A 288358-nucleotide genomic window follows, 5' to 3' on the forward strand; every position below is an offset into this window, starting at 1 on the left:
TATTATTTCTGCCTGAACAGATTCATGCTACTTTATATTTATGTATAAGACAGCAAAGTCAGAAATAATTACTGTGAATTAAATAGAAATATAATGCATTTGACCCAACAGAAAAAACGGTCCATTACTTTGTGTGCCTGCTCAATTTGCTGTCCAGGAAATTCTTGTTAATAGACAGAGTCTAGGTCCCTATTTACTCTTCTTATAATTATTTATCTTTAATTTGAAGCTGGACTAAACAACCTTTCAAACAGAGTATGTTTTAAGACCTTGGACTCTCTGTTCTGGGTATATTTCTACTTCTGTGATTCCAACATGAATTTAAATTTTATCGTGTATTTGTGCAATTAATGCAAATGGGAATTGGTGGAGTGCAGATAGTGGCAAATACTTTTAGTCAATCTTGAATGGAAACATTCTCCTCAGTATGGCTTGTGGCTGAACAGTGGCATCACTGTAATACTACGGAGGTCAACAGAGAAGGGTTTGTTTTCTCTCTACAGATTAAGACCTGCCATGCTTTCAATCTTGTAGTAACCTTCATTTCAATCCTGTGCTGGTTTACCTTCGAACACTGTCCTTTTCTCTCAGTTCAGGAAGAATTTTCTCAGCTCGGAGCAATTCCTCACACCCCCACAATTTCTAAAAATGAGACTGATACAGAATGTATTTATGTAACAATTCTCAGCAGTCATTTCACCCCCTCTTCTTAGCTACAACAGACATGGAAAAGCAGAATTTTCCCCGGTAGAATTTAATCCTTTTTATTATTCTTATTGGATTACTAACATCATCCAGTGTTTTTTTTTTCTGCCCTCCTGTAACCTTGCAAACACATCATTCAAGAAAGTTGAGTTAAGTGATGCCTGCCCATACATAGGATAGAAAAGGTAAAAGTTTTCCCTTGACATTAAGTCCAGTCATGTCCGATTCTGGGGGGTGGTGCACATCTCCATTTCAAAGACAAAGAGCTGGCATTGTCCTTAGACACCTTCTAGGTCATGTGTCTAGCATGACTGCATGGAGTGCTGTTACCTTCCTGCCGAAGTGGTACCTATTGATCTACTCACATTTGCATGTTTTTGAACTGATAGGTTAGCAGAAGCTGGGGCTAACAGCGGGAACTCACCCCGCTCCCCGGCTTCGAACGGCCAACCTTTCGGTCAGCAAGTTCAGCAGCTCAGTGGTTTAACATGCTGCACTACCCTATACATAGGATAAGGACAGATAAATTATTCTACGCAGAAAAATAAATTGCTTTCTTCCAACTGCAACACCAGTTGCTCCTGAATGTGAATGGGAGTGGCGTACCATCTTATTCTTCTTCTGAAATGGCCTCCAAGTGGATATGTAAGAAACATTGAAGTCCAAGGTTCTGTATCTTTGCATTTGATTTTGGAGATTCATTTAATGTTAACTTCATCTCAAGATTTATACGATTTTTTAAAAGGTTTGCCCTTGTCATCTTCTGAGGTTGAGAGAACGCCCCTTGCTCATGGTCACCCAGTGGGTTTATGTAGTTGAGCAGAGATTTGCACACTGATCTTTGGAGTCTATAGGCTGGCTTTAGCACAGCTGGTAAATCACCAGCAATGATAAGATCTACCAACCGAAAGGTTGCCATTTCGAAGCCCCGGGTCAGTGTGAGCCGCCGACTGTCATCCCAGCTCACTGTTTACCTAAGCAGCTTGAAAACAGCTTGAACTGTAAGTAGAGAAATTAGGTACCGCCAAAACAACCAGGGGAGGTATTTTACAACTCCATAAAGAAAAAGATCAGAAAATGCCCGATGACCAAAAGGAAGGAAGAAGTTATGATGACTCTTCGTCATATAGGATGGAGCAACAGCACCCTCCTGTGACTGGATTTGATCACAACCTCCAAGACCCCAAAGAGGTGGACGTCGACACAACATACCTCCTTTCTATTCTGTCTGTCTCTGTCCTGTCTGTCCAAAACAGCATTGAATGTTTGCTGTGTATGGGTACTATGATCCGATCTGAGTCACCTTGGGGAGATAGGGCAGAATATAAACAAAGTGCTATTATTATTATTATTATTATTATTATTATTATTATTATTATTATTTCTGCCTGAACAGATTCATGCTACTTTATATTTCTGTATAAGGCAGCAAAGTCAAAAATAATTTCTGTGAATTAAATAGAATATAAACAAAGTGTTGTTGTTGTTATATGGGTGCATCTACATCAGACATTGGCAAACTTTTGCCATCCAGGTGTTTTGAACTTCAACTCCCATGATTCCTGGCCTCAATTCCCTGAGTCCCCTTGGAGAGATAGGGCAGAATATAAATAAAGTGTTATTATTATTATAGGGGTGCATCTACACCAGGCATTGGTAAACTTTGGTTCTGCAGGTGTTTTGGACTTCAACTCCCACAATTCCTAGCCTCAGGCCTCTTCCTTTTCCCCCTCAGCCGTTTAAGCGGCTGAGGGGGAAAAGGAAGGGGCCTGAGGCCAGGAATTGTGGGAGTTGAAGTCCAAAACACCTGCAGAACCAAGGTTTGCCCATGCCTGATCTACACTGTAGAATTAATGCAGCTTGGCACCACTTTAATTGCCATGGCTCAATATTATGGAATCATTAAAGTTATACTTTTGCAAGGCCTTAAGGTTTTGCTGCCAAACAGTGCCAGTGCCTCACCAAACTACAACAGCCATGATTCCATAGCACTGAGACATCGGCATGAAACTCGTGTCAAACTGCATTAAATCTACATACCCAACATTCAAAGCTCTACACCACACTGGCTTAAGATACCTAGTGCAGAATATCCAAAGCAATAGCATATAGAAAAACCAGCGTTCATCCATGGATGCAGTATTGATAAACCTGTTTTTTAAAGGGTTTTTGGCACCCACATCACCTAAGCCACAATACTCAAATTAAAGCCAAGGCTGCTGAACTGACAGTTCGGTGCTCCCTGCGGGAGGTGGGTGGTTTCTGAGGAGTAAAGCTACACAGTAGGCAACCAAAGCTCCTCCGTATATTTATAATGAGCCAGGAGCACTTAAATGAGAGGCAAAAGGACTTTGTAATTCTGCGTGGGCAGATTTCAATGGTAAACTTGGCAGCCCTGGTATCCTGCATTCTAATGTACCGGGACGTAGCTGAGGAGGGGAGAGAATAGGGTTTTTCCCCCCTTCTCAGAGCAGTTGATTATTGAATCCGTACCAGCTGTTCACAGTAATCCACACTTTCTGTGCCATGCATGCAGGCTGTAATTGAGGTCGCTCTTTCCACTTTCTCTCCCCCTCCCTTTAGTTCCCTTTCCAATCCATGGCTCAACCTTCTGTAACCTCATCTCGGCAGCTTTAATTTTCATGGCTTGTTTGCAGCATTAGGGGACAGTGGTCGCTAAGTACCAAGAAGCCAATGAAACAAGTATTGACACCGGCCAGATTACCACCTAACCAATTACAGCAGGCCCTCCGTAAACACAGATTCAGCATCCACGGATTCCACTATCCATGACTTGAAAATGTTTTCCAAAATCATTAAAAACAAAACTTTGTTTTGCCTTTTTATATAAAGGGCTTAGAGTTAACCTTAAAAACTGTGGCATAGACACCGAGAACTAGGAAGCCCTAGCCCTTGAGTACTCTAACGGGACATCAGCTGTGACCAGCAGTGCTGCAGAATTCAAAAAGGTATGAATGGAGGATGAAAGGGAGAAACATGCCAAGAAGAAGGCACATCAAGCCAACCCTGATCGGGACCTTCTTCCACCTGGAAACCAATGTCCTCACTGCAGGAGAACATGTGGGTCAAGAATAGGGCTCCACAGCAAACCCACCGTCATCCTCGGGTTATGAGGGATTGCCTAAGTGAAAGTGAAGTAAATAAGGGACAATGTATTGACTGGGGGTTGGATTGACGGTTTATGAGGCCTCTTCCAACTCTATGGTTCTGTGATTCTATGACTTATTTTTTAACCATAATGTTGCGGAATTTCGTTTCCTTTCCAGACTAGATGTATTTCACAGCTAAGGGGCCAGCCCTGAGAAGGCCCTATTATGAGTTTCAGAGGTCCAGATTTTGTGAGATGGTGTGACCAAATGGCCCTTCCTGGTGGAATTCATTTCACAGTCAGACTGATACAGGGAATGAATAGTATGGCTGTGGGGATGAGAGACTTTGATACTCATCCATAAGCGGGAAGAATCGTGGTGGCACAATGGGTTAAACCCTTGTGCTGCTGAACTGCTGACCTGAAAGTTGGCAGTTTGAATAAACAGGACAGGCTGTTAGCCCTAGCTCCTGCCAACCTAGCAGTTCAAAAACATGCAAATGTGACTAGATAAATAAGTACTGCTTTGGCGGAAAAGGCATAAGATGCTCCATGCAGTCATGTCAGTCACATGACCAGGAGGTGGCAACACAGGCTCCTCAGCTTGGAAATGGAGAACAGCACCTGCTGGAACTCTCTCCCCAGAGAGATTGAGCAGCCCCTCACACTGTCCTCCTTCCAAAGGTATTTGAAAACCTAGATGTTCCAACAGGTTTTCGAGAATGATTAGTCCCTAGGCCCTTTGTCTAGGCCAGTGGTTCTCAACCTGTGGGTCCCCAGAAGTTTTGGCCTTCAACTCTCAGAAATCCTAACAGCTGGAAAACTGGCTTGAATTTCTGGGTGTTGTAGGCTAAAATACCTGGAGACCCACAAATTGAGAACCCCTCCCCTACGCCATTAGATAGTACTCTGTTCTGCACTTTATCCACTTCCCTGGCCCTATGATACTCTGTTGCATTACCCCCTGCCCAACCCTTTTTATAGTTGACCATGTCCATTTTCTAATCCTGGCCATTGATATTTTGAACCCATCTGATGGAGCTATAATGAAATTGTTTGTTTCATTTTTTGTTTATGTCTTTGCAGGTTTATGTTTTATGATGTTTATTTTAATTTGTTTGTATGGCTTTCCTTTCTGATAATTGAATGTTTTGCCTTATATGTTGGAAACTGTCCTGAGTCCCCTTGGGGAGATAGGACAGTATACAAAAAATATTGTTGTTGCTGTTGTTGTTATAGCAATATTTGGAAATGTTTCTCTTTGGGAGCTAGAGTTCCAGTTGAAGTCCCAAATCCTAACATGTCCAAGCTCGACTTTTTCCAAAGCAGGTTAAAGAAAAATAAGTCAAACCCTCCACACAGAACCTTTCCAGTTTCGTCTCTTGGTTCTGTTTGCCATGTTGATCTGACAAAAAGGGGCTGTCAAGAGCCCTCTATTTCTTGTCATCCATTCCTAGCTGGCTCTGAGCAGAAGCGAACTCCCGTAGCTTGCATTTGGCTGTATCTAGGGCATCAGGGTTGAAAGGACTCTGAAGCACTGCTCTTAATTTATCCAGTTCTCTCTAGCAGCGTTGGCCTGGGGGAGGTTCTCCTTAGCCTTTCCCTGCGCACATCAAACGCCAGCACACGCGGCGCTCCTGCTGTGCCCAATTCCCTGGATAGGTTTCAGGGGCAACACTGGAAGCTTCTCTTGTCAGTCTCTCCAAGGCGGAGCTGATCCAGCCTGGCAGGGGACAAGCCGCTTTGATGGAGAAGGTGCAGCAAAGGGGCCATTGGTACCCTGCAGTTCACTTCTGAGCTTTCGTGGCACAACCCTCGACCAGAATGTACCACAGAGTCTAATCTTAGACACATTGGGGTGAAAGGGTTAGAAAGAAACTCTTTGAAAGTCAATGGAGTGGAGCCAGATGTACGACACACGCACAGCCTCCGTATGGGTTTATGTGTGTGAGTGTGTGTGCAGTGCACACGTGGTGCAGAGCAAGAGCAAAAACGGGAGAGAGCGAGAGAACAAAATCGCTCTCACAAAAGCATCCCTGAATATTAACAGCGATGACCTACTTCTGGATATTCGGTCAGTTCATTAGTGTTCATAGCCTGGGGCTTCAGTAGGCTCTGCAGAAGGAAATCATATCTCCCCCACATTAAAGCTAAGCCATGTTAGCACTGCTTGTGTGTGTTTTATTAGCCACTGTGTGCATTAAAGCCCAAAACGCCATCTTTAAATACAATTACCATATCACTGAATGGTTTGTCCCAGAAAAATGTACAAACCAAAGGGACGTGGAAAAAAACTTCTGAGTCTTAGATACCAAGTGATTTCTGATGCTCACTCCCTCTATACAGCTTTGTTACACAAAGTTAAAAAATGTGGATATACACACAGAAGACACAAACTGGTTGCTAAAAAAGAAAAGAAAACAGGGAGCAGGAGAAAAGTTGGTAATAAGGTGCCTTGATATGGTAACCATGCTATGGTTATAATGAGACATTAAAAGGGACATAAAGAGGTATTTATTTTGATGCACATCATGGTTCTTTGAGTCTCTGCCAACTACTCCAACCTCTTTGTCACACACACGCACGCACAAATCTGCCACTGTTCATGAGGTTCACACAATGTGCTCTTCCAACCCTTAAGCTAGAGTAAAGCAAAGCTGTTATGTTCCTCTTGTTTATTTACCCTGGATTGCCAAGCACCGTGAGACCATGCTTTTTGCATAATTCAGTTGCAAAATCATAAGAGTTGAAAGAGACCACAAGGGCCATCCAATCCAACCCCATGCCATGCAGGAATACACCTTGATGTAAGATGTTGAACTTGAATTAGGAAAACCCAAATTCAAATTCTCTTTAATTATAATACCCACTATATAGTAGCTTTGGGTAGCATAGGGAAGGGTTAAAACCTCTGTGGTGTTTGTTTTTCTCTCGGGGGTCCCTGTTGAGAAGATTTCGCCTCTCTTTCTGCCCCTGTGATAATTGGATTTTGAAAAAATTGGCTTGTGGAAACAAGGACTGGGAAGAAAGCTTCAGCAAGGAAACCTTTTCCCTATGATAACTCTTTCAGGAGAGACTTTCTCTTCCTATGGGTAGGTTTCTCTTATTTCCTGTTGTCTCTTAACTATGAGTTGTTTGTAATTTGCGGACTGCCTGTTTATATAGAATCATAGAATCATAGAATCAAAGAGTTGGAAGAGACCTCATGGGCCATCCAGTCCAACCCCCTGCCAAGAAGCAGGAATATTGCATTCAAATCACCCCTGACAAATGGCCATCCAGCCTCTGCTTAAAAGCTTCCAAAGAAGGAGCCTCCACCACACTCCGGGGCAGAGAGGCTATTACATCTCCATTGTGTTCAGTGCTATATAATACTCTCAGCTAAGTGGTGACTGAGAACCTTAAAGAATCCCCTTCTTAAACGTTGGGTCTTAATAGCATTCATTATAATTGATCAGTTTAGCCATAATTGATGGAAACATTATTTTAGGGCCGGGCTTCAGCACAGCAGGTTAAACCACCAGCTGCAGAAAATCTTGCTGATCGAAAGGTCAACAGTTCAAGCTTGGGTTGGGGTGAGCTCCCAATCATCAGCCCATCTAGCAGTTCAAAAACAACAATATGGGTAGATAAATGGGTACCACTTTGTGGGGGAGGTAATAAAAGGCACCCATGCAAAAATGCCAGTATGGAAGATGGAGCAACAGCACCCCTCGTGGCCAAAATTGAGCACAGCTTCCAAATGCCAGGGATGGAAAAAGATGGGAAGCCTTTACCTCTGTTTATGTACTGTCTGGCTTGTTAATTGTCCAATCGGCACTGAATGTTTGCCGTATATGTGTACTGTAATCCGCCCTGAGTCCCCTCAGGGAAATAGGGTGGAATATAAATAAATTATATATTATATTATATTTGCGTTCTCTTGAGATAACATGAGGGTTTTTTTAAAGGGCTATGTATAGTATATATTTATTGACAACCTTCCTTTCAAAGTGGTTCTGTTGCTATGGGCATTTTTTTAAATTTATATCAATATATCACAAGGTTTACTTGGCGAAATTTATTCAGAGGAGGTCTGCCACTGCTTTCCTCAGAGGCTGAGGGAGTGTGGCTTGCCCAAGGTCACTCAGAGGGTTTCCTATCTTAACCTTCAGATCATGACACCACACTGCTCTATCCAAGACAGCTCATATGAAGAGAAAAACAGGTACAGTAGCCCTCCGATCTATCCATGCATTGCAGTTATTAACTGTCAATCACGGTCCAAAAATATTACTGATAAAGGGTTCCATACTATCTGCAGTTTGAGGCAGTCCTGGAAGGTCTTGGAATGTATCCTTCATGGATAAGAAGGTGCAACACAATAAGATACAATACAAAAAAGCAATTAAATTTTGTGTGCCTTCAAGTCATTTCTGACTTATAGCAACTCTTAAGGCGAACTCATCATGGAATTTTCTCAGCAGAATTGATTCAGATGGGATTTGCCCTTGCTTTCCTCTGAAACTGAGAGAGTGTGACTTGTCCAAATTCACCCAGTAGGTTTCCATTAGGAAGAAAGTCCTGGGTGCTGCATGGGACACATGAGCCACACTTTCTCCACATTCCTGTCATGTTAATCTAGATTGATTAGAAAGACCAAAAACTCCTAGATTTTGTTCCTGTTCTTTCCTATTTTATTTCTGAGGCCCCTTCTACATTGCAATATAATCTTGATTATCAAATCAGATAATTCACATTAACTGCTTTGAATTGGATTATATGAGTCTACACTGCAACATAATCTGGTTCAAAGCAGAAAATACAAATTTTATATATATTTTTCTTGTCAGAAGCGACTTGAAAAACTGCAAGTCACTTCTGGTATGAGAGAACTGGCTGTCTGCAAGGACGTTGCCCAGGGGACACCCAAGTGTTTTACCATCCTGTGGAAGGCTTCTCTCATGTCCCCACATGAGAAGCTGGAGCTGACAGAGCTCATCCTGCTCTCTGGATTCGAACCACTGACCTTTCAGTCAGCAGTCCTGCCGGCACAAGGGCTTAACCCATTGCGCCACCAGGGTGGTGGTGTAAAAGAGGCTTAAGATCCATACACATTTTGTTCCAGAACATCTAGTGTTAGCTCTCAGTATGATCAGAGGATTTTTATACCACCTCCCCAGCTCAGTTTATTTTAACTCAATATAAAACTGGAAAGAACAGGAGCAAAATTTGGGACTTTTGAATCAATCTGGATGTGCCCTTGGATTACGTTTTTAAAAAAATTCAAATAAGATTGTAGTAAACATGGTTTTTGCCCATGATCATGAATTTTCTGGAATAAATAATACATTCCGTCCATTAATGCAGCCTTTCCCTATCTGATCCACTCCAGATGGCCGTGTTGTCTGGAAACAATGAGAGCTGTAGTTCAACAAAGCAGCAGGTTGGCAAAAGCTGCTAGATTAAAGTTTGTTATTCCAGCACTTGGAAAATAGACTGCATTCAACAGAAAAAACAATGGGCTGACTGATTTGTCAATCTTTTTTTAAGATGGAAATTAATATTCCCTTAAGGGTATCACTTTGCATTTTGGGATTGAGGAATCAGGCTTGAAATAGGTACCTTGTCTTCCAGTTAACTAGGAATAGTTACTGGAACATCCAGTAGTTTCTTTGAAATTATGTTTAAAAAAAACCCCAACTTTTTCTATGTACCAGAATGAAGTGATGTTAGCAAAGAAAGATTTGGCAAAGTTTTTGCCAAATCCAAATTCCTACTCCTGGATTTTAAAAAAGCATGTCTCTTCTTACCCCACAGTAACTACAGCAATGTTGATAACATTAAATAGGTGTCCTTTCCTAACTCCATCCCTTTAAGACAGTGGTTCCCAACCTTCCTAATACAGTTCCTCATGTTGTGGTGACCCCCAACCATAAAATTCTTTTCATTGCTACTTCACAACTGTAATTTTACTACTGTTATGAATCATAATGTAAATATTTGATATGCAGGATGTATTTTCATTCACTGGATGAAATTGGGTACAAATACCCAATATGCACTAGATGAAATTTGATACAAATACCCAATATGCCCAAATTTGAATACTGGTGAGGTTGGGGTGGGGATTTTGTAGTTGCTGGGATTTACGGTTCATCTACAATCAAAGAGCATTCTTAACTCCACCAACAATGAAATTGAACCAAACTTGGTACACAGAGCTCCCATGACCAAGAGAAAATATTGGAAGGGTTTGGTGGGCATTGACCTTGAGTTCTGGAGTTGCAGTTCACCTACATCCAGAGAGCACTGTGGACTCAAACAATGATGGATCTGGACCAAACTTGGTACAAATACTCAGTATGCCCAGATGTTAACACTGGTGGAGTTTGGGGGAAATAAAACTTGGCAATTGCTGGGATTTATAGTTAACCTACAATCAAAGAGCACTTTGAACCCAGCCCACAATGGATCTGCACCAAAATTGGCACACTACTTACTTGGCCAACATTGAATACTGGTGGGGTTGGAGGGAGGGCTGTTTTTGAATTCTGGGAGTTGTAGTTCACCAACACCAAAAAGGAAGAGAAGGACAGGCAGAAGGATCTTCAGCCTTCTCTGCCAAAGGGGTTCCTAAGACCATCAGAAATATGTGTTTTCTGATGGTCTTTGGTGACTGCTTTGAAATCCCCCTCACAACCCCCACATTGAGAAACATTGCTTTAAGACATGGGCACATAGTATCTTCATTTGCATATGTAATATAAAGAATCATTTTAGTTGCTGGAGCAATGATCTGGGCAGCAATATAAATTTATCCACATATGGGATTAATCATATCCAGAGTGAATATATGAAGGGCTGAGGTTGACATCATCACTCACACCCTTGCTCTCTCTCTCTCTCTCTCTCTCCTGTTTTGAACAATAGAGATGCTACAGAAACTGCAAAATAAATGTGACACCCTACCTCTTACTTTTCCTATTGCCGTTCCATTTCCAACTTTCCATTTCAACCCTACAATTCCACTCCCTTGCTCTTTCTTTTCCCCGTAATTGGCTCGACTGTTCTGAAAAAGATAATGGCAAAATGAACAAGAGGAAACTAGCCTAAAAGTAGTAAGCGGTGCCTCAAATTCAGAATGCCAGCATGGTTCCTCATTAGTGGAGAGAAACGGAATCCAACTTGCTGAGCTGAACAATAGAGTTCCTGCAATGTGCCTTTCCAAATCAAGAGCCAAAGAAGAGAGCCATCTTATCATACTGAAATCCACAAGGCCAAGTCTCTGCCTTAGTACCTGAAACTAGATCTCATGACCTTAATAAATATCAGGTTCCTAATGATTCAGGGAAGCAACAACTACTATATATGGACCAATGAGCCATTTCCAAAACCTTAATGGAAGACATGTCATAAACCTCGAGGTGTTTTTTTTTTTTTTTTTTGGCGTGATATTTAAAATTTCTAGACTTGTACATGAATGTATAGCAGGTAAGGGCAAACCCAGGGCTAGGGGACGGATGCGGCCCTTTGGGCTTTTTTGTCCTGAAAAATTGGTTCAATCTCACCAAAGCTCCTGCACTTTAGTTTGGCCCTCTTTCCTTTAACTCTGGCATTTTAAGTGGCTGACATTTTAAATGGCTAAGGACATTACCCTCCCAACTGGGCCTTATTGAATTTTCCACTTTCCCTTGACTCTATTTAGTAACCACTACACATACCCTGAGCCCTGCAAACTCAGCACCTAATTGTTCAGCCATTATGTTGTTGGTTTTTTTAAAAAATAATATTTGCTTTGTAACTGCAATATTTTTTTCTGATGTGTTGTTGTTGATTTTATTTTATTGTGTTTGTTTTAATCTGTATTTTTCAGGCTTGTCCCCTTGTAAGCCACCTTCTGGGAGATGGAGGCGGGGTGTAAAAATAAAATTATTGTTATTGTTATTGTTATTGTTGTCATTATTATTCCTCTCACCTTCCTATAAGCATGAAGATGTGGCAGCCCACCCACATCCTCATGCTGAGAGGAGACCGGGGAAGTCACATGCACATCAAGCCAACCCCAACCAGGACCACCTTCCACCTGGAAACCAATGCCCTCACTGCGGGAGAACATGCAGGTCAAAAATAGGGCTCCACAGTCAACTATATACCCACCGCCCGTACACCGATCTTGGAAGACAGTCCTACTCGGACAAAGTAAGCTATTTCCAACAAAATCTTTCTACCCAGAATACAATGGACAGACAACAATAGCGCATAAGCAGAAGTCCACTCGCACAAGGAGATTTGCTTCCTTTCTCCTTGCTGTGCAACTTGGTCACTTCATATGTTCTGGATCATCTTCTAACACTTTGGGGCAGATTGTGAGGCATATAGGACAATGTGGGGGAGAGACTCAGCCTCCCTAGCTGGCCAACAAGAGCTTTTCAATAAATCCAAAAACACCATTGGATTTCAACCTAAGATGCTGCTATATCCTTTGTGGTGGACTGTGTAAGGTTTCCTAATGACTGATTTCTACTGTTGAGTGTTGAATAAGCTATCTAGCTTTCATAAAGACTTGCATATTCCACTCTTGGGGACTCCATTTGATTATGTAATTGGTAATTAGTTGGATCTCTGTGCCAGGAGGATGTAGATAATTCAGAGTGCTCTGTGTGCTTTTCCAGATTGAAGATCTGCATCTGCTGCAAAGCAGGTCCTTTGATGCTTTTTTATTCATAAGGGAGGAAAGGGCTGGAAAAGAACTCACAAAGGATGTGCAGGACATAATATTATCATTGTAGGTTATTAGCATTGCCCTAGCTATAACCTGAAAGTGAACATTTAAATATTAAAAGCAAATAGGTTTTTTTTTAAAAAAAAGTTAAATATTACATGGTTCTATATGGAAAATACATGCCTATCTTCTAAATTGGACTTCCAGTGTTTCATCTCTTCCTTTCCCTCCTTTCCTTCCTTTACTTATTTCATGCTTGAATGACCTGTCTCATTGATTGAATGGAAATTTACAGAGGCATTTATGGCAGTGGCCTCAATTAAATAGGCACTTAGTCTTTCTTTAAAACTGAACTTTAACAGAAATCTAATTTACATAACAAGCACTCAGATCCTGTTATGAAGCAAATGGAAACACTCTGCTATATTTTATCCTTTCCAGACTGACAAACAAGCTCTTCTATCCCACTCATTTGGACTGTATTTTCGTAGCAAATATTACATAACAAATAGTGGGTGATGAAGATATTGAAATAGTTAAAGATTCCCTATACTTGGCACAGTCATAAACCAAAATGGGAACTATAATCAAGAAATCAAAAGAAGAGCAGGAAAAGTTCAAAACGTATAAAGATACAATCATTAAATAACACAGAATCACCCATGCCATTGTACCATATTTACTCAAATCTAATGCTCATCACAATTAGGCTTCTTCTTCTTTCATTTCCAGCTTCTGGAGGCGGTCATAATCTCTGGCTCTGGGGGAGGTGCTTTTTTCCATTTTTCAAGCCAAGGAGCCTGCATTGTCATCTCCTGGTTGTGTGGTTGGCAAGACTGCTCAGAGCATCTTTTTTTCCTTTTCTCGCCAAAGCAGTACCTAATTATCTACTCACATTTGCATGCTTTCGAACTGATAGGTTGGCAGGAGCTAGGGCTAACAGCGGGAGCTTACCTTGTCTTGCAGATTTGAACTGCCAACCTTCAGGTCAGCAATTCAACAGCACAGGGTTTAACCCATTGTGCTACTGAGGCTCCTTTGTCAGGAGTTCCATGTAGTCACAAAACTCCTCTTCTTGCACAAGTGACTCTATTAGTTTCAGTTCAGGAATCGGGTATCCAAATACACAGTTGTAGTGGTCTTTTGTACTTTCCCAAATAAGCAGGAAGGCTTTCCTTTCTCCTTTGTTGCAGCAGCATACAAGGTATATACAAATTTCTCTACACTGCCAAACAGAGCCCCACAGAGTCCCACCAGAAGTTGACCTACAGCATGTGATGGACTCTGTGGGACTCAGCATGGAGAAATGGGAAGAAGACCGCACCTGATGAGGTCTTAGAAGAAAGTTCTCCTGATACTGTGGGCTTCTAAAAAGACAAATAATTGGGTCCTAGAGCAAATCAAGTCAGCACTCTTTCTAGAAGCCAGGTTAATAGGGGATTTGCATTTTGGGCATATCATGCGATGACATGACTTAATAGAAAGGATGATATAATGCTCAGGAAAGTTGAAGGCAGTAGGAAAAGAGGAAGCTGAACTACAAGAGAAGCTCTGCATTTGCAACACCAGAGGAGGTATGTTAATAACAGTGCCACCTGGAGTTTTCCATTCATAAGGGGACCATAAGTGGAAACCAACTTAATGTTGATTAATATGAGGAGGGGGAAGGAGGAAGAGCTCAGTGAGAAAGGGGGACAAGGCAGCAGAAGTTTTCCAGGTAGAAGAGAGAAATATGGTTCATCACTCATAGCACATTGCTGCCTGAGGCGGCTGCCTCACAACTGCTAACTTGAGGAAAGGAAGAATTGGGGAAAGCAAGATAGGAGAACTGAAACAAGCATATTGAGGTAAGGCCTCATATGAATTTAGAAATTCTGGGGAGGCAATTGATAAAGAAAAGATACAGTCTTTTGAAGAACTAACACCACGTTTATTTATGTTGAGAGAATGATATGCATGTTTCAACTGTATAATACCAAGTGTTGCAGACTATAATTCAGAGGAAGGAACCGGCAAGCCATCTCTGAGTATTTATTACCAAAGAAAATCCTGTGAAATTAATGGAATCATCACAAATCAACCTGAAGGCACATATACACACAATCACACATATGTCTTACTAAGCAAAATGAATCTTATACTTAATTAAATGTGTATAGCATTTATACACATAAATTCATAGTTATCTGAAATACTATTTCTTTCTACAATGAAAGCTATTGTAGGAGGCAAAAAAGGTGTTATGGGAAACATGTCTGACAAGTTGGGTTGACATGTACTAATCAATATTCATTTTCTTACAGATAGGAATACTTAAAAGTTTTTTGTTTCATTTTTGGAGGGGTATCTGTCAGGGCAGTAGCCAAGGAGGCACAGTCTCATTCTTACTCTAGAGGAGGCACTCGGCTGCATGAATGCTTGCATTCTGGGTCTGCACACCACACGCACTTTCCAAGTCAAGGAGACAAGTTCTCATTCTTACTCTAGAGGAGGTGCTCGGCTGTAGATAGGCACACTCTCTTTCTGGCCCTGCATGCCACACACACTTTCCAAGGCAAGTTTACTCCAGAGGAGGCACTTAGCTGTAGGCAGTCACAAGCTTTCTGCATCGGCACAGCACACACACACACACTCATTCAAAGGCAAGGAGGTTGCTTGCAAGAAGCAGGCGAGGAGCCAGGATTGGCTCCCACTTGCTTTCATGTTGTGCTGATTTTTGTACCAGGAGTGGGCTTCCCGTTTCATGCTCCCGAAGGTGCCAGAGATACTGATGCACAACCCTAGCAGCCACAGTGTTTTCCCTGTAGTTTCTGCTGTTTGTCCTGCAAATCACTCTCAGGGGTTTCCTATGGTATTTTTTATGAATCTATCTTTTTGCCTTCAATATAAACTGACAACAGCATAAGGAGTGTCTGTATAGATCAAAACATTATTGATATTTTACTTTTACTGGAATGCAGTCATGCTGGGTGTTGGATTCTGGAAGGTTTCGTCCAAAAAATAACTTTAATAACTAGAATAATAGGAATAGAGAAGTCAGCCAACCCAAAGGTCATACTACCTACATCAGGGAATTAGTGTAAAATGTACTTACTAACCTCACAGGGCCATAGCAGGACTCAAAATTAGATTCCTGCATATTAAGTGTTGATGTACAAGATAGCTGCAAATAAAACAAAAAAAAGCTGCAGTAATGGATTACAAGGGAATTCATTATCTCAGTCCCTGAAGACAGCATATATATTGGTTTGGTTTTGTTTACCAACTGATTGATAAGATGCTCATATCCTTGCACCTTGCATGTCCCCACAAAAGGCTCCTCTGCTTTGTAGTTAGTTTTCAGCTCCACATGCCTCCTTTAATGTCACTCCTCTCATTTGTAACTTTTCTTTTTGAATTTCATCTCCGGAAAAGGTTCTTTCTGCTGATTGCTGGTTTTTATGTTGTCTCCAGTGTTTAATTAGATTTTAATCATTGAGCTAAATAACAGAGATGAGAAGAGGAGGAATCTCCATCCACTGCTATAATGAAAGAAAGAGTTGAACTCTTAGGGTGATGTATCTTCTCTGGCCCATTTATTCCAGTGGGAGACCACAAATACCACCACTTGAAAAATGCTAAGTAGGGTTGGATCTGGTAATACTTGTATGAGAACTCTCCCGGGACTCTCAGGCTTTGTAGAATAAATCTTGTCTCTTTTAACAGAAAATAGCCTCAGGCTATATTGTGAAAAGCCACTCCTGATTTTGATGTAATTACTATATCAGATTCCCCTGCAAGTATCTAAAGATACTGATGTTTTCCAAAGATTCCTAAGAGAGATGGGGAAATGACATATCAAAAATAATATTTATATATTTTTAGATTCATTAATATTCTTTCTAATTTACCTGTGCTTTAAGTTTATTCCCAATCACATAAACATCAAAGGAAATTGGGCCAAGAATAGCCATTCTCTCTCTCTCTCTTTCTCTCTGGCAAATAAGTTTTGTTTTGTTTTCAAAAAAGAAACAGTTTTTCTCTTTCTTATTAAACAGACCATGTATTTGTTTATGAACTAGTACTGTAAGAAAAGCTATTTTTAGATACAATGCACAAAGAAGAATAAGGCTATTTATTTTCTCTGCTAGATCCTGTTGGTTGATGGGCACAAGATGATTACACTGGCCAACACACATTTTGGTCCCTCAAATATTAGATGCATTTCTGAGTTTTTGACTTGCTGATTCCAAAAACAACACCAGTTTTCTTTTATCTGCACTGTATCTAAAAAACTGATAGTTTTTGAGATACAAAACAAATGCCATATACCACTCTTCATTTGCTCGCCCATAGAAAATCTTGATAACCATATATAAGAAACTACAGCTGATTCCTTCTACCAATCCAACTTTCTGAATCAGTAACCCAAATAATCCCAGAAACAGACTTAAAAATTGAGAAACCAAGATTGTGTTTGTTTGTTTGACTGTGTTATGTTGGAAATAGCAACCATCTCAAACCTCTACTAGTTATTTGTCATGTATATATTTGCTTACTGTATTTTATGTGTGTATACAAGAATACTGATCCTGGAAGACTATCCTACTCGGCCAACGAGGAATCGCCTAAGTAAGTTTATATGTGTATTGGCTTGCAATTTTACCTAACCTATGTGTTGTGGGAGGGGCTGTCGACCATGTGGTCAGAACTTAGCATGTTCAAGACTGACTCAATTTTAGTTCAGTGTTTGCTTCAGCCATCAGTGGAGGTAGAAGCATTTAGACTCTTAGAGAGAGTAGCAGCCATTTGTATGCCTTTAGAAGACTGTGGGTACATTCTTCTAATACAGACTTCAATACAAGAACATTATGCTTAGAGACTTCTTAGACTTTCAAAACAGAGAGATGCTTTGGACTATGGACTATTGTTTCTAAGGAAGATGCCTACACAGAGAAACTATTACAAGTCCTATTTTAAATGGATTCATAAGCAAAGTGCCTGTATGAAGTTTTATGAGTAAACAAACTCTTGCTTTTAAAGAATACTATTTTTTGTCTCTTGAGAGCATGATTTAAAGTCAAATACATTTTAAGGGAGAGTAGATATTTGTAGGAAACTAAAGGAACTCTTCTGAAACTCTGCTGAATATATATGTTTTTGTGTGTTGGCATGTCTTTGTCCCTGACAGTTCAAAGACATACCTCAGTTTAACAGCTGAGAGACCTAGTTGTCTTGCATGAATGCTGGTGAATGCAATTTTTCCTTAATGGTTGTGACTTCTTACAAGGTCATGCAATGCCTGTGTCCAGTGGTTTTCCCAAAAAGTTATGAATCCCATTTCCCAAACGGTTATGGATACGCACATTTTCCAAAATGTTATTGGACATTATTGTCATGGTACTGTGCCAGCACAAATCTATACAAGCCTGCTCAGCAGTAACTCCACTTTTGTTACTGCACCTGTATGTGATGCTACAATGCAGATGGACATCCTTTTGGGAAAGGAACTCCGTCCCTCCCCCCCCCCCCCCCCATAATTCCACATCTTCAATAAGTTATTAAAACAAAAGGAACTTTGTAATTTTATGACTTAAAGTAAAAAGGGTATTTAATTACTGAGAGTGGAAGAGCTCCATATAATCCCACCTCCTGGCATTACTTCTGTGTTGGCATATTGGCAAAGAAGTGGCTAGATGTATAATATAAGGTACGTCTTAGGACCATGACATGATCAGGGGCTATTGATGGGTTTTCTCATCAATAGCTGGGGATTGCTTCATTGAGAGGAAGTGGCAGACTAGCAAAAGATATAGCACAGTGTAATGCTATGGCTTCTATTCTGGTTTCCATCTCCATGTGATGATCCATTGTTCAGCTTCTGCCTTGACAGCTTGATTACTTTTTTAGAGAGATCCAACTCTATCATATTTCCCAACAGAATCCTGCCTCTGTGGCCCCATCTACACTGCCATATATGTATATTGATAGTTTATGTTTATGTATATTTATAGTTTATTTTATGTTCTGACATTGAATGTTTGCCATATATATGTTGTGCTCTGTCCTTTGGGGTGAGAAGGGTGGACTATAAATGCTTTAAATAAATAATAATAAATAATATAATCCAGTTTTTTGATTTGAGATTATCTGATTTGGAGTATATGAGTCTACCCTGCCATATAATCCAGTTTATGTATGTATTTATTTCATACACTTGTACCCTGCCCTTTTCACCCCCGAGAGGGAACTCAGGGCGGCCTCACAGCAAGCACCATTCGATGCCATCACAATCATAAAAACATTCAACAAATTCATTAAAACACCATTAAATAAACAGTTGTTGAAAACATGCCAGTTAAAACCAAAGTCTGAGTCAGCTCATTGTCACTTCAAATTGCTTATGTCTTCATCTCTGAATCCAAATTGTCTGCTTTGAATGGGATTATATTGGCCAGGTATACTCAGGTAATCCATTTCAAAGCAGATAATCTGGATTCAGAAACTGGATTATATGGCAGTTTAGATCCTGCCTGAGGTGCCTTGAAAGGAAGATGTTCCTTTAAAAAGCCATGTACTTCCCTTATTTTCAAAGCAATTGCTATATGATAGCAATTCAGCAGTGAAGTGAGGACAAAGAAATAGGCAGGAATTGTGTATATTACATGTAGCCCATTTATGGTGTAAAGTTGTTTTTGACAAAATTTGTGAGGATCCATGTGGCAGACAGAGAAAGCTACCTAAAGAATAAAATGGTTATGAATCTGACACTTTTCTCCTTAGAAGAACATTATCACACACCTCAAATCTTCCCCAAAGTAGTTGGTTTTGAGGTGTGTGAAAAGGCCAAAGGATGTCCTTCTCAATTCAGTACAGCCCTAATATTTCTCTTTCTACCTTGCCACACCCAATATATTCCTTGCCACACTTCCACTAATGAAAGTTGATTAATATTTTGCAGCACGTTGTCACCTCTGATTATGCTGCAGAGACTTGAGACAAGTCATCATTTCTGTTTGCTCATTTATATCATTACATTCGCATGTCTAAACTAACCACTCAAGATTTTGGCACTACAGGAAGGAAGAGATATAGTTCAAAAATGTTTGGACTATTTAGCTCTTTGTGTGTTTGTCTTTTTGCATGTGATTTGATGAGCACCAGCAATGACATAAATTAAGGGTGCATCTAAACTGTAGAATTAATGCTTTGGAATCAGGGAAGTTGTAGATTTGCTAGGTCTCTTGCCTACTCTGCCAAAGACTGTCAGTGCCTCACCAAATTGCAACCCCTTGGATTCCATTACATTGAGCCATAGCTGTTAAAGTGATGTCAAACTACTTTAATTATATGATGTAGATATGTCCCAGATGTCAGTGTCTCCAATAACCAAAGTTCCCAGGAGGTGTACCAGTAAATTAAATAAAAAAACACAAAAAGGCATAAGAAAATAGCCATGTGCATGTAATATCTATTGTGTATCTGTGTGTGTGTAGTGAAGTTCCTAAATATTGAGCCTGTTTTTGGTCGTGATAGTAACATACCCTCCAATTTGGCAGGAAGAGTCTTGGTTAATCTTCTATCATCTCACTTTTGCAGCTGCTTTGAAAAGTCCCAGGAAATCTGCTGACCGGAGGGTTAGCAGTTTGAAGCTGCGAGTCGAGGTGAGTTCACATCTGTCAGTGCTAGCTTTTGCCTAACTAGCAGTTCAAAAGCATGTAATGTGAGCAGATCAATAGGTACTGCCTTGGCATGGAGGCAAAAGGGTGCAACATGCCAGCAACGATTGGAGAAAGTCTTTGGCCAACAGGCTCCTCAGCATGGAAAAATTGAACAAGAGCATCTCCCCATGGCTGGAGGTGAACATCACCTCCAGACGCCAGAGGTGGAAAGGGGGAGTGTAAAGTCTTGGCTCTGCCTTCTCTTCTCCTCTGCTTTAGTTTCCCCTGTTTATAGGCTTTTCCAATAATGTAGTTACCTTCACTTGTATTAGTTTGTGGATGGAGCTTAAACACCCCTCAGAGGCCAGTCTTAGTTGGTCTATTCCTTTTCCCTGCACAGAGCATTTTGCTGAATTCCTCCTCCTTTCTACAGCAGAGCTACAGTGAATTAGAGGCTTAGATATTGTCTGGAATCTTAGGCCTAGCAATCCAAAACAGGCATTCTTAGCACCTGATGCTGCATTTAGCATTATTATTATACCAGCAGTCCAAAAGACAACAAAAGCTTTTGGTCGGCCTAAGTTTCACAGGAGAGAAGATTAAGACAGTTTGCAAGCAATAACATAAACCATTGCTTTGCACCAAATTCAAAATATTTTCAAAGATTCCAGAAAGATTACTACAACCAGCAAATTCTCCTTTTGTAATGTATTGTTTTAAGTTACTGGGTGGAGTTAACCCTTTATTCATCTTGTTTCAGTAAACTCATTTTGGTTATCTTTTCACCTTGCCTAAAGAGCTTCTGTGTTAAAGAGTCTTAATCTTAGCAGAAGTTATCAGATAGCCAGACACTACAGTATTTCCAGTGGCTTGGATGTGCCATCACAGGAAGACCATTACTTCTGTCTGTGCGTTATATGTCATTGTTCACTGTGTAAAAAAGGCATTGAATGTAAACTGTAATCCACTCCGAGTCCCTCCAGGGAAATAAAGTGTATTATTATTATTATTATTATTATTATTATTATTATTATTAATTATGGGATAGAGGAAAGGAGGGGTAAAATCATGTCCTTCCCTGTAGTCTCAGGTGAAAGCTAACTGCTGCAATCTCTCCTTAATTTTGTATTATTCTTTTTTTGCCAACGTGATCATACTCAACTGCTGCTTGCCACCGATATCCCAATTTTCACCTGTGAAATGTTGAAAGGCATGTAGTAACTCCCGTTAAGAGCACTGATTTCTGTGAGAGAGAGTTAGGATAGGCATATCACAAGTCTGTTATTTTTGCATGGTTCTTGCATTGCTGCTTCTACTGCAAACTGTGCTGCTTGAGAGACAGAGACACAGAGGTCAGTGGAGTTATTGCTGAGCAGGCCTGCATAGGTTTGTGCTGGCACAGTACCACAGATTTGTATTTCCCATAGTAATGTACAACTGAGGAAGTAATCTATTTACTATGACTCATATGGGAAAAATGTTCTCTTCAATTCGCTGGCTGCTTGGAATGAAGAGAATGACTATGTGATATCTTGAGTGACATCTCTCATAACTGCAGGAGCGTGTGCGTGTGTGTGTGTGTGTGTGTGTGTATGCGTTGTAACCTTGAGGGTAAGAGTATATTAATCCCCAGGATGGTGGAAATGCCCCACTTGAAGTAGACCACTGTCTACATGACTATCTTAGATCAAGGTTCAGAAACATCAAGTTTTAAGGATTGGAAGGAACTCACAAAAACCTACAATACACTAAACACATTTACATTGGTAGAGGTCAAACTATCTTTAGCACATAATGTACCTCATTGGCTTCCAAGTTGTGTTCCAAGTAGTGTCAAAAGCTAGTCAAGGTTTACTCATAGAATCATAGAATCATAGAATCAAAGAGTTGGAAGAGACCTCATGGGCCATCCAGTCCAACCCCCTGCCAAGAAGCAGGAATATTGCATTCAAATCACCCCTGACAGATGGCCATCCAGCCCTTGTTTAAAAGCTTCCAAAGAAGGAGCCTCCACCACACTCCGGGGCAGAGAGTTCCACTGCTGAACGGCTCTCACAGTCAGGAAGTTCTTCCTCATGTTCAGATGGAATCTCCTCTCTTGTAGTTTGAAGCCACTCAACTTTATAGAGTCTGTCATACAGAATGAAAAATTCTGGAAGTCCTAAAAGTAACTTTTCCAAGCTCTAATAATATTCATGGGTAACTAGAAACTGCAAATTGTAGACTATATTCCAGAAGGTTATATGTGTAATCTGTAACAGCAGCAACAATAATAAGAGCATCACCGATAAAGAATCCTGTAGTACTTTTCAAAAAACTAGCAAAGTTTTAACTCACTGCACCACCGGCACCTCCAAATATATAGCATGATCCACATATCTGCAGAACTAATATATACAGCTTCACTTATTCATAGTTTCACTTTTTTTTGGTGCCAGGAGCAACTTGAGAAATCCAATTGTTCACATAGGACAAGCTACACTCTTTTCTCAGTAGCCCTGTTTTCTCAGTCATCCCATTTGAGATAATAGATAATATTTTCCACGTTTTCCATGCCCATGTGAAGTCTGAAAAGGCATCCTCTCCATGGATAGGAGATTCATACAGTAAATAGGAAACAGGCTAGAAAAAAGCTATCAGCTCTGTCGCCTTTGTAAACACTGATTATGCTTTATTTTATTTGCTGGGAATATGTTTTCCAACAGGAATGGTGAACCTAATGCAGCATTAGGAAGAGTTTGATGCCAGAGCAAGAGGGAGAGGTTTACTTTCATGCAAAAAACTTTCACACACTTGTCCTGACCCATCTCCCCCTCACTTTTTTATTACTATTTGCAGAGTCATTTCATTTGGCTTGGCTTGCTACACCCACGTCCTGCCCTTGCACTTTCTGCTTGAATGAAGCTGCCTTCTTCATTTCCTGCCTTCTGCAATTGTCTTTTTTATTGCTGCCCTTTGTTATGCAGCTGCCGTCACCTCCACTACATTAGTAGTGTTGGCTGAATTTGCACTGAGGTAGTATATATCCTTGGCTTAACACAATAGCACTTCAGGATGAAGCACATAGTTAAATAGCAAATTTCAGGAACACTAACTATTATGAAGGGCTGGGCTGTTTAAAACAATGCAGAAAACAGATTAAACACAGAGCAGAGGATTTATGGGAATTCATTCACCTCCTCTGTCTTTGGCAGGGAACTCCCACTTAAAGTACCCATGAATGACTGTCAGGAAGCAGAAAATGTCATTTTAGCACTACAGATTTTTTGTATACTCCCTCAGATGGATTTGTAACATGGTCTCGTTTGGATATGCATTAGTAGGATAGCCTTCTCCATTCAACACAATGTTTTCTTTTTCACAGGAATATGGGATGGCATTGTTGTCAAGCCACAATATCCCCCTTCCCTGCCATGCACACACATAAATCTGAAAGATTTATATTTCCTGAAGGGCTCAGAAAAAAATAACAATTTTTCCTTTTAAAAAACCTTTTCCAGACTTTTGCAAGTTCAAGGCATCGGAAGACCATTAGTGAACTAGTGGCAGCTTCAGCTCTCTAAAGACTCATATCTAACCTTTAATAAATTGTATCTGTTTTCATGATCTTTTGTGTAAATTGTATCTTTCAACTGTAGACTGTATCAATCTATATATAGCTGCTTTATAAAATATATCAAAGATGTAGCCCAGAGACAGTCAACGCTCTGTGACCCCACAGAACTAATCTCCTGGAAACAGGAAAGCTAGGCAAACCCCTCTGGCCATTTCCCAAGCCATTGTCCATATATATATAAAGACAAGTGACTTCCCGTGCTAGCCTAGACTAGCCTAAGACTGTTTGGATAAGTGTATGGTTCACCCGAGGCTGAGAGATTGGTACCTGCAGAAAAAAGAGACTTAAACATGTGCATTAATTAACTCTTTTATTCGACAATCAAGTCACTTTTGGCAACAATCTATATAAATAAAAATGTAATGTTTGTTTGTGGGATTAACATAACTCAAAAATCACTTGACAAATTGACACCAAATTTGGACACAACGCACCTATCAGGCGAACGAGTGACCATCACTCATAAAAACATGGAAAAACATAGTGTAAGAGACTTTAAAAGCAAAAAGACACTACAGCACATGTGCAAAAACAACTCCCCCAGCAAACAAAACACACACTAACATATCCACACTCCCCTACAGCTCCCCTAAACCAGGCCTTTACAATAGACACAATCACATTCTTAAAAACTCTGACTAGTGAGACAATGGAGAGAAGTTAAATCAGTAAGCACTACAAAAGAAGGAATATAAAGACTGAGATACTTGGAAGCTAAGCAGAGTCAGTCCGGGTTACTACTTGGTGGGGAGATTGCCAAGAAATGCCAGGTTATATTTCAGAGGAAGGAACTGACAAAACCGTATCTTGAGTATTCCTCGCTTAAGAAAATCCTGTGAAATTCACGGGGCCATCATACATTGACAGGCAACTTGAAGGCACACACACACTCCCTCCTGAAAAGAATGGGATCATTATGGAGTTTGTCTATACACAGCATGGTAGCTCCAGGCACCTCCTGGATACTAACCCTGTGCAAGTACATTCAACGAAGAAGACAAAGGAAAGATTTGTTTGTAGAATTCCCTCACCCCTTCCTTCGATATTCAAAGTAACAGTGAATCAAAGAAGCCTGTAGTCTTAAGCCATGTGCTTTTGTATTTATAGACGCCAGGGGTTAGACATATGAGTGTTTGGGGCTTAGTACACCTCCTAGAACGCTTGGCTGTCTATTCTGGTAAGTATAGCTCAAGCAAATAATTCAACAAAGTAACTTTTGAAAGCTCTGATAAATATAGGTTAATCTGAACTATGGGTATCTATATATATAAATTTGTTAGGGGCATCCAACGAGGAAACAAAACTCAAAACCCCCCCAATGAAACTTAACCAAAATTCCCATGCCCATAACACAACCCACAAGGTACAAACATATCTACTCAAAATGAAAAACAACACAACAACACACTCACAAAACGGCAAAACAACAAAACTCAAAAATCCGCCAACGAAACTTAACCAATATCCCTGTGCCCATAACACAACCCACAAGGTACAAACATATCTACTCAAAATGAAAAACAACACAACAACACACTCACAAAACGGCAAAACAACAAAACTCAAAAATCCCTCAACGAAACTTAACTAAAATCCCCGTGCCCATAACACAACCCACAAGGTACAAACATATCTACTCAAAATGAAAAACAACACAACAACACTCACAAAACGGCAAAAGAACAAAACTAAAAAAAAACCAATGAAACTTAACCAAAATTCCCATGCCCATAACACAACCCACAAGGTACAAACATATCTACTCAAAATGAAAAACAACACAACAACACACTCACAAAACAGCAAAACAACTGAGCATGCGCATTGGTGCCCAGCCGCAAGTTCCCTGGCGCGCGCACATGGCCTTCCGGCCAACGTTCCCTCTGCGGAAACCATGCCCACTCCAAGCCCCGCCGCGCTGCTTCCCACACACACACACCCCCTGCCGCACACACACACACAACCCCACCCTCCATCACTCCCCCCGCCGCCGCACACACACACGCAACCCCACTCCCCCGCCTCCACACACACACACACGCAACCCCACGCTCCATCACTCCCCCCACCGCCGCACACACACGCAACCCCACTCCCCCCGCCACCACACACACACACGCAACCCCATGCTCCATGACTCCCCTCGCTGCCGCACACACACACGCAACCCCACGCTCCATCACTCCCCTGCCCCAATCTTACCTTCTTTTACTTCACGCCACCTCCAAACCCCACCCCGCCCCTTCCCGCCCTGTCAAAATCTAGGAAAGACAGGAAGGAAGGAAGGAAAGAAGGAAGAAAGAGAAAGGGAGGTAAAGAAAAAGGGGGAAGGAAGGAAAGTTAGAGGAAGAAGAAAAGGAAAGAAAAGGAAAGATGGAAGGAAAGAAAAGAGAGACAGCAGAAGAGAACGAAAAAGGGGGAAGGAAGGAAAGAGATAGAGAAAGAAGAGGAGAAGGAAAGATGGGAAGGAAGGAAGGAAGGAGGGAGGGAGGGAGGGAGGGAGGGAGGGAAAGAAGGAGGGAAAGAGGGAAGATTGGCCACAGCAACACGTGGCGGGTAAAGGTTGTTATTTCTATTATTATTATTATTATTATTATTATTATTATTATTATTATTATTATGCTATTGTTCCTATGAGACCCTTTTAGGGGGAATGGGAGAGGTGTCAGGTCCCGGAGGCAATGCATTGCATTATTGTTATTGTTATGATGGTGGTGAAATAAAAGGAAATAAAAAGTGAAAGAAGGAAGCAAACAGGGAGGGAAGAAAGGCCAAGGAAGAAAGGGGGAGGGAATGAAGGAAAGAGAGAAGGATGAAACCAAGTAGTGAAAGAAGGAAGGAAAGAAAGAGGTAGAGAAGGAAGAAAGGAGAGAAAGGGGAGGAAAAGGGGGAAGGAATAGGTAGGTACCTCTCTTTCATAATAGTCCAGATATCTACCTCAACTTTGATAAGTTTTACTATAGGCCACAGCAACGCGTGGCAGGGCACAGCTAGTCCTATATATTCATGTATAAGTCTAGAAAATCAACCCAAAAAACCTGGGCTGACTTGTCTACAGTCCACACTGACATACTGTACCTTAACTCTTAACCAAAAAAAAGAACTATCTCCATGAAAAAGATCCTGGAGTCCTCATGGACAACAAGTTAAACATGAGCCAACGGTGTCTTGCTGTGGCAAAAAAAGCCAATGAGATTTTGGCCTGCATAAATAGGAGTGTAGTGTTTAGATCTAGGGAAGTCGTGCTATCCCTCTATTCTACCTTGGTCAGACCACACTTGGAATCACACTGTGTCCAGTTCTGGGCACCACAATTGAAGGGAGATGTTGACAAGCTGGAATGTGTCCAGAGCAGAGTAACTAAAATGATTAAGGGTTTGGAAAAGAAGCCCTTAAAAAGTTGGGCTGCAGAAGAGAAGGCTGAGAGGAGACATGATGGCCATGTCTAAATATGTGTGGGGAAGTCATAGGGAGGAGGGAGCAAGCTTGTTTTCTGCTGCCCTGGAGACTAAGACGCAGAACACTGGCTTCAAACTACAGGAAAGGAGATTCCACCTGAACATTAGGAAGAACTTCCCAACTGTGAGATCTGTTCCACAGTGGAACTCTCTGCCCTCGACTGTGGTGGAGGCTTTTTCTTTGGAGGCTTTTAACAGAGGCTGGATGGCCATCTGTCAGAGGTGCTTTGAATGTGATTTTCCTGCTTCTTGGCAGGGGGTTGGATTGGATGGCCCACGAGGTCTCTTCCAACTCCATGATTCTATTATTCTTTCTCAGAGTAGAGTGGCAAAAAGCAAAACCCTCCTGGGGAAACCTAAAAGAAACACCAATCCCTTCTACTCTCAACTGTCTTGGCATCACTTCTGACCTCTTTGAATGCCTGGGCAGGGAAATGGCAAATCCCAAGTCAGTGTTTTCCTCCTCTCCTCGGAATTACCCTGGACTTACTTTGGGGTCAAAATCCATAATTTTGTCCCCAAAATGTGCCCTCAGTTATTTATACATGAGTATATACAATAGATATAGATATAGATCAATCCAGTTCCCTAGGATTCTGGCTAGAGAGAGAGGGAGAGAGAGAGAGAGAGAGAGAGAGAATCAGTAGCAACATTTTCACCCTACTCCACCTCCACATGAAAAATATTGGAACAATGATTTGAGCATTAAACAGATGGGCAGCTGAGCTGTAGCTGCCATGGACAAACTCCCATCACATTTAGAGTCAGAGATAATGTTGCAAGACGGTGTCAAGTGACATGGCAGCTTCAACCCTTGCTTGATATAAAGGGCAATGATAATAGAGCCCCATGTAGATGAAACCAATTAACAAAGTGATGAGCCCAGTGGAGATTAACGGGGGTATGATGGGGTCACCTCCTCTCATTTATGAGGCTGAAAACAGGAGGCTGGCTCGCAGTAAGGTCTTTTATTACAGCAATGAAGGAGCATGGCACACTCTTTAAACACATTATGTCTTCGGAAGGGGAAATGGCACTGAATAGCTATGGAAGAGTGGAAGATAATTTTGCATGCCAGATTCAAAGCTGGTGTAACACAACCTTTCCGTTCACAGTAAACGGAGCAATAGTGTGCTTGCCGTCATGTTGGCTTAGGTTCATAGCAAACACGGTTATGAATCTCTTTTGGATTTGAAAAGAGAAAGCCTCTTGGTCCACAGGGGAATCTCTTTATTCTGAAACTGGCCTTGTATACATGTGGCATGGGAAATCTCACTAGAGTCTAAGCAGATTGACTGCTATGTGTCAAACTGCAAATGCTGAGTGGTTGTTCCTATTGCAGTTATTTCCCAGAGGTGGTCTGTCAATCACATTTTAATGTAGCTGCAGATCTATTCTTCGTTTCTCATTGTACTTGGAAGAGCTGAGTGCTGCAGATATTTAATAACCTGTTGTGGCAATACAATATCCTCAGGCAATGAATGCTTCCGTATTATTGAGATAGTAGCATCCCTAAAGAGGTGTGGGGAGTGTGGACTGCACCAGGTGACACCTCCTTCAAAGAGGGTCACACCAAAATGACTGTCTATTAAAATTGTGGAGTGCTTTTTCCCTATTAAAAATTTCTCTGTAGTTAGATATAGGACCTTATCAGATGCCGTCTTCCCCCTGTGTCTCCACATTGCTGAAACAGGATCCCATGGAGCGCATAACATGATGCAGAGCAACTTCCGGCAGGACTCCATGGGACTCCGTTTTGATAGCGTGGAGAAATGGAGCCCAGAGTGGCTTTGGAGGAGTTGGGTAATTGGAGAACAGAGGAGGAAATGGGGAAAGAACAAGAAACCATGTGGGATGGGAGACCATCCCAGATGACAGGGAAAGATGGCAGGGAATGAAGGAGGACAGTTTCCTCTGATTTTCCCTTTTTCTACCTATGCCCGTCTGAAGAGGGCCATAGTGAGTCAGTGCGGTGTATTGGTTTGAGGATTGCACAAAACCAGGGTTTGCAACCCTGCTTGATCATGGAAGACTATTTTTGGGCAAGTCACATTCTGTCACCCTCAGAGGAAAGGAATAGTAAATCCCCCTCTTTGTTGTTGTTTATTCATTCAGTTGCTTCCAACTCTTTGTGACCTCATGGACCAGCCCATGCCAGAGCTCCTTGTTGGCTGTCACCACTCCCAGATCCTTTAAGGTCAAGCCAGTCACTTCAAGGATACCATCCATCTATCTTGTCCTTGGTCAGCTCCTCTTCCCTTTTCCTTCCATTTTCCCCAGCATCATGATCTTCTCCAAGCTTTCCTGTCTTCTCATTATATGGCCAAAGTACTTCGTATTTGCCTCTAATATTCTTCCCTCCAGTGAGCAGTTGGGCATAATTTCCTGGAGTATGGACTAGATTGATCTTTTTGCAGTACAAGGCACTCTCAGAATTTTCCTCCAGCACCACAGTTCAAAAGTGTCTATCTTCCTTCACTCAGCCTTCCTTATGGTCCAGCTCTCGCATCCATAGGTTATTATGGGAAATACCATTGCTTTAACTATTGGATCTTCGTTGCTAGTGTGATGTCTCTACTCTTCACTGTTTTATCAAGATTGGTCATTACTCTCCTCCCAAGAAGGAAACATCTTCTGATTTCCTGGCTGCAGTCTGCGTCTACAGTGATCTTCGTGACTAGAAATGCAAAGTCTGTCACTGTCTCTATGTTTTCTCCCTCTATTTGCCAGTTATCAATCAGTCTGGTTGCCACAATCTTGGTTTTTTAAATGTCTAACTGCAACCCAGATTTTGCACTTTCTTCTTTCACTTTGGTTAGAAGACTTCTCAGCTCCTCCTCACTTTCAGTTATCAAACCCACCTCTGGACACCCCCCCCCCCCATAATAGAGTCACCATAAGTTGAAGATCACCTGAATGCACGCGACAATAAAATTAGATGTATCCACAAAAAACATTTTTGTCAGCCCAGCTTCCATATATTGTATTGATATACACATACCACTAAAATTCCATACTTACTGACTTTTTGAATCTTCTAATGCACACACACTATTCTCCAAGGTATCACTGCATGGATGTTACTGACACTGAGTGACACTGATCCTTGTGATGCCACAGACAAGAGATCAAGATACAATCACAAGTAAGTACCCAAGGTTTAGATTAAAGCTCCCTTGCTTTTTTCCAACAAAAACAACTGCATCAGTTTTCTGTCACAACATGGATCAATAAAACAAACATATGTTTTTTGGACATATATTTTACTTACATATTTTACTACCCAAGTATGCAGTCGCCATATAGACCTTCTTACGTGTACTGTAAGTTGTGCACAGGATACATGCATATTTATGTGCAAAGCATTACATAGCACAGACCCCAAAATCTTCTGGTGCTTGATGCATTTTGTCTTTGCTACCAAGACAAATTTTGCTACTTGATTATTGATAAATACATCACTATCTATTACTCACAAGCAGCATATATATCTTAGATGCAGGTAGGCTTTCTTGTGATTGCTTTTGACTGCAGGCTTGATCTGTTAGTAATACAAGGAAACATATAAAGTAAGACTAGAACAAGGAATACATCCCAGAATGTTCTAATACAGAGTTTCTCAACCTGGGGGTCAGGACCCCTGGGGGATTCATGAGGGGGTTTCAGAGGGGTCGCTAAAGACCACTAGGAAACACATATTTCTGATTGTCTTAGGAACCCCTTTGACAGAGGAGGCTGAAGATCTCTCCGCCTGTCCTTCTCTTCCTTTTTGGAAACAGATGGTGAATCCTAGCACCAAAAAACCTCCTGCTGTGATTGGCTGGCCTCACAGCCAAGGGGAGGCCTGTTTCCGAGACTCCAAGTGGGAAGGGGAGAGCAGGTGTGCTCAGGCATGGCGGTGTGGTGCACGTGTACGGACAAGGGAGAGCGTGCGAGGTGGGAGGGAGGCTCCCACCAGCAAGTCCCTTCAGCACATGGGGGTTCTGTGTGGGAAGTTTGGTCCAATTCTATCATTGGTGGGGTTCAGAATGTTCTTTGATTGTAGGTGAACTATGCATCCCAGCAACTACAACTTCCAAATATCAAGGTCTATTTAAGTCCAACAGTGTTCACATTTGGGCATATTGAGTATTCCTGCCAAGTTTGGTTCAGTAAATGAAAGTGCATCCTACATATCGGATATTTAAATTATGAATCATAAGTAGCAACTAAAATAATTTTATGGTTAGGGGCACCGCAACACGAGGAACTGTATTAAGGGATTACGGCATTAGGAAGGTTGAGAAACACTGTTCTAATAAAAAGTAACTAAATGAGATCCACTATTTTCCTCAAGTTTCAATGTAGGGGTAAATAATACCAGGGATTGTAGTAAACACAGGATCATTGCACAAGGCCTATGGAGCATTCAGTTTCATATAACGGTATCTGTTAGACTTGTAGTTGCAGGTTCTGAAACCGTCCTTTTGGCTATTTCTCAGAAGAACATAGGGAAAGGCCTTCTGCATCAGACCTAAAACATTTCTAGTCCCAATATTCTGTTTGCTTTAGAAATGGTACCAATTATATAGTATTTCTTTTTGTTATGTTCATCAAGTCAGGTTCAACTTACAATGACCCAGAAAGAGATCTCCCTGTTATTAACATCCCTGTTCAGGCCCCACAAACCCAGAACAATGGTTTCCTTGATTAAAGTCAATATAGCTGTACAAATTTAATACACAGTTCTATTTTTCCTAATGCATGAGGCCATCTCTCTGTCTGTGGACAACAGGTGTTAACTGCCTCCAGCTTCTTCATTATTAACACCACTCTGAGGGAGCACAAATAATTTGCTTTCTATAATTGGATCATTAAAACCTGTGCCATACGTATTCTTGTGGCGTACATGGTAAGAAGATTAAAAGTGCAAGGTTAATTACAGCACAACACCCAGTGTTATGAGTAATACCTTGATCTTCTTGAAATAGATATAATCATAATCAAGGCGGAAGGCTGCTCTGATGTGGTGGCTCTATTGAAGTAATTTTACCTAGAAAGAGCACATTTGGTTATTTTATTTTATTTTTATTATTTACAGTATTTATATTCTGCCCTTCTCACCCTGCAGGGGACTCAGGGGGGATTACAATGCACATATTCTTGGCAAACATTCAATGCCATTTAGACATACAGCATACATAGATGGACACAGAGTCAATATAACATTCCAGCTTTTCTGGCTTCATGAGGGTATGCTCGGTTACAGCTACAGCAGGAGCTGCCGCTTGACTGTCCACTTGTCACACCAAGTCCTTTTGATGGAGTACTGCCTCATTCTTCTGCATGCTGCTGGAAGGTTTTTTGGCATCACAAATTAGTTAAATCACTCTCCCTGCATAAAGTGGCACCTAAATTTCCTACTTGACAGATGCAACTGTGTTTCAGGCTGCATAGACTAGACTATGAAGTGTTGGGAGCTTACTCCAACCTGGGCTGGCTTTGAACTCATGACCTCTTGCTTAGTGGTGATTTAATGTAGCTGACTAACTAGCTGCACCACAGCCTGGTTAGCAATCTCTAAACTCAGAAATCAGCACAAAACCAAAACACTGTATGTGTATATGTATTTTCCAGACAGACTATGCTTCCCTTATAACAGGCAGGTAGGGGTGTGTGTGTGTGTTTGTGTGTGTGTGTATATATGTGTGTGAGAGAGAGACAGCTTGTGTACACACATACACACATATGTATGTGTGTACACACACAGGTAGAGGGAATTGGTGTGTATAGGGTCAAAATGTGTACAGGCCAGCTCCTTTGCCACCCGCATTCAGATTTATGGCAATGTGACATCATGAAATAATTGTCTGGCAGTGTTACGCTGTGTTCCCTGATTGCTTAATATGATCCAGGGAAAGAGGACAGGAAGGGGAGAAATGCTGCTGAAACAACTGCTAGAGTAACTTCATTTCATGCCAGGATAAGAAAAGTGTTCAACTCTGACCCTGCACACAGACATGATCTGGTTGGTCCTCTAGAGGCCTCAATGATTCTGCAGTCACTTTGCTTCTGGCTAAGGAGACATAGCCAGATGGTTCTCTGATCTTTCTTGCTCCTGTTGAGAACCATTGGGCGCTGTAAAAAGAGGAAAGCAAGAGCAACTTCTGCTGTGCCCCAAAAGGACATACACATGGATCAGTAGAATCTCAACTTAAGAACATCTCAACTTAAGAACATTTTGAATTAAGAGCTGTCAGTCAGCCCTGGTTTTGCTTTGAAATATAAGCAGCATTTTGAGTTAAGAGCTAGCTCCAGAGGGAGCACTAGCGCCGAGTACAGGGTTTTAGGGCTCCAAGGGAGCAGCCCTGCTTTTAGTGACGTTTGAAAACCTTCCTTCTTTCTAACCTTGCGCCACCTTTGTTTACTGCTTTTTCGGTCTTGCAGGAATGCTATTTAACACTTGTTATTTTCACTCTGGTTTTACATTGTAGCTTACCCTATCTTGTTCTATGGTTTTATCTTGCAAGTTTCCTCTTTTCCAAAATGACCCTGGTTTTTAATTGTGTTTCACCCTTCCTAGAGACATCTCTTTGCATTAGGCTGAGTGGAATTATTAGTGTGAGCACCCCTAGAAGCCAAACATTCTATCAACTCCAATTCCCTTGGGTTTTATGTTATATATCTCTAAATCTATATAATGCTTATGGTAAATATGTAAATGAGTTTAAGTTAATGCTATGCAGCACACTATGTGGGGGGAGGGGGTGCCTTGGTCATTGTAAAAGGTGGATGAGATTTATAACCTTATCATTATCATCATCATCATCATCATCATCATTAACAACAACAACAACAACATATACACAGGTGTAAGGTGGACCTATGCCTGCATATGTCACTAAAGATCTCATCATCATCGTCATCATCATCATCAACAACAACAACATATACACAGGTGTAAGGTGGACCTATGCTTTCATATGTAACTAAAGATCTCATCATCATAATCAACAACAATAACATATACATAGGTGTAAGGTGGACCAATGCCTGCATGTGTCACTGAAGATGTTAGCTTCCCTGAACTACAAGAACATAATATGGTATGATATTTCCCATTTACCGTAATTTGCCAGTTTATACACATTGCTTTCTTTGCTTGTTCTTTGTTTCCTTGCTCCTTCTTTTAGGGAGTTGTGGGTGGTGTTGGTGCCAGCGTGAAAAGAGTAGAGGACAAAAGCACGGACCGTTTTGTTGACACCTGAGACATACTGATCAAATTCACTGGTGGTTTGGCTGCCTGGATGGAAAGGCTGCTGAGGATTATGTAGGTTTTAGTGAGAGTCGAGACAAGAGAGAAGGGAAAGTGAGCTTACCATAATACCTTGCAAGTTGTTGGCTTTGTTTCTATTGAGAAGCAAGAAAACAACTTCAAAGCTGTTTGTTTGGAGCTTTGGTGCAGAAAAATAGCAAGGGTGAACAGATGCACTAAGTTTCTCCTTTAAAAATAAATATATTGGTGCCATGTTATGCCTATTTTTTAAAAGTTTAGAACATTGATTTCTTAGGAAGCCATTCTGAAGACGCTGACCAGCAATTCTAAACAGTGCTAGCGTTTAAAAATTTACTAGAGACAAAGTCATGTTACTCTTGTTACTAGTGACTGTGGTACAAATGCTTCTGGAACATTATTATGGACAAGAGAAAGTAGTGCTGAAACATAACCCTTGAATCCAAGGGTGGGGAACTTTTGTCAACATGTAGAGTTTTCTAGGACTGACGATAGAGAGATCTGTGCCTGGGAAGCTTCACTAAACCAGATTAGCCAGGGCAGAACGCAGGCGCTCCAGGTTGAAGGCAAAGCTACAGATGTTCATTATGATTTGGCCAAATAGGATGCAAGTACAAGCAATATGCTTCAAAAGGTATAAGCACAAATTCATAGAAAAATACATGACATTTTATACAGTTCTGATAGCTATTCCAATTTCCCACTCCCTCCCCTGATTGGCTGAAAAGAGTGGCAGGTTAGGATCCATGCCAGGATTTTGGACTTCAACTCCCACAATTCCTAACAGCTGGCAATTTTGGAGCCGCAGAAAATGTTAAAAAAATCAAAAATCATATAGATAGATAGATAGATAGATAGATAGATAGATAGGTATTTTTATGGCTTATAAATCTTTGGGGAGGGGAGTGCCATGGCTCGACAACAAACTTGAAGTCCAAATATAATTTCAGAAGTTGGGAAAGTTGGGAAAGTGGGAAAAGGTGTATTTTAGTGGTATATGGTGCCAACAACAAAAATAAGGAAGAAAAAGGAATATCAGCAAAGTTGAGTTCAAAGCAAGTTACAGCAAACCTTAGAAGACTCATTGTGATCTTTTAAAATGGGGAGGGAAAATCAATACAAATTTGGAAGCCACAATATGATACCTTGTGGGAAGGAAATATGGCGGCTATCTAGAAAACTCCAGAAAGTCAGACTGGGATCCAAGAAATTGAAGTGGGGGGGGGGGGGGGGGAGAAAAAGAAATACTTCAAGGGCCTGCCCCATGCTAGACACCTAAGATAGTAAAATGAAGGATGCGTCTACACTTAGAATTGATGCAGTTTGACAGCACTTTAACTGCCATGGCTCAATGCTATGGACTCCTGGGAGTTGTGGTTTGGCAGAGAAGGCTAAAGACTTTGTAAAACTACAGCTCTCCTGACTCCATGGCATTGAGCCATAGGTGTTAAAAGTGGTGTCAAACTGTATTAATTATACAATGTAGATGTACTAGCAGATGCTTTTAATCCCTTGTTACTTTAGCATTCCTTTCTATCCTCTTCTAGACTAAAAAGGCAGGTACTTCTGCCCTATGAACATGAGCAGATTTAAGATTATCCTCCTTGGGAAGAGCGAAGGAAGGAGGAGGGTTTTTTAAAGCCTTAAGCATAGCTCATATGACCATCATGTCCATATGTTGATTGCATCTATCAAACCGAAGCCTGGTGCCTGGAAAGTTCCTTCACGCTTTAGCTATCACAAATAAAGCCTTTTCATTATTTGTAAACAAGAGTCACAATGAAGTAAGAAGCTCTTTCAAGATAAGCTTGCTATGTGATAGCTGCCATATTGAAACAGTCATATGAATCCTGCTTAATTAATCACCGTATTAGTAGGTGGGAGAAGGGATTTTCAGCCAGTGCTCTCTTTATCTGGGGAGTAGACCTAACCCCACTCTTCGTCCTTTTTGGGCTCCTCTTTTACACATACAATTTTTTCACTCCTATATCACCCAAGGTTTTATCATTTTATCTCGTGCATTTGGCCCGCCCATTGTGTTTGACTTTCTATTATGTTATTTGCACTTTTATTGCACTATTTATTTTATCTTGTTATTTTATGTATTTTATTGTGATGAAATTTTTTGTTGTTTTTGTATTTTATTTTATTTTGCTGTACTGTATCTTCGGGCTTGGCCTCATGTTAGCTGCCCCGAGTCCCCTTCGGGGAGATGGTGGCAGGATATAAATAAATATTAGGGCTGGGCAGTTTCGTTTCGTTAATTCGTAATTCATTAAAAATTCGTTATTTTTTTTGTTAACGAAGCGATAACGAACCATTCTGGAGCAACTTAAAAACGAAACGAATTTTTCAATTCGTTTTGTAAATGCTTCGTATTTTGTTATGTATTCGTTTCGTTATTGGTTTGAGGTCGTTTCGTTATTATTTCCGCATGTCTGGGGCAAGTTTTATAGTTGTTTTTTGTTTAATTAGTGAAAAAAAATTATAATATCACACCAACAGTCAACAACAGAGGGAGAGGGAAGCTTCAGAAGTTTTTTTAGCGTATTTCGCGATCGCGGCCGCCATTAACGAATCGATTTGTTATTGTTTCGTTATTGTTTTATAATTTTTTTTACCATTTACGAAATTTCGTAAATATCGAACTTTTTTTAAGGAAAATTTCGGAATTCTTTTAAATATCGAAACGCAAAAAAACCCAAAAAACGAATCGATTTTAGAAACAAATTTTTCCGTTGTTACCCAGGCCTAATATTATTGCTGCTGCTGTTGTTGTATTAGTAGAAGGGTGCCACATTTTGCCTTTGGTGGTCTCCATTGTTCATGGAAGGCAACAGGGTCATAACTTAAAATTTCAGCAAGATAGGGAAAAATCACTATCAGTTGAACCTCTTCCCCAAATTCATGCTGCTTTCCTCCAGGCAGACCCAAAATTAATAAGAACATCAGCCCTAGCCTTGTCTTACTCAACTGCTGAGTATGCCTGCCCTGTTTGGCATAAGTCTGCCCATGCAAAGCAGGTGAACATAGCACTGAATGAAACATGCAGAATAATCACAGGATGTCTTAAACCTGCACCTGTTGATAAACTTTACAAGCTAGCTGGCATTGCCCCCCCCCCCCACTCCCGACGTGCGATGGGAAGCTGCTGCTAAATGTGAGAGAAATAAGGTTGAACACTGTGAAAGCCATCCACTACATGGTTACCAGCCTCCTCTCAGTAGACTCAAATCAAGGAAAAGCTTTATGAGAACTAGCACTCCTCTTGGCATTCCCCCAGCAAAAGCAAGGGTACCCCTCTGGACAGCTAAACCAGGAATCCCCAACTGGATGGCCCCCATGAGGGTCTTCCTCCAAGGACAAACCAAGAATGGGCAACTTGGAAATCCCTGAACAGACTCAGAAGTGGAGTGGGCAGATCAAAAGACCACCTGGCAAATGGCACTACCTAAAATAATCCCACAGCTTGTGTGACTGTGGAGCAGAACAGACAACTCCACATCTGTATGCTTGTCCACTATGCCCTGCCTCATGTACAGAGGAAGAATTGTTGGAGGCTACAGACAATGCCATTGCTGTTGCCCGTTTTTGGTCAAAAGATATTTAGCCACTGGCGCTCCTTCTATTTTTTATCAGTTTTATACTAATTTATGCAATGCTTTTGATATGAAATAAATAAAGCTAAAGCCAATTACTGAGGTGGGGGAGAAGGAAGGTCATCAGGCCGGACCCAGCTAAAGTTCTGCAGCTGAAGAAAGAGAAGTGAAGCCACAGAGATACACACAGGCACTTTTTATGATTACAGATTTAGTAAATACAGAGTTTGGAACATCTCTCCCCACCACCTTCATCAATCAACCAATATCTCTCAAAATATGTATGTATAAAAGAAATTAGTGTCCTACACAATGTTTCTCAAACTTTGTTAAGTATTTCTTTAATGTTGATTGTTTTTATATGCTGTCAGTTTCTATTCATTCAATTCATTCCCTATGATGAGAGACCTCCTGAGCCCCACACACCAATAGTCTTGCAAATTCAGGACAGTTGTGACTTCCTTGCATCTATTCACCTATAATGTAGTCCTTCTCTTTTCCTATCAATTTCCACTTTACTAACTATTATTGTCTTTTCAAATGAGTCATGTTGTCTCATAATGTGGCCAAAGTGAAACTGCCTCAGTTTAATTCTGGCTTTTATGGAGAATTCAGGCTTGATTTTTTTCTAGGACCAATTTTTGATGTCTACTGAACTCTCCAGCAACATATTTCAATTGATTTGATATTCTTCCTGGTAGCGTGAAAACTAGAAATAAGTGAAAACTAGAAATATTAGTGCATTGATGGCTCTGACTTTGGTATGCAATTATACCTCTTTACATTTGATGTTGTTCTACCATGTAAAAGTAATGTGTTTTGATACCACTTTAACAGCCATGGCTTAATGTTATGGAATCCCAGGATTTGTAGTTTGGTGAGCTACCAGGACTCTTTGGCAGAGAAGAGTAAAGATCTTGGAAAACCATAGCTTCCAAGATTTCATAGCATTGGGCCTTGGCAATTACAGTGGTGGGTTGTTGTAGGTTTTTTCGGGCTATATGGCCATGTTCTAGAGGCATTCTCTCCTGACATTTCGCCTGCATCTATGACAAGCATCCTCAGAGGTTGTGAGGTTGTGACCTACAACAACCCAGTGATTCCTGCCATGAAAGCCTTTGACAATACAATTACGAAAAACTTCTATAAATTTCAGTATACTAATGAATGAACCAAGATATAGATATTTATTTCCATGTCTACATAACCCGTATTAGGTTCAGGGTTTCAAATAATGGGGATGGAGAACCTATGCAGATAGAATAAGTTCCTCTCTTCAGATAAGCTTCCACTGATACATAGGCAGGAAGAAATAGAGTCATCCCCATTCCACTTTCTTCCTTCATCCTCCATTTACTGCAGTTCTAACACTTTCTGAATGCAGATTAACTACATTGAACTGGATTTATGGCAATGTAGACTCATATAATCCAGTTTAAAGCAGTTAATTTGACCTAGACCCCTTCCACCTGAAAACCAATGCCCGCACTGTGGGAGAAGATGCAGATCAATAATAGGGCTCCACAGTCACCTACGGACCCACCAGTACACTGATTTTGGAAGACTACCCTACTCAGACAACAAGGGATCACCTAAGTAATTAACCTCTCCCAGCTTGTGTGTTCTTTCTCATTAATTTATCACTTTCTGATAGTGCTTGGCTACAGATATCCTTGTTTTCATTTGTGAAACGTTGGGAAATATGGAAGCAGGCTACACAGTAATCTTGACCATTCTCTTATATCACTAGACTGTATGTGTCTCAGTTTCTATCTCTTAAATGTTGGATGGAATATTATATGGCAGCCTTCAAAAGCTGTGTTCTGAAAGAGCTCAGCGTACTAAACGCATCAACCAAAAGATAAAATTTGTGATTTGGACAGAAACTGACAGCCGTCAGCCTGCCGAGGGAGAGCTAAAGAGGGCAATCCCACAACTGGGTCATTGTGTATCAGGCAGAGTGCACAGATGTTGCTGCACACAGAAGAAATAATTAAGATTTCTACCTAGTGAGAAACCTCTCTTGGTTTAGGTCTGAGGAACAATCCATGTTTGTTTATTACATGCTGTGACTAAAAATAATTTGGACTCATGTGTTCCCCATGGCTTATTAAATCCACTGCTGGGCATTAAGAGTGGAAATGGAACTCTAAAGGATATTTTTTACACAAATGCATGTGCATTCACATACTTGTATGGCCATGGTTTTGAACTTTGGGATTTACAGGATGATAGAGTTATGCAAGTGTATGGAAATTTGATCACTGGACCACAGATTGATGAACCAGCACAGTTCTGCTACTAAAGAGAGGTGTGATATCTCAGTATGTATCTATTCCTTATACTAACACAACTATTGTGGAATAATGGTTTGATGTGATAAGGTCCCAAATCTCCCACCAGTAGCTGTCAAATTCTAGGAAAGATCCCTGCTGCTGCTTATCATTCAGGAAACCAAGCCCTAGCTATGCTTAACTTGGAGAAGAAAATGCTGAGAGAAGACATTGTTGTTCGTTCAGTTGTTTCCGACTCTTCGTGACTTCATGGACCAGCCCACGCCAGAGCTCCCTGTCGGTCGTCACCACCTGCAGCTCCTTCAAGGTCAATCCAGTCACTTCAAGGATACCATTAATCTATCTTGCCCTTGGTAGGCTCCTCATCCTTTTTCCTTCCATTTTCCCCAGCATCTTTGTCTTCTCTAAGCTTCCCTTTCTTCTCATGATGTGGCCAAAGTACTTCATCTTTGCCTCTACTATTCTTCCCTCCAGTGAGCAGTCAGGCTTCATTTCCTGAAGTATGGACTGGTTGGATCTTCTCGCTGTCCATCTTCCTTCGCTCAGCCTTCCTTATGATCCAGCTCTCACATCCGTACGTGACTACGAGGAATACCATTGCTTTAACTATGCGGATCTTTGTTGCCAGTGTGATGTCTGTAGTCTTCACTATTTTATCAAGATTGGTCATTGCTCTCCTCCCAAGAAGTAAGCATCTCCTGATTTCCTGGCTGCAGTTTGCATCTGCAGTAATCTTTGTGCCTAGAAATACAAAGTCTGTCACTGCCTCCACGCTTTCTCCCTCAATCCTTCTTGTTGCCATAATCTTGGTTTTTTGATGTTTAACTGCAACCCAGCTTTTGCGCTTTCTTCTTTAACCTTGATTAGAAGGCTCCTCCTTTCTTTCGGCCATCAAAGTGGTGTCATCTGCATATCTAAGGTTGTTAATGTTTCTTCCAGCAATTTTCACCCCAGCCTTGCATTCCTCAAGTCCCGCACATTGCATGATGTGTTCTGCATCAAGGGTCTGGAGAACGAGCGCTACGAGGAGCGGCTTAGGGAACTGGGCATGTTTAGCCTGAAGAAGAGAAGGCTGAGAGGAGATATGATAGCCATGTATAAATATGTGAGAGGAAGCCACAGAGAGGAGGGAGCAAGCTTGTTTTCTGCTTCCCTGGAGACTAGGACGTGGAACAATGGCTTCAAACTACAAGAGAGGAGATTCCATCAGAACATGAGGAAGAACTTCCTGACTGTGAGAGCCGTTCAGCAGTGGAACTCTCTGCCCCGGAGTGTGGTGGAGGCTCCTTCTTTGGAAGCTTTTAAACAGAGGCTGGATGGTCATCTGTCAGGAGTGATTTGAATGCAATATTCCTGCTTCTTGGCAGGGGGTTGGACTGGATGTCCCATGAGGTCTCTTCCAACTCTTTGATTCTATGAGTGTGCAAAACAAATAGTTAGGAGGAAAAAACACAAGGGAATCTGTCGCACCTCCCTTGCTTCAAGACAGTTTTTCTATCCTCTCTTGATTTCGCAGCTAAAAATATTTTTAGTCTTTTTAAGGTTTTTCACGGGAACGCTTGGATTCCTTTCCTGGGCTAATTTGTAATCCTTCACAGTAGCTGCCTCTTCCTTGTGCTTTCAGAATGTGTAAATTGTCCCACTTGCTTGGCTTGCATTTCTGGCAAAGTAGCTGAGCTTTCCCATCCTTAAGTAGTGCATATCAAGGAGTGCATATCAAGGACCAAAACATTTTTGATCTGAAACCCTTGTGCCCTCCCTCTGAAATATTAGCTAATGTTGCTGCTTTTACTCCTACGTGAGCTAAAAAATATAAATGGCATGCACAATAGAGATTTGAGGTAAGCATATAAATATAAATATAAGTATGGCCACCATATCCATGAAGCTGGGATCTGTGGTTTTACTTATCAACACCCAATAAAATATGCCCTCTCTAAATAATGTCTAGATCCCCCAGCATGGTGCTAGGGTACTCTAGAACCAGAGGTTTTTAATTTCAATAGGATTTGTTTTTATTGGAAGGTCTGCATATCCACATGAAGTCTGGGGATGTATTTGCCACAGATATGGAGTCATACAGTATATAAAAACAATTAAACAATGTTTGGAGAACTTTTGAAAATGACAGCTTGAATCCTGAGGGGCATTTCATCTTTGTAAGTGGACTTGGGCCCCTGGTTAGGCAGCAAGTTAAACCGCTGAGATGCTGAACTTCCTGACTGAAAGGTTGGCAGTTTGAATCTGGGGAGTGGGGTGAGCTCCCGCTGTTAGGCCCAGCTTCGGCCATCCTAGCAGTTTGAAAACATGCAAATGTGAGTAGATCAATAGGTACCACTTTGATGAGAAAGTAACAGCACTCCATGCAGTCATGCTAGCCACATGACCTTGGAGGTATCTACGGACAACACTGGCTCTTCGCTTAGAAATAGAGATGAGCACCACCCCCCAGAGTTGGATACGACTAGACTAATGTCAAGGGGAAACCTTTACCTTTTACTGTACCGTTAAGTGTATATAGAACTGCAGCCAAAAGAAGCATGCAGCTTCACAATTTACCATTAGATATTTGTTGAATAGAAAGTGAATTATGATAGGAGTTTCATCCTTTTTACATGGGTCAGCTAATGTATTATATTTTATTTAGTTGGATTAGAGTAAGAAAGATTAGAATCTGAATTGATAACTTTATTGATAGATTGTTCTGGTTGCATTTGGCCTGGCCTGAGATATGTTTGATTCCTACCATATCTTGTAATGTAGTACTGTACAGGAGCTATTGGAGTTGTCATTCATAAATTAATATATGACTATATCAATTACTTTCTTTTACTGTTCTCTTCTGCCTCACCGTATTTGCTTCAGATTTTCTCTTTGTAGAAAGTGATGTTTGTGTGTTTCTTTTTTGGAGATGAATATGCCTTTGAAACCCTATGAATAAGGAACTTTCAGCAGGAAGGTTTTTTTTTTTTCGTGTCAGGAGCAACTTGAGAAACTGCAAGTCGCTTCTGGTGTGAGAGTATTGGCCGTCTGCAAGGACATTGCCCAGGGGATGCCCTGATGTTTTGATGCTTTACCATCCTTGTGGGATGCTTCTCTCATGTCCCCGCATAGGGAGCTGGAGCTGGCAGAGGGAGCTCATCCACACTCTCCCCGGATTCGAACCTCCGACCTGTTGGTCTTCGGTCCTGCCAGAAAAAGGGTTTAATCCATTGTGCCACAAGGGGCTCCAGCAAGAAATTAGAAAGTATAATAAAAACACAATGTCTTTCACTGAACTTGTGAAAACTATTTTTGGACTTTGTTGCTGTTAATTGATGTCCAGTCAGATCTGGCCTATGAATTAAAATGTGCCAGTGCTGTGGACATCAACATCCCTATTCACGTCTTGCAAACTCAAAGTTTGGCTTCCTTGATGGAGTTCATCCACCCATCTGTAATGTAGTCTTCCTCCTCCCATACTGCCCTCAACTTTACTTGTAGTGGTATTATAAGCTTTTCTAATATAATTGTCCTGATATATGCAATGTATGATACCCTATTGTCTTATAATATGAGTTTAGGCTTGATTTCCTCTTGGACCCGTTTATTTATCTCTTTGGCAAAGTGTGATATCAGCCGAACTCTCCTACAAAACACCACCTTTCAAGTGTGTTAATTCTCTTCTTATCAGATGTCTTCACTGTGCAGTTTGTACCACCATATCTTTGATTTATATGCAGGACATATCATACAGAACCAGGATTAGATATAGAGGAAGGAGGTGTGAAAACTGGAGGGAAGAACATCAACAATTTAAGACATGTAGATGACACAACATTGCCAGGAGAAAATAGCAGAGATTTGGAACAATACTGTATTGAGGGAAGTCAAGGAAGAAAAGGCACAAGTTGAATATTAAGAAAATGAAAACAACGATCAGAATGATTTTTGAAACATTAAAATGCACGATGAAGACATCAAAACATAAAGATTTTTTGTATCTTGGCTCAATCATAAACCAACATGGAGAAACCAAAAGAAGACCAGGACTTGGAAAGGCAGCTATGAAACACCAAACATCTTCAGCTGTAAAGACATATACTATTTGGACTATAACTCATCAGAATGTAGTCAAGATGGCAAAAATATTAACGAGGGAGGAAAGAAGGGGACTGAATCTTGCCCTTCAAGAAACTTCTGAAGAAGCCGGACGGGCCTAAATATAACAAAAAAACTCAAGTATTTGGGAATCTGGATAGCAGCAAAAAATAATTCGTTACTTAAAAACAATTATGAACCTCTTTGGAAAGGAATAAAAAACGACTTGGACAGATGGAAATATTTAAATCTTTCCCTCCTAGGACGGGTGGCATTGATAAAGATGAATGTTCTTCCTAAATTGACGTTCTTATTCCAGAATATTCCAATTATAAGAAACGCCGGCATATTTCAGAAATGGAACAAGGAGCTAATGAAATTTGTTTGGGGCAATAAGAGACCAAGGGTGAAATATACTATTTTAATAGACAAGAAAAATAGGGGAGGCCTTGCCTTCCCTGACTTAAGACTATACCATGAAGCAAATGCGTTAGCATGGGCAATGGAGTGGATGAAACTTGCGGATGAGAAATTATTATCCTTGGAAGGTTGTGAATTAAGGAAAGGGTGGCATGCCTATATTTGGTATGACCAAGAAAAGAAGGAAAAAGGGTTTGGCAACCATTTTGTAAGGTCGGTGCTTCTCAGAACTTGGCTGAAATATAGAAAAAACTTTTATTCTAAAACACCCCTTTGGGTGTCACCTATTGAGGCAAACCAAAGACGGTTGTTAGGTTGGCAAAAATGGCCAAAATACAAAGACTTGTTAATTAAAAATACCCAACAGCTAAAGTCATTTGAGGACTTAAAGGAAAGTTTTAGAAATATTTCATGGCTCCATTATATGCAAATATGTAGTTATTATAAACAAGATAAGAAACTAGGCTTTTGCCTAGAGGATGATATATGGGGGAAACTACTAAATGTAGAGAAAAAACTGATTTCTAAGATTTACAGTAAATTACTTGACTGGGCCACGGAAATAGAAACAGTTAAAAACTGCATGATCAGGTGGGCTCAAAATGTGAGAAGACCAATCCTTTTGAAGGAATGGGATACAGTATGGAATAAAAGAAGTAAATATACATATGCTACAAATTTGAAAGAAAACCTTTGGAAGATGGTCCATAGATGGCATATTACACCCAAAAAAATAAGTATAATGTATAAGAACACAGACAATAAATGTTGGAAGTGTCAGGAAGAGGAAGGTAGTTACTACCACATGTGGTGGTCTTGTAGAAAGGCACAAGAATACTGGAATAAAATACATATGGAATCCCAGAGAATCTTAGGGATTTCATACCAAAAAAAGCCCGAATGTTACTTATTGAGTATGATAGACTCGGCTGTCAGCCTAGATCAAAACAAAGATATATTATTGACATATCTATCAACTGCGGCAAGGATTATATATGCAAAACATTGGAAACAGGGAGAAATCCCAGATATAGAAAGTTGGTTGACAAAAATTTTAGAAATAAAGGATATGGACAGACTAACTTTTTTGTTAAGGAAGAATTCAGGAAACCCAATTCGAGAGACAGATTGGTCTCTCCTGGAAAAATATATAGAAGAGAAGATGAAAGAAGATAACGGAAGATGAAAATGGAAAGATGGTTGGAAAGCAACAACACCCAGAATGGAAGTCAATTTTATTCTCTTTTTTTTTTTTTTTTTTTTTTTTTTTTTGGTTGGACGATTTTACTTTGGTGTTAGTGTTATTTTTATTTCCTCTTTAGGGTATCCTTTTCAGCTCTTTACTATCCTGATACTGTTCTCACTCTTTCCCTGTACCCTATAATATTCAAAACTTTAATAAAGCTTGTTTAAAAAAAAAAAAGAAACTTCTGAAGATCTTAGATGGCTTGCTTTGGACCAGTTGATACCAGAAGGGTTTTTTTTGTTTTGTTTTGTTTTGTTTTTTTGCTGTGCTTTTTCTCTTCAGATGGAGAGATTGCAGCACATCTTAGAATCATAGTGTTATGGGCCATCCAGTCCAACTCCCTGCCAAGAAGCAGGAAAATCACATTCAAAGCACCCCTGACAGATAGTCATCCAGCCTCTGTTTAAAAGCCTCCAAAGAAGGAGCCTCCACCATGCTCCGGGGCAGCTCTCACAGGAAGTTCTTCCTAATGTTCAGATGGAATCTCCTTTCCTGTCATTTGAAGCCCTTTTTCCACGTCCTAGTCTCCAGGGCAGAAGAAAACAAGCTTGCTTCCCAACCCCCACCCCCTACCCCCGCCCATGACTTCCCCTCACATATTTATACATGGCCCTCATCATGTCTCCTCTCAGCCTTCTCTTCTTTAGGCTACACATGCCCAGTTTTTTAAGCTGCTCCTCATAGGGCTTGTTCTCCAGACCCTTGATCATTTTAGTCGCCCTCCTCTGGACACATTCCAGCTTGTCAACATATCCCTTCAATTGTGGTGCCCAGAATTGGACACAGTATTCCAGGTGTGGTCTAACCAAGGCAGAATAGAGGGGTAGCATGACTTCCCTGGTTCTAGACACTATACTTTTATTGATGCAGGCCAAAATCCCATTGGCTTTTTTTGCCGCCGCATCATATTGTTGGCTCATGTTTTGCCTAGCCCACCTTTTAGGCGAGTTTTCTTTCCCACTTGTTTACAGTACTTTTCCTTCCACTGCTTGGCATGTTTATATCTGCTATTCATTCTCCTAAACTACCCACAGCATCCTGTTTCCATGTCCCTCCCTTTTCTTTCTCTTTATGTGAGCTTCTGCTCATTTCAAAAAGGATATGGCCAAGCTGGAACATTTCCAAGGAGGCATCAAGACAGTATTGGGTCCGGAAAACAAGTTTTCTCCATCTTCCATCTGACAGGCCTTCAGATATTTGTAGATGGCTGTCATATGCAATATCTGATGAACTGATTCTTTGTTCTATTTATAAAAATAGTTATGTTATGCCATAACTTCCATATGCTGTGTATTGTTAATAGAGTTGAACAAAAGATTGCACCCTTACCCCAATGCTTCCATTCTCTAGTGCATAACCATCAATTCAGGATGATACCAGGCAATGACCAGGATGCAGTACAAAACACATTGGCTTCTAATTCCTGCCCCTACTGCCAACACAATGGACAATTTAATTGTCAAGAAGAAAATCACCTCCGCTCATAAATAATCCACTTTGTGTCCTCTAAGGCGGTGCTTCTCAACTTTCCTAATGCCATGAGCACTTAATACAGTTCCTGATGTTGTGGTGACCCCAACCATAAAATTATTTTAGTTGCTTCTTCATAACTGTAATTTTGCTAGTGTTATAAATCATAATGTAAATATCTGACATGCAGGATGTATTTTCATTCACTGGACCAAATTTGGCACAAATACCCAATATGCCAAAATCTGAATACTGGTGAGGTTGGAGAGGGAGTTGTAGTTGCTGGGATTTATAGTTTACCTAAAATCAAAGAGCATTCTGAACTCCAACAACGATGGAATAGAACCAAACTTGGCAAACAGAATTCCCATGACCAACAGAAAATACTGAAAGGGCATTGACCTGAGTTTTGGAGTTGTAGTTCACCTACATCCAAAGAGCACCGTGGACTCAAACAATGATAGATTTGGACCAAACTTGGCACAAATACTCAATATGCCCAAATATGAACACATTTTGGGAGGGGGGGAGGAATAGACCTTGATATCTTGGAGTTGTGGTTGCTACAGTCAAAGAGCATTCTGAACCCCACCAGTGATAAAATTGTGCCAAACTTCCCACATAGAACCCCTATGTCTTGAAGGGACTTACTGGCATGAGCCTCCCTCCAGCCTCACATACTCCCCCTTGCCCACACATGCACACCATGCTGCCATGCACCGAGCATGCCTGCTCTCACCTCCCAACTTGGAGTCTCAAAAAAGCCCCTCCCCTTGGCTGAGAGGCTGGCCAATCACAGTGGAGGAGGGCTTTTGGTGGGAGTATTCACTGTGTGTTTCCAAAAATGAAGAGAAGGACAGGCAAGAGATCTTCAGCCTTCTCTGCCAAAGGGGTTCCTAAGACCATGTGTTTTCTGATGATCTTTGGTGACCCCTCTGAAATCCCCTTGCAAACCCCCAAGGGGTCCCGACCCCCAAGTTGAGAAATGCTGCTCTAAGGGCTGCAGCAAAATTCCAGGAGCTTCTTTGGTCAACAGGATTCCCTTTGCAAAAGGTAGAGCAGAGAGCTTCATCAGCATTATTGGCATTCCTTTCAATAACAACAAGGTGCCAGTTTTCTTTAGCTTAAAAGGCAATCTCATCTGCCATCACCTCTCTCTTTTTTCTAGTTGCTTTTATCTGGAAATGGCTCTAGTCCAAGAACTCATTAAAATGAAAGTGCAGCTAACTCTTACTTGAAAAGAAAGTGGTGGTTTCTGGGGGGGGGGGGTAAGCTCAGCTGTCAGGTGGAAGACAAACAATGTCACACACTCAGTTGCTAATTTATATTATGCCTGGAGCTCTCTTACTCTTTTTGCACAGAACTCCAAGATGCTGAGTCACTTTCAGATCTCTCTAGCTGAGAGATTTCCCTTTTCTTAGAACCAGAAGCAGCATTTTGGTTATTTCTGCCTAAAAACACTGTTGCCGTATTCAAGGACCGTGCCATCTTCTGCTCTCATTCCCTTCACATAGAGAGTGAAAGTTGGAAGGAGAGAGTCTCCTGTAGCCATGGAGACTTTCCATGCAATGTTGAGCTCTGACTTTCCAACGCAGAAGACATGCTCCACTTCAGACTGTTATTCTCTGTATTAAGAAGAGCAGCATCAGAGGGGGCAGCGCTACAGCACTTTCACCTGCTCTCAAAGCAGGTTAGAACTCTTCAAAAAGGCTTTTGTTGACCAAAGATTTTGAAATACAATGGATCATAGACTCACAGAGCTGGAAGAGACCACAAGGGCCATCTAGTCTAACCCTTTGCCATGCAGGAACACACAATCGCAGCACTCCCAACAGATGACCATCCAGCCTTCGCTTAAGAATGCTCCAAGGCAGCATATTCCACTGTTGAACAGCTTTTAGGAAGTCCTTCTTAATGTTTAGGTGGGATCTCTTTTCCTGCACTTTGAATCCATTGCTTGAGTCCTTTACATCCTAGGCCAGTGGTTCCCAAAGGAATCTTAGGCCAGTGGTTCCCAAAGGAATCCTGTGATAGCTTACCAAAGCTCTGAAAAATTAGAGCTGGTGAACGCTTAACAAGCTATTATCCAAGCTGATTTGCTCACTGCTTACTAATCTTTCCCTGATATAGGCAGCCACAGAAGAGTGCTGAGTTCACTCAAATATTTTGACTTTATTACATGAGCCACCGGAATCGCCATGCATCATGGCAAATCCAGAAGGGGGCATGAGGAACCCTTCATCTTGCATTGCCCGGCTTCCCCTTTACCTGATCCCACAAAGGGAAGCATTGACCACTCAGCTTTTCCTCTTGATCCCTATGCAACACAAAAGTGCCAGCTCCTCTCCATTTGTGTGATGGAGCCCTGCTGGAAGTAGTTCTACATTGTGGGATGGGAGCAAACAGGCTTCTTGGCGCAAATAGAGAGGAACTAACATATGCCATCATATGATGAAGTCATAAGACCCCATCTACACTGCTATGTAATGCTGTTTAACTGCACCGAATGGCATTATATGACAGTATAGACGAGGGGTCCTCAAACTTTTTAAACCAAGGGCCAGGTCAAAACTGTTGGAGGGCCGGATTATAATTTAAAAAAAAAAAACATGAATGAATTCCTATGCACACTGCACATATTTTATTTGTAGTGCAAAAAAACAAAACAAAAACAAAAACAAAACAATAATTAAAATGAAGAACAATCTTAACAAATATAAACTTATTATTATATCAATGGGAAGTGTGGGCCTGCTTTTGGCTGATGAGATAGGATTGTTGTTGTTGTTGTTGTGTGCTTTTGAGTTGTTGTAGACTTAGGTTGACCCTGAGCGAGAGCCAAGTAAATGACCTTGGAGGGCCACATCCAGCCCCCGGGCCTTAGTTTGAGGACCCCTGGTATACACTCATATAATGCAGTTCAATACAGTTACACTGCATTATGAAACTGTATTATATGGCAGTGTCTTTGGGGTCTGAGAAGTCACATGTCAAATTTAAGCAAAGCTGGACAGACGTTGCTGTTTGCTGCCTGCGCCAAATATAATATAGTATAAACATTCTAGAAAACCCTTCTCCCAGCCTAGCACTCTCTGCTGTTACTGTCGTGATTGCTTTTTCTCCTCCTCCTCCTCCTCCTGCACCACCACCACCACCTTATTTATTATTTACAGTATTTCTATATTTCTATACCGCTTTTCTCACCCCTAGGGAGACTCACCTCCTCTTCCTCCTCCTCCACCACCTCTACCACCTCCTCCACCACTGCCTCCTCCTCCTCCCAGAATGGGTCTTTTTTTGTCTTGGACTAGAAACACTATTGGACCAGAAACACCCAAATACCGACATAAAAACCTCCTATATGCCCCTATTCCTCAATGTCCACATACTCCTAAGCAGTAAGCACATGTCCTGGTGACAATGCAACCAACCATGACTGCATTGCAGCTTGATTGCTTCAGCCAGCAGGAGGATGTTTGAGGACAGAACTTGTTCATATGTTCCGCACTGTGTTGCCCAAACTGTGATGGTATATTACCTTCTGGTGTGAGAAGCGAGATGGACAGCAAGCTTGGCAACAAGGAAGTTTTATTGTTGGATGATAAAAAAAAATAGAAAAATGGCAGACCCTGCATGCCAAACAAAGCTTTTATGCAATATAGACTCTTATCTATTTTGGAGTGGATTGACTTAAAAATGTCACGTAGATGGAAAGTGAAGCAGATGCCTCAATATCTCACCAATCAGCTGGTGCTTTCTACTGATAAGTCATAGTGTGCTAAGGGCATGGACAGTCTATAAACTGCTCTCAGCAAGCACAGTAAGCTCATTTTAAATAAAGCTAGCTCAACAACATTCTCATTTTGCCTTTAGGTACCATGGAGGATGCTGCTCTGTCCTAGTGTTGACGTATGATTCAGCTATCAGTCCAGCTTGGAATTGTCCTTTACCTTCAGCAGCAAATGTCTTCAATCAGCCCAGTAACGTGACCATCTCCCACTCATTTGTACATGCTTTTCCTGTGCTGTAATGTGTCTGCAAAGAACATCCATAATACAAAAGATTCTCCATTAACTAGAACTCTCAAGCAATCAGCAAAAATTTGAAGAAATAATGCATACTGAATTCACAAAGTTGTTTTTATAATACAGTAAAACGGTGTTATATTATATTTGTCTTTATCTGTCTTAATTTGGTTTTTTGTAGGTTTTTGGGCTGTATGGCCATGTTCCAGAAGCATTCTCTCCCGATGTTTCACCTGCATCTATGGCAGGCATCCTCAGAGGTTGTGAGGTCAGGAGAGAATGCTTCTAGAACATGGCCATGCAACCTGAAAAACCTACAACTCCTGCCATAAAAGCCTTTGACAATGTCTTAATTTGCTTTTAAATGCTATAGTTCAATATTAATACCAAGTCAAGATAGAGTTGATGATACCCCATTAGCTGTATAGCATTAGTTAGGCCTATTTTACTAACTCTCAAGCAACCAGAAACTACATTTATCTGGTGTCTACCAATCTCCATGGGCACCGGTTAACTGAGAGTCTACCGTATTAGAAATAATTGTGGTCTACTGAGCAGGGATGTTGTAGGCATGAGCATATTCATGAACATTTAGCACCCAAAATGCTACAAATGCAATAAGCCAATGTGAAATGACTCTGTTTATTCAGTTTTGAAAGAAACCAAATAGGACTGCTATATTTTTATTCTGGTCGTCTCTCATTCATAGGCTGGTCAGGGCTTTGGCTTGACAAAAAGCGAGTTTCTACTCAGAGGTTAGAGAAATGGTATTTGTTATCAGGCAGATTTCAGCAAATAACTAGCAGCCAAGGTCAATGAATTCAAAAGTCTATCCTTTTAACTTTCTATCCTTTTTTTTTGGGGGGGGGGGGGGGGCTCCAAAAGTTTATATTCTGTTCAATACGAGTGTCAAACTAGATCTGAAAAGACCCAGATTCAACTGTGCAATCATGTTCTCATCTTGGTAACTATTTCATGACCAACCTTGTGGAATTGTGGTTAGGATAACATTATGTATACCTCCCACAATTTCTTGAAGGAAGGGCTGGATAGAACAGGGACAGCAAAACAAACATCGCATGGATATTAACCCTTCCCTATAGTATCTAAAACTGCCATATTTGGCTGGAGCTACGCTTAAATATGTACCTGTTCTGACCTACAAACAAATTCAATGTAAGAACAAACCGACAGAACGATCTTGTTCGTAACTTGGGGGCTTCCTGTATTCATAACATCACTTTAGTGATCCATAATGTTTTCCTATACGTCACCCACAACAGGCCATTTAAGAGAAATGCAGGGGTGATACATATGGCTGGAATATTGCTGCAACCATAGGCATGCATAAGTTCCTTAATGGAAGAGGCTGGACATTTTTCAAACATAGAAGGTCCAAATTTGGTTTGCGCATAGCAGAGTTGCGCATAGGATGCTACTGTGGATGACTGTGCCTTGCACATGGAGGGACACATTTGGATGACCAATTGGTTCAGTGGTCTGTCAGTGCCATTCAATACAAGGATAGCACAGCACAACTTATGTGTGATTCTACAAATGGAGATTTCTGCTATGCACCCTCTATATAGGATTCTGTATTGTGTGCACTTAATGGCTCACACAAATCAGGTTGTAACTAGGGAAGATGAGGCTAAGGACTTTATCGCACGAACCTGCTATTGCACTGCACTATCAATGATAGTGGATACATATCTGATTTGATAGTCCATCTATATTCAATCACAGTGATTGTCCAATATGCACCCCAGCAGCTGCAGGGGTGCAATGGGTTAAACCCTTGTGCTGGTCAGCAGCTCACATCCACGAGATGGAATGAGCTCCAGTCTGTCAGGTCCAGCTTCCCATGTAGGTACATGAGAAAAGCCTCCCACAGAATGGTATCACATCCGGGCATCTCCTGGGCAACGTCTCTGCAGGCAGCCAATTCTCTCACACCAGAAGCAACTCACAGTTTCTCAAGTCTAACATGATTAAAAATAAATAAATCTGTGATCATACTTCCACACACCCTTGTAACACCAATTTACCATACTATTGTTTATTTATTTATTTATTTAAAACATTTATATTCCACTCTTCTAATCCCGAAGGGGACTCAGGGCAGAGCACAACATATATACGGCAAACATTCAAAGTAAACTATAAATATACATAAACACTACAATCAATTATCTCCACTCTAAAGTCAATGGTTTTAAACAATCTCAGATCACTACCACTGTTCCATATTTTAATTTTTTTGCACAATGGCACAATTCCAACTTTTAAAAATAATTTTAAAAGGTAAATAATATACCTGTAAAAGAAAAGAAAGATGTCCAGCTTGGGAAGAGTGAGGAGGAAGAGGAGAGAGGAAAAGAGAAGGAGAATCCTGCCCTCTGACATCAATTTACTACCTGCTTGCTGGTACAGCACTAAAAGGGACACATTGCGCCAAGGTAAATGATGATAATGTTATGAGATCGGATCTATTGACAAGTTTTAGCCATTTACAGATAGGAATGTGAGAATCATGGGGAAGAGCCAGACTAGCAGCAGGACATACAAGTTTTTGTGTGATAGAGATTATCACCAAAGGCGATTGTGCAGTTGCAATGCTGGTTTGGCATCCTTGTGCAGTAAAGTTCTTTGGTGTCACTCTCTATAACTCATACAAATGAATCCATAGCTGTCCAGGTACTTAGATCTAAAAGTCCCCAGTACTAAAAATCAGGATCAGCATTGCCACGTCACCCCTGAAGCTCGCAAAGTTGATATAGTATTCAATCAAGAGCATTTCCTTCTGTAATCAAGAGCTAATTTCAAATGGCTTGTTGCATATGGCCTGATTTTTTAAATTGCGTAAACAAGTGCTTTCCTGAGCGGGGGACTTGCAAACAAAAAAGGCAATTAGCATTCTCCCAGCTCATCCTCCCTTGGCTTCCTCCAAGAGCAGGGGAAACAAGGCTGTTTGTGCTGAGTCAAGCGGAGCTGACAGTAGAGGCCAGGGCCCAGCGAGGGAGCATTGTGCTCTTGCAGCAAAAAGACAGAGGGCACGTCTTGGAGGGTTTACCAAAGCGGGCGTGAAATGCTGATCCAGCAGCACTGAAAAATTCTGTTGAATGACATTTGAGAAGCATGGACAATTGTTCAAGCAGTGCTCAGAAAAGTTATTTGGAGGGATGAAAACTCCCAGAATCCTCTGCCACAGCAGCCACGTAGGGTAGTCATGTACACACAACCTGGGAACCTCTTCACAAGCAAGCGTTGCACAAATTTGGTAGAATATCCATTGAGATGTGTACATAAGTTTCCATACTAATACACAAATTGCTATAATTTTAATGACAAAGCAATGGAGTTCACAGCTGTGGGACCTTGACTAGGTGACCTGTGTACTTGCTACTCAGTCTGAACTCTTGGTGCCAAGTGCTTATATTCTCTGTCATTCTCTTCACCTTTAAACCAGACTTTGGATAAAGATCCCATCAACCAGAGGAAGCCTTCAATGAGGATTGTCCTCTACAGAATACTCCATTCTGCCTTCATCTTTTGCTTGCCCCCCAAGTCAATATTCTGTGGCCACTGAACATGTACAAACCTAACTGGTCTCTGTGTGTGTGCAGACATGCAGGTGTGTATCTTTACACCTTACAACCCCCACTCCCCTTAATATTCTGTAGTTACAAAATCAGAAGAAGTCGGGGGCCCTTCCCCACAGCTGAATAAAATCCCACATTATCTGCTTTGAACTGGAATATATGGCAGTGTGGACTCAGATAACCCAGTTCAAAGCAGATATTGTGGGATTTTCTGCCATGATATGGGTTTATAGGGCTATGTGGAAGGGCCCCTAGGACTTCTGACTCCCCAAGGGGAGATGGGGCAGGATACAAATAAATGGTATTATTATTTATTCTTTAGGACTTGGAAGGGCAGCTCTGAAGGAACTGGTTAAGATGTTGAAGTAAAGAGGTATATAATTGAATAGTGATTTCTGTTATGGTTGTAAAAGCCAGGCAGAAAAGGAAGTCACAGGAAGAGAACCAATTATTTTGAAATATGGTGCTGGAGAGGAGTTCTGGGAATACCTTGGACTGTCAAAAATCACAAATAAGTTGCACTATAGAAATCAACTTTTCCAAGTTCTGTTGTCAGTCAAGCAATTTATTTATAACCTGTATTCTATCTAAAAGCTCTTGACACGACAAAAAATATATATCTAAAAGTGGGAATTAAGACAATTTACAGAGTAAAAAGAAACACAAGAAAAACCATATATGGCTAAAAACACAAAACTTACATTTGGCAAAATTGCAACATCCAGAACTCAAAGGATGAACCTCATACTCATAAAGCTTCCTTTGTGGATCTCCCCCACCAGGTAAGGAGCAATACATCCGTAATGCCTTGGAGGTTGGTCACCATAGATCAACGTACACATATTCAATGTTTTTTCAAAAGAGGCAAGTTAAAAGAAAACATTCATGAGATGCAGTGAGAGCTACATCAAATTGAGGCTGAGTGTTTGCCCTTGCAAGAGCATTCAAAAAGACACTAATTAAGTATAACTGCAAAGAAAGGAGATGGAAAGACAATCGCATCAGGAAGACCACATCATATGCAGGCTACCAATGTTGCTCTTGTCTCCATTCCAGGATGTTCAGTGAGGTGTCCACAATTAGAGACAGCCTCTACATCTAGAAAAGTCTGAAACTTGGGTGCTGGGAACAACCAGTAACAGATAGCCATCACCTTCAGGATGCCGTTTTGAACACTCCAAAAAGAATTGGGCTGTTGAGCATGAAATATGTAAAATGTTTTGAGATCCAGCATGGTAAATCCTCCTTCCTTGATTTAAAGGCAAATGCTTCCACTCTTCTTCTACCTCTTTCCCAACCCCAGAGGATTTCAAGCAGAGTTACATCACTTGACTTTTCAGCAGTGAGCAAACTCTTCCAAGACTTACTTACATGCTGTATAAATACTAAACCAAGAGTGCTGTGTTGGAATAAAACATGCACATTTTTTAATTTCCATGATTTATGCATAGCCCACTCATTCCTGGGTAATGTGACTGGGGATGCAGGCAGCCACTGGCTCCTTAGAACAATCACATTCTCGCTAAAAAGGAGAAAAGAGAGCATTTGATTCGAAGCCCTGTTGCTGTTTCTCTGCAGTTACCAATGACAGCCAGGTTTGCAGAGCCTCGGGGAGAAGAATGCTTTCCAATGTCTGCTGTCAGTGGTCTCTCTGGGGCAATTAGGTCGGCTGAAACCACAAGCCAGGGAGGCACAGTGTTGGTTTGGGGGAAGAGAACCAGGCATAAATTAGATGGGGATCATGTGTGAAAGATGTAAACAAGTGCTACCTCCACATTTCTGAAGAGGGAACACAGTGATGTTTTATCGAGCCATAATGTTTATAGACCCAGTGTAATGGGTTTGAACTCCTTCTCAGTTACAGAAACCCTACGGGTGACCTCAAGCAAATCACACACTCTCACCCTCAAAGGAAGGCAAAACCAACTTTTCTTCTGAAGAAATTTTGACAAGAAAATCCTGAGGTAGCTAAACCTGAAGGTCATCGTAAGTCTAGTGGTGGTGCTTTGAGATTGAACCAGAGGTGGAAAATGGGTTGCTCCCAGACATTGGACTCCATTCCAAGAAATTGTAGCAAGGATAGTATCCAAGAATTACACATATCCCTTGGGATGTGTGTGTGCATGCATGTGTGTGGAAACTGTGACAGTCCAGATGCTGGACTATAACTTGCATCACTGATGGCTGTAGGTCATGCTGACTGGGGCCGATGTGATCTGATGCTATATAATGTTTGATTTTCTATTTCTAAAACCCTTTGATACAGAAGGATTTCCAAAATAGTTTAACTGAAGAGCTGGGAATATTGGCTTTCCAGATGTTGTGGAATAGCCAAGCGTGTGAAATGCTTGGAGTTGCAGTCCAGAAACATTTGGAGGGCTCCATGTTTCCCATTCACATAAAAGATAACACAAATGTGATTCCACTGCAGCTGCTTCAACACATGGCCCTGCTTTGGAGTAACATACACAGCCGACAGGGAGCTCTGGCGTGGGCTGGTCCATGAGGTCATGAAGAGTCGGAAGCAACTGAACAAATCAGCAACAACAAGCACACATAGGCTTAAATACTATGTCAACTATAATAAGTGAAGAATCCAGAAGAGAATGCACATTAGTTTGGGAGTTGCAGATCAGACCAGCTTATACTGGTAATTTCAAAGGTGAAATTCCTTAAGCTCCTGTATGGCTGCATCCCTGTGGCATTGCCCATTTTGTAATCAAATTGCCATCGTTTTATTGTATTTATTGAGACATTTTTATAGCATTTTCTATTTCAAAAATCCCCAAAGTGGTGTACAATACTGTAATGTTAAAACCCATAAAATATAATAAAACAGTAATCAAACTATAAAGCAGCAATAAAACAATAACATTTTATTTCTTTATTTTGACATTTAAATATAATCATGAACATGTTTGCCTTCTCATGGTAACAGCATTGTGATTTCCAATCATTAAGGAATATTTCAGGCCTGGGCAAACTTTGGCCCTCCATGTGTTTTGGACTTCAACTCCCACAATCCCTAACAGCCTACCGGCTGATAAGCTATACGATTCATAAGATATACAATTCATACTAAACTATAAGCTATACAATTCACAGTAAACAGGAACTTCCTTCAAGCAGTAGAGGTTGAGTGTTTCTTGTCCAAAATACTTGGGTCCCAAATTGTTTTTGATTTTGGATTTTTTAGATTTTGGAATACTTCTGTTTTCATATATGTATACAATGAGGTACCTTGGAGATGGGACCCAAGTTTAAACATGAAACACATTAATGCTTCATATATACCTTGCACATCTAGCCTGTAAATAATTTTGTGCATGAAACAAAGTTTATGAACACTGAGCCACCAGAAACCAAAAGTGTCATTTTCTTACCCAATGTTGGATTTTGTCCTATTTCAGATTGTGGAATACCAGATAAAGGATGCTCAACCTGTGTATTTCTATAAGTTATATGAACAGATAGAATTATGGCAAAAATTCAAGAATTCTTTAAGGCCATGGCTCACATCTTACATAAGGCCTGTACAGCATAAATCTTCATACGTAGAGTCTCTTACTGAGTGTGTTAAAACAAACTTTGTGTTGAATGGCAAAGCTGTACAACAGGATGCCAACCAGATACACAATGGGAAGAGCAAACAGGCATGCATATCTTTATTTGAATTGATCTTCAACTCAATGTAGATACGAGGGTTATCCATAAAGTGAGGTTACAGGCACGTCGCTCTCATGGGGAATTTTTGAGGGGGAAGTTGGTATCACTGCTGTGTAGTGGGAAGCCAGCAGAAGCAAATGAGCAGTGCCAGTCATCAGTAGCTCATCTGCTTCCCTCCAAGTGCAAAGTTTGCACTATAATATGCTACCTAAATGCTAAGGGCATGAACACCACTGTGATTCATTGCAAGAAAAATTGTGGTGTGAGTGTTTACTGACAGAAAAGGGGTTCTCATCGATTTTTTGGAAAGAGGTGAAACAATCAATGCTGCAAGACATTGTGAGACTATGAAGAAACTTCGCAGAGCCATCCAAAACAAACATCATGGGATGCTGACGGCAGGAGTCTGTCTCCTTCATGACATTGCTTGTCTGAACACCACTCATGCAGCACAAGAGTTGTTGACTTCATTTGGATGCAATGTTTTAAGCCACCCCCCTCACAGCCATGATTTCGCACCCAGTGACTATCATCTGTTCAGTAAATTGAAGGAACACCTGTGTAGAAAACACTTTGCCAACGATGAGGTGAAAATCAAAGTGATGAACTGGCTGAAAAAGGTGGCAGGAGACCTATATGACACAGGCATCAAAAAACTTATCACACAGATGACAAAATGTATTGAACTGAATGGTGATTATGTGAAAAAATAATGTAATACCTATCCTATAATCCATGTAAGTTTTATTAAAATATATTAATTTTTTGTATTTTTAAAAAATCTTGTAATCCTACTTTCTGAATATCCCTTGTATTTCCATCAAAAATATAAAGCTACTTTCATGGAGGAATTTTTGCATTATATCCACAGAATTATTTATTTATTTGGTACACTTGTATACCGCTAATATCTCAGCCTGTGCGGCGACTCATGATACCAAGTAGTAGCAATGCTGTAGAGATGTCCACTTGATTTTGCTTGGGGCAGAACTAGATGTCCAAGGCCTGGCTCTGCCTCAGCCTTGGCTCTTCTGAACAAAAATGCAAACAGTGGTCAGTAAGGCATAATTTGCAGCAGAAAAGCAATGGGCTAGAAGACAGGTTTTACAATGGTGAATCAGCTGAGAATGCACATTTGTATGCGGTTTGTGACTGCACTCGCAACTTCGTTTCTGTATTCTTGAACTGAATGCAAACACCTTAAGGATTGAACAAAAATGTCCAACTGATTTCATAGGGGAAGCCCACTGCATTTAAGTAGGTTCTTGTGCTCCCTTTTTGAAGGTTAAAGCACCTTCCCGGCTCTCTAAAAAAGGAATATGAAAGTTAAATTATTGACATCTCTATGAGTATGTCATGCAATATTAGAACTGAAGTTTGACTTTAGCCTGAAGCAATTTTTCCTAAGTCCCATTTGTTTCTTACTCTGGTCCAAAGCAGTAGCTGTTAAGGACTGATCATTTTTGAGCGTGTGTGCCACATAACCAAACTCATCCCACCCCCTCTATGCATTAAAAACAAAAATACTGCTTTACTGGATTAAAACCCTTGAATTATCTAACAGCACTAATTATTGAAAGAAAAAAGAAAGTTTTTTTTTCTGACAGTGATACTGAAGTGAAGTGAGTGAGTGTCTTAGAATCAACAGTGTCTTAGAATTTATTAAATATGGTAAAATAGCAAAATAGGTGCTTAAAAGAAAATCTGCGATATTAGCCAAGGTAAAAACAAAGTAAGAACAACCAAGTTACTTATGTGTAATACTGGAAGGCCTGGGCAAGTAGCCAATTCTTCACCTGACACCAGAATGACAACAGCCTTGGCAGCGAGTGAACTTCCTTGGAGGAAGTTCCAAAGCGGGGATACCACCGTGAAAGAGGTCTTCTCCTAAGTCCCCCTTCAGTGGCAGGAAGACCTGAAAGAAAAGCCTCCCTGGAAATTCAGTAATTGGACAGGTTAATGCGGCAGATGGTAGCCCTGAAGGAAATCTGACCCAAGCTGTTCAAATGCACGTGAGATTCATCCCAAGGCACTGCAGCATTCATTGCTCTTTTCTCTACTTTAAATATGCTAGTAACCAGACCTCTGCAAAGTCAATCTCTCCCGTGTTCTCCTGTGTTGTGCCCTTGGGATGCCATTGTCCTCCTAACCCTGCTATACGCCTGTGAAATGTGGACTGTCTACAGACATCACATGCAACTCCAGGAACAATTCCATCAGGCTGCCTCTGAAAAATCCTGCAAATCTCTTGGAAGACAGGTGGACAAATGGCAGCATGCTGGAAGAAGCAAAGATCACCAGCACTGAAGAGATGCTACTCCGCCATCAACTTTGCTGGACTGGCCACATTGTCCAAATGCCCGATCACAGTCTCCCAAAGCAGTTACTCTACTCTGAACTCAAGAACAGGAAACAGAATGTTGGTGGATAGGAAAAGGAGATTTAAAGATGGGCTTAAAGCCAACCTTAAAAACTGTAGCATAGAAACCGAGAACTGGGACGCCCTGGCCCTTGAGCACTCTAACTGGAAGTCAGCTGTGACCAGAGTGCTGCGGAATTGAGGGCGAAAATGGAGGGCGAAAGGGAGAAACGTGCCAAGAGGAAGGTGCATCAAGCCAACCCTGATCAGAACCGCCTTCTGTCTGGAAACCAATGTCCTCACTGCAGGAGAACCTGCAGATTAAGAATAGGGCTCCACAGGCACCTATGGCCCCACTGCCAAGACGCTACTTCTGGAAGACCATCATCTGGAAGACCATCATCCTCAAGAGATCGCCTAAGTAAGTAAGTAAGTAAGTACATAAGTAAGCCCTTGGGATGAATGGTTACAAATTCATAAATGTTCCTCTCCATGAAAATCTGTGAGCAACATCAGCTAAAATGGTTAGGTGCATGCTACCAGGCAGCACAAATGAGGCCTCTATGCCTGCTGGCTGCCTCCTTCCTACAGATCCTGCCTGTTCTTCTTCCACTGAGCAGAGCCAAGCTCCAGTCGAAAGGCAAGAGTAGCCTTTTCACACAAATCCTGATATTCACAAAGGCACCCTTTTGTAACAGAAGAAATACTTGAACAACAGAAGAAATACTTGAACACATCCAGACTGGATTCTTAGCTTGGCTTTTTCAACTGCAGTGGGCTAAAGGTCAAACCTCTTTTTTCCATGCAAAAATTTGCCCTAAGCTCTGAATTGTGAAGCTTCAACATGGTGGCATGATGTGTTATATAATCCAGCATACCACAATCTGTCAACTGGTTTAAAATTTCTGTACAACATTGACCTAAATCAATGTGCCAGCCACAACTGTCGACTCCTTGAATCAGTGGCTAAATGACTCTCAACACTTGCTGTAGATAAATTCATACCCCCATTGTTCCATAGATGGCAAAGGAAACACGGTCTTTTATTTAATTTGTGTCAAATGCATTGCACACATAAGTATAAAAATGATAAAAAATAGAAAGAGCACAAACAGCTAAATAATTTTTGACCAAAACTGGGAAACAGTGACTGCATTGTCTGTAGCTTTGAACAATTCTTCCTCTGTACATGAGGCAGGACATTGTGGACAAGCATACAGGTGCTGAATTGTCTGTTCTGCTCCATAGTTGCACAAGGTGGAGGATTCTTCTAGGTAGTGCCATTTTACCAGGCTGTCTCAAACAAACTAGTCCAATGTGGGCAAGGCAAAACTACGGTTAGATGGATCAGTAATTGGTTAAATGGACGAACCCAGAGGGTGCTCACTAATGCTTCCTCTTCATCCTGGAAAGAAGTGACAAGTAGAGTGTCGCAAGGGCCCGGTCCTGGGCCCGGTCCTGTTCAACATCTTTATTAATGACTTAGATGAAGGGCTAGAAGGCATGATCATTAAGTTTGCAGACGACACCAAATTGGGAGGGATAGCCAATACACCAGAGGACAGGAGCAGGATTCAAAACGATCTTGACAGATTAGAGAGATGGGCCAAAACTAACAAAATGAAGTTCAACAGTGACAAATGCAAGATACTCCACTTTGGCAGGAAAAATGAAATGCAAAGATAAAGAATGGGGGACACCTGGCTCAAGAGCAGTACGTGTGAAAAAGATCTTGGAGTCCTCGTGGACAACAAGTTAAACATGAGCCAACAATGTGATGTGGCGGCAAAAAAAGGCAATGGGATTTTGGCCTGCATCAAGAGGAGCATAGTGTCTAGATCTAGGGAAGTAATGCTACCCCTCTATTCTTCCTTGGTTAGACCACACCTGGAATATTGTGTCCAATTCTGGGCACCACAATTCAAGAGAGATATTGACAAGCTGGAATGTGTCCAGAGGAGGGCGACTAAAATGATCAAGGGTCTGGAGACAAAGCCCTATGAGGAGCAGCTTAAGGAGCTGGGCATGTTTAGCCTGAAGAAGAGAAGGCTGAGAGGAGATATGATAGCCATGTATCAATATGTGAGAGGAAGCCACAGGGAGGAGGGAGCAAGCTTGTTTTCTGCTTCCCTGGAGACTAGGACACGAAACAATGGCTTCAAACTACAAGAAAGGAGATTCCATCTGAACATGAGGAAGAACTTCCTGACTGTGAGAGCCGTTCAGCAGTGAAACTCTCTGCCCCGGAGTGTGGTGGAGGCTCCTTCTTTGGAAGCTTTTAAACAGAGGCTGGATGGCCATCTGTCAGGGGTGATTTGAATGCAATATTCCTGCTTCTTGGTAGGGGGTTGGACTGGATGGCCCATGAGGTGCCCACTTCATTTATGAGTCTGTTCAGGGATTTCCAAGTTGCCCATTCTTGGTTTTCCCCTGGAGGCAGACCCTTGTGGGGAGGCATCAATTGGGATTTCCTGGTTTAGCTGCTCAGAGGGATGCTCTTGCTGTTGCTTGGGGAACATGAGATGAGTGGTGGTTCTCATGAAGCTTTTTCTTGATTTGAGTCTACTGGGAGGAGACTGATAGCCATGCAGTGAGTGGCTTTCACAGTGTTCAGTCTTATTTCCTCTTATGATGTTGCATGCGTAGCCATCCAACATCAGTGTGTGTTGTGGCCTGCTGATGTTTCTGCTCTTGCTTTTATTTTTAACACATGGAGAAGTATCTGGTTGGAAGTCTTTCTTCTGCTGACTGTATTCATGTTCTTATTGCTGTGTGTCCTCAAGTCATTTCAGACTTAGTCCCACCCTAAGTCTAAAGAGAAGGGCAGGGGTCGGGTAAATGACCTTGGAGGGCCACATTCAGCCCGTGGGCCTTACCCTTGCTCGAACTGAACTTAAACAGTAAAAAAGGGCTTACTTCTGTAGAAACCATATTGATTCTTTTTCAGGGAGATTTATCCTTCTAAAGGCTTGGTCATTTTTTCTTCAATAATGATTTCACTAGTTTACTCCGCTTACTCTATTCAATGTTACATGTGACAGGTTTAAGAGGCATGTACAGCTTTTCCTTAGGGCTCATGGCAACAAATGAATGCCCAAGATTGATATCTACTAATGGATCACTAGCAACACCATAGCATCACAGATCCCGATTTTGAGTCAATATTAGTCTTATGTGCCACAGCATTAAAGTAAGTTATGGCACATTGTGTCAACATTATTGCAGGTTTAGCCCCTCACAATTACAGCTGGCCTCAGCTGTATAGCTAAGATCACATTAAGAGTAACCCAGTAGACCAGAGCTGGCCAGGCATGCCTTCAATTATTATTTTGAATAACTTAAACCCCTTCTACACAGCTGAATATAATCCCACATTATCTGCTTTGAGAGGCGGATGAGCTCCCTCTATCAGCTCCAGCTCCTCATACGGGGACATGAGAGAATAAGAACATCAAATCATCCGGGCGTCCCCTGGGCAGACGGCCAATTCTCTCACACCAGAAGCGACTTGCAGTCACTCCTGACACGACCAAATCTGCTTTGGACTGAAATATATGGCAGTGTGGACTCAGATAGGTAAAGATAAAGGTTTTCCCCTGACATGAAGCCGTGTCCGTCTCTTGGGATTGATGCTCATCTCCATTTCTAAGCCGAACAGCTGGCATTGTCCGTATACACCTCCAAGGTCATGTGGCCAGCATGACTGCTTGGAGCACCGTTACCTTCCCACCAGAGTGGTACCTATTGTTCTACTCACATTTGCATGTTTTCGAACTGCTATGTTGGCAGAAACTGGGCCTAACAGCAGGAGCTCACGCTGCTCCCCGGATTCAAATCTGCAACCTTTCAGCCAGCAAGTTCAGCAGCTCAGTGGTTTAACCCACTGCACCACTGGGGTCTCCGTGGACCCACTTCAAAGCAGATATTGTGTGATTTTCTGCCTTGATATTCTGGGCTATATGGCTGTGTGGAAGGGCCCTGAGAGGATACCACAGCTTGGTTCTAGCAATGCCTCTTCTAATCTAACCCATGTTTTAAGATACAATATGATGCCATGATGGTACTAGGTTTGGCTCCTTGAAGAACTTGTTTCACATAGTAGTGCACTGATCCAATTTAAGAGGAAAACTTTCACTGAATGATAAAGTCAGGATCTGCTTTCACCAAAATCAAGAGACTAAATAAAAGATAAACTCTGCATGGGAGAAAGCATGGCCAACAAATGACTGCTGTCTGTCAAATGGATCAGTCAGTCTCACGTGGAACATGCTAAAACCACTTTTTGGAAGAATTTGACAGAAATAACCAGCATGTAGGCACTGTTGAGCCCCTAATTTAATGATGGATCTGGACCTTTTCCCAGATCAGACATCTGCCCTGAATGGTATGCTGGAGACACAGAAATAAATCACTCTGTGTCATATGGACGAGTACCCATCCTCTTTGAAAAGTCTTTTAGCCTGTAATCCTGCTCACACTTACCTGAGAGTAAATTTCACTACACATTATAGAATTTACCTGTAAAGCACACACACGCACACACAATTGTGCTCATTTAAAAAAACATGGAACAGCATCTGTCTCTATCATCCAATGTGGATTATGCTGTATTATGTATTCTGCATTCCCATCCCCCAAACCCTGGAGAATGTCCAAAAATATGCTATTTGGGATTTTTGCCCCAGTATGGTCATAACATGTTTAAATCAGCCTGATGTTTTGATAAAACACATGAATCAGATTAATCAACCACCAGCCTTGTTGTTTCAGAGGCTGGACTGCACACTTTTAGTCACTTTCATTAATTTTCATCCAGTTTCAAAATGAAAAAGCAAAGCGAAATGACACCGAAGCCATTCAAAAATCATTTTATTATTAACATAATCTTCCCATTGAGCCAAGTGGGTGTATAATGCATAAGGAATGTCGGTAAATATTCCATCTTTAGCATCTTTTTACATATTTCCATTGATAAATAAACTCTGAATTCACATAAAAAAGTTAAACTTAAATAACTAATATTTTCTTTTCATTTTTTTCTCAACAGGCATACATTGGTAAAATATAAATATTCTTGTACACAACCTTTCTCCTAAGTAAAGGGAATGACAATTAGCTACACGTCACAGTTGTTAACAACTAAAAACATAAACCTTTTAGCTGATTTGCTGGCTTGGACTACCGTAGAGATGGAACACAGCAAATTTCACATTTTTTTCCTGGGCCCAGAGAGGTTGAAAGACATTGAAGAGAACAGGTCTTTGACAGGCTTGGTTAAAAACAGGCTGCTCTTTTGATGAATTTTAACTTGACTCTATTATACTACAGTTGGTGTTTGATTCTATTTAGTTGTACACAACACTCAGATGTCACCTAATAAAAATATGGCACAATATCAATTTGAACAATAGCATCAGGCTTTGGGAGTACTATGGGGGCAAAGATGTAGGCGAGACACAAGTGGTACTTTTGTTTGAGAGTGTTGTGTGTGTGTATTTTCTTCTGGTTTGTCATTTTTTCCCCGTTAACATCAATATACTGTACCACATCCACATGTCAGAATCCCCAACAGCAATGAGCAGATTGCCTGCTTGGTTCCATTACCTCTCAGCCTGAAAAGCTGCCCTTGGAGCCAGAAGGAAGGCAGGCAGGCTTCCTAACCTTTTCATGTTGAGCTGAAACACGATGGCTCATCAGTCTGCCAGGCTAGCCTTTCAGAGGACCCGGGGGATGATGGTGAAAGGGACGATGGGGCTGCTGGCTTCAAGCTCCAGCGCTGTTAGGAAACACTCAGTGGCTGCGTCGTCGTTGCCCTGAGCTTGCAGAACCACCCCAAGGCCGTTCCAAACCTCGTGGGCCGTGGAGTTCACCTGGACGGCATCTCGAAGGATCTTCTCAGCCAAACTGAACCTTCCAAGCTGATGAAGGATCAGAGCCTGTAATGAGAAGGAAGTGTCAAAACAGCTGAGAAAATAGCAACGGGATCATGCAAATTAAGCCAAAGAATAGCATGAACTACAATGGATGCAACAAGCAAGATCATGACAAAAAGACTAGAGAAAGCAGCCGCTCCTGCTTGTGCATTTCGGCTAAACCTTGATCCAATTCTGCTGGCTGGATATCAGTAGACCCCCTTATCTGTTTTCGCACAACTCTCGAAAACTGGAGGGTAGCTAGATAGCCATTTTTGGTCCGTAGCTGAAAAATGTGGCTAAATCCAGCCCACTGGTGGCAATGGGGAACTTACGAGGCTCCCCTTTTCATTCCCGAGAGCCTTTCCTTTTTTCCTTCAAGAGCGCCTGGGTGTCAGCAATGGAGTTAAGAACATATCCAGTCCATTATTTGGGGGGGGGGGGGGGAGAGACTTCCCACAGGATCCCTTTCTTTTTGTTTGCTGGGATTATTCTTGTTGTTGTTATTAATTATTATTATTATTATTATTATTATTATTATTATTATTATTATCTTTTAGAAGTATCTGCAGGAGAGGAAGGAGAAACAAAGCTAAAAGGGTGACTCTCCCAAGCCCACCACCCACCCGTCCCCAGCTCCCTGTCAGTCCCACTAATTAAAAAGAATCACGAAAATAAAGGATAATAAAGGAAAATCAAAAAGATTAAAATGTGGTGCTGAATAGTGGAGGAGGAGCCGAAATCGGTTGCCACATGGTCCCGTTATGGACTGAAATTTGTGATGGCTGGCCCCTTGCTGTTACGGGCACCCAAACAAACCGAAAAAGCCTGATTTGCTGAAGGATACGGTGAAAAATGGATCCAGGCTCAAGCCTAATATCAAGTATACAACTTGCACGTAATGCAAGATTTTAAAGCTTCATTGTACTGACTGTAATAGCCAAGTTAAATGTATAATTATTAGCAACCAATTAATAAATACTGCCAGACATCTCCTAAAATGTATTGTCATTCATTGGCAGTTTAAAGGAATCAGAAATCATACAGGAAACTATTAGCTCTGTCCACTAAAGAAAGAGCATGTGTAACATTTAATCTGTTTAACATAATCAAGCACGTTGTACAAAGGAGACAGAAATTCTCAGTGTTTATTTCAGGAATTTTGGAACTGTAAATAGCCCCTGCCCCAATTATTAATAAGAAATTATTTGTGGGGTCATTAACAGAAGAAACATTTTGGAGAAAAGGATACATTTGAAATCCATGTAAGAAGTATTCACAGTTGCCTCTTCTGAAGACAAGGGGAAAACCCAAAGAAATATATATTTTAAGGCATTATTATCAAGATTCCCTAAAATATCAATTCACTATGACTCAGATATAAACAGGTCCATGGAAACAAGACAGTAGAGAACTAAATCCAAAGTATGTGTCCACTACGTTATTTTGTTTGCTTTGCAAGTCTCTTCTTGTCTTTTGATTGTACAAGGCAACCTCAAGTACATTACTGCATACATTTGGCTGTGTAAATTCATGTTATACATAGGTTTCCATTCTTTTCACTTGTTAAACCGCTCCGACCCACACAAACAAACAAACCACTGGCTTATGGAATTGCTTTCTACAGCTGCAAAACACTTGTTGCTAAGGGTAAAGGCTTTTCCGCTTCACGATAGAGTTTTCAAAAGGTCATCTTTGATGTTACTAATGACTGAACTTTCTCTTGGTCCATTATAATAATGACTGCAAGGAACAAAGTAGTGAAATTCAAGCAGGCTCTTAAGACAAAACTGAATTATTGCAGGAAGGAGAAAAACAGCTTTAGAGTTCCATTTATTATGAAAAATATTTAAAATAAAAAGTACGTTGTCTTTTGCCCTATAGCAGTGTTTCTCAGCCTGAAGGTCAGGACCCCTGTGGGGGTCGTGAGGGGGGTTTCAGAGGGGTCAGCAAAGACCATCAGAAAATACATATTTCTGATGGTCTTAGGAACCCCTTTGGCAGCAACTCCAGCTCCCATCATGGCCCCCTAAAATTCATATATGCTCTGTTATAAACCATTTCAGACTCACAAGATGACTACCCAACTTTGAACAGCGACTCATCTACAAAAGGCCTATTAATATGAATGGATATACAGGTGGTCCCCGACTTAAAAACATCGGATTTACAAATGACTCATAGTTAAGAATAGGGGTGAGACAATAGGAAGTAAGAGAAATCTACCCCTCAGAATGAAAATTCACTTCTAAAAGAGTTATCATTGGGAAAGGTGTCTCAATTGAAGTTTTCTCACCAATGTTTGTTTCCACAACAAGCTAATTTTTTCAAATTCTAAATATCACAGGGACAAAAAGTGAGGCAAAATCTTCTGAGAAGGGACACAGACAGCAAAACAAACATCACAGGTGAATCTTGATTTCTATTTTGGCCACTGGCAATCCATTTTGAGGGTCTGGGGAGGCTTCCTTGTTCTTTGCAACACCTGAAGTCTTGAGGTTTTGTGAAAGGAAGGAATGATTTTCAATCCCATGGAAGGGGGAAATCCAAGGATGGTTGTAGGCTCTATAAAAGTATCTGGGACTTGCTTGTGGCCTGAAAGCAATGGTTTCCCCATCCCTAACCAACACATTCAGAGCAACCAGTTCTGTATGTGAGTCCAGATCGGTATACAACATCATCAAAGTTACAAACCAATACTTATCCTTATGAAGCCTTTTATTGAAGAACTATTATCACCAAAATGCTCCTCGGTTCAAAGCAACTCAGATATGCTCAGCTGTAAATAGGTTTTTATCCTTGGGTGTGTTCAGAAACTCTTTGGATTCAGTCAGAGATGGTGATGAATGCTCAATTGCAATAAAAACATGAAAGATGCTGGATTACTTTCAAATTTCTACAGCAAAACAACTCAAACACTCACTGTTTTATCACCCCAGAGTTCTATTTCTATTTAAATCATAACATTTATCCCAATGTAGTTTGTTTCCACCTACACTCCTCAGCTGCATGAAGCCTGATTCATGTGTCCCCTTAAAATGTATTTCAGCTTAGAGTTCCCCTCAGGGGGAGAAAAGCAGTATATAAACGTAGTAAATAAATAATAAATAAATAAAACATTTGAAAGGTAGGCACATCTTGACCTTTTGGGACAAGTAGGACAGTAGGACACTGATTTTTCTTCATTTGCATTATTTTACCCAATTCTATTATTTTTCAGCTTCTTTTCACTACATCGAGTGTCTTGTGCTGAAATGTTCAAGCAGTAATTTATTTGCACAGAAACAGTACATTTGTATAGATTCATGTTTTTGAATTAAAAGCGAAACAAAATGAACCACCTTCTTTTAAGTTCAACTATTTAAAAATAACATGAGTCATTAAAAATTATCTCTCTCTTAAAGGGAGGAACCTAAACACAATAAAGTACAGAAAACCTCCTACATGTCTTGCCAGTCTACAGTAATATTTCCAAACACGGAAATGTAAATAACACCAAAAACAGGGTTAGGGGAAAATATAATATTAATGCCTTTTATATAACTGATCACATACCTCAAAAATATCTATTCTTATGTAGATGTTATGATTTCATATGAAAAACACATTATTTGATAGGAGATAATCCTTAGGTAAGCCTTTTGCAAAGCATCTTTAGCTTTTAATAAAGAAAATGCATTAAATTAATTTTCATTAGAGGCATCCAGAAGCTACCTACTAGGCCGATTCACATGTAAAACTAGATCATGTATTCACAGGATGTTTATCAGGTGTAATAAGCCAAAGGGAATACTTCAAACCTGACAACATTGTGCTGATACTTCCATCACTAGGTGTTCTGTACAGCAGCTTTTTACAAAACATGGATATCATATGTGATTAAAAGAGACACTACTCCTTCTCCAATTTATATTTATTTGGAGCAAATTAATGGATTCGTGCTTGCTGCCTATTAAGGTAGCATGATCAGATATAGAAACCAATTTACAACATATATAACCTTTCAGCTAAATTCCAATAATGCCAACTTTAAAAACCCATGTGATAACCTCAATGAGGATGCCAGTAAAGGTAACTGTAAGTGTACCATTGTGAGAAAGTGTTCAGCACCAAGGCTCTCCTTTATGAAAAAACTCCCCTACAATACCAGTACATAGAGAAGAGCCCTACTTGATCAGATCAAAGATTGAAAGTTTGGAATAATAATAATAATAATAATAATAATAATAATAATGGCTCAAGCCAGTCAAGGTGGTCCCGCTGGTGATCAGCGCACGGGGTGCCGTGCCTTAATGACCTTGGCCTGCACTTAAAAACAATTGGCGCTGACAAAATTACCTTCTCTCAGCTGCAAAAGGCCACCTACTCAGATCCGCAAGCATTATCCGCCAATACATGACATAGTCCTAGACACTTGGGAAGTGTCAGATGTTTGATGCACTATAAAAGCCAGCACAGTGATCCTATTTGCTGTGTACTAAACAACAACAACTTTATTTCTAACCTTCCCTCTCTCCCTGAAGTCTCAGGGAATAACTTTTCCATCTTGTCTCCCAGCAATAGAAAAATCCCCGTAGGAAGTCCCAAAACAAAATATGAAAACAACAATTCTGTCCCTCTAAGACTTGCCAGCAGCTGCTGTCTAGTGGCATGTGGTTTTAAATATGGAGGTGCCTTGGTGAATAGGTAAGTCCTTAATCAATGTGATCAAATCCAATTTTAAAGTCACATTACTGGTTGCTCTCACCAAATCTTGTGGCAGATTTGTTGAGAGCAAATTTTGGTGAGACAACGTGGGCTTTTGCAGCCATGACATTCTGTTTTGTTTGTTTTTTTAAATGGAAGCAGACAACCATTATTTTAAGATGACCCTCTGGAGTTGTCACTTGATGTCTTTCTCTCTCACAGCCTGAAAAAACAATCCTATCTGATGTGAGGTAGTTTTTTGTTCTCCTCTTCACTCATGTCTTCAAATCAGATTTTTTTTCAGCTGCTCTTCATCATACAACAACAACAAAATATATTTTTAATCTATTACTTGTCTCTCCTTTTGGCTTGAGACAGGACACAACATACCATACTTAAATATATCTATAAAATCACACATTTAAACATAGTTAAAATGCAACCATAAAAGCCTATATTAAAATTTAAGTCGAAGAAAAAATATTTCCTAGGAAATAATGAGTAGGTCTAGAAAAAAAAGGCAACACATGATGATATAACTTAAGTCATAGAAATGGTTAAGTAAAAAATCCCAGATTCAAATTTCCTCAGCTAGTAATTGCTTTGAAAGATCAGAAGGTAATCTACCTGTTTGACCCATAAAGAATATTGAAGAAGGTGCTAGTAAGCCTTTCAAGGGAAAGAATTCAGTAAATGGGATGCCACAACAGAAAAGATTGTCCCTTTACCACTAGTGTCAGGTGGTGCAAATATCCCAAAAGAACAAAAAGTACTCCTTTTACAATAACTTCATAAGAAGAAATATATTATCTGAGATCCATGCCTCATTTTCATCACGTTTGCAGGCATGATCATCAATTTTGCAGATGACACCAAATTGGGAGAGATAGCCAATACCCCAGAAGACAAGAGCAGAATTCAAAACGATCTTGACAAATTAGGGCCAAAACTTAACAAAATGAAGTTCAACAGAGACAAATGCAAGATTCTCTACTTAGGCAGAAAAAATGAAATGCAAAGATACAGAAAGGCGAAAAAGATATTGGAGTCCTTGTGGACAGTAAGTTAAACATGAGCCAACAAAGTGATGTGGCAGCAAAAAAAGCCAATGGGGTTTTGGCCTGCATCAATAGGAGTATAGTGTCTAGATCCAGGGAAGTCATACTACCCCTCTATTCTGCCTTGGTCAGACCACCCCTAGAATACAGTGTCCAATTCTGGGCACCACAAGTCAGATGTTGACAAGCTGGAATGTTTCCAGAGGAGGGAGACTAAAATGACCAAGCATCTGGAGAACAAGCCCTATGAGGGGCGGCTTAAAGAGCTGGGCATGTTTAGTCTGCAGAAGAGAATGCTGAGAGGAGACAGGATGGCCATGTAAAAATAAGTGAGGGGAAGTCGTAGTGAGGAATGAGCAAGCTTGTTTTTTGCTGCCCTGGAGACTAGGATGCAGAACACTGGCTTCAAACTACAGGAAAGTAGATTCCACCTACACATTCAGAAGAACTTCCTAAGTTTGAGAGCTGTTCAGGAGTGGAACTCTCTGTGGTGGAGGCTCCTTCTTTGGAGGCTTTTAAGCAGAGGCTGGGTGGCCATCTTTCGGCGCTTTTCCTGCTTCCTGACGGGGGTTGGACTGGATGGCCCACGAGGTCTCTTCCAACTCTATGATTCTCTGACTATTTACTCGTTACCTATAAAGCATTTTTTTCTAACCAAAGTGTAAAGATGTATGCACATATTTCATGGTCTTCTTCTTGTATATTATTCTTTATATCAAGTCCCAAAGAGAACAGGATAACCTTTCAACTTACTTGTAGTACAAACAGGGCTGTTGTTTTCATACTGTTTTGAGGCCAGTGGCCTGCTAATGGCTTGCTTTGCTCTGTTTTAAAACCTCTGTATGTATGCAGCTGTATACAACAGCCTTTCTTCCAGGTCAAATGTTTTATATGAAGAAACACAGCCTTGGGCATGGAAACTTCCTTTTAGCATTTCCATGCTTTGTTACTGTGACTTCTCTTCCCAGTTCTCGATCTACACTGACACAAAGCTAACTCTCTAAAGATAAGTTTAAAAATGCAAATGGTATATCTCCACACTACCTTTCTGAAATACTGCCGCAGTACTTCATGGGTTTCTAGGGTTGGAAAGAATGTAGGGTCTAACTGGCCAATTTTCCGTGAGCCACCTAGTAGCAGCCAGTTTGTAGGGTGCTTGAAAAAAGACAATTGGATAAGATAGAGGCTACAAAACTCACAAGGGAAAATGCCTATGCAAGATCAATTATAAAAATCAGGAACAATTCTGGCTTCCTATTTTCAGGAAGGCTTAATTGTTATATATAAACTTAACATGCCTTCCTAGTGAATCAATAGGAACTTGGTACGTCAATGCTTATGTAAGCACCATTGATTCAAAGGGTTTATTCTAACTGGGTATAACAACTGAAAGAAGTAGGTTGCTGTGGGAAGCTTATGCAGAACTGGGATGTCCACTCATTTATGCAATTCTTCTAACCCTGAGGTATTCCTCTGAGTCCTCTGATACCCTTCTTTGGTGTGTGCCTGGTAATAGTTTAGGTTTGTTAGATTTTGAGAGTATTAAACCTAATAGTAGTAGTAGTAGTAACAATAATTTATACCTAACCCGCACCTCTCTCTCCCTGAAGGGACTCAGGGTGGCTTCCAAATATAACACAAAAACATGGCAAACATTCAGTGCCATAAAAATAAAACATTTACACATACAATTAAATTAAAATTTAATTTAACTGTATAAAAACATATACTCCGCTTAGTACAGTGGGTTAAACTGCTACGCTGCAGAAAATCCTGCTGATCGAAAGGTTGCCAGTTCAAGCCCAGGATGGCGTGAGCACCTGCCATCAGCCCCAGCTTACTGCCCACCTAATAGATTGAAAACAGAAATTTGAGTAGAAAAACAGTACCACTTTAAGCAGAAAGGTAACAAAAGACACTCATAACAACATGCCAGCGATTCCATTGACAGGACGTCTAAGGACAACAAAGTTCCTTAGCATGGAAGATGCAGCGACAGCACCCCCCTGTGGCTGGAGTCGAGCACAGCCTCCAGATGTTGGAAATGGAAAAGATGGGAAAAGCCTTTACCTCTGTTTATGTATTGTCTATCCTTGCTAATTGTATAACGGCATTAAATGTTTGCCGTATATGTGTTTTGTAATCCACCCTGAGTCCCCTGAGGAAGATAGAGTGGAATATAAATAAGTATATTATTATTATTGTTTTACTGACACAAAACCACAGTATGTCACAGCAAACGAGATCTATATGTTGGATTCTGTATCAAAAAATCACAAGTCGAACACTTCCCAAGTGTCTAGGACTGTGTGATGTATTTTCGAATGATGAATGCAGATCCAAGTAAGGTGGCCTTTTGCAGTTGACAGATCATGATTTTGTCGATGTTTATGGTTTCCAAATGCCGGCTGAGATCTTTTGGTACGGCACCCAGTGTGTCAATGACCACTGGGACCACCTGTACTGGTTTATGCCAGATCCTTTGCAGTTCGATTTTGAGGTCTTGATAATGGCTGAGTTTTTCCTGTTGTTTTTCCTCAACGCGGCTGTCACCTGGTATGGCGACATCAATAATCCAAACTTTTTTTCTTTTCCACAATCGTGATGTCTGGTGTATTGTGTTCCAAAACTTTGTCATTCTGGATTTGAAAGTCTCACAGTATTTTTGCGTGTTCATTTTCCACTACCTTTGCAGCTTTATGATCCCACCAACTCTTTGCTGCTGGCAGGTGGTATTTGTGACATAAGTTCCAGTGAATCATTTGGGCCACATTGGGCCACAAACAGAGGCAGAGTTGTGCCTCTGTTTGTAGTCCGTCTGTGCGATTTTCTTGCAACAGCTGAGGATATGATCTATGGTTTCATCATCTTCCATGCACAGTCTGCATTTTGGGTCATCAATGCAACTCTCAAGAGCCCTCATTAAACAAAAAAATACAGCCCAAGTTCTGGATAAAGGCTTTAGTATCAGTTAAAATGTATTCTGGATAACTACTCTGACATACTAATTTACTTGTAATATTGGGAACATCACAAAATATTGCATTGAAACATGATGTGGGATGAACATTTGATAATTCTATGGAAATATTAAAACCTGCAGAGTTAAATAACGTCAGAAAACAGAGATCAATAGGCATGTAGTAATTGTCTCCAGCTGTCTCAGCAACCATAAGACTGCCCTGTACAATATATGTGAGAAAAATAAATTAGGGATTAGATACAAAATTAATGTGTTGTCACAAAGACCAGAAGGTTGAAATGTTGACAGCATTAGCAGTATTCTAAATACTAGCATTCATCACCGCCTTGCATTTTATATCTTTGCATCTGTTCTTCCTTTCAAAAGCACGTTACTACCCAATGTGCGAAATTTGATAACATTTTAAAATATTATACAATTATATACACAACAAAACTTTCAATTGTAAAGGGCTATTTGAAACTGACATCCAACAAGAGCAAACTGGAGTGACATCATACATCTGGGTTATAATTATCCGATTTGTTTGATGCAATTAGAACATGAGTATGATTTGTGAGTTAGTTGCCCTGGGCTCAATGTCACTTAGCCACTGCCTTTCATTTTATAAACAAAAACAGACTAAATCATGAAACCGCTTCTGTTTAAGTGATCAAGGAACTGATAAGCAATGGGAAAAAAAGTATATTTTTCCAAAGACAACATACAAAATAGGCAACAAATGGAAAGCTCACATGAACATGCCGTTTATAATCTCAGCTTCAAAGGATTGTAAAAATCCTGGTTCACTACTAAATGGGAAATTTCTCTCAGTCAGATTTTCCACTTGATAGAGAAAACTATGAATTAACGGGGTTATCTGAACTCAGCCAAGAGAATATGAGATGTAATCAACAACAGTGCTAATGTTTGTCCAGAATTTTTAGGGCATCACTAATTTAAAGGATTAAAGTAAAATAAATACGGAGCTCTCAATAAGTAGTTTCACATCCAATCCCCTTGTTCAATAGCCCACTCTCAAACATTTTCTGAGTATCAAGCAAAAAGTGGGCGTAAGAAACAGTATCATATGAAAACTGATTGGCACAATCTGGGGATCACAACCAGATACAGTAAAGACATCTGCCCTTGCGCTTTGCTACTCTGCTGCTGAATACGCATGCCCAGTGTGGAACACATATGACCGTGCTAAAACAATGGATGTGGCTCTTAATGAGATATGCTGCATTATCACAGGACGTCTACGCCCTAGACACTGGAGAAATTACACTGTTTAGCTGGTATTGCACTACCTGATATTCGCCAGGAAGTAGCAGCCAATAATGAAAGGACCAAGGGAGTGACAACTCCGGCCCATCCCCTGTTCGAATATCAGCCAGCACACCAACGCCTTAAATCGAGTAACAGTTTTCTAAGATCTACAGAGATACTCGCAGGAACACCTCAGTAAGCGAGAGTCCAAAAGTGGCAGGCTACAACCCGGAACCTCAATCCATGGCTGATTACCAAATGAGAGACTCATTTGGAAGGGCAACGCACCAGTAGGGAAGAATGGCCTATGAAATAGTGCCGTAAGTTGATAGTGTGATCTGTGTAAACAGAGAGCTACGGAGTCTTTACAAAAGGATGAAAGGAAATGCTGGTGTGTTCCCTCTTATACACACCATGAGACTATGGTACTTCTTGACCATAGTGAGATAGGTTTCCAAATTGAGGGAATCCATCAGTTCTAAATCAGCATCTAGTGTCAGTAATGGCCTGAAGAAGGATGACCCAACTGAACTTGAATCTAGTCAAAACCGTCAGTCAAAAGGTAGAGGGGAGAATGGAGATTAAACCCATTTTGGATAAGATTACTCTCCATGGAGATTCAGGTTCTTCCTTTATGCATGCACATACACTCAGCTCTGAACCCAACCTTTGGACAAGGATACATCTTAAATTTTCTTGTTAAAATGTATTCTGCAAAATTTACTAAGTAAATAAGCATTTAAATCCATTCTTGTTGTCAACAGGCTTACCAGTAGTTTTACAAGGAAGGAAACTAAACCCTCATAAAAAGACACAAACACAAAATAGCGGATAGAACAAATATTACATCACAATTATATTCACTATGGGATATTAGAAAGTTTATATAAAATAGAATAGTTATCACTGCCCATTCTAGGTTGAACAATAAAGTCTTATAGTACTTTTGCAATGAAAAGATAAAAGGAAACGTGAGACAATCTGCTTGGTAAAAACAACACATTCAATAAACAGTACAGTACCATGTTGATGCAGCTGCTAATAAACAGAGGCAATATAAATAAAAGCCAGATACATATTGAGATATGAGTATTTTCTTTTTAGTACATAAAGTGTCAATTACAAGAAATGCAAAGTAATAACTATCCCAGCCACCCAAAACATCCAGATAGGTGGCTGAGATAGTGGTACTCACACTTTCTGAAGGTTCAATGTAAATAAACAAAATTATTTTAAAATTACCACCACCATATACAATTATTTTAAAATTATATAAAATTACCACCTGCATATGTGTTGTATTCAATATATATGAAGCATATGTGAGTTCTGTATTTAGACCTGGGTCTAATCTCCAAGATAACTTATTATGCACATATATATGAAATACAGGTATTCAAATACAAAGTGTTGATTATTAACTTTAAAGCCTGTAATGGTTTAGGCCCAGACATTTGGCAAACCACATCTCCACTTACAAATCTGCTTGGGCACTATGGTCAGCGGAGACGGCCCTGCTCTCAGTCCCACCCTTGTCTCAAGCATGGCTGGTGGGAACAAGGGAGGAGCACTTCTCCGTAATTGCCCTCGACTCTGGAACTCTCTCCCCAAAGAGATAAAAAGGCCCCCTCCTTACTCTCTTTAAAAAAAATATTAAAAACTCATTTTTGCTCCCAAGCATATTGAGATGAGGCATAGAATATCATACTTAGTCACCATGGAGTGGAAATGCCTGGTCACTCTGGTTGCTGGCTGGAAAAAAATAGCATTGAATATTTGCCAATGTTTGTTGTTAACCACCCTGAGTCCCCTTGGGGAGATAGGGCGGGACATAAATAAAATCTTATTATATTATACATTATTGTTCCAAAATAAAAAAAACCCTCACTTTTGGTCACAAGCATTTTGGATATGGGATACTTAAGCTGTATTTGGCTGTTATTTAATTCAAGTAGACCACTTTTGGTTGGCCACCCATTTCTTTTACAAAGCACTTTTGGGATGCAATGTGTTTAAATATCTTGAGAGGTCAGGAAAGTAAAATGAAAATGCTTCCCTTGTTTTTTACTCTTGTCTGGTAATTTTCCTTATCTGGTCCCTTGGGATGAATGCGAAAAAGCCTCTCTTATTAATTCATGAAAGCCTAGGTTGAAACAAGCTCCTACTTTTAAATAAAAATGTTGAGTACTAGGCAGGGGATTATAACTCTTTTGCCAAGTTCTATGCATAGCAGGAGCAATTTAAATAGGTAAGTTAAAAAGGTTCCTTAAAACAACAAAGTCACAATGGACAGAGTAATCTGTAATAAAATGCTAATAAAACACATCAGTTCAATCATTAATTATAATGTTTTTTCAAGTTGGGAAGCAGGGAATTCTACTACAGATTCATCAACTGCGAGGGAAGTCCATTTCTAACAATATTTTCAACCTTCTTTCTTTCCAGTCTTTGTAATGAACCTTTTACCACTGTGCTTAAATATGGGATACTCACCGAAGAAACAATTAAAAGAAAGTGAAAGAAATATAAGTAAAGGTAAATGTTTCCCCTTGACATTAAGCTTATTTATTTATTTGCTATACTTGTATACTGCCTTTCTCGGCCTTATTGGTGACTCAAGGCGGTTTTAAGTCTAGTCATGTCCGACTCTGAGGGGTGGTGCTCATCTCCATTTCTACGACGAAGTGCCAACGTTGTCCATACACACCTTCAAGGTCATGTGGCTGGCATGACTGGATGGAGCACCAATCCTTTCCCGTAGAAGCAGTACCTATTGATCTACTCACATTTGCATGTTTTCAAAATGCTGGGTTGGCAGAAGCCAGGACTAACAGCGGGAGCTTATCTACCTCACTACCTCATGGCCATATCACCCGAAAAAACCTACAACAACCCACAAATTATTCAAGAGTTCTTTTCCACGAGTCAGATTCAGCAACATATGAACACAATGTCTAAAAACAATCCACAAATGCTGTTGTTGTCTGCTTTAATTACGTAAAATAAATACGTACATTGCTCACTGCCTTTCCTCTTGAATATCTTGATCTCCCCTCTACATCAATATTAGATTACTCTCTCCATGATTGGATCTTTGTATAAGACATTGGAAAGTAGATTCCTTTTCAGTCCAATGTCTAAAAGACATACTCTTGGGACCACAAAATTGCACTTCAAATCTGATCCTAGTTGTTTGGACTGGAATAAGCTAGGGATAAATAGCCAGTTAATTAACTACTGGAATATACTAATCCCATTACCTAAACAAAACTCATGATTTGCCTTTGTTTTACCTTACAATTTTGGAGCCTTTTAATGCTGGAATTTCATTTTTTTAAAAAGAAATCAGCATCTATTTATGAAAGTCATCACACCATGGTAGGTTGCACACCATCCTTTATGGACCAATGACCCGTGGTTCCATGATACACCAACTGCTTCTGATTTCCCCAACAACCCACCAATGCTATATAAGTATAGTTCTTGTTATGTGTTCAAGGTGTTCAACATATATAGTGCGGTGTAAAACTGGACTTACCAATCTCTGCATACTTTTGACATGGGTAGGGCTGATAGATAAGGCCTCTTCATACCAGCGTTTCGCTTCATCAATATTGCCCCGAAGTTCTGCCACTTGACCTCTCATGTAGAGGACATTGTGAGACATTGGAAAGAGGTTAGCCGCTTCCTGAGTACAAGCTGTGGCTTCTGCAGGTTTCCCGATTCCTATATATACTTCAGCTGCCATTAGAGGAAGAAGAAAGAAGGATGAATGAGCCTCACGTAATGATCCTATTTCTCCTTTGCTTACATTATGACTTATTTTTCTGAGGAAGCTTACTCCAGGCACGGATTTCACTTCAATTAAATGCTACATTACATTACAACCTTCAAACAGAAGGTTTTGCAAATGCATAGGCATGAAAGATGAGGGTGGGAAAGAAAACAGTCTGAACTTAATTTGAGCAGAGAGCCTTGGGCTCAGCAGTGATTCAGTTCCAGGACTGAGGACTCGAACAGATGATGTGTGATAGCACTGAGGTTACACATGTTGCTTCTGGCTCAAAGATAACAGAACCCAGCTCTTACTATTTTTGCTTTTCAGAAGCATAGTCATACATAGAATATACGTAATCTATTTATCCTGATCTGTTGGTGTTACAGCATTGGATAGATTTCTGAAGTTTGGTCAACTTAATCGGAATAGTTTCACAAATTCAAAAAACAATTAAAAGCTTCTCTCTGATGACATGGATGTTTTCCCACTCTCTTGTTCTGATAGATTGTTTTATGCAAGGGAAGCAGAATGTGAATTCCCTGTCACATAGATAAAAGGAAGCCGTTTCCCCCTATAGCTGTTGTTGTGTCATTATGGTGATCCTAATGTGAATCTACGAAAGGTTTTCTGGCGATGAGAGTATGTAGCATGCATGGTTTTCATGGCAGAGTGGGAATTCAAATTGTAGTCTCCAGCATCATAGTCCAACATTAACACTATTTATGACAAGCTGACTTTACACCATGCTGGCTCCAATACAGTGGTTCCCAACCATTTTTTTGACCAGGGACCACTTTGACCAGGGACCATAATAATAATAATAACAACTACTACAACACTTTATTTATATTCTGCCCTTCTCACCCCGAAGGGGACTGAGGGTGGATCATCGTACTTGGCAAATATTCAATGCAGACAGTCAACAGAAGGAGGTGGTTTATTTTGATTCAGTGTCCAGCTGTTTTTGATGCCATAAAAGGTTGGGCTTGAGTCCAGGAGGTGCGGTTGTTCTATCTTCTATGACGAAGAGCCATCAGGACTTCCTCCTTCCTTTTGGTCGCCCAGCATTTTCTGATCTTCTTTCTTTATGGTGTAAAACACCTCCCCCACTTATTAGCTGTACCTAATTTCTCTAATTAAAGCTAAAGCTGTTTTTGAATTGCTTAGGTAAACAATGAGCTAGGGTGTCATTTGGCACCTCATGCCAAACCCGGGGTTCTATCAACCTTTGGTTGATAGAACTTAACAATTGACAATTTACCAGCTGTGCTAAACCTCCGGCCTCCTCCGACCACTCTCCAACATTAGTACCAAAAGGGTTACAAATCAGGTTTTGGTCAACTTTAGATTTGGTTTGGTTATTTGGGGTATTAATTCAGAAAATTGCATTTGATAGACCACATCAGCTCTAGTTTCTGATACAGATCATATGCCATCCAGTAGTTGCCATCTACTTGCCCACATAAAAACCATATTTAAGGAGCCTTGGCACTATAAGAGGATTTTGCAAGACCAGTTGCTCTTGTTGCAACAGTATAGTAACGGTGAAGTCGTGGACCATATTTTAGTACTTGCGGACCACTTGTGGCCCACGGACCACAGATTGGGAACCACTGCACTAATATTTACATCAAACTTGTCCAGGCTTTAAAATGGGTTAACATAATCTTTTCCTCCAGATGTCTGAACTGCTGTAAAACCTTCACCATTCTTGTCCATTGACCATGCTGCCAAGGGCCGATGATAACCGAGAATCAAAACATTAGGAGGACATCAATTTGGGGAAGTCTGAATGAATGTTTTATTCCTTTCTCTGAGTGGATAAAAAAAAAAACCCGTATCTTGCCAATTTCATCTGGAAACATTGCTGAAACCAGAAAGGCACAGAAGAAATTAAAAGAAGATCCCTTTGGCAGATCCAGAGTTTCTATCAGACAATAAGGAATATTTCTTCTACATAGTTTCAGCACTATGGAAGTGGAAACATCCAGAACTCCAAATAATATATACTAGATTGAATTAAAAGATCTGTTATGATTCTTCATCAAATTTAGAAATACAAGATCTCCAAAATGGGGTAGTTCAATTTTTTTTTACAGCTTGTCTCCTTTGAGGCAGTTTCTCAATTTCATTCTAAATAGCATGTAAATTCTTATTTCCTTTCAAATATATTCAGTTTCATCTCTTAATTACAATTAAGTCGCTTGTGTACCCATGACACTGCTCTGGCTTAAAGCCCAGATACAATGGATGCTGTCTTAATAAAAGGACTTTGACAAATTTAGCCACTTTATTTAACTAAGTTCTAATTAACTTTTCAATATTTGAGGCAAAGAAAAAAAGAAGAGAGACATGACATGACATCAGGGTAAGGGGATTAAAACCTGGCGTACAATTATCAGTCACCTACTGAGCCCACAGTCTGCTTGAGTCATAAGGAAATGGCAGGTGAAGAATAAAAGAAAAAAAGATTTAATATAACTGGGCTGTTGTGCGTTTTCTGGGATGTAAGACCATGTTCCAGAAGCATTCTCTCCTGACGTTTTACCTGCATCTATGGCTGGCATCATCAGAGGTTGTGAAGTCTGTTGGAAACTAGGAAAATTGAGTTTATATATCTGTGAATAATCCCAACAAGGTATGTCCCCAGGCAGTAAGAAGGCAGACCTTGGAACTGCTAGGCCACTAAATGCTAATCAAGGTGGCCAATTGAAACATTCACAACTACCTCCAAAAGATAAAAGAGTTCTTTCTCACACCCTGGACATTCCACAGATATATAAAACCCATTTTCCTAGTTTCCAACATACTTCACAACCTCTGAGGATTCCTGCCATAGATGCAGGTGAAACGTCAGGAGAGAATGCTTTTGGAACATGGCCATACAGCCTGGAAAATTCACAACAACCCAGTGATTCTGGCCATGAAAGCCTTCGACAGATTTAATGTAACCTTTCCAATATGACACTCTAAACCCAAGCAACTCATAAGAGCATCAGACAATTTAAAAATCAACATGATGGGGAAAGTGGTGCATTTTTCTTCCTCTGTCCATCCTTTTTTTCCTTTGGCATCATGTCTTTTAACCATAAGCATTTGAGCAGAGATTGTAGTGTTTTTATTGACTGTATGTAAGCTGTTTTGGGATCTAATTTGGCAGAAGAGCTGGGGAAAAGGTTTCAAATAAATAAGTAAACACCTCTGAGAGACATGGAATGAATATGAAGTGAGAGAGACCCATTCACTCCCAGCTGTCAATGTAATTTTTCGGGCAGAACCGGCAAGATGCTGAGACTCGGCAGCCTTCTTCAAGATTCCTATGATTCCAAGTGAGTTTCTTTGCAGGTATTCTTGACTGCAGTACTAATAGCAACTTGGAGGAATAGGACAATTTAAATTGGGAAAATATTTTCATGCTCTGGGCACTAAGGCTTAATCATATAATGTGCCTGAATGCTGCTACTTCAATAGAACTTCTCATAGCTACTTCAAAGTAAATATCACATATTCAGGAACCCAATCTTTGCTCTCCTGCTGCACACGTGTAGTTGGCCCCGAGAGATAACAATTCTGCATCTTTTTTAAAAAAATGACAAGGAAAAGGAAGTATTGTCAGCATGTTAAAAGACAGCAAAATCAGTATGTTACTAGACAACATGTCAAGGGATTTAGGGGAACATTAGAGGAACCCAATCTGAAGCACGTGTACTACAAAAATATAGCACTATGATTCTATTATGAATCTTGAGATATGCTTTTGAGGCAGGTGTATTTAGGATTCCCTGTGAGACGGCTCTTCAGCCTCACCGAATTACAAACCCCAGGCATCCACAATATGTTGCCATGGCAATTAAAGTGAAATCACAGTGCTATAATTTTGTACAATGAAAGAACCCCTGGAGATGGCGGAGATGAATGTTCTATGATACTAATTAAACAGCCTAAAGGGTTTTTAATGTCTCTTCATGAAACCTGCAATAAATGAATCAGACAGTATTTCACTTGGAGGCTTTATTCTTGGGGAAAATAACCCTGGTGTGTCTTTTTAAAAGGGCGCTGGCCACATGTCCAGAAAGGTTTCCTGGTTCTCTCCACTCTTCCTGGCCATTTGATCTAGTCCAGTAGTTCTCAACCTGTGGGTCCATAGGTGTTTTGACCTACAATGCCCATAAATCCCAGCCAGTTTACCAGTTGTCAGGATTTCTGGGAGTTGAGCATCTGGGGACCCACAGGTTGAGAACCACTGATCTAGACTGACCTGTGAGGCTTTTTAACCAGAAGTTTCATCAGTTTTAAGAAATCAGTATGGGGAGCTGAAGCCATCAAAGGAAAGCCTCCAAAGTTCCACTATGTTTCTCTTTAGCCCTTAAAATCTTATCAGAAGTGCTGCAAATTCTACAGCAAGTTAGAGAAAACCAGGGTGCATCTACATTATATAATTAATGCAGTTTTACACCATTTTAACTGCTATGGCTCAATGCAATGGAATCATGGGAGTTGTAATTTTGAAAGTTCTTCAGCCTTCTCTGCATTAATTTTACAGTGTAGATACACCACCAGTGTCCACCAATTTTTTTTTGCACTGAAGCTCCCAACAGTCCAATAATTGATCATACTGGCTGGTGCCAAATAGAGTGGTTCAAAGAATCTAGACAATCATTTTGAGAAAGGCTGTACTACAGGATCCATGCAGTCCATGGTCAAAGGAGCGTGCTCATTATTGCTTATTGCAATCTACCCTTGTAGTATTCTAAAATATTTAAATCAGTGGTTCACAACCTTTTTTTTATACCACTTTCACCAAGGACCACTCTCCAACATTAGTACCAAACAGGCTACAAATCAGTTTTTGGTCAACTTTAGATTTGGTTTGGTTATTTGGCATGCCGATTCAGAAAACTGCATTGGATAGACCACAACAGCTGTAGTTTCTGATACAGAACATATGCCATACAGTAATCGCCATCTGCTTGCCCACAGAAAGCCATATTTAATAATCCAGAGCTGATATGGTAGTAGTCTTTTGTAGGTAGTCAGCCTCTCCTCTCCCGACATCCCTGTTAACTTGGCACTATAAGAGGGTTTTGCGAGACCAGTCACTCTCATTGTCTCATGTTTTCAAGGCAAAGGTATAGTAATGGTGAGACTATGGACCATATTTTCATTCTTGCGAACCACTGGTGGTCCATGGACCACAGGTTGGGAACCACTGATTTGAATGATTTATATTTATTTATTTATTTATTTATTTATTTCGGGCTTTTATATCCTGTCCTATCTCAACCTCCGCAGAGGGACTCAGGATGAGTATGATGACAATGATATCTTTTTAAATGTGGTGTTGTGTGCCTTCGAGTTGCTTCCAACTTGTGGTGACCATAAGATGAATCTATCATGATGGAAGGCTGAGACAGGGAGGACTGGCATGTATTCACTGTCCATCCCAGAGCCTAATTTCTATGAAACCCCCCCTCAAAAATTCGCTTCTCAGAATGTGTGATCATGTCCAGAAGCATTCAAAAGTGTATTCCAACCTCTGAACTTATATGGCACCTCCATGTGACAATGTGACCATGGCCACATGTTACCAAAGTGCTTTCTTTGTAGCTCTCCTAATCTGATGTCAATATCTGTATTCACCTGTATTATTCCTGATTTAAAGTCAGAACTATAGCTATAGAGTTAAAGTTATTAAAATATTGGAGCAACATTTTAATATATATATGTTCCTCCAAATAGATTTCCTCCAAAAAAAGTAGTTTTAGTTTACAGCTTGGGAAAAAAAATAACAGATGTAATTTTGGTGGCATTTATCTTTTTGTATAAAACCCACGTTTTGAGCTACCCTGTTTCAGTTGCACAATTCTGCCAAAATGCCAGATTAAAGTTCACCAAAACACTGTCACATTTAATTTTGAACGAGACACTTTAAATTTCCATGACTTCACAAAACCTGAGCAGCATTTGGGGAAAGGGGAGAGGGGGGAGTCAATCTTCTGACAACGTTGCTAAATACTAAATGCCATCCTCCCCTAGACCTCTGTTTCATAAATTAAACATCCAATGTTCTTGTCTCGAAATGAAACAAAATGCCACTTTCTGAATAAGTGTCCTGAAAAGCTGTGCTTTTAGCTGACATACAATAAAACATTCTGGCCTGCTGAATGCAATGAATACAAATTCCTGGAGCTAATGAGCAGGAAAAGAAAACAGCAGCTGTGCCTCATTACCTGCATGAAGCCAGATTTGAGCCAGAGTCATCCAAGGATGCAGAGGACCTTGCTTCGGAGTGCTGCTCTGTAAAGAGGAGGCAACCTCGGACAACGCCTGCTCCACTCTAGAGGCTGCTATTGACGTTGCATGAATTGAACCTGTGGATGTAAAATCATAATAAAAATTGTATGGAGGTGGGGGTTAAGCTTCTGATGTTGCTTTCACTTCTCCATCTTACCTGTGCACAACATCCTAAAGCAAACACGTTTCTCGCCTCCTGATAATCAGGATGTTAAATGTTAGTGACCCCACATCAAAAGCCCAGTTTATCACCAGAAATGTCAAGAGATTGGAGCAGCCACTGCGAAACACAAAGCTAATAAACTACTAATCTGCAGGTATGAACGTTTAGCATCTATGCGCACAAATTTTAAGATCCAAGGAAGCTTGGATGACATATGATGTAAATGTTACTATTTGTTTTTCGGTACTAGTAGCTGCAGTATTTTTTCTTCCCAAGAGATGTAATTACACTGTTTTAAGGATAGTGAATAGGCAGAACAAAATAATTAATGCGTATAAAATGATCTCAACACTTTCCTGAATAAGAACCTGTTATGCAACTCAAAGTCCACTCAAATATCAATATTAAGAACTTGAGAAGTGAGTAGAATGGACCTTAGTCCAAAATAGAGTTTGGTGGTTCTCAACCTGTGGGTCCCCAGGTATTTTGGCCTACAATTCCCAAAAATCCCAGCCAGTTTACCAGCTGTTAGGATTTCTGGGAGTTGAAAGCCAAAACATCTGGGGACCCACAGGTTAGAACCACTGAGTTAGAGCTAAAGGAAGGGGATCTGATTTGCATTCAGATTACACATTTGATCTGTAGTACACTTTCCTTCCTCTCCTTGATATGTTGTTATTATTAATGCTATTGTTGTATGTTCTATGTACCAAACAGTACACAAATTGATATTACAGTTATAATAGTAAATATCTTGAAGCATAGTTGTTTTGGGGCAATGTTTACTGTCCCTCTTTAGATACCAACTTTGATAAACAGGCTGATCAAGTATAATATTTCACAAAAGCTTAAGTAACTAGACAAAATAAAAGTGTCACAGATTTCTGCAAGAAAAAGAAAAAGATGAATGCTTTGTCAAGCTACAAATAAACAATCACACAAATGAATCACCTTCTTCTATTTCCCTGATGGCAATTTTGGAACACTGTTCATATGTATTATATTTTCCTTCAAAAATAATACTGAATGTTTCCCCTGGAACATCTTATTTATTAGCCACCACAGATTTTACATCTATTCAGAATTTTACTGTGTAACAGCGCTCTGCTGACTTTGTGACAAGCAGAAATTAAACAGCTGAAACTTATGTTGTGTGCAGAAGTGGAAAATGTCATCTGCTGGATTATGGTTTGATTTACAGCTGCTAAGGGCATTTTCACCTTTACGCAATCCTCACAGTTCTTCACAGAGAAACTGAGTTTCTTTTCACACTCTTATCTTGTTCTTTCATATTAGTTTAATAAGTGTATTTACAATCTGGGTATTATGGAGCTACTATTTAGCAAGTATTTTAATACATATATTCTTACAGGATTGGATCATTATCCATTTGTTTGGCAGAGCTTTCCTATTCTGCTTCTTGGTGCAGACCTTTTGTGCCATCAGGATCCTGAATAGATTACTGCAACACACTCAACATGGGGTTGCCTTTGAAGACTGTTTGGAAGCTTCAAGTAGTCCAACGGGCAGCAGCCACTGCTCATTGGAGCAACGTGCAGGGAGCATACAACCCCCCATTACGCCAGTTCCACTAGCTGTCAGTCTGCTACTGAGCACAATTCAAAGTGCTGGCTTCAGCCCTAAACGGTTCTGGCCCAGCATACCTATCCAAACGAACTTCCCTCTATGAACCATATAGGAGATTAAGATCTGGGGAGGCCCTGCTCTCGGTCCCAACTCCTTCATATGTGTGGTTGGTGGGGACAAGAGACCATTGTCTTCTCAGTGGTGGCCCCTTGGCCTTAGAACTCCCTCCCTGGCAAAATCAGATCAGCCCCCTCTCCACTGACCTTCAGAAAAAAACATGGATTTGGGACCAAGCTTTCGGATAGTAATCTTTTAGTGAACACGGAATAGGGAAATGACAACTGGAATGGCCTCGGACTATGATATTGGATTGCGTGGTTTTAATAATTGGCTTGAATATTCGAGATGTGTTTAGCTTTTGGTTTTAGTGTATATGTTTATTTTGTTGGATTTATGTTTGTGTGGCATCAAATATTTGCCTATATGTGAGCTGCTCTGAGCCCCCTTCGGTATGAGAAGGGCATGGTATAAGTATGGTAAATAAATAACTAAAATTTTCTAGAAGCTAGAAAATCTATAACAGAATGGAATAAGGCGGGTGATTGCAGTAGGGAAAGTTGAAACTGGCGATTTTGCCATACCAAAGGGAGCTCTTTCTCTTCACGCATTGAGGTAATGTACCCAAGTATTTTATATATATCCTCATCTGTGTTCACATAAACATTTTAAGAGGGACCACTGTGAGAGAGCATACATTCTTACTCTATTCTTCCTTTTCTAATCTCAACAGCCATTAAGCACTATGCCAGAACCAAATTTAAAGCTAGTCATCTTTACCAAATTTCCTGATGGTGCTGAAACAAAACTTAATTGCAGTTGTGGACACAAAGAGAGGATGCTGAGATTATTGGTGTCACTGGAGATGGGGGGGGGGGGGAAGCACAAACTTTTCACATACTCCCAACTGTTTAAAATAAGGAATTTACACTGGGATAGCATGTGGCCTTGGTTTCTGCACATTTTAAGAATATTTTCCTAATAGACATGTATGAATACTGAAGTACATCTATTATGACACAAAAAGTCATTTTAGTACTAGTCTCTTTGTGGGAGGATTAACATATTAAAAGGGCCCAAACTGCTATGTATGAAAAAATGAAGACAGGTAGGCATTAATATTCAAGTGCATCTGGACTCATAACCCTGAGACTTGTAAATGGCAGACCAAAGATCCTAAGTTGAATATTCAGGATCTTTCTTAAATAGAAAAAGATAGCCCTGGCTCCTCCTCCAATCCACAAAATGTGTGGTCACTGAAATATTTAATATTAGATAGGGGCTAGTTGAAGACTGAATATGTACTTCAGGTAATGTATAGTTCTCGTCCCAATGTATATCCTAGGAGCCCCTGGTGGTGCAATGGGTTTAAACCCTTGTGCCGAGTGAACTGCCAACCTGAAGGTCGGCAGTTCGAATCCGGGGAGTGGGATGACCTCCCATCTGTCAGCTCCAGCTTCTCATACAGGGACATGAGAGAAGCCTCCCAGAAGATGGCAAAACATTCAAGCATCCCCTGGGCAACGTCTTTGCAGACGGCCAACTCTCACACCAGAAGTAACTTGCAATTTCTCAAGTCACTCCTGACATGAAAAAAATGTATATCCTATCATTGTCATCTTGAAAAAGGGAAAATTTTATTTCACAGCATTTAATTTCACAAACCATATTATGGTTGCTTACAATTAGAGACCAACACAATTAAATTCTGAAAATCCTCTCCTTAGTAAACCTAAGGAGAGGTTCTATGATATGTTTATGGGCAACTTCACAACCTTTTTTTGGCTAGTGTTTAGGATATCTAAACAAAAATGTGAACTGCAACCAACATGTGTTCATATGCTCATATATTCTTCAGAAAGCCAAGAACACTTCATTTCTAATGAAGTGAAATGTCCCTTAGTCTCAGTTTCTTCTCAGCAAAATCAGCAAGCAGCTTTAGGGCTGCGCACTTCTTTGTTTTGCAGGCAACCCACATGAAGTATTCTCTTTCTATTGACCGCTGTCTATTTTTTATATTGATTGAAAGTTAAATATTAATATATTAGCAAAACATGTGTGTTATTCAATCTCACTAAGTAATATGACACATTCTTATTCCATGTAGCTTTTCAAGTCCTATTTTGTAAATCATGGGTAGGGAAACTTGTGTCCTCCAAGTGTTTAGAACTGAATTGGTAACTACTGGCCACGCAAAGTGGGGCTTGTGGAAGCTGTAGTCCAAAACAGATCACTTTGCCGTAAGGGATAAACCTGCTTTGGTATTTTAAATATAAATGCATTTGACACGAAATGTGTAGACACGTAAGATTATAACTACGACTTCTCTGCCCCAAAGAGGTAAATTTATCTTGGCTTTCAATCAGCCCAGTCCGCAGATGCAGACTCAAATGACTTCCATCTAAATCCTTGGAGAGCTGTGCCAATCACAATAGATAATATTGACCTAGACAGACCTTGCAATGATCAGGTGGCTTTTTGTTTTCCCAATGATTAAGTGTAACTGAATAACAAATACATTTATTAAAATAAGGTAATTCCTCCTCGAATTCTAGTTTTTGTATGCAGAAGGCGCTACCTATCCCACACAGCATTCAACTCGGTAATCTCCCACATACAGTCTGAGATGACATCCCCAACGCAAATTTACCACCTCAGAAAAATTGAGAAATATGTAGAAGTCAGTAGGGACAAAGCAGAAATTTCTGGACCTTTGCCTAACCTCAAAGGCAACTTGGTTGTGTGATCTACAGATGAGTGATTCTTGTTTATGTTTCTATAATCCTATTCCAACTGGAGATTTTTCTACTACAAACTATATCTTAGGGGTTGACTGTATTAGAATAGAGATAAAATCACTTCCTGAAATCACTAAGAAAAAAAAGATAACCAGCTATTGCCTGGGCTACATTTGCTGTCTCACTTTTTATTACACTTCATAGCTATTGCTGTAGATGTAGAGGCATTCTCTCACACTTCATCTGTACCTGTTCCAGGAATTATTATTAAATTTAATAAAAGTCACTGCACTGACATTTCATTCACTAAGATGAAGCTATGCATTGTTTGAATGGCTTAATTTTATAATCCTTTAATTCAACAAGAGGCATCCGCCACAATTTGAAGAACCAACAAAGGAAGGCTGTCATTGTGACAAGGTGATTAATGAATTTGTTAGCATTTCTGCACGTATTTGCTATGGGAGCAATTTTAATTTATGAGCAGCTGATAAAATGGCTGATTTCAGCAAAAGACTGAAAGGGCAACAACCTCAATTTTGTCTTGTTTTTCTACTTGATGCTTTATGACAAATAATCATGTCTTGATAGGATAAGCATGTCATAACTTTCCCAGGTGTGTTTCTCTTTAGAGATGCCTAATGAACGGTGAAATGATCAATACTTAATATTATAGAAATACTTTGGGGCTCATCCTCTACTTGCTGCAAAACAGAACATTGTTTTTAAGTCAAAATTACATGAGAATAATGTCAATCAAAGGAAAGGAAAGGAATTAAACGGAACTGTGCAAAACCATGCAAGATGAAAACACACATCAGATTCCACATGTTAAAATAAAAACAAAAAGTAGCAGGCATCAACACATATAAAATACCAACATGTGGTACATGCAGAGATCTGTAAGCACATGCAAGCAAAACACTCTCCGGGGTGAAGAGACAGTACCTTCTGCAGGACTAAATAAAAGAGGCATGGCTATCATAAAAACCACAGGAGGCTTACTTAGCAATTGAAACTCAGATTCCTCATCTTCAATATTATAAAAAGTTTCTCTACAGTTTAGGAAATGGTTTATTTCAGTTTAAAAAGTCAAGTATTTGACTTTCTGAATTGTAACAATGCAAACCTCTTTTTTTAGGTAAGACTGGTGGTGTATGGAGTGCTAGCATTCCATTTCAGGTAATTATAAAAACATCATCACTAATAGGCCAAAATCAGTTACTGAATACTGAATGGCAGATAAACCATGCAGATGATTGGCAAATAATAATAATAATAATAATAATAATAATAATAATAATACCATCATTTTCTTAAGAATTTAGCCAAAAGACTAAAAACAAAAATAAAAAGCCAGCTAAGTGGGAGGAATTGATTATATGATGAATGGACTTGGTAGATGAAAAAAATCCACTGACAAATGTTTAATACTAGCTCTTGCTTGCTTCCAAATTTGCAGCCCTCCAGAAATTAATACTGCCTCTTTCATAACTGAATCCAAGTGCGAGTTGAGTGCATTTAGATCTCACAGGATTACAGCCTCAGGGTGCCTTGAATGGGGAAAGCGCAGCAGCCTTGCTTTGCACGCTGTCAAACCTCCATGACGAATGGACAACATTAACATTCTGTGGTGAAGGGAGGGTGTTATTACTACATCTTTAGAAATTTAGGAATAGACCTGTATAGTAAATACTACTTACAAACTGAAAAAAGGGAGAAAAAACCATGAAAGTAAGCATCTGGAGGGTTGCCTTTAAATAACAGATCAAACCACAAATTAAAATCACAAAGAATAATAGCTTTAAAAGAGAATTACACAGAAAGCAAATATACTTCTGATAACCTTCAAACTGTAAGCAAGTTTACTTGCTTTTCACAGACAATCAGTTGTTCAAACAGAAATCAAATCACACATTTTCAATAAGAATTTAGAGTTTGTTAAATATCTATCAGGTCACAGAGCACATACACTGACACTGTTTGGACCATTTCTACTGATATGAACTCACAGGGAGGAAAAACAACTTTATTCTGTTACAAACTACAAGAGAACCAACTTTTAGGTCAAATAAGAGTAAAATGAGGTTCCTGCAAAATCATCACATACTGGTTTTTTTTTTTAAATCCCACATAAATATTGCAGTTTTCATTGAAGCCTGAAAATTTGCAGCCTACCTCTTTGTTTCCATTTTTGCAACTTTTCACTGTTTTTCATGTGTCCCTATGGAACTCTGAGTCATAGCTTCATTAAAACCAAGCAATTTTACATTATAGTGGCACGCTTTACACTACGGGGACTCAACAGGGAATTGTCCACTAATGTTCACCAACTATTAGCATTTATCGGCAGGGCAACTAAAGTTATTTTGATGCCTGGGGGAAAAAAAAGACAATCGAACAGTGTCTGTTGTAGCTTATTTCAACACCACAATTTGCTCAGAAAAGATAGCAAGGTGAGCCAATGAGTCAAAAACAGAAAGAACTGCTGTCAATAGGGCACAAATTGAGGAATAAAGGAATTGTCAAGAATTTTTTTGGGAGGGGAAAGTCACTAGCATAAATTTACATGAGGCAGTTGCCCTATTTTGCTCGTACTATTATTCAAAGTGGGGACCCCCCAGTGATGCAGTGAGTTAAACCACTGAGCTGCTGAATTTGCTCATCAAAAAGTTGGTGGTTCGAATCCAGGGAGTGAGGTGAGCTCCTGCTGTTAGCCCCAGCTTCTGCCAACCTAGCAGTTCGAAAACATGCAAATGTGAGTAGATCAATAGGTACCACTTTAGTGGGAAAGTAATGGCACTCCATGACCTTGGAGGCGTCTACGGACAACGCCAGCTCTTTGGTTTAGAAATGGAGATGAACACCACACCCAGAGTTGGACATGACTAGACTTAATGTCAAGGGGAAACCTTTACCTTTACTGTTATTCAAAGTAAGAGCCAGCCCATAATGTCTTAAACCTCTGAGAGCTCAAACCAACTCCTAGATTTTCATTAATGGTTCCACTTTGATTCTGCGGACATATGCTTCTCTTCTCCTGCAACGCTGATTCTCACACTAATCATCAGAAAATAATAACAATAGCCATGCATTAATATAAATATTGTTCAGAGGTCTTCTTTTTGAATGCTTCTCCAGGTAAAACAAGTCACTGCACATAAGAAACTAGCACAGAAAGACAGATTTGGAATATTATTTCAGATATACTACATAATCTGCAATATGCAATGACAATTTGGAATATTATTTCAGATATACTACATAATCTGCAATATGCAATGACAATTTGGAATATTATTTCAGATATACTACATAATCTGCAATATGCAACGACACAGTCCAGAATTTTATTAACTCAACTTTGCCTCCTTCTTTGTAATAGGCAGTTCTTACTTGCCCAATATTCTTAATCTGTCACAGTGAAAACCCAGGACCACAGGCAGTCTTAAACAAACAAGCAGGAACACAAAGAGCCTTAAAATGAAAGCATAAACACTATTCTTTGAATAACTGAAATAGGATCCAACTACCTTGTGACCTGATTAATTTGCACTCCTTTGCTACTGATTTTCTAGCACCTGTCATCTAATTCGGTGCCAGAGACAAGGATTTAATCACACAACTCTGCTCAAATTAACAGATCTAATACATTTATACAAGGGGGTGGGAACCGGACAAGAATAAAATCATTTCTGTCTTGAAACAAATATCTAGAAAATAAAATTATTGCCAATTATGTTTAATTCTCATTTCAAAAGGTCCTCATATTTCAGAATTAGTTAACTGCGTGGGAAGGAAAAGGTCTTCCCTTCCTTAATCATAAAGATTCAACTAAAAGAAAGGTTGTGCAAGCAATTATGTTCTTTTCTCATGAATATCAGGAGACAATCCACTTCCTAGCCACAAACTGAATAAAGATAATATTAATCAATACTGTTTTTCTCTTTTAATCAGTTGACAAATTTGTCAAAGTGACAATTTTGGCGCATCATGATGGAAGTTTTACTTGCTTACTATATCAACCTTCTGCTTCCTGAGTGCATATCCCATCTTATTTATATCTTATATACTGGCAGATACATATAGATACAGAAACATTATTTATTACTCGAAAAGGGACTACATTCTTCCTCTGAATCCTAAGGTTTGAAAGGAAAGTTAAAAGGGAACTCAATGGTACCTTCTCCTGCAACTACACAGACTTCAAGCTGGCAGCCAAGACACCATAATTTTTCTTATCCTGGTGCATTTCCATGTCTAGTCCTAGTAAGTCCTTTATACAATACAACATTTTCATCATATTTATATTTTAAGTTTATGATACACACCTAAAATATTGCATGTATACATGTAAAGACATCCTTGATGAGATGGAGAACAGTTTTACTACTTAGGATTAGGTGCCAGACATCCAATGCTGGACACATTACTGTTTCTGGTTGGTTTGTTTTTGTTTTTTTAATGGAATTATCACTGGGAACCAATGCAAGTTCAACAGACTTCTGGCACTGATGAGCTAACAGGTGCCAATGACCCAACACAATGCTGCAGTCGAGTCTTCTGCCAGCACCATTGGCTCTATTCCGTCAGGGAAGCAACAGAGCCCCCTGGTGGACCTCTTCTGAGTCCTTCTCCACTGTTGGTGAAACTGGGAAGTTAGCTGCTTAAAACTATTCATGCTGACTTACAGGAACAGATATTTCAGCCTAAATTTTTGGCATTCCCATATTCCTTCATTACTTATTGAATAGAAACAAAATATATCCTAATAGATATAAGCGCACTCATTACCAAACACCTTCAAGTTCAACAACGTATGAATGGAATTGGTGCTTAGCAGTTATGGAGATTATCAGAAGCACAAGCAAAGCAAAAACTAGCAATGCCTATCAGAAAGAGGAAATCAGTTTACAGGGTGAAGGTTCGCAGGGCCCAGGAACGTGGTCACAGTTGGGATTGGTTGCATAGGGCCACACAAAGGTATCAGTTTTGGGATGAGGAGGGTGAGGAGACTGAGAAGACATAAACAGGTGGAGAGGAGATTCGGTTCTTGAGAGAGATGAAGATGTGGAAGAATCAGAAGCTAGAAAGTGAAAGAGAAAAATTATAAAGAGAAATGACAGAAATAGGATTTGAATGGGTTAATGGATGTCAGGAAAAGAAAAGAATAATGTATAGCCCATTTAACCATCACTAAATAAGAGTGCGACAGTTTCCCCACAGTTGTCTTCCTGCCAGTTTTCTAATATGAAATAAAATATATTAAAGTGTTTACTGAGATCTTAGGGGCATGGACATATAATATTTTCAGTTTGGTCAAGTCACGTGGTTTACCTACAACTATGGTTCTTTGGGCAGTGATCTGTGAAGTCATACACAGCTTATTCTGCACCTGCAAGAGTTAACTGAATTTTTCTAGAGCTACTGAATTGTAGTGTTTTTGGCAGAAACTCTGTCCACCTAGTGTGCACGCCTAGGTGGAATTCTGAATATAGTCCCCTTTATTAAATTAGCCAAGAGTTGTTTCAACATTCTGGGAGAAGACCAAGAGGAACTGGTACTGTCAACTTGAAATATTAGAGCCCTCTAAGCATTGAACTAGTCCAACTGTTTCCAGAACTGCAGACGAGGAAGCAGGAGGCACAATATCAGTGAAATATGGAAATGAGGTACCATCTTTAGTAGAAAGGTGACATCTAGTTAAAGTACAATCTTGTCAGGATGGGACTATAGATGAGGAAGGTCATGTGAAGAGTTGACCAGCTCTCTTGGCAGATGTCATTATCAGAAGGAAAACATTTTACTGATAGGAGGTTACACACTGCTAACAGTTCAAATGGTTATCTCATTGGTTAAGAGAGAGGTCACATGCAGATGCTGATAAGACAGAGGTAGAGAACCCATTTGTCTGTGGTGATCACCTTCCAAATGGTAAGGAAGTGAGAAAACCTATCATCAAAGGGAGTAGTGTCCCAGAAGCGAGGAATTTTCAAGGTGGAGCTCTATTCTATCAAAATTGGTATCTTGACAAATCACTCTGTTTCTTCTTTAAGGTTGTATAGAAGAAAATGTCCATGATGATGAACATGACTTGCTGAAGATGAATGACATAGACAGAAGGAAGACTGGTGTTATCAAAACTGTCAGGATCACGAAGAAAAGTTATTCATGACCATGGCTCCCATCTTATACACTGTCGCCTCCATTTTTTGGTCATGGTCCATCAGTCTTAATGTTAAGCAGACTTAAGGGCATATTCTCAACCTTCATCCAGCCTTCAGGACCTAAGGCAGAGGAGCGAAGACATACGTGATGACATAATGTTATCACCCTTGCAACAGTTCTGGCCTTCAGGTCCTCTAGATGACAAACAGTGTTAGTTGCCTAGAGAGCCTGTGGGTTTTGGTCTCAAAGATTAACACAATCCAAATCAGATTTTCAAAAGGCTTATCCAGAATGGTTCTTCAAGGAAAAAAAATAAGATTCTTCACTTTGAACCCAACAAAATTTTTCTATTCTCCTTGAAGTTAGCAGAATGGAGAACAGTATTTCCTGTAGCTGATGGATGACATAGGGGGGACACAGAAAGGGAAACCAGTATGATGAGCTGGGACTAAAACTCCTTAAGGACAGGATCTCTCATGGAGAATGCAAAAGTATTATCCTTAACTCCAGTTATTTTGCTACATGACTAAGTTAGTCGGGATAAGGTGAATATCCTTCATACAGAACAGCATATTCTGATTTAAGTCAAATTTAAGTTAAATACTGAGGTCTGAAGCTGAGGACTTATAGAAATAATCCCTATTCTCTGTGTTAGAATTATCTGAAAATTTAGCTTGAGATAACACAATGTATGTTGCATGTAGATTCATAAACTCTGGTGTAACCTGCATAAAAGGGCTTGCAGATAATGCTGAAAAGGGAAAGAATGGGCTAGCTTATGCAGACCAGGTCAGCAATGTTGGTAGTTGTGCCAGATCCACTACTGCAGCTCTCTGAGTTGTTCGTGCCAGTTCTTTTGGTAGCTAATTTAAGACTGAGACTTAAATTATAAGAGATACACCGAGCAGATGGTACTTGCTGAATGGCAGGGAGTGATACCTTAGGGGGAGAATGTATGTATGGTTATATGCACAAGAGGCTGAATAGCCATATTAAGTCTGCTGATGTGCCTGCATGGGAGATTATTAAGACTCATCGCATGGTAAAGAAGAACAGCTGGATTAGAAGGAAATGGAGTCTCATTTTTACGATAACATTAAGTCCAAGGATCAGAAGGCAGCGGTGGGTACCAAGTCAGACTTCCAATATGGTACCAAGTAAGACTTCCAACATAATTCAGCAATTGGTGCTGAGGGCAGATTCAAAATGCAATGGGTAAGCTCCTCTGTGCAGACACTCTGGGAAATATTAAATATTATTAAATATGATTAAAGGACCGGGCTGTGGCCCAGCTAGTTAGATGCCAGCTGCATTAAATCACTACTGACCAGGTCATGAGTTCGAAGCCAACCCGGGTCGGAGTGAGCTCCCGGCCATTAATAGTCTAGCTTGCTGTTATTGACCTATGAGCCCTAAAGACAGTTGCATCTGTCAAGTAGGAAATTTAGGTACCGCTTTATGCGGGGAGACTAATTTAACTAATTTACAATGACATAAAACCTTCCAGCAGCATGCAGAAGAATGAGGAAGCACTCCATCAAAAGGAATCGGTGTCACAAGTGGATGATGAAGTGGCAGGTCCTCCTGTGGCCGGAATCGAGCATACCCTCATGAACCCGGAAAAGCTGGAATATTAAATTGACTCTGTGTCTGTCTATATATGTTGTATGTCTAAATGACATTGAACGTTTGCCATGTACAAGTGCACTGTAGTCTGCTCCAAGTCCCCTGTGGGGTGAGAAGGGCGGAATATAAATACTGTAAATAAATAAATAAATAAATAAATGATTATTCGTTTTGAGACAGGCAAGAGGATCATTCTTTAGCATCTATGTTGAAGTGATACTAAGTTTTCAATGGCTTAGGAAATTTGTAAGCAGGGGTCCAATGAGAAAGATGGTTTCTACGAGGGGGATGTTGAATGTAAATCCTATTCTCTGAGTAGGATGCCAAAATCTTTAAGGGCATAGTAAAAAAGGCAACTGGTCCTCCAGGCTATTACCTCCGCTGAAGTTGAGCAGATGATCTACAGAGGAGGCAGCATAGGAACTGTGATATTGAGAAGGACCTGACTAATGAAAACTGGTACCAGAAACAGTTCTAACAGCTTGGTTGAAGACGAGATGCAATTTTACAATTCATAACAATTGCGCAAGGAGTGTAATGTGAAGGGCCTCTTATGCCTGTCCTCTGCTCACTGTTTTCTTTCTTATTCTATTTTTCTTTTTCTTTATCTATATCACAATGTGATCCCTAGTATCTCATTGGGTTTCAGAACTCCAACACGGATGTTACTATGCTGACATCTAGGAGGGTGGTAGTTACAGCAGCAGAGCTCATGTACGGTAGATGGAGGGGACCTGGAACAGTGATGGCTAATGGCATCCACTTCAGTGAGTTGATGAATCCATTCTAAGCTTTCATCTGAATTTCCAAGGAATGATTGAAGGTTCAACGCACTATATTACTTCTTTAAAGTCCTGACTGGAATTAGGAGTGATTTTAATGTTCCACTAACATGGAAGATACCAGCTGTCACGTGTTTAGAATAAAAAATTCTACTTCAAACACAACTTCTTTGTGAAGACAAACATTCTTACAATGTCCTCTAAAGTACAACATTTTCTAAAGGAGACGCCTTCAGATGAACTACACTTTACCTAAGTGCCTGGTTGGTGAAGATTATCAGAGACTAGGATTTTACTCTGCAGGTGATATACTTCTTACAGTATTCTCTGGAGACGGTGAACCCCCAGGCTCCATGGTAGAAAACAATTATTATGAGATGAAGAAAATGAATGCAATGAAGTACAAAAACCAACTAAAAAGCATGACATTGGAAGTTCCTAATAAGCTGTTTTTGCTATGAATAAAAGGGAACCAAGTTGAATCTCAGGAGGCATGAGCACCGGATGATCAGGGTTCCCACAGAAAATGCTATCCTTAGCTTGAGAAGTTTTTATCAGTCTTTGCAGGTGCAGAACAACTATACTTGTGAGTTCACAGAAGGTATGTCCAAGAAATACTTCTTATGTAAGGCACGCAACTATGTGTGCGATAGAAATAAATATGACAGAAACTAGTTCCTAAAAACCCTAGTCCCTATAACTGCTAAGCGCCACCTTGAGTCCCTTTATTGGGCAAAAAGTGGGAGAAAAATGAAGTACCGTAAGTACCATAAGTAAATAAAAGTGTTCTGTCAGAGATAAGTGTTCAGTAGCTCTTTGGGTGACTGGTTCACAAGATCAGCTTCACCACCTTGCACCAAAATACTGCTGTCACTCAGCCTAAAAAGCACCTTGATTGATGTTGTAAGGGTCCAGCTCCAATACTGGATGCTCACACATTACTTTAACACTGTTGGACAACGTCAAAAACGACTCGTGTATATTTAGAGTACATGTATGTTTTGGGGAGAGGTCAGTCCCATCTTTATGACCAGGATTGTAGAAGAATTGTCTTTTTTAAAAAAAAAATATGCTAAACATAAAGGTTTATTACTTATTTATTTATTTGCCAAATTTATATATCACACCTCTCAGCCCGAAGGCGACTCAAAGTGGTTTACAATCGGCAGTCAATGTTAGTTCAAAAACAACTCCAGGTTCTTCCTGTTATTTAAAGTCTATAATGAGAACATCTCTCATTCCTACCCCATATAAGCCATTCTGCCTGAAAAGAAAGTGGGAAATCTGTCACAGCTGGCAGATTAAGAGTGGGTGAAGACAGCTTCGATCAGTAAATCAGGTGCTGCTGAAAACACCTTTGCAGGCTGACATGCTGCAAATGCTATACTGTAGTAGTTACGTGTGTGTGAAGTAATCACCACTATCACAACACAGAATTCTGCACAACAATTGGGAACTGATATGTCTCAGATGGTCTATTTATGAACCTTGCTACCCCAATAGCTATTGTTTTTTCTTACGAGAAATTCTAATGTTCTGAAGACAGGACGGTCTTCTTAATCTTTGGTCCGCCCTGAAACAGACTGATGGGTCTGGGACCTAAGAAGGCCTGTTTTGACACTAATCTCATCCTTGCTGGAGTCCTTATTCAATATAAGAACAACCCATACCAATTCAAAATACTCACCTCAGGAAGAGACACATAACTTCAGGATTGAGCCCATCACTATTTGGAATCTGGCCTATAACCAAGTCTTTGCTTTGATGAAGGGTGGAGAGAGTTTGACTCATGGGTCACAACCTCCTCATCTAGGATCATCAGAACCCGATTTTAAGTTTAAAGAGGAACAATAACTTTCCCAGAAGCCTCTGAGGAAGTGCAATTTACCACCTAGATGTTAACCCAAATAAAATGACTATGTCTCCCCTAGTGGTCTACTATAATATTACACTGCTGACCAAAATTGTTGAGACAGACACCCTTCTTATAGTTTTAGCACCATCACTGTTAAATCCTATTAGAGTATCCAAGACTGTATCTTTACCCCCAAAAAGATAGGATATACAAAGCTCTTCTGCAGAACGTGGCTTGATTCAATATAAGGAGAGGCACTTGGATTTTAATTTGCTACAGGTGTGACAAACCCTTTCTTTTATAAGTAACTGGGGAAAACTCAACAGTCAGAACAAGCATGGTGTAGTGGGTTGAGCACTAGATTGCAATCCTGCAGACCAAGGTTTGAATCCCACTTGGCCATGAAAACCACTGAGTGGCCTTGGGCAAGTCATATTATTTCCATCTCAGACGAACAAATCTAAATAAATCCTGCCAACGAAACCCTGCAATAGGTCCATCATAGCATAAATATAAGTAGGACATGACTTGAAGGCACACAAGTTAAACATTTCTTCCAAATAAGATCAGATTGTTTCAACATGTTGTCCAGGCTGGAAAGGGATGAGAAGGGATGGGAAGGAAAATACTAAACTCTTTTAATAGAATCACAGAATCATAGAGTTGGAAGAGACCTTGTGGGCCATCCAGTTCAACTCCCTGCTAAGAAGCAGGAAAATAACATTCAAAGCACCCCCAACAGATGGCCATCCAGCCTCTGTTTAAAAGCCTCCAAAGAAGGAGCCTCCACTACACACTACACTTTAATTAGTGGGAGTGAGTTGGAAATAGGAGAAGTAGTAGCACTGCATATTAAGGATGTTTACACCTGTGAGAAGGTCCATGACGTAATTCCTGGAAGGCAGGTTGAGAGTATTTGGGGAAAATTAAGGAGGGAAAGAAACAACAGGGGTGTAATTGTGGGGATCTATTACAGACTTCCAAGCCAGACTGAGAATCTGGATGATGCCTTCCTAGAACAGATGACCACATTCAGAAAGGAAACATGTAATAGCAATTGGGAGATTTCAACTATTCTGATATTTGTTGGAAGACACACTCTGCCAAGAATATCAGGTCCAACAAATTCTTCACTTGTCCTAAAGACAATGTCATGGTCCAGAAGGTGGACCATGAAATTCAGTACAAAACTAGTACTAGATTTTGCCCAAATAAGAACTTGTTTATGTAACCATGTAAAATATAAATCTGACATTAGATTTGGTAGCATATACTGACACCACAGAAGTGTTTAAAAAAAGAATGAAGCAAAGCAAAACAAAATAATAGTTAGCATCTTAAGAATGTATGTTTGAATTTTAAATTTAATGTTTATATTCAACACAGAAATATTAGATTTGTGCATTAAATATAATATTTGTTCCTTTTGCCTTGTGCCCAAAGACCTGTTGACTTTCTCTGATACTGTAAAATTGTTTAACGTCAAAAGTGTTCTCATTATATTATGAGAAAGCATCTCAAGGGAAGTATGCTTTCAATTAGTAAAAAGAATTAAAAACAGATATTATTCATAAAACAGTTACAGAATTATTATGAATAAGAGTGCTTATGTTTCTGACAATGCGATACTTGTACAATTACATTTAAAAGAAAAACCTACTCTTTCTGTAGAATTTGCTGTGTGTTTAGGGCTACAATTTTAACACTGCAAAAATACAGAAATGATGTTATTGAATATTCTTTTCTAAGTTACAACACAGCAAGCTCCTTAGGGCATACAGAAGCACTTGTGGGTGATTAATGTGAGTTTCCATGAACTTAAAAAGAATTTTCAGTTTAATGTATAATATACATGAATTTCAAACATATGTTCCCCTATATAGTTTGGTGTGTACTTCACAAAATTACCTGGATTTCGGCCTATGAACCAACTGCCTATATGAATGTTTGCAGTTCACAATTTAATACAAGATTAAAAAAAACCAAAAAAAAAAAAAAAACACCCCGGGATCCTAAAGCAGGCTCCAGCAGTTGGTCATCACTTTCAGGCCTGTTGTTCTTAGCCTGCTGAACAATGCTCCAAACATTCAACAGGCATTCAAAGATGAGTAATGCATTTAGATCTTAAGCGTTTTTTTTAGTCTTCATCATCATTATTTGCATTATTGTGGACAAGCTGTTTGTGCCTTAGATCTAAGCCAGATGCTGAATGAAAATCAATCAAGGCAACTGGATGGTGGCTTTATTGAGGCAAGAATTTCTTGGGATGTTTTGGAGAACCAACCACATTATAATTTCCATATCCATATCCAATTTCCATATCTTCTAAGGCCACAAAGAAAAACCTGAAACTGTGAAACTTATATTTTGGTGATACTTTGGCTGGAAGCATACTATAGAGGCCTTGGCCCCTTCCACACACCTGAATAAAATCCCACATTTTCTGTTTTGAACTGGAATATATGGCAGTGTGGACTCAGATAACCTAGTTCAAAGCAGATATTGAGGGTTATTCTGCCTTGATATTCTAGGGGCTCTTCCACACAGCCCTATATTCCAGAGTATTAAAGCAGAAAAACCCACATTATCTGAGTCCAGACTCAGATAACCCAGTTCAAAGTAGTTAACATGGGATTTTCTGCCTTGATATTCTGGGATATAGGGCTGTGTGGATGGGCCCTAAGAAAGACTCACAAATACTTCAGGGAGGATTTTTTTTTTTTAAAGGGAGTAAGTGAACCTCTGGATATTGAATCTGTAAATATTGTATAAAAAATGTGTAGGATTTTCAAGAAATCAAAGAGAAAGTGTTTGCAGAAAGGGAGTTCAAGGAAATAAGTGCCATCTCCGGGCCCTTCCACACAGCCCTATATCCCAGAATATCAAGGCAGAAAATGACACAATATCTGCTTTGAACTGGGTTATCTGAGTCCACGTTCAGATAATGTGGGATTTCCTTGCTTGATATTTTAGGATATAGGACTGTGTGGAAGGGCTCTGAGTTTCCTACATTCAGGGCCCTTCCACATAGCCCTATATCCCAGAATATCAAGGCAGAAAATGTCATAATATCTGCTTTGAACTGGATTATCTAAGTCCACACTCAGATAATGTGGGATTTCCTGCCTTGATATTATGGGATATAGGGCTGTGTGGAAGGGCCCTCCCTTTTCAATGTGCTGGAAAAAGGTTTAGGTTAGGAAAATGGGAATTTTAAAGGAGGTGCAAAGCACCTCTATGAATTAACACAGATTTGTGTTCCTTCAGGGGAGTAATACTCTTCATCTTGAACATAAACGCTGGATATGCCCAGTCCGCCAAGGAAGAGTGAGCTCATGTCACCCTCTGCCTCTTCCCCTCCAGCACTTTTTTGGGTATGCTAAGACAAGATTTTAAAATCCAGCTTCAGGTTCTCATCCTCCCAAATCCCTCTTGCCAGGTAAAACAGCTCTCTCTAGTTTCCCAAAGAAAATGAACAATCTAGAAATTAGAAATCTAGACAGGTAGGTTAAATAAAAGAGACAGAGGAATTTTATTATCACATTTGTGGACTGGACTAGCGGGAATACAACAGCATACTCTGCATGAGGCTGCATCTTGTAAGAGAGTATTAAAACCCAGAAATAATTACAAAAAAACTAAGTCAGATATTTGATTGATCTACATGATTGCATTTATCAGATAGTACAGATGGTCTCTGACACTTTATTGTTTTAGACATGAATTCTCACCTGTTTCAGGGTCACTGAAGTCTGGCAAAGTAATGGTATTAAGCTGTCGTCTGTCAGCAATGGCCCTGTCTAACAAACTGCTGCCCCGTCCAGAATCACTATAGGAAACAATGCAAGATATTAATCATGTAAAGGCTTGAAGAGAAAATCGTGATGTTTAGCGCATGTTATAGTTCTCAATATACATATACACAGGGCACAGACAAAATATCCCATTGATTTTACGGAGTCTAAAATATTTTCAGGCTGATTTTCTGAGTATTTCAAAATAGCTGAAATGGTATATGCAGGAAGCCTCACCATGACAATATTTTCCCAAGCTGGTAAAATTGAATGCTCCTGTGAAGCAAGTGCCTATGTTGATGGTAGGAGTACTCGTGGTGGGGTCTCCCATATCAGACGGACTTTTGCTGAGGAGCTAGACAAAATGTGCTGAACAGTTAGTGTGTTGTCGGAGGTTTGCATGGCCAGAATCATTGGGCTGCTGTGAGTTTTCCAGGTAGTATGGCCATGTTCTAGAAGCATTCTCTCCTGACATTTCGCCCATATCTATGGCAGGCATCCTCAAAGGAAATCCACAAGCATGTAGAGAATTTTTTTAAAAAGTAGGAAACCATGAAAATGAACAAAATTTGGCTACCAGTATTAAAAAAAACTCTAAAATCAGGACAGTAAATAAAGAGTAACACTTAAAAATATAGGAATTCCAGACAATAATCAATCAGGGCCAGCTAATACCTCCAAACAAAGGATCCCCCGGCAGCAATGAGCCAGGCTTTGAAGCTACAAAGCCATTAAATGCTAATCAAGGTGGCCAATTGCAACATTCACACTTGTCTCAAGCAGACAAGAGTTCTTTCTCCGAATCTGGACATTCCACAGATATATAAACTTGCCTAGTTTCAAACAAACCTCACAACCTCTGAGGATGCCTGCCATAGATGTGCCTGCACAGAGATAGGCATTGCAAGCCCCTTTTGAATGTTTTGTATATAGATGACGTCTTAGTTTATATTTCTTTGTGGGTACTGCTGTATCTGTCTTCAAAAACCCCTTGACACTCCACTGAACAGAAGTTATCACCTGATAGATGGTTAATCTTACTGAGTGTATTTACATGTCTTAAATTACCTAGGGAATGAAATATGCATAGATAGACAGACAGACAGATAGTAGGCATGGGCAATCCATGGTTCTCAATGGCTCTAAAGTGCTTACAGAACTAGAGGGTACTGGTGCTTTGCTTCTAAGTGTTGCTAAAGTTCTGGTGGTGAAAATTTCAGAACTCTAAGAAAACTTTCAAAATTTCATTGCTATTTTGTTATTGGCAGTTTTTATGACGAACCTATTAGGAACTGCCATTTATAACAAAATTTTGAAAGTTTTGTTAGAGTTCTGAAATTTTCACCATCAGAACTTTAGCAACACTTTAGAAGCAAAGCACTAGCACCCCCTAGTTTTTTAAGTACTTTAGAACAATTTAGAATCATGGATTGCCCATGCCTAACAGAGAGAGAGAGAGAGAGAGAGAGAGAGAGAGAGATATGGCTGGAGTTACACTTAAAAATATACATGTTATGACATACAAATTCAACTGAAGAACAAACCTATAGAACCTATCTTGTTTGTAACTTGGGGACTGCCTGTATAGGAATCTAGAGCTGATGTGGTCCAATGCAATTTTCTGAATCAGCATTCCAAAGAACTCCAGGAACAGGCTTAGAAACCAAGAAAAACGTGGTTTTGTTGGGTTATGTAATCATTCCCCAAGGAAAGTAATAAGGATCTACTGATTCTGACCTAATTTATTTGTATGTGAGGAGTGCACCAATAACAGTTTCGTGACTTCTGCAAGATTTTTATCCTATTAATTGGAGGACAGGTATTTATAAAACAATAAGCTTTAATGAGACAAACCAAAAGCCATAAAATATAGTTGTATCTGTAAGCTTGTTTCATTATAACTTTGTGATTCAAAACTTACAAATTAGACGTTTCAACTCTATTTGTGGAAAGCAGCAGAGAAAAGAGATGGTATAACTTATTTGCAAGAAGGTGACATATTAAAATACTCTATCTTGAAATTGACCTTTTAAAAGTCTATTAGTCATCACAGACTTAATGACTGTTTCACAGCCAGTCAACTTAAAGGAACTGAAGTGTGACTGGCATCTACAAGGCTAATGAAGGTACTCTCACTGAGTTCGACACATGCGCAAGCATTTACTCGAAGTCAGTTCACAATTGGCATCAAGAGAAAACCACATGAAGGCTGTTATCTCACAGCAGGATCAGCACTGTGACAAACTGGCTCTTAGAGAACTTGAAAAGAGAAATGGGATACACTGCATGTGAGAACTTCTTGTTCTGATGGCATCATATGGGATGGATAGCCATTATGAAATTGTTTGTTATGATGCTGTTTCCTTTCCATTAGGAGCTCCCTTGTGCCAGCAGGACTGAACACCAACAGGTCAGAGGATCGAATCCATCGAGAGCATGAATGAGCTCCCTCTGTCAGCTCCAGCTCCTCATGCGGGGACATGAGAGAAGCCTCCCACAAGGATGGTAAAACATCAAAAACATCTAGACATCCCCTGGGCAACGTCCCTGCAGATGGCCAATTCTCTCATACCAGAACTGACTTGCAGGTTCTCAAGCCACTCCTGACACACACACACAAAATTCTTTCCATTTACTTAATATCAAGCCTTTAGGAACTAAAGAAGTTATTGACTAAAACATGCAGCAACCATATGAGCTTTTCCACTATTAAAATACTAATTTTGCCAAACCAAATCTGATGAAACACGCCTGTAATTTCATGAAAAACTGATGAGAATCTCTGCTACTTGTACTGAACTCTAAGCAATATTATGTTTGACTGTTGGAGGAGGAGGATGCAGGTTTGATTTCATTAATTCCTTCTACAAACCAAAAATACTTTATTCTAATACAGATTCATTTCCTATGAAAACTGTACCCCCATTTCCTCTTGGTATTAATTACAAATGACCCTTTGGTTGTTTCCTATGGTTAAGCCGTTCAGGTATTTTTCAAGGGAAAATATAAAAATAAAGCCAGTCCCGGTCACATTTATTATAACCATGACAGAAAAGTCAGCAGCTGGCTGAGAAAGGCGGTATACAAATACAGTAAATAAATAAAAGTAAATTTGAAGATACTTTTTTGAAATTGTAACAATATTATGGACCTTATCCCATAAAACAGGAGGTGGGGGTGGGAAGCACCATATTACTGTGGCGTTTAGTCCTGCTGTGTTAAAAATCAAACCATATAGTTTACCAGTACTCATCACACTATGTTTTTTCTTGTCTTTTCCCCAAAATTATCCATTTTCAGATTTACCACATGAGCAAGTGTAGAAAGGGAGACCCTATTTCTCTCCATGTGCTCTTCTGTTCTCCTTCCCAATGCCCCTACTCTTGAGGAGAAAGGAGACATCGTTCTTAAGGCAAACCCATTTCTCCCTATGGACCCTTCTGCTCTTCCTATAAATGGGTAATGGGTCAAACCCTTGTGGCGGCAGGACTGCTGATCAAAAAGTTGATGGTTTGAATCTGGAGAGTGGGCTGAGCTCCTGTCTGTCAGCTCCAGCTTCCCATGCGGGGACATGAAAGAAGCCTCCCACAAGGATGGTAAAAAATCTGGGCGTCCCCTGGGTAATATCCTTGCAGACAGCCAAATCTCTCACACCAGAAGTGACTTGCAGTTTCTCAAATCGCACCTGACACACATACACACACACACAATTAAAAAATACTGTGCAAGGTTCAGGCAGTTGGGTTTTTGGGAGATTATCTGGGCATCATTGCTTTTTTAGGACACCGCCCACAGAGATACCCATTCCCCCATATACAATGTGGGCAAATCTGACAGATCCCATACCACTTTTTTTTCACCATTTTCTCGTATTCCTGAGCTCAGAAGGCAATTCAACCCTGTCTCCTCATTTCTTTACACTCTCAAAACAGTTTCCTAACAAAGCATCACAGACGACAGGGGCAAGTCTACTTGCCTCGTGTGATGGGCTCCATTTTACTTAGTCCCTTTAATGTTTTAGAACTGTTTAGAAACAAGATGATTTACAATGAATGCTAATGGCTCTTTAAGGTCTTACCTGGGGTTAGTGAGATTGTAACAGGATTTCCAGATCTGCAACATGTGTTTGCAAGTAAGGAGTGCCTCATCTGGACCCCTGCAGAGTGATTCCAACTTGACTTTAGAAAACAGTAATCTGAAAAAGAGAGGGAGAGATTATTATTATTTCACTGACACAAAAACACAGTATGTCACAGCAATCGAGATCTATATGCTGGATTTCGTATCACAAAATCACAAGTCAAACACTTCCCAAGCGTCTAGGGCTGTGTGATGTATTTTCGAGTAATGTGTGCAGATCCAAGTAAGGTGGCTTTTTGCAGTTGACAGACCGTGATTTTGTTAATGTTTATTGTTTCCAAATGCTGGCTGAGATCTTTTGGCACAGAACCCAGTGTGCCGATGACCACTGGGACCACCTGTACTGGCTTATGCCAGAGCTTTGCAGTTCGATTTTGACGTCCTGATAACGACTGAGTTTTTCCTGAGTTATTATTATTTTAAAAAACCCACAGAGGCACCAGATCCCATCTGATGTTGGAATTAAAGTCTGTCATGTTTAATACTTGGATGGGAGATCACCAACAAATACCAAGTGTTGTGGTCTATATTTCAAGTAGAAGAAACTGTCAAAACCAACTCTGAGCATCCCTTGCCAAAAAACCCTATGAAGTCATCAAGCAGCTTGAAGGCACTTATACATACGTAGTTAAGACTTATTATTTGTCTTCTCAATTAGGCATACTTGAACTTTCTTTCCAACAGACCAGCTGAGGAAAATGTAACTTAAGTGGCTGTTTTTCGGGAGAAAATAGAGACTGCAGCTGTCAAGTTTGAGCCAGAGAAGTAGAGACAGTCAGAGATAGCTACATTTAGTTTTTTCTCTCTCAAGAGGATCTAAAGTCAGAGCTTGTCTGCTAACAAATGCCCTAAGGTTCCAGTGACTCTTCCCTAAAGAAATCAAGCCTAGATGAATTCTGAAGCCTATGGGCAAGTGCAATAAAATAACAAACTAACTGGCTATCACTGTTGATTAATTGTCAATCAACCAATGACCCTTCAAATGCATCAATAGGCAAAAAAAAATACATTGCAGGAAACTGCCTCCTTTCAACAAGAACATCTTGGAAAGTGGCACTCCTTTAGAAGATGTCCCCACAGAGGAGAGAGAAAATATTAAATTATTCTGTTTCTCCACAGGAGTGAAAAAGCAAGCATATCCCTATGCTGAACATGCAGGTGTATGGAAACTGCAAGAACTACTTACATAAAGTTTTCTGGGTATTCACTCAAGGCCATGTCAATGATATTCAGAGCATCATGGTAGTGTTTTTGAGCTGACAGCAAGAGGGCAAGGAGATGCAAAGAATTAGCATCGTCTCCCTGGAGCTGAAGAGCCTGGCGAACATAACCCAACGCTTCTGGTATCTATTTGAAAGGAAAACTGAAAGGAGTTATTACAACAACACAAAAATATATTATATGTGCAGATTATGAAAAAAGAGAAGCATATATTTTATATTAAAACAACTGGGGAAAACATGTTTTTATAGATGCCCATTGCCAAACAGAGTCAGGTGTCAATAGGTTTTTTGCTCATTAACCATGAAGATTAGCTGAATTGCGCTGTCAAAGGCTTACATGGCCAGAATGACTGGGTTGCTGTGAGTTTTCCGGGCTCTATGGCCATGTTCCAGAAGCATTCTCTCCTAACATTTCGCCCACATCTATGGTAGGCATCTTCTGAGGTTGAGAGGTCTGTTGGAAACTAGGCAAGTTAGGTTTATATATCTGTGGAATGTCCAGGGTGGGAGAAAGAACTCTTGTTTGCTTGAAGCAAGTGCGAATGTTGCAACTGGCCACCTTGATTACCATTCAGTGGCCTTGCAGCTGCAAAGCCTGGCTGGTTGCTGCCTCAGGGAATCTTTTGTTCGGAGATGTTAGCTGACCTTGACTGATTATTGTCTGGAATTCCCCTGCTTTTTGAGTGTTGCTCTTTATTTACTGTCCTGATTTTAGAGTTTTTTAAAGTAGTGGTAGCCAGGTTTTGTTCATTTTCATAGTTTCTTCCTTTCTGTTGAAATTGTACACATGCTTGTGGATTTCAGTAGCTTCTCTGTGTAGTCTGACATGGTAGTTGTTAGTGTTCTGTGGACACAGCATATTATTTGAGAACATAGAAATACTGGGCCACTCTAACAACCACCATATCAGAGGCCATTAAATGCTAATCAAGGTGGCCAATTGCAACATTCACACTTGCCTCAAGTGACAAGAGTTCTTACTCCCACCATGGACATTCCAGATATATAAACCTCACTTGCCTAGTTTCCAAAAGACCTCTCAACCTCTGAGGTTGCCTGCAAAAGATGTGTGAAATGTCAGGAGAGAATGCTTCTGAAACATGGCCATACAGCTCGGAAAACAGCAACCCATTAGCTGAACTATTTTTGCCATCTTTTTCAAAGAAGCTTTCTAAAATGAATTTCCTTTAGAAATACAAAGACACTTGGAATATCCTAAATACATGAAATGCAAGAAACGAATTTGGAAGTTTCAGCCCCCGAGTTTCTGGAACTTTAAAAATATTTTCTTTTAACTAAACATAACAGATATTTGTGATACCCTGTATAACAAACTCAAGTTCTGAGTAGCATGCAAACGAACACTACATTTTTATTTATATAGATATGAATAGAAAGAATAAGAAATATAATGTGTGGGGGAATTTTGCTCACTCACAGAGACCTCTGCTAGCATTAGATTTTATTCAAAAATGAATAAAGAAGGAAACAATAGCTATTCAATTAACAATTTTTGTTACTGATGTAATCAATTCAGTTTTTAAAATGATTTTTAAACTAACCTGCCGGGATATAGCAAACTGCAATGCTAGATAAAACGCGGCCAGGTGATCAGTTGGAGACAAAGTGTGTGCCCTGGAAAAAATATTTAGTTCATTAGTATTACTTAAATTTATTTATTTATTATTTATTTCAAACATTTGTACCCCGTCATTCTCAACCCCTGAGGGGGGACTCAGGGTGGCTTAAAATCAGCAGCAATTTGATGCCAATATATACACCATAACAATATAACACAGATTCAACATTAATGAAAACATTAAGTTATAAAATAGTCATTAAAACATTTAAAAATTTATTAATAACAATAACAATATGACTGCATCCAAGTTCAATTGAGAGACCTAACCCAAAGCCTATGCATTGCAACTGCTGTTAAGCCTGCTGCCCAAATGCCTGGTCCAAAAACCATATTTTGAGCTTTTTCCTGAAGGAAAGGAGAAATCAAGCCGATCTCATTTCCCTGTGGAGTGTGTTCCACAGACAAGGGGCCACCAACGAGAAGGCCCTGTCTCTCGTCCCCACCAGTTGCGTTTGTGAAGAGGGTGGGACCGAGAGCAGGACATCCCGGATGATCTCAGACTCCTAGGTGTTTTGGCCTACAACTCCCATAAATCTTAACAGCTGATAAACTGGCTGGGATTTCTGGGAGTTGTAGGCCAAAACACCTGGGGACCCACAGGTTGAGAACCACTGCTCTATTCCTTATTATCTGTAGAAATTTGTCTTCATTCCCAAGAACCTTAACCCTAACCTTGAATTCACTTCTTGGCCTGAGATGATAATGTATAAGGCATATACACATACACACATTCACATATACCATGGATTCAGTTACTGTTCCCTTTCACTCTAAAAGCTTTGAAATTCTCTGTTGACGTCACATACAACCAGATACTTCAAGCTTATGTGTGTATGTGAGTATTTTTGTGTGTATCTGTGTATGTTCATGTGAGTACATCCATGTATACACAGGATACAGACATGACTACTCATCAGCTGATGACAAGGTCGTCTGTTCGCATTCAGAAGAAGATCTACAAGCCACTCTAAACACCTTTGCAGAAGCATACGAGAAGCTCGGCCTGACATTGAACATTGAAAAAACCAAGGTGCTGTTCCAGCAGACACCAGCCAACCCCTCTCCAATGCCAGTGATGCAGCTTAATGGTGTAACATTAGAAAATGTTGATCACTTCCGCTACCTTTGCAGCCACCTCTCCACCAAAGTCAACATCAACCCCGAAATACAACACCGCCTGAGCTCTGCGAGCGCAGCATTTTTCCAAATGAAGCAGAGAGTGTTTGAGGACCGGGACATCCGTAGGGATACCAAGGTGCTTGTCTATAAAGCTATTGTCCTCCCAACCCTGCTATATCCCTGTGAGACGTGGACTGTCTACAGACGTCACATGCAACTCCTGGAACGATTCCATCAGCGCTGCCTCCGGAAAATCCTGCAAATCTCTTGGGAAGACAGGCGGACAAACGTCAGCGTGCTGGAAGAAGCAAAGACCACCAGCATTGAAGCGATGGTCCTCCGCCATCAACTCCGCTGGACCGGCCACGTTGTCCGGATGCCCGACTACCGTCTCCCAAAGCAGTTGCTCTACTCCGAACTCAAGAATGGAAAACGGAATGTTGGTGGACAGGAAAAGAGATTTAAAGATGGGCTCAAAGCCAACCTTAAAATCTCTGGCATAGACACTGAAAACTGGGAAGCCCTGGCCCTTGACCGCTCCAGCTGGAGGTCAGATGTGACCAGCAGTGCTGCAGAATTTGAAGAGGCACGAATGGAGGGTGAAAGGGAGAAGCGTGCCAAGAGGAAGGCGCGTCAAGCCAACCCCGACCGAGACCGCCTTCCACCTGGAAACCAATGCACTCACTGTGGAAGAAGATGCAGAGCAAGAATAGGGCTCCACAGCCACATACGGACCAACAAGAACACTGGAAGACAATCATCCTCAGAAAACGAGGGATCGCCTAAGTAAGTAAAGTAAAGAAATGAGTACTGGAAAATATGGCACTTTCACCATTTTTCAATGGATGTTTCTGAGTATGTAATGCCCACTATAGAGTGGACTTGTGATCTTCCATATTTAGCATTTGAGAGATTTTAATATTTCCTTCACTTTTTTCAAAAATGAATTAAAAAATCTGAAAAACTGCCCAGGGACTTAATAGCTTTTTTCTTATAGGTGATTGCTTCAAAAATCCAGCTAAAGCCAGGAATAAATCAAAGTCGTTACCATCTGGCAGCTATCCAGAGATCTATATATCATCATCAATTTCAGATCTCAGTAAACAATCTAGAAATAATCCAGATTTAATACCGTTTGCAGAAATGCATGCCACTATACAAGGGATAACAGGGATTATGTCATCTTTAATTAAATGGAATAATCATATACTATATAGATAAATCCACATTTTCCACTTATGGAGGATCATGACTAGGATGAGGAAGAAATTTCTCCTACCATACTATTATCTCTGTACAGTTCACCTTGGCATGCAGCAAATATGATGATTGTTCCCATTGAATTATGTATTTTACCCATTTCAACATATAAGTACATTTGTCTTAGGGCAATAGGTAACAAGAGAAGGATAGCAGTGCTAATTATTAATGATTGGTGAACATATTCTTGGTCCAAAACAGCTTTCAATCCTTTGTAGCCTTAGGATTCTAATTTGCAACTATTGTGACACAATGAATGATCACAACATTTTTAAATTTGATAAATTACCATAGGAAAGCTAGTTATCACATATGAGTATCCTTCACCAGAGCGAAGGATAGAGTCCTTTTTGCCCTTAAATCATCACAAAGCCCAGTGATACCTGAATGATACCTCAAAGTCACCTGCCTCATGGACAAGTGTGGGAAACTCATACTTCCCCATCTCTTCTAAACTTCATCTTCAAGAGTAGTCCCTTGAGGGTTATAAGTGAGGTAATACTTTTTCTTTCAGAGAAAGAATCTTGGAGACCAAGGAAAGAAGATATTTTCATGAAGGAGAGAGAGAAATTAAACCAAATTGCTACAAGACTCCTAGTTAGATTCACATATGAGCTATGACAAAGGGAAAACAAAGCAAACAGAACTAGCTCACCTTCTTCCAACCACTAGGCAGAAATGATATCTAGCTAGGAGTCTTGTACTGACTTATAAGTTTGAAATAACATCAAGCTCTGCCTAGCAGACAGCATCTGACTCACAAAATAGTGGTCCCAATAATCTCAGTGATGAGACTTCCTATTATTTGTGTGAATTATTTTGCTAATTCATTCTGTTTTTTGAAACCTTATATTAGTAAAGGTAAAGTATTCCCCTGACGTTAAGTCCAGTCGTGTCCGACTCTGGGCGTTGGTGCTCATCTCCATTTCTAAGCCGAAGAGCAGGCATTGTCCATAGACACCTCCAAGGTCATGTGGCAGGAATGACTACATGGAGTCGTTACCTTCCTGCAGAAGCAGAACCTATTGATATACTCACATTTGCATGTTTTCAAACTGATAGGTTGGTAGAAGCTGGGGCTAACAGTGGGAGCTCACACCGCTCCCAAGATTCAAACCTGCGACCTTTCAGTTAGCAAGTTCAGCAGCTCAGTGGTTCAACCCACTGCACCACCGGGAGCTCCAACTTTACATTAATCAGGTAAAAAGTGTGAAGGCTCTCTCCTTTAAAGGATATAAATGAGCAGGTGTAAGCAATGATGGAAAATAATAGCTTTTCATCAATCATTGAGACGCTGGTAGATAACTGTATATAACTCCCATAGGACCTTCTCCTTGGCTGCCCCAAAACTGTGGAATGACCTACCAGAAGAGCTTCAACAGCTAAATCAGCTGTCAGAATTCAAGATGCAACTGATGACATTTCTCTTCTAGCAGACCTACCCACTCAATTTCAACTTATGAATATTAACCTACATTTTATTGGCGTGGTATTGTGTGTATTTTGACACATGTAATGTAATAGTGTTGTGTTTTATCTCTCTCTCTCTCTTGTAATCCTATTGTACCCCGCCTCCAGCTACAAGGAGAGATGGGTAATAAATAATAATAGCAATTACTATTATTATTATTATTATTATTATTATAAATATATATTTCTAATTGTGATACTACTTTATTTGTGGCTTTGTATCTGTGAAAATGCAACTGGCTGGCACAACCTGGGGATCACAACCAGACACAGTGAAGACACTTGCCCTTGTGCTTTGCTACTCTTCTGCTGAATATGCATGCCCAGTGTAAAATAAATCTCAGCACATTAAAACAGTGGACATGCAACATTATCACAGGATGTCTACGCCCTACACCACTGGATAAATTATATTGTTTAGCTGGTATTGCACTACCTAACATCCATCGGGAAGTAGCATCCTGTAATGAGAGGACCATGGCATAGACATCTCTGGCCCATCCTCTGGTCGGATATCAGACAGCAAGCCAACACCTTAAATCAAGAAATAGCTTCCTAAGACATACAGACATATTTGCAGGAACACCTCAGCAAGAGAGAGTCCAAAGGTGGCAAGTTAAAATCCAGAACCTCAATCAGTGGCTGATACCAGATGAGAAACAACCCCCTGGACACACAGAAGACTGGGCGACTTGGAAGGCACTGAACAGACTCTGCTCTGGCACCATGAGATACAGAGCTAAATTTAAGGAACGGGGCCACAAAGTGGAGTTCATGACATGCAAGTGTGGAGAAAAGCAAACAACGGACCACCTATTACAACACAGTCTGAGCCCCGCCACATGCACAATGGAGGACTTTCTTACAGCAACACCAGATGCATTCAAAGTGGCCAGCTTCTGGCCAAAGGAAATTTAATATAATACCAAGTTTTTTACTTTGTTTGTGGTTTATCCATACATTATAACTGTATTCTTAATTCACTTCTGACACAATAAACAAATCTGTGAAAATTCAAGAGGTACATGCACATCATGGTGAAGTCTTGATATTTTCCCATGAGTATTCAGAATACATACTTTAAAATCTGAACATCCCGGGTCTAATAAAATGATTGCATTCAGTTTCCTATAATGAGACCAATACCACATATTCTTTAAGAAGTTTTTGGTATGTTATTCAAAGCTGTGCATTCTTTTAGAAGGAATTCAGATGAAGCATTACTCTTTAAACAGATGCTGTGTAAATGTTATTCTCTACTAGCTGATAACAAAAATATCTTTAATAATGAAATAAGAGTAAATCCTTTCGAATCAGACTGGATTTGTCAGTTGTACTTGATGAAGCAAATGTTAATGCAATATGTTCTGTACTCATGTAAGGAGACTCACAGAGGTAAAATCCGTATTACGTAATGGTTTATAAAGATCCTTTTTTTTTTTTTTGAAAAAAATGCACATAAGGTTTTTCATTATCTACAACAGAATGAAAAGATGAACCCCCACTCACCTTTGGAAGGCAATGAGAGCCTTTCGCTGCAGGACTTCTTGTATACCTCGCAAAGAAGCTGAAAAATGAGATTTAATTAGAGATATTTAAATAAAAAACTTTTTACCACACATCTAATATGAAATACTGTAAAAACATTTGCACAAAACACATTATTTTTTATCATTATCATTTGATAATAAAAGAGGTGCTCTATGTTACTGCCACTTTACCTTTATGGACAAATCTGATTTACTTACCATCTGTAGCTTGTAGGCTGTACGTCAGTCCCAGGGCTAAAAAACCTTTGGCTTTGAACTCTGAAGTCTTGTCCCCCGCATCAACCACTATTTTGGCAAACCTTTCTGCTTCTTCTAGCTAAAAAAAAAAGGCTTTGTATGAAACTAGAGATGGTCAAATTCCAACCTGAATCATACCTGGTTCAAAATAGAGAAGAGTCTCGCTTATCCAACATAAAAGTGCCAACAGAATGTTGGATAAGTGAAAATGTTGGCTAATAAGGAGGGATTAAGGAAAATCCTATTAAATGTCAAATTATGTTATGATTTTACAAATTAAGCACCAAAACATCATGTTTTACAACAGACTGACTGAAAAAGCAGTTCAATACATGGTAACATTATGTAGTAATTACTGTATTTACAAATTTAGCACCAAAACGGACAAGGGCTCTTTCTTTCTTCCACCCTGAATATTATTACGGGTGGGAGGCAGACTGCATTGGATAATACAAAACATTGGATGAGTGAAGGTTGGATAAGCGAGACTCTACTGCATGTCTAATTGAATTGTTTTAATTTGATAAATGCCCACTAGCAATCAAAAATTAATCCCATTAATCATAATATGCTATCAATTTCCAAAACATAAAATTAATCCAGGAAATAAAAAGATGCTGTCATATACATGCATAGAAACTAGAATTCTTTCTAAAAACTTTTTTTTAATTCAAGGAAAACAAACACAACAAATCATACGATTCTATGTCTCTATAAGTAAATTTTTAGGAATTTAATGTTACATAGCTCATAATATGCAAAATGTATTTCAAGGTAAGTTTCACTATCTCTGAAAATAGAATTCTGCTTCTGACTGAAGATAAGACTATAATGAGCTTTGACATCTACATTGAATTTATCACGTAATGTCTGTTCCTTAGACTAAGTCTTGATAAGGCCGTAGCTAGGGTGGAGCATGCTTGCTGATCATTAAAATCATTTTGATTTTTTTAAATTGTGATAAATTAATTATATATATATTTGAACAAAAATGCTCCTAAGTTTTCAATGCTTAGGACTAATGAGAACGAACATATCCAGAAGTTGAGCGTACTCAATAAAGCATGCCACTTTCAAACACCCAACAATATACCGTTATATACCCAAGTATAAGCCGAGCTTTTCAGCTCTTATTTAGGATGGAAAAGCCCCCCTCGGCTTGTACTCGAGTACAAGCCGAGGGGGGCTTTTCCATCCTAAATAAGAGCTGAAAAGCTCGGCTTATACTTGGGTATATAACGGTATATATAAGTTATTTATTATTTTACTCTAATATTATTCATATTCTTATTACATTTATTATTTTACTCTATTTATTATTATTATTATTATATTTACATTATTTTACTCTATTATTTTTATTAATTATTTTACTCTATTATTATTACATTTATTATTTTCCTCTCTTATTACTGTTATTACACTTCCATTATTTTACTCTTATTTTTATTACATTTATTATTTTGCTCTCTTTATTATTATTAGAAGGATACATGAGCACATTTACGTGAAAGAAAGATAGAATAATGGTTTAATCAGAGTTGGACAGCCTTATCTTAAATTACAGCTTTATGTAAATATTCAAATATATTTAATCTACTAATGCCTCAATTAATGTAATTTTATTGGTATCTATTTTTATTTTGAAATTTTGCCAGTAGCTGCTGCATTTCCCACCCTCGACTTATACTCGAGTCAATACGGTTTCCCAGTTTTTTGTGGTAAAATTAGGTGCCTCTTATATTCAGGTCAGCTTATATTCGAGTACATACGGTACCACTCTCTGAGTATTCTCCACATGTAATTGCAAGATCATGAGTGCCACTCTTCTCTAACAAGCTTATAAATTCTTGGAAGCTGAACATTTTGAACTGCCAGCCATGTTTGCCAAGGCTAGATATATTCAATAGAAATAATGCCAAATGTGCAAAAACAACAAAATAGCATTAATAATATCAATACATGTATCTGTGCAACTTGTTGCTTTTTCTGACGCACAGACTTACCCAATGGAGGGATCCCATACATAGTTTGGCAGCAAGAAGTGGGATTGTAGGATCATCTGGCTTCAATCGAATGCACTCTTTCAAGACCTTCACAGCTCGAGCAGACTATGAAATCACAAAGATTTTTTTTTCTTTGCCTCTTAATTCCTTCCAAGATATAAACAATTAAATACAGTGCACATTTCAGATATAATCACAGTTCAAGTAGGGATCTACACTGGCATATAATGCTGTTCTGATTTGCATTATATGGTCTGTGCAATTGCATATAATGCAGTTCAAAACAGTTCCAAACTGCATTATATGCCAGTGTAGATCCAGTGTACGATTTTAAGTTGGACTTCCTATGAAATGATAAGGACAATTAAACTGCTTTCTGTAGCATAATTAACCACAACATAGGAATCTGCCTGCTTGCAATTTTGTTAAGCTTTGCAAAACAACGTTGTGTTAATTGTTTGATGATCAATCAAGCTACAATTCAATCTTGCAACCAGTTACAGATGTGCAACTAGAACCCTTGATACATACCATATTAAAGCCAACTAACAAAACTTCAATAAAGAAAAATGTGTCAAAAGACCTACTTTTCCTGCAGCCATTAAGGACAGTGCAAACTGATACCAAAGATGGAATTCTTCAAAGGCAAACTTCATAGCTCTTTCTAAACACTAAAACAAGAACAAGCAAACAAAAATAACTGTCAATTATTTAAACCATTAGTGAGCATTGTTCCCTCATTATTATTCCATCATAGTTATGCGACACCCCCGGGCTTGTGTGATTAATGAGTATTTTATAGAAATGCTTTGATATGTAGCTTTTACGGAACTGCATTTTAATATGTGTGTTTGAAGAATTTTTATAGTATTTGTGTGTTTTTGACTGTGTTGCGGCCCGCCTCGAGCCATGGGAAAAGGCGGGTAAGAAATATTATTATTATTATTATTTGATATACAAGATTAGTACATAGCAAACAAGAACACTATGCTGGCTTTTGTATTCGTTCACACATTGGACACTTCCCAAGTGTTTAAGACTATGTGCTGTATCGGTGAATAATGTGTGCAGATCCAAGTAGGATGGCCTTTTACAGCTGACAGATGGTAATTTTGTCAGCGCCTATTGTTTTAAAGTGCAAGCCAAGGTCTTTAGGCACTGCACCCAGTCTGCGGATCAGCACTGGGACCACCTTTACTGGCTTATGACAGTCTGTACAGTACAATATTTAAATCCTCATATCGTTATTATAGATGTATTTGTACACTAGCTGTCCCCAGCCACGCGTTGCTGTGGCCCAGTGTGGTGATCTGGAAAATAAAGTAATGAGAAAGTGTTGGTTTCTAATATATGTAATTTCTTTATGCTTGTGGGTAAATAGCATTTCTTGCTGTTTCTTTGTCAGTACTGATGTGGAGATTGTCTGGTTTGCCTACTCTGGAACATGCAACATAGAATTGTCTTTCTTTAGGGGTCCCTATATCTGTGTGTGTATGAATCATATATATCTATCTATATCTATGGCTGGGTGGCTCTTTGTCAGGAGGGCTTTGATTACGTTTTCTTGCCCTGGTGAAGGGAGTTGGACTGGATGGTCTTAAGTATTTTCTGTTGGTCATGGGGGTTCTGTGTGGGAAGTTTGCCCCAATTCTGTCGTTGGGGGGTGAACTATAAATCCCACTAATTACAATTCCCTAATATCAAGGTCTATTTCCCCCAAACTCCATCTGAGTTCATATTTGTGCATATGGAATATTCATGCCAAGTTTGGTCCAGATCCATCATTGTTTGAATTCACAGTGGTCTCTGGATGTAGGTGAACTACAACTACCAAACTCAAGGTCAATGCCCACCAATCCCTAGTATTGTTTTCGGTTGATCATGGGAGTCCTTTGCGCTAAGTTTGGTTTCTTGGAATGCCTCAAAGAGCACCAACCACTACTGGTACCACTGTTCTCTTTTGCCATAGTTGTCCAATTTCAATTTGTAAGTCCTTGTATTTTGTGATTCTTTTCCAGCTCTTTGTCCTCTATTCTACTGTCTCCTGGTACTGCAATGTCTGTAATAAAAACATGTTTCCTTTCCACAACCGTTATATCTGGCGTGTTATGTGGCAGATGTTTGTCTGTTTGGATTCTAAAATCACAGAGTGTTTTTGCTTCTTCGTTTTCCATGGTCCTTGCCAGCTTGTGCTCATACCAGGTTTTACTGCATGGTAGGCCATACTTCTTGCAAAGGTTCCAGTGCTCCATTGCTGTTAGGCTGTTGTGACGTTTAATATAGTCCATCTGGGTTATTTTCTTGCAACTGCAAATGAGGTGCTCCAATGTCTCATCACTCTCTTTGCATAGACAGCTCTTTGGGTCATTGTAGGACTTTTCAATTCTTGTTTTTATTGCATTTGTTCTTAAAGCTTGTTCTTGTGCAGCCAAAATCAGGCTTTCAGTTTCCTTTTTTAGGGTCTCCTTCTAAGCCGCTCTCATGTTTTCTTGCTGTCGACCTTCCCTTCAATATTCTTAAAATACTGCCCATGGAGTGGCTTGCTTCTTCTTCTTCTTCTTCTTTCTATTATTATTACTAGCTTGGGTACCCAGCGTTGCCTAGGTTATTTGAAAAGGTCAATTTTAATTATACAAAAATGCATAAGGCTGTGGGTGAACTATAACTCACATCATGCCAGGTTAATAACCCCAAAAAACTCACATCAGCACTTAAAGTGTGTTATGTTGGGCATGTTTGCTCTAGATGCATCATTGGAGGGGTTCAGCATGCTCTCTGGCTGTAGAGTAAACTACATATCCCACTATGGAGATTCAGTACCCTCAAAACCCTCCAGTAGGTTGAGTTAGTCATGCGGGTTCTGTGTGTCAAGTTTGGTCCAAGTCCATCGTCAGTGGAGGTCACAATTTCTCTGGTTCTGGGTGAACTACAACTCCCAGAAAGGTAGATCAGCTTCCCCCAAACCCTTCCAGTAATCAAATTTTGGCATATCTGTTATGTATGCCAAATTTGGCCCAGATCCATTGGTGTTTGGATTCACAGTGCTCTGTGGATGTAGGTGAACTACAACTCCCCCAAATCAATGTGAATTTCCCCTAAAGACCTCCAGGGTTTTTTTGCTGGTCATGGGGCCACTGTGTGCCAAGTGTGGTCCAATTCCATCTTTGGTGGAGTTCAGAGTACTCACTGATTGTAGGTGAAGTATAAACTCCAGTACCTACAAAATGTCCAAGTCAATTCCCCTCAAAACCCACCAGTATTCAAGTTTGGGCATACCGAGAATGGATGCCAAGTTTGGTCCAGATCCATCTTTGTTTGGGTTCACAGTGAACTCTGGATTTTAGGTAAACTACAACTCCTATAAATCCCTCCAAAGGCCTCCAGTATGTTTTGTTAGTGATGGGGGGTTCTCTGTTCCAAGTTGGTTCCATGTCCATCATTGATGGAGTTCAGAGTGCCCTTAAATTGAAGGTGAATTATACATCCCAGTGCCTACAACTCCTATAAATCATGGTGAATTCTCCCCAAACCTCTCTAGTATATTCAGTTGCTGATCAATTCCTCTGTTTGCCATAGAAAAGAATAGGAAAGGGTTAAGGGAGAGGCAGTGGCCGGGGTCATGCAAATTCCACAACCAAGGGAGAGAGTAAGAAACACTGGGATGTCTGTGATGGAGGAAACACAGTCTAGGATGAAATTGTCTCCTTGGGTGGGGGGCAGTGTGGCGTTTGTGGAGGACATTGGCAGGGCTCTTGTACATGTTCATGGCGCTCACTATAATGGGCAACGTCATTGGAGGGGGGTATTGGGAGCTATAGCTGTTTGTGTGTAGATAGGAGCTTGCCTGTATAAGTGGACACTCCAGCCACATATAAGTGTACACTTCTTTTATTATGTGTAAAGATTATAGCCTAGACTGACCATAAGCTTGCCACAGATGCAGGCGAAACGTCAGGAGAGAATGCCTCTAGACCATGGCCATATAGCCCGAAAAAACCTACAACAACCCAGTGATTCTGGCCATGAAAGCCTTCGACAATACATTATAAAGACTGCTTTATAAATAAGGAAAAATCCAACACGCTTCAGTACTCTTAAGTCAGAGTGAATAATGCAAGTAAGTGAAAGCTGTTTTTGTATTTCCATAAAACAAAGACAAATTGAAGGCAGCATCGTAATGTTAATCCAGAAAAGCATTTTTTTTACAATTTAATGAAGTACTTTCTTTTAAAGACACTTTTTATCTCCTCTTCTTTTTCTCTCTTTGTGCCCTATTGTAGATAATATCTCTCCTTTTTATGCAGCACTCCATGCATGTGCATTCTCTGTCTAATTATCCCCATTTTCTTCCAAGAACAGCAGAGTGTACTCTCTCTGCACCCATAGTGTGTGGTAATCATTCCTAGTAGCAGAAAAGTGAGAAAAGTACCAAAGTGGATACACAGAAAACCCCAGAAAATGAGAGAAAATGTAATATTAGCCCCTGCTACACACTGAAAATCACTTTGTTACTTTAGGAACATAAAATATGCGATTTTATGCGCTGTATTTAATAATGTTTAATGTTTCATCGGGGGAGGGTCAATTTTGATGTTTTAAATTGTATTTTATCACTGGCATTGGATTGTTGCCAACACTTGTCAACTGCCCTGAGTCCCCTTTGGGGTTGAGAAGGTCAGTGTGCTGAAAGAAGCAAAGACCACCAGCATTGAAGCAATGTTCCTATGCCATCAACTCGGCTGGACTGGCCACGTTGTCTGAATGCCCGATCACTGTCTCCCGATGCAGTTACTATACTCTCAACTCAAAAATGGAAAACAGAAAGTTGGTAGACAGAAAAAGAGATTTAAAGATGGGCTTAAAGCTAATTTTTAAAACTGTGGCACAGACACCAAGAACTGGGAAGCCCTGGCCCTTGAGTGCTCTAGCTGAAGGGCAGCTGTGACCAGAAGTGCTGTGGAATTCGAAGAGGCACGAATAGAGGGCGAAAGGAAGAAACGTACCAAGAGGAAGGCACACCATGCCAACCCTTACTGAGACAGCCTCCCACCTGGAGACCGATGTCTTCACTGCGGGAGTGCACGTGGATCAAGAAAAATCAGCTATGTACCCACTGCCAAGACACTACACTTGGAAGGCCCTCATACTCGAACTAGAGATCGCCTAAGTAATGCACTCTTATGCAGAGGCATCCAAACATAACTAGGTTCATAATGTTATGGAACAGCTCTTTAAAAAAAAACAAAACCAACTATTCCATAGAATTTAACAACTGCAGTTCAAACAAAAAGATTTCTAAAGATGTCATAATCATGCCTCCGTCTCTAAATTTGGATGATTCTGCAACAGTATAAGAAATTTAGCTTTGCTTTATGGAAATCCTCATTTATCTTCTATTCTGAACATTCTTCAGCATACTGCATACTGTTCAGGCTAATGGAGGAAGTTCATTATTCTTTCTCTCACTCTGTCAACTGGATGCAATCAAAAAAGAAAACTCAAACACTTTAGGGCATAAAGTACATGGCTCCCAAGCTTTTTTATTTGTTGAAGCTCTTCTGCTCAAGACAACTAAATTAATAGCACAAGAATCAAGAGAAGAAAGCACAAGGCAATATTATCTGGAACTACAAAATGAAGAATGTAAAGGAAATGTCAACGGAGGTATATCTGAAAGTTTTGAAGTTACAAATATGACCTTTTAAAGGAAGAGAATATACGTATAAGATGAAAGTAGAAAAAGGAACTAGGCCATCTCTATTGCTATATAAAAGGATGCCAGCTTCTCTAACAAACAGAGACCCACCGGCAAGAACTATGAATATTTTAATGCAAAGTTATGAAATCTACTTGAGAACAATCTTGATTGACTTCCTTAGTTTCTGGTAGAGGCATACGCTAGAAGCTCTTTCTGTGTTTCTTTGCTTGTAGTGAAAATACAGCACACTGTTCTGCACAGATATGGTATAATTTCTCATTAATTCTTATATAGATATAGAAATAAAACATAAAAAATTGCTAGAGGGAAAGTAAGAGGGTATCCAGCAAAATAATACAAAAAGAAAACAAAGAAGACCATTACATCAGAAAAAATAATAATAAAGCAGAATGCTCAATAACATCATTTCCCCATCGTCCCTATTTCATGTGCCTGTTTGGACATAAGTCCAACTGAATGAAACATGACAGACTGTCCAATATATTTTTTTAGATTGGTAAAAAAAACTAGGATTAAGGCATTTCACCCAGTAATGTTATACAGCAATCTAAGAAGAACTGGGACCATTAAAGTTTTTTGACACTAGGGTACACTAATAACACCTTGAGTGTACTATTTATTATATAAAGTGGATAAGAGTATTTCTTGTGTTTCAAAGCAAAAAAATCACAATCTGTGCTGTCATAGTATCTTTGATGTAGGGATGAGACTATGAACAGGTTGTTTACCTGTAACTGTGGTTCTTCAAATGGTCATCTGTAAACTCATAGGTAAAGGACTTCTAGGCTTTATGGATGCTATTCTAGAACCGAGATGGCATCTTTTGAGGAGAGAAGTTCTACTTCCTTTCACTATTCATATCAATTTAATTTCTCTATTGTGCCTCTGTTTCTTGCCCACTGGGACACCCAAGAAAAGGAGGTGAACATGTAATGGGAGTTCACAAATTATCACCTACAGGTAAGCAATCTTTTCTTCTTTGTTGTATCTGTCACTCACAGAAATGGGAAACTGGCAAGTTAATTTTTTAAGGAAGATGGGAGACTGACATAGCAGAACAAATGAATGCATAGAACTCCATCCTTAAATATGTTTAGAGATACTTAGTTGGACCCTATTAAAGTTTTTGCTTTTCAAAAATTATCTGTATCTCCTCCAACACAAAATATACATCCAAATAATTTATTGAAATATTAATTTTACCACAGAATTTATTTACAAGAACACAAAGACAATCTGCTAATTTTACTTTTAGAGCACGCACAAACTTATTCTTTGGTTAACTTTTGTTTTCATCAGCCAAAGAGAGCAGGACCTCAACTAATAGTCCAGGAATGGAAAGTCACTTAGGTGAAATTCATGCTTTGGTTTCTGTGACCACAGCCTACCTCTGATAGCATTTCATATTGACCTCTTCTTCCCAAGGCAATGGTAAGCAAGTCGTAGACTACAGATGCACTTTGCAAACTAATGATGCGGTCACTTTTGTGTTCTGGAATTCTACTCAGAACAGCATCACGATTAGCCTAGAAAGGAAAACAAGAATTAAAGAATCAGCAGGAGACTGGGAAAAGGTGCATGTCAGTCTCACTTTGAGTTCTCAAACATGAAATGACTGCACATTATAACTTGCACAGCTTTGGATGATGAAAAAGAATTTCTTAAGAGTTGCTATATCATTAAAATTGGATAACAGAAATTAATTTAAATAATGATTGAAAAACATAGACATACACTTAACAGCATTTATCACAATAATTCAGTGAAAAAAGTTGCCAAGTTAAGCAAGGATGACAAATTTCTCTGTAAGTTTTTAGATGTAAACTAGAGGATAATATACTTTGATCTATCCTCAGAGTGAAAAACATTATGTGCTTTAGATACCAACATATTTTCACAGTCTGGTAGCGATCTGATATTTAGACTATGCAGTTATGAGTGAATAAAAGCAGACTAACCAATCTCCAGGGGGTGGATTTTCACAGCAGTAAACAGATAATTACACAAATGCTTTTGTGTAATCTTTTAACCTTTTGGGAACATTACTATACACATGTTGCCTTGAAAGCACACATGTATAAATCATGAATATGATTTATCTTGGGCAAGTTTTCAAATCTCTCATCAGAACTGAGGCACACTATCCAACAAGGGGCCTTAATATCACCAGAGCGCAGTCTGTTCAGCACCTTCCAAGTCGCCCAGTCTTCTGAGCCAATTTTAAGAAATGGGGCCACAAACTGGAGTCCACGACATGCGAGTATGGAGAAGAGCAAACAACAGACCACCTATTACAATGCAGTCTGAGCCCTGTCACATGCACAATGGAGGACCTCCTTATAGCCACACCAGAGACACTCCAAGTGGCCAGCTTCTGGTCAAAGTATAGTTAATATAATGACAACCTTTTAAACTCTGTTTTTTTTTTTTAATACATTACAACTGTACCCTTGGTTCTTTCCTGCATTAAAATCACTAAGACAATTAAACATAAGATAGAACAATATTTAGACATGAAGACATAAAAACTAAAATCATCTAATATAAACATTACAATCACATGATCCAAACTCATAGACCACGGCCATTCCAAAATATCAATTGCACATATTCCATATTTATTTCTTGTACTGCACTACTTTACTAATCAAAAGCTTGGTCCCATAACCATGTCTTTGTTTTCTTTCTAAAGGCCAGGAGGGAGGGCACTGATCTCTCACTGGGGAGAGAGTTCCAGAGCCGAGGAGCCACCACTGAGAAGCCACCACTGAGCCACCATTTGCGACGCAGGCAGAACTGAGGGGAGGGCCTCCCCAGAAGATTTATTTATTATTTATTATTTATTTGATGCACTTATTAACCGCCATTCTCAGCCCATAAGGGCGACTCATGGCGGTGTACAGTACACATAAAAGACAATTACAAAAGCCATTTTCAACAACATATAAACAATACAACAACTTACAGTCTACACTAAGAATCCGCTTCGTCTCTTAGTGGAATCATAGCCAGTCTCATATTCCTTGTTCCATTCCAGTTCCCATTACCGTATTGTTTGTTGTTTAGCACTTAATTAAATGCCCTCTCGAACAGCCATGTCTTAAGGCTTTTTCGAAAGGACATGAGGGAGGGCGCCTGTCTGATGTGAACAGGGAGAGTGTTCCACAGCCGGGGGGCCACCACCGAGAAGGCCCTCTCCCTCGTCCCCGCCAGCCGTGCCTGTGATGCAGGCGGGATCGAGAGAAGGGCCTCCCCAGACGATCTCAAGGTCCTCGTGGGCTCGTAGGCCAAGATGCGGTCGGGAAGGTATTTTGGGCCGGAGCCGTTTAGGGCTTTGTAGGCCAAAACCAGCACCTTGAATTGGGTCCGGTAGCAAATCGGCAGCCAGTGGAGCTGGGACAACAAGGGCGTTGTGTGCTCCCTGCCACCCGCTCCAGTTAGTAACATGGCTGCCGCGCGCTGAACCAGCTGAAGCTTCCGGGCCGTCTTCAAGGGCAGCCCCACGTAGAGAGCGTTGCAGTAATCCAGGCGGGATGTGACAAGAGCGTGTACCACCGTGGCCAAGTCAGACTTCCCGAGATACGGGCGCAGCTGGCGCACGAGCCTGAGCTGTGCAAATGCTCCCCTGGTCACCGCTGAAACCTGGGGGTCCAGGCTCAACGATGAGTCCAGGGTCACACCCAAGCTGCGAACCTGCGCCTTCAAGGGGAGTGCGACCCCGTCCAGCACAGGCTGTAACCCTATACCCCGTTCGGCCTTGCGACTGACCAGGAGTACCTCTGTCTTGTCTGGATTTAATTTCAGTTTGTTCGCCCTCATCCAGACCGTTACAGCGGCCAGGCACCGGTTCAGGACCTCGACAGCCTCCTTAGTAGCAGGTGGGAAGGAGTGACAGAGTTGGACATCATCTGCGTACAGATGACACCGCACCGCGAAACTCCGGATGATCTCACCCAGCGGCTTCATGTAGATATTAAACAGCATGGGGGACAGTATGGAACCCTGTGGCACCCCACAAGTCAAAGGTTGTGGTGCGGAACAGGAGTCCCCCAATAACACCTTCTGGGTGCGGCCCTCCAGAAATGACTGGAGCCACTGCAAAGCAATGCCCCCAAGACCCATTTCCGCAAGGCGCCCCAGAAGGATACCGTGGTCGACGGTATCGAAGGCCGCTGAGAGGTCCAGGAGCACCAACAGGGACACACTCCCCCTGTCTAGCTCCCGGCGCAGATCATCCACTAAGGCGACCAAGACCGTCTCGGTACCATGCCCCGGTCTGAAACCAGACTGTGCCGGATCCAGATAATCCGTGTCTCTCAAGAATACCTGGAATTGTGAGGCCACCACGCTTTCCATGACTTTGCCCAAGAAGGGGAGATTGGAAACAGGCCAAAAGTTGTCCAATTTAGTGGGGTCCAGTGATGGCTTCTTCAACAGCGGCTTTATAATAGCCTGTTTTAGGCTCGCTGGAATCTTGCCTTCCCGAAGGGAGGCATTCACCACCACTGTTACCCACTCAGCCAATCCCCCTCTGGCCTCCCTCAGAAGCCAGGATGGGCAGGGGTCTAGGATGGACGTGGTGGGCCTCATACCTCCAAGTATCTTGTCCACATCCTCGGGTTTCACAAACTGAAAAGAATCCATCAAAATAGGACAAGCAGGTGCTCTCGTTACATTCTCGGAGTCTGCATCTAACGCGGCGTCCAGCCCAGAACGGATCAAGGCGACTTTGTCTGCGAAGAACCGAGCAAATGCTTCACAGCGCGTGCCCGAATTGTCAGGGCTCCCACCTGCAGTGGTGGGAGTTAAAAGACCTCTGACAATCCGAAACAACTCCGCCGGACGGTTCTTTGCAGACGCAATAGTGGCCGCAAAGAAAGTTTTCTTTGCGGCCTTTATTGCCGCGGCATATGCCCTAAGAAAGGACACAAACCGTGCTCGGTTTGACTCGCTCGGATCCGAACGCCACACGCTCTCTAGTTCCCTCTTCCTTCGCTTCATCACTGCCAGCTCCTCAGTAAACCAAGGGGCTGGTTTAGCTCGGCTACTTGAGAGGGGACGTTCCGGAGCAATCATGTCAATAGCCCTGGCCATCTCCCCATTCCAGAGAGCCACCAAGGCTTCGACATGGTCGCCTACCGAGGTGGCGGGAAAATCCCCAAGAGCCGTCAGGAGATCTTAAGCCGTCAGGAGATCTTAACCTCCGTGATGGTTCAGAAAGGGAAATAATTTTATTTGTGTTACCAGTTTACTGATGCAGTCATCTCTAACAACTGTTTTTGCTGCATCCTGGTTGGGGCATGAGTTACATTTACTGTGCCCTTAATCTGAAAATAGAAATGAATTCTTGTTTCATTTTTTTTCTACATTTGGAGAATGTTGTAAAAGGATTACAATTCCATATATGAATGTAGAACTCGTCACAGCTCAATTCTCTAATAGTCCGAAATGACAAATGATCAAACAATGTTACATTGTAAGGCCATTATGTTTTGTAATTCTGATGATGGGAATACAATATAGCAATCTGCTATAACTGCAGTGGCAAGGCAATTAATATGAGCACTTTCAAGCTCTCAGTTTGAAAAGACCTTAACTGTCCACTAGATTACACGGTAGAAATTATCTATGAAATACTTTCTGCCTGATCCAGTCTGTATTTATTGTCCTTGCAGAAATCTTGATGAAATAGAAGAAAAGTGTTTCAAAATTATTCTCAGAGGGTTTGAGTCTCTAAGGGAGAGCCTGGGAAGAGCAACCTGATACTATGGTTTGCTTTTCTCAGTTTAATGGCTTTTCCCCTCAGCTTCCCAATGAAGAGCTTAAGTATTGCCTCCTTGAAAAAACTGTTGGCCAGATATCTTGCATTTTTATATTTATTATATTACAGTTGATATATTTATTACACTGGACAATCTGATAAATATATCAACTAACATTTTTTGCCTCAAATGTTAGCTCTGCCTCTGGGTTTATTTGACCTGCTAATTCCAAAAATGGCACCAGTTTTCCCCTATCAGCTCTAATTTTTGATGCACAAAACATATCCCATATATCAATGGTTCTCAACCTGGGGGTCATGACCTCTTTCGTGGTCACCCTACCGTTTCCCAGGGGACACCGTTGCTATGGGAAGAGGCAGGTGGAAGGAATGGTGAGGAAGCAATGCTGCTACTTTCTGCCAGCCTTCTGTGAATTCAGCTCAGGAGATAGTTAACAATCTCCCAAGTGAACCAGGTTAAAATCACTCCTTTCCATGGAATCCTATTGATCTGCACCAAATCCCATGGGATACAAGAGACTGTGAAGCAGGGTAAAATCACTCCTTTCCATGAGATCCTATTGTTCGGCCCCCGAATTAGCACCCCCAAATAACCCCAAGACATCAAGAACATTTTTTTTGTTGCGTTATGTATTATCTTATATTTATTTCTGCAACAGTATTATAGCAGATGGATTCTAAAGGTAGGGAATGTAAATATAGCAACAACATCAGCAACATCTGCTGCTGCTTCTCCTCCTCCAAATGAGCAAGTTTCATCACAGTGTTGTAAAACTTGAAGCTTTAGCTCATTCAAAGTCCATTTTACTAATCTGCAAACCAAGTAGAAGTATATTAAATGAAGCTGCCAAGAGTGCTATAAACATTATCTTTTCTCTCAAGTTCTGGAAGCCTGCAGATCCCAAGGTTCCTGATTTGTTTTTCTAAATCTTCACTCTCTCATGTATATAAGTGGTCTCATATTTTTAATGGGTGACTGATGCTTGTTCATAGAACAAGGGCCTCACTAGGAGTCTGCTTCCTCTCTGGGGAAATCCTTTGATGGGAGGTGTTAGCTAGCCCTGATTGTTTCCTGTCTGGAACTCCTGTTTTCTAAGTTTTGATCGTTATTTACTGGCCTGATTTTAGAGTTTGAACAAAATCTGGATACCAGTATTTAAAAATGCTAAAATTGGGAGAATAAATAAAGAACTACACTCAGAAAATAGGGGAATTCCAGACAAGAAATAATCAGGGTCAGTTTACACCTCCCAACAAAGGATTCCCCCAGGCAGCAACCAGCCAGGCTTTGGAACTGCAAGGCCATTAAATGCTAATCAAGGTGGTCAATTGCAACATTCACACTTGCCTCAAGCTGACAAGAGTTTTTTCTCCCACCCTAGACATTCTACATATATAAAACCCCACATGCCCACTTTCCAACAGTCCTCACAACCTCTGAGGATGCCTACAATAGATGTGGGTGAAACGTCAGGAGAGAATGCTTCTCGAACATGGCCATATAACCCGGAAAACTCACAGCAACCCCGTGATTCCAGCCATGAAAGCCTTCGACAACACAAAGGAATTGGTGTTTGAACATGCTTAATAGAAATTGTTCACTCCTCTGTAAGTATCATATGGTGCTGGTGGAGTTATGCTAGCACTTCTCTAAATAGGTCAGAATGCTGAAAATTTACATGTGCAACATTTTGAGTTTGTTTCATTACTACTGTTACTTTGTCGTCACCGTCCAGTCCTTTTAAACTTGTCATCTCTTATCCCAAACCTTTGTAGTTTGCATTGATCAGTTATCGAAAGATCTCTGAATGATAACCACAGTATAAGATTAATTACTTTTGATATGGCACAGAGTGTTAAGTCCTGGTTTCCATTAGCCTCCAATAATATCAAACACTGCCCTCCCCTAATACACACAGTATTTGCTTGATGGAAAGAGGAAAGTAGTCTGCATGTCTACAGTACCGGTCCGAATCCCTCTTTGAAGGTGAGAGGGTCGGTATATAAAACCTCGAAATAAATAAATAAATAAATAAATAAATACAGTGAGCAAAAATACAATAATATAATCAAATTGCATTTATGGAACTGTCTGACTCACCATAGATTCGCTAATCAGCAGCAGCAAGAGAGCTTCTTCAGTGTTCTCTTGAGGACAGAAAATGCTGTTAAAAATTGAGTATTTATTACCTTAAAAATAAAGTTATTCAAAATTCATTCACACATAATAGTTAACAACCGTGTCATATTTTGTGTCTGTCATGCTTTACAAATTATGTATAGGAAAAACAATTCTGCTTTTTACAGCAGCAAAGAAAATTATGAAAACGATGTTTAAGAGAGATGCTTCAGAATGTAAAAACAATAGTGTAATTAGAATTAACAGCAACCATATCAAAGACATTTAATGTTTTGAAAATTAGAAATAATCAGCAGAAATTTAACAGTTGCCACCTTATACTTTTGAATATATAGCATTATATTCTCAACACTCTTAAAACTGCATTTTCCATATAGACTTCCTATACTTGGATCACCTTGCACTTCAGCCATTTTTCGCCCTTTCAATAGTGTGAATGTGATGGATTCAACATGGATTTCTCTACAGTTTTAATACCCTATATACTCATGTAAAGGTAAAAGTTTCCCCTGACATTAAGTCTAGTCGTGTCCAACTTGGGGGTGATGCTCATCTCCATTTCTAAGCCGAAGAACTGGTGTTTTCTGTAGACATCTCCAAGGTCATGTGGACTGTATGACTACATGGAGCGCCATTATGTTCTTGCCGAAGCGGTGCCTATCGATCTACTTACATCTGCATGTTTTCAATTGCTAGATTGGCACAAGCTGGGGCTAACAATGGGAGCTCACCCCATCCCAAGGCTTCAAACTGCCAGCCTTCTGGTCAGCAAGTTCTGCAGCTTAGCAGTTTAACCCGCTGCACCACCTTGGCCCTAATAATGTACAAGCCGAGAAATTTTAGTTAAAAAACCAACCCCAAAAACCTGAGTCAACATATCTTGCCCACGACTTATACGTGAGGCCTACCTATGCATGAGCACATATGGCACTTTGCTGTATTTTTTGTTTATTTCTTGCTTTCTTGATGCATATATTTTAAATTAGTGATAGCATTTAATTAGATTTAATTTTTAATCTATATGTGCCTTTGTTTCTATTTCAGTATGGACAAACTGCCTTGAGTACCAGTTTGGGGATAAAGGATGTTATTACGTAAAAAATATCAAGGCTGGAATCCTCCATCATAGTACATAACAACACAGCAAAGGTGCTAAGAAACCCTGTGACAAAGATCATAGGGGCGAAGGGAAAAACTGTGAAGGTAAACTGAAAAAATAAACTTATTTGCATAAGAAAGAACATGGGCAGTGCCTTTGACTAGGCAGTTCCAAAGAATTGGCTCAATAACACCTAAGTTCCGGCACTTTAGAATGACCCTCTGCTCTAAAATCCTGACATTTTAATGCCCTAAGGACTTCACTCTCCCATCCCTCACACTGAATTTTGCACTTTCCCTTAGCTCAAACTCAGAGCCCTCTGAACTCGGCATTTTACTGCTCTCCATGATACTGTTTTTTTATGATGTTATGTTTTATTATGATATGTTTCTTTTTGGTTTGGTTTTGATTTTATTGTATTGCATTATGTTTTAACTTTGTGCTCTCTGGGCTTGTCCCTTTGTAAGCTGCCCCAAGTCCCTTCAGGGTGATGGAGGTAGGGGTATAAAGTTGTTGTTGTTGTTGTTGTTATTATTATTATTTAATGTTGTTATTACCTAAAATAAGCACTTCTCTAATATTCCACTCTATGCATAATTTACTATACTAGAAAATCTGACATAACAAAATTTATTCCACTTACCATGTACAGAGTACACAATGAAAGGGAATGCAGTTGAAATGCAAGTGTATTTAAACATGCAAGGATGAAAATATTACATTTTAAAGCAGACTGGAACACTTAAAACTATTTCTCCCTATAGGTTTTGCACCTTAAAAGTTCTAGCAGTTTGGAAACCCTTTTCAAATGCTTGGGTAGGAAAATGGTGCTGGTGCTGGCCAGAGATGACTGGACTTCTGAGGTGACACTAGCCCCTTCTCTTCCTTACGGAATGACCCTCGACTTATCCATAGGTCTTATAATAATCCATAACTTTGGTCCCAAAACCTGCCTTTGACTTACGTGAGGTGAACTTATATGCAAGTATATACAATAAAGCATCTACACCATCATAAATAACAACCTAGACATTTGTCTACACATAAGAGTCATACTGGTATATATCATTTCATAATAGTTTTGAAAAAAACTGTACCCACAAAGTATTTTAAATATTTCTATCAAGGAGGTGAACCTCTTCTATCTTGCATGTATGAACTTTTTTCATTTTTGTTGTTTCCGACACACAGTTCCACTCCTTAAGGTTTGGGTTTCACGAGTCCAATTCATATATTAACAATATATTTAAAATTCAGAATAATAAATTAGATAAATAGCTTACTTTTCCCCTGAGTAGACCCGTGGTCTTCGGCTAAGAGCATAACTTTTAGTGTTCGCACCTTTCCAGAGAGGATCATTCAGTGGAGATTGATGAGGAGGGTCATCTAATGGGTTCCAGTAACTCTGTTCACACATACCTCGTAGCAAGATTTCCGCTAACTGCCTTGCTATTGTCTGTGAAGGAAAAATATTTCCCCTAAATTAAGAGTGTAGAAATACAGGATATAATAATAATAATAATAATCCTTTATTTGTACCCCGCTACCATCTCCCGGAGGACTCAGTGCGGCTTACAAGAAGTTTTATTATTATTTATTATTATTATTATAACTCATAAAGTTTTGTTCCTAGGCACTTTGACATATGTCTACAAAAACTTGTGCTACCAATCTCTTTCTCTCAGTTAGTGTGAAAAGTGCTATAAGATCCCTTTGCATATTGATTCAGACTAATTAGGCCAGCATTTCTCGACCTGGGGGTCAGGACCCCTGGGGGGGTCACGAGGTGTCAAAGGGGTCACCAAAGACCATTAGAAAACACATTATTATCTGTTGGTCATGGGGGTTCTGTGTGGGAAGTTTGGCCCAATTCTATCCTTGGTGGGGTTCAGAATGCTGTTTGATTGTAGGTGAACTACAAATACCAGCAACTACAATTTCCAAATGTCAAGATCTATTTTCCCAAACTCCACCAGTGTTCACATTTGAGCATACTGAATATTTGTGCCAAGTTTGGTCCAAGTCCGCAGTGCTCTTTGGATGTAGGTGTACTACAACTCCAAAACTCAAGGTCAACGCCCATCAAACCCTTCTGGTATTTTCTGTTGTCATGGAAATTCTGTATGCCAAATTTGGTTAAATTCCATCATTGGTGTAGTTTAGAATGCAGTTTGATTGCAAGTTAACTATAAATCCCAGCAACTACAACTCCCAAATGAAAATCACACACACACACCCACAGAACCCCACCAGTATTCAAATGTGGACGTATTGGGTATTTGTGCCAAATTTAGTTCAGTGAATGTAAATACCTCCTGCATATCAAATACTTACATTATGATTCATAACATAATTACAGTTACGAAGTAGCAACAAAAATAATGTTATGGTTGGGGGTCACCACCACATAAGGAACTGTATTAAGGGGTCACAGAATTAGGAAGGTTGAGAACCACTGAATTAGGCTATGTCTTTGAATTCTATTCGTGTTTAGCCACAGATAAATTCCACTGCATTTAGTGGGGCTCACTTTCAGGGCTCTATAGTTAATATCTAATTACTCTTTTATGCAATTGCAGTTATCATAGCTGTTTTAACTTACCATGCGTAGATTTTGTGTAGTTCTTGTTTCAACAGCTCTTAGAATCTCTCTAAATCTACCGACTCCTCTTGTCAAATTCCTGTACACACACACAAAATTCAACAATATTTCCAGCTAATGTTTTAATATTTTATACCTTGTTATTTATAGTGTAAGAATGTAATCACTTTTTCCATTTATTCTTTATTCACTTTTATGAAGAACAAGAAACATTTCATTCCAGATTATGGTTGGACGCAGGCTACCCATCAGTGTAAACTCATGGGATGCTTCTGCTGAAGGAAAGAGGAAGCAATTTTCATTAATCCTGTCTACCACTGCAGCTTGCAGCTACCCATAAAGCTGCTCTGGAATGGTCTTGTCCCAAGATGGAATAAGAAATGATGCTTAAAGATGGAGTGAGCCAGAGCAATTTGTGAAAATAAGCTTTTGTCTAATGCGGCTACAAATTTCGTCTGTTCCAACTTGGGTCATTTTGCTAATGGAAGTATAACTCTGGATCCAAACCCACAAAAATACTATTCAGTTTCATCAACACAATTTTTAAAGGGCACCTGAGAAGCCAATTAGTTTGTTGTCATTTGAATTTACATTATATTTAGTCATTCTAAGCAAGCTTCTGCTCAACTTACAAGTAAGTAGTCTCTGAGTTCCAAAGCAGTTTTCATTATTTTGCAACTACCCAGGAAATTGCTCCGGAATCATCCAGAAAACAAATCAAGGTTAATCAAAAGCCCTTTGCCCCAAATGTAAAATAATAATGAGATTGAAGAGAAATGGAAAAGTGAAAACTGGATGAACAACAGTACACATACCCCCAATATATACTCTTTCAAATAATTTGAGATTTAACTTGGAGAGTTTAGATTATAGGTAAGGGGGTAAAGCAGAAGGACATTGCGCCATTTAATTCATTTGACTTTCTTCCAATGAGAGAAAACCTACCACCTTTTATTTAACAATAAAACATTTTCCAGTGTCACTCAGCAAATAAACAAGGGACCGAATGAGCCCAAAAGTGCATGTCTCTGTCCAAATACAACTCACCCTTTTCTAAACTGAAAAGCATCAGATAAACAATAGTATAGAAGATAAAAGATTTAAGGTATGAGAACTTGATTGGGAAGTAGCAGGCTTGAATTGGGCTGTGGCGCAGCTAATTAGTAGCCAGCTGCATTAAATCCCTACTGACAGAGAGGTCGTGAGTTCCAAGCCAGCCTGGGTTGGAGTGAGCTCCTGACCATTAATTGTTTAGCTTGCTGTTGACCTATGCAGCCCGAAAGAGTTGCATCTGTCAAGTAGGAAATTTAGGTACCGCTTTATGCGGGGAGGCTAATTTAACTAATTTATGACACCATAAGAATGAGGGAGTACTCCATCAAGGAATGTTAAATTGCCGGGTGAGAAGGGCGGAATATAAATACTGTAAATAAATAAATAAATAAAACGTTGGACTTTAAAAAATGTATAGTATGCAGTTCCTTTACTTGTAAAGCTATGAAAAATGCACCATAATGCTTAAACGGAAACATAATCCAAAGGTTTAAATCCAAGCCTTGCAATATATTCATGACAATACAATATCAAGTTTTGTACTAATGGGCTTTGTGCCCAATCCCAAGTTAGTCTCAACCTTCCAGCTTGCTGGAATCTACAAGATTACATTTTATTTATTTGTTTAATTTATATCCTGCATTTCTTCCAACATGGGATTCAATATGGTTTCATGTGCCAACATAACGATTCCAAAGTGATCTTCTATACCTATTTCATTTCCCCCAACAACCTGAGGCATATAAGGTGTCCTAGTTATGAACATTAACACCTGAATGCAAGTTAGTTCTAAACTTTGGTGGGCTTAGTGCTCCCTTTTCCTTTCGACTATAGCAGTTGCAACTTTTGCTGACCCTCCTTTCCTTCACACAAGTCAGTTGTCAGCAACAAAGGTCGGAGTTACAGTTATTAGATTTATAGCCCATCCTCATCCTGCAGTTGTTTCTTAATTGCCAAGAATCTTTGATAAAGGTGTGTCTGGATGCTATTCTCCCTTTCTTGTCTGTGTTTCAAAAATGTGGATTCCCTCTTGAGCAGTGGACTCCGAAGGCTTTCATTTTGGAACCTAAATTCAATTGCTAGTCCCAATTTGAGTAGATCAGTTGAATCTATGGGGGACATGAGAGAAGCCTCCTCGCAGGATTGCAAGACATCCGGGCGTCCCCTGGGCAACATCTTCGTAGACGGCCGATTCTCTCACTCCAGAGGCGACCAGAAGCGACTTGCAGCATGCAAGAAAGCAAAACAACCAACGCACCTTTTCAGGACCAACCATGACAATAATCTCAATCAACATTGAAGGCATGTCAGCTGCCAAAGAACAACTGATCGTACGAAAGCTGACTGGCACAACCTGGGGATCACAACCAGACACAGTGAAGACATCTGCCCTTGTGCTATGCTACTCTGCTGCTGAGTATGCATGCCGAGCGTGGAACACATCTCATCATGCTGAAACAGTGGATATGGCTCTTAATGAGACATGCCGCATTATCACGGGGTGTCTGCGCCCTACACCACTGGAGAAATTGCACTGTCTAGCCGGTATTGCACGACCTGACATCCGCCGGGAAGTAGCAGCCAATAGTGAAAAGACCAAGGCAGTGACATCTCCAACTCATCCCTTGTTTGGGTATCAGCCAGCACATCAACGACTTAAATCAAGAAATAGTTTTCTAAGACATACAGAGACACTCGCTGGAACACCCCAGCAAGCGAGAGTCCAAAAGTGGCAGGCTCAAACCCAGAACCTCAATCAATGGCTGATACCAAATGAGAGACTCCCCCCTGGGAACACAGAATACTGGGCGACTTGGAAGGCGCTGAACAGACTGCACTCTGGCACCAATCTTAAGAAATGGGGCTACAAAGTGGAATCCATGACATGCGAGTGTGGTGAAGAGCAAACCACTGACCATCTGCTGCAATGCAACCTGAGCCCTGCCACATGCACAATGGAGGACCTTCTTGCAGCAACACCAGAAGCACTCCAAGTGTCCAGCTACTGGTCAAAGGACATTTAACCAACTACCAAGCTTGCAAACTTTGTGTTTTGTCTGTTTGTGTGTTTGTATTGTTAAAAATGTAATACAACTGTCTGGTTGCTCCTGACACGATAAATAAATAAATAAAATAAAGTTGAATCTATGAGATGTATGCATGTGTTGCTTTACTATTCACCAACTGATTCTACTCTACTTAGAACTACTTGGAGCTACTAACTGGATTTAGTAGATAGATACAAAAATGAGTAAATATGTCAATTTTAATTAATTTTTATACTACAATTTCTCAGCATTTATTTAAAAACAGACAAAAAATACTGCTTGAAGTTACCGAGGAACAAACGAATTATGCCAATTTCCTGTGCTCATTCTAATAACAGCCTCTGCCAAATAAGAAAAGTGACAAGCTCAAATTGTAAAGATGATAGAAATAACTATGTTGATTATGCAAAGCAGATAGGTATCCAAATGGCACAGTTGAATAATTCAGAGGGAATAAATGCACAATTCCCCATCAGTTAATGGCCTGGCACTCTTACACTATTTGGCTGAGACAATTACATTTCAATACAATAAATAATGTTTTATATTATGCTACGGCACCTGTGACCCAGGCTGTGCAATGATGTGAGATTCAATGCACTGCAAGTTATTTAATCAGCACCCTTGCCAAGGTAAAAAAAAATGCAATGCAGTGCACTTTGGCACAGCATCAGAGCTAATATTACTTTCTTCTGCAGTGTCTCCACATTACTTTATCAAACTTTCTAATGCAGACTTTCATGATTCCTGGCATCTGCACTTAAAAAAGGATTAGTTGATAGATAGGAATGTGTAATGTTGGACTTGCACTTTAATGCAATTCACCTACGCTACCATTTGAAATAAAATGCAGTTATAGATGCAGTTTTCAAATCAAACATGCATATAAAATATTAGGATGAAAATCATGTTAAAATGTGTATGTTAATGAAAATAATTTACACAAATGCATGATTGAGACGAAAACGCTTACAAAAACTGTATATAGGGGAAACAGGTACACAACTGGCATGGATATTCATGCCGATTTTTAAAGAATATAAACTGAATGGGAAAACCAAACAGAAACTGAATAAAACCTAATTCATCAGGTTGGATATGTTGATGGGGTTTGTTTTCTACCAAACAGTGGCGCCAGGCAATGCCTTTATTTCAAGGTACAACTTAGAATCACACCCACGTTATTCTCCCACTCTTTGAGATCATACATAAACTGAAAATTCTGTGGGTGGAAGTTAACTAGACAATAGGGAACAGGCTAAAGATCCAAACTAACACAGCTAAACATGTATTTGAATTCTTGTATAAAACATGCTAGCCACAGATAAGCAGAAATATTCTTTTTTTGAATAGTTCCAAAAGGAAAGCTGTCATTTTTCTCAGCTTCCAAATGGTATAAAATCAAGTATTGTGACATATTTGCTGAGAAACGTCAAATATTTTTTCAGCAACATTCTGGTTCTATTTATGCTGTAGAACCCTTCCATCATTTTCAGTTTTAGGGGGTTATCTTTCTCTTTTATTCTGATAGATAGTTTCAAAGGTTGGCAGTGTGAATCCGGGGAGTGGGGTGAGCTCCCATCTGTCAGCTCCAGCTGGGACGTTGCCCAGGGAATGCCCGGATGTTTTGATGTTTTACCATCCTTGTGGGAGGCTTCACTCATGTCTCTTTTAAAAGAGTTACTCTTTGGACTAGTTTTATTAACTTTGTTATTAGGTTAATGACATTTTCCTTTAGCTTAAATCTGGTGACTTACACATATGTCATGAGGCTAATGATTTTAGAATGATTTCTGGACTGTTCACATTTTAATTCCAAAAGCAGAACACATTTTAAGGCTTTCTGTTTCAAAAAGTAGAAAATACACCAAGATTAGTAGAGCGTTCAATGCTATTTCCAACTGGAGTGCATGAAAAACTCTTGCTACATTGGCAATGAATTATAAATAAACTTGGTCTTCAAGAGCCCTCAATTTAAAAATGCATAAGAAAAATATCTGCATCTTAGAAACTAAAGAAAAGTTTAGTAGTTCTGCAGAGAAGTAACATCATGTATACAATCAAGATTTGGGCATATGGGGTGGGGGGAATAAGAGAAAGCCAAGGGCTTGGGGTCAAATCTAACATTATGCATTATATTAACTTTTCAGAATACAATGACCTTTGTATTCTTTTCATTGTTTTTCTTTGCTCATCGCCTTGGGGGCCCTTCTGGATTGGGAGGTAATACAGAAATACTCTAAATAAATAAATAAGCTTGCCTGGAGTACTCTTAAGCAATGGTAAGACTTTAATCCAATAAGTAAAAAGGTTAGCACATGAGATAAATGAGAGAAACCCATTTACTGATCACAAATCTTAACTATCATTTGTTTTTACTAAATCTTGATTCTGGAACTAATGAAGCAAATTGAGAAAGTCTTCATGCTAACTCTTGCCTTGCTCCTCCTCAAAGAGGGCTCCTATATTTCCAGAATTTCCTTTTCTGTTCATATCCATATCCAATTGGGTGCACTGGTAACATTTTGTTAATTCAGTAACTAGTTTTTCAGCAATTAGCTCCTATACTCTGCCATGGTGTTTTTGACTGCTTTATCTTCCGAGATCTGAAAACAGGTCAGTACTACCAGCCAAAACGTTAGTGACGAATTATAATAAATAATAAAAGCTAAGTGTCCCCTTAAACATTACATTAACACTAGGGCTGAGTCAGATATCCAACGGTCCTCCTTCTCAACCTGGGGGTTGGGACCCCTACAGTGGTCACAATGGAGTTTCAGAGGGGTCACCAAAGACCATCAGAAAACACATATTTCTGACGGTCTTAGGAACCCTTTTGGCAGAGAAGGCGGAAGATCTCTCTGCCTGTGCTTCTCTTCCTTTTTAGTGTTGGTGTACTACAACTCCCAGAATTCAAAAACAGCCCCTCTCCAACTCCACCAATATTCAATGTTGACCATGTACATAGTGTGCCAAGTTTGGTGCAGATTAACTGTGGGCTGGGTTCAGACTGTTCTTTGATTATATATTAACTATAAATCCCACAAACTAAAACTTCCAAATGACAAGGTCTATTTTCCCCAGACTCCACCAGTGTTCACATCTGGTCATATTGGATATTCATGCCAAGTTAGGTCCAGATCCATCACTGTTTGAGTCCAGTGCTCTATGGAGGTAGGTGAACTACAAATCCAAAACTCAAGGTCAATGCCTACCAAACCCATCTAGTATTTTCTGTTGGTCATGGGAGTTCTTTATGCCAAGATTGATTCAATTCCATCGTTGGTGGAATTCAGAATGCCCTTTGATTGTAGGTTAATCATAAATCCCAGCAATTCCCAAATGACAAAATCAATCCCGCCCCAACCCCACTAGCATTCAAATTTGGACAAATTGGATATTTGTGCTTAATTTGATCCAGTGAATGAAAATAAATCCTGCATATCAGATATTTATGATTCATAACAGTAGCAAAATTACAGTTATGAAGTAGCAACAAACATAATTTTATGGTTGGGGGTCACTACAACATGAGGAACTGTATTAAGGGGTCGAGGCTATAGGAGCCACTGTTGTAGACTATCATCTCCAAAAAGCTCAAACAGTGTGTCCAATGGCCAGGGTTTATGGAAGCTGTTGTCTAGAACATCTAAAAGGCACAGGTCTGCCTATATTTGTATTACAGTAAGTTGCCTTTTAGTCATTCCAATATGCCAAAGGCTACAGATTCTGTGTCATTTCCTTTCTAAAAGACAGGAGGCTGACATCCTGTTGGAAATTTACAAAATGATGCCAAATGGTCATACTTCTAGGAAAGACTGTTTTTTTGGAGCAATGCCATCAGTAGAACCACTGCACACGCAAAGGGAGTCACATGGCCACGGTGCAACTGTCATGGCACCCAACATTACAGTAGCTGGTTGGACAGGCTGTGTTTGCAAAAAGACAGTGCAAGGGGAAAGAGAGAGGACAATGGTCCTGAACAGAGCTACATGCAATCCAAAAAAAGAGGACAGTAGAAAATCAGGGGTGCAGCTTGTGGAAAAAAATTCATCTCCTTTCGCAGTGCCTTGTTGTCCAAGAGAGTCTATTGTGAAACACCCTATTGTGCAGTGGCAGCCCCAACTGAACAAGATCACAGCAACTGATCACTGGATTCAAAACATGTTGTATTAAACTTCACATATAAAAACCACGATTAAGTTTACAGTTCGGCTACTGTTTTTAGGTAGTTAATATGTGGGACACCTCAAGGTTCTGCATCTCTCCCTCTAGACTAGAACTTTATTGATGAAGATCTAGTGGAAATACATTAGTGTTTATGACGTATCCTTAGTTCTTGAAAATATGATGCATTTTACCACAAAATGAATATTCTACTATAGTTCTTTATGCAAAACTGTCTCTAGTGGCTACGGAAGTTGAACTGATTTGTAAAAAAACAAAATTCTTAAACAATATAGAAGTAAACATTTGCTGATTACGGAGGGAGTTTTGCCTTTAGGACATTCATGTACTCTAAAATGCAACCTATGCTGCTTTATCGCCCCCACACAGTTGATATTTTTAGTTATTTTGGATTGAGGATTTCAAGGAGAGTGGAATGCAGTTTAAATGTAACTTGGCAACAGGAACTAAGGACAATTAGAACTGGATTTGAAAGAACAGGCACACCATGCTGTCATATTGGCCTTTTTGTATTGCCCTTTTTGGATCCTTGCACAACCAATAACATTTCTCCTCATTAGTGCAGAATGCAACATGAGCTCACAACAAGCACTGCAACAAGAACAACAACCGTATCCAATAGGACAAAGTTCAGTTTAAGAGGTTTATATTGCAGGAATGTTCAGGAAATCTGCCTCACCAGATAAACTCCCTGCTAATTAAGCTTTCCTTTAAAAGAAGCTGTAAATATGCTACCATGTCTTCACATTCACAACTACAATATAATAGCTCACTGTGCTCACAAATAAGAATATCTGTGCTAAAAGCTAGAATCATAAGAAAAGCAATGACAGTTCAAAACAAACATATGTCTAGCCACGAGTTCTAAAAGCTCAGAAAATCCTCTGAGAGTAATAGCTTTATAAATGTGTGCCACTTTGGGAAGAAAAATAAGTCATAGCTATTTTTCATTCAGTATATATACAGCTGCTTTTTAAAACTATATGGGATGTCCAATATTAACTCTCAGACAACAACTGGAATCGCTTTATTATCTGCAGTGGAAATCCTTATCTCTTATACAGCAGTCCCAAGTTACAAACAAGAAAGATTCTGTAGATCTGTTCTCAAGTTGAATTTGTTTGTAAGTCAGAGTAGCTCCATTTTAAGTGTAACTCCATATATATATATGTGTGTGTGTGTGTGTATAGATAGATATAAAATACAGTTTTGTATTGCAAAGGGAAGGGTTAACATCCCTGTGCTCCTGTTCAGAAGATTTCACCATATTTTCTGTCTCTGTGAAAATTGGATTTTGAAAAAATTGACTTGTTAAAACAAGGATTGGTGAGAAAACTTCATTACAGACTCTTTTTCCCCATGATAATGTTTTAAGGAGAAAAATGTCCCTGCCTAGCGGTAGACACCTCTCACCTCCTGTTGTCTCACCTTTGTTCTTAATTATGAGTTGTTGTTTGTAACACGGAGACTGCCTGTACTTGGAGGTTAAGTAGGGATTTTCTGTGAACTTACTCAACATAAATGAGCATTCCTCATTGAACCAGGATTGGAGCTAAGAAGAAAGCTCACAGTAACATTTGGAAGAAGAATTCTCTCCTTACTCAAATGATGAAAGGATACCACCAGTTAGAAATGACTAATTTTGCTGCCTATAATTGCCTATCAACATTAGAGGACATAGCTCAAAGACATTCTTAGATATAATTACTCCGCATTTGCAATATACCAAGTGCTTCAAATGCTACCAAAATACAGCAAAGCATTAAATGGATTTGGAGCATAACAGTCTCTGTCCTTTTTCTGTATTAAAAGATCACAGGATTTTTAAAGAAAAGAAGAAAGGAAATGAAAAGGGAAAATGAAAAGAGTACAATGAGTACCGTGTTTGTAAGAACCAAGCAACAATGTAACATGGCCCATGGAAGCACTAAGGACTCAGTCCTTCTGCCATACTAGGGTTCTTTTGCAGGAAAATGTGTGCACTGTAAAACAGATGCAACCTTACTCTTAAGAGGCTGGACTTATGTAGCCCTCCAGATACTGGGCTGCAACTCGAAACAGTCTTCAACATTGTCTACTTTAGCGGCCAATCACCAGAGCTGTAGCCTAAGAATCTCTGGATATCTACATGAATCCCACTCTTGCCTTTTCTAAAAATTGATCTAGATTTTTGATGCCGTTGATGCTGCTGACAAAGCAGGTATAAGCTCTGTCTCCTTTGCAAAATTAGGATCTAGACTCAGGAATCCATACCACTTCTCCTACCTCCTTCTGTACCTCTCACCTCAGTTTTAACAATTACTTTACTTTACTTACTTTCATATACACAAATCATGGCCAATGCAACCTGCAACTTCGCAAATAATGTTTTGAAGGGATTAGAATTTGAGATTTTTGTGGCAAACATAAAATGACAATTGATCCCAACAAGGGATGCATCAGTCTTAGGTTGGAACCGGCAAGGTAGAACATGCTCTACGCTGACTCCTGATTTGCAAACTGTGCCTGTAAATCTTTTCAGAAAGAATACAGCAATAGCTGGACTCTTTGCAGCCACTGCAGACAAACCCAAATTCAGCACACAAATGTGATACAATGTCAATGCACACTGGCAGGTAAAAAGAATTCAGAAGTCATTCGAAAATGACATGAGCATCCTCATCTCACCTATTTCATAAAACTCATGTACTGGCACCACGAGATGCAGAGCCAACCTTCAGAAATGGGGCTACAAAGTGGAATCCTTGACATGTGAGTGTGGAGAGGAGCAAACCACTGACCACCTGCTGCAATGCAACCTGAGCCCTGCCACATGCACAATGGAGGACCTTCTTGCAGCAACACCAGAAGCACTCCAAGTGGCCAGATACTGGTCAAAGGACATTTAATCAACTACCAAACTCACAAATTTTGTATTCTGTATTTTTGTATTTTGTCTGTTTTTTTTTGTTTTTGTTTTTTTTTTGTTCTGTTAGAAATGTAATATAATTGACTGGTTGCTGATGACTCGATAAATAAATAAAAAAATGTACTCTAGAAAAATTAAAGCACATACAGATTTATTATTTACTTCATTTCTACCTCGCCTTTCTCAACCTCGGCAGAAAACATATTTTATTAAGCTCCTTAAGAAGGGGTTCCAGGGCCTTACACTCAGCATGAGTTCTCCCTCCTTCCCATATTTGCGAGCATGTTGAGACTGAGAGAAGGGCTTCTCTAAGATCTCAAAGCCAGGACACGTCTGCATAGGAAAACACAGTCTTTTAAACAGCCTATACCCATTTATACAGCACTTATAATAAGCATTTTGAATTTTATAACCAGCTCCCATCAGCAGTCTGGACAAACGACTTTGGGCCAGGTGAAGATTCGAAACACGTCAAAGGTAGCCTCATCTAAAGTATATTATAGTAATCCAAAAATATGTTTTTCTTTGCTTTTAAAGCAGAAATGCTTCATTCAGTTTTCAGTCACTTATTGCTAATGATTTCAATGAAAACAATTGTATGTAGATTGGGTTACTTTTAGAGAGGTCCAGAACTATGGCAGAACTGACGAGGCAAGATGACAGCTGGCTAACAGAAAAGAAAAGGTTGTTTCATATCAACAACTCTTTTAGTAATCCTGCCATTTTTTAAAAAAGTATCATATATTTTCGAGTATAAGCTGACCCGTATATGAGTCGAGGCACCTAATATTACCACAAAAAACTGGGAAAACATATTGACTTGAACTAGGGTGGGAATTGCAGCAACTACTGGTAAATTTCAAAATAAAAATAGATACTAATAAAATGACATTAATTGAGGCATATAGCTTCGCCTCTCCTCTTGGCACAGCAATCCAGTTGGGTTGCTGTGCAGAGAGGAGACACCGCACACCTTCCTCTCCTCCTCTCTCAGCACAGAGATCCAGCTGAGTTGCTGTGCCAAAAAGGGAGGAGGCACGCAACTGGTAGAAGCCCTACAAAGGGCTTCTTTCAGCCCCACACTTTCCCACCAGGACTCTCCCTCGAATATAAGCTGAGGGGGCCTTTTTCAGCATTAAAAATGTGCTGAAAAACTAGGTTTATACTCGAGTATATACAATATCTACAATAATTTACTCCTTGTTATGTAAGACAGCTTTCTGTTTCCAAGCAACATTATATATATACAGTATATATATATAATGCCAAGGTATCATGTTTCTCTTCTGAGAGAATAGATTCATTACAATTTTACTTATAAGAAGCATACAGATTAAATTTTATTGTAAAATGGGGGCATATTTTGAAGGTTAATTGCCTTTCCATGTCTCTTTGAATGCTTTTTTGTCACCATTTATCTACAAGATAATGGATCTTCAACATTTCTATCCTCGCGCTAAAATACCTTGTTTAAAAGAAAACCTTAGTAGAAATGGTTACTAATGGGGGCAGATTAACTGGATCAGTTGGTTTAACTTAAATTAGATTGTTCTGCTTCAGCAAGCAAGATTGTAAAATACACACCAGTATTTCCAACAGACAGAATTATCTTTCCAAATTTTCTGATCATTGTATTGTTGAAGGCTTTCATGGCCGGAATCACTGGGTTGTTGTAGTTCTTTTCGGGCTATATGGCCATGCCTCTAGACCATGGCCATATAGCCCCAAAAACCCTACAACAATCCACTTTCTGATTATTGTTCTCGTTTCCTCAGCTATAATTGGCTAGAAAGAGCAAAAATAACAGACATAGTGGAGGCACAATCATAGACATCTGTCAATAGAAAGTTAGCAAAATAATGCATCTAAAAATGTACACCTGAATTACACAAACTGCTATGCCTTTCTCCCATGCACACTGGAAACTGGTTCTGTGAGGAATCTGACAGAATGTTCAGTACAATACCAGCAAATCCCATACTTGTACTAATCACTCTACACTAGTCATGTGCATTTAGGCCAAAAGGAATACAGTTTTCAAGTCTGATTTGTTTAACCCCTCATTTCCTTTACCAGAAAGTTACCCAAAAGGAGAGGGGTGTTTTCCATTTCATTTGGCAGAGATTTGGCCCATTGGCAACAATGAGAAATTTAAAGGCTCAATCCTCTGACTTAAAAATGACTTTTTAAGGCCTAGCTGCATGAAACCTACCTCAGTTGTAGACCCTTTCTACAACTGCAGGGCTGCTATGTTTCAAAACAATTCACTAATCTACTGATTTTTTAGAATTATTTTAAGTTTTAAACATAGCAATTTTTAAAATAAGGCGAGGTCTGGGAATTGTAGCCACCGGTTGTGTCCATTCTCAGTCAATAAGAGCATGGACATCACCAGGCTTTTTATTGTCTGAGAGAAACAGGGAGAGAAAAACTTAAACTTCCATCATGCTTTGAGAGGAACTTTCAATGGCCACCCAATACTATAAGTTCTAAGGGCCCTCTCTGGAAGAGGAGGTAATTTTCCAAGAAAAAATGGAGGCGGCTTCTTCTGCCAGGAAGAGAAAAAGATGCAACAGATCCCCCTGCCTCAGATATTTTGTGGACTTAACTTTTTCTGAAAGTATTGTCTCTCTGAATTCATTTCACTCGTCTTTTCATCTCTCTCTTCCTTTTTCTGTTTTCAAAAATTACATGAAAATGGCCCTCCGAAAACTACACATTAACAGTGATTCGAGACTAAATCTACTCTACACACATCTAATATTGAATAGCCTTCTACTTTAGAAATGTAAACATATCTCAGAAAATAATAATGGCATCGTCACACACTATTCAGTGGCAAATTCCTATTTACTAAACATAATGTTGCCTGATTAAATATGATAATTTATATGTTTGTACACTGCAAAATTTTAGGAGCATGCATTCTGTAGCTCATTCTTTTAAACAGTTATCATTGAAAAGAAGAAACAAGGCTAAATCTAATAATTAGTGTCAACTTGAGTAGACCCACTGAATCAATGGAACTTACATAAATGCTAAGCTACCGAGTTCTCATTGATTAAGTGGGTCCATTCCAGTTAGGCGTAACAACTGTATTCAGTCCACATTATAGGCACATCTCCCTCCTGCCCCCCATTTCACTACAAGGATGATCGAAAAATGAAATCTTAGTGTTCCATTTTTCTTCCAATTAAGTAACGGGAGCAAAACTAAAGGACGACTCAGAGGTCATGCATTACTCCAAATAGTTTCTGAAAACAACAGAACCTAGAAAACCAATTACATGCTAATCCAACTGAAACAAGTTTCAAAACTTGGAGCGCTTTTTCTTAGCCATGACGTTTAAATCAAACCTGGTTTACCGACATAGCGTAACATTCCTTTCCTCCTATAAAGGCTTGTCTGAATCCGAAAGGCTAGTATAATCACACATTTTTGGAGCACAGGGATGTGGGATGGAAAGTACAAACTAATCTAAAATCTAGTGCACCAAGTTTTGAAGCCTTTAAAAATGAACAGAGGCTTGAATTCCTTTCTTCATTTTCTGTAGCGTTTGGAATTTGTATAAACCTATCTTTAGTAGACTATTCTTAATACAGGGTTATCATAAAATTTTAGATGACCTCTCATGCATAGTCTATAGGGATCTACTGAGTAGTCACAAATGAAAATACACGTATACATACTGTTGGTCTTCATGCACGTTTATCCTGCAGCACAATGTTAAAATAAGTGGTAACTGAAGAGATTTGGAAAAAGGTGTTTACGATTAACAAGTCTTTATTTCCTTTTTCATTACTAAAGCTTCAACATAAAATGGGGAACAACTTTACACAGTGGTTCCCAAACTTTTGGTTCTTTGGGTGTTTAGGACTTCGGCTCCCAGAATTCCTGACAATTGAAAAAGCTGCATGGTGCTTTAGTCTAAAACACCTGGAGGACCAGAATGTTAAAAGGTATGGTAAGAAATGAACACAGTTCAAGTTATTACATATAATAAAATAATCTTCTGTGTCCAAATTATTATGTCCATGGGAAACTCACCGTGCCACACAAACACAATTAAATACAGCTGGACCTCTGTATGCACAGGTGCTGAATCCATGCATTTAACCATCTATGGATTTAAAATATCCCCCCTCAAAAAAATTGCAAAAAGCACACTTTGATTTCAACATTCTATATAAGAGATGCCATTTTACTATGGCAGTGTATATAATGCAACTTAAGCATCCATGGATTTTGGTATCCACAGGGGGTTCTGGAACCAAACCTCAGTAGATACCAAGGGTCTACTGTAGTTATATTATTTTGTAGTGTTTAGGCACAACCAAAAACCAGCGTGGTTTACTGTTTTTCCATTTGTTTTAAGTGATGATAAAGATATTATACCAAGTCTTACCCATTTTTGAAGTATAAAACATGTGCCCTCTGAAGTCCTGTTTCTAAAAAATATCCAAGTTCTTGTTCATGTGTTGCAGGTCCTGGTTTAGGGCTTCTGTTCTGCATATTGGAAATTATTAGCTAGGAAACCAGACAAAGAAACATGTCAGACTCATCTAAGCACTGTTTTTCCCTCAGTTGACCCAGTAAACATATACACACAGGATCATAGGATCAGTTGTTCTGTGCCTTCAAGTTGTTTCAGTGTTGGGTTTTATTTTTACTTCTTTCATCTGCACTAGTTTTACTTGCTAGCACCATATTTTATCAAATGTATAATTTTTGAATCATTTTTGTTTATACGAGGGTTACCTGGAAAATAAGGTTACAAGGCGCGTAATTTTCGCGGGAGAAGTTGATAACATTGCCGTGTAGTGGGAAGCCAGTCGAAGCAAACGAGTAGTGCCAGTCATCAGTAGCTCATCAACTGACTTTGTGGTGAAGGTTAGAGATTAGTGTCCTCATTCTATTTCCCTCCAAGTGCGACATTTGCGCTGTAATACGCTACCTAAATGCTAAGGGCGTGAATGCTGATGCAATTCATCGTGATACCGTTTCAGTTTATTGAGAGGATGTAATGTCAAGACAGCAAGTGGCAAAATGGGTATGGAATTTCAATTGCAGAAGGATGGAAATTCACGATGAAGACAGAAGTGGACGGCCATCTGTTGTGACTGATGATGGGCTGAAAAAGGCATCGGGAGACGTATATGACACAGGCATCAAAAAACTCATCTCACGGAAGACAAAATGTATTGAACTGAATGGTGATTATGTGGAAAAATAATGTACCTATGCTATAATCTATGAGTATGTAAGTTTTATTAGAATATATTCATTTTTTGTATTTTAGGAAAAAATCTTGTAACCTTACTTTTCGGATATCCCTCGTAAACTTCACACTTGACGGGAAATTAAATGAGGATGTCCATCTCTAATCTTAACCGCAATGCCAGTCGATGAGCTACTGACGACTGGCACTGCCATTCGCTTCCGCTGGCTTCCCACTACACAGCGATGATGCCAATTTCTCCAGTGAAAGTTTCCCGCGAGAGCCACGTTTCTTGTAAACTTACTTTCCGGTTAACCCTCATATATCACCTGCCTCTAGGTTCTTTATCAAAAGGTAGCCACAAATATTAAAAATAAAAATAGAAACAATCCCAACATCAATTGTTTGAACAAGTAGAGACAGCTGTAAGCAATTCAGAAAAGTGTGTTATTGAAAAGACTAAAAGATGAAAATGAAATACAAATATCATAAAGGAAAAACAAAAATTGCACCAATTTTGAAACTCCCAATTCTGTGTGATAGTTTTGTGATTACATAACCACTAAATCGCTAAGGAATGACAGCTTTCACTAACACAAAGCATTCAGGGCATTCACTACCATTTTCTTGGTATATTTCTGGTGAAAGATTGCTTTCACCTCTATGGAGATTTCCCTAGGTATCATGCAGGCCAAAACTTGAGACAGCAATAAAGAAACTCAAAGCATTCTGAACAAAATGTGCTGGACAGATTACTTTCAGCTGGGGTTTCTAAAGAATTTCACCATCAATATGAGCTACTCTTTTCCAGCAAATCATGGGATATCTTATCCTGGCAAGGAGTAAGAAGGTCATGCGATCTGTTAAAAAAATGAAGGCAAGGTCAAAGAACAGGCTATTCAGGCTTGACTGCATGCCTCCAAAAGAGTGAATTAGGCATGAAAGCTGTAATGTGTAATTTTTAAAAGCTAAACTAGTAACATATTTTACGTAGAAGGATTTCAAAAGAAAATTAAACTAAAATGCAGAATTACATTACTGATTATATTCACAGCAAAACAATCAATATAATGGACATATACCAATTTAATGTGCCCACTTCATATACGAGCTTGTTTGGAGGAAATCTTGGATGTCAGATATGTAGTGGCTACTGAGGAAGCCTGATAATCTGAATGAACAATCTGATGAGACCTTGAACCATCTTTTTCCTTCAACAAATTTATATCCTAAGGACCTTCTCTCCTAATACTAATATGGGATTACACTGTGTACATTATTTTACTACATTTGTTCAATTTTTAGATCCACACAACACAAATATTTTAGTTTTATATCATAACTCTTTCTGTTTATCTTTAGGTATTTTAGTGAGTTAGTTCTTCTTGTTCTGTTTTAGGTAGAAATAGTGGGACCCTTGCATAGTCATAACCATGGGAATTGTTCTGTCAACAAGAAACTAAGCATGTTTAATAGCTAAAGTATACCCTTCCTCCAGTTGCATTTGCAAGAACTCATCAAGGTTAAATAACCAAACAGAAATTGTAAGACCAATTTCACAATCAATAGCAACATAACCAGACAAATTTGCTATAATGCAACACCTGGTTTCAAAGTTTAGAGCAGAGGTTCTCAACCTGTGGTCCGTGAACAACCAGTGGTCTGCAAGAACAAAAATATGGTCTGCGGCCTCATCATTACCTCGAAACCACACAGCAACGAGAGCGACTGGTCTCGCAAAATCCTCTTATAGCGCCAAGGCAATGGGGATGTTGAAAGGGGAGAGGCTAACTACCCACAAAAGATTACTACTACCACATCAACTTTAGATTATTAAATATCGTTTTCTGTGGGTGAGCAGATGGCAACTACTGGATGACATATGTTCTGTATCAGAAACTAGAGCTGATGTGGTCTAGCCAATGCAATTTTCTGAATCAGCACCCCAAATAACCAAGCCAAATCTAAAGTTGACCAATAACTGATTCGTAACCTTTTTGGTACTAATGTTGGAGAGTGGTCCCTGGTCAAGTGGTCCCTGGTTTAAAAAAAAAAAAGGTTGGAAATCACTGGTTTAGAGCTGCATCCTAGAAGTGCTAGTTCCTTCTATAGGATACCTGACTGCAATTTCTATATATATCCAAATATTCACCATAAGAAATTGGTATCCATAAAGAATTTAAGTATGAGGACTGATTTCAGAAATATGGATCACTGCTGGAACTTACTTTTCTCCACTAGTATTACAGAAATGGAGAACTGCACTTAAGCAATGCTTATTTCTAAGTAGTGAATATTTTAGATCAAATAGTTGTTCAGTGTCTTATCCATTACTCTGACATTTTTATCTTGACTCTCTTTGGAGAAAATCTGATGGCCAATGTGATACTGGACTGGAATTTGGAAAACATAGGTTCAAGACATTGCATAAAACCTACTAATTGACCTGGGGCCAGCCACACTCTCTCAGGCTGATCTATTTCACAGAGTTGTAAGAGCACTTTATTTATTTATTTACCTTATTTATATCCCACCTTTCTCTACCCCAAGGGGGACTCAATGCAAACTGCCTCGAATGTAATGGAAGGAAAATGGAAAATACATTTATCAAATTACATAATTAATAAATAATGCTTAGTCTTTGTAAGGAGATCGTGTTACATCATAATATAATCTGTTTATAGTTGCATACTCAGCAAGCCTTATTTTTGGGTAGACTTGCATAGGATAGAATTGTAATTCTGTCTGGTAACTAAACAAATAAGGGTATTTTTTCCTCTTGGACCAGGTATCCCAGCTTACCCTTTCTATCTCTTGAAGATACAGAAGTGCTATATCCCCAGCTTTTTCATAGCACATAATGATATCTTGTTCGCGATCTGCTCGGAGGTTACTTGTTGATGAAGAAATTGGCAACTTTTCTAGACAAAGACCTGAAAACAAAGACACTTTAATTTAGAAAAATAGTTCAGTGCTAAATCCATCTAAATACATGGTGGTTATATCTATTTAATAGAGCAACATATATAATTGAGTTAAGAAATCAGAAAGACAAGAGTTGTGTCATAAGACTGTTTTCCTTTTACGTTACTGCAATGTCTGTTTTCAAACTAGAGAAGTAAATTTCAACATGGACAGCCCAAGATAGAACATAAAGCCAGGTTTGTGGTTATCTTCTCCTATCATAGTCGACTCACCATGTTAAAAAAATTCCATGGTGGGACTGCCTGACTCTGTGAGGCAAGGAGCAATGCTCATAGTGATTGTACTTCTGGTAGAGTCTTCCATTTCAGGTTTTTGCTGAGGACCCAGACTAAAAGTGACAATGAGCAATTGGTCAGCAATAGTTTTGGGAGTGACACTGGAGGAGGAGATTGGAGAAAACAGCAATAGTACCATAGCTGTTGCTTACTCATACTGCTCAGACGCAGGGAATTGTAAATTAACCCTGAAGCATTTTATCTTGAAAATCCTTTGATGAGACAACCCAAATTGAAATGAGAGGCAGTACTAGAACACAAGATGCCTGGAACACACTCAATGAGGATCAGAGGACAAGTAATGATGGGGGTGGACTCAAGCTGAATGAATGTTTAGCATTTGACATGCTCAGAGGTGAAAGGAAAGTCTGAAGCTGTATAACACATACTATAAGAACATGAGATGTGAGAGGCATTAATCAGGGGAGCCAAAATAAAACAAGAAATGCAATGGACTTGGTTTTAGCTGCATGTTGATTAAATGTTTAGATTAATTTATTGATGAATTTCATAATGTTTTAATTGAGTTTTACTGGTTTTAATCGAATTTATATGTTGACAGCATCACTGATGCTTATGTGAAGCCGCCCTGAGTCCCCTTGTGGGAGAAGGGCAGGGTAGAAATGAAGGAAATAAATGTATAAAATTGTAAGTGTAAGAAGATTTTTTTATCGTGTCAGAAGTGAATTGAGAATATATTGCAAGTCGCTGCCTAGGGATGCCCAGATGTGTTACCATCCTGTGGGAGGCTTCTCTCATGTCCCTGCATGAGAAGCTGGAGCTGACAGATGGGAGCCTCCGGTGGCACAATGGGTTAAACCCTTGTGCCAGCAGGACTGAAGACCGACAGGCCAGAGTTTCGAATCCGGGGAGAGTGGGTTGAGCTTCCTCTGTCAGCTCCAACTCCCCATGTGGGGACATGAGAAAAACCTCCCATAAGGATGGTAAAACATCAAAACATCCGGGCGTCCACTGGGCAATGTCCTTGCAGACAACCAATTATCTCACACCAGAAGCGAATTGCAGTTTCTCCAGTGGCTTCTGACATACACACACAAAAAAACAATCCCATCTTGCGGATACAAACCGTTGACCTTCAGGTCTTCATGTCAGCAGTTCAGCCGGCACAAGGGTTTAACCCATTGCGCCACTGCAGCTCAATAAGAAATGAGGATGCATTAATAAGTAAACTGAGATCTAGCAAAAAAAGTCAAAGAACAATACAAAATCCGACTTAATTATGTCAATAAAACTTTTCAAACAGATCAATATAATCATAATCCAACTCTCCAACCACAGATGCAGAAAAGGAAGAAATTGAAAAATCCTCTGCCAGAGTTAAGAGGGAAACTGATCAAATAGAAAAATAAGGCAAACTGGTTATCACGGGGATTTGCATGCAACACTGCAACCATGGCAGTTAAAGTGGTATCAAACTGCATACATTCTATAGTGCAGATGTACTCAGAATAGAATCAAATATATGTCTGTTTAAAAAGTTGACGGAGAACATCAGTGGGCCAAAATTCTCCAGAAGTAAATGTTGGCCCAGGAATTAATTTCGATCCTGGTTAGCTTCATAATGACACACTCATATTACAAACCTGTAACACTTATTTGCAGTGATTTGTGGGAGGGAAAGAGGGAGGGAATACTTAACTCGTAACTTACAAGAATCAAAGTGTGTTCAACTGTAAGGAAAAGACTTTCAGTATCACATATACTGTTGTGCAACATCAACTGGACCGGAAAAGTAATTGATCATTTCTATTATCCAGGTGAAATAATGCTTTTATTTTCAACAGCTATAGATAGAGACAGAGAGAAAACGCCTGCATGCAGATACTGTCTCCATTGTAGACTCATCTATCTACAATGGAGGAAGCCTATCTAAAATCTTCCCACACAGAAAAAAAATCCCTTCACTGCAACATAACTAGCGCTCGAACTGCAGTCTGCAGGACACACAACTGCTGTAAGGTTATTCAAATCTCCCTCTGATTAATTTTAGGAATTATTTAGAATCTCTTGTCAATGCTGCCACTGAGTTTGCTTTTTCTAAAGTAAAACAAGACTCATAGATGGCATATGTTTACTCTTCCAGACAAAAGACGCAATTTCAAAAGCTAGCAAAGGCATTCAAGCATAGAAAATTGTATATTCCACTGAACATAAATTGCTGTGTTCTCAAAACACTGACCCAGCTTTCTGTCCTGCACGCACAGTGCAAAGCACATCTTGAACCAACACTGCCACCTACAGAAACTAGTCCCTCACTGTGTGTTTCACAACTGAATGTGGAAAAGATAAAACCTGTCTGTACAGAATCTCGGAAACAGACAAAATATATCACCAAGACAATGAGAAAAAACACTGGGAATGTTAAGCCCCATTCAAAACTATGTAATCAGATTGTGCCCCGTTCTTTATAGAGGAAGGGGAGATATAAAGGGGAGATCTGGGATTGAAAACATTAAAAGGTAAATCCGACAATTAAAAGGTAAATTTTATTTGAATAGTTACAAAGGGGATCTGGGAATATACAGTAAAGTCTCGCTTATCCAACATAAACGGGCTGGCAGAACGTTGGATAAGCAAAAATGTTGGATAATAAGGAGGGATAAAGGAAAAGCCTATTAATTGTCAATTTATGTTATGACTTTACAAACTGAGCAGCAAAACGTCATGTTTTACAACAAATCAACAGAAAAAGCAGTTCAATACACAGTAACGTTATATAGTGATTACTGTATTTACGAATTTAGCACCAAAACATTGCTATGTATTGAAATAGCTGTGAATCCAGACAGGAGGCAGACTGTGTTGGATAATACAGAACATTGGATGAGTGAAGGTTGGATAAGTGAGACTCTACTGTATTTCAAAATCACAAGATGAAGATTTGATTGGACAACTACTTTTGCAAATGATACAACCATGCTTATATCTGGAACTAACAACAATACAAATGACAATCAAAATTAAGCTACAGAAGGCAGTAATTTATAAAAATATTGTTACAAATATTGTTTATCATAATGAAGAAATGCTTAATAATCAGTAGTTTTAAAAAGTAATCTACTCCCATGAACAAGGTAACATTAGAACCACAAACTGATGCCCAATACTAATAATAAAAACAATAACAATAACTATAATAACACATTTTATTTGTTACCTGCCTCTCCTAATGGCTTGAGGAGGGATACACAAAGTCAAAACATATGAGCATAAAATACGTACAATTAAATATAAGATCAAAACACATCATTATAAAACACATACACAAAACACAGAGTACAAAGCAATAGAATGCAAACTCAAAACTCATGTTTCAAAGTTGACTGGGTAGGCTTGCCAGAAGAGATAAGTCTTCATTTGGGTCTTGAATTCAGACAGCGGGTTTACCTGTTGGAGCTCTTCTGACAGATCATTCCACAGTCATGGGGTGGGCAGTGAAAAGGTCCTCTGGGTTGACAGGTTCAGGCTGATAGAATAAGCATCCCTCAAAGGACCTCAGTGTGCTAAGAGTTGGACTGTATGGGAGAAGGTGATCCTGTAGGCAGGTTCAAACCCTGCCCCCCGCCCCCAAATGTGTCCGGTTAAAAAAAACTGGTTTATTCATGAATTGGTTAACCAGTTAAAATTAATGAGTAAACCAGGAGTTTTTTTCAACCTGACACATTTCAGCGGCGGGGGGGGGGGGGGGGTGAACCTTAAACCCCCTGCCTGTCTCAGCTACAGGCCTGCCTGCAGGTAACCTGGACCCAAACCATGTAGGGCTTTGAAGGTCGAAACCAAAACTATAGCCCTGCTTTTGTGAGAATGAAAAATCCTAAATTGCAATGTACCAATTCATCTGGACTTCCAACTCCCACAATTCCTAACTGCCAGTAGGCGGTTAGGAGTTGTGGGATTTGAAGTCCAAAACACCTGGAGGGCTGAAGTTTGCCCATGCCTGATCTAAAGGAAGGGACAGCTGCATTACATCTGTGCAAGCGGATCATAGGTCTGAGCAGGGGCGGCCCGTCCATTACTCGAAGTAAGCGGTGGCGGAATACTTTTTTTGCCAGGGGGCGCTGTTCTGTCCTTAGGCCACGCCTCCTCCTGCAGGCCCCATGCGCCCTCCACAGCCTTCTAATGGAGAAGCGCAGGCCCCGCCCACTAGGCGAGAGGGAAGTCCTCCCTCCACGTGCTGCCAGGAGGGAGGCAGCCAGCCAGGCTCTTTCGCTTTCCCTTTCCTTCCCTGCAGCTGAGCCTGGACCCCTCTCAGGGCAGCAAGGAGGCCTGGTCAAAAGGTACTGCAAATGTCATCTTCTGTACATGCCTCCCCCAAACCCCTCTAGTATTTGGTAATGGAAGTCCTATATGCCAAGCTTGGTTCAATTCTATTGTTGGTGGAGCTCAGAATGTTCTTTGGTGCTTGGTAAACTGCAATTCCCAAATGTCAGGGTCTATTTTTCCCAACCCCCTCTCCAGTATTTTCTGTTAGTCATGAAAGTCCTGTATGCCAAGTTTGGTTCAGTTCTATTATTGGTGGAGTTCAGAATGCTCTTTGGTGCTTGGTGAAGCATTCTCACCTGATGTTTCACCCACATCTATGGCAGGCATCCTCAAGAGGCTGTGAGGTCTGTTTATAACTAGGCAAGTGGGGTTTGTATATCTGTGGAATGTCCAGGGTGGGAAAAAGAACTCATGTCTGCTTGAGGTAAGTGTGAATGTTGCAATTGGTCATCTTGATGAGTATTTAATGGCCTTGCACCTTCGAAGCCGAGCTAGTTGCTGCCCAGGAATCCTTTGTTGGGAGCGGTTAACTGGCCCTGATTGCTTCATGTCAGGAATTCTCCCCCTTTTTTAGTGTTGCTCTTTATTTATTGTTCTGATTTTAGAGGGTTATTTTAGAGGGTACTGGTGGCCAGATTTTGGGCGAGGGGCGAGCGAGGCATTCTCTCCTGACGTTTTGCCTGCATCTATGGCAAGCAGCATCCTCAGAGGTAGTGAAGTCTATATTTATAAGGGTTTATATTTATGTGGAATAATGACCAGGGTGGGACAAAGGACTCTTGTCTGCTGGAGCGAGGTGTGAATGTTTCAACTGACCACCTTGATTAGCATTTGATGGCCTGGCAGTGCCTGGAGCAATCTTTTGTTGAGAGGTGATTAGATGTCCCTGATTGGGTTGTTGTAGGTTTTTTCAGGCCATATGGCCATGGCCTAGAGGCATTTTCTCCTGACTTTTCGCCTGCATCTATGGCGAGCGAGAGGGGCGAGCGAGGCATTCTCTCCTGACGTTTTGCCTGCATCTATGGCAAGCAGCATCCTCAGAGGTAGTGAAGTCTATATTTATAAGGGTTTATATTTATGTGGAATAATGACCAGGGTGGGACAAAGGACTCTTGTCTGCTGGAGCGAGGTGTGAATGTTTCAACTGACCACCTTGATTAGCATTTGATGGCCTGGCAGTCCCTGGAGCAATCTTTTGTTGAGAGGTGATTAGATGTCCCTGATTGGGTTGTTGTAGGTTTTTTCAGGCCATATGGCCATGGCCTAGAGGCATTTTCTCCTGACTTTTCGCCTGCATCTATGGCGAGCGAGAGGGGCGAGCGAGGCATTCTCTCCTGACGTTTTGCCTGCATCTATGGCAAGCAGCATCCTCAGAGGTAGTGAAGTCTATATTTATAAGGATTTATATTTATGTGGAATAATGACCAGGGTGGGACAAAGGACTCTTGTCTGCTGGAGCGAGGTGTGAATGTTTCAACTGACCACCTTGATTAGCATTTGATGGCCTGGCAGTGCCTGGAGCAATCTTTTGTTGAGAGGTGATTAGATGTCCCTGATTGGGTTGTTGTAGGTTTTTTCAGGCCATATGGCCATGGCCTAGAGGCATTTTCTCCTGACTTTTCGCCTGCATCTATGGCGAGCGAGAGGGGCGAGCGAGGCATTCTCTCCTGACGTTTTGCCTGCATCTATGGCAAGCAGCATCCTCAGAGGTAGTGAAGTCTATATTTATAAGGGTTTATATTTATGTGGAATAATGACCAGGGTGGGACAAAGGACTCTTGTCTGCTGGAGCGAGGTGTGAATGTTTCAACTGACCACCTTGATTAGCATTTGATGGCCTGGCAGTCCCTGGAGCAATCTTTTGTTGAGAGGTGATTAGATGTCCCTGATTGGGTTGTTGTAGGTTTTTTCAGGCCATATGGCCATGGCCTAGAGGCATTTTCTCCTGCCTTTTCACCTGCATCTATGGCGAGCGAGAGGGGCGAGCGAGGCATTCTCTCCTGACGTTTTGCCTGCATCTATGGCAAGCAGCATCCTCAGAGGTAGTGAAGTCTATATTTATAAGGGTTTATATTTATGTGGAATAATGACCAGGGTGGGACAAAGGACTCTTGTCTGCTGGAGCGAGGTGTGAATGTTTCAACTGACCACCTTGATTAGCATTTGATGGCCTGGCAGTGCCTGGAGCAATCTTTTGTTGAGAGGTGATTACAGATGTCCCTGATTGGGTTGTTGTAGGTTTTTTCAGGCCATATGGCCATGGCCTAGAGGCATTTCTCCTGACTTTTCGCCTGCATCTATGGCGAGTGAGAGGGGCGAGCGAGCGGCGAGCGAGAGGGGCGAGCGAGTGGCGAGCGAGAGGGGCGAGCGAGGCATTCTCTCCTGACGTTTTGCCTGCATCTATGGCAAGCATCCTCTACTAGTGAGGTCTGTTGGAAGTAGGAAAAAGGGTTTATATATTTATGTGGAATAATGACCAGGGTGGGACAAAGGACTCTTGTCTGCTGGAGCGAGGTGTGAATGTTTCAACTGACCACCTTGATTAGAGGGCCCGCCAGAGTGAGTGCCTGCCTTCCCTCCTTAATAATAATTTTAATTTCTCCTCCCTATTCTACTAAATTAATAATTAAATTTAAAAAATATTGAAAAAATATTGAAAAAATATTGAAAAAAAGGGTGCCATCTTTACAAAATGTTTTGTAAATATTTACGAAATTTCGTAAATACCGAACTTTTTTTTTTGAAAATTTTGTAATTATTTTAAATATCGAAACAAAAAAAACCCCCAATTACAAAACGATTTTAGAAACAAATTTTTGCGTTGTTACCCAGGCCTAATAGATAGATAGATAGATAGATAGTGATTGGTTTTGGGGGGGGGGGGGCGCCAAAATACTGTTTGCTTACCATTGAAAATTACCTAGGGCCGCCTCTGGGTCTGAGTTTGATTGTTGGAAACAGACGAGGTATATTTTGACTGAATAGGGAGAATACAGATACTGGGGGGGGGGGGGGGGGGCATGAATGTTGATACTTTTAGCTGTGTGCTTATAATTCCAGTGTGTTGGTTTTCTTTTTTACCTGATTACTGCACTGCATCACGGCCCTTGCTATGCTAACACAATATGAACAGAACCTAGCTCCAACAACCTGATCAGAAGTTCAATATATTCCATTTCAAAAGTGGGTGAGATAGAAATCACAAATATACATAAGTGATCCAACCTTTGGTAGAATATGCTTCAGCAATCATCCTCAGACGGTAAGGAGGTACAGCAACAAGCTGTAAATCATCAATCACAGTCCTTGCATATATATTAAGAGCTTCTTTGTAATCGCCTTCCACATAGTTTAATTTGGCCATAACTAAGTTGGCTTCTTGTAAAAACTCTGGCTAGAAGAAAAAAAGGAGAAAAGAAGTAGATATTTAATTTATACCAAAAGATTTTGTATTATCAGATTTTTACATCATTGTTTTAAAAATGGCAGGCTTAGTCAGATTGTTTTATTTTATTAGTAGAACTGGCATACAGTGACAAATTTTTGCAAGCTGAAACCATTGCAATGGTGAATTGCTGCAAGAGGAAATAGGAACAAAAACTAAACCAGTTACATTCAGCCAAATGGAAACACATCAACCTCTTTAAGACACTTATCCAAGTGTAAACAGACATCAACTTTCGCAACTAGGACAAGAAAAAGGATGTTATTACAAAAGATCTGAAGGTGAGTAAGCCTCTAACAGCTACATACTACAAAGGCTACAGTGACAAACTGTAGCATTCTCTCCAGGAAGCTGTTACAATTCCTTATTGATTCAACTGGTTAGAGACCAGAGCAATGTCAAAAACTGGAAGTCATTGAAATGTGGCACCTACTGTGCTCTGGCCCTTAACCTGCCAAAAAAGTGGGGGATGCCCAAGCTGTCGCTCAGCAAGGACACAGCATTTACCTGATCCTGCCAAGCCTCACCAATACGTTACTCCACATGGGCCAAGCATTATACCACTCAGTGGATGCATTCTACAAATTGGAGGAGGAAAAAAGACTACTTTTGAGGCTGGAGTGGGTAAGGTCGACTGATGCAGAGTCAGACAACTGGCTGATGATTTCCCCGAATGTAATTTGCTTTGACACCCACACAGCAGCTGGAGGAGCCATAGCCCCTATTCAGGGCTGAGGGGCGGAGGTATGAAGCTCCCTTAGGGGAACCACCTTTGCCATCATCTTCCCTTCCCTCCAACCTTGCTCTCTGAAGCTCCAGTCCGTCTGTTCATCAACAAGTTGGCCCCTAACATTCTCAGTTCCATATCACACAAACAGCCTCCCCTTCCCCTTTTTTTCCTCCCCCTTCACCTTGCAAAAGGCATGGGGGCTCTTTTCCTAGTAGGCAACAGTAACAATAAGAAGCAGCTGGGCTCTATTTTGCACTACCACTATTATGCTACTCTTTCTCTCTTCTCTCAAATCTTCCCCCAGGCCTGTACTGAACAAAGTATATTGAGCACATGGGTGAAATTAGTGCACTTATATTTTTAACTACCACAGAGATGGGAAGGTGAGTCCCCTTGGGAACGGAATACAAATAAAGTTTTATTAAAAAGAAAACGTCCTTCAGCGCAGTGGTTCTCAACCTGAGGTTCCCAGATGTTTTTGGCCTACAACTCCCAGAAATCACAACCAGCTTTCCATCTGTTAGGATTTCTGGGAGTTGAAGGCCAAAAACATCTGGGGACCCCAGGTTGAGAACCACTGCTATAGGGTGTCCCGTCCAATGGCAATGCTCTTCGATATAAAGAAATATATATATTACTATCCGTCCCCTGCCACGCTTTGCTGTGGCCCACATGGGGGTTCTGTGTGGGAGGTTTGGCCCAATTCTATCATTGGTGGGGTTCAGAATGCTCTGTGATTGTATGTGAACTATAAATCCCAGCAAGTACAACTCGCAAATGTCAAGATTCTATTTTCCCCAAACTCCACCTGTGTTTGTATTTGGGCATATTGAGTATTCGTGCCAAGTTTGGTCCAGATCCATCATTGTTTGAGTCCACAGTACTCTCTGGATGTAGGTGAACTACAATTCCTAAACTCAAGGTCAGTGCCCACCAAACCCTTCTAGTGTTTTCAGTTGGTCAGGGGAGTCCCGTGTGCCAAGTTTGGTTCAATTCCATCGTTGGTGGAGTTCAGAATGCTCTTTGACTATAGGTGAACTATAAATCCCAGCAACTATAACTTCCAAATGGCAAAATCATAATTTTTTGAGTGATGGTCACTCCTTGTGTTCTGTTACATTTTGTTGCCAAATTTGATGAGATTTTGTTCGTTGGTTCTTTTGTTTTTAAGGTACTCATTACGCACAGAGCATTTTTATATATATAGAAGATTACTTGGGGTAGGAAGGGATATTGCAAAACCACAGCTGCTTCCTCCTCCTTTTGCCAACTCATGCAGCGTGTCCAGCCTGTGCTTTCCCAACTGGCAAGCCTCACATTAATGGATTATCCAATTTTCCTCAATCTCTGCTCTTCTAACCAGTACATTCATGTTGGGTGAGTGGGCTTATTAACAAAAGGCCCTCCTCATAAATGCACAGCAGAGTAACTTATTAGCAGCAGCGTGAGCCAGCATCAGTACCTCAAAGTGATAAAAAGAATAAAAACACATAGACCAATATTATCTCTTTCATAGGAGGCTTTTCTTAATAGCGAAATAATATGGTTGCACTATTTACAAAATAAATAGTGCAGTCATGCCGGCCACATGACCTTGGAGGTGTCTACGGACAACGCCGGCTCTTCAGCTTAGAACTGGAGATGAGCACCACACCCCAGAGTCGGACACGACTGGACTTCATGTCAGAGGAAAACCTTTACCTTAATCTTTATTTACAAAAACAAGGTTTCCATAACACAAATAAAGTTCAGCCATCACACTAGAGCTCCACACATGAGTGCTTCTCATAACGAGGCCTTTCTCCCACAGTGAGGCCTTTCTCCCACAGTGAGGCCGACCTCCACTGATAACTATTCTCCCACTGAGGCAAACTAACACAGAGGCAAACTACTGAGCTACAGGCACACCTGCTTATATAGAACGGCAGCTTTTACTGACTCATTGCATCCATTTAACCCTTTCAGTGCTTGAATCATATTTTTGTAATTAAAAATACCTAGTTAATTTTTAATATTTCTGACAATGCACTGACAAAATGCTGTTGTTTCGATACTTGCAGATTACAGATAAATTTCCTGAATTTGATGAAGGGTCTGCTCTTTCCATAGTCAAGACTTATGACTGAAGAACACCTGAAGAGGAACTGACAAAAGAGTGCACCTCTCCTTGAATTAGCAGAACTTGTCTTTGATTTGCTAGTGATGAAACAGTGGGATGTCATCATGGCCAAATCCGACAATATACAGGAGGCTGAGAAGAAACTGTTCAACTTTATATTTTACAGAATCCTGTCTAATGATCCTACAGATGAATGCTAGAAAGAATTATGCAAACTACTCAGGGAATTTCCAATGGAGATGAAGAACCCAATCGAAATTGCCACATACCCTGAGCCTCAACCAGGCACATTCTATTTATTCCCAATACACAAAACAGGCAACCCTGGATGGCTCATTGGCCCAAGTATTGACACACTCACAGCTGTTATCTCTGGACATATGGACAATATTTTTACACCATATGCCACTTGCACTCCCAGTTATGTGGAGGACACTATCAACTTCCTCCAGAAATTACATTTCATCAAAACCTTTCAGGGAACATAATCTTAGCCACTATGAATGTAGAATTCATATATACCAAAATCCCACGCAGGGATGGACTACAAGCTGTCAGGAACATGATTCCAGATGGGATTATAGCAAATCTAGCCACCAAGGTCTGCCACATTGTTCTCTCAGACAACTACTTCACTTTTGGTAATAACATGTACCCTCAAGTTAATTGTACTAAAATGGGCATATACATGGCACCACAATATGCCAGGATCTTCATGGCTGACAAGTCTACTTTCTGAACACTAACATACAACTACAGAACAGACATCTGAGCACCACACTATACCACAAGCCTACTGATTGCTACTCATACTTACACACCTCCAGTTTCCTCCATGAACACACTACCCATTCCATCATTTATAGCCAAGCCCCCTGATACAATCACATCTGCTTAGACCCACAAGACAACAATCAGGATGAAAAGTGCCCACCATAAAATCTAAAATACACACATGAAAATACTTGTACCCAGGACTAATAAAAAAGACAGGAAATAGCAGAATCCCAATAGTGGTGACATACAGTTCTCAACTAAGATGTATAATTGATGACCTACAATTCTTTCTGAATAATAATGTCATCTACTCAAAGGCTCTTGACTGCAGGCTTTTACATGATTCCGAGCAGCATCCCAATCTCAGTTATTTACCTACAGGAGAACATACAACACAGGTTCAAGATCTTGCCACAAACCCAGATGCCAACTTTGCCCACACATCTACTCAGGAAATATCATCACAGAACCTAATCATATCGCCAATAATACTAGCAGTACTTTCACTTGCTCATTCTCTTAATATGATATATGACATCCTCTGTCAGCAATGCCCTTCAGCACTCTACATGGAGAAACAGGCCAATCTCTGCACCAGCAAATAAATGGAAACAAATCTAACATTTGGATTCGGTAAAACAATAGTAGAACACTTCAGTCTTTCTGAACATTCCATCTTGGACCTCAGAATAACTGTCTTTGACCCCCAAAAATCTACAAAGTAAGAGTGAAAAGAGAAATAACAGAACTGGAATATATCCAGAAACTCCAGTGTATTGACAGTGGGTTGAAAAATGTCAATGGTTTTCTGGCACAGCACATATATTATAAAATACCCCAACCTCATGAGGGCTCTCTCGGCAATTTTATCACATTTTGTTTTTGTTTCTCCACAAGCAACACCCTACATTACAGTAACTCATTACATCATTCATTTGGGTATATATTCACTCTCCCTTGAGGCAATATCTTTCCACACACTTCATTCCACAAGGAACTGAACTTGTCACCTCATCACCATACACACAAATTTTGCATTACCATGTCTATTTACACATAATATTTGTCTATAAAGGTCTGTTACTAGGCATTTGCTTCCATCCATCTGAGGAAACAGACTTAGTCTGTGAAAGCTTATGCTACCAACTTCTTTTTCTCAGTCTCTACAGTACTACAAAATCCCTTTGCACACTGGTTAAATATACAGTAATATCTTAACTTACAATCACAAAAATCCTGAAGAATATAGCATTGTAGCAAAGGATATATGCCAAATGCAAAAAGTAATAAAATGAAAATAAAAATATTAAGCTACAGGAGGAAAGAAGAGATGTTGTCATTAACTCTATTAATAACAACAACAACAACAACAACAACAACAACAACAACAACAAAACTTTATTTATACCCCACCACCATCTCCCCAAGGAGACTCAGGGCAGCTTACATGAGGCCTAACCCAACAACACATCAGTAAAACAACAAAACAAAAATGTGTCATAATCTTATAAGCGTCATATTTATGTCATGCTCCAGCAATTTCAAATAGTGCAGTTATAGCTTTTCGTGCATAGGTTGCCTTTTGAATGAGTTTCTACACACAAAAGGTATTAAGCATACATATTCAGATTATAATGGTGAATATCAGCAACCTTTACTAAATACTGACAGATGTCTATTATATGGCCAAAAGTCAAGTGTGTAACACCAAACCTTTTCTTTTGAAGTGTGTTGGACTGAATACATGAGTTCATAAAAATGATGACCATTTTTAGGAGGAGCTTTCTGCTACTTGCAGAAATCTGTAAAATTTTAAACTTATAATATCAACTTCCACACTACCCCTTTTAACTTGAAAATAAAGCTAAACTCTACATGAAACTAAGGGCTCGTCCAGACTGACCAAATATGTCATAAGATGATAGTTTTTGCTCCTGTACTAGTTGCTTTCTTTTTAGAATGCAAATTACATATTTACGATTACAGGAAGTGTCAGGCTTTCTCCACTCCTTTATTCTTTTTATTCCTATCAACAAGAGTCACTGTTAAAAAATTAGGTACTTTAAGTGGATTCTAAGTCACAATTGCTTATCTATATGGATTGAGTTCATGTGAGGCCCCTTCCACACAGCTGTATAAAATCCACACTGAACTGGATTATATGGCAGTGTGGACTCAGATAACCCAGTGGATTGTATAGCATGATATTCTGGTTTATATGGCTGTATGGAAGGGCCCTGAGAATGGTGCATATGGAGTTGAGGATGGAGCGATCAATCTCATCTGAAAACAGTGGGTGGGTGGTGGGTTGTGACAATCAAAGTCAGTAAATCTAATACTCATACATCCTATCTGTTTGCCTGTTACTTTTTGCAATCCCTGATTTCCTTATGCCTTCAAAATGCCTCCCTCAATTTTGAAGAGTTTTGTTTTTGTAATCTCTGAACATTATTATTTGTTTATTTATTTATTTACCATATTTATACCCTGCCTTTCTCAACCCTGAAGGGGATTCAAAGCGGCTTACACGCAGGCATTCAGTGCCTTAAATTAAATACAATTAAAATAAACATTGAAATTAAGATTAAAATTAATACATATTAAACAGTTAAAAACATTACATCCATTATTAAAACCAAGCCATCCACAATCGTAATCCAAAGCCATTCCAATAGTCATTGCAAATATTCCGTATTCTTCTATTGCACTTCTCCGAAGGCTTGATCCCAAAGCCATGTTTTCACTCTCTTTCTGAAGGCCAGGAGGGAGGGGACTGATCTAATATCACTGGAGAGGGAGTGTTATAACAATAGGGTCCAATAAACATTATTACTGTATTCAGACAAGACTGATTGCTACATCCTCTACCTTATGAACATCACCCTTATATGAACTCAATCCATATAAATAAGTGATAGTAGGCTAGAATTGTATTTTCAATCCTGTGAAGTCCTTAACCAACAATTTTATTTCATTTCCCTTCTACTTTTCCCAGGCTTCCCTTTTTCTTTCCCTTCCTCCTTTCCTTCTTTTCTAAAATGCATATCTATTTAAGTGCTCTGGATGTATGTGCACATGCACAGAAGAGGGAGGCAGCAGAAGACAATGAAATAAGGGGGAGAAGAGAGATTTTTCATTTCAGAGTATCATGCCAGAAATCTCACCTTTTTTGCACATGTGTGGGTGGGTGTGATCTCATCCAGTAGAGTAATCAAAGCACTGCAGTTTTGTAATTTAACAATAATGATCTAGGAAGATATTGTTTTAAAATGATTTTTAAATGAAAAAGACACATTTGGGAGCAAGAGGACAAGACAGGGCATTTTGATTTTGTTTTACAAAAATGTTTTGATGAAGAAATGTGAAGAATAATATGTGGTGACATCAAATGGAGCAGCATGAACAGGCACAAGTTGTCAGCATGGATTTTGTGTCTGTTTGTGTTTGTGTGTGACTCAGGAGCAACTCAAGAAACTGCAAGTTGCTTCTGGTGTGAGAGAATTGGCCATCTGCAAGAACGGTGCCCAGGGAACACCCAAATGTTTTAATGTTTTACCATCCTTGTGGGTGGCTTCTGTCAAGTCCTTCATGGGGAGCTGGAGCTTGCAGAGGGAGCTCATCTGCGCTCTCCCCGGATTCGAACCTCCCAACCTGTCAGTCTTCAGTCCTGCCAGCTTTTGAACTGTGGTGCTGAAAGAAAATTCTGAGAGTGCCTTGGACCGCAAGAAGATCAAACAAGTCCATACTTCAGGAAATAATGCCCAACTGCTCATTGGAGGGAAGGATATTAGAGGCAAAGATGAAGTACTTTGGCCACATAATGAGAAGACAGGGAAACTTGGAGAAGATAATGATGCTGAGGGAAATGGAAGGAAAAAGGAAGAGGGACCGACTAAGGGCAATATGGATGGATGGTATCCTTGAAGTGACTGGCTTGAGCTGGGGGTTGTGATGGCCGACAGGGAACTATGGTGTGGGCTGGTCACAAAGTGTAGGAAGCAACTGAACGAATAAACAAGAAACACCCCCCATCCTCTCTAGTAATTTGCTAGGTCCTCAACACAACTTTATGCTAACTTCCAGGAGAAGCATATCACTGAATCACCCATAAGACTTAGAAAATGCCTAGACTGAGATAATTTTCCCCCTGTACAGACATGTGAAACTGCAGATACGGGTTCTATGTTACAGAGGTATTACTGCATTATGAATTAAGTTTATGCATTGAGGTAACTCAATTATGAGTTCTATTTCTTGGTCGAACTAGAACAGCTTTTCCTCAATCTAGATCCCTCCAAATATTCTGGGCAACAATATCAATTCTGCTAGTCAAAACAACCAGAAGGACTCAACTTGGAGAAATCTTCAGAGAAGTGTGCTGTAACTTTGGAAGACTGGAATGGAATATTGGGAACTGTCAGTATGATAGATAGAACGCATAAGCATTAGAAGAGAGTTGGCGCATGTAATAAACTACAATTAGGTTCTTGTGGGTTTTTTCGGGCTATAGAGTCATGTTCTAGAGGCATTTCTCCTGACGTTTCGCCTGCATCTATGGCAAGCATCCTCAGAGGTTGAGAAGGTCCTTCTCAACCTCTGAGGATGCTTGCCATAGATGCAGGCGAAACGTCAGGAGAAATGCCTCTAGAACATGGCTCTATAGCCCGAAAAAACCCACAAGAACCTAGTGATTCCAGCCATGAAAGCCTTCAACAATACATTAAACTACAATTGTTCTGAAGCAAATTGCTACTCTAAATATTCTTAAAGCAATGTGGAACCCAGAAGTTACTGAAAATATATCTGATCTCCTATAGTTTAAACACAGGGATGGAAAACCATCTTAACCTTTTACGTCAACCTTTTGGAATTGTGTGTCTACTCTAACTCCCAGTATCCCACTGATTTTGGTGACTACTTTAGAAGTGGCAAATACCTTTAAATTTCCTCGGTCAAGTGCTGCAGTGAGATGTTTCTTGACTTCTATCAACTTTGGCCGAGGACCGTAGGGACTAGCACCCTGTTTAAGAGGGTTTTCCTTCAGAAAAAGTTCAAGCTTTGATTCTCCGATGAGGAGCTCTGCCATGTCATCTGAAAAGAGAACCAAAAATATTAAGTAGATAAACAGTTTGGATATACAACTGACTTGAGTTGAAATGTACTCATGAAGAACACAGCCACACTAAACTGTCCAGTTCCCCTCAGAAACCCAACTCCATAGCACAATTTGCATGACTTTTAAGAGTAAGAAACCCCTTCATTTCCACAGCTTCTTTGCTTTTTAGTGAGAAAACATTTCTCTGAATAGAGCAGTTCCTTTGAAGATCCAGATAAAATACACAAAGAAAATTGACAGTGGCAGCCTAATGAACCTTAAAGGACAGGTAAAACGGAATACTCTCTCTCTTATATATTATTTTACAATTCTCAGCTCCTTACTGGCTCTACTAGAAGTAGCTTTGACTGTTCTAAAAGGGACTGTGTTGGTATATGTACATATACAAGTGTATTCAACATGCCACTGGGCTGTGCGGGTGTACATACAAGCACATGTAACATGTTGCTTGGACCTAAGAAACTTTGTCAACACATATTCATGAAGTGACTATCTCTTTACTTCACACTTCCTCTCCCTACTTCCTGCAACAAGTTGTATGTATGTGTCTTCAAACCACCTATTGACTTATGCCAACACCATGAATTTTGTAAGCATTTCTTAGGCAAAAATACTCACAGGTGCTTTCGCCAGTTCCTTCCTCTGAATTATAGTCTATAGCACCTGAGAGTAATATAGCACTATGTCGGGGTTAGAAATTAGCACTTTCCAAGGGTTATGTTGGTAAACATGTCTGAAAAACATACTTAGACAACTTTAAAATAATTATTAGAAGCTCTGGTTCCTTAATTTGTTTGCTTTCCTCTTCCAAGTCTCATCTATAGAATCTCTATTACATTATGTGTCTGTGGGCAAAGAATATCTTACTTTTCAATCCCTGAAATGCTGAAAAAACTCAACACATAATTTCATTTTTCATTGATAAAGCATGTAATTATGTGTGATTCCTGCACCACTAACCATTTTTTTTAGTCACAAAGCTATCTGCTGCTTTAGTAACATTATTTTAAGTGAAGTATATCAGATCTAAAGATAATAAGAACGTAATAAAAATACTCAGGAGTGATTTGATTTAGACTCCACATTTAGAATTATAACATAACTGTTACAACATGCAACTAGCAGGTACTTGGGGCACTTCAACTGTATACTACATGAATGTTTGCTTAACGAAAACTGTAGGGTCAGAAAGATATATGCCAATGTCTATCCGCCAGGAATCTGGGAAAGGCGCATTCAGCAAACTTATTGGATTTCTAAGTAAACAAAGATATAAATCTATCCCTTGTTAACGGGAGAATTTAATAGCCCTAAGACATTCTGATATGCAACAATTATTGAAGTAGCAGAACTGTTGTCTGTGCATTAATGAAATATGGAGGAAAGCAGTATTCTCCTCCTTCTGTAAACCCTCTTAGTCTCATCTCTCTTTAGTGCACTATGATATGTTATTATTTCTAATAACCACTTTGTCAAAGTGGAAATAAATATATCTTTCAAGTAATACATATAGCTAGTGAGCTCCATACCATGTCTTCCTCTCAGAACAAGTTTTGCAGCTACTGACTCTTGGGGCCCAATTTAAATTATTACAACACCACTGAATGTAACTTTGATCCAACAGCTGCTTCCTCCTTGCAAAGGAAGAAAGCTGCAGCTGAAGGACCCAGGAGCAAAAGGTTCTTGACCCGTTGCCTGATAGTTATTTTCTATTAAATGCTAATATGCCTTCCTCAACTTCCAGATCTATGTTTTTTGTGTATTGATAGCTGAGTATCCCTTATCCAAAATACTTAGGACCAGAAGTGTTTTGAATTTTAGAATACCTTCATTTGCATATATATATATATGTACATAATGAAATATCCTGGAGATGGTACTCAAGTCTAAATACAAGTTAATTTATGCTTCATATACACCTTATACATACAGCATGAAGGAATTTTACATACATTTTTTTTTACTAATTTTGTGTATGAGACCAAGTTTGTGTACTATGAACCATTGGAAAACAAAGGTGTCTCTATCTTAGCTACCCATGTGCGCAATTTCAGATTTTGGAGTAGTCTGGATTTCAGAATTCCAAAGTTTTTTTGTGTGTATGTCAGAAGTGACTTGAGGAACTGCAAGTTGCTTCAGCTGTGAGATGATTGTCCATCTGCAAGGACATTGCCCAGGAGACACCTGGATGTTTTATCATCCTGTAGGAGGCTTCTCTCATGTTCCCATGGGAAGCTGGAACTGACAGACGGGACTCAACCCATCTTGTGGATTCGAACCACCGACCTTCAGGTCAGCAGTTCAGCCGGCACACGGGTTTAAACCGCTGCACCACCACAGCTCCTACACAGTTCCAGGTGGAATACTCAACTGGTATTTGGTTTATATAGCTGCATTCCTAACAAGGGGGACATGAGAGAAGCCTCCTCGCAGGATTGCAAGACATCCGGGCGTCCCCTGGGCAACGTCTTCGTAGACGGCCGATTCTCTCAACCCAGAAGCAACCGGTGACGACTTGAAGCATGCAAACAAGGAAGCAAAACAACCAACGGTCCTTTTCAGGACCAACCATGACAATAATCGCAATCAACATCGAAGGCATGTCAGCTGCCAAAGAACAACTGCTCTATGAACTGTGCCGAGATAAGAAATGTGACGTGCTGTGTGTCCAAGAAACACACAGGGATGAACGACAGAAACGACCCAAAGTTCCAGGAATGATCCTAGTAGCGGAAAGACCACATGCGCAGTATGGAAGTGCTGTCTTTGTCAAACCAGGCCTCCAAGTCAGCAGTGCCCACAACACTGAAGAAAACAATATCGAGGTTATAACAGTAGAGCTTAATAACATCACCATCACCTCTGTGTACAAGCCCCCAAATGAAGATTTCTGCTTCTCCTCCCCCGAGAACTTTGACAGGCACCAAAGGGCGGTAGTAATTGGTGACTTCAACAGCCATAGCCACGTATGGGGCTATGCCCAAGAGGACAGAAATGGAGAGGCTGTCCTGTCCTGGTCTGAACTGCACAAACTATCACTCATCCATGATAGCAAGCTCCCACCATCCTACAACAGCGGGAGATGGCACCGAGGTTATAACCCAGACCTCTTATTTGTGAGCGACAGCATCGTACAGCAATGCACCAAATCAGTGGGGCCACCAATCCCAAACACACAGCACCGACCAATAATATGCCAACTGTTCCCAACAATAAGGCCTCAGGAAGTTCGATTTAAACGAAGATACAACTTCAGAAAGGCAGATTGGACTAAATTCTCAGACATGTTAGACGACATGATCACATCGGTCGCGCCAGTCCCTGAGGAATACGAACATTTTATTGAAATAGTGAAAACCTGCTCACGGGCCTCCATACCGAGAGGCTGCAGAACCCACTACCTCCAGGGCATTACTCCTGAAACAGCTGCCTTGTTGGAAAACTATTACAGGCTCCACAACGAAGACCCATTCAGTGAGCAGACCCTTCAGGCAGCGCAGAGCATTGTGTCCTCCATCTCTGAAGCCAAGAAAGAACAGTGGATCAAGCTGATCACAGAGGTCGACATGGGCAGGAGCAGCCAGAAGGCGTGGAGGCTGCTGAGACGGCTGAGCAACGATCCCTCACAAACTAATACCCATGCCAACATAAAGGCAGATCAGATAGCACACCAACTCTTGAAGAATGGGAAACCCAACCTTGCCACCAAAGTAGGAAAGAAACCAATAGCCAGACAACCAGAGATTGAGAACAACAACCTCCATGAACCCTTTACATCTACTGAATTGGACATGGCTCTCAACAAATGCAAGAATGGCAAAGCAGCTGGCTTGGATGATCTACGGATGGAACAAATCAAGAACTATGGTCCAAAAGCAAGGCGCTGGCTGCTGGAGCTGATGAACAACTGCACTGCATCCTGTCAGATCCCCAAAATCTGGAGGAAAGCAAGAGTCATCGCCATCTTGAAGCCAGGCAAAGACCGTAATGACCCAAAAAGCTACAGACCAATCTCCCTGTTGTGCCACCTCTACAAAGTTCTGGAGAGACTTATTTTGCATAGAATTATGGAAAATATAGACCCCTGTCTGATCCCACAGCAAGCTGGCTTCAGAAAAGGCAAAAGCTGCACATCGCAAGTGCTGAACCTGACCCAGCACATAGAAGATGGCTTTGAAAGGCAGCAGATCACAGGAGCTGTCTTCATAGACTTGTCAGCAGCCTATGATACTGTGAACCACCGCCTCCTCCTGAGAAAAATGTATAATATCACAAAGGACTACCACCTCACCCGCCTGATAGGAAACCTGCTACAAAACAGGAGCTTTTTTGTTGAGTTCCAGGGCCAGAGAAGCAGATGGCGGAAACAGAAGAACGGCCTGCCTCAGGGGAGCGTGCTTGCTCCATCCATGTTCAACATCTACACAAATGACCAGCCACTGCCAGAAGGGACAGAGAGTTTCATCTATGCTGACGATCGTGCCATTACTGCTCAAGCAGGGAGCTTTGAGATGGTAGAACAGAAGCTCTCCGAAGCTCTAGGTGCTCTTACTGCCTATTACAGGGAAAACCATCTGATCCCTAATCCATCTAAAACACAGACATGCGCCTTTCACCTTAAGAACAGACAAGCATCCCGAGCTCTGAGGATTACCTGGGAAGGAATCCCACTGGAGCATTGCAGCGCACCCAAATACCTGGGAGTCACTTTGGACCGTGCTCTGACCTACAAGAAGCACTGCCTGAACATCAAACAAAAAGTGGGCGCTAGAAACAACATCATACGAAAGCTGACTGGCACAACCTGGGGATCACAACCTGACACAGTGAAGACATCTGCCCTTGCGCTATGCTACTCTGCTGCTGAGTATGCATGCCCAGTGTGGAACACATCTCATCACACTAAAACAGTGGATGTGGCTCTTAATGAGACATGCCGCATTATCACGGGGTGTCTGCGCCCCACACCACTGGAGAAATTACACTGCTTAGCCGGTATTGCACCACCTGACATCCGCCGGGAAGTAGCAGCCAATAGTGAAAGGACCAAGGCAGAGACATCTCCAGCTCATCCCCTGTTTGGGTATCAGCCAGCACGTCAACGACTTAAATCAAGACATAGTTTTCTTAGAACTACAGAGACACTCGCTGGAACACCCCAGCAAGCGAGAGTCCAAAAGTGGCAGGCCCAAACCCAGCACCTCAATTCATGGGTGATACCAGATGAGAGACTCCCCCCTGGGCACTCAGAAGACTGGGCGACTTGGAAGGCGCTGAACAGATTGCGCTCTGGCACCACGAGATGCAGAGCCAATCTTAAGAAATGGGGCTACAGGGTGGAATCCTCGGCATGCGAGTGCGGAGAAGAACAAACCACTGACCACCTGCTGCAATGCACCCTGAGCCCTGCCACATGCACGATGGAGGACCTTCTTGCGGCAACCCCAGAGGCACTCCAAGTGGCCAGATACTGGTCAAAGGACATTTAACCAAATACCAAATTTACAAAATCTGTGTGGTTTTTTTTTCTTTTTTTTTCTTTTTCATTTTAATCTCTGTGTTTGTTTTGCTCTGTTAGAATTGTAAAACAGTGGTTGCTGATGACACGATGACACACACATTCCTAACAAACATTTTTTGAGAGTACGGTCACAAAAAAAACAGAATACATTACACATAGCATTGCAAGAATAGCCTGATGGGATTTTTACAACAGGCCAGCAAAAATAATTTAGAAGGAATTTCAGAGGAAAATGGGCAGGCAAGAAAGAATGAAGTCACTCATTCTGATACATGAGACCATATAAATGCCTGTCTTGCCCTCCTCCTGGCATAATGCCAAGAGGACAGCTTGAGGAACGCGGGAAGAGGATCGGGCCTGTTGCTGTTTCCTGCCTTCCTCCCAGCCTAAGGATGTGGTGAGAAGTCCCGTCCTGAAGATGAAGATGACCTGGGCCCTGCTCTGCCCAGTCTTTGCCCTGCCCTCTCCTGCGTCCTCCCCCTCCCAGGCCTGCTCTGCCCAGTGTGTGCCTGGCTGTTCTCCCTCCTGGCCCGGCTGTTTTGGCCAGACCCACAATACAGCCCCAAAGCAAAAAAGTCTGCCCATGCCTGGGATCGCTGAATTTTCATCAATATATTCATTCCTCATGAAAAAAAAAGAAAGTTGTTAATAAAGACAAGAGCTTTGCCCTTTGTCTTTGTCGTCAATGTCCATTAAGAGTACAAGCTGTGTTTTCTGTCTGTCTTTGAATTAGATGGTGTATAGTGTCATTTGGTCAAACATGATCGGCTACATGATGTCTTCACAGCTGTTAAATAATTTTTGAAAGGATGGGCTAAATTGAGAAGAAGAAACCTGGACCCAAGTAATAGTATGGAGAGTATACTGTATGTGGCTATGAATAAAGCAGAAGTAAAGTAACTTTTAGAGGTCTTTCAATATTTAGCATCATTTTTATTACATGTTACACTGCAAAGCATTTGTAAATAAGCAGTACAGAGAAGCACTTATTAACCTAGAATATGTGTTTGATGTGAATTTACTTCAGAAACGATGCTCTATATATATTATTTATACTGGTAACAGAAATCTCGAAATACAAAGAGTTAGAGAGAGACGTAACAACCCAAAAAACTCACTCGGGTAGGAAATTTAGTTTGGTTGCCAAGGGATTTGCAGATAAGCTTTTAATCAAGGTATTATAATTTATTTACCTAAGGTACCTCTTTTGCCAAGATACACAAGGGGCAGTTTAGAACAAACAACTTTTCTTGTATCCTGAACTAATAGTAAACTCTTTTGTAGTTAATCAAAATCAACTGTTAGCAATTAAATATTTAGAGAACGGCATAAGGAGCCCATTGTTAACAACAGAGGAAGAAAGTGTCTATCGTTTGCAAAGCTGAAAACATGCTCATGCCAGGAAGCCAGGGTAGTGGGATATATATATTCATTTCAGTGACTCTTTATCCCTATAACACTCTTTGCGGACAGCCTAACTCTATCATCACCTCCTTTCTGAAACAAGTTTGTTTCTCTGGCACAGAACATCTCAAAGAACAATGAGAACTCTTGAAGATAACTACTTAGCCAAAGAGACAGGAACAATAAGGAACACTACTGTTCATCACAAGTAACAAAGCAAACAATATTAAAAGGAGAAAAACAGGATACAGGCTATACCAGCAAAGAGGAAGAGATAAAATCTACTTCTCTAAAAGATGAATGGCTGGAAACCAAAATAATTTCAAACTATCTTCAGAGCACAGATATTACCAAATAACCAAATATACTTCTGATATAGTTAAGAAGGGCAAGTATAAAGGCAAAGCCCATAACGTCATTACATTTTTTTAAAAAAACAGACTACAGGATGGACAACTTTTCAGTTAATTGCTAGAGACTCCACATAATTACTTCATAATGCCAAGAAAAGAGAATACAATTAGTAAAAAGAAATTTAATTCCTTAAAAGATGGACTGGATGATCAAAACAAAGATTTGGCACTGCTACTACCATGCTGGAAATGTAGGAGTTTGGTCAGGCTCTAAGTTTCTTCCATCACGTCTGAAAAGTCTTTAACCAAACTGTTATTGGAACTTTTGGTTAATTTAAAATATAATGTCTCCATTATAGAAGGAGAAAGGAGGTCCAAAGGTTACCACAATTCCATCTGATAGTAAGGACTGAGTCACACGCAATCTGGGCTCCGTTCCCATGTGTTTCAGAAATGAAGTACTACAGAGGCCACCACATGACATAAGAGCACTTCCAGTGGGACGCCATGGCATACGTTTCCGCAGCGCATCAAAACGGAGCCCAGAATGCATTTTCAGGAGTCAGTGCTACCCGACTCCAAACTGAGGAAACTGCAAGAAAACAGAGAAAGCTGGAGAAAGGATGTGGGATGGCTGGCTATCACAAAAGACGGACTTCAGCAGTAGGGAAGGAAATAAGAAGGTTCCCTCCGCATTTCCCTGCTTTCCCCCCGCTCACGGGATGAGGTCCTAAGATACCAAGACTCTTTGTTGGATCTAAGTCATGTCTAGTCCCTATGCAGGTATTGAGAATGTTCAATAGAATTCTCCCACCAAGACTTCTTTAAATTTCTATATTTCTTTTCATTCAGATTATCTCCATTTTGCTACTATCTAATTAGAATTAAATTTTATCATCACAACAACCTGGGCAGATGAGATTAAAGGAACAGGCTGTGAAGGACACAACGATATAGGAGAAGGGGGACTTGGGGAAAGGTTACCTGTTCCCCTCACAGAATTATCTTTAGCCAAATGTTCCCACTAGTTTTCAGAATTCTGGTTGTTATAGTTTCACAAATACAAACAAATCATCCTAGTCAGGATTATTTTTAGATGGTAGGTACTTTCAGTTTAATGTTTAGGACTGTGTATGAGAATCAGGAATGTTTCTTTCTAGCCCATGGGCATTGAGGATAATGTTAATTCTGAGTTTTACCACACTACATTCTTACCGGCTTTCACCACACATTCTTTACTCTGAAATATAAATAGAGAAGGCTAACTAAAGAATGCCTAAAGGAGTATCATGACAAACAGAGAACAGAGAACAGTATTGGCATACCTCAGAGTACTTTGCTAAAGGACAAATGTGGTATCTCGAATGTCTAAAATGCTAAATCCCTTAAAGCCATTGGTATGAGAAGCACCGGTAATGGAAAAACCCTGGATGCACTTCTGCATGCAAGACTCGCAATGCTAAAGTTCTAAAATTCTTTATAAACCAAACCATGTTGACACAAAAAATAGCATAGCTACTTATCAAATAAAATGGGTATCTATATACAACACTTTACAGCACTTTGTGCTTACTTTAACACTGGATGTTTGTATTTTAAACAGCAACCAGGCAGTGACAAGCCCTAAGTAAAGAATGTGGCTAGAGGCAATATCCACATAGATAGAAATGGATATGGCTTTGGTTTAAAGGTTACCATAATCAATAAACAATTCATTTCTACGCCTCTTTTTTTTAAAGCAGAAATGTATTTTCACATTTTTACTCTTTCTATGAAGATATTTTTGTGTGCAGACATATGATCTCTACAACAAATATAATTATAATAATTATAAATATAACTAGCACTAAGTGCACAACAGCTGCTCTTCATCCGTTTCTTGATCAATGGTCAAATTGTATGTGTATGTTTCTGTTTGTGTTTGAGCAGCGGTTCTCAACCTTCTTAATGCCGCAATCCCTTAATACAGTTCCTCAAGTTTGGTGACCCCCAACCATAAAATTATTTTTGTTGCTACTTCACAACTGTAATTTTGTTATTGTTATGAATCGTAATGTAAATATCTGATATGTAGGATGTATTTTCATTCACTGGACGAAATTCAGCACAAATACCCAATACGTCACAATCTGAATACTGGTGGAGTTGGGACAGGGATTGATTTTGTCATTTGGGAATTGTAATTGCTGGGATTTATAGTTAACCTAAATCAAAGAGCATTCTGAACTCCACCAAAGATGGAATTGAACCAAACTTGGCACATAGAACTCCCATGACCAACAGAAAATACTGAAGGGTTTGGTGTGCACTGACCTTGAGTTTTGGAGTTGTAGTTCACTTACATCCAAAGAGCGCTATGGACTCAAACAATGATATATCTGGACCGAACTTGGCACAAATACTCAATATGCCCAAATGTGAACACTAGTGGAGTTTGGGGAAAATAGGCACTGAAATTTGAGAGTTCTAGTTGATGGGATTTATAGTTCACCTGAACCCCATCATCAATAGAATTGAGCCAAACTTCCCACACAGAACCCTCATGACAAACAGAAAATACTGTGTTATTTGATGGTCTTTGGCAACCCCTCTGACACCCCCCCTTGTGATCCCCCCACAGGGGTCCCGACCCCCCAGGTTGAGAAATGCTGTGTTAGAGGATCACTGTACAGACAGCAGTTTACTTTTTTAAAAAAATCATTACAGTGTGACTTCTTAACAAAGGTGGCAGTATAACTAGAGGCATTTCATACATGAATACGAACATTAATTAGCAATAAAGACCATTACTTACTTCAATCTAGTATATAGCCAGCACATATCCATAGGGGATGTACTCACAGATCCCACCCCCATGGATGCCTGAAACTGTGGATAGTGAACTTTGTATTTTGACTATGCTTAGGCCGAAAGCATGCTATAGAATCAGATCTAAAGAGCCCCCAGAAACACTTCTTGGAGGGAGGACGGGGTGTTTTTGGAGGATGGAAAAGTGAGACCATGGATACTGAATGTGTGAATAAAAGTGTTGTATTGTATTGTCGGGCTAAAACAAAGAGAATGAGGTTCAAGTCCCCACTTAGCTTTAGTTTTCAGGTGCCACATGCAACCAAATGTATCACACATGTTTGCTCTGAGGACAAAAAGTGAGACAAAATATGCCACTCTCAAATTCTTGGGAATAGGATAGAATAAAAAGAATACATGCACTGAAACAATTCATCACAACTGTGAAAAGTCATTTGTCCCTGCAATAAAGACATAAGTATACCAAACAAGTTGAAAATTATCCTCTTTGTTGTTCACAACACATCAAGATTACATTGCCAATAATTTATTAAAACTTGTTTGACAGGCCAAGTAGCCAAACATAATGAGCTACGCTTCATCTCACGATGTGAAATAGCATCCTACTCCTCAGCTCAGCTCAAATGTCATGCAAGCATTGTTCAATACTGTGCTCCCACTCCTTATCAGATGAAGGGAACGTTCTCCAGCATATAAAAGAGGAACATGGCTGCCCTTGGTTCCTCATATTAAGTGATCTGCATTATTTTAGTGATTATGTCATACAAGGAAGCATACTTTTAGGAGGCCTGGACGTATTAACTTAGAAATAGTACACATCTGATTCGACTTCTGAACACTACAAGCAATGATCTTCAGCAGAACACAAAGATCCACCAAATATATCTCCACCACCCTGCTCCTTCCACCTGTGTATTTTCCAGGTGCTGATATGTGCTCTATGTCTATTTAGTAGGTAAAAGAGGGTAGGAGACAGTCAGTTGCCCAAAGGAAGCTTATTCCTCCTTGTCTTTCCAGGGGTCTTCCAGAGGTCAGATAAGTGATGTTTCCTATGTGTATCCAGCTGGGGAAGTACAGTCACATACCGAATTGTTGTCCCAGCTGAGTACGGCTTGTTGCATGGATGGGATCATTATGCAAAGCAGGTTCAGGGTATCACTTTCAACACTATCTGCAAAAGGCATAAAATCCAGGAATAAATTGGCCCCAACCATAAACGCCTCAATAGGTTATCAATATATTGTCAAAGGCTTTTATGGCCGGAATCATTAAAGCCTTGGCAGACCGTGCAAAAAGAATCTGCGAAGCCCACCTCCTCCAAGATGAACTGAACCACCTAAAACAGGCTTTACAGGCCAATGGGATACTCCACCTCAGACATCAGAAGAGCTGCAAGACCGAGAACAAGCCACGAGAGTAAAGACAAAGATCCACCCAGAGGAAAAATGTTCTTGCCATACATCAAGGGAACCACTGACTGCATAGGGAAGCTGATGAGGAAACACAACATACAAACTATCTAGAGACCCACCAAGAAAATCCAACAAATGCTACGTTCAGCAAAAGACAAGAGGGATCCTCTCACGTCTGCAGGAGTCTACCGTATACCATGAAGCTTTGGACAAGTCTACATAGAGACCACCAAACACAGCACCCAAACACGAATCAAGGAACATGAAAGGCACTGCAGACTACTTCAACCAGAGAAGTCAGCCATAGCAGAGCACCTGATGAACCAGCCTGGACACAGCATATTATTTGAGAACACAGAAATGCTGGGCCACTCTAACAACCACCAAGTCAGACTACACAGAGAAGCCATTGAAATCCATAAGCACATGGACAATTTCAACAGAAAGGAGGAAACCATGAAAATCTGGCTACCAGTATTAAAAAAACTCTAAAACTACAACAGCAAAACAACAGAAAGGAAATGATTAGGGACAGCTAATCACCTATCAACAAAAGATTCCCTCAGGCACTAACAAGCCACACCAAAAAACCGCCAGGTCAAGGTGATCAAGGTGGTCAGTTGAAACATTCCCACCTAGCTCCAACAGACAAGCGTTCTTTGTCCCACCCTGGTCATTCCACAGATAGATAAACCCAATTTTCCTAGTTCCAACAGACTTCACTACCTCTGAGGTTGCTTGCCATAGATGCAGGCAAAACATCAGGAGAGAATGCCTCTAGAACAATGGTTCTCAACCTGGGGTCCCCAGATGGTTTTAGCCTACAACTCCCAGAAATCCTAACCAGTTTACCAGCTGTTAGGATTTCTGGGAGTTGAAGGTCAAAAACATCTGGGGACCCCAGGTTGAGAACCACTGCTCTAGAACATGGCCATATAGCCCGAAAAAACCTACAACAACCCAGGTGATCAATATGATTCCAGCCAGACTGTTGCGATTCTATGTCTCAAATGTATGCAATTATTTTATACACAAAAGATTTCCAATACTGATGATACTGTGAATTCACATTATCAAGTCAGAAAGCGATTTATGTGGATGTCTGCAAGATCCAAGCAGGGCTAATTGGTGACAGGGTGACCTAGGAGGTCTCTCATTCTTGGGGCCACCATTAGTTGAAGTCTAATGATCAGCCACTAATGATCTGCCACTGCCAGAAGGGAAAAAGTTTCATCTATGCTGACGATTGTGCCATCACCAAAGCAGGGAGCTTTGAAATGGTTGAACAGAAGCTATCCGAAGCTCGAAGTCAGTGGTTCTCAACCTGTGGGTCCCCAGATGTTTTGGCCTTCAACTCCCAGAAATCCTAACAGCTGGTAAGCAGGCTGGGATTTCTGGGAGTTGTAGGCCAAAACACCTGGGGACCCACAGGTTGAGAGCCAATGCTCTAGGTGCTCTTATTGCCTATTACAGAGAAAACCAGCTGATTCCTAATCCATCTAAAATGCAGACATGTGCTTTTCATCTTAAGAACAGACAAGCATCTCGAGTTCAGAGGATTACCTGGGAAGGAATCCCACTGGGACATTGCAGCACACTAAAATACTTGTGAGTTACCCTGGACCGTGCTCTGTCTTACAAGAAGCACAGCTTGACTATCAAGCAAAAAGAGGACGCTAGAAATAATATCACACAAAAACTGACTGGCACAACCTGAAGATCACAACCAGATACAGTGATGACATCTGCCCTTGCACTTTGCTACTCTGCTGCTGAACATGTAATGCCAGTGTGGAACATGTCTCACCACGTTAAAACAGTGGATGTAGCTCTTCATGAGAAATGCCACATTATCAGAGAATGTCTGCACCCCACACCACTGGAGAAATTATACTGTTTAGCCGGTATTGCACAACCTGACATCTGTTGGGAAGTAGCATTTATTTATTATTATTTGCTTTATTTCTATACCGCATTTTTCAGCCTAATTAGGCGACTCAATGCGGCAGCAGCCTGTAATGAAAGGACCAAGGCATTGGCATCACCGGCCCATGCCCTGTTCTGATATCAGCCAGCAGGCCAACACCTTAAATCAAGAAATAGCTTTCTAAGATCTACAGAGATACTCGCAGGAACACCTCAACAAGCAAGAGTCCAAAAGTGGCAGACAAAAACCCAGAACCTCAATCCATGGCTGATACTGAATGAGAGACTCCTTCCTGAGCACACAGAAAACTGGGTGATTTGGAAGGTGATGAACAGACTGCGCTCTGGCACCACAAGATGCAGAGCCAGCCTTAAGAAATGGGTTACAAAGTGGAATCCACAACATGCGAGTGTGGAAATGAGTAAACCACACACCACTTACTACAATGCAACCTGAGCCCAGCCACATCCACAATGGAGGACCTTCTTATAGCAACACCAGAGGCACTCCCAAGTGGCCAGCTACTGGTCAAAGGACAATTAGTATAATGCCAAGTTTTAACTTTTTTTTGTTTTTTTTAAAAATATATTACAATTCGCTTCTGACACGATAAATAAATAGTCAAAGTCAGAATCATAGAATCTCAACTTGACAGAATTTAACAACCCCATGAATTTTATAAGGTATTCTTAGGCAAGAGCTGGTTTTGTCAGTTCCTTCCTCTAAAATTTAGCCCACGTCACATAATATTAACTGGCTTGCAAATGTACATACCTTTATGAAATAAATTCACAGAAGCCTATAGCACAGCCAGTATGGCCACTGGGAATTGCAGTACCCAAAAATTAACTTTTCCACTTTTCCAATAGCTATTCCTGTATCAACTCGTCTACATTCAATTATGTGGCATTCATTCACACAGAGGGAGCTAAGCCTTAGCACCTGACCAAAGTCCTTAGGCCCTGATTAGACATTAGCTTCTCTCACACACACCATTTAAGTATAGGCTGGGCAACGCCTTACCAGAATCCCCAAATGCTCCCAAATCCAACACTGTCCACATAAGTGCCTGAGATAGTTGACACCTTTTGTTTTCTGATGATTCAATGCAGGCAAACTTTTTTTCAGACACAAAATATCATGCATAAAAATTACCTTCAAACTACATGTATAAGATGTAAACAAAACATAAAATAATTTTGTATTTAGACTTGGATGTCATCCCCAAAATATCTCACTGTATATATGCAATTATTCCAAAACACCCCCTCCCCCCCAAAAAAAATCCCCAACATAAAACAGAGCATGTCTGGTCGCAAGCATTTCAGGTAAGCAAAACTCAAGCTCTGCTGCTGCATTATTCCTGAACTGAAGGGGGGAAACCCTATATTTAACTCTGTCCTTCCACATATAAAAATAAACCAGAGGTTATTATGGTGCCTGGTGGAGAAATCAAATATCTCCTTCACTCCCACGCTGCTCTGGATTGCTGAATCTGATGCCTGGCAGGCATGGGCAAACTTCAGCTCTCTGGGTGTTATGGACCGGTAGGCTGTTAGGAATTGTGGAAGTTGAAGTCCAAAGCATCAGGAGGGCTGAAGTTTGTCCATGCCTACTCAAGAAGCTTTGGGGTGCAGATCTAAAGAAGCCCTGGGGTCCAGCCCTTCCTTAAGAAGTCCTCAAAGAAGCTTTGAGGTTCATCTCCTCCTTAGGAAAGCTACAAGGGCCAGCTTATCTCCAAAGGCCTCCCAAAAAGAAGCTAGCTCAATGAAGAAGCTGTAAGATCCAGTTCATTCCTCAAGAAGCTTGAAGCTCTGGGATCCAGCTTATCCTTGAGAAAGCTTTGGGGTCTAGATTATTACCGAAGCTATGAGGTTCCTCATCTCCCCATGAAAGCTTTGGGGTCCAATTTATTACTTTAGCTTTGAGGTTCCTCTCCTCTCTAAGGAAGCTTTGAGGTCCAGTTTCTTACTTCAGCTTTGATGTTCCTCTGTTCCCTATGGATGCTTTGGGTCCAGTTTGTTATTTAAGCTTTGAGATTCCTCCCCTCCCTAAGGAAGATTTGAGGTCTGGTTTATTACTTAAGCTCTAAAGTTTATCTCCTAAGAAACATTTGCATTCTAGTTTATTACGTAAGCTTTGAGGTTCCTCTCCTCTCTATGGAAGCTTTGTGGTCCGGTTTCTTACTTCAGCTTTGAGGTTCTTCTCCGTAAGGAAGCTTTGTGATCTAGTTTATTAGTTAAACTCTAAGGTTCCTCTCCAAATAAAGCTTTGGGGTCTCCTTTATTACTTAAGCTATGAGATTCCTCTCCTCCTTAAGGGAGGTTTGGTGTCCAGTCTGTTACTTAAGCTGTGAGGTCAATCTCCTCTCTATGGAAGCTTTGAGGTCCGGTTTATTACTCCAGCTCTAAGGTGCCTCTCCTATTAGTTAAGCTCTAAGGTTCCTCTCCAAAGAAAGCTTTGGGGTCTCATTTATTACTTAAGCTATGAGGTTCTTCTCTCTAAGGATGCTTTGGGGTCCAGTTTAATGCTTAAGCTTTGATGTTCTTAACCCAAAGGACGCTTTGAGGTCCAGTTTACTATTTAAGCTTTGATGTTCTTTTCTCTAAGGAAGCTTTGGGGTCCAGTTTAGTACTTATGCTATGAGGTTCCTCTCCTCCTTAAGGGAGCTTTGGTGTCCAGTCTGTTACTTAAGCTTTGAGGTTCTTCTCCCTAAGAAAGCATTGAGGTCCACTTTATTATTTCAGCTATAATGTTCCTCTCCTAAGGAAGCTTTGAGATCTAGCTTATTACTTAAGCTATGAGGTTCCTCTCATCCCTAAGGAAGCTTTGGGATCCAGTATATTTCTTACTCTATGAAGTTCCTCTCCTAAGAAAGCTTTGGGATATAGTTTATTACTTAACTCTAAGGTTTCTCTCCTAAGAAAGTTTTGTGATCTAGTTTATTACGTAAACTTTGAGGTTCCTCTCCTCAAGGAAGCGTTGAGGTCCAGCTTTTTGTTTAAGCTTTGAGCATCCTCTCCTAAGAAAGCTTTGGGGTCTAGTTTATTACTTAAGCATTGAGGTTCCTCTTCTCCCCTTGACAGCTTTGAGGTCCAGTTTATTACTTCAACTCTAGGGTTCCTCTCTTAAGGAAGCTTTGGGATCTAGCTTATTACTAAAGCTATGAGGTTCCTATCATCCCTAAGGAAGCTTTGAGATCCAGTTTATTTCTTACACTATGAGGTTCCTCTCCTAAAAAAATCTTTGGGATCTAGCTTATTACTTAAGCTGCGAGGTTCCTCTTCTCCCTGAGGAGGCTTTGAGGTCCAGTTTATTACTTCAGCTTTAAGGTTCCTCTCCTAAGAAAGCTTTGGGTTCTTGTTTATTACGTAAGCGTTGAGGTTCCTCTCCTCAAGGAAGCATTGAGGTCCACCTTGTTGCTTAAGCTTTGAGCATACTCTCCTTAGAAAGCTTTGGGGTCTAGCTTATTACTTAAGCATTGAGGTTCCTCTTCTCCCCTTGACAGCTTTGAGGTCCAGTTTATTACTTCAGCTCTAAGGTTCCTCTCCAAAGAAAGCTTTGGGGTCTCGTTTATTACTTAAGCTATGAGGCTCTCCTCCCTAAGGAAGCTTTGGGGTCTTGTTTAGTACATAAGCTATGAGGTTCTCCTCCCTAAGGAAGCTTTGGGGTCCAGTTTAGTACTTAAGCTATGAGGTTCTCCTCCCTTAGGAAGCTTTGGGGTCCAGTTTAGTACTTAAGCTATGAGGCTCTCCTCCCTAAGGAAGCTTTGGGGTCTTGTTTAGTATATAAGCTATGAGGTTCTCCTCCCTAAGGAAGCTTTGGGGTGTTGTTTATTACTTAAGCTATGAGGCTCTCCTCCCTAAGGAAGCTTTGGGGTCCAGTTTAGTAGTTCAGCTATGAGTTTCTCCTCCCTAAGGAAGCTTTGGGGTCTTGTTTAGTACTTAAGCTATGAGGTTCTCCTCCCTTAGGAAGCTTTGGGGTCTAGCTTAGGTCCCTCTCCTCCCTATGGAAGATTGAGGGCTGAAGAAGACCTCTAAAGACCCAGCTCTTCCCTGAAGAGGCCTTGGGCCTGTCCTCTCCCCTGGAGAAGGCCTGCTGCCCATCCCTCCCTCCCTCTATAAGAGGGAATCCTTGAAGGCCTCCCTTCCCTTCCTTCCCTCCCTCCCCTCGCCTCCCTTGGCCGCACCGTTAGCGATGAGTTTGGCGGAGAGCTGCTTGACGAGCTCGGGGATCTTCTCCCACTGGCACTCGGAGCGGCACCGCTCGATCTCGCTCTCCAGCCGCGACCCGCCTTTCTTGGTAGCCATGGCCGGGGACCAGGCCCCGCAGGAGCCCAGGAGAAGGCAAGCAAGGAAGGAAGGAAGGAAGGCGCCAACAGCAAGAGCAACCGCGGCGGCGGCAGCGGCCCCGGAACGGGAACCAAGCGGAGGAGGAGGAGGAGGAGGAGGAGGAGGCGAACGCGACCTTCGCTGCAGCGCCACCTGTCGGCGGACTGAAGAACGGCAGCGAGGAGAAGGAATAGAGGGAGGGAAAAAGAGGAATGTTTGGGATCCTGGGAGCTGTAGTTCGCACTCTTTGGCATTTGCAGGCATGGGCAAACTTGGGCCCTCCGGGTGTTTTGGACTTCAACTCCCACAATTCCTAACAGCCGGTAGGCTGTTAGGAATTGTGGGAATTGAAGTTCAAAACACCCGGAGGGCCCAAGTTTGCCCATGCCTGCATTAGTTATTTAGGGCAGCTTACAGCCAGCAACAATAAGGTGCCCCACATATACAACAGTTAAACAACAATTACATAAAAAGTAAAACATTAAAATTAGATTTTAAACCACTTTTAAATAGTACACTTTGAATTAGTTGGCGTGTCAAGTCCACGTTCTACGATCAACAACTTAATTAATCCGAAGCCTTTCCATAGCATTGTTGTCATTTCTATTGTCAACCTGGTATCCAAATGCCGGGTCCCATAGCCATGTCTTTCATCTTTTTCCTGAAGGAAAGGAGGGAAGCTGTTGACCTAATTTCGCTGGGGAGCGAGTTCCACAGGCGGGCCACCGCCAAGAAGGCCCTGTCCCTCGTCCCCACCACGCGCATTCGCGACAAAGGTGGGATCGAGAGCAGGGCCTCCCCTTTCCAGGTGGAAGGCTTGAGCAATCCATGCTTCTAAATGGTTCTAAAGTACTTACAAAACTAGGTAGGGGGTGCTGGTGCTTTGCTTCTAAAGTGTTTCTAAAGTTCTGGTGGTGAAATTTTCAGAGCTCTAACAAAACTTTCGAAATTTCGTTATAAATGGCAGGTCCTAATTGATTCTGTCATAAAAATCGCCAATAAAGAAACAATAATGAAATGTTGGAAAGTTTTGTTAAGAGTTCTGAAATTTTCACCATCAGAACTTTAGCAACACTTTAGAAGCAAAGCATCAGCACCATAAACACTTTAGAAGCAAAGCACCACCACCCCTTAGTATTGTAAGTATTTATTTATTTATTACCTGATTGCAATGATGCTTTGAATCACATGGTTTCATCTGCATGAGCTTCAAGCATATACTGTTGTTTTGATTGCTACTGCATGTGTGTGTGTTGTTGTTGTTTATTCATTCAGTCGCTTCCAACTCTTCATGACCTCATGGACCAGCCCACGCCAGAGCTCCCTGTCGGCCATCACCACCCCCAGCTCCTTCAAGGTCAATCCAGTCACTTCAAGGATCCCATCCATCCATCTTGCCCTTTGTCGGCCCTCTTCCTTTTTCCTTCCATTTTCCCCAGCATAATTTTCTTCTCTAAGCTTTCCTGTCTTCTCATTATGTGGCCAAAGTACTTCATCTTGGCCCCTAGTATGCATAAATGTGTGTGTGTGTGTGTGTGTATACTGTATACTAGGCTTGTACTATTTCCAGTCATATAGCATGGTTTGCTGATTTAGTCCAATTTCCTAGTATTTTGGCTAAAACATTGTAAGTATTGTACAATATGGAGTGACACCACAAATGACCGCATTGGATGACACCAGCCCTATAGTGTCACCACTGGTTTGTTGCTGCTTTCCTATCATTTCCTCTACATTTAGAAAGTGCTTTTGAAAAGCGGGGATATAGTGGCTAATGAAGGACAGAACTAATAATAATCACAGAATCATAGAGTTGGAAGAGACCTCGTGGGCCATCCAGTCCAACCCCTTGCCAAAAAGCAGGAAAATTGCATTCAAAGCACCCCCAACAGATGGCCAGCCAGCCTGTTTAAAAGCTTCCAAAGGAGCCTCTACCACACTCTGCGGCAGAGAGTTCCACTGCTGAACAGCTCTCATGGTCAGGAAGTTCTTCCTAGTGTTCAGATGGAATATCCTATCATGTAGTTTGAAGCCATTGTTCTGCGTCCTAGTCTCCAGGGCAGCAGAAAACAAGTTCGCTGCCTCCTCCCTATGACTTCCTCTCACGTATTTATACATGGTTATCATGTCTCCTCTCAGCCCTCTCTTCTTCAGGTTAAACATGCCCAGCTCTTTAAGCTGCGCCTCATAGGGCTTGTTCTCCAGACCCTTGGTCATTTTAATCACCCTCCTCTGGACACATTCCAGAGGCGGGCGACTAATAATAATAAAACTTTATTTATAACCCACCCCCTCTCTCTGAAGAGACTCAGGGCAATTTACAAAATATAACAGAAATGGCAAACATTCAATGTCAAAAACACACAGCAAACAAGGTGAAACAGAAATAAACAATATAACTTATAAAAACAACCAAAATACTGTACATATGCTGTACACAAAGCAATGGAAGGGAAAGAAGCCCAAACTCCCAGCTTGCTCCCATTCTTAGTTCCTTTGCAGAGGTCGGATAGCAGAAGTCAGCAAAACCAAGAGGGCTTTGTGGTCCTTCAGATGTCAAAAATGCAGAAAATATTGGCAAGGCTGAAAAGTCAATTGAAGAATGGGAAATACGTCAGTGGAAAAAAGGTAGTCTTCTGTTTATTCAAAAGTAAGCTCTGTTGAACCTAATGAGGCCTACGCCTAATTCAATCTTTGTTTATTCATTTATTGTGTATTTACATTTCCTGTCAAGTTAGCACAACTTGCCAATAATAGGACTTGTATACAACTGTTACAAAAAAGGGAAGCAGCATTTCAGAGACATTTCTTCTATCACTCTTTTTCTGTTTTTATTTCACACTGGTGTGATATTGTTGGTGAACTGAAGTTGCAGAAGATGCACTTGAGTCTACATTGTAAATAAATGATCCCTATACACATGGGACCATTAGCTGCAGTTTACCCAACCTATATCCAACAAAATATGCCCCTTTAAGGAATTTTCTCGGTTCTACAGACTATTCTATAGCATGTTTCTACTACAAATTACCATGGAATCCCTCTGGAGGACCTAGATAACCCTCTAGGAATTATCTAAGTCCTCCTGGACAATCCTATGGTAACCTACGGGCAGAAGTCATTATTAATTTAAATAATTTTTGCTTTTATACATGGTTTCCTGCTTCCATGGTTAGTTCAGGAGCATGTCTCTCCAAAGATACTAGGCTTGTACTATTTCCAATCATATAGCATGGTTTGCCTTGATATTGCTTCTTGCCTGCATTCAGTTATGGCAGGCATGGCCAACTTTGGCCCGCTGGACTTCAACTCCCACCATTCCTAACAGCCTATTGGCTGTTGTGAGAGTTGGAGTTCAAAACTCTTGGAGGGCCAAAGTTTGCCCGTGCCTGAGTTATAGCATCATTATTCCTTGTGTTTTCTTGAACTATTTCCACCTGTCAAACTGAATACAGCCTGCAATAAAACCTTATACACTTGGTTCTTTGAAATTAGTTTGCTGTTCTTTTAGCCTCCAAATTACTTCATTTGTGACAATTGTACCACAATTTTCTTGGCAAGAATTGCTTAGTAATCGTTTGCCATTGCCTTCCTCGGAGTCACCAAGTGGGTTTCCATGGGAGAACTAAGATTTGAACCCTGGTCTCACAGAATCCTTTTCAAACCTTGCTAACTCCCAGATCCCAAGGTTGTTGAGTTCACATTCACACAACAGCATGTGTCTTCAGGTGGGGAGGGAGGAAAAATCACAAAGAATTGCTGCTGCCACCATTACTAATTGCCAAAGCCATTTGTGAGCAAATTCACACAATGGCCTTGACTATGTGGGATGAAGCAGGAAAAATTGCTGCTACATTGCTTTCTTGCCGGAGAGAAGGATGGGAAGCTGCCCTTCCTCCCAGATGACAAAGGTAACTTCTCCTGGGTGATGAAGCAAAGGAACTTCAGTTGCTCTTCTCTCTGTGGGGCAAGTGAGGCATGTGCATGAATAACAAAACACTGTTTTCACTATTACCTGTGGTTCTATGTATCCATGAGAAGTTCTAAAAAGTATTCCCTGCAGATATGAACATCATACTGTATGTAAAAGGTAAAGGTTTTCCCCTTGACATTAAGTCTAGTCGTGTCCGACTCTGGGGGGTGGTGCTCATCTCCGTTTCTAAGTTGAAGAGCCGGCACTGTCTGTAGATGTCTCAAAGATTATGTGGCTGGCATGACTACATGGAGCACCGTTACCTTCCTGCCGGAGTGGTACTTATTGATCTACTCACATTTGCATGTTTTCGAACTGCTAGGTAGGCAGAAGCTGGGGCTAACAGCAGGTCAGCCTGCTCCCTGGATTCAAACCACCAGCCTCTCCGTCAGCAAGTTCAATAGCTCTGTGGTTTAAGCCACTGTGCCACCGGGGGCTCCATACTGTATGTAGATACCTCTAAAATTTAATCTTTTAGAATCGGTTTCTTAGAGTTTGCAGCCAGAATGTAGGTAAGGAAAAGAACCTCTTCCCTCACTATACATAAACATATCCATCCTACTTAGGTCCTCAGTCAAGGTCCATTTTTAAAATTTTATTTATTTCCTATATTTATACCCGCTCTTCTCACCCCCAAAGGGGGGGGGGGAGGGGATGGGATGCATTTTTCTTTATTCATTCAAAATGCTAGGTTCCTTTATTTAGAACTGTGTGGACAAAGAATGGCTATCTAGACGTTTCTAAACTAGAACCCATATTTTTATTTTTTTATCTTTATTATTATTATTAACAATAATAATACTCCACTTTTTCTCTCCACAAGGAGACTCAAAGTGACTTACATTAAAAGCATTTCAATACAATTTAAAATCTACAAATATAAAAACATTAAAACAGAATTAAACATCCTTGGTATTAAAATATTCCGTTAAAATCCATTTAAACATATCCAAAGCTAAAACCACAGCAACCCTTGAGTTACTCTTAAAAACCCTCTTCTTTAAAATCCTGCCTGGATAAAAACTTTTTAGCCTGCCACCAGAAGGACAGCCAGGAGGGAGCCATTCTGGCTTCCTTGGGCAGGGAGTTTCAGAGTTGAGGGACAAACACTGAGAGAGAAGGCCAGCTCTCTCATCCCCACCAGCTGAGCTTGGAGGTGGGACTGAAAGAAGGGCTTCTCCTGAAGGCCTCAGGGCACAGGCAGGCTTATACGAGGAAATGTAGTCAAAAAGCCTGGACCTGAGCCATCTAGGGCTTTAAAGGTCTTAACCAGCACTTTGAATTGTGTCCAGAAACAAACTAGCAGTCAGTGGAGCTTCTGCAACAAGGGGATAGTCCGCTCCCTGTAACCAGCATGCTATTAACCTAGCTTTTTGGATGAGTTGAAGTGTCTGAACACTGTTCAAAGGCAGCCCCATATAGAGCACATAGCGGTAATCCACAGAGGATGTAACTAAGGCATCTACCACCGTGGCCAGATCCGGCCTCTCAAAGAACAGGTGCAGTCGGCACACAACTTTTAATGGTGCCAAGGCCCTCCTGGCCACTGTAGATACCTGGGTCTCCAGGTTCAATGCTGAATCCATTAGTACCTCCAAACTGCAGACCCGTGTCTTCAGGGGGAGTGTAACTCCATCCAGCATAGGTGTGATCCCTACTCCCTGATCTGCCAACTGTTCTGGAGCATCTCTGTCTTATCTGGATTAAGTTTCAGATTGTTTGCCATCATCGAGTCCCTTACTGATGACAGGCACTGGTTTAGGGTCAGGACAGCTTCCTTGGCTTTCCGTGGGAAGGAGCAGAAGAAGTAGTAGTATCAACCTTAGCCAACCTACACAATGGCAAGAAATGCTAGGAGTTGCAATTCAATGTTATCTGAAAGGCCAAACTTTACCCAACCTTGCCTTAGGAGCATACAAAATGCTATCATTTTGTGAAGTGTCAATTACTGTCAGCAATAAAATTAATGACACATCCAAAGCTTTGTACATACATACGTTAAATTTATTTTCTGAAGATAGAACAAACATACTTGAACATAAACGCAATATAAGCCCTTGTTGCTTTTAAATTTTAAACTCACACACAAAAACATTTCAGCACACTCCAAGACTTCAGATAATATACGTTTCCAACAAATGCAAATTTCAACTTTCTTTCTTACCAAAGTTGATACAACTTATTAAAAACTTGCTAAGTAAACAACAAGCAAATCAGAAGACATGTAGTAAGCATGCATCTTTATTACGTTTACATAAATACCTGCCAAAGTTGACCATTGTAAGTAAATAATGTAAAATCTCTTACTTGCTATATTTAGGAACTGGTGAATGGCAGTGTTCCACTGTAACAATAAAGCATCCATGAAAAATTACTGCACCTACAAACACACACACAGCAGCCAGGGAAGGGGACAAGGGACAATATACAGACGTTTCTCTTTCATAAAAGTAATTCTAAAGGACTCTATATTCCACATTACACAATAAATTAACAATAAAGTTCTAGCCCAGCTAGAATGAAACAATCCTGCTATTATTTATTATTACTGTTTGTATACAAACCATACAAATATTACATTTTGGGAGAAAGCTTGAATAAAAGCCTATATATATATATATATATATATATATATATAGGATTTTCATTGAAAGAAAAACTCTTTATTTATGCTGCAACAATCAGTAAACTAAAAATTAAAATTAAAAATCTATCATGGTACAAAGTTTGCATATTTTTAAAACATATATGGATATACTATCTTCTACTGCATTTTCTGAAATGTTATATATCATTGAGAATTTCACCAATAGAAAGATAGCACATACAAAGGAAATACACATTAAAATATCAATGGAATGCAGAGACATAGAAAACAAGATCATTGAGAAAATTACACGCAGAAGGTATTTGATCAACAGTTACAATTTCAAGAAAAGTTATCCTTGCACAAAGCAAAAGGATGAATATTTTCCCGTTTCATCACTAGATCAGGAGGGTAGCAAATGTGACCCATTGTCTGCCGACAGCATCCCACCACTGTTTCTGGGGGGCCCTGGGGGCTCTAGCATCCCTTCAAAATGATAATTGTTTTTGTTCAGCTCCTCAAATGGCTAGTAGCACCCCAAAGCCTCAGTAGGTGCTCCTAGTCATTTCGCTAAATTTGGGGACAATTAACTGGGTTGCTGTTGTGTGCCTTAAGTAGTTTCCAACTTATAGTGAACCTAAGATGACTGTATCATGGGGTTTTCTTGGCAAGATCTGTCAAGATGTGGCTTAGCATTGCCTCCCTCTGAACTGAAAGATGTTGTGAATTGCCAAAACTCATCTAGTGGGAATTCATGGCCAAGCACATTTGACCCAATCTTTCAGAGTCCTGATCCAAAACTCAAGAGCCCTAGACCAGGGGCCCTCAAACTTTTTAAACAGAGGGCCAGGTCACAGTCCCTCAAACTGTTGGAGGGCCGGATTATAATTTGAAAAAAAATGAATGAATTCCAATGCACACTGCACACATATATTATTTGTTGTGCAAAAAACACTTTAAAACAATACAATAATTAAAATGAAGAACAATTTTAACAAATATAAACTTATTAGTATTTCAATGGGAAGTGTGGGCCTGCTTTTGCTTTATGAGATAGGATTGTTGTTGTTGTTGCGTCCTTTCAAGTTGTTTCAGACTTAGGTTGACCCTGAGCGAGGGCCGGGTAAATGACCCCCAGGCCATAGTTTGAGGACCCCTGCCCTAGACCATTCACTCATTGTGGTGGGGGGAGGCATCTTTTTATAGAATAAGATCTTTTTTCCCAATCAGTAAAAAACATAGGGATGAATTTTATGTCAAAGCAAAACAGGGATCCTACAGGCAAGCTGTTGCAGCCTTCCAACCCTAGCATCTGCCAACTCATTTCTGCTATGCTGCAAAGATGAAATCATACCAGTTATCCTCAATTCACTTCTACATACAAATAGTGAGATGAATCCACCTGGCTGAATTATCAGAGATGTTCTATGTTTTTTATATTCTGACTCACTTGGGAGGCTAACTGGAAAGAAAGGAATGTCGGTTATGTCATTACCTTAAACACAACCCAGACATAAACTCTTCATGAAAATCAAATAGCCTAACAATACCTAATTTATGTTTACAAACCATCACATTGAATTACAATATTTGTCTGTATTTCTAGATTCAAGATAAGCAAATACAAAAGACTGATGCATGTCACATGATAAATAGGGAGGAAATTGTTCACTTTCCTTCTCCAACAGCAGACTATGTTGCTAAAAGTTATTCTAGGTTTTCCCCTTGCATTTGCTTTCTGGACCCACCAGAAAAAAAATCACCACAGTGCAGGCTTCATTCAGATGTTTCTCATCAAGTTAATCTGCTATTAAAGAACACACTGATGATGAAGCAGCCCAGAAAGAGCCTACATTCATTCCCTTTCTCCTTAGAATTTGGAACTCATGATGTTCATATGTCAGAGCCAGCTCTGTATTCTGTGCATTTTAACAAGATCATAATACAAGAATAGAACAATTGTATCAGAAGTATAGCTCACCAATTATGTTATGCTGCTTCATCATACTATCATAATACCCTACAGAACATCTTGTTGGTGTCAACTATAGATAATAATTATATAATACATATATAAAATACACAATCTCCAAGAAATTTAGAAAAAAACATAAATAGGTTTTAGTAACGTAAGATTTTTGGAGGGACTCTTGCTAATGTCATAGCAATCTTAGGTCTAAATATCGAATGTTGTTGTGGGACTTCCACCTTATAGACATCTACACCATTACCACCACCCAAAAAAAGGGAGCACAGAGTCTCCAGAGCTGGTTTGGCCACACATAAGAAGAGCGTGAAGAAAGGTCCATTTATTTTCTCTGGGTTTCAATAATAAAGAACTAATAACCTAACAAAAGGAACTATTCAAGGAAAGAAGCATTTAATAAGAATATCATTTGGTTTCTATTTAAGACTACTCAATAAAATTGTGTCCATGATCACACATATAAAAATAAAACATTTAGAACTATCAAATAATTACTTCTTTGTGCTATTTTTTAAAATAAACAAAATCCTAAAAGACAAGGTCTCTGTTATTGCACCTATAATTTCATTTTAATTCTTATTCTTGGGATTTACCAAATAAATATTATTTTACGTAAAACCAAAGTGTTTATATTACAAAACACTGATTGACCTGATCTGACCTGACATACAATCCATCCATGTGGGCTAAAATATGTGCTCAGAGAAACTGAACTGCATTAACCAGTCTACTTCTATTATCTGAGGACACACGAGGCATTTCTAAATTTTTAAACAACTATTTATGAATGTCTAATGGGTCAGACCCAGAATCTTCTTTCACTCCATACCAATACATAACTTTTAATATAAGTCTAATCACATATAAGATCTAGCCTTCAAATATTTGAAATATTTACAATATTTGAACATAATTCATGGACATTTAATTCTTGTACATTAGATCTTTAAAATATTGTTATTAAAAGAATGCATGACATAATCTGGTGATGTTCAGTATCTAATTAGTGTGTAGATTTAAAGTGTACCATATGATATGTTTATAATTACACTTTGAAAAAAGATCAAAAGATTAAAATAAAATAAAAACCTAAAACATTGTCATCTTATTGTAAAATATACGTTAGTGTCCCAGCTTACTAATTCCTTATCTAAAACCTCACTTACTTAGCAAGGTGCACATCTCAGCTCACTTAAAAGCACCTCGTGTAACAGTTTTAAGGAAAGCCCTTGCCTTCTATCAAAAAGCTGCCAGTGAGGACAGAGAAACCAATGGGGCTGCACAGACAACTTCCATGCAGTCCAGCTTCAGAAGTAAATAAATCCTACTGATTTCAGTTCAATTGAAAATATTAAATTAACTGCACAGGATTTGGACATCCACTTATAATACTAAGAACATGAACACAGTTAATAAAAGCACACAAAAACCAATGACACAATTCTGTTACATTCCACAGCCCGACAGTACTAGCACCTTTGGAGATACATAATATTTTTTTGAAAAGATATATTTAGTTATGACATAGCTTCCAAATAAACTAATCATAACAAATATTTAAATCTGGAAATCTTATTCTGTCCCCATTAAGCTTACCTATCTTATATGGTTACAAGGTATAGTTAAGACAGATTTTTCCATTTACGTGCCAGGATTCAGCAACTTACTTCAAATAAGTTATTAAACTGTCCTTTAATTTACTGATATAGTAGACATGATATACATATTGGTCCATCTCTGTGCAACTCAAGCACAATCTAGTTCTACTCGATTCTGCTTTGGTCAAACCCCAGCTGGGATAACACTGTGTCCAGTTCTGGCACCACAATCCAAGGAGGATATTGACAAACTGGACAGTGTCCAGAGAAGAGCGACCAAAATGATCAAAGGTTTGGAAACCAAGCCCTACAAGGAATGCTGGGCATTTTAGCTTAGAGAAGAGAAGGCTGAGAGGAGACATGATAGCCATGTTTATTTGAAAGGCTGTCACAGTGAGGAGGGGGTAAGCTTCTTTTCTGCTGCTCTGGAGATTAGGATATGGAGTAATGGATTCAAACTGCAGGAAAAGAGACTCCACCTAAACATTAGGAAGAACCTCCTGGCGGTCAAAGCTGTTCAGCAGTAGAATAATCTGCCTCAGAAGGTGGTGGAGTCTCCTTCTCTGGAGACTTTTAAGCAGAGGTTGAATGGCCATCTGTTGGGAATGCTTTGATTTTGTGTTCCTGCACAGCACAAAATCAAAGAGGCCCTCTGGCTCTCTTCCAACTCTATGATTCTATTATTCTAGTAAGAAATGAATTGGAGATCAAAATATGGAGAGTTACACTGCTGCCATGTCACTTCAGACCCTAAAATTTTGTGAGATTAATGCAGACCAGACCGAATATTGTCGCCTTAGTACATTAAGCTTAAATTTATAGCAGTTCAAACAATTAGTTTCCAAAAGGTACCAAATAAAAAACTGAAACATGAGTTATAGGTGGCAGCACATTGTTGACTCAGAGTACGATATTATGTACAGATCAAACTACCACTCACTTTGGTACAGGGCTTGGAAAATTGCATATCCTAAGTATGCCTTTTCTCTGATTCCTGTAAAATTTGTTAATCTTTAGACCATTGGTTCTCAACCTGTGGGTCCCCATGTGTTTTGGCCTACAGCTCCAAGAAATCCTTGCCAGTTTACCAGCTGTTAAGATTTATGGGAGTTGAAGGCCAAAACATCTGGGAACTCACAGGTTGAGAACCACTGCCTTATACTATCACAGAATGGAACTGCCAACAGTTCTGTCCCCAGGAGTGACACACTGCGAAGAAGAGGTCCAAAAATCCCATGATGCTCTGTCCTGGTACAAACAAGACAAAACATTACACAAGGGGATTAGGAAATAGGAAACTTGCCACCCCTACTCTTCTACTATTTGTAGAATAGTAAGAAACTATTTGTTTTAATAAATAAAGCTGTTTAAAGTAACACCAACTTTGAAAAAAGTTTCTTTTCTGGAGTACAATTTCTATATTGAGTACAACTGGCAATAGTTACTGGAGGATTTTGGTCATGTCCTCCAAAGACCTAACATTTTCAACTGCATATGTACAGTATAATTAAATTTCTAATCACCACCAGTTTCTCTAGCTAAAATATTATACCTATATAGGTCAGAGAATGTATGTTATTCAAATTCAAAATTGTAAAGTCAGCGAAGTGTTTTTGAATATGCACTCATGATTACATCGAAGTTTTTTTCCCCACAGTGGTTAAAAAAAGATGAAGAAGCTCAGTGAGCTTTCAAGATAGCTGCCTATGCAAGAGAACTATGGAAATAAAAATTAGAATTCCCTTTTCCTGAGAAACAGTAAATTAATACACTACTGTGTGCATTTTATTAATATTTTAATGAAGTTCTTATATAAAACACCAGTTACTTCCATTTCTCAAAATGGATTTGATATTAAAATGCATTAACTTACTTATAAATTTAAAGCAGAGTTCATGGTTTCTAATGTGGTCTAATGAACCACTGCAATTTTTATTTTAAAATATAATTTATATAATCTTCACAGTGAAATACAAAATTGGGAAAGAATAGCAAGATATGTGTGTGTAATTCACTGAACATTTACTTGCATATGTTTGATACTAGCTGCATATTCATCAGAAGGAAAATGGTTCATTATGTAAGTCATATTCACTAAGAGTGATTCAGCAAGTAAAACTGAATTAAATACTGGCACAGTATCATATGTTTTAAAATGAGCCATCTTGAGTTGCTTGTGCTATCGTTACATAAAATATCAGGATAATGTAAACAGTACAATTTTAGTACAGTTTCCATCTGCCTGTAAGTTGTGATGTAGAAGTATCTGATCAGAAGCACAATGCTATGCTTCTCCTAAAGGTAAATCCCATTGAGTTCGATGAGAGTCTGTCTGCAAGTAAACATTCACAAAATTACTGACCAAGTAATTTGCAGAACTGGGAAACCCTCAAACTCAAAAGGGAGACATTTCTCCCATGAGAGGATCATAATAGAAATGTTCTCACGAGTTTCCATTTAATCTGCCAAATAAATAAATAAATGCCAGCTTCTGTCCTGTCTATACTTACACATTGCATGAGTAAGTTAGGTTCCTAAACACAGTGTGGAAGCCAAGGCACATCCGGTGGACAAACAGTGTTAATTATGTGCTGCATGTTATCTTGAATTATGGGAAAAATCCCAAATGTGAAAAAGCTCAAGTTGGAATTTCAAATTTTTAAGTCATTCCCACAACTTCAGGGCAAAAAACATTCAGATGGAAATTCTATGTACCCTTGCAAGGTAGTTAGGCTTCACTGAACCCAGTAGAAATTACATCTGAGTAAACATGAATAGGATCACATTTGATGTCTGATTGCAAACTTTCTATAACAGAACCAAATTTTCCTAAATTAAAACAAGACAAAACAATGCTAATAATCTGAAAGACCACACAGTAAATATATCTTGGACTACCGGTATGTGTTATCTCACTCTGACTGGCAATGTTGTCCATAATAATACAGTAACACAAAATAATGTGGTCTTTCCATCCATTTCCATAGACAAGTCTGCTCTAGATTTTTCAAAACGCTGGTGAGAGATGCAGCAATGTTAGACAACTCATGTATAGAAATACAGTTTCTATATATACATGTATCAATTATTGTTTTGCATAGGTTATTTTACAATGCAGCAAGTTGTTTTTAAAATCTGCAGGGTAAACCTGGAGCATGCAGACATCTATGTACACGTTTAATGTAGATTGTCCGACTGAATGCACAATAGGACTTTCAAGAAATGTTTGCAAAATTTGCAGAGTACAGAAGCTCTGCACATACTGACAATTATGCCTCACAATTCATCATTAAAAAGCATCCTTTATCACAACTACAACAAGAAATAAGTTGCTGTAGAGAAACACAGTGTATAGTTGTGAAGCACAGTGTTTGATAACAAATCCCTTTATAGGTTTCCCAGTGCATAAATTGTTTAAAGTTAAAAGATACCCCAACTTGAAAGGGGGCAAATTAAAAGAGTATTGCATATAGGTATGGAAATCATGACAGGAAAGCAAAACCTTAATATTTCATGGCTGCATGGTGCAATAAACTCACAATTCTTAACTCAAACTGCTAGAGCAAGTTTTACAGCCTCTCTAAGACACTCACATTTTTTGCAGCTCATCAAATGCAATTACAAGTGTACTAAACCATGCAGGCGTTTATGTAGAATTTAAAAAACTCTGAATTGTATGCTACCACCAGAGCATAAACTGTCACATGTATTATGTATCACAGCATGCTTAAGTTTTGGACCCATATGATAAACAGGAATATAGAAGTATTATATAAGAAAACTCATTTTTACATTTCAAAATAGGAATAAAGATAAATATAAATATTTGTTCAAAAAACCTTAGCACGTGGTTTTAGTACTGAATGCTCACAAAGCAAACCAAGCAAGCATATCAACTCTACAATGGTACTAAAACCACCAAACAGTCTTTGAAACTAGAAAAGAGACAGTAGCCAAAGTGTAGAATAGAAGAAATTATACAGTTCTGCATACTTGTTACTCAGACTAAGTACTATCTGAACTGTTGCATATGTCTTTTGCCAGAACTTTTGTATCCATGCCACATGCTGAAATCTTTGGATGTAGCATACGGAAAATCACTGCTACATACATGGAAGCATAGATTTTTCATTTTAGCCCATATATTTTGTCTCTTTTTCTAAAGATGAGAAATTTCCAAAGAAAAGCAGCCATAATTTAGAGGTCTCCATACTCCCCAGGATGCTATTATTGGTAAATAGATTTCTGATAGTTCAGTTGACTCTCTGTTTCCTCAGTGTACAATGAGAAAGAACAGGTAGCTTGTGTGTAACTGTGGTTCTTTGACTGACCATCTGTGCCCTCACACAAATGGGTCTTGTGCTTCAACAAAAGTATACATGGGAAGTTCTGGGTAACTTATCCATGCACAACTTCCACCCCAATTCAGTGCATTTCAAATTCAAAAGCTATACTTTCTTCTGTTCCTTTTAATCTGTCCAAGAGTTCACCCTCTCAGATAAATTCAATCATCAAGCAGTAATTTCCCCTTCATCTGTACTTCTCCCTGTTATTAGTTTTCCCCTTAACTATAAAAAGATCAATTTGTGTGAGGACAAAGAAGCTCTACTTCCATGTGCAGAATTACTCCTCTTGATTGTTTCAGGCATCTTAAAAACAATTTACAAGAACTTTTTCTAAAACACTTTTTTGAACTTTGATTCAAGAATTTTAACATGCCACTGTGAGACACAACTGAAACAGGGGCTATGTTCAAAGGTGCTCACATTGCAGTAAGTTTAAACCCATTTAATTATACCTCAAAAAACCAATTATTTTTTATTCATCATTCAGAAAACTGGAAGATTCCCTCTGGATTATTGCTGTCTGTGGGATTTGCTGGCTGCAGTGTCTTTGTAGGGGTAGTTTTACCATGTGAATGAGAGGAGGAAGAATGAGAACTTTCACTAGAACTGCTGCGAGTCTCTGTACTTGTGCTTGTCTTTTTCATTTTTCTTCTTTTTGCAAGAGGTGCCTTGTCCACATTCTGGAGACAAAATCCTTCTCTTTTGTACTTGTTAAAGGCCTGTTTAAAAAGTCAAATAAAATGGTGTACAAACAAACTAGACTCAGTTCTTGTAATTGATTAAAACACAAAAATATAAAAGAGAAAATTTCCAACAAAGGTATGCCCTTTAAGATTCCTGAATGCTATGATATTTGATAATGGAGGAAATGTTTAATTATGATTAATTTTCTTTTGATTTTTATGGAGGAAGGGATGGTAGCATTTTAACAACAGGGACTCCACCCTATAGTGCCACTGACTGGGGTCATAGTATAACCAAAATAGACTAAGAAAATGTGACTTTGGCAGTCTACAACCAAACTGTCATCGCAATTGGAAAAATCCCAAGAGCTAACTCACATGCCACACCCCAAAACAAATCCAACCTTTAGCACCATTTCCCTGTAAAATAAACTGATATGTGAAGGTCTTTTGAAGGTCCCATTTTACATTAAACACCCTCCCTCCATAACGAAAATATTTAAACTGAGTACAACTTACTCTAGATCTCCATTTTGGCCCTTGTCTAAGCTATAAACCTAAGTGGGATTTGGGATTTGTGAAAGTCCGGCCTTGCATCACAAAAAGAATGCAGGAGGGCCCACTAGTAGCATGCAACATTACAATGACCAAATGGCTTCTGTAACATTTGCACACTAACTTTCCATAGTTACTATAATTTGCCATGAGATGGCAACATTGATAAATGGTATCAACCTAAGAAGGCAGCATCAGCCAACAATCCAGAATCTCATTGAGACCCATGTTTATGTGTATTCCAGATGGGGGATTGGTTGTAGGCAGCACTAAACACCAGGCCTCTACCAGTTTATGAAGGGAAACACCTGCGAACTACTGCTGGTACATAATCATAAGGATAGCAGCCAGCAGAGCTGCGACTGTATCTCTTCCACCATACTGCCAAGTAGGTAAGGTAAAGGTAGTCCCCTGACATTAAGTCCAGTCATGTCTGACTCTGGGGTGTGGTGCTCATCTCCATTTCTAAGCCAAAGAGCCAGCGTTGTCCGTAGACACCTCCAAGGTCATGTGGCCGGCATGACTGCATGGAGCGCCGTTACCTTCCCGCCGGAGCGGTACCTTATTGATCTACTCACATTGGCATGTTTTCGAACTGCTAGGTTGGCAGAAGCTAGGGCTGACAGCGGAAGCTCACGCCGCTCCCCGGAATCGAACCTGCGACCTTTCGATCAACAAGCTCAGCAGCTCAGTGCTTTAACCCACTGCACCACCGGGGGCTCCTTTACTGCCAAGTAGCCTATGCCAAATTCAGATTAAATGGTGTACAAACAAACTAGACTCAGTTCTTGTAATTGATTAAAACACAAAAATATAAAAGAGAAAATTTCCAACAAAGGTATGCCCTTTAAGATTCCTGAATGCTATGATATTGGATAATGGAGGAAATGTTTAATTATGATTAATTTTCATTTGATTTTTATGGAGGAAGGGATGGTAGCATTTTAACAACAGGGATTCCACCCTATAGTGCCACTGACTGGGATCATTCTATAACCAAAATAGACAAAATGGAAACAGCATACAGCTACCTGACTCCCAACTGTCAAAATTAGCATATCATTTCCTCAAAATAAAACTCTTTAGGCCCAGGCCAGAGATGGCCAAATTGTCAGCAAATTTCCTGCAGCACTATTGGATTTATATTCAAACCACTAAAATCCTGAAGGCAATGACAGGCCTGATCCACTCTTGTGGTGCTAAATTTAGCAGCCCAGCAGATACATACGCAATTACGTGAGGATATCCAAGCAAAGGCATACACACCCAGGCAAGGGTGGTCTGGCACATACACTCACATTAAGATAATGGCAGCCTATGTTATAATCACACACTTGGATGAGAATGGCCCGGGGACACACATGAGAACACCTGAATGAAGGGCAGCCTGGAATACGGGCACAGACACTCAGAGAATGGCAGTTAGACACACACTTGGGAGAGGAGAATTTAGTATACAGACACACCTGAACAAGGACAGCCCAGCATTAGCACATACATTTGTGTAATGGCAGCATAGGACATACACTCAGGTGAAGATGGGCAAGGAAACACACATGCAAGGGTGGCTGAGCACACGACAATAAAGGCTATCAAAAGTTCACCCTCCCCAAAGAATTATCTGCTGGATAGATCCAGGTGAATATTTCACTTCCATTTTCCTTCTCTTAAATACTACTTCAAACCTACAAGATCATATTTCATAAGTTCAAACTACTGGAACTGAGACATAAAAAAGTCCCAAAAAGCCCCAAAAAATAGTTCAGGGTAAATCAGTAAATAATCTATATAAATAAAAATGTAATGTTCATTTGTGGGATTAACATGACTCTTTCTTTAAACGTCAATAGATTACCAAACAAGCATCTAATTAATGTTGAGCTTACATTAAAAGTTGCTTTGACATAACTGTGGACAGCAGCTCCTGAAGATCCCAAATTGTCCGGAGTCATTAATGGGTTGGATGACAGCTGGCTACCATCTTGAAGCCATTCATTGTATCTCAGACTGGTCATTTTAATTCTCTTATTTGGATCCACTGTAAGAAGTCCTAATAGGAATTGATCAGACATATTTAAATCAATGAACTACTATTTATATTTTTAAAATTTTCATTGAAAATAAAATGCTTTGATAATGTGATGTATGGCTATAGAACCATATCTCAATTACTAAAATATTTGACAGAGAAGTTCCTTTCTATAAAGTCTTTTTACAACTTACTAGATTCCACGTTTCTTCCTTATTGTCTTTCTAGCCAGATCTTTTTTTAAGCAGCATAGGGGGATTAGGGGGATGGCAAAGGAAGGCTGGAGAAACCCGACTATCAGTGTCCACTTGCAGTAGTGTGACTCCAGTAAATAATGCAAAAAACAAAAAAAAATGTGCTGGGGAAAAGCTGATCCTTTTGTAGCTGTGTGCCTGCATACAACAGGTAAGGTACGCAAGCAGTTATCCCCAGAACTCCCTACTGAGAATGAATCAAAAGCAACACCGAGAGAATAGAGGAAAATAATTAAACTCATGTCATTAGCTATTCCCAACATATTACAAAACAACAGATCTACGGGTTTGGCCACCAAAATGGAAATCACAAAAAAAGTGGAGGCTGGCAAAAGAAAGAAAAATTCCTGGATGTTTCATGTGAAGCTTCAAACAGTTTTTTTTATAGAATCAAAAATTGTTTTGTTATACATCTACCTTTTCCCATTTTATTAGTGCTTATGATTAGTTTTCAATAAATTATTTACTGAGAGATGTTAAGCTCTTCTTTTTGCCATGTCATTTCTATCTGGTACCAAATATTCTCTCAAAGGTCTAATGCTCAGGAATGTGCCGACTTCATTGACTGAGATATACTTGCATATTAACAAATTTTAGGAAATGATAGCACTGCAGACTGAATCCTGTTACTAAGCTTGGGCATTTTACAGTTAGAGAATCCCTATTAAATAAACTGCTTAGAACAGTCTACTTCTATTGTGTATTTACAGAATCTGCAAAAAATAGCACCCCAATTGATGGCAACCATACCATAGCTTTACTTGTTGTGAGACAGCAAGGTATAGTGATTCATGGAAAATCATGTTAACTATTGCAAAAGCTGTAGTCCGGAAGTAGTAATATGAGTTTTAGTTTTTGTCATCAAATCATTCAATTAAAAAACCCCCACATAGATTGGATATTCATGTGAAAGTCTTGAAGTAAAGCCTGTCAGAATAAGACTTGTGCCAACATCCTAGATTACGTCAACATTAGAAAGAAATGACCATAGTTTTAGTAAATTTTAAAAAATAAAACTGCTAACAGGTACTGGAATTACAAAGAACACCCTGATGAAGTTTTTGGTCAGTATATACCTTTGATCAAATCTTTGGCTTCCTGAGACACATTCTTCCAAGCATCCCCTTCAAAAGAAAATTCCCCTCGTTTAATATTCTTCATGATTTCCAATGCACTTGTGCAGGTTATATTTTTTTCTTGAGATTGGAAGGGCACTTGTCCTGAGAGCATTGTATACTTTTCAGAAAAGAAAGAAGACTAAATTAAGCTCTCTCTCTTTCTGTTTATATATATACACACACATACACACATTTTTGTTGCTATATACCTTCAAATCCACCCCAATTGATGGCAACCATACCATAGGTTTACTTGTTGTGAGACAGCAAGGTATAGTGATTCATGTGTTGGACCAGAACTCCAGGGAACCTGAGTTTGAATCCTTGCTAAACCATGGAAATCTTCTGGGTGACCTTGGGCAAAACACACTCTCTCAGTATCGAAATCCTGCCAACAAAATCCTATGATAGTGTTGCTGAGTCAGAGTCAACTTGAAAGTCCATAACAACAAATGCATACATATAACAAACATAATATATGTCAGGATGTGCATTTGTTATTATGCCAAAGGTAATTGTCTTCAAATTTCATTCAGTTTTGTGGAAATGAAAAGAAATTATGACCATTTTAAGGCAACTTTATAAAGATACCTGGCACAACCTCTCCACTTAGGCAGAAAAAATGAAATGTAAAGATACAGAATGGGCTCAACAGCAGTACATGTGAAAAAGATCTTGGAGTCCTTGTGGACAAGTTAAACATGAGCCAACAATGTGATGCTGCAGCTAAAAGTCAATGGGATTTTAGCCTGCATAAATAGGAGTATAGTGTCTAGATCCAGGGAAGTCATGCTACCCCTCTATTCTGCCTTGGTTAGACCACACCTGGAATACTGTGTCCAATTCTGGGCACCGAAATTGAATGGAGATATTGACAATTTGTCCAGAGGAGGGCGACTAAAATGATCAAGGGTCTGGAGAACAAGCCCTATGAGGAGTAATTTAAAGAGCTGGCTATGTTTAGCCCGCAGAAGAGAAGACTGAGAGGAGATATGATAGCCATGTATAAATATGTGAGGGGAAGTCATAGGGAGCAAGCTTGTTTTTTGCTGCCCTGGAAACTAGGACACAGAGAAATGGCTTCAAACTACAGGAAAGGAGATTCCACTTGAACATTAGGAAGAACTTTCTGACTATGAGAGCTGTTCAGCAGTGGAACACTCTACCCCGGAGTGTCGTGAAGGCTCCTTCTTTGGAGGCTTTTAAACAGAGGCTGGATGGCCATCTGTTGGGGGTGCTTTGAACACAATTGTTCTGCCACTTGGCAGGGGGTTGGACTAGATGGCTCATGAGGTCTCTTCCAACTCTATGATTCTATGATTCTATTTAACTGCAAAATGCTGGTCTTGTTTCCCTCTGTAGGACTATGACATCTTTAAATCCTGTGCGCATGTGAAAAAAAACCATAAGGGTTATGGCAATTTTGGATTCCCAGTGCAAATCAAAGAGCAATAGATGAAAAGTCATATTCTGAATTTTAATTGACATTCAATTCTAAATCAAAATGGTTTTGATCCAAATTCAACTAGCTCTGAATCCAGATTGCTGAAGTGGGCCCCCAAAACACACTTTCATTCATCTACATTAAAATGTTGATATATATTTGCAAGCTGAAGTTTACATAACAATTTTAATATATCCTAAAAATTGAAACAAATTAGTATATTTGAAAGCTAGAGAATGTCCACACTGAATGTGTTTGTTTGGAACGAATAAGAAAATTGCCAACTTCAAATACACAGCCTTTTTGGTACTTTTTGTGTAGTGTGTCCTGCAGAAATTACTTTCTCAACCAGGTTTTAAAAAATCAATATCTCAACAAAGAATTGCAAGTAAGACAAGCTTCCAGAAGCTCCCTACTCACCTCACTGATGTTTTAAACCAAGACAAAGCATCCAATAAAAAGGAGTAAAGCACAAATGCATATGCTAAGTCCCTGTACAAGATTAGGATCAGATGAAGAAGCATGGTGAACTCAGTAATTCCCTAACCTCAGCTAATCATTGGTAAGAATCAGTTAATATATCTAGGTAAACAAACTCAACATCAACATGAAGCAACAGCAGCAAAACACATGTAACACTGGCAGGGATGTAGTACTACTCAGTTTATTGCACCAAGTGTCATATTTACGATTCTCAGTCTGATGAACAATGCAATGAACTCCTGGATCTCAAAGGGCAAATCCATCAGGATAGCACACCTGGAGATGTTGTTACAGGCAAACAAGTTGGTGGACGTGGTTTCAGGAAAGTTATTTCAACATCCCAAATCCTCTCCATGAAAAACTGGAGTTTCAGGGAAGGACAACTTTTCAAAATAGAGGACAATAATCTCCTAGAAAGGATAAATTCCTCAAGTCAAACCGATATCCCCTGGCACCAAAGTAGAATTAATGGTAATAATGGGAAACTCCTGCCTCGGAAGCTGCCATGTGGGAATATAACCCAGTTCTTTGTGGATTACTCCTCCACACACTCCAGAGCATGTAGTTGTTAATTCCGGGAAGCCAGATTTAGGTTGTTAAGAAGAAGGCTAAAAGTAAAGACCTTAACAGAAACTTTTCTAAAATGATACCTGTTCTATTTGTGAGATCTGTTAGATGGCTAAAGAAAAGAATTCTAAATCAGCAGATCATATAATAGTATAGAGAGGACAGCAATACACTTCTATAGCATTGAGGAATATTTTATGACAAGAAGGGCCAAGCAATGGGCTCCACTTGATGAGATTGGGACAAGACTACTGGCATTTAAAGCAAAAAAGGGGTCAGAGGAGCCTTTAAATTGAATCTTATGTAGTAAACTCAAATTAAACAAGACTCATCAAAATGGGTCTGTGTCAGGACTCGGTTTCCTGGCCTTGGATGTTGGCGCAAAAAACCGGATTCCTGACATGGAGGACTGATAAGGATTTGCAGCTGGTGGCCTTGGGAGGGGCAGTTAGTGGTTTGGCGAGGAAAGTTGAGCGGGATCTTTGGTCGGCGGGAAGAGGGGATTCGAATGTGGGGGAGGGTATATAAGGGCTGACTTGCGTCTGTATGCCAATCCTGGCTTTCATTGTGTATGTGCATCCAGTAGTAAAAGTTTCCTGATTGATTACGGATTGGCGTCCTGTGTCCTTTCTGGGAGCGGCTACTGTGAGCTTACATTAAGCCAGGATTCATCGGTGCCATCCCACGGCTGTGGTGAGGTACCCCTATGCAACAGGAGGAAGATCCAACGGAGGGGGGAGAACCAGCCTCCCCTTTCGAGAATGCGGAAGAGGAGCTGGAGAGAGTGAATGCCTTGGCTTCATCGACTGCGTACGCCCAGCCCAACGGAGTCACACAGAGGCGAGTGAAGGGGGCAGGGGCAGCAACGAGAGAAAGCAGCGGGCTAGAGTTTCCCTCCCCGCAGAGGTTGGACTTCCTGGAGGAAAAGATGGCATCAATGGAGACCACCCTCACGATGATGTCAAAGGTGATGGAGCGGCTGGCCCCCCTGTTAGAGGAACCACCACCCCGAGGGGAATCGATGTGGAGCGCGGGGGAGAGGAGTGACCGGGGACCCGGGGCACGTCCTAAAGCGCAGACGAGTTGGAGGGCCGCTGCGGAGAGCGATGAGGAGGAGGAACGACCCCGGGGACTGGCGTCCCAGCAGACGTTCCTGGTGCCCCCGGCCGGAGCCGGGCGCGGCACAGGGCGTCAGGAATTGCCCCCGGAGCAGCGAGGGCTCCAGGGAGGGCCACCGCGAGCGGAGAACCGGGAGAGGCAGCCCCTTCTATACCAACCTAGGAGGGAGGAGCTGAGGATCGAGTTCGGAGGAGAAGCCGGGAACCTCGCATACTTCCTGACTATGGTGAGGGGATATCTAGAAGATAACGCCCTTACCTTCGGGTCAGAGGCAAGCAGGGTGCGAGCAGTGGGCGCAGCACTGAGAGGGGGAGCAGCGGAGTGGTACGTCCAGCTCCACGCCAGGCACGACCCATGTTTGGGATCTACAAGGCGATTCCTGGCTGCGATGGAGGCGCGCTTCAGGGATCCGCTCGAGAGGGTCCGGGCGAGGGAAAAGCTGCAGACGATAACCCAAGGACATCGCTCCGTGTCCGAGTACGTGGAGGAATTCCGGTTGAGGGCGGAGAAGGTGCCAGAGTGGTCCAATACCACCAAGGTCCAGATATTCAAAGAGGGCCTGCGGAAAGAAATCTTGACCTGGGCACTTCATCGTGACGATCCGGAGGAGATAGGCGGATGGATTGAGCTGGCCGGCCGCATCGAGACAACCTTGGCACAGGTCAAGAGGCATCAAGGAGCGGCGCCGCAGCAGATGAGAGCAAAGGAGGAGAGTCGGAGGACGGAGAGAGGCACGGTCGGGAAAGCCCCAACCGGAGGGCCCAAGGAGCAGAGGGGCGGCTGTTATGTATGCGGTCGCCTTGGCCATCGGGCTGCCGAATGTCGACAAAGGAAAGGGGGAGAGTCCCATTTCCCAAAGTTCAAACCGGCTGCAGGGAAGAGAGCGGAGGAGAGCCCCCCTTCTAGGGCCCCAGTGGGAGATCTGGTGAGTCACAGCCCAGGAATGCTGGTATTCCCGATCAGGCTAGAAGGGGAGGGGAAGTGGGCCAGCTGCAAAGCCCTCATGGATTGCGGCTGCTCAAGAAACATTATGACCCCAGAATTAGCGGACGAACTGAAATGTGAGAAAACCCCCTTGCAGAGCCCCATAGCATTCTCGCAGCTAGATGGATCAGTGGCGGCTGGAGCCCCGGCGCGATTTGAAGTGGAAGAAGTGAGATGTAAAGTGGGGAGCTGGGAAGGCAGCATAACCTTTGTAGTATCCCCTATGGCTACTTACAATGTAATACTGGGGATGCCATGGTTAAAGGAAGCCAACCCACAGATCAATTGGAGGGAAGGCAGCATAACATTCCAGAGCGAAGAAGGGGGGAAATGTTGCAAGGGGGAAGAAAGCACGGCAGGTGGAGTGCAGGAAATTCCCCCTGAGTACAGAGACTTTGAGGATGTATTTGACGAAAAGGAAGCAGATCAGCTTCCCCCTCCTAGGAGGGTCGAGGTAAAGATTGAACTCAATGAGGACGCTAAGTTGCCCAGGAGTAGATTATACCCCATGTCAATCAAGGAGATGGAGGAACTGAGGAAATATATTGACAAAAACTTGGCCCGAGGGTTTATAAGGCCATCTGAGTCACCTTTGGGGGCCCCAGTGCTGTTTAGGCACAAAAAAGACGGCTCATTGAGGCTGTGTGTGGACTATAGGGGGCTGAACGCAGCGAGCACCACCAACAACTACCCCATGCCACTGACTAAGGACTTGCTATCGAGACTGTCAAAAGCAAGGGTGTTCACGAAAATTGACTTGATCGAGGCTTATCATAAGCTGCGCATAAGGCCCGAGGACAGGTGGAAAACGGCGTTCACCTGTGCGCTCGGCCATTTTGAATTTTCCGTCTGTCCGTTTGGGCTCAAAGGCTCTGGATCAGCATTTATGCAAATGATTAATGAGGTGTTACACCCATTATTGTATCGCGGGGTGTTTTGCTATGTGGACGATGTAATTGTGTTTACCCGGGATAGACGATCTCATGTCAAATTGGTGAGAGAGGTGCTCCAGAAATTGAGGGAGGCAAAATTGTTTGCAAAGCTGCCAAAATGTGAGTTCAATAGGGAGCAGATAGAATTCCTGGGATACCGAATCTCCAAGGGCGGGATAGCAATGGATCCGGCAAAGGTGGAGGACGTCAGGGGGTGGAGCCCTCCCCAAACGCGCAAACAGTTGCAATCGTTCCTCGGGTTTGCAAATTTCTACCGGGGTTTCATAGAGGACTTTGCTCAGGTGACTCTGCCCTTAACTGAACTGCTGAAGACGAAGGGAAAGGGGGAAACGGTAAAGGTACGATCCCCGGGAGCAAAGTTAAATTGGTCAACAGAGTGCCAAAGGGCTTTTGAAGAACTGAAACGCAGGTTCACTGAGGAACCAGTCTTGGTCCACCCCGATTTGACCAAGCCGTTCGTGATCCATTGTGACGCCTCAGATTGGGCTTACGGGGCGGCCCTGATGCAAAGGGATCCAGAAGGGAGGTTGAACCCATGCGGATTCATCTCAAAAAAGTTCAGCGAAACTGAACGGAACTGGCCGGTATGGGAGAAGGAGGCTCTGTCAGTCTTGAGGGCTCTAGAAACATGGAGGCACTTATTAGAGGGAAGCGGCATCCCCTTTGAAGTGTGGACCGACCATAAAAACTTACAATACCTCACTTCACCCAGGCAATTATCAGCAAAGCAAATAAGATGGGCCCAGTATTTCAGCAGATTTGATTTTAAGCTGCGTTTCCAAAAGGGAAAACAAATGTGGTCGCAGACACGTTGTCAAGAATGCCGGAGGATGGAGGGAGGGGGCGAGGCCCAAAGGGGAGCATATTCTCAGAACGGCAGTGGGGCATGGCAGTACAAACCCGAGCACAAACGGAGCGCAGTCAAAAACTGGTGGGGGTTGAGAGCAAGGACGGGGGATGGGAGGAGGAGATAAGGCAAGCATGCAGGGAGGATAAGTGGCTAGAAAGAAATAAGGAAAAGGTGGAATGGAAGGATGGATTGGGATTTGTGCACAGGAAGTTATACATCCCAAGCAACCTGAGGGAAAAAATGATGATCAGATGCCATGGCAACAAGGGAGCGGGACACTGGGGAGTAACGAAAACCCTGAAAATGTTGGCACGTCAGTGCTGGTGGCCCGGGATGAGGGGTGACACCAAACTGTATGTATCCCGATGCAATGCGTGTGCACAAAATAAGGCAACCACACAAAAGCCAACTGGGTTATTGCAAAAGGTGGCAGAACCCTCAAAACCGTGGAGGGTGATTGCTATGGACTTTGTGGGCGAACTCCCAAGTAGCCGAGGCCAACGTTACATATGGACGGTGATGGATCTGTTCTCAAAGCAAGCGCATTTCATAGCGCTGCCTAAGTTGCCATCTGCCGAGAAATTGGCCGAGTTGTTTATCAAACATATATACCGGTTGCACGGTTGCCCAGACCAGGTGATTAGTGATCGAGGAGTGCAATTTACGGCCCGGTTCTGGGAAGGATTCATGTAGTTGATGGGGGTGGAAAGGACCCTGAGTTCAGCGTTCCATCCCATGACCAATGGGGGGGTCGAGCGCACACAACAGACCTTGGGACTGTTCCTAAGGACATACACAAATCAATGCCAAACCGATTGGGCCGATTTACTTCCGTTTGCAGAAATCGCATACAATGGAGCCTGTCACTCATCCACAGGGAAGTCCCCCTTTGAAGTAGTATACGGCATGGAAGTAACCCCTTTACCCAAACTGCCGAGTTGGGGGGAAGAACTGGGGGGAAAGGAAGGATGGCCGGACAAAATGAAAGCGAACTGGGAGGAGGTGGCAAAATCACTACGAGAGGCCCAACGAAAATATAAACTGTTTGCAGATCGGAAAAGGAGGGAAGGTGATAGGTTAGAGGAAGGGGATTTAGTGTGGCTGAGCACAAAAAACCTCAAGCTAAATACCCCCTCTCGGAAATTGTCTCCCAAATACATTGGTCCCTTCAGGATTTCTGACAAAATAAATGAAGTGACATATACTTTGAAACTGCCTAAGGTGTTGGGGAAAATACATCCAACGTTCCATTGTAGTTTGTTGAAAAAATACCAAGGTCCGCTAGACAAAGAAGGGACATGATGGTGATGTATGTTTCCCTTCCAGGAAGAAGAGGAGGTGGAGGGGGACGTCATGTCAGGACTCGGTTTCCTGGCCTTGGATGTTGGCGCAAAAAACCGGATTCCTGACATGGAGGACTGATAAGGATTTGCAGCTGGTGGCCTTGGGAGGGGCAGTTAGTGGTTTGGCGGGGAAAGTTGAGCGGGATCTTTGGTCGGCGGGAAGAGGGGATTCGAATGTGGGGGAGGGTATATAAGGGCTGACTTGCGTCTGTATGCCAATCCTGGCTTTCATTGTGTATGTGCATCCAGTAGTAAAAGTTTCCTGATTGATTACGGATTGGCGTCCTGTGTCCTTTCTGGGAGCGGCTACTGTGAGCTTACAGGTCTGATACCAGGTTCCCTCATGATTATCAAACTGTGATTAAGAAAGGACCAATATTATATCTGCAATTGTCCAGTAAGATATAATTATCCCACTCAAACATGAATGCTCACTAACATATATAATTGAGCTTTCCACTTCCACATTGCCCAAATATTTGATCAGTTATATAAAAATTTAGGTATAGCTTACCAAAATGACTCCCAAACTCCAGAGATCACACGATTCATCATAACCACTATGATTCAAGAGCTCTGGAGCAGCATAATGCAGGGTAAAGCATGGAGTCTTAAGAGGCTGGTTGTCAGGTGGTTTTAACCGGGCAAATCCAAAATCAATTATTTTTATTTCTGAATTATCACTTTCATCTGTGAACAATAGGTTCTGAAATTAAAATTAGTAATTATGAAGTTATGCAGCCAAAATAAGACTTTTAATGACAATCATAAGCGAAGACAAATGCTCGTTATGCTGTATGTGTACAGGAGATAACCATTTTAATTACATGCAAACAGAATATTTTATTTATTATTTATTAAACTTATATCTTGTCTTCTATGGTGGGAGCTTGGGACATAATATAAATAATTAAAACATTTCTATATTAATACCATAAACAATGTAAACAAAATAAAACATATTAAAAAGAACAACTGTTAAGGAAATCTCAAAGGTTACAACAATTTTAAACCATATATAAGCAACATTTAAATTAAACTAGTCTCCAAAGCTCAAGAGCCTGAAAGAAATCAAGAATGTGCTAATTGGATCTTCCACATCTTATTTCAATTGTATCAGTCTTGACCCAGCCTTTTTAATTGTCCTGACCCATTCCTTTTCCATGCCCTAAGAAATAGACATGAAGAGTAGGCAGGATTTTTTCTTTTAATATTTATGTGTTGTTGGGTAATTCAATGCTTATGTTGCTGTTACTGTTATTTTTTGATCATGTTGTGACTCTGTATGTTTTGATGTTGTTGCTTGGAAACCACCCCGAGTCCCCCCAAGGAGATAGAGCGGTATATAAATAAAGTTTTATTTTTATTATATTATCAGAATTGGGAGGCAAACCCCTTTGGGTGACTCATCCCCCTCTGCATCTTCCTAACCCCCTCCCCAATTAAAGTCCAATAGTTTTGAAAACAACAATTTGAAACGGGTTGTTGTAAGTTTTTTGGGTGGTATGGCTATGTTCCAGAGCATTTTCTCCTAGAAGAGAATGCTTCAGAACATGGCCATACAGCCCCAAAAAACTTAAAACAACCCAGTGATTCTGTATACATAAGCTTGATGATCAATTAGCTGGACTGCTGCAAAGAACTGCTGGTGCAAATCATCACAAGGATCTAACCAAAACACACAAAACACTCACAGAATATGCTGGGAATTTTAGTCAGTAGTAACAAACTACCAATGATACCTAACTGTTTTATAACTTCTGCCAAAGTCGCTTTCTCTGTATTAATTTTTGTGTAAATGTTTTAAACTGTTTTTGAAAGTGTTTGATTTTTACGACATTGAATGTTTGCCATCTTTTGTGTTATATTTGGAGGCTGCTCTAAGTCCCTTTGGGGAGAGAAGTGAGGGTTAGAAATAAAATTTTATTATTGAAGGGAGAACTCTATATGCTCCCAGAATCTCCCTTCTCTTCTGCTCCCAAGGAGGCGGCGTGCTAGAGCTGACCTTGACTTGCTTAAGCAGCGGACAAACACTGGTCTTATCTTTTAATTTCACATACAAAGAATTCGGGAGGAAGCTTTTTTTCTAAGACCTGCAGCACCTGCTCTTTTCTTTTAGGAATACAACTCCTATGATCCATTTTCAGACTACAGCCCCATTATTATTATTATTATTATTATTATTATTATTATTATTATTACCACCAGGACTGGCTACAATCTAATTTTAATGGGATCAAAAAATGGAATTGAGGAAGAAACTGTTACTAAAATTATTAATTCTCAGGAGGAACAATCTACTAAGATTGGGTTTCACCCCCCCCCCCCCCCCACACGCTCCAACTAGAATGGAAAGACCCAACATTCTTTTTTAGTTGAGCTGTTAAAACCCAGCCTTTCCTCCAATAGTATTTTCTATCCTGCCTAACCAACCCTAACCAATCCTGCCCTTCTCTGATAAACTTAAAAGGCAAGGATGGTAGTAAGGATAAATGAAAGGGAGAAAATAAGAAATGATAAGAAATGATAAGTCTCCTGGTAAGCTGCAACTGGCATTTTGAAAACTGGAGCTCAGAGGCAATGCCTCCAGAGTTGGGAAGAACATTGCAGTAGCAATTATCTCTCTTCCAAAAAGCTTCAACTGCTTTAATACACTGATAGGAATTAGTAGATTTTTATTAATGCATTTTTTATTTTAGTTTATATTAACACAAAAAATACACTTGTTTAAAAAGGCAAGCTGAAATATAGAACACGGATAGTAAAGCAAGGCAAGATGTTGATCAGTTTTCATAGATTTGTGCTTATTCCCCAACATCATACCTCAGGTTTCAAGTCTCTGTGGACAACTCCTACATCATGCATATGGCTAACTGCTGAAACAAGTCTTCGCATGATGTAACTAGCTTCAGTTTCACTGAAGTGTTTCTTTTTCTGGATGCGTTCAAGTAATTCACCCCCTTTCAGTAGTTCTATTACTACAAATGTGTGAAGCTAGAAACAAAACATTTGCATAAAAATATTAGAAAACCAATTTTACAATACAAAGGGGAAATATCCAATACTCTGCTGGACATTATTAGTAAGTATTTAGTTAGTCTGCGCAGTACATCTTTTCCAGAATCAAAATAAGAAGCAAAAGTTGACTGGGGTAAATGAGTCACTGTTCTAAGCGCAGGTCCCCAAGGACATGTTCTGTTGCATCTTTGCACTGAAAGTGACTGATTTGTTTAATCATCCATGATTCCCATTTCCTGCGCAGCTTTGTTGGAGCCAGGAAGCACATGCACATGTTTAAATTTGTTTAACATCTATTAGGCCTAAAATGTTTTAGTACAAAACCATGCGTTGACCTATGGCTAGAAAGATGCCAGTATTGATATCAGTTGGGCCTGCTGAAGGGTGTTTCACACTCTGGGTACCACAGCAAAGCAGAGCTCAAACGTCAATCAGGCCTTTAAATGCCATTGCTTCCATCCCCTGATAGAATTAGGCATTAATGACTCCCCAAACACACCCAATCAATCTCCCTTTACTAGATATCATTAACCAAGATGGGCATAGATCAAACTGATATATTTGGAATGGGACAACTTGAACAACTTTTCAAAATTATTAGGTTGCAGCAAATGAATCTGATCGCAAGAAGTCTGGTCATAGGAACAGTGAATCCTTCAGCCTCTTCAATAAAAATGTGTGGCATGTCTAAATAAAGTTTAGTATGTAGACTATTATTAAGTTCAACTGTAGTATCTTTACTTTTAAAAATACCTGATCATGATAAACTTCATGCAGCTTCACAACGTTGGGATGTCCTTCACAGAGTTTTAATGCTGTTATTTCTCTCTGAGTATTTGCTTCTAGCCTGGAATTTTTTAAAAGATTAGCCATTAACAATTTGAAAAAGAAAAGTTGATCTACTGGAATTCATGGATATAAAAAAATAATAAAATCTGTATCATACAGGCACAAATAACCTTAATTAAAAGTCAGTAATTTGATTCAACAATGCTTATTTTATATTTCTAGAATTATATTTTTAAAACTGTAATTGTTTATTTTATCCAGGTTAAAGTAGATGTTACATGCTTTTTAATTTTGCATTGTCTTGTAATATATTTTTAATGTTATAAATCATCCTGGGAATAGAAATTTCAAACAAAATTACATTTGCATTATGGGACTTTATTAGAAATAATAAGAAAAATATTCGTGTCTTTATACCTTTTGCTAATTATTTTTACTGCATACTCTTGGCTAGTTTTCTTGTGCATGCATTTTCGACAGATGGAGAAACTTCCTTCTCCAAGTGGCTTTTCTTTCAGATCCAGTTCATAGTGAAGATAAAATGCAGAATCCTGGAGGAATAAGTAGTGTATTTAACATTAGGCAAACAGAATCAACAGAAAAAGTACAGTATTGCTTTTGAGTTAATCAGTGGGGTATAATATTACACAGTATCACCCGAGAAAAGAATGAAAATGAATGTGATACAAAAGCAGTGCAATCTTATGATTGTCAGCTCCAAAGTAAGCTAGATTAATTAATTAATTTCTTACTTTAAAAGTATTTCTGTATTTACAAGGTCTCCCTAGGTGATGAATAAATAAAAATATTAGAATACAAAGATAAAAATATTTCAAATACATTAAAATATTTTTAAATGGATAAAACCTGTTTAAAAACAATAGTGGTATTCAGTTTTAAAATAGTTAAACTGAAATGTCAAATGTGTCAGAAGCTTAAAAGATAGGAGGCTAGCCTGACTTCCTTGAGAGTGGTGAAGGATTCCAAGATGAGTCCCTATTACTGAGAAAATCTTCTTACCTAACTTCACAAGGTATTGGGACATGCAATTTCTAAAATTTCTGGAAAGATCAGAGAAGGTGGCCCCATGTTGTTTAATTATTTATTACTTATTTATTTAAAGCATTTATATTCCGCCCTTCTCACCCGAAGGGGACTAAAGGCGGAGCACAAGATATAAATGGCAAATATTCAATGCCGAAACATACACCTACAAAAACATTAAAATCACTTTTCTTGACATTAAAATCTTCTGGTTAAAACTGTCTAAAACAACCATATCAAATCTGGTTGGCATACTAAGAGTTCCTATCACTGCCTCATTACACAGTCCCAGAGGCTCGATCCCACAGCCACGTTTCTATCATCCTTCTAAGGCTTTATAAGTCAGCACAAAGACCTTGATTTCTGCTTGGAAGCAAACTGGATGCAAGTCTTGCAAGAGTGGTGTTATATGGCCTCTAAAACGCATACCTGACATAGAATCATAGAGTTGGAAGAGACCTCATGGGCCGTCCAGTCCAACCCCCTGCCAAGAAGCACGAAAATCAATTAGTCTGGCTTCTGAATTTCTCACTAACTTCATCTTTCGAATATTTTTCAAATGCTGCAATGCATAGAGGGCATTTATGGGATTCATTTTAAGATAAATGCATGATAATAGTTAAACTACGCTATGCAATGTGATTATTGTTCCTGAGTTATAAATGTTATTTCCTAAAAAATATGGAAAACGTTTATTAAACTGCAAAACCTTTGTTTTTGCAGGACATCCTACAGCACATTTTGCTATCATTTTTCAATTAATATCCATCAAATCTCAACCAATTCAACATAGTTTGTGACAGCCACAAAAACGAAGTTTCTGAAGTATAACTATTTTCAAAGTAATCACTGTAAAATTAAACAGGAATAACACTTTCAAACCAGAAACAGTCTATTTTTTCTAAATTTTGTTACATAATGTCATTATGTAACAAACCGCTTTGAGTCCCCCTAGGGGGTGAGAAAAGTGGTGTATAAATAATGTAAATAAATAAATAAATAAATAATGATGTTTATATTATTACCTTTAGGTAGTTTAAATTGAACTATCAGGCAAAACAAATCTAATTATGATACATTTGAACCTTTGGAGGACCACATATTACTGGAAATCTTTAAAAAGTTAGAATCTTAACCAACCCCCTCTTATTCCCTAAATATACAGTATATGTTATAAATAAGCATGTGACATACTATTTTCCTAAAATGTAACTATGCAGAATATTTTTGTGGCTTAGATCCACAATTCTGAGCTTCATCTCTAAAGATCCTTGTTCACAGCAATAAAGCGAACAAGCAAATGATGAAAGCACACCTACTACCAAATAGATGATTGGCACTAACAGTTCGATGTGTTGTTGAAGGCTTTCATGGCCTGGATTAACTGGATTTATGTGAGTTTTCCGGGTTGTATAGCAATGTTCCAGAAGCATTCTCTCCTGATGTTTCAGCGACATCTATGGCAGGCATCCTCAAAGGTTCACAACCTCTGAGGATGCCTGCCATAGACGTGGGCAAAACATCAGGAGAGGATGCTTCTGGAACATGGCCATACAACCCGGAAAACTCACATAAATCCAGTTGGGTCATAAGGAATGGAAAAAGTTTTCTTCAGAGCTAAGTAGTAAACCCTTCTATTCTCTCTAATCATATCTTACTAGCAAGTACCCATGCACATAAATGAGCCACACTTTGTGTGCTCGAATGCACATATGAATGATACACAAAACACCTAGCGTTAATGGGAAGGCCATCATAAGTATGCATTTGCACATTTTTATATCTGTATGTGAGACTGAGCACATGCGGGAAACTTATAAAGTGTTGGTACAATGTGCCATATACTTTGCAAAATAGCCTGAGAACTTTGGTTATTGTGTGGACCTTAAAAATAAAATAAATAAACTGATCAATCAAAATTGACATTCACCGCAGAGCAACACTTCTTTTGAGTTCCTATGAATGGTAGGTGGATATTTAAGCTCTTACTGTTACCTTCATCATTGCACTTCTGGCAATACTTGTAACTCCAGGTCGATCAAACCCTGTGAAAAAGTGGACAGGGTCCACAGTAGCTGCATTGCGTTTGAATAAAATAGAAGGAGCAACAAAGGAATATCCCTAAAAGGGGGAAAAGAAATTTGGCAGGCTTAGAGATTACATTTATTTAATTTTACCCATAATTTTAATTATTATGGTACTCAATATTCAGAAGGAGAGAAATAATCATAATTACAAAGAAACATATTTAAGGAAATTATGCAACTCCAGATTATCACAATAGAGGAAGCCTGCCTCAAAGAAAGTGCACTATCTTCTGGTTTTAAATCAATTAAAATTAGATTGTAAAAAAATGCTAGAAAAACTGACTCACAGCTTTTTCACTGGTGACAAAGGTTCATACTTCAAACTGCTTCTCAAGACACCTATAGTTAAGGTATCAAGCAAGTTTATATTATGACTGGACAAACTTCAGTTTTTACCCAATAAATACAAGCCTACTATTTCTAAAATGTCAGTGCAATTACTCTGATATATTTCAAAGTTCAGATTTTTCTATTTATATTTTTTGCATATATAAATCCATAAGACTGGCCAATTTAGCAAGGTTGATCTGTGCACACAAACTCGTACTTATTATGTGGCTTCAGATCTGTTTGGAAAGAGATTGCTGACCTTTAAAAAAAAGGAAAGGGACTGAACTCAGGTAACTGGTTCAGGTGATGAATGCTAACAATATAAATCTCTTCTCAACAGCTAAACTTCCGCAGTGGGCAAATATCCCAGACCTGAAAATGTCAATTTCTAGATAAAGTTATAAAGTACAATTATTAAAATAAGTCAAACGACTATTCTATCCCATTCCTACATTAATCCATTACATGTTTTAATGCATGTTTGAAGGTGTAGTTTCTCAGAAAACACACCTATGCAAACATTAAAAAAATATTAAAAGTGTGGGGGGGGGGATCCTTAAAACAATTAAGTGATACTTCTGTCACTTAAATGCTTTTAATGTACTTCGAAAGATATTAAAAGAACTAAAGTACATTTTAACTGCAGGACTTTTCTTTTCTGAGTCATCTTTCAAACTAAAAAAAATGAAGCATTTTCTTCAGCTGAGGCAGCAGATATGGTACAACTCTTATTATGTACATGGTAAATATATATTACTTATATCCAAATGTTTTATCATAATGGCAACAAATCTATCTTATTCCTTAGCCAATACAGCTAATGGCATATATACAGTTAAGATTATTTTAGTTTGTTTTGCTAATGGTACATAACAAATTTAAGTGAAATCCATTCTGAAGAAGGATGGATTATCTGAGCCTGGGAGAAGGCTTAAAATGAAATCCATCAATCAGCCTTATGCTATAAATCTTAGTAAACTGAGAAACAAACTCTAATAAACAAAATTCAAAAGCAGGCCCATACTTCCCATTGAAATACTGGTAAATTTATGCTGGATATAATGATGTTGGATATACTTCAGAGTTGTAATTTGAATACTATAGAAAAGGAATTCAAGTGTACTCTTGACTACCATGCTCAAATATCTAATCAAACCTTTTGCCTTTAAATGCTTTTAAATTAATATCCATTTTCAATCTGTACTCATTATTTGTAGGTATCAACCATCAGCTAAACTGAATATGTACTCAAAAGCAGCATATCTTTGTTGATGATATCTTTCAATGATGGACATAATATTTATCTACACCAATGAAGGAAAATTATAAAGGTTTATTTAGTCCACTTGTTTGAATTAGTATTAAAATTTTGTCATTCACTTCAAGAACCTTTTGAAATATCACTATATTGATATAATTTCTAATTAGTCTCACTACATAATCACTATTATTATTATAAAGCAGTAATTACCTGGAAAAGCTTGTCTGCAGCCTGTGGGGTGGTTGCTGGAGAATATGTTGGGTCCATTTCGGTAAACTCCTCTGCAAAGTTACTAACATCCAATTCATCACGTATTATTGGTTTAAATGGAGCCCTCACTTTTTTGGCAGCCAAGTCATCCCAATTTATTGTCTAAATGAAAACATTATGTTACGTTAACGAATGAGTGAAATAAATTAAAATTAAACATGTTTCAACTAGTAACACATATAATTTAAGCAAGTTTGAAAGCAATTAAGAGTGCAATTATTTGCATTTTAACTAAAACGTTGAAAGCTCCATTAAGTTTAGTGGAGATTATTCCCCGCTATACAGCATTGTAGCTTAAGGTAGCACTAAAATGTTTCACTGAATAAGTGCAGTTAGATATAAAACACAGAAGAAGCAACAAAGATTATTCTTAACATTGAAGGAAGTACTGTTTAGACCTCTCAATGAGCACATACATTTTTCTCTGTCTATTGTATTTTTGCCTTCTAAACCATAAATGATTTACTGCATATCCTTAAAATCTTTTAAAGCGTCAGAATCTTTTAAGTTCATTTTGACCATAATTCAGATATTCTTAAAAAGGTTGAAAGTCATTTGCTGACCACATAGGGATTCAGTCTGTGCTGGATGGGGTTATTCTCCCCCTTGAAGACAGACATCTACAGCTTGGACACAATCCTGAGCTGAAAGTTAAGTCTCAGTGGTGGCCAGGAGTGCATTTGCACAGTTAAGGCTATCAGTTTTCCTTGGAATGTTAGACCTGGCCACAGTAATACATGCCTTAATTACATCCCATTTGGATTACATAAGCCTGTTCTACACTGAACTGCCCTTAAAGTGTGTTTGGAAACATAAACCTGTTCTACACTGAACTGCCCTTAAATTGTGTTTGGAAACTGCCTGGTCCAAATAACTGTACCCAGGTTGCTAATTACAGTTAGCTACAGGGAGGATACACCTACCCTGTTTACACATTGGTTTCCAGGTAGAATTCAGTGTTGGTGATGACCTGTAAAGGCCTATAAAGTTCAGGATCAAGGTCATATGAATGAATGACCCAACTCTCGCATACAAACTTGCCCATGTCTCAGAATGAAACCTTGCTTACTGTTCCACCATCTTCCCAAACATTTGGTGGGGAGATGAGGGAAGGCCTTATTGGTGGCTGCTCGCAAGGTCTGGAACTCTCTTCCAAAAACAAAAAGGAACAACATTTAAATCTATTTCACCTGGAAAAAGGGATGTTGTTTGACTTCATCAGCACCACCTTGTCCACAACCCAGTCTTTTCTTCGGATCTTTTATCAGAAGACACTGAATAAAATCTTTAGCTAAATTAGTAATTTCTTGAGGATATGGAGGTTCACTTTTTAATATTCTCCTAATAAAAAGATGTAATAATTAATTGATTTGAAAAAGCACACATTAATGAAATATCCTGCAATTGGTGGGAGTATATATGGTAATTAGAACTTAACTGCATGACCTACCACATAATGTGATATCAATGCATACCATGTATCTGACATATCTTGAAATCTGGTTACAACACTCCTAAGAAGACGGACTTTTGACATTACCACACTCCATGAGATCAAGAAGTAACTATTGCAAAACTTGATTCAAGTAAAATTAAACCAACGACTACAGCTAAAGCTAGATGGAGCTATATTCTGTGTACTAAATTTTTGTTGTACACCAGTTTCAACCAAGTTTTATATAAACTATTCTGTAACAAATATATTTTATTGAAAACCAGAGTATTAAAAGCAATCAGGAGCCCCCGGTGGCGCAGTGGGTTAAACCCCTGTGCTGGCAGGACTGAAGACCGACAGGTTACAGGTTCGAATCCGGAGAGAGCGCGGATGAGCTCCCTCTATCAGCTCCAGCTCCTCATGCGGGGACATGAGAGAACCTTCCCACAAGGATGGTAAAACATCAAAAACATCTGGCTGTCCCCTGGGCAATGTCCTAGCAGACAGCCAATTCTCTTACACCAGAAGCGACTTGCAGTTTCTCAAGTCACTCCTGACACGAAAAAAAAGCAATCAAAGGATCTGCAGTTCCAGCTATTTCCTTAACTTACTTAGATATATCAGTTTGTGAATTTCTTTCTCCATCAACTGTAAAAGGTGAGGCTCCAGTCAATAATTCATAGGTAAGAACACCCAGACTCCACCAATCAACAGCCTATAAAAGAACAATTACATTTTAACATATATTTAAAAAAAACATTAAGGTAGCTATTGAAGGCTTTCAAGGCTGGAATTATTGGATTGCTATGAGTATTTTGGGCTGTATGGCCATGTTCCAGTAGCATTTTCTCCTGATGTTCCGCTTGCACCTATGGCTGGCCTCTTCAAAGGTTCTGTTGACAGTGAGGCAAGTGGAGTATATATATACCACCTTAGACATTCCACAGGAGAGAATGCTACTGGAACATGGCCTTACAGCTCAGAAAACTCACAGTAACGCATTGGTAGCTATTTAACAAGTAGGAAAATTAATGATAAAGGAAATTATAAACTGGATTATAAAACAAAATAAGGTGATGACAATGACGATTCTGTTTAATTATATCCTGGCTTTCCTTCAGGATTCAAAGAGATAAATTAAAGCAGACGTAACAGGAGCAAAACATACAAAATATTATCAAAATTGGAACAATCAATAAGTTAAAACAATTCCAAACAAACATCAGAACATAAGACAGTTCAAAATACCACATCACTTTACTAAACCCCTTTCTTTAATACTAACAGGTGGTTTTCCAACATCTGTCAGAATAAACCAAGAGACAACTTTAGCCTTCCCGTGAAGGGAATTCCAAACCCAGAATTGCTTAATATAAACGAGTGGCTATTTTCTCATTCACTGAACTTTACATTCAACAGCATTTTCAGGAGGGCTGTTGTTACCAAGGCTACCTACGCTGTTTGAACCAGGAGACAGTTTGAGAGCAACTGGCACCTTGGTGCTTTCATTATCATGCTCTCATGATAACTCATCCCCCCCCCCCCCCAATTTTTAATTCAATGTGCCCCTTAGGACTCCAATGTGTTAAATATTGGTAATTGTTAAAGAATATACAAAGGAATAACAAAGAAATTAGTATACAGAACATGCTATGCTGCAGTCTACTTTAATCACTGCCTATCAGGGTAATATACTAGTCGTATTACATTTCCTAATTTTCTTTATATTTGCAATGGGAAGAATGAGTACATGCAATTCCACATTGCTGAAAGTTAATGACCAATTCTTTAAACATGTACTTAGAAAAATTACATTTTGGAAAAAGAGAGAAAATTTTATCTCCTGGTTACACCTTTCAAAATACAGTATTTCTAACATTGTTTATATAAAATACTATAGGAAAGTGATCATGCATATGAGTTCAAGTTCATTCCCTGATATACCTAAGCACGGCAAAAAGTGCTTTCTTTCTGAAACCTTGGATAACTGCTACCAGTGACTGTAGAAAATTCTTAATTGCCAAGAATGACTGAAGCAGTCTAATAGTCTGGTATAATAGAAAACAGTCATAGTACTATAAATGAGGACAATTTTTATATAAAAAGTAGAAAACTACTTTGAAATTTATATTATTGGATTTCTATCCTGCCTTTCTCAAGATGACTTACAATAATTAAAAGAATTAAAAGAATACATCATTTACAAAAGTTTTAAAAAGAATTAAACATATTATTTAAAATATGATTTAAAAAGTCAAAATACTGAAATATATTTAAAATATAAAATATCTAATCATTTTATATACTCAAAAGTAAATTCTACTAAATCAGTTTAGTAGACAAAATGTAAAGTAAGACAAAACATACTTTATCGTGTCCTGTCTCCCCTCCTTTGACAATATCTGGAGCCATGTATTCTATTGTTCCACAGAAGGAATATGCTCTCTTATTCTGAAAAATGAAGGAACAAACTGGTTCAACAGAGAAAAGATGAAGTTACATATGGACAACTACAGACAGACAGGATTTTGTCTTTTCACACACAAGAAATTTTTCCTTTCTCTCTCAAATTTTATTAAAAGAAAGCTCCTAAGTTCAAATTTCAAAAAATGATTTAGGAAAATGCTCAGATTTACTTTAATTTATTGCTCCATTTAAAAAAAGACACGTATTTTAACATTTGTATATATTTAGGTCACATGTTGCATTTCTTTTTTTCTGATATTTTTATGACAGTTTGCAGGACAAGACAGATCACGAAGAGCGAGGAAAATAGTTCTAAAATGAAACAATAATATAAACCAATCTGCACTGAAGTAGCAGCATAACAGCATATCAATCCAGACTGTAAGATCAAACAATTAAAATGTTATATTACACAGAAAGCAATAATGGTTTAAGTCAGAAGTTGTCATTAGAATTATCATCATCCTTTATGAGATACTATACTAGCCGAGGTTGTGGAGTGAACAGCTGCCCACCCCAAATCACAACTTTCAAGCAGTAGTAGCACAGTAATGGAAAATTGTCTTTAAGGCTTATCTTAAAACTATTATGGACGGAACATATATTCCATGAGAGTGAATTACACAAAGATTGAACCCTATGCAGTAAAGGAGTGTAGACTTTGTGGTTGATCTCTAGGCTAGTGCGGATATATATTAGTGAAGGATGTTTGTCAAATATCTCGTCCATGTAAAGTTAATTGACATGTAGATATTTACCTCATCACCAACGAACTCCTTACTCAAGCCAAAGTCAGTCAGTACCACATGACCATCAGAATCAAGAAGAATGTTCTCAAGTTTTATATCACGATAGATAATTCCTAACTGGAAAAACAAATGCAAATCACAATATAGTGGTGAGTATCATAAAGCATACATAACAATACTGTAAACACATCGCCTACATTAAATTTAAAGCAACGTCATAATAAAGTAGTACTTGATCCTAAAATGTGTATTTCAAGTATTAAATTAACATTAAGACTAAACGTAGTAGACATCTATGTGCTCTGAGGTGTAATAATTAGTATTTTAAAATCTGCATTTTATATAGAAAAACTGCACAATCTAAAAATATTTATTTACATGTAAATACAGACTATAATACAATGTGACTTGCTATGCACACATACCTGTGTATATTTACATGAATTTGACACAAAACCTCTTCATGTGCACGCAATGTTATATTTTTTTTAAGTATTTACTTTTTGACCTACAGGCACTTCTTCATTCTAACCAAAATAAATCCATCAAACCCACAAAATTTACAAAAAGTGTTTATTTGCTAAATTGCCATGAATTCAATGCAATGTCTTCAGAAAGATAGAAATGTGGGTTTACCTTATGTAAGTGTTCAAGAGCCAATACAATTTCCCCAATGTATATTCGCACCTCATCTTCAGTAAATTTCTCTCTTTGTGAAAGATGGGTAAAAAGTTCTCCACCATTTATGTAATCTACCAAATACAAATACATGATTTATTGCTTTTTGGTAACTTTAAACTCCTTTTCCTAATTTGTCATAATAAATAATAATAATAAAACTTTAGTAAATCTTAAAATTGTCTTTATAATCCATCAAAAACAATCCTGATCAATTACATTTAACAGTTGCTTATGCTGTACTGTTAATACAATCAGATAGGAATAATTCAGATGAAGATCCATGAAATGATAAGTCCTTGCTTGTCCTAATGTAATGTGTTGCATGTTAGGCTGTCTTGTCAGAAATACAATTGATGCAAAATATGCCCCGAACAGTTTTAATCCTGGACCAAAAGATTTCTACCAAAAAACAGCAGTTCTATTGTGTTTGCACTGGCTACCAGATCACTTCTGAGCTAAAATTAAAGTGCTGCTTTCAACATACAGACTTCTTTACAATTTGAGACTATGATATCTGATGCAATGCTTTCTTTTGTATGTGCATGACCATGCCTTAAAATTACCCAGCGTCTCTCCAAATGCCTTGCAGTATGAAGCCAAATTTGTGTTTTACTGCCTGGTGGGCACCTCTAAGATAATGTAGAGGGAGGCAACACATGTGTAGGGGTTCAGCCTGTAATTGTTTCTTTGCCTCAGGCTCCTGAGGTAAATGATCAAGGTTCTTCAGAGGATTCAGTGTCAGAGTCTGCAGAGCTTTTAATGCCAGAGTTAAATTATCAAGGGGTTTGGAAATGGGATGTTGGTCAAGAGAATGCTGTTAGCCATAGTTTCACTATGGAAATTACCTGTTGCTAATATGGCCTAGTTAATTCCTTTTGATTTGTCATTTTACTTTGCATAACATGCATGTGAATTTAAATCCGGTCTCATTCTATGGATGGTTTTAGCTCCTCATTTGCAGTATGAAAATACTTTGGGAAGAATCCTTTTAGAATGATGACATAGTAAAAATACAAGGAGCTCTTATACCCCAGCGGTTCTCAACCTGTTGGTCCCCAGATGTTTTGTCCTTCAACTGCCAAAAACACAAGTTGAGAACCACAGCTTTAGCCTCTTTATCCTCTCCACCTGCATTTACAAAATAAACATTCTTAGGATTCTCTCACATCCATGAAGTTTCAACTACATCCAGCAGACTCTCAGTTAACTGGAACTTTCAAGTAACCAGCAAAAACCCCCACTTTAAATAAAAATAAAATCAATGTTTATAATATAGTAAAATGTGTTATATTAAGTTAAAATTGTCTTTATTTGTCTTAACTTGCTTTTAATTATTATATTTCAATATTGATATAAAAATAGAGAATGTGGTACGGTACAGTGAGGGAGTATAGTATTATGCTAATTTTTGATATTAACTCTCAAGCAACCAATAACTACATTTATCAGAAATCTACTAAACTCCATGGGTGCAAGTTAAATGAGAGTCTCTAGTATCTAGAGAAGGTTTTTGAGAGGAATTTAGATCCAAAAAGAAAGAGAGAGAATGAGACAAGGGTTAATCAGTTTGTTCAAAGGGGGTTTCACTTGCTCAAATGGATTTATGTAGCCAAGCAATGATTGAAGCCCTTATCTCCAGACCTAGAACAACATTGTAACCACTAAACCACATTCACTGTGTAATATTATCGAACAGAAATGGTTTTGTCATAACTCATCTCCTAAATTGCTCAAAAAAGGAGGAGGAGACAGATTGGTAGGAAACTGCAGCTCTTGGTAATGGAGCTCTCTCTGAGACCAAAGAAATGGGATCTGGGGCAGTAAGGAACCTGCTGGCTCATGTACCTGGACCTCTGACCTAATGGTTTGCCTTCTGGGCCTGTTATCAATCATACTTGTGCTTTTCCATGCATCTTGCTCAGATAACCCCATGGCTTACCCAGACTGGACTGACCACTCAACAGCTCCATCAGACAAATCACATATTTCCTTGGGCAAATGCTGACTTGGATTGAGGACAGATCATTGCAATTGTTCTACTATCTATAATTTAGACTGCTATTTTCTGTTTATTTCAATGGAGATATTTCTATATCTTGAAAATAAAACTTACCCAAAATGAGGTGAAGCTTTGTGTCTGTCTGGAAAGCATAATGCAAAGTGACCAAAAATGGAGACTGTCGAATGTGCTCTAGTACTTGTCGTTCTGTCTTTGTATGTTCAGTTGTTTTTGCTTTTTGAATTATTGTTGCTTTTTTCAATACTTTCATAGCGTACAACTTGCCAGCATTATGTCCACTTATTTTCCTTACTAGAAATACCTTTCCATAAGCTAGAACAACAATATTAGACAAGTTAAAGTACAGTTACTTGAGTTAATAATTTATAATTACAATATTTCAGTCAGATTTCCATTTCAGGTTGAGCAAAATTACCAGATCAAGAAATTGCTATTTTGATAACAGAAATATACTGACTGAACTCAATAAACCTTCTTTTAAAATGGAAATATAGAATGATGTTTAGGATTGTGACTTAAAAATGTAAAATTATTATAGCTCTTTCAAATAGTCAAAACAGATAATGAGAAAAGTTGACAGATTTAGGAGTTAAAACAGACCAGCTAATAAGCAAAAGGGAGTATTAGAATCCTGAAGTTTGCAAAAGTTTGCAAAAGTAGTGGATAGTTTATCAATTGGTGCCCCCCACCAGAAAAAAAAACTGATCTCCATTCAATGGTTCCAGGTATCATTGAACCACTGCTGAGCAGTAAAAGAACAGTTCTGTTTTGCTATTGCTTATGTTTTTAATTTGTTTTTAATTGTATTATTATTGTTTTGCTGTTGTTGTGTTGAGGCCTTGGCCTTTGTAAGCCGCATCGAGTCCTTCGGGAGATGCTAGCGGGGTACAAATAAAATTTAATAATAATAATAATAAATAATGTACATTTCAGTCCATCAGTGGTTAACTCCAGCTGAGACTTGTAACTAGATCTAAAGCCAAAACCAGTCCTATGAGGACTGAGTATATTACTACACATGGTCAGTAATAACAATTAAAACATAATACTTGAATGGAAGTTTGCACTCACTCTTGCCTGATAAAGACTCATAACCTTTGTTTTCTAAACATGTATATGGGTGTGCAGGTATTTCAAAATGATGGACCCTATTTCAAAGCAATATAGTTCAAGATAGAAACATGTTACAATTACACAAAAAGTTACAAATTGTTCCATGAGTTACCAGGTTTTACTAACAACTTTGAACCAGAAATAAATCTAAAAAATAATTCCACATAGAGTCTCAAACAATTACTGATAAATGCCTCATTAGGCCTTATGTGGCAGGGTCACAGTGTTGTGAATGACTGAAGCTAGGGGCTGTATGTGCACTGGGAGAGAAATTTATACTCATCCTTTCAGGTAGAAAGATTAATGGGTAAGTCGTGGTTACAGAGATATGGCGATTTCAAACCGAGTCCATTTTTTTGAAACACTGTACAGGTAGGTAGTCCCCGAGTTCTGTAGGTTTGTTCTTGAGTTGAATATGTATGTACGTTGAAACAAATATGTATTGTATGTCTAATATATATTGTTTTAGAAAGCTTAGAGAAGGGTTAGCACTTCTGTGGTGCTTGTTTTGCTGTCTGTGTTCATCTCACCCACTAGCCCTTGATAATTGGATTTTGAAAAAACTTGGCTTGTTGTAGAAACAAGGATCAGTGAGAAAGCTTCAGTGGAGACATCTTCTTTCCCAAGATAACTCTTCCAGGAATGAATTTCCCTTCGGAATGATAGATTTAGCAATAGTTTTATCTCGCTTCCTGTTGTCTCACCCTCAGTCTTAACAATGAGTCGTTTGTAAGTCAGATGTCTATAACTTGGCAACTGTTTGTATAGAATTGTGTAGCTTCACTATAAAACATTCTCAACCCAGATACTCACCTTGCCATATAAGAAAGAAAGTCAGTTCTTACCTCCTGTCCCAAGAACTTTCAGAAGCTCAAAGTTTTCAATTCCAATCTTCTCTACATGGCCTGTCAAATTAGCTAAAACACAAAAAGATTTGACTGTCAAATTGATATTTGCCGATTGATTGATTAATTTAAACATAGTCCCACTTTTTCTATGGGCTTTGAACTTGAGGTGAAACAGAAAATGGTTCACATCAGTAAAACATGCAAAATTTAAAATAGAACCAAATGATCAATTGATGTAAGAATTGTTTAAATTGATATTTATTAAAAAGCAACAAATATAGAAAATCAATCGCATTGTTAAAGCCCCTTCCCCAGAACCAGTCAGTCCCCAAAGATCTGTTAATGCAAAAAGTCCTCATCTGCCTCCAGATGGCACTTTGTAACAAGTATGCACACATTTTTATAGTATCTATTACAATTTAGATTCCATGGAAATATTTTAACAATCCAAGTTTTTGTATAGAATGGATATGGAGAAAAGAAATGAACTGGGATGTCACAAAACAAGATATAATATGTAGTTTGACCTGAAAGTTAACTAATTCCTCAGTGCATAACTTGTACAGAATTTGAAAAGATTAACTACAGATAAATATTTAACAGGAAAAATAACAGCAGAATTCTACATTATGTGACATACATAAATTAAATCTATGTAAAATAATGGCAGCTTATACTAAAAGTAACTGACACTATATCATCCTTCAAAACAGAAGCAGAGTTCTTGAAGGTAAGATGGGTGCTAATTTGAAATCCACTGAAACATGAGCAATTAAGAATGTGTTGTTGTTGTTGATGATGATGATGATGATGTCTGCCTTCAAGTTAACTTTGACTTAGGGAAACCATATAAATGAGGAACTTCCAGACAATCCTAGTATTGGGGCTTACAAATTCTGGGTTGTAGCTTTCCTGATTGAGTCAATTGACCTGTAATGTGGTCTTCTTCCTTTCCTACTCTCTTTTACATAAACAAACCTTATTGTTTTTCTAGTGAACCATGTCTTCTAATGTTCAAAGTATGACAATTTCAGTTTAACCACTGTGCTGCTAAGTATAGTTCAGGCTTGATTTGCTCATGGTATTTGCAGAATGCTTCTCTTTCAAATGAGCTGATTTTCTTATCAGCTTTGTACACTATCCAACTTTTGTAACCACAGCTCGAAATTAGAAATAAAATGGCATGGCTAATTTGACATTCACTTATATATCAACCCAAAATTTACCTGTATGCAAGTTTCAAAAGAGCATAAGATAAATTACACACAGGTATAAGAGGGGGGAAGGATAATGAAACAAATACATGTAACTATGAATCCATCACTAGTTACCAAGATTGATGGTGACTATGAAAGAAATGGAACAGTAAATTGAGGTTTCAGAGCTGGTAGAGATGGCACAGTAAATTGAGAAGGCCATGGAGAAGTCACAGAAACAACTACTGGGGAAGATTCCAAACTTTCCCCTTCAGATACAATACTCAGAGGAGTTCATTGTAGTGAAGGGTTTTGAGCTACCGATATTACTTCAATACATTTTGAAAAGCAATAACATCTATCAGAAACATGAATAGAAAACTTGCCATGCTCTGATACAAGACAAAGTGTGCGTTCAGTCAATGCTTGTCGAGATGGAAAGAGAACATCCAATGCTCCTTGCAAAGACATCATTTGGACAGAGTCCACTCAATGATTATCCTTATTTTTGGTCCGTTCCTTCTATTAATGCTTATACTGTTCGGTCAGCAATTCCATCTCTGTCTAGTGCAGGGATTCCCAACCTCTTTGACTTGTGCAGAGCTTTTTAGACTCAATTTCTGTGGTTGATCCCCTTCGGTCTACCCTATGACTTACAAGTTAAAGTGTTTAGGAGTAGTGTTATTGGTCGGGGGTGGGGGGGAAGGGCGGGCAGATAGTCAGGGAATGTAAAGTAAAGAGATACCTAAACAATTGTTCAATGTCCATGCAATAATAGATTATTTTAAAATCTTTGAAATTTACCATGATATTTCAATTTATTCTCAACTACACATTATATAGTCAAAGCTTAGCCATATTAAAAATTCTTCCAAAGTTCAACAATTTGCATTACAACATAACTAATGTGCTATTTGTTTCCTGCTTTTAATTTCATTCTCCTGGGAAGTGCATACGGAGTCCTTAGGGCTTGAACAATAGCACAATGTCATCAAGAAGACTAGTTCTTGAATTTAAGACATGGTCTTTATAATCTTAGAGAGGACATTCATAGATTCTGTCACCAAACACTTCACTACAAGATGGACCAAAGAACCCAATTCAGGAACAGACATGAAACAAGACTGCAACACAGACAAAGAAGCAGATGAATCCATCCTGGTTGACAGAAGGATGTGATAAAACCTTCTCAGTGTGCATGGAAGTTTTTGGCATGCATTCATCAACAGAGCCTTGAGCATAAAATCTCTGTTGCATCTCACCTGAGACGTGAAAGCTCTACACTGAGCACAAGCAGCCACTACATGAGATTCTCCGAGGTAAAGCAAACACTTTAAGCTGCCATCCTTCTCAGGGATTTTACAGCCACAAGTGATGCACTTCTCAAACAAAGCCAGCAAGACAACAAAGCCCAAAGGGTGAGAGTGACCTTAACCAGGAATGCAAAACAAAGAAACATCAAACAACCACAGGTTGAATAGGGAAATTAAGCCGAAGGAAGACTAAAATTGAGGGGAAAAGTAGAGAAGCCAAAGTTAAGTGTGAAAAATCTGAAGTTGAATAAACAAGTTGAAACTCTAGGCAAAGTTCCTGTTGTCACTGCTACAGTAGCATATGAAAAAGAACTGAGAGTTTAGGTGGGAATACTGCACAGATGATGGCCAGGGCTACTGCGAAAAACTTTGTATAATAACTCTCAAACTTTCTGAACAATGCACTGTGCAGGCACAGATAATCCATTTTTGCGAGTCACAGAGATCACAAAATAGAAAGGAAAAGAATACAGGGAACTTCAAATCCATTTCAGTATTTCTGGTCAACTGGAAAAAAAGTAAAAATACTGTGTGTGTGTGTATAATGCCTTTGTCCCAGTTTCCACGAGGACTATAGAAGCTTTACAACAGGGGTCCTCAAACTAAGGCCCGAGGGACATTTGCTCAGGGTCAACCTAAGTCTGAAATTACTTGTAAGCACACAACAAAAACAATCCTATCTCATCAGCCGAAAGCAGGCCCACACTTCCCATTGAAATACTAATGTTTATATTTGTTAAAATTGTTCACCATTTTAATTATTGTATTGTTTTAAAGTGTTTTTTGCACTACAAATAAGATATGTGCAATGTGCATAGCAATTCGTTCATTTTTTTTCAAATTATAATCCAGCCCTCCAACAGTTTGAGGGACTGTGACCTGGCCCTCTGTTTAAGAAGTTTGAGGACCCTGCTTTACAAAATACTCACAATTCAAAGTAGCTGGCTTATCTGCCTGGTTGAAGGAAGGAAGGGAAATATCACAACTGCTTTTCTGACTACACTGTACTCCTACTTCCCCAAATATTAATTCTGAATCAGTCTTGTAAATACACCCACAAAAATTACTAACCAGCAAAACAAAAAAGTATTATGTATCTAGTCTGCCATTAGCTGATAAAAACAGAGCTCACTGCATACCCATTCTAGATGTAGCAGAAAAGGCTTTCTTTCTTTGCCAGCATACTTGCTTTCTAAACAGAACACCAAGGAGGAAAGGAATCATTATCATGCTACATTTTTTCTAGAAACTTACAGTAGTAATTCTCTACATAGATCCCTCCAAGCTGATCTCCACACCTTCTGAGTACAACTGTTGTTCCTGTTCTCCTTCCTCATAATTGCTGATTACACAAAGAGCTCATAATTGATCATACAGCCCCAAACTTGCAACATGGTCCTTCAGAGTTTGATACATGCTACTGTATTTTCTCTTCCAGCTGGCTAACCAATTTGCATTTGCTGCAGGTATGCCTCTAAAAATACTTTAGCAAGGATAGCAGGGAGGGGGTGATTCTGGTTCCCTGGGCAGGGCGTTCCAGAATTGAGGGGCATCCACTGAGAACCGAGCTTAAGATGGAGGTGGGACCGAGAGAAGTGTCACTCCTGAAGCTCCCACGGCCCGGGAAGGTTCATACAAGGAGATATGATCAGCCAAATAGCCTGGACCTGAGCTGACTATGGCTTTAAAGCTCATAACCAGTGCTTTGAATTGTGCCTGGAAACAAACTGACAGTTACTGGAGCAGCTGCAACAGAGGGGTTATCCACCCCCTTGTAGCCAGCCCCAGTTAGCAACCTGGTTGTAGCTCTATATGTGCCCTTTCTCATTGCAAATTACAACCAAGGGACCTAGTAGCTGTCATCTCTGTCCTAAAACCAAGTCAGAAACTTGGCAGAAACCCTACCTCCTCATACATGAGCTCAGACAGAGCAGACATGATCAAAAGTGAACAAGAACATCCATAGGAGACTTCAAACAGTGCAGCCAATGAATTAATCCTGGTCTCCCAAACACAAGCTCACCTCCTTCTGCTTTTGCAGATACTAAGTTTTGGAGACTAAGCTATACAGAGAGCTAGTAGGTACTAGCTCTACTCCCAGCCAAGTTAGTAACCTAGCAGAAGGTATGCTCAAGGAGATGATATTGCTAAAACGCGCGCACTTTTTGAGTTTTTTAATATTGGTAGCCAGATTTTGTTCATCTTCAAATCTGGCTACCAGTATTAAAAAACTCAAAAATTACAACAGCAAAACAACAGAGAGTAAACAATCAGGCACATCAATTCACTCTCAACAAGAGATTCCCCCCAGGAACTTCCAGGCCATTGAATGCAAATCAAGGTGATCAGCTGAAACATTACCCTGGTCATTCCACAGATATATAAAACCATTTTTCCTACTTCCAACAGACCTCACTACCTCTGAGGATGCTTGCCATAGATGCAGGTGAAACGTCAGGAGAAAAATTGCCTCCAGAACATGGCCATATAGCCCGGAAAAACCTACAACAACCCAGTGATCCCAGCCATGAAAGCCTTCGACAATACATAGAACCTTGAATCATAAGAGTTGGAAGATCCCACATGAGCCATCTAGTCCAACCCCATGCTATGCAGGAAAAGTACATTCAAAATACCCCTGACAGATGGTCATCCAACCTCTGTTTAAAAGCCTCCGAAGAAGGATCCCCCACTATTTATTATTTTATTTATTTACGTCACTTATATCCCGCCCATATCAGCCCGCAGGCGACTCAGGGCGGTCTACATATCGGCACAATTCGATGCCATCAATGCAATACAAAAGCAAAAACAGTTAAATGCAATTAGACAAAAAAAGACAGTGCAATACAGTGCAATAACAATTTAAAAAGAGCTATATCCTCTCATTCCAATCCTCGTCCATTTCATCCTCTTGGCCGTTCCTGGGTCATTCTCCATCTCAAGCTTGACTATCTATTCCGGGGTTCCGAATGCCTGCTCGAAGAGCCAGGTTTTCACTCTCTTACGAAAGGTCAGGAGGGAGGGGGCTGATCTAATATCCCTAGGCAAGGAGTTCCACAGCCGAGGGGCCACCACAGAGAAGGCCCTGTCTCTCGTCCCCGCCAAGCGTGCTTGCGAAGCAGACGGGATCGAGAGCAGGGCCTCCTCAGATGATCTTAACTTCCTGGAGGGTTCGTAGGAAAAGATGCGTTCGGATAGGTAGGCTGGTCCAGAACCGTTTAGGGCTTTATAGGCTAAAGCCAGCACTTTGAATTTTTTCTGTCTTCTTCAGTTCCCTGGGCAATTTTTATCCACATTCCTCACTTGGGGGAGCAGGGGAGGTACACTAATATATTGCATTGTATATGGATATTGCAATTCAAGAAAGATATCGACAAGTTTGGAAGTCAAGCTCTATGAGGAGTGGCTTAGGAAGCTGGTATATTTAGCTTGGAGGAGAGGCTGAGAGGGGACATGAGAGCCTTGTTTAAATATTTGAAAGATGTCACATTAAGAAAGAGGCAAGCTTGTTTTCTGCTGCTCTGGAGATGAGGCCACAAAACAATGGATTCAAATAGAAGAAAAAGATTTCACCTAAACATTAGGAAGAACTTCCTAATGGTAAGAGCTGTTTGGCAGTACAGTACCCTCTTCTCAGGGGCTTGGGGTGTGTGGTTTAAACAGAGGCTGGATGTGGCCATCTGTGTTTTGATCATGTTTTCCTGCATGGCTGGATAGATTTGGACTCGATGGCCCGGCGGGGGGTGGGGGGAGGGGGCTCTTTTAATTCTATTATTCTATTATACTAAGCACCTGATCTGTGTTTTATATTTGTAAAAGACACTGAGAAAAGCATCAGTTCATCTCCTATGGAGGTTAGTAGGTGCTTTCCATGAAGCACTGGACTGCCCTTCAAGGATGTAATACTAACTGCAGAGGAGGAGCAGAACACTATGGAGTTCTTTCATAATCCACTCACTACTCTTCTTACCACATACAGTGCAAGAGGATAAATAAGGAAGTATAACATTTTATCACATGAGATTGGGGATAACACTGGATTGCTGTCTGTCGAGAGTACTTTGATGGTGTGAACCCACATAGCAAGGATCTTCAGGAAAGGAAACTCCACTTGAATAGCAGAAGGTATTGATGGTAAGGGCTGAAATGAACTGCTATAGCAGGCATGGGAAAACTTTGGCCCTTTGGGTGTTTTGGACTTCAACTCCCACAATCTCTAACAGCCTATGGCTGTTAGGAATTGTGGAAGCTGAAGTCCAAAACACCCAGAGAGCCGATGTTTGCCCATGCCTTTGCGATACAGTGTGACGGGAGTCCCTTCCTCTGGATTTTGTAAACTGACACTGGATGGCTATCTGTCAGGGGTGCTTTGATTGTGTTTCTAATGTCTAATGGATCATCTAAAATTTGTAGTACTAAATACAATGAACTGCATGCATACCCTGATGCTGAGATTTTTAATCCATTTTGTGGCTGGAACGTTCAAGTGGTTTGTATAGTTTGGTTTAATTACAAGTTATTGTTGTGTTTTATTGTTTATTTTATTTTGATTGAGGCGTTCTATGTTAATCCTGTATGTTGTTATTTTATTTTATTTGGTATTTATTTTTTATTTTGACTTCTGTACATCCTATATTGTTCTGTTTTGCATTGTTGCTGTTTTGTAAGCTGTCCCGAGTCCCTTTGGGGAGATGAGGCAGGATACAAAGTTATCCTTCTGTTCTAGCCTAATAAAATGGATTTTTAAGCAGGCCTTTGGCCTCAAGTAGGTTGAAATGGGCCTGTATTAGGCTGACACTTTGGCACTTTAGTTGAATATTGATGGCAGCTAGTTTTAACCATTGATGGTAAGTGGTTTTAAATTGTCTGTTTTATCTTATTTATGTGTTGATAGTGGTTGCTTATAACTCTTATGTGATACTATTTTATACTCCTGTACTGTTGATGTTAGGGCCCCTTGATGGCACAGCGGATTAAACCACTGAGTTGCTGAACTTGCTGACCAAAAGGTCAATGGTTCAAATCCGGGGAGCGGGGTGAGCTCCTGCTGCCAAACTAGCACTTCTGCCAAACTAGCAGTTCAAAAACATGCAAATGTGAGTAGATCAATAGGTACCGCTTCTACAGGAAGAGAATGGCAGTCTATGCAGTCATGCTGGACACATGACCTTGGAGGTGTCTATGGATAACACTGGCTCTTTGGCTTAGAAATGGAGATGAGCACCACCCCCCAGAGTCGGACATGACCAGGCTTAACATCAGGGGAAAACCTTTACTTTTTTACTGTTGATGTTTATACTGTAAACCACACCGAGTCCTTTTTTGGGAGATGGGGGCAGGATGCAAATAAGGTTTTTTTTTATTATTATTCATTAAAGTTATTATTATTAACATTTTCCTGCATGGCACAAAGGGGTTGGACTGGATGACCCTTGGGAGTCTCTTCCAACTCTGTAACTCTGTAAGTCATGTTGTTCTGACACATCTCCCACCTTTCCTACAGAGACTCAGGATAAATTAGAAAAAGGAATACAAGTGAAAACACAGAGAAATGCATTCTTAACAAAAACTCTCATAGGATTCAGACTTTGATGAACCTGCTCCATAAGCCTCCCACCCCTTTATTTTGTGGCGGGATTTCTCCCTTTCTTTCCCAGGGCCCTTCCACACAGAATATCAAAGCAGAAAATCCCACAATATCTGCATTGAACTGGGGGCTCTTCCACACATCCCTATATTCAAGAATATCAAGGCTGAAAATCCCACAATATCTGCTTTCAACTGGGTTATCTGAGTCCACACTGCCATATATTCCAGTTCAAACAGATAATGCAGGATTTTCTGCCTTGATATTCTGGGATATAGGGCTGTGTGGAAGAGCCTTGGGTTATCTGAGGCCCTTTTCACACAGCTGAATAACCTTACATTATCTGATTTGAACTGGGATATATGGCAGTGTGGACTTAGGGCCCTTCCACACAGCCCTATATCCCAGAATATCAAGGCAGAAAACCTCACATTATCTGCTTTGAACTGGAATATTTGGCAGTGTGGACACAGATAGCCCAATTCAAAGCAGATAATCTGCAATGTAGGGCTGTGTGGAAGGGACCCCAGAATATCAAGCCAGAAAATCCCACAAAATCTGCTTTGAACCGGGTTATTTTAAATCTACACTGCCATATATTCCAGTTCAAAGCAGATAATGTGGGATTTTATTCAGCTCTGTGGAAGGAGCCTTAGATAACCCAAGGCCCTTCCACACAGCCCTATATCCCAGAATATCATGGCAGGAAATCCCACAAAATCTGCTTTGAAGTGGGTTATCTGTGTCCACACTGCCATATATTCCAGTTCAAAGCAGATGTGAGGTTTTCTGCCTTGATATTCTGGAATATAGGGCTGTTTGGAAGGGCCGTAAGTCCACACTGCCCTATATCCCAGTTCAAAGCAGATAATATGGGATTTTATTCAGTTGTGTGGAAGGAGCCTTAGATAACCCAAGGCCCTTCCACACAGCCCTATATCCCAGCATATCAAGGCAGGAAATTCCACAATATCTGCTTTGAAGTGGGTTATCTGTGTCCACAGTGCCAAATATTCCAGTTCAAAGCAGATGTGAGGTTTTCTGCCTTGATATTCTGGGATATAGGGATGTGTGGAAGGGCCCTAAGTCCACACTACCAAATATTCCAGTTCAAAGCAGATGTGAGGTTTTCTACCTTGATATTCTGGGATATAAGGCTGTGTGGAAGTCCACACTGCCCTATATCCCAGTTCAAAGCAAATAATATGGGATTTTCCTCCTTTCCTTCTTACCGTTCCTCAGCTCATGCTTGACGGTGAAAAGGGACCAGTCTCCTTGTTCTTGTGGCGCCGAAGGTCCTTCCATTTCCTCACAGGATACAATAATAATAATAATAATAATAATACTCCACTTGTCTTCAATACTAGGGAGGCGCTGAGGTACAAGAGGTCACTTCGCCCCACATCCAGCTCAAAAGGAGCTTCTAAGAAACGTCTTCCATGTTGGATGTCAAGAAAACGAAGAATAAATCATATTAAAAGAAATGACAACCAGGCGCGCAATGAATGTGGATCATTTCCTCGTAGAGACGCCAATCCCTTAGATTCACCCCATCCCTAGAAGGGAGAGAGAGAGAGAGAGAGAGAGGGATCAAAACAGAAAAAAAGCAGAACAGCCCTGGAGATAGCTATTCCTTCCTCCTGACTGAAGCAATGAGGGGGGGGAGAAGGGGAGGGGGGGAGCCCAACGGTCATTGGCTCGCGAGGCTACACACCAGGGCGGCGATTGGTCGGGGGACGTTGCCGCGCGACCGACCCCGCCTCCCGGCTCGAGCCGCCACGAACAGAGCGAGGCCATTGGCCCGGCCCTTGCGCCAATCAATGGCTCGCGCTACTGACTTCCTCCCTCCCTCCCTCCCTCCCTCTCTTTCTGCCTTCCTTGGTTTCCTTCGCCTTCTCCTTCCTTCAGTCTCTTGGGCGCTGCTGCCTCTTCGCGCCCTTTTCCCGGCCGTCCTCTTTCTTTCCCTCAGGAAAGAGTCAATATTATGCAACCCCGCCCCCTGAGGGTGGAGCTAAAGGCATTAAAAGGCCCAGAGAAGGAGAACGGGCGGTGAGTGGCTTCACCAAAAGGACCCAGGCGACGCCTCACGTTTATTCGGTGTCCAGTAAGAGTAAGGACAAGGACACATTTATATATGTTTAGCCTGAAGAAGAGAAAGCTGAGAGGGGATATGATAGCCATGTATAAATATGTGAGAGGAAGCCACAGGGAGGAGGGAGCAAGCTTGTTTTTTGCTTCTCTGGAGACTAGGACGCGAAACGATGGCTTCAAACTACAAGAGAGGAGATTCCATCTGAACATTAGGAAGAATTTCCTGACTGTGAGAGCCGTTCAGCAGTGGAACTCTCTGCCCCGGAGTGTGGTGGAGGCTCCTTCTTTGGAAGCTTTTAAACAGAGGCTGGATGGCCATCTGTCAGGGGTGATTTGAATGCAATATTCCTGCTTCTTGGCAGGGGGCTGGACTGGATGGCCCATGAGGTCTCTTCCAACTCTTTGATTCTATGATTCTATTTACTAGCTGTCCCCTGCCACGCGTTGCTGTGGCCCACATGGGAGTTCTGTGTGGCAGGTTTGGCCCAATTCTATCGTTGGTGGGGTTCAGAATGGTCTGTGATTGTAGGTGAGCTATAAATCCCAGCAACTACAACTCCCAAATGTCAAGATTCTATTTTCCCCCAAACTCCACCAGTGTTCACATTTGGGCATATTGAGTATTCATGTAGAGTTTGGTCCAGATCCATCATTGTTTTGAGTCCACAGTGATCTCTGGATGTAGGTGAACTACAACTCCAAAACCAAAGGACACTGCCCACCAAACCCTTCCAGTATTTTCTGTTGGTCATGGGAGAACTGTGTGCCAAGTTTGGTTCAATTCCATCGTTGGTGGGGTTCAAAATGCCTTGTGATTGTAGGTGAGCTATAAATCCCAGCAACTACAACTGCCAAATGACAAAATCATATATTTTTTTTGAGTGAAGGACATACATTATTACGGCATTTATATGCCGCACATCTCACTCAGAGCAGCTTACAAGATATAAAAAGGTAAAGGTAGTCCCCTGACATTAAGTCCAGTCATGTCTGACTCGGGTGTGGCGCTCATCTCCATTTCTAAGCCGAAGAGCCAGCGTTTTCCGTAGACACCTCCAAGGTCATGTGGCCAGCATGACTGCATGGAGCGCCGTTACCTTCCCGCCGGAGCAGTACCTATTGATCTATTCACATTTGCATGTTTTTGAACTGCTAGGTTGGCAGAAGCTAGGGCTGACAGCGGTAGCTCACGCCGCTCCCCGGAATCTAACCTGCGACCTTTTGATCAACAAGCTCAGCAGCTCAATGCTTTAACCCACTGCGCCACCGGGGGCTCCGTACAAGAGAGAGATATATATATAAGTAAGTATGTGTGTGTGTGTGTGTATATATATATATATATACACACACACACACACACACACATACTTACTAACTTTACTTAGGCGATCCCTCGTTTTCCGAGGATGATTGTCTTCCAGTGTTCTTGTGGGTCCGTATGTGGCTGTGGAGACCTATTCTTGACCTGCATCTTCTCCCGCAGTGTGGGGATTGGTTTCCAGGTGGAAGGCGGTCTTGGTCGGGGTTGGCTTGACGCGCCTTCCTCTTGGCACGTTTCTCTCTTTCACCCTCCATTCGTGCCTCTTCAAATTCTGCAGCACTGCTGGTCACAGCTGACTTCCAGCTGGAGCGCTCAAGGGCCAGCGCTTCCCAGTTCTCAGTGTCTATGCCAGAGTTTTTAAGGTTGGCTTTGAGCCCATCTTTAAGTCTCTTTTCCTGTCCTCCAACATTCCGTTTTCCGTTCTTGAGTTTGAAGTAGAGCAACTGCTTTGGAAGACGGTGGTCGGGCATCCGGACAACGTGGCCGGTCCAGTGGAGTTGACCATCGCTTCAGTGCTGGTGGTCTTTGCTTCTTCCAGCACGCTGCCTGTCTTCCCAAGAGATTTGCAGGATTTTCCGGAGGCAGTGCTGATGGATTCGTTCCAGGAGTTGCATGTGACGTCTGTAGACAGTCTATGTTTTGCAGGCATATAGCAGGGCTGGGAGGACGATAGCTTTATAGACAAGCACCTTGGTATCCCTACGGATGTCCCAGTCCTCAAACACTCTCTGCTTCATTCAGAAAAATGCTGCACTCTCAGAGCTCAGGTGGTGTTGTATTTCGGTGACGATGTTGACTTTGGTAGAGAGGTGGCTGCCAAGGTAGCAGAAATGGTCAACATTTTCTAATGTTAGCTGAAGGGTATGGGAGCTGCGAACCGTATTCATTTATTTATTTCCAGTATTTCTATCCTGTTCCTCCTTGACCCCCGAAAGGGGACTCAGGACGGCTTACATTTGGCAGCAATTTGATGCCACTACATATAACACAGTAATATAATAACAGTAATTATTATTATTATTATTATTATTATTATTATTAAAAAAAACTTTATTTATACCCTGCCACCATCTCCCCAAAGGACTTGGAGGGGCTTACATGAGGCCAAGCCCAACAGTACATCAATAAACAAAAGTAATAAACAAAAACAATAAATAAAATACAATTAATATAAATCACATATAAACAATAAACAGCAACACACAAGGATTTAAAAACCTATGGCTGGGCCAAATGTAATAGTTTAAAAATTAAAAAAATAAACTCTGTGCATGAACAAGGTAGGATATAACTGGTATAGGGTTTTCAAAGAGAGATGAAGGAACGCAGTCAATCCTAAATCAGTGGTAAAGTGCATTCTGAAAGCATATTGCTGAGAATTTTCCTTATTCTGGGAAGGCACACAGGAACAACCAGTTCCCCCCTCCTCAGCTTAAGTGGCTGAGGGGGGAAAGGGAGGGGCCTGAGGCTGTTAGGAATGGTGGGAGTTGAAGTCCAAAATACCTGGGGGCCCAAGTTTGCCCAGGCCCGATATAACCACAAACACATTTCTAAGCCAAGCTGACGTGATGGTTGTTTTTTGGGTTCCAATTCAAGGGAGAGCTGAATATATTAATATTAATTATTATTATTATTGATTATACAATACAGTAGAGTCTCGCTTATCTAACCTTCACTCATCCAACGTTTTGTATTATCCAATGCAGTCAGCCTCCCACCCGGATCCACAGCTGTTTCAATACATTGGTGCTACATTAGTAAATACAGTAATTACAGTAGGGTCTCATTTATCCAACCTTCAGTCATCAGTCTTTAGGAGGAGCTTGAAGATGTGGCTTTTCCAGTGTGCCTTCCCAGAATAATGATTCCATAGCACTTTGTCCTCCAAAGCACTTTACATTGTTTTAGGTCTGCTTGTACGTTTTCCACAAATGCCCCATCACTTTTTCGCCCATGTTTCAGCATTATTCTCAATTTTAATTCTACATTTGGCCTTCCCTTAGTTTTAATTGTGCGTTGTCTTATTTTATGTTTCGTTATTTTATTGTCCATGTTTTATTTTAATTGCTTGTATTGTTGTTATTATTGCTTGTATTGTTGTTTTTGGGCTCGGCCTCATGTAAGGTGCACCGAGTCCCTCAGGAGATGGTAGCGGGGTACAAATAAAGCTTTATTATTATTATTATTATTATTATTATTATTATTATTAAACATTCTGTATTATTCAATGCAGTCTGCCTTCCGCCCGGATCCACAGCTGTTTCAATACATTGTGATGTTTTGTTGCTAAATTCGTAAATGCAGTAATTACTACATAATGTTACCATGTATTGAACTACATAATGTTACCTTGTATCTATTATGTAGAGAATATTTCTGATGTTAGGCTGTCAGACCTCCAATGATTTTGTCGCCCAGAGTTACAGTAGAATTGGTGAAGAATTAAAGACAGTGCCTTATATCTTTGAAATATTTCCTGACTTGAATACACGTGTATAAAAGAACATAAAAATATGTTCTTTGGACAATCAGGTAGAATTGTACAATGAAAGAGGTGGGTATTAAATATTCTGGGCATAGAATCTCTAAGAGGGTTATGTTGGGCTACAATCATATCATATAGCCATTTATCAAGAAATATGGGATTTGAAGTCTAGTGGACCCTCACTATTTTAGGAATGTTATTACAGAGAGTTCTTTAGTATACCATTAGAAATGAAGTTGGCAATTGATTTCTTTAAGGCTGAAGTTTAAGTTTTGGTTATTTGACATGGATCTGGTGAATAGTGAAAACTTATCAGGACTGTTCAATTTTTTTGTGTAGAGATAATTTTGATATGATATGTTTAAGAAAAGAAACTTATCTGATATTGTGGTAGTTTATAATCATTTGCCCACTGCTGTTCTGCATCAAGCCTTATCTCATCCTGAAGTGACAGATGAAATTTTAGAAGTTCTGCATTTCTCTTTATATCTGTAACATCCTGTTGACAGCCAGATCTTTGGTGATAGTTGTGGTGCAATCACAGGCTACTCTTGCATACTTTCCTGTATTTCATTTCGGACTAGTGGGACTTGACAACTGAATCAACTTGACTTTAAGCATAAGCTCTTCTTAGTGTTTGGTCAACACAAAGAATATAAAATGTTTTTCAGTGGAGATTTTTATCTTTTTTTCTGGCTCATGCCACTCAGAAAACAACCCATCCCACTATGAACAGCATTTGTGAACTTATATCCCCATACCAAAAAAGGGAAATGCGAAAGACTGCTCAAACTTCCGTACAGTGGCCCTTATTTCTCATGCCAGTAAGGTAATGCTCAAGATCCTGCAAGGAAAACTCCAGCAATACATGGAGCGAGAGTTGCCAGATGTTCAAGCTGGGTTTAGAAAAGGCAGAGGAACGAGAGACCAGATTGCCAATATCTGCTGGATAATGGAGAAAGGCAGGGAGTTTCAGAAAAACATCTACTTCTGCTTCATTGACTATTCTAAAGCCTTTGACTGTGTGGATCATAATAAATTGTGGCAAGTTCTTGGTGGGATGGGCATCCCAAGCCACCTTGTCTCTCTCCTGAGGAATCTGTACAAGGACCAAGTAGCAACAGTAAGAACTGACCACAGAACAACAAACTGGTTCAAGATTAGGAAAGGCATACGGCAAGGCTGCATACTCTCACCCAACCTTTTAAACTTGTATGCAGAACACATCATGCGATGTGCGGGGCTTGATGAATGCAAAGCTGGGGTGAAAATTGCTGGAAGAAACATTAACAACCTCAGATATGCAGTTGACACCACTCTGATGGCCGAAAGCGAGGAGGAGCTGAGGAGCCTTCTAATCAAGGTGAAAGAAGAAAGCGCAAAAGCTGGGTTGCAGCTAAACATCAAAAAAACCAAGATTATGGCAACAAGAATGATTGACAACTGGAAAATAGAGGGAGAAAATGTGGAGGCCATGACAGACTTTGTATTTCTAGGTGCAAAGATTACTGCAGATGCAGACTGTGGCCAGGAAATCAGAAGACGCTTACTTCTTGGGAGGAGAGCAATGTCCAGTCTCGATAAAATAGTAAAGAGCAGAGACATCAGACTGGCAACAAAGATCCGCATAGTCAAAGCCATGGTATTCCCTGTAGTAACCTACGGATATGAAAGCTGGACCTTAGGGAAGGCTGAGCGAAGGAAGATAGATGCTTTTGAACTGTGGTGTTGGAGGAGAGTTCTGAGAGTGCCTTGGACTGCGAGAAGATCCAACCAGTCCATCCTCCAGGAAATAAAGCCCGACTCTTCATTGGAGGAAAGGATACTAGAGACAAAGTTGAAGTACTTTGGTCACATCATGGGGAGACAGCAAAGCCTAGAGAAGACAATTATGCTGGGGAAAGTGGAAGGCAAAAGGAAGAAGGGCCGACCAAGGGCAAGATGGATGGATGGCATCCTTGAAGTGACTGGACTGACCTTGAAGGAGCTGGGGGTGGTGACGGCCGACAGGGAGCTCTGGCGTGGGCTGGTCCATGAGGTCACGAAGAGTCGGAGACAACTGAACGAATGAACAACAACAAAATGAATTCGGTGGCCAAAGTGCAATCTTGGGTTTGCATGTGATTCCCAAGTCAGTTTTTTTTTTGTGCCTCCATCTGGCCAACTACCCCTGTGCAACTCACAATTTTTCTCTCAAAAAGAGTGAACTGTTATTTTCTAGAAACTGTACAATTCCATTATCTGGGTGAAAGCCAAAAGGGGGCGCTAGAAAGATAGTCCATTTTACAGGGGTGGGGGTAGAGTTGAAGGCATTACACCATTCACCCCAGTTTTTCTGTTATTCCCCCCATCCATGTCACTGCCGTTAAAACAATCCTCGTTTATGAAGAGAGGAAGCCGGAATAACCAGCAAAAACGAAGAAAATGTTTTTCCTCCTTCAACTCCTCCCTCACCCCATAAAATGGACTATCTTTCTCTGTCTAGCACCCCCTTTTTGCCTCTGCTCGGGTAATGGAACAGTACCTTACAAACTTTTGGAGCAGCGATTCACCCTTTAAAATAGATTCACTGATATTATAGTATTTAATATCCAATTAGCATATTTTGGATTTTTTTCTTTGTCTTTTCCCCTCATTGACTTTTGGTGGTGGCAGGAATTCATCACCCTAACTGCCCTAATTGCCCCTTAACTTCCTAGAGATGCATAACATTGCCTCCACTCATGTTTTTTTTTCCAATTATAGCAATATAATGTAGCAACCTAAAAACTAAGAAGGGGCGTGTTATTTATCCTGAACTGTTATATTAGCTTCTTACCACTCTCACAGCTATGATTTCATCCTACAAAAATTTGGGATTTGTAGATTGATGAAGTGTGTAGTAGAAATTTTTACTATAGATCACTAGTAATAATATACTTTAATATACTTTATTTATATTCCACTCTATCTCCCCCATGGGACTCAAGTACATATATGGCAAACATTCAATGCCATTATACAATTGACAAAGAAAGATAATACATAAACAGAGGCAAGGCTAGTTTCTGTCTGCAGAGAATTCTAAAGATTTTACCAAATTACAGACGCTAGGATTCCATAGATCAGGCCCATGGTGGTTATGTAGTAAAGGTATTCTTGATATGCATGCATGCTTTGGATCTAAATTCCCAGAAATTGTGGCCAGGAGGACTAGCGGTCAAAAATCCAGGGAGTTGGAATCTAAAACATCAGAGGTTGAGAAGCACTGCCATATACATATATGTGAGAGGAAATCCTAATATTTTTATCAAATTACTTTCCTAAAAACATGGGAAGGTTTTTTTGTTTTTGTTTTGTTTTGTTTTGTTTTTTTGTGCAAAAACAGCAACCTCTCCCTAGAAAGTAACTACATTATCATCAGCACTAATAACTGAAGTGGCTTAACTTGTTGAGTTTAAGTCGCAAACTCATAATTGAAACTACTTGTTTCGAGAATGGCCATAAAATTTACAGGGAATGGTGTGGAGGTTGTCATTAATCTTAAATCACATTTTGTTACTGTCTCCTTCAAAATCCCCTTTTTATCCTTTTAAAGTTACCTTCTTCCAGCTCAAATATGTTTGCTTATTTGTGTTTGCCCAGATGTTGCCTGATAGCTTTAGGTGTCCCACACATCTAGGAAGTGTCAGATTGGGAGAGGCATTCCTATATCTCAACTTCCAACTTCTTCAATTAAAGTTGTCACGCCTTTGCTTATTTATTTTCTTTCCACTTCCACTCACATATATGCATAAATCAGTTTGCTTGAAATGATGGATTTTATTTAAGCCAAATTGATACAGCAATATGTGGATCGTTATGTAGATCAGTCATGAATCAGGAATAGTGAATTCTTATAAATGCTTTAAGAGCCTCTTAGTATATGGTGAACATTTTTCTCTGCAGCAAAATCACTGTATATTTTTCACATACATGCTCCCTGTTAAGTGTAATCTGCTAAGATACAGGCAAGGTCCTTTTAGTAGCCCTACACTTGGTGGAAATAACCTGTATCAGCTAGAAGTGTTTGGAAACAAAAAAGAAACTGTAATAATGCAGCCTTTCACCCACAGCCTTTCACAAGTGGGTTGATGCAGCCTCTCAGCTTTTTAGTTGTTCCCTCAGCCTACAAAGAAGTATTTATGAGTGCATAAATCAGTTTGCATGAAATGATGGATTTTATTTAAACCAAATTTTAGCAGATGTGATGAATTTTTGATGTCAGATGTCACCTCCCCAATCTTATTTCTAGAAACTAAAAGATGCCTACTCCAGATTGGGAGGGATGAAAAGCACATGGAACAACTGTCACAGTACGGTGAACTTAGGCATTTGGGATAAAGCAACTACAAACAAAGCACTGAATGCAAGAAATGGCATTAATACTGCATTTTAACTATTACAATAATTGAGTTCCTTTGGGGAGATAAGAATGCACCCCATGCCCCCTAATGGACAATTTGGAACATTTCAGGTGTGTTGGGGGAGGGGGGGATGTTTTAATTTTATGCAAAGAAAAATCCCTTATGTAACTTTGAACATGATGGAAATGCCTTCCACACACTTTTGAGTGCATTTGATGCCATTCTAGAGGATAGAGATGAAGAAAATTGTTAAAACAATTTACCTTGGGGCCTGCAGAAATTGCCTTGGGGACTTCATATGCCTGTTACAGAGCCATGGGAGGTAAAACTTGCTTTTCAGGTCAAGAAAGGCTGACATTCTGAAAAGGCTATAGCTTCTTTGGGGCATTATCTCCAAACATACATCTTCATGCCATTCCAGTACTTTTTTTATTAGTCATTGAACCCCATTTGCTATTTTAATTTCAAACATTTGTACCCCGTCCTTCTCATCTCTGTGGGGGGGGGGGGGACCTCATGTTTATTCCCTCAGTTTAGAGCTATTTTCAATCCTGTTTGTTTGATCTTTTTGAATAATTTGGTATCGTCTGTAATTTTTGCCACATCATTATTCGTCCCTGCCTCTATATCAAGAGTTCTCAAAAAAACTTCAGCCACGGAGCCCTTTTTGGAGCAAAAGTTTCTTGTGGAGCCCCAAGAAATGTTTATATATTATTATATATAATGTGTGTGTGTGTGCCAGGCATGGGTCAGGCCAGTGGCAGATCATGTGAACTCAGTGCAAAAAAAGGGAAGAAAGATAGAACAATAAAATATTTAAGATTAAAAACTATTTTAAGCAACATAAACTTAAAAGTATTTCAGTGGAAGACACCCAGGACCATCCAGTCCAACCCCTTTCTGCCATGTTAAGAAAAGCACCATCAAAGCACACCTAACAGATGGCCACCCAGCCTTTGTAGAAATAATAACAACAAGAAGAATAACAATAATAAACATTGACAAAACCACGATCTGTTCAACTGCAAAAGACCATCTTACTTGGATCTGCACGCATCATTCGAAAATACATCACACAGTCCTAGATGCTTGAGAAGTGTTCGACTTGTGATTTTGTGATACGAAATCCAGCATATATATCTCATTTGCTGTGACATACTGTGTCTTTGTGTCAGCAAAATAATAACAATAACAATAATAGCAGAAATCTCAGAGGCCCTCCAGTCCAACCCCCTTCTTCCATGCAAGGAAAACACAATAAAATCACCCTCTGAGTGGTGGGAGGGAAATAGGATTAGGATTTTGGAAGCAAAGGAAGCAGGAGAGGAGGGGGGGGGTCTGGGCAGCAAGGAAAATAGTCTGGGCAGTGAGGGAAGTGGGTGGGGAAAGGGTCTAGTCTGGACAGTGAGGGAAGTGGGTGGGGAAAGGGTCTGTGCCCTGGGAGGACGCTGCTACTGTTGTTTCCGGCAGCTCAAAACTTTAATTTCCCTGCATTTCTCAGGAGGAGGAGGCAGGAAGCTCCCCAGAGCCCCTCACTATCAGTTTAAGAATCCTTGCTCTTTATCATTATGTTGAATACTTCCAATCCAAATACAGATACCTTGTAAACCTTACTTTTATACCACTCACATCTTCACAGTCACTGCCTAAAAATAATCAAGACTCTGAATTAGAGTATGATATTAATAATATAATAATAAACTTTATTTCTATACTGCCTTATCTCCCCAAAGGAACTCAATTATTGTAATAGTTAAAATGCAGTATTAATGCCATTTCTTGCATTCAGTGCTTTGTTTGTAGTTGCTTTATCCCAAATTGCCTCTTAAGTTCACCGTACTGTGACAGTTGTTCCATGTGCTTTTCATCCCTACCAATCTGGAGTAGGCACCTTTTAGCAGATGTGATTAATTTTTGATGTCAGATGTCACCTCCCCAATCTTATTTCTAGAAACAATTGTTATAATCTTGCAAAGTTAGCTATTTGGTTTTAACATTAATTCATAGTTTTCGTTTCCTGGGTTCTAGTGACAAAGGTAGAGGAGTTGACACTTAATGAACATCTGTGCTCCAGTCTCTTTTTTACTCATTACAATGTAAAAGTTAATCTAATGCGCATGTATTTTGGAGTAAGATCTGTAGAACATAGTGGAACTTCATATAAAGGAGAAGGAAAAGAAAAAAGGAAGATGCCTGAATAATGTACGGTACTCTTGAGGAAGTAGATTGTAATCAGCAAAAGTTTGTGCTAATATAAATTTGTTGATCTTGCAGTACTTGCTCTCTCATCATTTTAAATGCATACAGACTAATACAGGAACCTCTTAAAATGCTTCAGGTAAAAATATATAGAATATTACTGCATAGATAACATTGAAAGAATCTGAGCAAAATATTTTTAAACTGTTACTGTGTAAAAAGCTCAGTAAAAATCAAAATATGGAGAGATAAGTATGTGTGTATAGTATGATCTGCCATTATAAATCAGTTATTTAAATCTGTCTATATCTAGCGTGTAAAGGTTAAATTAGAACACCTGAATTATAATCTTGAAGTGTCTTAGCATCAGAAAAACTGGGTTTGTTGCCAAGGTGACTCCTACTTTTAACAAAGCTTTCACATATTAAACAATGTGAAAATGTGTTTAAAAATTATTACTGATGGAAGGTAAAGTATTGGAAATTCATGTACAATAAATCATAGTATTTACTCTCATTCCCAGACTATTGTGATGGCAAAGTGATTTCTTAAACCAATTCAAACACTTTAAAAGCAGTTTTTAAAAATTGTGTGTTATTGTTTTTATTGGCCATGAGAGAGAACAAATCTTTATTATCTAGTCACTAGAGGGAGCGAATACATTAAGCAGATAGTGGAAGTCTGTGTGTGACTGTTCTAACAGGTAAAAACAAGGCTCTTTGAAACCAGTTTATAGATAAGATCAGAGGTTGTCTGTCTTTTTGGATCAGGCTTTTGTGCTAAATGTTGCTAAATGACCTGATTCAGTTGGAAATTGTCAGTGTCCAGTGTGTCTTTCTTACTTTTTTCCTTGGGTTTTTGTTCCATTTCTTTGCTTAACAGCTTGCGAAAGGGAAAGAATAATTCCTCTAAAACAGAAGTACTGGATAGTGGTATCAAGTTTTACAGTTATCTGAAGTAACCATTTATTAGTGGCCATTAAAGACTAATGCACCAGCATCACCAGGAAGTTATTAACATTTAAGTAACTGTAGAAATGGAATTTGTGTATATGTTGACAATAAGTTATAGTAGTTTGAGTCTTGGACTATGAATCTGGAGACTAGGATTAAAATCCTTACTCGGCCACAGAAATCCATTGGGTGACCTTAGGCACATCACAGACTTTCAAAGGGTGACAAAGACAAGCCCCCTTCTAAGTAATCTTAGCAAGAAAACCCCATGGTAAGTTTGCTTTAGGGTCACTCTTACAAAATTGCTAAATAGTATTTACTATCTTAAAACAGATTGAAATTATAATGTAGGTAATAAGATAATGAGAAAGAGGAGCATAGCCTGTTGGTATTTTTATTGTAGGCAGGGATTTTGCTATGGAAAATGTTTAAACACAGTTTAAATCTAACAAATTCTTTAATGTTAAAAACACTGAACAGTCTTACTGCACCTTTAAAGCTAATTGGAATCCACCAAGCTAATTGAGAATCAGAAACTTAACAAGACTCCTTTGCTCTTTCAAATGTCAGGGGATTGTGAGAAGAAATTAGAACAGTGTACATTAATTAGACAAGCAGTTTAAGGGATTGTTATTTGGAGAGGCCAGAAGAGAAAAGTGCTAAAACTTCAAAGAGATCTGAGTGAAGGGTATTACAGAAGACTCCAGAGCCACAGGCAAGAAGCAATGCTACAAAACTAGCAGAATGAAACGACAGATTTTTTTATTGCTTGTTCTCAGTAAAAGTATTGTCTATGACAAAGGATTGTTTAATCCAAAGCTTCTTAAACTGTGGGCCACAATTCCAAAAAGGCTCAAGTTAACTGAACGCTTGGGTTGCAAAATATTTGGGAATAGTAAAAGATTTGAAAATGCCACCAAGTGGTTGTTTTAGATATTTACATGAATCTGTTAGCAACAAGTGCAACAGATGCTGATTTTGCTTGATTGTTCTCTTTTTGGTTTCAGAAATACTTCCCTTCAAATTTTGTTTCTAAAAAACAAAGTTGGGTTCATAAGCCATATGCAACTGAAATAAAAAAAAAACATCAGCCATCTGCCATTAAAAGTCCAAAAAGAATATGCCTGCAAGCTCCCTTGTTAATAACACCTAGTTGTTTTGGAAGAGAGGAAAGAATATGGAAAAGATATGAATTGTGTACATTTATGTAGTCACAGGGGACATGATAACCATGTTTTAAGTATTTGAAAGGATTTCACATTGAAGAGAGGGAAAGCTTGTTTTCTGCTACTCCAGAGTCTGAGATATGGAACTGTTTATTCTAATTAAAGGAAAAGAGATTCCTGATGGTAAGAGCTATTCAACAGTGGAATATGTTTCCTTAGAGTTTTGCAGAATCTCCTTCTCTGGAGGTTTTTGAGCAGAGGCTGGATGATGATCTGTTGAAAGTGCTTTGACTGGGTGTCGCTGCATGGCAGAAGGTTAGGCTGGATGATTCTTATGGTCTCTTCCAACTTTGTGATTCTGTGATGGGAAAAAAGGGTGGTAGGTGTGGGTCCATTTCCAGCACATGTTCTGCTCTACAACCAGGGACTTTTTGAGTTGGAGGTATGAACATAAAAAACACCCCATTATTGTCCCTGAATACAAGAGAAAACAAAGAGAGCCAGCAGAGTAAATGCTGCCACTTAAGCCTGTAAACTAAACATGCCAGCATGACATCAAAAATATGGATGATGAACTACATCCTGCAGCATCAAATATTCAGCCAAGATGTAAATAAACAAATATACCCATCTCATTAGTATGCAAATTGACTTTTGTCTTTAATAGATGGTTTAATTACATATATGTAAACTGTCTTTATATGTTGTTGTTCACCGCCACGAGTCGCCCTCGGGCTGAGAGTGGCGGTCAATAAATGCAAGAAATAAATAAATAATAATAAATATGCCATAGAATTGTTTTAAAATCAGTTTCTTTATGGTTTATGTAACACGATTTTTGTTCCTGGGTTATAAATGTCATTATAAATGTTTTATCATAAAAACATGGAAAAAGTTTATTAAACTGGAAAAACTTTGTTTTTGCAGGATATCCTGCAGCATATTTTGCTATAGTTTTTCAGTGAATATCTCCTAAAGTCTCAACAAATTCAACATAGTTTGTTGCAGCTACAAAAACATAGTTTCTGGAGTATAACAACTACTTTCAAAGTAAGAACCACACAATTAAACAGGATATAATACTTTCAAACCAGAAACAGTAATTTAAAAAATTGTTACATAGTGTTATCAGTAAAAGTTTCATTTTATATATCTACATGCCTACAATGTGTATCATTTTCTCAGGCAAAAATGGGTCATGACTGGAGAAGCCCTGGTCTACGCATTGGTTTTTAACCTATGGCCCATGGGCAAAATTGCCAAAGAAATGTAATTATAACAAATAAAAGAGTTCCATGTGAATATGATTTTCAGTTTTTACTATGCTAGAAATTAGGGGATTGAAGGAAGATTCCATTGGGGAAACTGAATCCTCATTTAGAGAGACACGGCCCTCATTTTGCCTGCTCCCATAGCTAGATCTTTGGTTCAGCCTTGGTCTTGGCTTTTATTCCATACTGACACATTAATTTTGACTGGTTTAGTGAGGGTAGCCAGGAAAGAAAAACATTAACAGTGTTAATGGCAGAAGAAGTGAGGTTGTTTGTTCTCTAGTTTTGTTCCTTACAGGTTAGGCTATAATCTTTATTATCATATGGACATAACACTTCTGTACTTTTTCTAGAATATCACACAATGAAGTTTCAAGAAATGTAGATCTTAATGATAAAGACACAAGTAAGCAAGTGTTGAAGTTTACATTTGCTGGAACACCGTATGTTTTTAAAAAGGGCTTCCTATTTGCTGGAAATGAATAACCAATTAGATGTTGAATATTAACACTTCAATTTTAAAAGAACCCCAGTGAATCTTATGATTAAAATCCGTATTTTTGACAGCAATGGCTTCAGCAGACTCAATAAGCAACTTAGTGGTAAGGCAATTTGTTTTCATTTTATTTTTTTTAGTTAATAAAAATGCTTGGAGCCAATATTTGTAAAGTGGGGAAATGAAAATTTAATTTAGTACAGTAACTAAGGAAATAATTATTCTTGCTTTGTTTCCAGCAAATTGTTTTAAGTCCTGTAATTGTTAAAATATGGATAAAATGATAAAAGTGTTAAAACCTAGTGTATAGAAGTTACCTTACTTTAATCTGACAAGCCAAACCTCCTTTGTTGGTTCATCAGAGTATCATTCAGTACATCATCTGAAGGTAGAGTACTTCTCAGATAGAATTCTGAAATCCAAAACAGTCCCAAATCCAAAATTATCACCATGGGTTACTGAGACAGTGACACCTTTGCTTCCTTATGGTTTAATGTACACATACTTTATATCATGCACAAAATTATTTTTAAAATGTATAAAATTACCTTCAGGTTATGTGTATAAAGATTAATTTAATGTTTAGTCTTGGGTCCCATCTCCAACATATCTCATTATGTATGCAAGTAAATGTATTCTAAATTAAAAAAAAATTCAAAACACTTGCTCTATCAAACCGGTATAAAACTATCGTTCACCAATGAAGTTATGAAACCATTGTTTTAAATATATATATTATCTGTTTAGATTGCAGTCATCCTTTTTTTTCCAGGATGAAGAGATGGTTTTCATAGGAAACCTGAAAACTCTTGTGCCGTGTGCTGTCAGAAATCTAATACGATCAAATAAACTCAGCATTAGGAATACTTCTGGAATGGCAGAAGGTAAATGTTTATGTTGAATATAAAAGGATACTTTCATGTTATTCCTCTAGAAGAGGGCTTTTTTAAAAACATGCATAGGCATCATAATATCTAGGCCAGGCCCTCCAAGTGTTGGCCGGCTTGTCCAGTGGTCAAGAATTCGGGGAGCTGAAGCCCAAAACACCTGGAGGGCCGCAGGTTGTGCAGGCCTGCTCTAGGCCCAAGGAGAACTGTTTGGAAATAATGAAGGCTTGCTATGGTAGACTCCCATTTGAGTTAGTTTCCATGGATTTCTGCAGAACATCATCTAGCCAGTTTCATGAAATAATTTTTAGTTTTTTGGTAGACAAGGTGCTTGAAAAGATTCATCCAGGAAAGTGTCTTAAGCTTTCCATCCCCTGTGCCTTTACCACATAGGGAAATGGGGGAGGAAACAAACCAAGGTACACTTAGTGCTTTGAGAAGCAGTTCAATTATTGACTTTCAAAAATGCTGGCAGAGTGTACTTTGTTCCTTGCTTGCTATCCCAACACTAGAAACAACCTGGAGTTATTAGACCATAAGTCACCATGGCTGGTCTATATATGATCGGGGAAAGTTACAGCTGATGAACCAGTAAAATCAGTTTTAAAGTAAAATAAGATGCTGAGGTGATTATGCTCCTTAACAACCACGTTGGGTTCAGGAGCATCATGTTGATCCATCTGTTCCCCTCTGGAACAGGTTGATAATTCAAATTTATTCTTCATGAATTTATCTTATCGTAATTCATCTAGCACTGATAGCATGAACTTCTTTCTGTGATTGTAGCCACTTTGAGTTTTCTTTATGGAGAGAAAAAGTGGAATATAAATAACACAACAACAACAACAATAATAGAGTCTTTCTCATAATCCCATCTGTGAAGGAGGTGCATAATGCCTCTGCTGAGGATAGCTCCCTTTCAGTGGTATTCTGGTTTTTTAATGTCCTCCCATTGGACAGTGTATCAGCCCAAAGAATGTAAATGTTGTGGTAGAAGAGCAAAATTTTCTCATTTATTTAGCTATTTTGTTTCTTACCCTCAGATTTTATTTTGTTTTGATTTAGGATTGTTATTATTATATTGCATTTCCACATGCTAAGAATGCAATTTCAGAATGGTAGACACAATTCCCAGTGCACTTACTTTTCACCAAAGCCTTGTTCTTTTTATTATTTATGCCACAAATACTTATATTTTGCTTATAGGCATCACTGTTTATGGCCAGTGGCTGTTTACAGAGTAAGTAGGTAAAAATAGACTCAGTATCTTAATATAGCAAACCTACGCTTGTTGCTCTTTTAAGGTGTGTTGTTTGCCTTTTTGGTTCTCAATTTAAAATCCTCTAAAGCCTGAAGACCTTTTTATTGGCCGGATTACACAGAATCTATAAAAAGAGTTGTCCAAAATATCACATAGCATGCCTATCTCGTATTAAATAAATCACTTCTGAAAATAAAGTAAATGATATTATGTTCAGTAGAATTTACTTTTAAATAAATGTGTTTAAAATAATATCCAGAAAATTCAAAATAATGGCATCTGCATCATTTTCTATCCCCAAAGTCCCATGAGAGCAGCTAATCTGGTAAAAAAGGGCTGGAGAAAGGCTAATTTTGTACTGATTGTCTTATGCTGGTTTATTTGGGCTAGGGGGAGGGGGTTGCTGGTGTTTTGTCTTGTGCTTTGTAGGATTGTTGCTTGTTTTTTGATACCATGTTAAGTGTGATCTGATATTGACTTGTTTAATTACTTAAATTTATTTATGTATTTTGTAAGCTATGTTGATGAGTGGTATAAAAATGTTATAAGCAACTAACCAGCATGACTTGTTGTGATCATTTAAAAGAGAAATGTGGGCCATACATTACATTATTATTATTATTATTATTATTATTATTATTATTATTGCTTTAGAGATCTATGTGATCTCTGCTTCCCCCATAACAACAGGAAGAAAACTAATGGCCCAAATCTGATTGTTGCAAAAAAACTGCATTGAAAAACACAGAGAACAGGTTGTTCTATATTTCTCTAGAAATAGGTTTATAAGTCTGAATTAATATACCATTATGAAAGTAGACCACATACAGAAAGGTTTCAGAGGAAAAATGAGGAAATAACCCTGATTTTAAAAAGTGATATTGCCAAAAAAAAGGGGGGGGAACACCTTTTATGCCTGGATATGCTTATTTTAATAGCAGATAAGCTGCTTTTGAGGATATAGAAGGTTAAAACTTTTTTTTTTTCTGACAGGGTTTAAACAGGCAAATGTTATTATTCTACACAAATCACTTGCGGATGACTTCGAAAAATTTTGCCAAGCAAATGATGGTCCACTTCCACTACTGTATAGAAGTAAACCAGGTGAATGGAAATGCCCATCTCTGAGTAATGATTCTGATATTAGGTATGTGTGGACATATGCTGTCTAGCATGTATCTGACATTAATGTTGGGGCTTGCCAGAAAATATCTTCCTAGCACAGTCAGGGTTCTATACATCAACTTCATTTTGCTAAATAAATTATAGTATTACAAGAGTTATTTTCAGAGGTGTTTTTTCCATTGGAAATCACTTTAAATTTAGAAACCTGATACTTTCTCAGGCAAAGGAAGGTAAATCTGGGCTTGGGACTCCTGGGACTGTTCACTTTTAAAAGCCTTGGGAATTTGCAGAAAGATAGCCTCATAGGGGTTTTGGGCAGCTACCTCAGGCCCCTTCTACACTGCCATATAATCCAAATTATCAAAGTATAAAATCCACATTATCTTCTTTAAACTGGATTATATGAGTCTACACTACCAAGTGGTTGGACTGGATGGCCCATGCAGTCTCTTCCAATTCTGTGATTCTCCAAAGCTGTGAACACTCTTCCAAGAAAGATTGGCTGTCACTTTCTAAGTTGTCATGTTAACATAATTGAAATACTTGTAAGGACTTCGGCAATTGACTGGCTGCTGAAAAACATATTTTTCTGATGGGGAATCTATTTCTGTTTTGTTGATCTACCTTAAAATAATTTAAAGGCAGAACAACAAAACTGTAAAGCTTCCACAATTTTTGATATCATATTATAATTTAATGCTATTTTAATAGTATAATTTTTGTGTTTCTATTTTTATTTCTTTCATATTGTAAGCCACTTGAGTTCCTCTTGTTAGAGAAAGATAGGGCATAATTAAAATGAATTAATATAGAGATAACTGTATTAATCTAGTAAAAAAATTGCAAAGAATCTCATGAGACATTAGGACTTACTGTATGTATGTGACCCTATCATGAGTTTTTCTCCGCAAGATTTATTCAGAACAGGGTTTGCCCTTGCCTTCCCCTGTTAGCTGAGAAATAATTACTTTCCTAAGTCTCCTTAGAATAATAGAATCATAGAGTTGGTAGAGACCTCATGGGCCATTCAGTCCAACTCCCTGCCAAGAAGCAAGAAAATCACATTCAAAGCACCCCTGACAAATGACCATCCAGCCTCCGCTTAAAGAATCTATACTTTCCTCACTTACTCACACCTCTCTATGGTACTGACAAGAGTTGGCAATTCTGTTGGTGCTTATATGTTTATAGATCTTCAGATCAGGGCTACCTATCTGATATGGGTGTCTGGCATTTTTTTTTTACTTCTGATATACCAAGAACCTATAGTGTGATTATTTTTCTACATGAAATTGAAATTTTATTGATTGGAAGTATAGTCCTGTATATGTCAGCTTAAAAGCAAGTTGCAAGTATGTAGACATAGATTGTACCATTTTGCAATTCATGAAACTACTTTCAAAAAATTAATGGTGGTAATGTTTTGCAGAACTGACTGTCTGCAATACAGAAAATATGAAAATGGAGAATGTACAGGAATTCTGACAAGCCTGGAAAAATATTCCCAACAGCTTAAAGACATGGTGGCTTTCTATCTAGGCTGCAGTTTTACATTTGAAAAAGCACTCCAGGACGTTGGCGTTCCTATAAGAAATGTAGAGCAGAAATGTAATGTAAGCATGTATAAGGTAAGGATTATGGATAATACTAGCTTTCATAACTATTTGTTAATTATGTCTGAGAGTGGATGCAGCCAGACCTGAGGTAGCTTTAGTGCCAAGACTGGCACTAAATCTACCTTAGGTCTGGCTGCAACTACTCTCAGACATTCAATTAACAAATGGGGATCTCTAATAAAACACTGTGGTGCATATTCTATTCCTAACCAGGAAAGGATTTTATGATGCTTAGATGTAACTCTTTTTCTACTCCCTGTTTTATCTCTGAGGGGAAAAAAATGCCATGAAAGTTAAAAGCTACCATATGAGTCAAAGAAATCTGTCAGTTCTGACTACCTCATAGGTGGTATCTCACCCATTTACACAGATAGCTTAATGCCAAATGCTTTCTATTTGCCTAATAGCCTCAATCAGTGGATGGAAGCAATTGAAAACTTCCTGAATCCTATTGTTGTAGGGCATCGAATTGTGCCTTAATGTGTGCCACTCTGAGTTCCCTTCAGGGTGAGAAGGGCAAAATACTGTATAAATATGGAGGATGATGATGATGATGATGATGATGATGCATTGCCATTCCTTTAGTGCTCTTTTTGCCTTACACAGTTCAAGGCAGTTTTCATTTATTATTATTGATTGTACAGGGTTGCCCAAAAGTCACAAAGGTTCCTGATGTTTTAATAATGTCTTGATTATTTTTTAAAAGATGTTGCATGTAATGTAATGCAATGTAATTTTGTTTTCTATATATACTATATATTAATCTATGGTATAGTATGTTAAACTAAAAATAAAGGAGCTATTAAGTATTAAAACTTCTTTGTGGCGTTTGGTGCACCTTGTATTATCCACTGCCATTCTTCAGCAATATGCAGTATTTTGACATTTAAATACTGTGAATATCTTGATTTTTTTCCTAGACAACTGTCCCTTGCTATGGTACTGAAAGTTTTCACTGCAATCTAATAGTAACAATGAGACCTATTCCTCAAGTCAAATTGAAAGTAGCTGTGCAAACCACCCATCGAATGAAAAAGTCACATGGAGCACCAGTTCACATTGGTAACCCTGGTCAGTGCAGTTACTCTATGTTCCATTAATTAATAATTAAAAAGTAAAATATCTGCATGTTTGTCTATAGCAGCTATAACTCATCATGCTAGATGTCTCAAATTTTGATAGAATATTTTTTTGTTGTTGTCCAAGTTGTAGTGCTGAGTTCAAGTTGAAATTACAAACGTGGATGCCTAAGTCACTAAAAGCAAAACAGTTAAAATTCATCAGAAAATTGTGACAGAAACCTTAAAAATTGGCAGATTGATTATAATTTGAAAAGTCTAAATTCTCAAAAAGGTCTGTGTGGAATAAAAATGGGTGTTGACCATAACTCACTGCAACATAATGTTAGAAATACTACTGTTTTGTTTCTTGCTCAGGTTGCAGTAGCCACCAGAAATTGCATCAAAATTCTACATTGAATGTTTCCTAGAAGCAAAAAAAAAGAAAAAAAAGAAAAAGGATTTACTCTAAATCATAAATGTTTATGGTTTAGAAAACATTAAAAAGAGCAAAAGGTTCTGTGAGGGACTGGTGCTAAGAATGTTAAGATGAAAAAAGACAGGAAAAGTGAAGATGGCTGCCAAGATTATTCCCAAGGTGAAAAAAAAGACCCATTTTGGTTTAATATATGAATACCAGGATAGTGCCTGGTACGTGTTACCTAGTATGTAATAAAATATCGTGAAATGAAAAATGTAGGCACGATGACAAAATTTGCAGTATAGACAGTTCCGAGTTACAAACATCCAACTTACATCCGACTCCTAGTTACAAAAGGGGGTGGGACAACATGAAATGAGATGCAATCTTTTCTGAGGAAGGGAAATTTACTCCTGTAAAAGTTATCATGAGGAAAAGGTGTTTCTACTGAAGTTTTATCACCAATCCTTATTTCCACAACAACCAAAAATGTTCAAAGTCCAGTTGTCATAGTGTCAGAAAGTGATATGAAATCTTCTGAACAGGTCACAGACAGCAAAACAAATGTTATGGGGCTGTCAACTGTTTCCTATGCTATTCAAAGATGTGTTTCTGTCTGTATGTTCAAAAGTACCTGTTTTTAAAAAAGTGTACTTCTCCCAACTTACATACACATCCAGCTTAAGAATAAACCTACAGAACCTATCTTGTTTGTAACATGGGGACTGCCTGTATATCTGTTCACAAACAGGAAGATTAGTATGAACATTCATGCTGAATTACCAGGTAGAAAGCCCAACTAAATGCAGTAGAGATCCTCTGTAATCTGCTTTTTTACAACATTAAGATGGTAACATTGTACTACTGCTGCAATGTTTGTGCATTTTTATTATTGTTTAATTACAGGTCTACTAGGAATCAAGGATCTTTCCAGTCCAGATTGTGGTGATGCAGTACAGGCTCATCCTGGAGATATTCCAGTCTTTTGGGCCTGTGGAGTAACAGGAATAGAAGCTGTCTGTAATTGCCGTAAGTACACAGTAAGACTATCAGCATTTAATAGAAACAATATTTAATTATGACTTCATAGTGCACAAATAAATTTATTTCCTTTGAGAATCCTTATATCATAATCCCACTAGACAGGTTATGATAAATTTAATTCAAAATTACAGTCCGCCTTCCAAGTTTGCAGTTTTGACTTTTGCAGATTTGATTATTCACAGATTTGATTTAAATGTTCTCTCTAGGAATCTTTAGGTCAGGCAGAAGTTGATCATAAAATTCTGCTGGAGGATCAAAAAAAATTTGTAGAGAAGTGTTCTCTCAGGTGAAAAGGTGTTTATTTGTGTTTTTTCCACTTTCACGTGGATCCTGTGCCCCCCCCCCCCCGGGAATGGGGGGGGGGTGATTGCAGCTTAATTGCCTTCGTATGATTTGGAATCTAATGCTGATGTTAAGCTAGTAAAAGTGATAAATAATTCCCTGCTGGCAGGTTCGTTTTTTGTATCATGACATGGGATTGATATATTCCACTTTTTCACTAGCACTGTGTTGATATATTTTCAGAATATTTCAGGCACTGAGTCTCCTGTCTTTTCATTTACCTGTGAGTGAAGAAGCATTTATTCTCTAGAACAGAGAGCAGGCTTCTAAGGCTCTTAGGATCTTATTTTAACTCTTTACAAATGAGAATAATTAGCCTTGCCCTATTGAAAAAGAATGTTCCCAAAGGTGTCAATCAGTGAAAGGGGTTAAGTTGCAATGGGAGTCTCCAAGTTTGCCATCAGCATCTCAGAATACTACCTGGACCTGGTTTATTCTAAGTTACTTGAGATCAATTGGGAAAATCTAGATTTACAAAGGAATGGAGGTCCTAAAAAGTAATAAACCACTCTAAATCGCCTCAAAATGCACCATCCATAATTAGCCAGAATGCAGTAGATCTGTTTTTACACCAAGTTGAGAGATCCTTCTGTTACTAGTTGACAAAAGGCTATATTAGATTAGATCTGTTTCCAGCTGTGCACCTGGGTGTTCAGGTAGCAGTCATGCCAGGTAGTGTCAGCTGATATGTATCACTTATATCCATTCCTGAGATTGTCTGAGACTCTTCTAGGAAACATTGGGGCAATGCCATTACATTTGAGGGCCGTAGGGGCCATTTTAACAGCAGAAGGTGACCAGAGACTTTTGCCTACTTATCTGACCTACCACATCCTTCTTTGTTGCACTCTATGAGGGGCTGGCTTTAAAGACAGTTCAGAAACTGCAGCTAGTGCAAAGAGCTACGGCCAGGTTGTTGGCTGGGGTTAATTATAGGGAAACATCCCCCCAACCCCTTAAAGCAGCTTCACTGGCTGCCTATATGTTTCTGGGCCCAATTCAAAGTGCAGGTTATTACTTACAAAGCCCTAAATGGTTCTGGTCTATCCTATTTATGCGGCCACATCTCTCCTTATGAACCTGTTTGGGCATTAAGATCTGCTGGGGAGGCCCTCCTCACAGTCCCACCTCCGTCACAAGCACGGTTAGTGGGGATTAGGGAGAGATCTCAGTTGTGGCCCCCCAGCTCTGTAACTCCCTCCCCAGGGATATAGGCAAGCTTCCACGCTCTCAACTTTTTGGAAGAAATTTAAAACCTTGCTGTTTAAACAGGCCTTTGACAATAGGTAATGCAATATCTAACAGCCAGAGGACTTAAATGGGACTAGGTTTTAATTGGACATTTTCTTTTAACCAGACTAGTAGCTGGGACATTTTAATTGGTTTATGTAACATCACCACTACTTGTTTTCATTTATGAATTATGTTGTTGTGTCATTTTAATATATTGTTTTATTTTTGTATTCTTATGTGTTGCTTTTGTTGACTTAAGTAAATTTTGTTGTCTTAATTATTGTTTATGGTTTGCACTGTTATTGTGTTGTAAGCTGCTCCAAGTCCGCTCAGGGAGATGGAGCGGGATACAAATAACGCTATTATTATTATTATTATTATTATTATTATTATTGATCTTATCATGACATTTAATAAACTTGATAGGATTGTATCACAAAAAGGTAACAGAAACCAATTTCTATTATGTTTTCACATCAATTTATTGCATGTAAGCACTCAATCTTGTTTTTTTAAAGTTTCGATCACTTTGTTTAAGAAAAACAGTATTTAGATTTTATCCTGTGCTTTTAATTTGAAATTAATTCCATTATCTCTTATCTATGACATATATTCACTTTTCCTTGTGAGGCAACCATATGAACTATTTTGGAAGTGTGAAAGGAACTTAGCATTTGAAAATGACCATGCAGAAGGGGAGGAAACCCCACAATTTTTTTTAGGCAAGGTTTCAAGGCATATCCAAGCAGGTTACTTGGCTTCTTTCATATAAAGAAAAGATAATTCAATTAGGGATATTTTTTCTGACCATGGGCTCAGCTAGACAACTCTTGGGACTGGTGAATGATTGGATGCCATAATAGGTATTGCTGCAAGCCATTGTTTGTGCTGGTACATCTGCTCTGGTTTATTAACAGCATGCTGTTTGTGAAATTGAGATCATGTTGTATCTTCTTCATCTGTATCCTCTTAATCTGAAGATTTTTAAAAAAACAGATTTAATGAAATACGATTATTGTAATTTTCTGGATGCTGCAGAGGATCAATCCATACCGTAAATTTTAAGGTTCATTGGATACAGGAAATTAGTACTTGTGAGTTGAATAAAGCAAGACTTTAATGTAAATAGTGCTGAAACAGAAACCACAAAAGTTAATTTGCTTCTAAAAGATATTTTTCCAAATGTTAAGGCTTATCACATTATTGTTCATTAATGCCAGGAACAGCAACCCCATTTAAGGGAATATCTTATAAACAGTGAACTTTTTCAGCACAATAATAATAGGCCTCCCATTTAAAAAGAAATCTCAGTTTGTTCATTTTCTTCTTTTCTAATCAGTTCTGAGGTTCTGAAGTAATAAACAAATAATGCAAAAAAGGCAATATTGATGCCGAGACACCTAATTTTAAGTTCTCTCTTGTTCATTAGCTTCATGTAATTTTTCCATCACATGTGCTTTGCTTAGTGGCTTGGCAACTGTAACCAATTATATTAGGACGTAAGAACTCAGGGCTCCGATTCTGTCCAGATTCCAGTCTGTCAGAATGGGAGAAATGCATTTCTTTCTTTCAATGTAATCAGATCATTGACTGACCAAGCCTGGTCCTCTAATTCCTAAGTCCCTTTAATAGCATAACGTAACTGAGACTTCATTATTAAGAATATCTCTCTTTCAGAATCTTCATTGGCTTTTACCCATTCTCCTGGTTGTATGTTTATTACGGATTTGAAAGATGACGATGCTGTACCTGATCAAGAACTTCCTGAAGTTTTTTGTATTAGCTGGAATCCTTTGTATTACAGCACCACAGCAACAGCAGCTGTACAAAAAATCAGGTGCTTAGAAGAGATGATAGGAGTAGACCCAGGTAAAAATAAAAAAAAGAAAATACGCTTCTCTTGCAAATCTCAAATGCTTTTTGTATAAAGGTTTAGCTTCCTGCAAAGGGAAGGGAGAATTGGAAACTGGAATTGCTGTCTAATCCAGTGGTGGGGACATCGAGACTGATTTAAAAGACCAGAAAATTTCAGATTTTGTTCCTGTTCTTTCTGGTTTTATTTTGGAAATACCTGTTTATCTCTGAATGTTTTTCCCCAGTATAATCAAAGACTTTTTATATCAACTTCCTTTGTCCTTTTTTAAAAAGGTGGTATTAAATCTGAAAGAACAAGAACAAAATCTGAGACTTTTCAATCAGTCTGGATAAATGTAATTTGCATATCCATTTCCAAATTAGTGCTCACAAATACTAAAAGATTCAGGGATCCTTGGTTACTGTCTGTTGGAATGTTTATAAAAAATACAATTGAATAAGTTAATTTATCAGAGCCCTAAATTAATATTTTACTTCATCTAAGATATAACATATCAAGGAATTCCTGTTGTTCAGTATAAGTAGGTGGAAAAGCCATCATGTTACTTGTTTTGTAGTATAAACAAAAGCAAATAACTCATTATCTTCTTGCTGCTACATGATATTGTGAGACACTTTGCATTTGTTAGTGTGACTGCTTATACAGTCATAAAGATATTTGTTTCAAAGCAGTAAGCTCAGTAATAAATAAAGTAAAATAATTGTTATTTCTGTGTTTAGGGAACAGAGGTGTGACACATTTGTGGTCTCAAGATGAACTCCTGAAAGCATGTTTAGCCATGTCCCATGCCCAGTCGGTATTGATAACTACCGGATTTCCTACCCACTTCAAGTATGATCCACCTGAAGAGAATGATGGGCCGCCTGGAGCCATTGCAGTGGCAGCCATGTTGAAAGCCTTGGGGAAAAATGTAGTCATAGTGACTGATAAAAGAGCTCTCAATCTGAATAAAAAGATAATCAAAGAGGCTGTTGAACAAGGTATGACATGACCTTCTGTTTTTCTTGTTGCTTAGTTTTCAACCAAGATAAAGAAGACACTAAATGTTTTTGTAATTAAACATTCTTTCTCAACTTCGTCATTTACCAGAGCCGGTCTAGGTGAATTTTAGCTGTTATAAATTAAGGGAAAAAGTCACTGATGATGAGTTTTAGAAATAGAAACATTTGAAGTAGACTGTCCCAGTTTAGAATTTTTAGGCCTATTGATAAGTCATGTTAAACAGAAAACAAACTCTCCCAAAAACACATGTAGTAATAGTAGGAATGCCACTAACCCAGCCTTGGCTATAATTTGTAAAAAAAAAGAAATAAATCAATAGTACAGGACTCAAGACCACTCTTCATATGCATGAAAGTGCTATATAATTGTTGTTTTGATGCAACAAACTAACATTGCTATCCCCGCTCCAAATTCTTTTTCCGTGAACTAGGGGCACTGGAGACACCAATTCCTGTAATTAGCTATCATAGCCATTCTGCAGATTCAGCTTTGGAGTTCCTTTGTGAAGATGGAAATACAGAAAAGCCTAGGTATGTAACCAAAAAATCAAGAGAATATAAAACTGAGGAAGAATTTGACTACAATCCTGTTGTTCACGTTGTCAGCAGCTGTATAAACAATCATGATATACCTACAGCCAGCACATCTTTGAGTGATGCATAAGAAGTGCATACACTAGCTTTTAAAACAGTTATAATTTTCCAGTTTGTCTCTTAGTGGTGGAATAAATAGAAACTATGTGGCTCCAGTGTCAGCAGAGTGCTGCAAGTTTTAAAATTTGTCTAAGTTGCCAAAATGTATAGCATCTAGTAACCTGAATAACACATTTAAAGTTTAATTTAAAACCTGGAGTAGATTCACTGTCTCTATGGTAACAGATTCACTATTTAAGCCACTTTTTTTCTTTAACTAGATATGACCACTTAATAGCAATAGAGCGTGCTGGAATGGCAGCTGATGGCAATTATTATAATGCAAGAAAAGTTAACATTAAACATTTAGTAGATCCTATTGATGAACTGTTCCTAGCTGCAAGAAATATCCCAGGAATTACTACAACAGGTAAGTATGATGCCAATTTCTTCTTCAGTGACCTGTGGCCTGTTCACACTATTGAATTATAGTGTTATTATTCAAATTTCACTGCTGTGGTTCTGCAGTATGGAATCCTGGGATCTGCAGTTTATGGAGGAGCATTTAGAATTCTTAGCCGGAAAGTTCTAGATTTCATTCAATGGAGCCATGGCAATTAGTCAAATAATAGAACTATGATTGTATAGTATGAAAAGGCTGTGGTGTACCCAACAATGTTTTTGCATACTAACAAGCAAGCATTAAAGCGAGTATAAATTATGCAAAGATGAGAACTGTGTGTGGTCTGCAAAATACGTTGGACGCACAGGAATGAGTTCTGTTCCACATGAGACAGATACTATTGAATGGAAAGCAATAGAAAGAAATGGAAAGAAATAGGCCACAATTTTCTTTGGCTACAGCTGTAAATTGGGTTGGTGCCTACATGAGTCCGGATCCAAACTTTGGCTAACTTGCATGTTGATCGATTAGCCTGCTGATCCGGCCTGTTATTTAGACCACTGTTCACCCTGTCCTAGATCCGTGACCAGTGCCAACCAAATTTGTGGCTAATGTAACACAAATCAACCCAAATACAAGAAAGATGGTAGAACAAAGCTTGGAGAAACTGGCTGTCCAGCCAACCTGGCATTCCTTTTATCACCCCCACCAGCTGACCAGAGTACAAGAGCATATCCAAGTAACTCTGGCCAAAGCGGAGTAGCCGCCAGGGTTAGGGAGACTGATGTGAAAACCTCACCGGTAGGAAACACCATAAGACTCCACTCTCACCATGCGCCACTGAGTCAGGAAGCATGTTTCTTACAAATGAGTTTACTATTTGATTTGCTTATCTCATTATACAACAAGCAATGCATTTGGAGCTGTTTCTGAAGTTCCAATGAAAAAATGGTGCATTAAAAGCATTAATGAATAATACCTACAATCCAAAATTATTATTATTATTATTATTATTATTATTATGTTTATGTTTATGTTTATGTTTATTTTTACCCTGCATTTTCTCTCCACAAGGAGAGAAAACATGAGAAAAAGCAACTACAAGGAGACTCAAACTGCATGTCTGGAATCCTGTTTATTAATCCCAATTAAAGTAGAAACTATTTTCAAATGGTAAATCAACATACATAGATTCAGTGACTGCTCAAGCCAGGACTATCAATTTGACTTAGGCTCATGTGAAATTATTACACTTGTGAAATTATTCTGCTCATGCAATTGTGATCCAAATGCTTTGTTTCTGTAATTTCACAATAGTAAAAAAAGTCAACCTCATATGTGTAAGACTAAAAAGTGGGCCAATGCATGAGGACATACATTGGTAATACCCCATTATCCTAAATGACATCACATCTTTGTAGTCAAGCAGTTACACCTTTGTACAAGAGCAAAATTTATTGTACCAGGCACTATTTACTAATGTGCCATTCCTCTGATCTGAGATTTTCTTTGCATTAGAATATGTTTCTTTCTAAATGTTATTAATAATTGAACCTGGAATTTATTAAGCTTAAATAGAAGCCACAGTGTCAGATATTGAACTATTTTAAATGCAGTGTTTCATTTCCCAGTTCTTTTTATGGCTTGTTAAATTCATTTGCATCTCCTGGAACATTTGCATCTCCTGGAACAAGTCGTTAAATAGTTGGAAGAGAGACTGATTTTTTCTGAGACATTTATGTACAACCAAACATAGCTGGCACCTTTTCAAAATACTCATAACAGTGATTTATTTACCAAATTAGGAGATAAATACTAGTCATAGCTAATTCATTAAATAATTTCTTATGACAAACTATACATCTTACAGAATGGTTATCCTATGTGATCTGTACTACCTTGATTTCAGGACTTGAGAAACTTTAGAAAACCTTTCTATATTGTTTGTTTGCTTCTTTGTTTAGTATTTAAGTTGTTAGTGAAGATTAGCAGAACATATTTTTCACACTATTAGCATGAGAACTGCTGCTCTAGAGCCTAATTGTTCAGATACAAGATGTATTAACTACAGATTTTTAAATTGTGTCTATTAATATCTTGGCTGATCTCCAAAAAAAAAAACACAACACCACCACTTTAACACACACACACAAGTGTGTGTATATAGTGACATGTCAAAAATTTCTAATGCATCTAACAGGCAAGCTCTTTACCAGATCGAGTGCATGAAGGAGTGTTAAAGTGTCCTTTTACAACAGAATTAGTAACTCTAAATTAGGTTATGATAAAACGGAATACCCACCACATTACTCCTATCTGTGTCATGAATTTAGCTATAATTGTAAGCAATTGGGTGATAAAATTATGTATGTAATAGGAGCAGAAATAGATATTTAACTATATGCTGTGTGGGTTTGTCTACACCTTTACAGAACTGACACTAAATTTATCTTTACAGAAGTGACACTAAATTTAACTGGCATTAAGATCTAGTCCTGTCAAATTTTGAAAAGTTGGCATGAGTTTTTAATATGCATTTAATGATACACTCCTGTTTCTTCACTTGAAGGGCTCTTTAACTTTGAACATACTTTGTTTCTGTGCATTAACTTAACGAATTGTAGATTGAGAAGTCAGGTTCAAGTCCATTTTCAATGAAAAGCTAATGATTTAAATGCAGAGGTATAAGCAACATAATGTTGTTGGAAACAATTTGCTCCAGTAATACCAGGGTAACTCCTCATTATGTTCGTAATTATGCTATGTTTAGGCCCTATGGAAAGCTACTCACAACTGTCCTTCCATCCCATTACGATCTCTGTATTAAGCTGATGATAATTGACATAATTGGCATAATTTACATTTACATAATTAACCCAGCTTTTGTGAGCAGCTAATGCCAAGACTACAGTACTATAAAAATTGGTGTGTGTGTTATGTAGTTCTTTTATATAGATGTTTCCATTGTATAAAACATTTACAAATCATTGAAACTGAAATGCTGGCAAAGTATCAAACTGACCAAATCTGACCAAGTGGGCCAGCTTGACAAAGTTAATTGAGAAGTTAAATCAGAGAGATATTACATAGTTGAACTCTTTTAGTTTCTGGCTAAAAGGAAAAAGTCACTGTAGACCCGAGTTCCTCATTTTTCAAATGGGAGCAATAATATCTGGCCTTTTCATGGCTTTTCTGAGAGCAAACATATAGTAGTAACAGCAACAACAAGAACAATAACAACATACAAGGGCAGATTAGAGATACCGCTCAGTGAAAGTATGCTATGTAACTTGTAAATTGTTACTGATTTCACTACTGCCAGTTTCTCATGTTTACCTTGTCCAAATTTAGTTTTTCATTTCTTTTTTTTTAATATTGAGTAGTCCTGTGTTTTTTACTGAGGGTTTTTGCATTTTTAAAGGATCTACTTAAATCTAGCTGGACTCAGTGACCCATGAGGCACCTTCCAACTATTGTCTGAGATAGTTTGTCTAGAATAAGAGAAAGAACAATTTCAAATGTTGCTTCTCAGTTCTACAATGTGAACATATCGGGAAATATCCTCCATTTTTATGCAGACAAAATTTGTACTTCCTATATTAGATATATATTTAAGGAATGGATCAGTTAGAAGAGTGGCACTGAAGAAAACTCTTTGCAAACAATATTTTAAAGTCTGTTGAAATGAGCTGTTTCTTCATCACAAAAAAAGTGAAGACTCTCCCCCAACTTCCCTTTCCAATCAATTGGAAAGAGAAGAGCCGTTTTAATAACAAAAGAGCATATAACAACTTACACAGCAAAGATGATTCCAGACAAAGTCATCTGGCTTAATTGATACATGAATTGGATGTGCAAACAAATGAAATATTTCACTACACCTTATCCTTTTTAATTTAGGCATTGGGGATGGAGGAAATGAATTAGGAATGGGAAAAGTGAAAGAAGCTGTAAAGAAATACATTACCAATGGAGATGTTATTGCTTGTGATGTAGAAGCTGACTTTACAGTTGCTGCAGGTAAGTCATGAACAAGCCAAAACTCTGCATGTATATTGAACACTTTACTGGGTCTAAAAAAAATCTAGTTAACTTTGTAATACTATGTGCGCAATGTTGTTGTTTTGGGGAGGCGTCAGCTTTGTAAAATTGGGGGTTGGACTGTATTTGGGGGGCACAAAATATGTCTGGAACTGCAAGTGGTCTTTGGACATGATTTTCTCTTGTCAGCATAGAAGGAGTTATCCATGAATGGTTAACTCCTCTCCCATTACCTTCATGGTAAGTTGCAACAGAACATTTCCCCTTCCTCTGCGATAAAGTAATCACCTGTTTAATTGCACTTTCATTTTTCTTTTCCAGGAGTTTCTAATTGGGGAGGCTATGCAGTTGCTTGTGCACTTTATATTCTTAATACATGTGAAATACATGATCGTTACTTGAGGAAAGGAGTTGGGTTTCCCAGATTATCCAAGAAAGCATGTTGGGCATCAGCACTACCCTCTGTTGCTAAGGTATGGTGTTTTTTTGGTTTGATTTTTTTTTTTTTGTGGGCGGGGGGGGGGGGGGGGGAGGAATAAGTGTTCAGAAAGCTTGGCATAGGATACTGAAAATATTCCAATGTAGATCACTTCAGGCTCTTGATTTTTACTAAATTTCAGGCATTTGAGACGAAGTCTCTGTATCTTCAGAATATTCCACATTGAAAACACTGTATACAACATTATTTGCAAAGCTCTTCAAGTTTAAGGAGAGATTGTGTAGAAAACAACCTTGCATGGTTTGATTCCCAAGATACCTCTCACATTTCTCAGCTGCAGTAATTAGATAGTAGAAAGATACTTTGAAGTTCCAATGCAAAAATGGAAATGTGAAATGCCTGCCGAGAAAAATGCTGTTACTGTGAATTTTAAGAATAAATTCTGAACTACCTTTCTTGAACTGAATACATTGTTCTCTTTTTGACATGGTAGTCATTTGAAAAGGAAATAAAACTTCAATACAATGAATTAAAATACAAAGATACAAATGTTTTTAAATGCATTAAAATATCTCAAAATCTTAAAAGCAGACCAAAATAATTATAGAATCCACTTTTTAAATAGTTAAAATAGCAATTTCAATTACTGAGTACTATGAGGAACAACACTGCATTGGGTGCCCATGGGATGCTTAAAAAGGTAAGGCCAGCCTAGTTCTTTGTCACCATAACTATTTAGAAGAATTCTCTGAGTGAAAAAGTAATTGGTGAATCATTTTCTCACTACAATCTGATTGAGATAGCTAATAAAGCCTAATTTGATTCTCATGACCAAAAATGTTCTTTGGGTTTCAGTGGAACCGAGAAATACTGGTTTTGGTAACATAAACTTTTTGAAATGTTTTGTGTGACACTATTCCTGGTACATGTAACTGCCATACTTCATGCATTTCTTATGATAGGCTAGATAGTGTAATGCTACTTAAAGTAACAGTATAGTATAGAACAAATTATAATTAATTCTATAGGAATGTTTTTAACAAAAGAGAATTTGCAGAGGTTATTTATAACATATCACATAGAATTGGAAGGAAACAGATTTATCCATCGTTTTATTCTGTTGTGTGCTATACTTCAGTAGAAATTGATTATATCACAGAATATAAGGGATAGTTGCCCAAAGTATGTTGAAGTAGATCTGATATGCTGTGTTGTCTGTTTCAATACCTAGGAAGAAAAGTTGCTCCACATATTGCAACAGAATGAAGTCCGTAGTGGAAAAACTGCTAGTTTGGAAATGGAAGTGGATGGTCTGCCTTTCTATAATGTCCACTCACTTATGATTGAGAGGCTGTTGAAGGAAACTCTGATATAACCCTTCCTTAACAAGGGATGATAGGTTGGTCATTTTAAAACACATTTTATTTAATTCTTCCAAAGAGAAAAGTGCTATCATTCCCTCATTAAAAAAGATACCATTACAATGGACCCTCAGTATCTATGGGGGTGTGCTTCCAGGACACACACAGGTACATTTGCAGTCTCTCCACAGATTATGAGCCTGCAGGCATAGTCTACCCCGTCGAGGCTGTAGTAAGTAGACTATTCTATTGTTTGTGAAGTCTGTAGAAATCTAAATTACTGACTCGGTAGACTTTCAGAATTATCCTTTCATGAATTAACTTTCTGAAATTCATTTGTATAGATATCTGCCTTTATCAAATTCAATATATATATGTGTGTGCATGTGTGTGTGTATATAGATATATAGATATATATAAAATTAAGACATTATCCAAGCCCTCATTTGCCAGATTACTTATTAGAATAAGAATTCTGGCAGTAGCTGCTTGTTTTGTTATTAGAAAACTCTTCAACTGTCTATTTTTCTTCATAATTCAGTTAAAAAAACATATTGGACTCATTTAGACATAATGTTAAACTGTGGTTTAGCATTACATGATGGTAGATCCATCAATTATGCAGTTATTCAAGAGCTGGGAGCAATTGTTAAATGATGTGACCTCTTATGTGTTTCCTAAAATAATGTTTTCCTTGGGTATTGTGGAGGATGGTGTCATATCAGTGTGTGTTGAACAGTCTACTTGGCATCAATACCTAGAATGTCTGGAAAGGGAATGTCTTGTCTTTTGTCCCAGGCAGCAGACTCTCTTGGGCCGGCTCTGTACAAGTGAGCCTGGAAAAGACTCCACTGCTCTTCTGCAGTCCTTCATCCCCATCTTTCCCCAGTGAGGCCTCAGGAAAAACATCAGACTCTTTTACTTCCATTTTTAACTTGCACTTTAAATGTATAACCAAATCATGAGAACTATAATGTGATTCATTAAATTAAATCTACTTCTAAACATAATTCATTAAGCTGGCTTGTATCAATAAATCCTACTTAAAATTGACCACTTAAAGAGGTAACACTAAACTGTGGTAAATGAAAAACTGAATAAAAATGTCCATTCTTGCCTTTGTGACCATGTTAACATTTTATCTAGACTAATTGACATGTTACTAAATTACATATCAATGATAGAATTGTTTGGAGGATTTTGCCACTAAGGTCTACCTTTCAGACGTGCCCTTTCCGTAAATGGTAGAACTGTTCCTGTTCATAGATGGGACTGAGAATGATAAAATCTCAAGTCTGCCTCTCGTTCTCCATGACTTTTTAGTCCAGTTTTTAGATTATAAGGCTGTGTGATGTAATAATTTGGGTTTCCATTAAGATCTGGGTTCAGATCCCCACTTTGCCATGGAAACACAATGGATAACTAGGACAAGTCATACTCAGAGGACGGCAAAGACAGCACCCTCTCTAAACAATTCTAGTACAGAAAAATCTATGCTAGGTTTATCTTAGAATTGCTTAGAATTGAAAACAACTTGAAGGCACACAATAAACAAAATCTGCAAGTGGAAGGGAGAGTCAGTGACAATTGCCTCTCTGTCCCTTGTCCTTCAGGAAATCATGATGTGAGATGGAATTTTTACATGGAAGCAATCTGGAACCAGCCTTATCATTTGTAAATGTTTCAAAATCATATGTATTTATGCAGAATAAATAGAGATTTACAGCGCTGTTATGGTTTATTTTCCCTCGTGGACAATATTTCCCTTGTAACCAAGATAAATATTTCTGCTAACCTAAACATCTATCTGTATGGCCTTTCTAAATATTTCTGCTAACCTAAACATCTATCTCATGGCCTTTCGTAAGGGCCTGAAGACATGGCTCTTCGAGCAGGCCTTCAAATGAGCGCTATGCTATTGGAAATGACAATAGTATATTACTATTTCAGTGTTACTGTATCCTCAGCAATATTTAGTATTTATAATATTTGTTCATAAATATGTGGATGAATACATCATTCAAAATTAATGTGATTTCTATAAAGATGATAAAGGGAGGAAAGGTTTAAACATTATCATATTAACCAGGTGAATTTGTTACCTGTCTTTGATACATAAACATATTGTTCTTTAGTGAAACACCCAGTTTAACACTACATACACTTGTGAAGTCTTCATGGCCCTGTTTCTTAAAGGCATTGGCAGAGATGCTACATTGGGAGACATTGTTACCTCCTGAATCTACCTTTTAAGCCAAAGTGCCTCTCTCTATATGGTTTGAAAAGTAGGGTGTAACACCATAAAAGTTAGGTTGTTTGTGCGTGTCAGGAGCAACTTGAGAAAATGCAAGTCGCTTCTGGTGTGAGAGAATTGGCCGTCTTCAAGGACGTTGTCCAGGGGACGCCTGGATGTTTTATGATTCTGTGGGAGGCTTCTCTCATGTCCCCACTTGAGAGACTAGAGCCGACAGACAGAAACTCACCCCCTCCTTGGATTTGAACCACCGACCTTTCGGCCAGCAGTCCTGCTGGCAGAGTGGTTTAACCTGCTGCGCCACTGGGGGCTCCTATCATAAAAGTGAATTACTTTTCTTACTTATTTACTTAGGTGATCCCTCGTAGTCCGAGAATGATGGTCCTCCAAGTGTAGTATCCTGGAGGTGGGTCGGTAGGTGACTGTGGAGCCCTATTCTTGGATCTGCATCTTCTCCCACAGTGAGGGCATTGGTTTCCAGGTGGAAGGCGGTCCCTAATTGGCTTGACGTGCCTTCCTCTTAGCACATTTTTCTTTCGCCCTCCATTTGTGCCTCTTCAAATTCTGCAGCACTGCTGGTCACAGCTGACTTCTAACTGGAGCGCTCAAGGTTCTCAGTGTCTATGCCAGAGTTTTTAAGGTTGGCTTTGAGCCTGTCTTTAAATCTCTTTTCTGAATTAGATTAATTATGATGATGTAAATTGGCTTTATAATATTGTAATTACTTAACAGGATGTCAACTACTTTTTTGCTATGTGCTGTTAAGCTGGCTTTGATTTATGGTGATCCTACAAATAAGAGGACATACATCTTAGATCAGCAGATGGCTAATTATTAACCAAATAATAATTTGGAATACACTTTTGTAAATATGAGGGGAGAAATTACAACGCTAGGGTATTTTTTCAGATTGACAAATTGGTGGACTAAAGGGCTTCTGCAGTTATCTAAAACTGCTTTTTAGCAGTTTTATTTTTAAACTTTGATATAATTAGAGCAGTAGTTCTTAACCTGGGGTTCCCAGGTGTTTTTGGCCTACAACTCCCAGAAACTCCAACAAGTTTACCAGCTGTTAGGATTTCTGGGAGTTGAAGGCCAAAACATCTGGTTGAGGACCACTGAAGTATGGGCTGTCACTTGGAAGGAAGAAGCATACATATTACACAATACCAGATCAGTTGTAAAACATACCTTTGTTTTTATGTGACTATTCAAGTATATGACACCATTATCATTATTAATTATGCTCACTGATTTTATTTATTAAATCCATGTTCAGCATTTTTAGTACAAATATCACTCAAGATGATGAACACTAATCAAATACATGAGAAAAAGTGCAATTTAAACATAAAAGTAATGAATCCAAAACACAGTGAAGTATAAAAAATAAATGGCATCACAACATTATAGCCTGTTTCTTAAAATGTGCTCAATACTTCCCAAGATAATTATAAAAATGTGTTTGAGAGCCCACAGACAATTAATACACAAGGCTAGTTCAGAAAGCAAATCAATTTAAAACATAGATGCCTATTTTAATGAAAATATTTTGTTTACTGACAGAAGGACATAAAAATAATTTTATCTGGCTTTCTTGGCAAGAAGTTGCAAAGACTAAGAACTTTGCATGATTTTGCCAGGAGATTGCAGCTCTCCCTTAATTTTATCGAATATACCTTCAGGAAGTGTAAAAACCCAAGTAAAAGCTCTACTGGCTTCAGAGTCACGCCTCCTGCCAATCAAGCATGCTGGCTTGTGATTGGATGACCTCCCCACTCCAGACCAGAGCACAGGAAATATTTGCTACCATATATACATGTATATAAGTTGACCTCATGAATAAGTTGAGGGAAAGTTTGGGGGTCAGAACTTGGGACTTTGATATGACCCATGGATGAGTCAAAGGGCCTTCTCCAGAGAGGGGAAAGTATCACCACCCTTTTTCTGTCAGGCCTTTAAAAAGGCAGAGAGTATAGAAGGTTGATGCTTCTTTTAGATTCACCTTTCACAAATCAGGAAAAGGGGTTGGTTCCTTTTTTTGGATATGGGTTAAAGTACAGTACTTGCATTGACTCACGGATAAATCGACCCAGGATTTTAGGGTTAATTTTTAACTAAAATTTCTAGATCTATACAGTATATACGGTAGTGTAGTTTAAAAAGTTTTGAAATGTAATAATATTTTCCTTAAAAATCCATTTCCGATCATAAGACTTGATACTGCTAGATAACAGCTGTGTAAGTGTCGCCATCTGTGTCCTTTTGCTTTAACTATCACCATCATCTAAACCAGTGATCAAATCAACAAATGTCTCCGATCATCTTTAATCCATATGTGTGTTTTATATTCTTTTGGAATTTTTTATGTGAACAACTGATGCTAAATACGTTTTAAAGCCAACCTTACTTAATTCTGTAGAATGTGACCCCATGATCAGAAAAACAGCAAGTGTAGAATAAAACTGAAAAAGAGCTGCAAGGAAACCAAATAAAACAAAATTTTAAATCAAGAGATAAATGCATGTGTTCGGTACTTTGCCCAAAGTAAAACTTTGCCATAAAACTACTTAATAAATGGAGTGTTAAACCAAACAATACTAATCCACTCCTAGAGTATGAATGTTTTGGCAATGTTTTCTAGTCTAATAACATCCTCTTCTAAAGTGGGATATATTTCGTTTTGGCAATGTGTTCTAGCATGTTACAGCAGCTCTTAATTATGCAGTGGCAGCTTTATGCTTTCCATTCAATAGAATAACAAACTATTTCAATTTGGTCTCCTGTTACCTCTTTAAGTTTTAAATACCAATTAAACTTCTTGTACATTCTATACCAGGCATGGGCAAACTTGCCCTCCAGGTGTTTTGGAGTTCAGTTCCCAGAAATCCCAGTCGGTTTACTACCTATTAGGAGGTGTGGGAGTTGAAGTCCAAAACACCTGGAGGGCCAAAGTTTGCCCATGCCTGTTCTATACTATTCACCACTTTGGTTACTGAAATCCCCATTCATCCTTTGGGAACACATTTAAGGATCTGAATTCACAGCTGTAGTGAGACTGAACATTTACAAACACTAATCTAGATAGTTTAGCACCTCTCCCTCTCTAAAATCGTTCACACATAAATGAGAGTCCCAAAAGATACGCAAGTTTTTACTGCACATATTTCTATATATGCTTTTTTAATTATGAGTCATTATGGTGTAGATATTGACTCATAATAAAAAAAAATTCTGGTTTTGTTTTTTAAAGGTTCAAAAAGAAAAGTGCACCTTTCTTTTTGCTTCTGCATTTACATTTTTTCATGTGATAGAGATGAGTAGGACAGTTTAAAATGCTGTACATTGATAAAGATACAGAATATACTAATTTGAATTTTAAACATGTTACACATTTTACCTTTTACATGATCACAAAAATCTAATACTTTGGTCACATGTCCAGTAATGTTTCATTGTTTTCAAACTGTAAAGGTGTTTCAGAATACTGGAAACAAAATAGATTCTTACACTCCTGGAAGTATAGTAAGCCAGCATTATGCATGGGATGTATAATAATTGTTAAACGATTGCCTGTTTTATATATCATCACCCAAAATTGGAGAGAAGTTCTGAATGATGTTAAAGAAAGTAAGGAATTCCTCTTGTGGAAGGAATATCAGTGTCACACTGTTGATTGTGTTTTTCAATCATGAACCCTCTTGGCACAGTGAAATAGATTTTATACATTTATAGAAAGTGAACAAATAAATCCATGGAGGCTTTACATTACTTCTCCTTTTGGATGTGGCTGATCATTCTTCCATTTCATGAGCAACTTGTACTTTACTCAACAACTGTGAGTCAACATCAACCTTCCCCCTGAGTTTTTTGACAGTTTCTGGAGTACTCATGGGATAGGATTCTTTGGTTTCTGTTTCCGTCTTCCAGCATTTGAAGTGCTTTGAACAAGTGTTTCGTATTTTGGCAAAATCCTGATAAGTGTTCTCACTGGAGAAGCAATACAATATTGGGTCTGCAACACAATTAAAAGTAGTCAACAAAAGAGAAATGTGGTAAACGTTGAAGATTCTGCCAGCGAAATCACAGCTTGTCTCAAAGAGGCTGCGTATCAGTAACAGAACATGATATGGTCCAAAGCAAACCATGAAAATGATCATTGTGCTTGAAACCAAACGTTTAATTTGAATCTTTTTTCTTTTCTGAGTGCCATGACTCTTGCGGACAACACGAAGAATTCCACAGTAAGAAAAAATTAGCAATAAAAATGGAAAGAAGAAACCAGCAGCAAAACGGTAAAAATTCATGTTATGCTCCCAATTTTTAATAGGATAATGCTCAAAGCATACCATGTGGCTCTCAGAATCTTTACTCACTTCCCCATGTGTAAAAACGAGCCAGCAAGTCAAAATTTCCTTGGCCCAAATAACGATGCTCACAGCTGTAGCAGCCTTCATTGTCCGAAACTGATGGAAGTGAAAAGGGTATACCACAGCCAGATAACGGTCAATTGAAATACAGCAAAGGAAAGCCACGCTGATGTAGATATTTTCATACAGGAGGATGCCACAGATTTTGCATAAGAGTTCATCATAAGTCCAATTATCATGCTGTAAAACATACTGTATCCAAAAGGGCAAAGAAAAAATATAGAGCAAATCTGCTATGGTCAAATTGCAAAGGTAGATTCCAAGTTCATTCTTGGCCTTGACCTGCAAGTAGCCATAGTACAATGAAAGACAGTTTGCTGGGAGTCCTATTATAAAGACAAGTATGTACACCACAGGCGACAAGGTCTGGTGTATGTCATGATTAATGGAGCAATTCAAAGTATTGTCCATCAAATCCTCTGAAGAGTTTCCCATGTTCTCCACTCAGTAACCGCAGAAGATCAGGCTGGTCAGGCATAATTTTAATCTACTGTCTCATTATTTCTATATTTTCTCCACATCGGTGTCACTGCTTAAACACCTGCAAGGGGGGAAATCACAAAACTGCTAATTAAAATCACCACTACCAACAAGAAAAAAGAACACATCTTTATAGGTTTTTTTTAAAAAAAGATTTGGATGTCCTTATGTTATCACTAAGCTCAGCACAAGTGAAATGGATACACGCTTGGATGATGAGAAGATTGGGTACGGTTGTTTTTTGTAATAATTGTGCATTGTAATTGCTTATTGGTAATTTATGGATAATGTGTTAAGTCAATTGTTATATGTTGTATGGAACCACTGCTGTTTCTACTGTTTTTACTGTTTGTGAACCGCTGTGAGTCGCCTTCGGGCTTGAGATACAGAGGTATATAAGCAAAGTAAATAAATAAATAAATAAATAGCTGCTAAATGCCCCCATAATGGATTATCTATATAATTCAAAGAAACATATTGGGGGTTGGATTCAAGTTCTATATTTCCATTGTTAAAGTCTTTCAGAATATTTGTGCTCAGTCTATTATAATGTTCTCAGAATAGAATATAGACATAACCGACAACATAGATTAGAATCCTCTATCATGGTGTACATTTCATAACTTTATATATATACTGAGCTACATAGGAGACACAAGAGGGTCCTGATGCACAACAGAATCAATGCACATCTATTTCATTGTACATTGCTCCCAATGTACCGTAGGTTGGTCACTTTGCTGCCCCCCTAACATAGTAATGTAATATAATAGCCCATTATTTGATATGGAAATTATGGAACTGCTCAATTCTAACTGCCGCAGATGTAGGTCCATTTATGAAGACCTAAGTTCCCAACAGGATTCTGGACATATACCATATTTACTCGAATATATTTCTCACCTTTTAAAGCTAAATTTCCTTCCCAAAAATAGGGTGCACATTAGATTTGCATAATATGGTAATCTTAGTGCTGAGCCAAAGCAAAACGGGTCAGCTGCTTCAGGAGCACCTGGAGCTCCTATTTGACAAATACCACCTCTAATTTAATTGCCATGGCTCAATGCTAAGCAATGCTGGAATTTGTAGTTTGGTAAAACATTAGCATTCTACAGCATAGATGCACCCAAAGGTTTTCTGCACATTTGCTGAAAGTGTTGGTGTTCTAACACTTTTGTTTTTAAAGAAGGAGTTATAAGCAGGCAGCCACTATAATGCATACCTTTTTTGTCCAAATTACCAAGAGTGCACTTTTTGCCGGTGTGCATTACGTTTGCCAGCAAATACTTTCTTTGGTTTCAGAGTTTTGGAAATTGATGTGCACATTAGATTCGAGTAAATATGGGCAGTTGATAAAAAAGAAAAGAGATTTTATTCCTTATAGGTTTAATTGTCCAGAGTCTTGTCAAAATGCAGAAAAAGTGCCCTGCAGAAGTGTGTAGCATATATACAATGTCTGCAGACTTGCATTTAAAAATCTTTCTGAAATGTAACCCCCCTGGCAATTCTCACATTGCAGTAAAGTAGTACGGATCCACTGTAGTACGGATCCACTGAAGATCTTTAGGCATTCAGCCAACATCAGTACCTTATCCTTAGATCTAATCTTACAAACAAGGCTTGTTTGGAAATAGGTGCTTTAATTCAAAGACATGCAAAAAATTCAAACAATGTAGTTGTCGGAAATTCTATTGTTTGACACATCAAAGCGTAGGAAGATGAGCTGGTGAGTTTATTCCTTAAAGTTTGGGAAATGAGAAATTAAAAAAGTATTGTTGAAGGCTTTCATGGCCAGAATCACTGGGTTGTTGTAGGTTTTTTCGGGCTATATGGCCATGTTCTAGATGCATTCTCTCCTGACGTTTCGCCTGCATCTATGGCAAGCATCCTCAGAGGTAGTGAGGATGCTACCTCTGAGGATGCTTGCCACAGATGCAGGCGAAACGTTAGGAGAGAATGCCTCTAGAACATGGCCATATAGCCCAAAAAAAACTTACAACAACCCAATTAAAAGAGTGATACCCAACACAACATCCTGGCCTCTTATCAATGGAATGATAGGTTGGTCCAGTTTAAAACTGGAGATCTACAAATCCAAAGTCACTACTATGGTG

General features: G+C 39.6%; 4 protein-coding genes across 14 annotated transcripts; 1 reads left to right on the top strand and 3 right to left on the bottom strand.

Annotated features, from left to right (window-relative positions):
* Nucleotides 1–66119: 66119 nt before the first annotated feature.
* TTC7B (tetratricopeptide repeat domain 7B) lies at nucleotides 66120–190986 on the bottom strand. 6 transcript variants are annotated; one of them, XM_060756791.2, is made up of 23 exons: nucleotides 190748–190986; nucleotides 172954–173108; nucleotides 164172–164340; nucleotides 156205–156335; nucleotides 152590–152711; nucleotides 151874–151897; nucleotides 137988–138066; nucleotides 136669–136841; nucleotides 134248–134311; nucleotides 127753–127890; nucleotides 121233–121316; nucleotides 120646–120750; nucleotides 118601–118718; nucleotides 118362–118419; nucleotides 112924–112996; nucleotides 111325–111485; nucleotides 110077–110193; nucleotides 105936–106033; nucleotides 96689–96859; nucleotides 93477–93527; nucleotides 87165–87305; nucleotides 80695–80897; nucleotides 66120–67202 (listed from the first exon to the last, which is right to left on the bottom strand). In XM_060756791.2, exons 1-23 carry the CDS (start codon nucleotides 190866–190868, stop codon nucleotides 66981–66983), a joined length of 2778 nt encoding a protein of 925 aa, XP_060612774.2. In that variant the 5' UTR covers nucleotides 190869–190986; the 3' UTR covers nucleotides 66120–66980. The 6 variants fall into 6 exon arrangements, with proteins under 6 accessions (XP_060612774.2, XP_060612765.2, XP_060612725.2 ...); XM_060756782.2 differs by lacking the exon at nucleotides 151874–151897 and having other exon boundaries at nucleotides 190748–190985; XM_060756742.2 differs by lacking the exon at nucleotides 96689–96859 and having other exon boundaries at nucleotides 190748–190983.
* A 9958-nt stretch (nucleotides 190987–200944) lies between these two features.
* On the bottom strand, nucleotides 200945–245635 carry RPS6KA5 (ribosomal protein S6 kinase A5). Its single transcript, XM_060756728.2, has 17 exons — nucleotides 245205–245635; nucleotides 235871–235942; nucleotides 234006–234224; nucleotides 231848–231963; nucleotides 231221–231328; nucleotides 230364–230447; nucleotides 228608–228711; nucleotides 227752–227902; nucleotides 226502–226663; nucleotides 224609–224734; nucleotides 221987–222120; nucleotides 221534–221627; nucleotides 220586–220756; nucleotides 218277–218468; nucleotides 209978–210137; nucleotides 208505–208668; nucleotides 200945–206099 (listed from the first exon to the last, which is right to left on the bottom strand). Exons 1-17 carry the CDS (start codon nucleotides 245275–245277, stop codon nucleotides 205860–205862), a joined length of 2370 nt encoding a protein of 789 aa, XP_060612711.2. The 5' UTR covers nucleotides 245278–245635; the 3' UTR covers nucleotides 200945–205859.
* Nucleotides 245636–245830: 195 nt separating this feature from the next.
* Nucleotides 245831–284489, top strand: DGLUCY (D-glutamate cyclase). 6 transcript variants are annotated; one of them, XM_067462962.1, is made up of 14 exons: nucleotides 245831–246021; nucleotides 261112–261223; nucleotides 263481–263634; nucleotides 265042–265240; nucleotides 266149–266299; nucleotides 267614–267736; nucleotides 271004–271195; nucleotides 271922–272182; nucleotides 272635–272734; nucleotides 273118–273266; nucleotides 277140–277259; nucleotides 277602–277753; nucleotides 278951–279118; nucleotides 281689–284489. In XM_067462962.1, the coding sequence occupies exons 2-13, from the start codon at nucleotides 261121–261123 to the stop codon at nucleotides 279092–279094; spliced, it is 1848 nt and encodes a 615-aa protein (XP_067319063.1). In that variant the 5' UTR covers nucleotides 245831–246021; nucleotides 261112–261120; the 3' UTR covers nucleotides 279095–279118; nucleotides 281689–284489. The 6 variants fall into 6 exon arrangements, with proteins under 6 accessions (XP_067319063.1, XP_060612700.2, XP_067319064.1 ...); XM_060756717.2 differs by lacking the exon at nucleotides 281689–284489 and adding an exon at nucleotides 259500–259622 and having other exon boundaries at nucleotides 278951–280809; XM_067462963.1 differs by lacking the exon at nucleotides 281689–284489 and adding an exon at nucleotides 279879–280809.
* Nucleotides 284490–284609: 120 nt separating this feature from the next.
* Nucleotides 284610–286393, bottom strand: GPR68 (G protein-coupled receptor 68). The gene has a single exon (XM_060756695.2). It carries the CDS (start codon nucleotides 286197–286199, stop codon nucleotides 285129–285131), a length of 1071 nt encoding a protein of 356 aa, XP_060612678.2. The 5' UTR covers nucleotides 286200–286393; the 3' UTR covers nucleotides 284610–285128.
* Between the last annotated feature and the right edge of the window lie 1965 nt (nucleotides 286394–288358).

This window comes from Anolis sagrei, chromosome 1 (assembly GCF_037176765.1).
Source record: "Anolis sagrei isolate rAnoSag1 chromosome 1, rAnoSag1.mat, whole genome shotgun sequence".
In the NCBI taxonomy this organism is placed as follows: Eukaryota; Metazoa; Chordata; class Lepidosauria; order Squamata; family Dactyloidae; genus Anolis; species Anolis sagrei.

What these genes read in the sequence shown, in the direction of transcription:
- TTC7B (XM_060756791.2), bottom strand. Translation starts at nt 190,868, where the DNA reads ATGGCTACCAAGAAAGGCGGGTCGCGGCTGGAGAGCGAGATCGAGCGG. An exon ending in TTTCTCCCTTTTTTCAGTTT is followed by an intron (nt 87,306 to 93,476) that starts GTAAGTAGTATT and finishes TTACATCCACAG; the next exon opens with GTTCAATTCATGCAACGTCA. An exon ending in TCAAAAGTATGCAGAGATTG is followed by an intron (nt 67,203 to 80,694) that starts GTAAGTCCAGTT and finishes TTCTCATTACAG; the next exon opens with GCTCTGATCCTTCATCAGCT.
- RPS6KA5 (XM_060756728.2), bottom strand. Translation starts at nt 245,277, where the DNA reads ATGGAAGGACCTTCGGCGCCACAAGAACAAGGAGACTGGTCCCTTTTC. An exon ending in CAAGCATGAGCTGAGGAACG is followed by an intron (nt 235,943 to 245,204) that starts GTAAGAAGGAAA and finishes TTTGTGTTTTAG; the next exon opens with CTAATTTGACAGGCCATGTA. An exon ending in ATGAAGTTTATCATGATCAG is followed by an intron (nt 220,757 to 221,533) that starts GTATTTTTAAAA and finishes TTTTGTTTCTAG; the next exon opens with CTTCACACATTTGTAGTAAT.
- DGLUCY (XM_067462962.1), top strand. Translation starts at nt 261,121, where the DNA reads ATGGTTTTCATAGGAAACCTGAAAACTCTTGTGCCGTGTGCTGTCAGA. An exon ending in GTAATGTAAGCATGTATAAG is followed by an intron (nt 265,241 to 266,148) that starts GTAAGGATTATG and finishes TTTTTTTCCTAG; the next exon opens with ACAACTGTCCCTTGCTATGG. An exon ending in AGAAGCTGTCTGTAATTGCC is followed by an intron (nt 267,737 to 271,003) that starts GTAAGTACACAG and finishes TCTCTCTTTCAG; the next exon opens with AATCTTCATTGGCTTTTACC.
- GPR68 (XM_060756695.2), bottom strand. Translation starts at nt 286,199, where the DNA reads ATGGGAAACTCTTCAGAGGATTTGATGGACAATACTTTGAATTGCTCC.